At 37.0% G+C, this 288,358-nt stretch overlaps 3 protein-coding genes, 1 long non-coding RNA gene, 1 other non-coding gene and 1 pseudogene across 12 annotated transcripts in view; 1 reads left to right on the forward strand and 5 right to left on the reverse strand.

Moving 5' to 3' along the window:
- Positions 1-10,811: 10,811 nt before the first annotated feature.
- TBR1 (T-box brain transcription factor 1) lies at positions 10,812-22,098 on the reverse strand. The gene is made up of 6 exons (XM_019985145.2): positions 19,833-22,098; positions 19,072-19,226; positions 18,595-18,716; positions 17,859-18,017; positions 16,865-16,926; positions 10,812-13,775 (listed from the first exon to the last, which is right to left on the reverse strand). The coding sequence occupies exons 1-6, from the start codon at positions 20,522-20,524 to the stop codon at positions 12,917-12,919; spliced, it is 2,049 nt and encodes a 682-aa protein (XP_019840704.2). The 5' UTR covers positions 20,525-22,098; the 3' UTR covers positions 10,812-12,916.
- Positions 22,099-25,323: 3,225 nt separating this feature from the next.
- Positions 25,324-132,757, reverse strand: PSMD14 (proteasome 26S subunit, non-ATPase 14). 2 transcript variants are annotated; one of them, XM_070804295.1, is made up of 13 exons: positions 132,582-132,757; positions 124,432-124,568; positions 122,116-122,167; positions 92,025-92,062; positions 68,415-68,486; positions 68,068-68,187; positions 65,999-66,069; positions 64,859-65,009; positions 49,890-49,997; positions 43,509-43,583; positions 38,853-38,978; positions 28,179-28,241; positions 25,324-25,736 (listed from the first exon to the last, which is right to left on the reverse strand). In XM_070804295.1, the coding sequence occupies exons 6-13, from the start codon at positions 68,185-68,187 to the stop codon at positions 25,638-25,640; spliced, it is 813 nt and encodes a 270-aa protein (XP_070660396.1). In that variant the 5' UTR covers positions 68,415-68,486; positions 92,025-92,062; positions 122,116-122,167; positions 124,432-124,568; positions 132,582-132,757; the 3' UTR covers positions 25,324-25,637. The 2 variants fall into 2 exon arrangements, with proteins under 2 accessions (XP_070660396.1, XP_019827426.1); XM_019971867.2 differs by lacking the exon at positions 92,025-92,062.
- An 8,788-nt stretch (positions 132,758-141,545) lies between these two features.
- Positions 141,546-141,618, forward strand: TRNAE-UUC (transfer RNA glutamic acid (anticodon UUC)). The gene has a single exon. It is a non-coding gene; the product is annotated as a tRNA-Glu (tRNA).
- Positions 141,619-146,423: 4,805 nt separating this feature from the next.
- On the reverse strand, positions 146,424-147,474 carry LOC109575272 (large ribosomal subunit protein uL30-like; annotated as a pseudogene).
- Positions 147,475-171,630: 24,156 nt separating this feature from the next.
- On the reverse strand, positions 171,631-184,345 carry LOC139186286 (uncharacterized). Its single transcript, XR_011569884.1, has 3 exons — positions 184,190-184,345; positions 180,359-180,461; positions 171,631-173,369 (listed from the first exon to the last, which is right to left on the reverse strand). It is a non-coding gene; the product is annotated as an uncharacterized lncRNA (long non-coding RNA).
- A 9,103-nt stretch (positions 184,346-193,448) lies between these two features.
- The window catches only part of TANK (TRAF family member associated NFKB activator), a 96,163-nt gene continuing 1,253 nt past the window's right edge, over positions 193,449-288,358 (reverse strand). For 2 of the 7 annotated variants that reach the window (XM_019971878.2, XM_070767497.1), the window contains exons 2-8: positions 246,245-246,392; positions 224,254-224,365; positions 223,037-223,155; positions 204,685-204,761; positions 203,932-204,047; positions 197,748-198,319; positions 193,449-194,313 (exon numbers count right to left, since the gene is read on the reverse strand). In XM_019971878.2, the coding sequence (XP_019827437.2) occupies positions 194,137-194,313; positions 197,748-198,319; positions 203,932-204,047; positions 204,685-204,761; positions 223,037-223,155; positions 224,254-224,365; positions 246,245-246,343 (1,272 nt within the window). In that variant the 5' untranslated portion in view covers positions 246,344-246,392 and the 3' untranslated portion in view covers positions 193,449-194,136. Of the gene's footprint in view, positions 194,314-196,345; positions 196,511-197,747; positions 198,320-203,931; positions 204,048-204,684; positions 204,762-223,036; positions 223,156-224,253; positions 224,366-246,244; positions 246,393-271,016; positions 271,145-288,358 lie in introns of those variants that run through there. The other 5 variants (XM_019971875.2, XM_070804309.1, XM_070804304.1 and 2 more) reach the window with 5 other exon arrangements.

Consider the following 288,358-nt stretch of genomic DNA (forward strand, 5'->3'; position numbering starts at 1 on the left):
AGTGAAAGTGAAGTCGCTCAGTCGTGTCCGACTCTTTGGGACCCCATGGACGGCAGCCTACCAGGCTCCTCCATCCATGGGATTTTCCAGGCAACAGTACTGGAGTGGGGTGCCATCACCTTCTCCTACCTTAACTGAAGAGTCCCCAGTCTTTCTGTGGAGAGGAGCTACTTATCATTTCTCAAAGTTGTGAACACAAAAGAGTGGTAGAAGAGAAAGAAAATTTATCTAAACTATAGTAACTGTATACAGAGACATGGGGGTGTGCCACTGTTCATAACTCATAATGGAAATGAGCGTGTACCATTGTCCATTATAATTCATCTTTCAACTGGCAATCCATAGAGAAAAAAGAGGAGCATTCAGACAACTGGTCTGGAGATCTATCAGAGAGGCTTTTGAAATAATGGTAGAGAAATCCTGAGCTTTGGTTCAGGCATTCATGTTAAAGAGTTCACAACTCTTGAAGTACATATTCACTAGGGTTTTTATGAAATGAACTATTACAATGTTGCTTTCAGTCTGCAATAAAAATAAACTAAAACCTTTAATTGTAGTTTAAGACTGCAAAAAGAGCAAGAATAAATAAAATCCATTAGTCTGAAGATTTCATCTTAGAAATATTTGTATCCTCCTTCTTGCCAAATTGCATCCACTGATAAACAGATTTCATTTTTTACCATAAACTTCCCTTTTTTCTTATCGAGTAAAAATAAGGAGTAAAAGTAATCAAAAGACTGGCAGATGGAAGCAAGTGAGAAGCAATGTACACAGATAATTCAGAAATAGGAAATGTCTGAATTTTAAAAAATTGACTATATATCATTTCTAGAAAGTATGCCAATTAAACAAAAGAAATATATTTATACAAATAAAACCTTCAGATCTCAAAAAATTCTAACACAATTTTACCTCACTCTCTCAAAAAGCTCAATACAGTCTGCTAAGGATAATAAAATCTAGCTTCAAAAAATATATAAAATCCAAAACAAGGAGTAAACTAAAAACTGTGCATTTGTTCTCTATTCCCTTTACCATTTTTCAATCTGGAAACACTTCTAAATTTAGGAGTGAGCTATAATAAGGCATGGTCAGATGACTGCCTAGTTCTTGAACATTAATAAATACTTAATTCTAGCACAGATGAAATATTGCATTTGGAGAGGTGGGTAGTAGGCAGTGTAAAAAAATAAGTAGAATCAATAACTTTAACTTTCCTCATTGCTGTGGTTCTCTTTTATTTTTAAATCCCAGAACCTCAAGACTTCTAAAGACTGAACAAATTGCATTGTTTGTATATAACAAAAACTATAATTTTTCTAATACTTTAAGTTTAGGAAACCCAAAATATATTTAATCAAGCTTTTTCCTTTTAACCTTCTGGGTTTTAACTATTTTTAGTCCTAGAGCTGATGAATTTATATATCCTAAATTACATTTCTCAGCAAATGAACAGATATCATTTCATCTTATCTGCTAGTTATGATATAATGCTCCAATATATAAATATTATGTAAACCCAAACAGGTCAATTCAAACTTACTATTCCTAAAGACAATAACAGAAAATAATAACCTTCCATACTTTCGTGGATTTTGAATCTGAATGAAACAAAAATACAAAATTTAGGTGATATTTCTATTGCAATATACAGAATACAACTTCTCAAATATGTAAATTAACTTATGACTCAGTTTGCTGGGTGATGTTCTCATCATGACTCAAATGGATGCAACCACTTAAAAATGAATGACTTGGGAGGTTGCCATGAACTATGAAGCTATCTGAGTAAGCTGCTGGTATCTGGCCTATATTAAGGGTAAGAAATTTTTCCATCTAGTACATTTTGGAGGTAATCCCTCTATAACTGAATAGAAAAATGATAAATGGCTGGCATGGCTATAGTGAATTCCCCCCCTCGAATCCTGCATTTGTTCCATGGATTAGAACTATTCTAGATACTGTGGCATTTATTCTTTTGAGAATGACATCAGATGTCAAACACGCAGTACTTCCGGACAACCTTCCGATTTCAGTATATCTGGAGAAAAGCTACCTTATGGATGTCTGTAGAGGTTCCAGAGACAGGACTGATCACCACGTTTTAATCAAGATAAGCTGGAGGGGAAGTACAAATGCTTCTTCTACATAGAAATTGAGAAGACCTTATTCTCCAGGTTGCTCTTCTCTTACAGTCAAGGTGAAAAACTGCCTGTTCTAAAACATGACCATACCGTCAGCATTTTATAAAAAAAAAAAAAAAAAAAAAAGAAAGTTATTTGAAAAGTTATTTTTAAATCTTATGAACTTACTTCTATTTTTAGGAAAGTTGCCATCATCAGAGTCCCTAGGTATGAAATTACAATGGACATAGTTTGCCACTGTGGTTAATAGCTGTTAAATTTAAAAAAGAAAAATGTTCTACCTTTTCTTTCATTTTAATAAAAACAGACAAACAAAAAATCCTACAGGAGTGGTTCCAGATTTTGCTGCACGTTGGAATCACCAAGCAATCTTTTAAAAACACTGCTGCCTAGCTCTGACCACCAAACACTCATACTCTGATTTATTTGGGATGTAGTGCAAACCCAGAAAACAGAATTTCTAAAAGTTCCCTTGATGATTCAAATGTGAAAACACTGATGTAAAGGTATGAGATGCTGAGAGCCTCTTCCTCCATCCATGTCAAAAAAGGGCAAGAGATAGTCCCTACAAAGAACCACACCAGCAGATATAGGCCTGTTTATTTCAAAGACTAGAAGTGACTTTGATTTCAATAAATCAATACGCTTACAGTAAGTATGTTTGTGTATTGGCTTGCTTGTGAAGTCGCTCAGGCGTGTCCGACTCTCTGCAACCCCACAGACTATAGATTGCCAGGCTCCTCCATCCATGGGATTTTCCAGGCAAGAATACTGGAGTGGGTTGCCATTTCCTTCTCCATTGTGTATTGAAGAGAGAGAGAATTGTTAAATGCCAAAAATGTTAAAAGTTAAGATTTAAATAAAGTTTAGCAATCTCAAAGAGAAAGAACTTAATTTTTTTAATTGCAGATCATAATGGAAAGAATATTGTAAATGACAAGTCTCTTGATTTTTATATCAAAACATCCTTTATCATATATATTCAAGTAGGTTATTAAACAAAAAGTGATTCTATTTTGCTAATATATATAATCTGCCATTCTAGAAATGAAATATTAAAATAGATAGAAGAGGAAACAGGACATTACATGCTAGTAAAGTTAACACTATCACTAAGGCAATGTTTCTCAAACCTCAAGTCACTGTCAAATTTACTAGGTCATAACCAAAGTTTCTTTTCAACAAAGTTTAACATAAAAGAAAAAATATCAGAGTGTTGAATGTGGTAAAGGAAAAAGTTTTGTGAAACTTGTGTTGAGTATTTATTTCTTACTGTGGTGATGGTTTAGTCACCAAGTCATGTTGACTCTAGCGACTCCAAGGACGATGGCCCTCCAGGCTTCTCTGTCCATGGGATTTTCCAGGCAAGAATATTGGAGTGAGTTGCCATTTCCTACTGCAGGATATGTTCCCAATCCAGGGATGAAACCAGGGTCTCCTGAATTGCAGGCAGATTCTTTACCTACTGAGCCACCAGGGAAGACCCATTTAAACTGTGACTCACAGTTTAAAAACTTTAAAAGCCACTGCTCTAGAGATTGTTCTACTGTAGCTTAGAACATGTGAACTCAAACTGCATGGAAAATCAGAGGTCCACAAAAAAGCTAAATTCTTTATATAACTGGAAGATACAGATTTGCTTATCACTTCATTTTACAAATGAGGATACTGAAAATCATAAAAATAGAAGGTCTTGCGTCCCGTGTTTTCTAATGTACCTTAAAAGTCAGGTTCCTCCGAAACCTGAAACCTATATTTACAAAAAAACAATTTAAGGCAGGTATTTCACATACTAAATTGCCTTGGCAACAGCTACAGATTTTCAGTCATATTATGTGAACATTCCATTGATACGGTGATATTCACGCAAACTTTGTACTCAAACGCAAAGTATACTGTGTGCAAATTAAGTAATAATTTAAAGGCTCTTGTCTCTAGTGCTCAGAGGTATAGAATTATTTTCATAGATAGGAGATTATTAAGTATTCAGGTTCCAATAAGAGATCCTCAAAAAAAGCACACAATTATGACACTATCTAGGACTGCAGGATGAAAGGACTGTCAGAAATTCCCACTCACTATTCTCAATTTTACGTTCTTGTTCTCTAGTTTCATTATGGTGTCATACACAGACACACAGAGACTAACACATTTATATTTTTAAAGATTACTGTAAAGAATCTGTAAAAAGAATTGAAAATGAAATTTAAAATCTGTGTAACTTTAAACTCTGGAGCAAAGAGTTTCCTAAAAAGTGGTTATGCAAGTAGAACTGTTTCTCATGATCTATAAGGCCTGAACCTCTTCGGTTTGGTACTTTATTTCTTGTAACTATGCAGAGAAAGGGCTGATAGTGATGTCATTAATAAGATACAGTACACATAGTTGTATAGTCATTTTTTTTAAAAAGCCTTCCTCCTTAACGGTTCTGGCACATACACTTCACGTTCCCATCTCCTTAATGGGCTATGTTAATATCAACTAAGAAAAATTAAATCTTTTAAATACATTTTAATCTTCATCCAGTTCAACTTAAGGGCAAGAGAACATGAGTCTATATCAGATGGTTCAGGGAAGGACAAATAGAAAGATTTAGAATGTCAATTAAAATGTATCAGGCTACATGAAATAAGAAACCATGAAGTAGGTGCAGGTTTTTAGGCAATGGGTGGAAGGTATATATTAGAAAACTAGTACTAGATCTTTTTCTCACCTCATTCTGCCATAACATGTGTCCAGCAAGTTTCCTTAGAAGAGGTATTTGAGGGCACATTCTGTGAAGAGCAAACCTAGGAACTGCATAAATAAACAAGCAAGCATAGAGACCCATGAAAGAAAAGCTGGAGGAAGGAAGGGCAAGTGAAGGAGTTGCAGAATCTGTGATTCTGAATCACCCAAAGGGCTAATTATGATTTTTAAACAGCTAAGACAATAAAGATTAGTCTGTAACAAGGTCATTACATTTGGTTAAGGGCACACTGGTAAATGTAGTAAGAAAGATTTTAATGTCTGTGCAAATAAGGAAGCTGAATTGAAAAGGATCAAAGAAAGCATTGAAAGATGGGTCCAAAGTACAAAAGAAAGCAGGGGGAATGGAGTGCCTCACATAGCTAAGAATTCAAGATAAAGAACACAGAAATACCAATAAAAGAAAAATATTGTCCTTTCACAAAAAAGCCCAGATAATAAAGTGAATATTGAGAGAAGTGATTATAAATAAACAAAAAAGCACAAAATTAAAAAACAAAAAAACCCAATGGGGGTGAAGTTAAATAAAAAGACAAATTGTATCTGATATTTGTCCTGAAAACTTTACAACTGCTTTTGGGGAAAGGATAAACATTCTGATCTGAAATAAACTCTGCTGAATCAGGCATAGATTTTATCAAGATTCAGGTTTAGGGTGGTAGCATGAGAAGGAAGAGTAAGTTTTTTTAAAAAAAGTTGTTGGCAAGAGAGTCAACAAGGGCAAAATGAGTGTCAGAAAGACAGCAGAGTTGGAGGAGGAAAGAACAAATTTGTTGAGGAGGAAGTCAGTATGTTTCTTTGACTTTCTTCACAGGAACAAAGCAGAATATGAGTATAAATTAAGAGTCAATCCCAAAGGTGAGTGAGCTCTAAAAATTATTTAGAATGCAGTCATTAATGTATATACATATACACATACATATATATTAAACACATATATACATAGCAAATCAAGACAGAGGTAGGAAAAAGTTTCATTTGAACAAAATATATAGCATTCTGTGGCAGGTAAACTGTGAAAGGAAAGGGTGAGTCCTAATTACAGCTTCTATTTTCTCGGGATGGTGCTGAATAGTAAACATTGCTATTATCTGACAAAATTACATACAATATCATAAAATTTTAGGTAAATAAACAAATCAGGCTATAAAAGCACTAACCACCTTTGAAACATTTTTTATTTGAAATAACAGTTTCACCTTTTGTAAATTCCTGAGTGAGCTATTCAAAATAATAGAAATCCATATAATAACTGAGAAGCTCTCATAAAATATCACTGATGATTGCAGATGGCCTAAACTGAATCTATATAACACGGGTTTCATCCACTGAAGTTCAAGGATGTTAAAATATATATGTGATAGCCTAATATTGTAAACAGAAAGATTAAACTATTAAGAAGTTATAATTACCCAGAATAGTCTATAATTTGACTATATTACAAAGTGGGAGAGATGATTTTTCTAATTCGTTTTAGATACACAGAAAAGAGCTCCCAATGCAGAGTGAGAAAAACATCCTGGAGCCTATAAAGAATAACCTTTTGTTGATAGAAGATGGCAAATGTTTGAATGCTCACAAGTGTGCATATCACTATTCAAAAGGATATTTAAAACACACAAACACAGTTCAGACACACATATCTGAAACATCAGTTCCTTCTATCAACTTCTAAAGGCTGCCTTACTTGTACCCACAAATGGCAGCCCAGTAGGCAGTGACATCAGACCTGGAAATGATGCGGCCTGTACAGAATGCAGTGAAGTGCAGTGCTCTACTTGTTTGCAATAGTTTTATTTTTCGACTAGTTTTTATCACACTTGGCATGAACAAGGGAACATGTGCTTTGCTAAATTTGAACTTTTAAGATGAGACTGAATTAACCGAGAACCAAAAAATTGCTTCTGAATTATCCTAAGATTGAAAAATGCCTTCCCCTTCATACTAGGAATGACAAAATAAAAGACAAATACATCTTAAAAGTTGAAATGTGAGCTAGGAAGATCCTTTCAATCAGAAAGTTCCATTAATTTGCCATTTCTTGAAACTCAAGTGTGTATCTGAATACATATATAACACACATATATGACATGTTTTTGTTGTTATTCAGTCACGAAGTCATGTCCAACTCTTTTGCAACCCCATGGACTGTAGCCCACTAAGCTCCTCTGTCCATGAGATTTCCCAGGCAAGACATTCATATACTAAATAAGTATAACTCTTGCCCCAAAACTTAATCTTATATTTTTCCTACTATAGTTGAACAAAATAACCATATTAGCTAAAATAACCAGAGATATAGCCCTAGAGATGCTCTCCCTTCATAAATTTCCTCTTCTTCCTCAAAAGGTTTGCCAAGATATACAAATATAAATGATTTATATATGTAAAGAGTACCTTGTCATATAGGTATTTTCAGAGTTAAAATCCAAAATAACTTTAAAGTTCCAGTTATAAATCACAGCATATGTTTATAAGGAATCTAGTGATAAGTAATACGTCAAACAACCTGAAAGAATCAGCTTGTGGTACAAGCTTCATCGCATTAATAATGTCACAGTTTGTATGTTTATTAAATTAAATATTACCAGCAAGGGTCTTATAAATGCTATGTTCCTAATACTAGATCACATATTTATTTCAGAGTTAGCATAGTAAGAGGGGGAGCTATCACTAGAAGGTCTATTAAGCCATGGTTTGGTTTTTTTTTCATTGCTTTAATGGAACTATTCAAATCAAATTTTTCACGCTATGCCTTGAACACTGCTGCAAACCATACTGTGGGTGTAAAATACATGCAAGGCAGATATAATCATCTCAGATGAGACCAGTGACTTGTACACCATCAAGTTTACTTTATTGTGAAAGCAGTGGGGTTTTCTTTCAAGTGAATATATTTTTAAATATGCTGCAATCTAATTTACAAGCTGAAGACCAGAACCAGGAAGACACAAATCTCAAAGCAACAGAATTAAATCAAGTATAATGCAATGTCTAAAATCCTGCCTACTTTGTTTCTGTCTTCCTTGAGAAACGTATATTGTTCTGGCAAAAGAAAATCTAACTGCCCAAAAGTAAATCTTGCACTCAGATTGTAAATTCAACAAATCATACAAATTCAACTTGCTTAAAAATTCTCAGCCACCTTTTAAAAGATTGATTCTACTGATATTAAGAACACTTTTTAAAATATTAAAATTAACCAAGCAATTGCCCACACACCAGAGTAAATTAAATATCTTAAAAACTGAATTCTTATCATTGGTCTTTAAAGCTGCTGACTTCTTCAAAGTAAGTTTTTTTGTTTTAATTCTATAAATAAAAATAATTGATACTGTTTCCTTTGGGGGACCTAGACTGGTCTGTTTTCACAAAAGATCATAAGCTCTGTGATTTTTCCCATCTCCATGGTTAAAACATACATGATAAAAGAACTCATATACAGACAGAAAAGGGGCTGCACCAGAGGACAAGCAGAGTATTTTATAAAATCACTATGGACACAAGTACCTTGTAAAATATTGCTACAATGCATTTTACATTCTCCAGGAATGTAACGACATCTATTTAACAAGGCTTTTTTTCCAAGCCTGAACCCTAAACAGAAAGTACAACATCCCTGAAGGCTTCAGTACTAAAAGAATAGATACTTAACATCACCAAAAAAAAAAAAAAAAAAAAAGTGGGTCCTAAGTAAACCAGTTTTAACAGCAGGATTTATAAGAAAATGTAAGTTCAGGAGGGAAGGAGGTTCATAAAGTTCTCTGTAGACCCTAAATTACAACATTTTAAGAGCTCGGGAGATGTAAGTCAGTCCTAAAGAGTCAGAAACGACCTGATTTTTTTTAAACAAACCCAGTAAATTTCTCCTAGGCCTAAAAAGGCTTCCATGTCCTAAATCCTAGTAGGTTGCCTGGCTTGGTTCTGGCGGAGCCACATGCTCAGGAGGGCCGCACCCAAGGCTAGAGACGAGGCCGGGAGCCACGCTGGACCAGGCTCTTGAAAGAACAGGAGAACCGCGCTGGGCCCCCTGTCTAGACCCGCGGCCTGGATCCCTGTCTGGACTCGCGGCCTGGAACCCGCGGCTGGAACAGCCAGAAGAGAGCAGTGCGCCCACCCAACGGCGAAGCCAGAGAGCCTGGGCCCAGGCTCAGCGGCGGGACCAGGCCTTCGGAGCCGCCGCAGGCCGGCCGAGCTCGTGCGGTCGTCCGTCCCCGCCGGCCTGGGCTCCCGAATGCCCTCGATCACAGCGCGCTCAGTGCCCGCCAGTCGGCTGCCCTGACCCCGCGGCTTCGGCCCCAAGGTGAGGCACCTAGGGCGCAGCATCTCTGGGCTCCAGCGGCGCCGGCCCGCCGCGCTCGGCCCCAAGCTGCTGGTGGGCAAGGAGTTAAGATGGCGCGCGACGCGAGTGGCGGGAAGGCTTGAGCCAGAATAAAGAGCCGCACGCTCGTCTTTTTTTCTTCCTCTTTTTGAAAAGCCACTTTTGAAAACAGAAAATCTGCAGTTTACGGGGAGGATTCGTCATCCTTCTCCGTCCCTACCCTGACTCCTACCCTCAGGGAGATAAAAAGGCAACTCGAAATCTAACCCGGGACGCGAACTCTGGTTCCCGCAGGCCCTCCCCCAAAACGCTCTGATTTCCTTGAAACAGCAGCAGCTTCTCAGACACACTGACAGTGTCACTTCACTAGACACCCAAGACTCCTTGTAAGCCAGGAGAAACGATCATGCTTGAAAGGGACAGAAAAGCACACTGCCTCCGAGAGGAGCGCGGAGCTGCAAATTTACCTCACGCTGACTCAGTCCACACAGCAGATGGTGCAGAGCTGCAAGGGAAACGACCTCCCCAATTTTTTTAAGTACTTCCTAATAGCAGCTAAGTGCGTCTTTCAGTACAAGGCACTACGTTCCTGTGAAATCTATCCTCGGCTTCTAAGAGCTTCGTTTCCGCACATGACACCGACTCCTTTGCTCGCGGTGACTCTGGCCCCAGGGTGGCGGGCCTGGCCCGGCGCCGTGCCCCGACCTCCAGGCTCACTCCCCGGAACCCTTAGCGGCTTGGCAGCCCCTCGCCCTCGACCTGGGCGCCCCCGGGCCTCCAGACTGCACGTGCGCCTCCTGCTCGCTGGCACCGAGGTCGAAGGAGCGCAGGGCCACAGGATGATTACAAGAATACACCGCTCCACTTAACTCGCCACGCAGACCCCCTGTTCTGTACTTTTAGTCCTCTTGTTTAGTTCTTAGGTGTGATCCGGGAGAAACAAACACAAAGGAAAATCAGTCATCGCTTTTCTATGTGGCAGACAAAACTCGGCGGAACGCCGTCTAGTGGCCAAATTACCCAAGAAAGGCAAATCGGTTTCGCTCCCCACCTCCAATTTTCATTTTAATTGGTACTTTGAAGCCTCTTTTCATCTGTCAAATTGCAAAGGGGATACAGGACCATCTCTGGATGGTGGTAAATTTCGCCCCATAACCTGAGACTGGCCTAGGCCAAACAAGAATGCTGAACCATTTTCCACCTTTCTTGGATCTCCTTCTCTGGAGACAAGAGTAAAAGAGAGCTCTGTGGACCCCTTGACTAAGACGCAACTAGCCCCCTCCCAGCTGGAATATCCACATTTCTGCACTTTTTCTCAAGGGATGGAGACCTGGCTTGGGCTGGATGGGCGCAGGAAGTCCACTGTAGAAGAGATGGAGTGGTGCCCCACAGATAACCTCCTAAAGCAAGTTTTAAGCTCACTGGTTAAATATCGACCTTTCATGAGTTTGTTCTATGAGTACTTTCCCCACTCCAACCCCTCCCTATCCCCCCAAAATAAAACAGTCAAGAAATGTAGGCCATTCTCTGTTTTCATTTACGGATTCACCACACAACTCCAAGGCCTTGTATTTAAAGACCGGAATTTTCAACATCTGACTAAAGCTGCGGTCAACAGCCTACTTTGACAAGCATTTAAATTACACACTTCTCTTGCCGAAAGCCTCCCTCTTGACTTTGTGAAATTTCAATAAATATTTAATTTCTTATTAAAGACCCTCCATTTCCTGCTCATGTTATTTCCTACTTACAGATATAAGAAAGCGTGTACATTTTCCCGAAGGGGGAAAAAAAAAAAAAAACGAGTGTAACAAAGTGAACTCGACTCACAGGGAATTAAGTAGTTGTAAATAAGACAGAAAAAAGTAATTACTGGTAGTGGTATATTAACAAATTTAAGAGGAAAATGGGATATAGTTCCCACTACACAGACTGCCCCATATTGGAGTAGAGACAGGCTATTCTTCCTCAGCCCTTAAAAATAATCACCTCTAATTAAATTTTCAAACTGTAAACTGCTTTCAAACACCATAGAGTTTTACCAGATTTATTTTACTTGTTATACACAGACAATACAAACGAGCAAAAAACAAAACGTTTCTCAATGGAGTGTGTCCTTGTATAAATTATTCAGTTCACAGACAAAACGAAACAAATATAAAAATCACAACATTAGATTTACAGAAGAGCCAAAATATACACACGTTTAGACCCTGAATTCCTATTAGGAAAAAAAATCCCCCCAATGGACTGGAATCTAGATTGAGTATTGTGTATGATGCATATTTCACATTAGTTTTAAAGTACAAAAAAAAAAGTATAGGTTTGCTACACAACATTAGAAATTCTACTAATCTATTTTCAGGGGGATCAGTGCTCCTTATCAAATATAACAAGACTTAGAGGGGGGAATAAACAGTCTTACTTGCATTAATGCTAGTGTTTTCCCAAGGAAGTCAAATTTCAGCTGTTTCTAGGTGGCGGGGAAATCATTTTCAAAACTAAAATGCAGTAAAATATACAACTCACACAATTCATCTTCACTAGACTACACTATAGTTAACCAACAATTCAGTCATCTATATCATTAGTAGAATATTCATTACAAAGATTTACAGCATATAAAGGTGGAGGGGGGAACTGAAAGATATTCAGAAACAGTTTGTCAGCATATTTGGCACCTGCACAGACCAGTAATGGATTTGGCACTTTGGGGAAAAACAAATAAGGCAAAATAATATTGCTGATGTCGAGCTATTCTATTTAGAAGGAAAGGGGAAAAAACATGTAACTCGTTAACTTTGCTTTGCAGGCATCATGCCACTTAATCGACTTGCCTATGAACAGACACCTATCCTTTACAGGTGTTTGATCAGATTCTCCTTAGCTATTGGTGTGCAGTAGGGCACAGGGTAGTTATTTCATGCAGTGGATTGAGGAGAAGTGAGAAACTCTTCATTATCTAGTCTTTCGAGTTTCCAGAGCCTCTTAGAATACTGTTAATAATCTCACAAGAAAACATTTTCAGGGGCGGGGGGAGTTGGAGAAAAAGGAAAAGAAATGAATGAGAAAGTTTAAGCGTGAACTGGTTTTGTGCCTTGACAATGTGAATAAAAACTAGCCATTCGTTACAATAAATTAACACTATATACAGTCATTTCACAGGCTTTGTTCCACTAGAATTATTAACATCCCTACCATCCATCCATCCATCCACTCGGGGATAAGAAAGGACGCGCTGGGTGGGTCCAGGTTCTACAGTCAACATCCTACGGTTAATGGGGAGGCCGAGACTTGGCGGGTCGGAATCGCTGCTGCCTGACAGGACTGCCCAGGTCTCCTAAAGGTGAAGAGTTTCATGAGGAGAAAGACAAGGAGAGGGTGAGAAAAAGACGAGGGAGTTGGGGGGAACTGTTAGGATAACTTCACAGAAGGAGAGTAAGTAGGCAAACCAAAAAGGTTTACAGCCAAGTTGAAGGTCGGTGCGCTAACTGCAGAAACTGCTGTGCAAAAAAAAAAAAAAAAAGTTAAAATCACACTCTGGAGACCTGTACTAATTCGCTGCAGACGGTGTTCGAGGGTCAAATAAACTGAGGGAGTGCGCGAGGTGGGGCGTGAGCAGGAGGCGCAGGGGAAGAGGCGCGAGGAGCCGGCAGGGGCCGGGCCGCGGCGGGGCGCGGGGCCGGGGCGGGCATAGGCCGGCCTAGCTGTGCGAGTAGAAGCCGTAGTAGCCGCCTATGTCCTTGGCGCAGTTCTTCTCGCAGTCCCGCTGAGCCAGCACCTCGCTCTTGAGCGGGGACGAGCTCTCGGACACCGGCGTGTCGGCGGGCGAGATCCGCCTCCGTTTGGCCTGCTCGTAAATCCCCGAGTCGCTCGAGTCGATGGACTTGATAGAGGAGGGCGTCTCGATCCAGCTGGAGTCGGACAGGTCCTTGGGCTTGGCGTCCTCGGCGGCGCCCGGCGGCAACGGCGAGCGCTCGGCGGCCAGGCCCTCGGCCTCCTCGCCCAAGTAGGGGTTGGCGCCGGCCATGCGCGCGGCGGCCGCGGCGCTGTTGGGCCAGCAGGGCAGCACCGAGCCCGACTTGGCGCCGCAGTACTGCGGTGGGCTGCGCGCGCCCCAGCCCGACGGGTCGGCATAGTAGCCGAGCGGGCGGCCAGTGCAGCCAGCCGCCTGCAGCGGCAGCGCCTTCACGCCCGCCGCCGCGTACGAGAGCAGCGTGGCCGCGTTGCCCGCGAAGTCCGTGGCCGTGTCGTAGGCCGAGGCGGCGAAGTCCAGCCGGTTGTTGGCCGGAGTCACAAACCAGCGCTGCGGCGACGGCGCGCCCGGGTCCTCGGCCTGCTGCGGCGACAGCAGCCCGTTGGTGTGCGGCACGCTGCGGTCCGTGCCCGGCCCGGGGCCGGCGCCCGCGCCTGGGTGGAAACGGGCCTTGGCGTAGTTGCTCACGAACTGGTCCTGCAGGAAAGACCCGGCCATGGCGTAGCGGGCCCCGGGCACGATCTGCGAGCGCGGGGAGTCGTTGGGCGAGGGGGTCAGACGGTCCATGTCGCAGCCGGTGTAGATCCTGCGAGGGAGGGAGAGAGAGAGAACCGAAGGGTGGCGCAAGGTCCTTTCGGGGGCGCTAAAGAGAAGACCACCCCTGGTCGCCCACCCCTACACTCTCCACGTGTAACCTGCCGTCCAGGATAAAGACAGACAAAAGGTCACAGACTTGCATCCTCTCCAAAATAAATCGTGAAATTATAAATTAACCGATTGGTCCATTCAGGGACCTAAAGCTGATACAGATGAAGAGGAAGGCTTCGCTCCTCTCTTGCGCTCTCTGACCAAGTGCACCGAGGGCCGAGAGAAGAGCACAGCAGGGGATGCTCACCCACTTCCCCAATATACGTGCTCACATTGAGGCAGATCTGCCCAGGGGGCTCAGGTGGCTTTTGCCCAGTGGGCCTTTCTTCTGCGGTGAGAATTTCTGAGTGAAATTTCTAAACCGGTTACCCATTCCACCCTTTTAAGACCACTTTCTTCCATCTGACACACACGCGGGGACCCCCCTGGTAGTGAGCATCAGACTGGCCTTGGACAGTCTTCTGAGACCCGAGGGTTACTGCTGGAAGCCTCCATGGCACTTACTGTCTATTGTTTTCCCCTGTGTGTTCCTTTAACCACCCCCCCCCCCAAACCATACAAACTAGAATTACTACGAGGAAATAAAGTCATCAATCAATAAAATTATTTTACAGAGGAAAAGTATTCTTTGAGCTTCTCTCCCCAGCTTTTGATTTGTTACTGTTAAAAAAAAAATGTGGGCAAACTCTTAAAAGTACAATTATCAACCTCCGCCAAGAATCTCCCACTGGTAACAGCTCATCCTTATACAACTTGACTATGTTCCAGGCACCCTTGTCTAGGGCTGTACAGATCATTATTTAACCATCACAATTTTCCAAGTTAGGTACCATTATTATCCTACCTTACAGATGAAGAAATTGAGTCAAAGGAAAGTTAAATAACTTGCCCAACCACAGACAGTGATTGTGTTACTGGAAATTACCTTAGATAAGATAATCAAAGGTTCATTCTAGGCCCCACAGGGGCCTATAAGATCCCATTAGAATTGAGAAGGAACCAGAGACTGGATCAAGATTGGTAGACATATTTTCTCATACACATCACACACATGCTCACACATAAATGTTTTAATCTTTAATCAACAGACTGTTTTGAAAGAGAAACTTGTCAGACCTCAATACTTTGGGGTCTTGTCAGACCTCAATACTTTGGGGAGGAGATTCCCTAGTGAGTGGCCAAGCAAACACCCTGGTCCCCCTGAACTCTTTATTGCTCTCCCTGTTTCTCCAAAAGTGAGCCAGGCCCAAATAACCAAGGTAAGGTGGAAAGAGTGTCAAAAACCATTCTATGCTAAGCCATAAATCTCTAAGACAGCTATTCGCATAGCTAAGGAAGCTTTTTATGATAAATATATAGTGACTTAAGAATCAAACAGAAGTGGCTTTTCCAACAGAAGTCAGGCAGAAGAGGGACAAATGAGGGTTATGCCGTGGCTGCTCGGATGCAGTTTCCTGACTGAACAAAATTTCCCTCCTGAAACTTAATTCCAGTCTCAAATAAGAACAAGTAGAGGGAGGCAGGAAGGGAACATAACCAGCAAGGTGTAAATATCTTCTCTGTTTACCACCACATTTAAAAGGAAAAGAAAAAAAAAAACAATCTGCAAAAGATACAGTTTATATGCCCATCCAGGTCCCAAGCCACTTGGGATTACCGAACTGATTTGTGCAAAATAAAATGCTTTGGAACAGATGTTCGCAGCAGAATTAAAAGCTCAAAATCTACAAGACCCCCCTAGTACAGAGACCAGTATCTCTGGTCTCCTGGGCCACACGCTTTCCACTGTGCTGAGCCCACCTTTTTAGACTGTGAGGAAGGACTAGAGTAGCCAAGTTTTTCTTTCTTTTTTTCTTTTTTTCCTGGGGAATCATACTGACGAGGCTTGCTTCCTTTGGATCACTTTTGAAGGATACACTTGACAGAGTGTATAACTGTATAGTTATAGTGTATAACTAACTTAATAGTTACAGTGTATAACTGTTGATGATTCTCTTCAATTTCTTATAAAAATATCAGGAGGGAAGTTTGGTATCTACCTGGAGAGAGCCACTTGTCTCCTCCACAAATTTAATCTATTCCTAATCAAAGATAGCTTCAACTCTGTAGTTCTAGCCCCAGCACTTAATGCAAGCCATGAAATTAAAATTAATGTATCCTTTCCTTCTATAGTCAGACAAAAGTGAAGGGATCCCCACAGTCCAGATTTAGATCTTGCCCTATAACTCTTAGTGAACTCCTCGGCACTGTACCTGGGCTCTGAGCCTCCGAGCGAGAGAACGCCAGAACAAGGGTTCAGTTTACACCTACTGTTGCCCCCAGAGGACAGCATTTTGATAGACAAGAAATGGAGATAGATAAGGGAGGCCTGAAGAAAAGGAAACCAGCACATTTAATTAAAACACACCTAGATACAAATGATAAAAGAGGAAATATTTTTCTTTCAAAGCATAAATAATACACTGCAACAGCACCTGGGTCCTTCCCAAAGCCTGAAATGACTGCACCATCAGCTGTGCTCGTGAACTTGCCTGTAATGGGTGCACATTTTTATTCAGTCCATGGTAAACTTGCACAGGAAAAGCTATTACACAAAACTTGGAAATGGGTAAATAAAAGTCACATATGCCAAGGAGACTGTAACAACTGCCAGAGCCACATGCACTTTCAGGCAGAATCGGGCGGTTTCAGACACAGACAATCTGAGCTGAGCATCTGCAGCACCACACACAACTCCCCATACCGGGAACCAGGGCAGCTTCCCCAGCCAGCCAGCCCCAGGGTCCCCGCCAGCAACTTTGTAATTCATATGAAAGCTAAAAATAGGTGGAGGAAACCTTTGACCCAAACACAGAAGTACCAAGCCAGGTCACCAGAGAGAAGAGGACCATCAAAAAAGAAAGGGAAAACCCAGGAAACAACTTTGTTTTCACACTTTCTAGCTTCCAAAAGCCTTGTACAAAACAATCCACCTTTGACCCAAACCCAATTCCACAGATTTGAGAAGAAAGGTGCAAAACTACTTACGTATCATAATTATCCCGAAATCCTTTAGCAAAGGGGTTGTGATCTATTTTCAGTTGTGTAATCTGGAAAAGAGAAAAAAAAGATTAATATAATTTTACTTCTTATACAAAGCAGGGTGTTTAAGAATATGTCATCTGCCACTTTTTACAGGGGCTAAAGGCCTACAATTTTATTAAATAGCAAGGCTTCCCTAACTGAAATTTTTGAGGGAGTGGGTGGAAAGGTGAAAAAAGTATGATGAAAGTTATGTTTAAATTAATGGTGACTAAAACTAAAGTATAGCTTTCCATTAGCTCTCCCATTTGTCCTGAACTGGTTCAAAATGCTCATTTTAAAAAATGCTTGTTATGTAAACGCACTTACTCAGGCAAAAATTTTTCAGGGGCACTTGAATTCATTCCTAAAAAATGTTGCCTATCTTAAATGCTTCATCATATTTTTAAGTTAGTTGCTTCTAATACACAACTTGAAGAACCCACAAGTTGCATCTTGAAATCAGTTTTGATTGAAAATAAATGCATATCTTTCATTTATGCTATTTTCCTGTTTTAAAAGAAACACTATCACTTCTAGTAGTCAAATCAACAGTAGTAAAATAAGTTTTTGCAAACTTGCAAATGAGTGCTAGGAAGCTCACTCCATAGTCCCCAGTAATTTGATTTATTTTAGTTTTTAAATCATGAATGTGCGTTTCTTTCGATAACCCAGAAACTGATGTTTGAAAACTAAATCAAAATTCCCAAGAGGCTCTAGAAATCCTGGTCACCTTGAAGGTGGCCCGGTGACCCGCGTCGGAGACGAATAGGAAGCGTTTTCCCACCGGTTAGGTATACAAGGAAGGTGCCCAGCAGGCCCCTAGCCCTACTCTTAAAAGGCACAGCAGAGCCAGCTGTGGCGGATGTTGGTGCCCGAGCCGGGGATGGCCCCCCGTACCGCCGCGGGCCGGGGGAAGCCTGCGTCGCCCGCCGCGCGCCCAGCCCCCAGGCCTCCTTACATCGGTGTTCTGGTAGGCAGTGACGGCGATGAATTGAGTTTCGGGAAAAGTGAACGTCTGCACGCGGCCGGGCTGGCTGGTGTCCTCCGTGCCGTCCTCGTTCACTTCCACTACATGCAGGCGGGGCTGGTACTTGTGCAAGGATTGCAAAACCACCATCTGTCCGGCGGAAAGAAAGGGAAGCGCCCGGCGGCACGTTAGTGCGGTCTGCGCGCATGGGGCTGTGAGCCGCGGGCCGTGTGGAGTCTGCGAGAAGCCCGCCGCCCCGGGAAACTGATCGCGGGCCTCGCCCGGCTGGTGACTGGCTGGCGGAAGCAGACCTGTCTCCGTTCCACCGGAGCACGCAACGCCCGAGCACCAGAGGAAAACCGAACCCGACCGCCCAATCCTCAGGGCCCTTCTCCCAATTTTCCTTTAAGGAGCAACACAGATTTTCACAACCTGCAGATCCTGCGCGTTTCCTTCTCAAAATCAACCAAATATTTGTACTTGTGAAGGTTGGGAACTCGGTAATTGGGCGAGGGAGGGGGGAAGGGGGAACAAGAACAACTTTGTAGCTTAATATAATTTGGGAGGACGGAAATCGAATTTTTTAAAAGTATTTTTAATGAAGCAAAGAAACATGTGTCGTTCCTCATGTTAATTTAAAGTGATGAACTGGATCTTAGGCAGGAACGAGTGTGTATAAGTGAGTGTGTGTGAGAGAGAGAGAGAAATGAGCGCTTGAGCCACTGACCTGCCCATTGTTGTTGGACGCTCCTTTGTTGTTTGTAAGTTTTAATTTTCCAAAAGAGATTTCTTGACGCATCCAGTGAGCCCCCGTGTTGGGGGAATCCGGATGCATATAGACCCGATTTCCTAGAGAAAGAGACAAGTTGTTTACATGTGCCCGGGGCACTGCCCAGTCCCAACTCCTCACCACGTTGGACACACACACATACATAGACACACACCCCTTATTCCACAGTAAGGCCCATTAGCTGGGCTTTTATAAGGCCGTGCTTTCTTCCTATTAACTGGGAATGATTAAAATAGCTTTTGCATAATCCTCCCCCTTCTCGTCGCTCAGTCTCTCCCCCTATCCTCCTAGTTTCCTTTTAGAAGTCATTGGCCGATCGTTTTAAAAAGTCGCTCGAGCCAGTCCACAAAGGCTTTAATTAATCATTCTCACCTAAATAAGTGTCAGGAAGACGTGTTAATTGGAAGGACTTGCCTTGCACATTGGTGTCCGCTTTGCCGCAAGGAACCCATTTGCCTCCTTGAAACCTCCAGTGATTGGGATCCGCCAAAATCACATCCACAAAAATATTGTAATGAGCCGTGGGATCGAGACCAGAAATGTTAAAACTTAAAAAAGGAAACATGCGCCTATTTAAATTAGGGAGGGGGGAGACAACAAGGGGGAAAAAAAAAACATAAATGTTAAAGATTAAATGCAAGAATCGCGGCGCCAGATAGCAAAGCAAAACTTATTCTCTCAGCATCGATGAGCGAACGTTTGCTGGATCGGAAATAGGGTGGTGGGGGAGAAAAAGAAGAGGGACTGAAGTCTGGGAGATCTGCGGATGAACTGGAATGGGAAGTCGGCAGGTATCACTGCCCAGGTGGAAAGCGAGGTTGGCGACCCGAATCTCCACCTGTCGGTGTATCCGGCATTGATGCCTCCCTCCCATCTCCCGGCCACAGGCCAGGGCTCTCCCCCTCTCTCTCTTTCCTTTCTCCGGCCACTGACTGGCTCTCCGACCACCTTTCTAGAGCGGGAACCCCCCCGCCCCCCGCCCCGCTCCCCGACATCACCGCGGTGGTTATACCTTCCACTTTCCGTTTTTCCAACACCAGCCAACTCTAGGACGCGCCAGAGCGCCTTCCACTCCGCTCCCGACCCCAAATCCTCGCTGCCGCGGCGGTCACAGCCCGGGTACACATGCCCCCCGGCCGCGCCTGGAGCAGCGGCAGCCAAGAATGTAACATTACCTTCCCTGTTTGGTGATGATCATCTCCGTTTGGTGCCGGTGAAATTTCAGCCAAAGGGGCCTGTTGCACAGGTACACTTGCGCTTTGCCAGGCACCAGCCCGGGCTGTGTGGAGGAGAACTGGTAGAACGGGGCTCCTTGGTAGGAGTGGCCGTACTGCTGTGGGTAGGGGTAGCCGGCGGCGGGGTAGCCCTGCGGTGAGGAGTTGGACAGGAGGCTGTTGTAGGCTCCGTTGGTGATGACCGGGTGGTGGGCCATGTAGCGGCTGGGGCTGCCGATGGAGAAGGCGGGGTGAGCCGGTCCGTGCTGGCCGGGGTACGGGAACATGGCACTGGGAGCAGTGGCCGCAGACTGTGGCTGGCTGGACTGAGAGAGGAGGTAGCGATCTGCAGCAGAGCCATCGAAACTGTGACGAAGCTCAGAGACCCCGTCCAAGACAGGAGAGAGTTTACTTCTCTGGACGTCCCCTGGTGAGTCCTTGGAGTCAGGAAAATTGTCTGTATCTGACTGATTCGTCATCCCCCTGGTAATTTTTTTCAAAGGTGAACTTCTCTCCAGGTTGTCAGTGGTCGAGATAATGGGATGATCGTGCAAGACAAGCTCAGATCCGCCTGAATGTGGGTAGCTGCTGCTCACATTGAGAAATTTCTTGGAGAGCATGATAGAAGGAGAAAGGCAGTGCTCCAGCTGCATAGCTCTAGAACCTGAACACTCGCCCTCCTGTCCCTGGTTTTTAAAGTCCTATTTATCATAAACTAGAAATCCACAGACCCCCTCACTAGACAGAAAGCACTTCAACCAGCAAATGCTTCTCAAAGGTTTGATTTACTTTTTTTTTTCCCTGGGAGAAGAGATTGGCCAATTGACACTATGCAGCAATCAGAAAAGGCTCACTTTTGATCTTGCTGCTTGTGCAGCCGATGAAACGGCTCCTGCCATTGGTTAACTGCTGACAGTAATTTAATTAGATAGACATTAATTAGGATAATCACCTGGCTCCTGGTCGCAGCGATCATGGCAAATTGAAGGGGATGATTTTATTGTTGGTTTAGGGGGGTGGGGAATGTGTGTTGGTTTTACGTGAGCACTGTTGTGTCACCTTTAAGCTTTGTGACCACTGCTTTAGGAAGATTCAAAGATGTGCAATTTACTAAACATTTCCTACCTTCCCCCTCCCCCTCCTTTGGAGCTGAGGGGCGGAGGAGGGAATTCGACGATGCTAGGAGACTTTTCGGATCTGAATGAGCCAAATATTCAGTTGAATGTAACGATTTCAAGTGCAAAGTATACAAAGCGCGAGCCGGTGGCCTCTTCTCGCCCTGTAAAAGTTCCAGAGTCTGTCTTTTCCAGTTAATACAGAAGCACAAGACACCTGAGCCAGTCCTTTGTGATCAGGTCCTGCGTGTCCTCAACGAACACCCCCACCAACACACACCCTTTTAACTCCATACAGAAATAAATAAATCACTGCTACTGAGCGCCACAGCCATGAAAGTGAGCGGGAAGGGGGAGTCGTGGGGGAGAAAAGCAAGCAATTCAGCCACCCCATCCACCCACCTCGGGAAGATTCGGTTTCTTGGTTGAGCACAGAAACAGTGACAATCAATGATCTCCTTTTTAAGTTTTGAAATAATCATAAGCTGTCGGGTTGAAGTGCCTTAATGTATTTGCAGTGATGTTTACGAGGTCTTTCTTAAATATTTAATCAGCGAGCTTGGTCGCAGATTATCTGAAGAGCATCTAACTGGGGGCAGGCGCCATGCATCCCTCACGTCCCACTGCACTTCCTTCTCTCCGAGGTACGGCCTTGGCGACAGGTTCAAAAGCCTCGCCAGGAAAAGAGAGGGCCGAATCCTCGCGCAAATCGGTTCGCTAGAAGCGCTGATCTGGGGAGACAGAGTGGAAGTGGTGTCAACGCAGTGATCTTTATGGAAGACTCGTGTGTGTGTGTGTGTGTGTGTGTGTGTGTGTGTGTGTGTGTGTGTGTGTGTGTAATGTTTATATAATCTGGAGGAGAGAAAAAGAATCCATGCCAATAATTTTAAAATGAGAAAGAATTTAAAGAGGGATAGAGAAAAGAACCAGTTTAAAAGGATGTTGGCACAAATAGATAGCACGAAGCCCAAAGCAACCCCGAGGTGTAAGAAGAGATCTCCTGGTACTGGTTCCACGGAGCAACTCAGTCTCCGCCCGAACCAGAGAGCCAAGAGCAGCAGAGGGTTCACCGCCCAAAGCTGCTTCGCGTGGCGGGCACCCGCCAGCCCGCCCTCCTGTGGCTTTCCCGGGACGGCCGAGCCGCGCGGGAACCAGGAGGAGGAGCGCAGCGCCGGAGCTCGGCTCGACCCCGCGTGCTGGCTGGCGGGCCGGCTCCAGGCGGGGCACCGCGGGGGCCGGCGGCGGGAGAAGCCACCCCCGCGCTCGGCGCTCGGCGCTCGGCCCTAGGCCAGCCGCCTTGCTCCGGCTCCATTGTCTAAGGTCTCTAAGCGGCCCGAGAGTAGGCTCCCTAGCACCCAGGCGATCGCGAGGGGGAGCCGCCCGGATACCCGGGGAGCGCGGAGGCTGGCGCGTACCCCAGGGGGACACACTCTTTCTGTGCCGGAGGCTTGGCCTGGGCGCCTCCGCCCGGTGGAGCTCATGCCTTCTTCTAAGAGTGTATCTGCCTTCCCCTCGCCCCCGCCGCTCCCGGGGGGAAAGGGCGCCCAGGACACTGGGTGTGTCCTGCCTTGATAGCGAGGGGTTTCCAGACTCGACCTGTGCCTACGCGGGAGCATTTGGAGAGCGCCGCCTGGGTGGGCCCAGCGGTCAGCGTCCAGCCCGGACTGCGCCCCGGTGGCGGTTGGGGCGCCTCGGCCGCAGAGGGCATCAGCTGTGGCCTCCACCACGGCGCCGCAAGCAAGGTCCGACGCGGGCGGCCCAGGGCTGGAAGGGTTGATGACCAGATGTCCCAGACTCAAGCCGATATAGTTTTCTGGGAGAAAAATACAGCCAGACCCCATTTTCCTTTAAAAAGCTTCATAAACAAGCAGGGGCTTAATTACTAAGGTGTTGGGAGGTGGGGGAAGGGACCGTGGCTATGACATTATTGATGCTTTTTTTTCCCTTTTGCCCTGTTTGGCCTACTGTTGCTTTCCTTTCATTAACTTCTTTGTCCCTGAATGCCTTTCTTTCCACTGTTTCCAAGGTTGCCCACCTCCCACTCCCTCAGTGGGACAGAGCCTTAAGTGTGTAGCAAAAAAGCAGAGACTCTACCTGGGCTCTTTGTCAGGTTTTTTTTATTCCTAGTACCCTGAGTTGGCTTTTTTTAAAAATGAAGAATGCTAAAATGACATGTTAAAGTTCAGAAGAGGGAGAGTACACCTCGCTCAGTTTTTAAGGCATTGGATTGGAAGATAAACAGGAACACTCACTCAGATAATCAGGATTCATTCAGTGATTCCTCAATACAGGTTTATGCCTTTAATATGCATGCTCAAGAAGGAAAACTAAGGTTTTTCTCAAGATCAGCACATCTGCTCTTGACTCATACTTCTGTAGAGCTGGGCTTCCCAAACTTTAAATATGCATATGACCCACACCAGGATTCTGGATTCTGATTCAGTAGGTCTGTATGTATGATGAACTCCCAGAAGACTCAGGTGCTCCTGGTTCAAGCAGATCACACTGAATAGTGAGGCTGGAGTTTTTCATGCCCCCATACTAGTCTAAGAGGAAGGCAGGACATGTGAGGCAAGTTTTGGTTCTAGTGCAGCAAAATCCATAAATGTGCTCATATAAGCACACATGTACACACACACCTGAAGTGGCTTATAGAGCCTGTGGTTAAATAAGTTGTTTCAATGCCCACCTAGGCTATCAGGCTGCTGCTGCTAGCTAAAATAGCTGTGCACTCCAAGACAAAAGTGTTCACAGAGCCTCTTCTTTGGGCATCCTTTTGATGGACTCCAAACCTATAAAAATTTAGGTTTTTTGCTAGAAGGGATTTTGAAATTGGGAACGTCTCCAACATGAACCAAGTGGGAGAACGTGAGATGTGACTGTGGGAAGTCCAGGAAGATGAGGTGATCAAGCAAGAACAAAAGGCAGGCCTTGTATAAGCCTTCTCAGTCGTTTTATTCACTCAGGAGCTATTTTTCAGGGGACTAAAGTGAAAGACAAAGAAAAAAAAGTTTCAAATGGAATGTTGAGAACAACCCTTCGATTACTCAGACCTTCTTCTGAGCGCATATTGTACCAAAAAAATCTTTACTAGCTCTCATGAACAGTATCTGTGCAAGAAGTCACAGAACCTTATTTATGTATGGGGGAAAATAATGTATGAAAAAAAAACCCAGCTTGCACACAAGTTTAAAACAGGCAAAAGGAAAACTTCTACTAACTTCAACTCTTATATTTTAATTGTAAATGGTTGGCTGTTATAATCCCAACAATTAATACATATTACATATCCTACATAAAATATACCATCACTGTCTTTAAAAGAAGAAACCACAGGACAATCAAGAAATGCTCAAAACACCTCTCATTCCACCAAAAATGAGGCTGTGAAACATATTGGGAGTTTAAGCCACTTCCACTTAAGTTTCTAGCAACTTTTCATTAGGCTACCAAGGAAAGCCTAGGATTATTTAAATAGGACAGTAATTTGGTTCATCATATTATTCATACCACCTCTAGCAGAGGCTAAGTCTCAATTCTAAATCCCCAAGTAAACTCCCCTTTAATGAAGCCTTAGAAACATTTTTACCATATTTTCACAAAGGGAGAGACAGAATTAAATGTTATTTGTCTCCATACTTTTTGCACATTTCTTGGAGGCCCTGGTAGGGTACTGTCCCATGAATGAATACTAATGAGAACAATTACTTATGTACATCAAGTTAGAAACAGGATGAAATATCTCTGAAAACTGCCATTAGTCAAATTTTTGTCTTTATCAGGAAACTGGGTCTTTCTCAGTTAATTTAAGATGAGAGAAAACAATGACAAACTTATTGCTTATGTACTCAAGATATTAATTAACATTATGGCTCCATTTCTCATTTTGCTTGAAGACATTACACACCTTCTACAGCGGTCTCAGCTAAAGTCTAGTGAAGTATGCAGCAAGCAACTAACTCCCAATTTCAACACTGTTGGTGGAATGTACCCTTTAAAAAGAAAATCACAGAAGTCTAAATTTAAATTGCCTCCCTTTTCTTCTTATATTACTTATCTGAAATACTGGAAGTATAATGTGTTAACAAGATATTGAGTATACAATATTAACTTGTGACAAATACTTTTAATATGTCAACATTTTTCTGGGTGACTCACTAATGAGGTAGCCACTCATTAATGGCAGGCATTTTACATTTGTGAAGTTTTGTTATCATACTGATGTTTTGTGTTACCTTAAATTGCAAAGGGAAACATATCGTTGTGTGAGATTTCTAGAGCACTGTCAAATGTTATTCTATCAATTCCACCCAGTGCCAAAAAGACCTCAGGAGACATAGATTGTAAATGTATTTTATTTTGTAAGCAACAATCAAAATATATTTGTGTTACTGATTTCAAATATTAAACGGGATCTTAACAAAATTTGTCCACTTTGATGTATTCTTATACAACTTTGGAATCTGCAAAGACCCTGACTAAAGAAATAGAAGTAATTGCACAATGGAGACTGAAGGTGTTACAGTGCTGCAAATGATGCCAGATGTCTTATTTTTAACCAAATACACCTTCAGAGGTCCCTTGATTTTGAGCATTAGGAACAACAGAGGACTATACACTGAAAGTATCACTAAAAGCTTTTTCCATTACTTTATTTAAATACAACAGTATCCAACATAGCTGCTAAACACTGGACAATATTTGAAGTCATAAGTACATCCACATGTTCCTCCAAATGACGTTTGGGGTCCTAAAAGAAAAAAAGAATACGGAAAGGGAAAAAAAAAAAAACAAGAACCATATTACTGGTAGACGAATTGCTTAGATTTTTTTTTAGTAGCTGATGAAATCGGTAAAGAAAACCAAACTTAAATGTATATATATATATTTTAATATTTTGTTTTCCTAATATACTATTATATTTTCAGGATTACTAAATCTGTTAAAATGTTAAGGAGCTGATAAAATAAATGAAAGGTTGATTTACACAATGTTATGACTGCAGCAGAAATATAAAGAGTCACAAGGAATTCTATACAGTTTGAAATCATCTGATAAAAAAAGTTAAGAGCATTTTATATGTATGTATAAGCCTGATTATAGGTGTATATTTTCTGCCATTCACATATATTCAACGTCTGAGAGAGTACTTTGCTCAAAGCAGACACATACCAATAGGCAAGAGTTCAATGTAAATCTCATCACTTCCTCTATAATTTTAATTTAATATCTATATGATTTTAATATTTCACAAATAGTACTTTAAATCAGAAATACTCTTGGATCAATAGTTACTATTAGTAACTTAAAAATTTAAATACAATTTGGATCAATTCTAAAATGTTAAGAATATTTCATGTAGCTATTTTGAAAAAATGTATCACAGAAAAGAATAGAGGTACAATCCATTAATTTAAACCTGATCAAATCTGTATTTGAAATATGAGTTAAAAATAAGGCTTAAAGTTGCACTGTAATAAAGGAAGTTAAATTAAAATGCTTAATATACATTTATGTTTAAGGCTGAGCTGATTGAAATATTTCAGCTAAAAACTTGAAAGCTTTGATATAAAGGGTATACATTGTACAAAATAAAAAATTCTCAATTAAAGCATTATTTTCTTATATGAATTGCTAAAATACCAAGAATCCTAACTTTAAAAAAATGTTCACCACTGAAACTACTTCTTGGCTGTTGCTTTCTGAACTACAATTTCAATACGTTGATTTCTTTAAAACACCCAGACACACAACACGCTACAGATAATTTCAAATAACCAGACCATAATATTAAATTTTCTTTAGTTAAAAAAAACAAGCCTTAGGGCATTTTAGGTGAATGAGTCTAACACTGGCGAGAGAAAAAGACACTGGTCTGATTCCATTATAGCCAGTTTTGCCTTTGCCACGCAGTAGGCCAAACCAGTGAAGTACGATATTTTAAAAAATGATTCTGATGATTATTAAACTTTGCAATTATATATATTTTCAGTTTCACTTTTAATTTACTCCTTTTATTTGCTGCTAACTGTTAAATTGAATCTATATCAAGAAACTATAGCATCAGAGTTATTTATTCAAGAAATAGTTACTGAATGCTGGGTTCCAAGTTGGTGATCTAATATTACATATTAGAATAAAATATGTAGTGGGAAAAGACAACAAGGGTGACTGTATCATACTGGATGAAAGAATAAGACGAATTATATCTCATTTTGGTTTTGGAGGGTTTCTACTGTTATTTAAACCATAATATTCAGAATGCAGTGGGATTTGACTTCATCAATCATGATATTTAAGTTAGAACCTTTGCCCCTACTGCTCTATTGGAGTAACTGGTTTTGCAGCAAATTGGTAACACACTTCCCGCAGTTATCTACATTACTTCTTGTGGCAGCTGGGTGATTCTTAGAGATTTCCCATCCAAGAATGGTCCTGGCCCAAACCTACATAGCTTGTGAGATGTGATGGGATCAGAGCATATGGTAGGATGGCTGAAAGCAAAGACAGCTTAGTGTCTTGCATCTGAAATATCAAGATTCTGCCAACATCAGCAATATGATAACCATGTTCCATGAAATGAAAAAATGTAATCAACATTCTTTAAAAAACAGTCTAATTAATCTGTAGATTCTTTTAATTGGTTGGTGTGTTCCCCCCCAACCTTCAGAAAAATAGGAACTGAAATATATATTTCATCTTGGTAAAGTGAAAGAGCAAATACTTGAAACCCTTTCTCTTCACTCAGTAAAATTCAACAGGGCTTTAATCTTTCTCAAGAATATTACCTATAAATTGAAGTCTACATATTGACAGATTATATATCATTTTAAAAACTGCTATGTATGAAATAAACCCACCATTCTATTATCTTCAAGGATAATATTATTTCAGATAAAAATAATACTTGGAAAATTAACTCAGGATGCAAGTTTCCTAATTTATTTCTACTATTTTCACTAAAAATAGTATTTCATGGGTATATATTTGTGATTTACTTCTCTATAGCTGGCAAAAAGACTCTGACATCAAATAATTCAGTGACCTTTAAAATTAGCATCACATTTACATGACAGAAGAAAAATGTAGAGTGAACACAGGAAACAAAAAAAATCATACAGGCTCCAAAATAGTTTTAACTCTCAAGAACATGTTACTATGTGACCATATAATCTATTACAGTATACCTCACCTGCTTGCCAACATTCTTTATTGCCAGCTGTTCAGGGGTCATCTTATCTTCTTCTTCTACAGCCTGTGAATGAAACACAAAGGACAGAGTTTCAAATTATAAATGTGCTTTTCCCACTGCAAAATAATCAAAGATAATAATAATCATTAATTTTCATTCATAGAATCTTTTGTTCAAGCAATTTATTGGGCAAAAAAGCAATTCTGCTAATCCTTCAGGGTCATAAAAACTATCACCACCATCATTTTGAAAACAGACTTAAGAAATTTGTCCAAAAAAAACCCCCCAAAACTGAAAATATCAAATTGGATCACCAAATGGAAGTGTCAACCATTTGAAAACTGTTATGGAATTATCTGATGGATGGCTAAACTGGAAGAAGGAAGAACCTAAGGCAGCTGCTTGTGGCACTGGGGTACTAACTAGTTTATTTTGTCTTCTTTTCCTACTTTCTCTATGTTTCTCCCACAGTTCCCTATTATTTTGTCTCCTTTTTCTTGTCAGCCAAACCCATGCACACCCAGTATCTATTAGGAGGCTTCCCAGGTGGCACTAGTGTTTTAAGAACCCATCCACCAACGCAGGAGACATAAGACACACAAGTTCAACCCCTGGTTTGGGAAGATCCCCTGGAGGAGGGCATGGTAACCCACTCCAGTACTCTTGCCTGGAGAATCCCATGGACAGAGGAGCCTGGCAGGCTGCGGTCCATGGGTTCACAAAGAGTCAGGCACGACTGAGGGACTAAGCACAGCACAGCAAAACACTTAGGATCAAAGGACCTGCTGCTGACTTTTGATCCACACCTAACAGATCATATAGTATCTTCCCTTAATACTTTCACATATTTAAATCTCTAAAAGTAAAATATGTATTCAGAAAATTTTCTCATTTCTCCACATGATTTTTCATAATCATGAAGAAATAGAGTAACCTGAGGTTTTCAACACCAAAAAATTACTTGAATTAAATGCCAAATCAAGTAAAAATTAAATCAATCAAACCATATAAACAAATCACTTTCTACTATTTTCAGAGTCAGCTATAAACTTTTATGTGTACGATCATAAATTTTCTAGCAGAATAATTTTGAAATAATTACAGCATTTACATTAGCTACCACTCTTGCCCACTACCCTAATAATGGCACCACCGCATAAACCCTTTATTGAGAATTCTAAGTTTAAGGAACCTCCTTCTGAACAGTTTTGAGTATGCCACTGCGGGGAACTAGGACTCTGCATCAGGTGAACTCCTAGTCTATGATTTATTCCTAGCATTTTAATAAATGGAAAATGAAGAAAATTTAAGTATCATCAATCTTAAGAAATAATACCCCAGGACTTTATATGGTTACAAAGAGTGGGGGGGTGGGCAGTGAGAAGATATGGGTAGAAAGCAGGAAACCAAAATCCCAGTGAGGGTTAGATTTGGATACTCTAAACTTAATAATCTCACAGCTGCCAAATTTCTTCATGTGTGAACAATGAACATGTAGGAAATGCAATCATCAGACATTTCCCATAAACTGGGAAGTTTGGCTGCATTTCACACCTTCTTAATAGTTTTGTAAACAGAGAACTTGAAAATGAGCAAAGATGGCAAGTATCTAATTTTATAAATGGACAAACTATCTGGAGAATATTCCCCAGTAGAACCAGCCTAAAGGGAAGATGGTTAATAAGTATTGTATCTATCTACTGATTATTAAAGGATCCTTATTTACAACACATCATTAGGAAATACATTTATGACTCATAAGACTGAAAGAAGAGAAAATAAGTTAATAACACTCCAAATCCAGAATTCCCTAGACAGAGAATATGTTCATTTTCAGAGTCAGATGTCACTCATTATTCTCAGCTAGTTAAAACAGGGATCTCCAAAATTGTGTCTCCCATTATCTTAGTGTCTTACATACATGCAAACACTGGCAACACATAAAAAGTTTGTCTTTCTAAATTACCTTTACAAATCATGACACTGTATCTTACCAATTTGAAAACATTAGATGAATGGAACAATTCACGTAAGTTTGTACTCTATATCCATTCAGTGTTAGTTGTTCCATGCTCATGCCAGCAATAGTACTTTACAGTATTGGAAGGAGGTAAGGGTTTTGGAATTTGGCTCAAAATACCAATCCATGTACAAAACAATTATTATGCAGTATTCTGGAGTGTTGCAAATATCAAAGATGGCAGACATGCAAAGATGAAAGTAAAAAACCACATAAAGCACTGATCCTATTTGAAAGGTTAAACAGAATATAAAAATAAAAAGAATTTAAAAAGCTCTCACTCAGTTTTTAAAATCTTTTATATCATTTAACCACTTTACCAATTAGTTTTTCCATTTCCAATAATTAAAAGAGAGAGTTCACAAACTCTTTGAGAAGTGCAGATGGTAAAAAGTACTCCCAGCCATAGATGCCATCTGGAAAACGAGGAGCAGCTGTAGATTTAGGCATATACGAAGGTTGCAAACCCCCATGACAAAAGAGTAAGCACATCTCTTACATTCTGAGATAGACTAGATCATCACAACAAACCCCTAAATATTTTCTCCATCTACCTAAGTTACCTTTATCACTTTACCATTCTGGGCAAGACCAGTTTGTCTTCATTCTGGCTAGTCACCAGGAAAAATTAAGAAATGGTACCAGCAGAAACAAATGAAATTCAGGCACAGGCAATGTCCTCACTAGGGGAACTTCTGTGTTTATGGCAACTTCTGTGATTTGGCATCAAATTTTGCTTTTGCATTCGAGCTCTTCGGTTTACTCAACCAACAAAAAAGCACTGAAAATGTTTGTGGCTATTCACACTAGAAACGTTTTTAACAGTTTATCAACAAAGACCCCCAGATGGCTATCCCATCATGCACGGTCTGCACAGTTCTAAGAAATTCCTGGAATTTGGTCTGTTATGTTATCACAATCCCCTTAGATGTACCCCCTATCTTCAAGAGGCTTTTACCAAACCCATTAATCTCACTGTCTTTTTTCTGGTAATGGTCAAATTTCTCAAATGGAAAACCTCTGTTTTAAACTTGACCATTTTATTTTCCCTTTGACAAACATGGATTGGGTCCTTGGCACTTCATTAATATGATTTTAAGGATCTCTCCACCTTGTGAATTCCAATAGATTCCATTTCCCTGGACTTTCTGAAGACCTTTTCTAATACACCCTTTTCTTTTTTAATTCTTTAACCTCTGCTTTTATGACATCATGTCTCTTATTTCACTTTATTGTTGTTCAGTCACTAAGTCGTGTCTGATTCTTTGCAACCCCATGGACTGGAGCATGCCAGGCTTCCCTGCTTTCACTATCTCCCAGAGTTTGCTCAAACGCATGTCCATTAAGTTGATGATACCAACCAATCATTCTACCCAAGCCCATTTCTTGGGCTTCTTTTTTTCCCTTTGACATGTTTGCTGTACTCACTCTATAACATGGCATGCTCCCAATTAAGCACATGCTTTATAAAAATCACGTGTATGGTATATTATTTCATCACTAAACAATCCCTGCATAACTGTCAGTGAATGTAACATAGGCATTTTACTTTATTCTTGATTTTTATAGAGTCAATGAATTGACTAACTGAAAATCACATTATGGGTTATGAGGATTGAGAGTAAGTTTAAAGAAATGGCTTTTATAAAACATACTTGGGAAAGCAAAATTAACAAACATGAAACAATTAGAAAATTCTCTGAGAAAGTATTACAGGTGTGAATATGGAGAACAAAAAAATGGGTTTCCTACAATCACTGGCAATTAAACATTAACATATACATAGAAATATACAGAATCCTTAAAACATTCCACTGAAATAGTTAATCTACATTTTTACATAAAGAAATTAGGCACGATCTTCTTTCTATATGTTAATTACATCAATATTTATACTATAAATTTTCCAACTCTCCTTTTGAAAGTGCTTATAACACTGTAGTACATTTCACGCATATCCTCAAGAGTAGAATTTTCATTATTTTATATATTAGTAAGTAACTATTAAGTACTCACTACAAATAAGACAGTTCTTCAAGAAGGTCACATTTGAGGTTTACTCTACCTGCCTATAAATCACAAATTATAATACAGTATGAAATAAACAAAAAATGAGTATACTCAATGAAATGGGGACACAGCCAATAAGAAGTCACAATAAAATTGTGACTTAAATACAGTCCTATCTATCTCCAAAGACCTCAAAGCAACATTCATGGCAATTTGGGAAATACTTAGTTTTTAATGACACATTCTGAATAAAGCAAACCTGTGATTTATTAAGTGACCCTAAACAGTGTAAATTCTTTCTAAAAATGCTAAAAGGAATCCAACTTTAAAATGTAATTATATAAAACATATAAAATAAAGAGCATATGTGTGTGTCCGTACAAGTGTTGTATGCATAATAGAAACTGTGGTTTAGGTTGTACAAAAAATTTCTGTGGCAGAGTCTACTACTAGTTACATACATACATACTAGTTACATACATACATACACACGAGTTACATACATACATACGAGTTACATACATACATACTAGTTACATACATACATACATACGAGTTACATACCCAACATATGTCTTTTCCTTCTTTTGTAATATAGCCTTGATTTTATTAAACACAGCTATGCTCCCAGATAAAAGACTGTATTATAGAGCCTTTCTCAAAGCAAAGTATGTCCACTTGATTAAGTTCTGCCAATGAGATATAATCAGAAGTGCTGTGTGGGACCTATAGAAAGGACCCTGAAAAGGAACTGATTTATCTGAGAAGTATCCTTTTTTGCCCCTGCATTTCTTTCTGTTGCTTGAAACTCAGATGGGATGGCTAAAGCTTTAGCAGCCACCAGGAATCATGAGGAAATACAAAGGACAAAAGCCAATACAGGGAAAGTGGGGCAAAAGATGGAGATATCTGGGTTTGCAGTAATTTCAAAGTTTCACAAGGCCTTGAACTGCAAGAGATATACACTCCTATTTTGTTTAATCCATTGTTACTTCAAGCTAACACAATCTTAGTTATAACTAAAACATACTTGGTACAAAAACTGAAAAAAATCCAGGATTTACACGAAGTATAAAATTCCCCTACCGTCCACCTTGGAGGTGACACTGTTAACAGCATAATACATTGAGATATATGAGAGATAGAGAGGTTATCACTGGAAAATGGAGGGAAGGTCACATAGCAGGAATTTTTAATATTGCTATACAATTTCATTTTATATACATAAGAGCAAGTTTTAAATATTTCTTTAAGTTAGTACTCATAGAATTTCATTCCTCATAATAAATCCTTAAAAAGAGAACATGTTGGCTTAAAGAGCTAACGTGCACTTAAAAGTGAAAGATAAAATGGGAGATGGCCTTCAAAATGTCATATATCAGTCTTTATTTTCCCACTAGTGGCACATTCTCCCAAACCACTTTTTTCTATTTGAAAAGAAAAAAGAAACTAGTTGTATTATTAACTTTTTCTTTGAATACTTTATAATAAAGTTGAACTTTTTTTCATGTTTATATGCCACTTGTCGTCAGTGAGTTTTCCAGTTTTGTTATCAATTTATTACTGTTTTTTAAAATTATTTTGTAGGAACTATGTGTCTATTATGTACTCTTTGGCTACTAGCCTTTTCTGCGTTATAGGTATAAATATTTTCTGCTGGCCGTACTCCTAACAAGCATTCAATAAATGTCATTTTTATTGCAGACAAACTTTACTGTTAATCAACAATTTAAAAGCTCACTGATATTTTTACTAACACTAACGTAACCTTTGGGAAGCTTGACCACATCTTTACAAATATTGAGCCTTCCCTTACAGAAACAAGAGAATTTATTCACAAATGCTTTTTTTACTGTATTTCAAAGAAGTCATATATATTTATACATTTACATTTTTATGGTAGTTATTCCTAAGTATTTTGTAATTTTGGATGCTACTGTGAATTGATTTGCCTTTTATAACTCATTTCACCATATGTAACTGCATGGTTACTGTAACCTATATAATTCTCAATCATAATAGTTCTAATAGTATTCTAGTTTAGTTTCATATATTTCTATGTTTGATTGCAAACATATCTTATCATACTTAAATAATGATAATCTGGCCTGATTTCCTAATATTTATATATTGTTTTTCTTATCTTATTGCACTAGCGTTAAAACAAGACTTTATTTAATACAGCTACTTTAGTAAACCAAATGTAATCATATAATTATTTATTTTATGTTACATAAAAGTTGCATCCAAACTTTCTTTCAGGTTACTAAGCAGTTAAGTTTTTCTACCCAAAGTGTAAACTATCAAATCTCTGAATTTATAGGGCCACATGTTTGAAAACAAAGTAAATTTTTATGTTTTTATGCTATTCTTAAAAATGTCTTCTACAATTCCTTTTTTCTCTGGCATACTTATTTACAAATATCTAATCAAATATTATCAGTTTTGAAATATTGATGCATCTTGGCATGAATAAACTAGTAGATTTGAAATAAAAGAGTTGTGGGTGTTGAAGTTCAGTAATTATAGAGAAATCAACAATTAACAGTCAAGCAGAATCTCAGCGTGGACTTCAGACTTGAAATCAAAAAGTTGATACAAAAAAATTTAATTATTTTCTAACCTTCTTTCACTTTCAGAGCTATCTGGCACCTAACTATAATTACCTTAGTTTAAAACGCCAACCAATTAAAAAGAATACTATGAGAACTAGTTGTATGGGCCTTTCTTTTTATATTTTAAGTGTTACTAAAAACTCCACCACATTCTCTTTCAATCACAGAGGGAATTACAGCCCCAAATTTGGACTCCTTCATATCACAGCTTACACATTGTTTTCATTTTATAACCAAACCTTACAAGTTTTTGAGTACTACAGAGATTTTTTAAAACTGTAAAATAGGAAAAACTTCTGTGGATGGGCAGCAGTAACCATAAATAGGTTATTTCCTGGCAGTGATACCAATAAGAATTTACTTAAACTTGTAATGTTACAGAGAAATGAAAACCATTCCTACAGTCTGCTGAATAATAACTTAAGTCTTAACTTTTTAATTTATAAAAGGTAACTGTTTTAAATATGATAAACGATTTCTTCTCTTTAATCTCTACAACATATACTAGAAACATTATATATATATTTCCCTATAATCTAGAACCAATGGAGATTTCTAGCTGGAACACTACATATAAATCAGGGCAATGCTCTTCAAAGCCAACCCTAATTCTGCTGGATTTTAGCTTGTATGGGCCCATCAACATTTTTTCCAAAGCTCTCCATTCTCTCAAAAGACTGGTTGTTAACTCTCGGCAAATCTTATACACTATCTCTTGGCTAGTATTTTGTAAGATGTCTTTAAATTAAAAAGAAAAAAATTATTATTATTATTTTTTTTTTTTTGCTGTGACAACTAATATCAATTTTAACTGTCTCCAAAAGCTCTAGCCCTTGCTGTCAATTTTTAGTCCCACTTAGTGAACTGCTTTATTTACATTCTATTTTTCTTTTTTTGCCACACTGTGGCTTGTGGGATCTTAGTTCCCTGACCAAGGATTAAACCTGTACCCTCAGCCATTAAAGTGTGGAATCCTAACTAATGGACTGCCAGGGAATTCCTTACTTGTTTAATCTCTTTATATCCTTTCTCAATCTTTCAGTGCATGCATGTGTGCTAAGTAGCTTCAGCTGTGTCTGACTCTGTGCAACCCTATCGACTTATAGCCCACCAGGCTCCTCTGTCCATGAGATTCTCCAGGCAAGAATACTGGAGTGTTTTGCCATGTTCTCCTCCAGGGGATCCTCCCGACCCAGGGATCAAACCTGCACCTCCTGCACTGCAGGCGGATTCTTTATCAGGAAAGCCGCTCAATCTTTCTACTTCTGCTTAAATTGGAAATGTTAACAGTATTAACATACTTCAAGTTACCTAGGCAGGAGAACTTTAATTCATCTTTGAGTCCTTCTTCTTTCACTTTATCTATCCAACTGGCACATTTTATTTTACTAATCTGTTGATACCTCTGTTCCTACTACCACTACTATAATCCACACAGACACTTACTACCTTTTGTTTGGGTAACAGAAGTTCCTCCTAAGAAGAATCTCCATTTCAAATCTCCTCTTAAAATACTTTCTTCTATACCTTTGTTAAATTATGTTTCTAAAGTCAGGTTCTGGGTATATCATGCCCCTAATCAAAAAATAAACTAGTCAGACTGTTACTTGACTTCAGTAATTTAAAAATCTCTATTCCCCACTATTTACCCTTTTATGTACATGCTTCTTATGTACTCTACCCAAACACAGCTTCCTAAAGATGCCCTTGCCTATTCTGTCTCCAAGTCTTTGCTCATGACATTCAGCTGGCTTGGGGTAACATTTCTTTGTATTTCCAAATCTTACTCATGCTTTAAGGTCTAGTTCAAATGTTATTATTTTCTAAAACAGCATCCTGAGTCTCTCCCAGCTGAAAGGAAAAAGCTTTGAATTACAGGACTTCACCTGGACTTCTCTACGGCAGTGTTCTCTAAGTTCTAACTTGAATGGGTATACAAATTTCTTGGAAATCTTGTTAAAATGTAGATTCTGATTTAGTGGGTCAAAGAACCTGCATTTCTAACAAGATTACAAGTGAAATTGATGCAGCTGGTCTGTGGAAAATTTGCATACTAAGGTGTTATCAAACACACCAGTTATAGTCTAGTACTTTGGTACTAAACTTTTCTTACTGCTCTTATTTTCCTAAAAATGAAGAATCCCTGTTTTCACTGAAAATTGCACAGAAGATATTTGATAAATATTTGTAACCATAACACTGTACATACAATATGTATATGTTTCACAAATCACAGGGTTTTGATCCTTTAATAGATCACAAGCTATATGTCCATATACATAATATGTATATATATAACTGAAACAGAATGAAATCAAGTCAGATGAGAAAGAAAATAGAATATATCATTTGTAAAAGGGTAAATATTGTTTCATAGAACTTCTGTTGTAATCCCTGGAGAAGGGAAAGGCTACCCACTCCAGTATTCTGGCCTGGAGAATTCCATGAACTGTATAGTCCCATGGGCTTGCAAAGAGTCGGACACAGCTGAGTGACTTTCACTTCACTTTACTTCTGTTGTAATATATACATATATACAAATACATTGCATGTATTGGGTCGAAATGTAAAATCTATTCTTTATATGGATTTTTGTCAAAAAAGTAGAAAAACATGAGTTGAACCATGTCCACCCTAAATGGATACACTGAAATCAAAACCTTGGTTATAGCTTAGAATTATGCTGCCACAAGCCAAAGAATACCTGGGGACCAACAGAAGCTGGAAAAGAAAAAGAAGGACCCTCCCCTGCTAGAGGCTACACAGGGAGTAAGGCCCTCCCAATACCTTGATTTTGGACTTCTAGCTTCAAATTGTAAAAGAACAGAAATCTGTGAATAAAATATTATCATGACCACGTATATTTGTGTGTGTGTGTGCATGTGATCAGTCTTTCAGTCACATCCGACTCTTTGCAACCCTATGGACTGTACCCTGCCAGGCTGTTCTGACCATGAGATTTCCCAGGCAAGAATACCAGAGTGGTTTGCCATTTCCTATTCCAGGGAATCTTCCCGAACCAGGAATCGAATCCAAGTCTCCTGTGTCTCCTACATTCGCAGGTGGATTCTTTACCACTGAGCCACCTGGAAAGCCCCACATACACTTTAGCGTACAATAAACATTTTTAGGAGATTCTTAGAATTATAACTTTTCTTACATTCTCATATGAAGTGGTCTCCCCTTGCTCTTTTTCTTTATATCATCCTGTTTACTGTCTGCACAGCACTAATTATAATATATTGTGTTGTGTTTATTTGTTGACTTTTTGTTTCCTCTGCCAGAAAGTAAATTCCACGAGGATAGGTCTTATGTCTTACTATATCCCCAGAGCCTGACATCTAACCAGTTTTCAGTAAATACTTATTTAATGAAAAACAGGAAGTTTCATACGTTACACGTTCAGTTCAGTTCAGTCGCTCAGTCGTGTCCGACTCTTTGCAACCCTATGAATCGCAGCACGCCAGGCCTCCCTGTCCATCACCAATTCCTGGAGTTCACCCAGACTCACGACCATCGAGTTAGTGATGCCATCCAGCCATCTCATCCTGTCGTCCCCTTCTCCTCCTGCCCCCAATCCCAAGTTACATGTTATGAAGTATTAAATGCTATTGTTGTTCACATCTCCTTGTTCTTCCTTCCCTTCCAAGAAAAAGTCCTCTGAACAATGGAAAGATTTCAAATGTAAAAGACCATTTTACGTGGCCTACAACCGGGGCTGGGGCTGGCTAACTACAGGCCATGGGTCAAATCTCGCCGGATGACAATTTTAGTAAATGTTTTACTAAGACACAGCTTCACGCATTCCTTTATGTATTTATTGTCTGTGGCTACTTTTACACTGTAACAGCAGAGTTGAGTAGTTGCAACAGACTGGATGGCCGGGATGGCCTGTAAAGCCTAAAAATATTTACTGTTTGATCTATAGAAATAGGCCACTCTGCTTTTAACTGTTTATATAATGCCTAATAGCTAATCGCACATATTCCAAAGGTTATTAAGAAATAAATGTTGAAAATAAGTTTTTACCTTATTGTAATTTTTTGCTAATTCCAACATCTCTTTTACCACTGATTCATTATGTTTACAGTGCTCACTGTAGTCCTGAAGTGTCAAACCTTCCATCCAACTCTTCTTATGCAAATTTAATAACATCTAAAAAACATAAAGAAAAATTAATTATGCCTCTATACTGAAGAGATTTCCTTTATGTCTTGAAAAACAACTTCACAGACAACTTCTGGAATTAATGAATTTAAATTTAATTTTATTAATTTAAATAAACCCTAAAGAGCATCTTCCTAAATTTATATTAATAAAACTCTAAGGAATACTCCAACCCCATGGCCTTTGCATTTGCTGTCCCTCTGCCTCAAAGGCTATTTTCTTTATCCTTCTATCGCTTACCTTTCTCACTTCCTTAGAGATAGATGCCACTTCTCACCACCTTATAAAAAAGCCACTTCACACTATCCTAAACATCTTTCTTTCCTTAATCTGTTTTATTATTTTTATAACACTATAAACAGCTGAAACTTGTGTTTTCTTGTTTAGTGCATTTCTCTCTCACTAAAGAGAAATCAACAAGGCAAGGACTTTAATTCAAGATCACCAAGGTCTAGATTCTCGAATCTAGATCATAATCTAATCATAGCAAATAATCAATAAGTATATACTGAATGAATGAAACTACTATGCTATGCATAGGATTTCTAACAGTTCATATAGCCCAGCTTTCAAACACCGAGATAAGGAGGTAAATGCTCCCATTTACTGAATGACTTTGTGTCAGTCTTTCTGAGCCTTTGTTTACATTATCTATGAATTGAAGGCTTGTAGATAATCTCCAAGTTTCCTTCAAATTCTAATATTCTGTCTATAACTTTTTAAATTTAAATTTTATATCAGAATGAAAAGTCATAAAACTGGGAAAAAAAATCAGATTCATCCAGTTTGCAATCACATCAGCAAACTAGGATCAGATCCTATTAGTGATCACAGAACTAAACACCTTAGCTCATTATTTCTTAAATTGGACTCCTAGTTCTGAATACATATTCTTGGAAATTCATCAGTTTTCAAGTTCAAATTCCTAAGACAGTTTTTCTTAAAGTCCTATTCTATAAATAATGTCATTTAGTTGAGGACTACCAGTGAATAAGAAGAGTTTTCTAAATGATAAAATTACACAATATCAAAAAAATGGTGGCTACAGAATGATTGATATTTTCTTGCTATGAGAACCAGTATACTCTATTTAACTTTTTATTTTGTACTGAGGTGTACCTATTAGCTTCAGGGGAACAGCAAATGGACTCAGCCATACGTATACATATAACCATTCTCCCCCAAAGTCCCCTCCCATCCAGGCTGTCATATACCGTTAACCAGAGTTCCCTGTGCTATACAGTAGGTCCTAGAAGCAGTATACTTTAAGTGAGATCCACAGGGCACGAGGCTCTAAAGACATAGTCAGAAGTGAGTTTAGTTTAAAAGAACTGTTTGCAGCTAAAATCAGTACAAAGTTTTCCTTATGCTGAAGAATAAGCTAGTCAAGCAAGTCAAAATCACCAATGAGAACTTCCAAGACACAAAAGCTCCAAATTCCCTGATTCCTCCCCTGGGGCTCATGGAGGCAAGAGTAATTTGAAAAAACCTAGAAAACTCCTGCACATGTAGCCCCAATTTCTTTGATTGCTTCCCATCTTCACCATGGATAATGTTTTAGAAATATATCTTTAGGAAATTTTGGTACAGTTGCAACTACCAATGTTATAAGAAAATGAAAGTGTTATTCGTTCAGTTGTGTCCAGCTCTTTGCAACCCCATGGACTGTAGCCCACCAGGTTCCTCTGTCCATGGAATTCTCCAAGCAAGAATAATGGAGTGAGTTGCCATTTCCTTCTCCAGGGGATCTTGCCAACCCAGGGAATGCTATAAAGCTAAAAATGCTATAAAGCTATATATACCAATGTTATAAAGCTACCTATAATTAAGTGCTGAGAACAGGATTTCTGTATGCTTCAAAAGCAAACCAATGAGCAGAATAATAATCCCACCCTGCCTGGACAACGATCGCACTGGGTCCCTCAGGTAAGACTTGGAGTTAAGTATACAAGTTGGTGGGATAAGAATAAAGGCAGGGGTTTTTGACATTAAGAAAGCACCTGAACTGAGCTACGCTAGGAACATAAATATACTATTAATTAATTATTTATATGTGTGCTTTTTTATATCAAGGATGGTAGCTAAAGTATCAAGAATGGATACTATAAAAGAAAGAAGAAAAAAAGTCTGATGTAATTAGATGGATATTTCCAAACAGCTGGGTCTCAGATATAAGACGGACAATATATTTATAATATATTTATGTATCTGAATGAATTTTTCAGTTTGAGTCTGAGTGGTACCCTTTTTACCCATGGCCTGTACCTAGTCTATATAAAATTAAAATAAGTGTTGAAAATGTACTTTCAGTTATCAACTAAATCTACCAAAGCTGGTATGAACTTTTGAACAAAAGCAAACTGATGGAAGAGAGCTTTATAGCTGTGTGTCTCCCCTCAGGTCAAGGAAGAAATGGCACCCTGCAGCACCTCACTCAAAACCATGCTCAAGCACCTAGGACCTTTGAGGGAGTATATTGGTGGCTTAGAAGTTTTAAATCCATAGTTTATCAAACTTCAGAAAATCTTACATGGCACATGCTCCCCACAAAATATAAATGAGCCAGAAAATGGAAGTGATTTGGTTGAAAGAGGAAGTATTATAGGGAGCCCTCTTATTCCACCTCCAACACACCATATGCACTGGAATCCCTTCTAAGGTAACTCTGTGGGGAACACTTACAACTAGTAAGATCTTGTTTACTACTGATTACTTATCATGTTTGAACTTCAGAGTGCATGTAGTATTCAAAGCCTATTGGCTGCCAATAGTACTCATGGTCTTTAAGACTTTTTAAAGTCTTTCTCAGAGAGAAACACAAGAAGCTTATTTGGAGGATGACCAACTGCAGTAATAAAGAAAGAAAAAAGCAAGTCAGATTATAATTTCAAAAAGCAATAGGCAGAATATTTTAACTAGTTGAGAGAAAAACTGTACTCAAGATAACCCTAAATGAGTAGAAGCTAAAGAATATGCAGGTCAGGAAGCAACAGTTAGAACTGGACATGGAACGACAGACTGGTTCCAAATAGGAAAAGGAATACGTCAAGGCTGTATATTGTCACCCTGCTTATTTAACCTACATGCAGAGTACATCATGAGAAATGCTGGGCTGGAAGAAACACAAGCTGGAATCAAGATTGCCGGGAGAAATATCAATTACCTTAGATATGCAGATGACACCACCCTTATGGCAGAAAGTGAAGAGGAACTAAAAAGCCTCTTAATGAGAGTGAAAGAGGAGAGTGAAAACGTTGGCTTAAAGCTCAACATTCAGAAAACAAAGATCATGGCATCTGGTCCCATCACTTCATGGGAAATAGATGGGGAAACAGTGGAAACAGTGTCAGACTTTATTTGGGGGGCTCCAAAATCACTGCAGATGGTGACTGCAGCCGTGAAATTAAAAGACACTTACTCCTTGGTAGGAAAGTTATAACCAACCTAGACAGCATGTTGAAAAGCAGAGACATTACTTTGCCAACAAAGGTCCGTCTAGTCAAGGCTATGGTTTTTCCTGTGGTCATGTATGGATGTGAGAGTTGGACTATAAAGCAAGCTGAGCGTTGAAGAATTGATGCTTTTGAAGAAGCTTTTGGAGATGCTTTTGGAGAAGACTCTTGAGAGTTCCTTGGACTGCAAGGAGATCCAACCAGTCCATCCTAAAGGAGATTAGTTCTGGATGTTCATTGGAAGGACTGATGTTGAAGCTGAGACTCCAATACTTTGGTCACCGGATGCAAAGAGGTGACTCATTGGAAAAGACCCTAATGCTGGGAAAGATTCAGGGCAGGAGAAGGGGACGACAGAGGATGAGATGGTTGGATGGCATCATCGACTCAACAGACATGAGTTTGGGTAAACTCAGGGAGTTAGTGATGGACATGGAGGCCTGGTTTGCTGTGGTTCATGGGGTCGCAAAGAGTCGGACACAACTGAGCAACTGAACTTAACTGAAAAAATGTTAATTCATCAAGATGCTAGGTAATTTTTAAAGTATCACGTTTTACTACTATAAAAAGGTGTACTAATTTAGATCTGAATATCTGAAAATCCTTAAAATGCATTTCCCTTTTGACTCACCTTTAGTTTATCCTAAGTAACCATGGTACTTTTTAAAAAACACGATACAGTTACAATCTAATTTATTCCTTTCAAATTTGGAAAGTTATCTATTTAGCAATTTAGTGACAAAAGGTCATTTTATGGAGAAGATAAATTAATCAGAAAAATAACAGACCTAGAAGAAAGATTTTTATAATTTATCATAAAACCAAGCTGGAATGTTTGTTTCCTACTTCTTCCTCTGCTTTAGCACATACCAAGAAGGTAAAACTGTCTTTCAATTTGTCCAGTAAAATATTCCTTTATTTTATGCTGCAATTCAAGAGGAATGAAAAAACTTTTGGATATAATAAATGAAACAGGTCAACAATTTAAATTCAAATAAACCAGGTAATATTTCAGTTGTTTGAAATAGACGTTTTTCCTCCTCTAAGGTAAAAAATTTAAGCTCACCTTCTGTTCCAATTCATTTTTCCGATAGTTAATAGTAATGGAGTAATAATGTCTGTTTAGTCCATGAATTAATGCCTATATAGATAAATGATTAGAAAAAAGACAAATTAGTATTTTTCATCTAATAAGATAAATACACCTGTTTGAAACTATTGACACATCCAGTAGACAATACCTTTATATCTTCTAAAAATGACTTTTTATCCAAAATAAATATTAAATTATTTTTTTCTCGCTAAAGTTTAGGAGTGAGGTTCTGAGGTATAGGGCACACAATCTTTAAAGCATGATATAGGAGCACAGATTCAACAGTTTTAGTAGCCTTGCTCAGAGTCAGATACAGTTTTACTTCATCATTATCTAACTTAGAAATTAACTATTCATAATTTATAAATACACATAATTTATTAAGTCTAATTTTATGATCATATAGGCAGGGGCTCTTTCTTACTTACAGAAAAGCCTAAAAAGCTGTAATAAAATAATTATTCCTTCATCCACAACATTAACCTGGAGTTTCCCTTTTTAATTCGGTTCTAATATCTGAAAAGTAACTGTCTGCACCTGTCTCTAAATTAATAAAATGGAATCTGTTCTGTACTGGGTCTAGTGACAGGCAATCTCACTAAGCAGTACTTGTAGATATCACTTGGCTTAAATTTATATTTCTTTATTATTGTCCCTGTTAATCTTTCATACCGCTTGTGTCAGTTTTACTACTTTTATCTAAATACCGTAATTGAAAATCAAGTAGGTAGTGCCTTCAAGTTCAAAAGTGGGGATTTCAGAGAAAAGCTGAATCTCTAAAATATGGACCTGCTTCCCCATTTGGCTAAATACTTCTTTCCACTGTACTTGATCACCGAGAAAAACAGGGAGACCATAATAAAAACTTAAGCTAATGGCATGGTTTTATTAAGAAACAATAACCCTGCATGTGCTGGAAATGCTTCACAACTGCTTAAATAACTTAGCAGCAGAGGTTCAAATGAGGTCCAGAACAATTTCTATGGACTCCTTAATCAGCCTTCTAAGACATTAAAGCACAGAAATATACATTGGATACATTTTCAAGTATAAAAACAAAAAGGGCTTTGGGGTTAACTCTCAGAAATCTAAAGATAAACTATAATTAGATTTTTATAGTGTAGTCTTAAGGTGCTGAGGTAAAAAAAGGGGTAGAAAGGAAACATTTGATGAGCACCTGGCATCTGCTTTATAAAATAAGTCTTCTAATCTTCACAACAACCCAGTAAGGTAGCCTGGTTCCATGTGTATTTCTGACAGATGAGGTGATAAGACACTTATCTCAATTCATACTAGTTTCTACCTAATAAAAGGCAAAGCTGGGGTCTGAGCCTAAGACTTTTTGACTCCAAAGCCCATGTTTTTTCTACCATACTATGATGCTACAATATATCTCAGAAATTCTTAAATTCTTTGTACTTTAAGAATGAGAATGAAAACAAAGCATAGTCTTATTATTAAATTTTGCTAGCAAAATCACCCCACCAAATACTAAACCGTTTTAGATTATGTACTGCAAAAATCCATTCTTGTATTTCTAACATCTGCTATAATAAAATAGTTGACATGTGAAATTAAAGTACTAAGAGGATCTATTAAATCCTTATTCATTTCAATAATCAAGAACAGTGAGCTACATTTCAGTGCAGAGATATGTGTACTACTGTGAGGATCAAACAGTGGGGCTAATCAGGGCCTCCTTTAAATGGTACTCACCTTTATGCAAATTAGGAAGTACATCCTCTGGGTGGAAGACTTTAAAAAAAAGGTGCCCAAGTGCTCCAAGCAGACACAGCCGGGCTACAGAGTGAAGCTTAGGCTAGATTTCAGGTGCCAACTGACCTCTCATACAAATGATTTTATGCTGTGCTCCAACTGTATAATTTTACATAGTGGCCATAAAGCTAGTAATGGTATAGCCAAAAGATTCAGAAGTCAGCCAAATGGGCACACAGACAGGTCCACATTTTGGAGATAAACTGTACTGCTGAAAAACACAGTTTAGAACTTGAAGGCACTACCTACTTGATTTTCAATTACATTATTCAGATAAAAGTAGTAAAACTAACACAGGTAGTATGAAAGATTAGCAGGAACAATAATAAACATATAAATTTAATCCAAATGATATCCTCAAACTATCTTCTAATTTCACTTACTCACCTGCTGTGTGCCCCTATTACATTCATCCCAAATCATAAGTAAACTGGCCCCGTGGAGTCCTTCTTCCATATAAACCCAAAAGGCGCAGGCTCTTTTATTTAGCTTAGTGAAAAATGAATTTTCTCAAATTCACCAATCTAGTTGACACTGAATTACAAGTTGTGGCAGCATACACCAAATATAAGAGATTAGCTTTACCAAGGGGGAGACCAGCCTCTTCAAACGGCCAAGTTGAAAATGCCGTAGTATATCAGGCCAACAAAGAAGTTACATAACCAGGAAATTTTGGAACATCAATACCTAATTTTTAAATCTACACTTAACAAAACACATGATGGATTTAGAAAAATTTAGGCAATTCTTCAGTAAAACAGGATTTTGTCCTGAAGCTCATTCATTGATTATTCAAAACCTGCAACAATTTCTCACAGAAGCACTATTAAAAAGCAAGGTTCTGTTCTATACTGTTTATATTGTGGGCTATAAGCTTTCAGTGGCTGACCTGGGAAGCTAAATCACCTTTTAGAGCACTGTTTCTAGGACAATACATTTTAGAATTACTAAAATGGGACTTAGCTTATTTGCTTCGTGGATATGCTGACCCTTGTTTTCTTTGCTCAAAGGCTGTCAAAAACTTTCAAAGAAGGGAGTTCTTCCTAGGTTGATATTCAATATCCATGTAAGATGCTATTTATTTTAGACAGAGTAATCTGGAGAAGTAACTAGACAAAGAGGAGTTTTGAGATCCCACTGATTTGACTTTCAGTTTATTTCTATATTTAAGTTAATCTTTAGAGTAGAGCTTTATAATTTTGTTGGTATAATAGATCTGAAGAAAAGTACACCAATAATCTTTATGGTGAAATCATACTTTCTGGAAATGTCTAGACTACTCAGGAGAAATGAGAAGTTCTAACTTCATTTGCTCACTGTGTGGAAAACAGGCATATTATAAAACACACAGCTTATGAAATGTATAATAACCTATTTATAGGTTCTTGATAGGTTAAAAAAAAAGTTTCATGCTCTTAAGGCATATTTATTTAGATCTAAAGATGAATCTGTTTGCCTTATTTTACATTGATAAACTGAAAGTGTGCTGCTAAATATCATCCATTAAATCATACTTTAAAATGAAGCTTTCTTTATAAAAATAAAATAACTGAAAAGAAACAAAACATGTGCTTTGTTCCCTTTTGGGTGGAGAACTAGGCTGCAAATGGCAAATGCAGAAGGGATAATTTTTGCTAAATACTTTTTCATAAGTTTTGAATTTTGAGCTGTATATGTATATTATCTATGCCAAAATTAATGAATTAATGAATCTTCTAAATACAGTATAAAAGAAGGAGAAGCTCTGCTTATAGTTTCTACAACTCACGAGGTAACCTAGGCAAATCACAAATACGCTGGGCCTCAAGTCTCCTCATCTACAAAATGCCCACATGGTTCTTTCTAGACCAACTGATTTACAACTGCTTAACAACTACTGAAAATACTGTTTTTTGAAGAGTTTAATTCTGTTAGACAATGCAGTTGTACTCAGAGCTACACTTAAGGGGCTCACAAACCTAGTACAATGCCACCTATGCATCAATAGTTAGTAAATTTCCATGCAGCTGACAACGAATCTTCATACAAACTGTGACCTTTAAGGACTTGACATTTTGAACAATTTTTAGTCAAACAGGTTTAATAAAATAAATGTTTGTTAATTCTCAATTCTATACATTTGACAATATTGGTCAAATGTTCCACATACAAAATAGTATTACAGTTACAAACATTAACAGAAAACTCTACAGTATAGGCATTACACTTTTCCCTCTCTATCGGAAATGACTCTATTAGTGACTTCTCTTATTTAAAACATGAAAGTTCATATAAACTTTGTCTATTAGCTTTGTTTTGTTGTAGATACTTCAACATTGCTATTAGTGCTTAAAAGTAACATCTTCTAAAAGCAGTATGTTTCCCCGCAAAAAGTTTAAGAAATACAGAGAAGGAAAAACAAGAAAAAAATCCATAATCCTATTACCCAAAGGCAATCAATACTAACATTGTGGTGTAAATACATAGGCACAGTTTTTAATATATATTTTTTCAAAGAGGAGAACTTGTATATGTGATTTTATAATCTTTACCTTAAGGTATTTTGAACTTTCTTCTATATATTAAATAGTAGTTTACAATATAACCCTAATGTTATAGTAAAAAAATCAGCAAAGCATTAGCAAAAGCATTAGCAAACACCAGCATGAGGGCTGATGGTACCTGTCAGGTTGCTATTCCTACTACTTATAAGTTGGTTTAGGAACAAGATCCCTCTAAACACAAACTAATTTTCCTCCAAAATAAGAGGCATGGCCTTTCTGCAAGGTTTCTGATCCCTGAGGTACAGATTCTGCCAACACATCTTAAAATTCTATTATGAATAACACCATTCACTTCAAGTTCTTCTAGGTTGCTTTCTTTCTACCTTGTCTTAGAAAACTAATAAATTGTATTAAGGTGTGCCCTCGTTCTGTCACTTTTTGGCTTGATCCCATTTGAGTGTTTTAGTACTGGAATTGTCTCAAAACTGCAAAGCACCCAGATAGATATCTTCCTGATGGGTGCTATATAAACTGTGAAATAAATATATTTACAGATTTTAATTGGAAGGCAAAACAAACTAAGAAGAAATGAAAAACAATGATGCTATAGCTGTTATATACACAGGTCCCTTTAACTTCAGTTTGGAAAGCTTCATAAGGTTCACCTTAAATTACAGACTACCAGGTAAAAAATACAAACTGGACTGATGTAAAAAGAACCAGATTTTAATTATTTAACTACACTCAATTTTTAAGGTTAAACAGCAGTATTTAAATTTAAAAGACAGTATCTGCAACAGGTGGCTGTTGACTTGCAATTAGTAGAAACTTCTGGCAGAAACACACCATGCAGTAATCACAATGATCTTAAGACTGTGAGATGCTACTTAACCTTTTGCAAAAAAATAATGAAGCAGTATGATGCTATGGGGGTTTACAAGAAAGGTCATTATCACAGGCTAAACTGGTCCAATAATATATTCTCTTGGAACATGCAAGCATGGGCTTGTCTGTACCCAATCAAAAACACTAGTAGCTTATTTCATACTCATTGTACTTTGTAGTTTTCTCTGATGTCTAAAATAATTTTTTCAAAAGCAACACACCTCAATCCTTTGGGAAAAAATTTTTTTCACTTTGATGAAGGCTTCAGATGAGTGACTGCTGAAAAACTAAGCATCTGAAAGTATAAAGTTATCAAAGTATAGCCAGGCTTAACCATGGCTAACTGTCAAAGCCACAAGTCCCCAAAGACAACCACATGACAGAGCAAGGTTTCAGAAGTGGAGCAGCAATAGCCACTATAATGTCTCTGTCCTGTGTGTTCTGTTTAACCAAACATGGTATTTCTGTCCTTTTAATTAATCTTCAGAGAAGCAATTAACTATACGGACACAGGTTGTGGTACATTTAAAAACATATTAAAATAATTTTTGCAGACAATAAAGATTTGTGTAAAAACAATGAGGTATGTGAACGATACAAAGAAAACACTAATCACTCAGGAGGATACTAAGTGTCTAAATAACTTTAATAATGTGGCTGACATCACTAGAAAGAACAAGATACAAACTAATCGAAAGCAGTATGTAGCTGTGTCTTGTATGAATTGTTTTAAAAGAAGGGATTAAGCAAAAAAAAAAAGAAAAAAAGAAATATTTAAGTACTATTTAGGAACTGCTTCTGGGAACCCCTTAAAGTATACAGCAATGTACCATTAGGTACTAAGAGAAAAGGCTACTAACCAATCAATAATGATACTATGATACCTAATATTCCATTTAAACCCCTATCAGTCCTTTACTACACTGTTAACCAACAAAACTGTAAGGTACTCTCAAGATTAAGGATCTACTATGCCCCCCAAAAGGATGTCCTCAAACTGTTAGCAAAGTTTAAAGACATCACTAAAAGCGCACTCATATACAACAAATCTAACTTTTGCAACACTATTTTCATAAACTCCTTTTAAAGCACAAGAAAAATTAATTGCAAAACAAATTAAAAGACTAAGTATTGGATCCTAAACTGGTCATTTATAACAGGCTTTTAAAATGTAAAACAGTTTTAACACATAATCAAATACAGGCATTACCTGAATAGACGGCTTGTTTAGGTGACCCAGATTTGAGGTTGTTTGTCTTGGTTCATGTCCTAAGACCATCATATTAGCATTGATCAATCTGAAGGCATCAATAACAACCTGTAAAAACAAGGTGTCAGGTCATTTCTTTTTTAAAAAACAAGTGAGGATGCCAAGCAACAGTGGACAAGGCATGATCAACTTGCATCTGTTTCTGGCCTATTTCCAGAAAATCATTTAATTATAATATTAATAAAAAAGAACCCCTGCTGACTGTGCCATCAGCACACCACCCTCTATCTTGTAATGTAAGGTGACACCAATTATTGCAATTTTCATGAAGCAGTAAAGGAAAATATTAACTTTGCATCTTTATTATTGAAACACGTCATTACTAAACTTACACCAAACAGCCTTCATTGGTGTGCATGTCTGTCACCTAAATTTTACCTAATCAAAATGAATGACAAAGAGAAACTAAAACTGAAAGTGAGCACAAGCTAAGGGACCACATTTAAAGCCCAGCCCTGTCACATCAATTATACTACCACAATACTTGAAATGACAACAAAATTACAACCAGCAAGGCAGTTGCTCCACGTATTCTCTTCTAGTCAGATACCTTTTACTTCTTGTGACTATAAAAAACTTTATACCTTGTCTGATGGCCTTAAGTGTCCAAACCACTCTCAAGAATAAGAGGCACAATACAAGAAAACCAAGGTCATCTATGCTTTAAGTTAGGAACATGGTAAAGAATAATATAGTTCTAAGTTCAAAGTAAACAAATAACGATAGGTATTCTCTTTTTGCTGGGTGGATTCAACATTTTTGTAGAGAAAAACTTCAAATCCTTACATGATACAAATCATCAATTAGCTCTTATATAGTAAGAGATTTAACAAGAATCACCTATTATCTGAATGCTTTTCTCTGTTCCTTATCATGGATTTGAAAGAACTTGTTAAAGGTTTTAAATGTTGTTAAGTTTTATACAAAGAACCTGGGATCTCAAGACACATGTCTCTTTAAAGAACGTAAATCAATCACCTAGAGAATAAACTCAATACGTTCTTCATATAAAAATATCTTAAAGCAGGATACAATAGTATTTCTAGGTTTGCCTTTCAAAGTGCTAAACAATTGAGATTTATCAATGTTTCAAAAGCTGTTGTCAACTAGACTGTTTCTCATTTGTATAATTATTGTTTGAGGATACTAAGTTAAAAAAAAAATTCCAAAATAAGCAATTGGAATGTAATAAAGTCTGAAACACCAAGGAAGTATATTACTAAATGCTATATGCCAAGAACAAGACTGAAAGAAAGAGTCACTCTTTCTGAAAAGCTGCACGAAGGTATGAAAGTACACAAACTTAGCTCAAAGCACTATGACAAGGGACGCAGTCTAAGCCCTCTGTCTATTCCAGCAGCCAGATAAATAAATAAGTAAATAATCAACCTTGCCTTTTGCTTTTATTTCTAACAGTCTGAATTTCCCCAAAGATTCTTCTTGCCTTAAAATAAAACCAAGTATCCCCAGAACATGCATGATTTAAAAGTTTGTGAGAACTTTTTTCTTTTTATACAATAACTGTAATTCAGTCTTAATTTTCACATTTATGTATAAATAAATATGGCCTAGGTTTATATCTCTTGCTTACACTTAATTTTTTAAATATTTTTCATAAAGCAATAATAAAAGTAAGTACTACTATCAAGCATGCATTAATCAGATATTATCAGTTGTTTAAAAAACATATCAAAGTAAAATTTTCTAACATTTTCTACTAAAAAGCACATAAAAATAAGATAAAATGTAGGCCAAAGAAGGGAAAAGAGACTATTCTGATAGACAGAAGTACAACTTAAATAAATATAAAATTAAGAATTGATTCCCTAACCAACAGCAGTAAATAATTTAAGAGCAAGGCATCACTTTGGTCCAATTGTTTTTTAAAATAGTTTGATTCCAAATAGATTTCAATACAATTTATAGAAAAAGAAAACTCCTACAAAACTATGAACATTCCATTATATATCACGATGTATTTTTATATAGAATGCCTTCAAACGAAAGCAGCAAACCAGCTATTTTACAGGAAAAAGTCTCTATTATTTCTCTGGAATATTATAAACAGGTATGAAACTTCATAAAAAGGAAATGGAAATACCAGTTAAATAGATATTGTGACCAGTTAAAAACAATCTGAAATTTAAATTTTTTAATTCTTTTTAAAATTAAGAGAAAAATTCAAGAATTTAATATGCTGTTCCAACCTATGTGAAATTAAATGTTTAGACTGACAATTTCTGACTGACAATATGATAGCCAACAAAAAATGAATAACTACACCAAGATCAAAGGAATTTGCTGCCATCACTATAGCAACTGTCTTAAGGAAACTAACATGTTCAACAACCTGCAGACTAAAATTAGATTTAGCATGCAATAAAAAATAAATATGGCGATATAGTCTACATTTTAATTTCTATACAATTTTATAATTGCTTTTTGCACTGTGAGAATAAGTAAGTTTCTCCTTCAGAACAACTATCAAAATAGACTCATTAATGTCCGGTGCGCTAATGAGCAATGGGTGAAGAAGGTGTTAATTATGCCACACTAAGATTCAAGAAAAAGCCCTAGTGAGCACTTGGAGGTGTGTATAAGCTGAAGGCGCTTCTCCATGTTTATGTATTTACAGCATGATGCAACAGAATGACAGCAAAGTGGTCACTCCATGGATGAGGATGGAAATCTTAGATACAATATACTGAACAAAGAACCCCCTAGGATTATTTAAGGTATGGGAGGAGGGAAGGGGCAAAATCCATTTTTTCGAGCTATATGAATTTTCTGAATGGTATTTTTTAATCCCTATATACATTAAACCAGTTCAGCCTATGTCATAAGCTTATAAATCCAAAAAGTAATTTAGCCAAAAAACTTTGCCAAAAAACTCTCTCCTTTATATGTACCAACAAAAACTTCCAACCTAAAGTATGACAAATATTTTCAGGAATATGAGGCTAGACTTTTATAATTCCTTTCTGTGCTACAGTCCTACGCACCACGTTGAATCTCTGTTCACCAGCCTGACCACTTAATTTTTTCTGGTACAAGTGCCTTGAGACTTTTCAGAGGTCACTGCAACAGTAGACAGCTTATAACAAAACCATTAGCAGTTTGGCTAGCTTAGGGAAACCTCTTACTTTCCTTTTTTGTTTATTATCACTGCATGAATCTGCAGCATATGATAGTTTATAATTTCTCAGGCTTGTTAAATTCATGTTAAAGGTCTGTTTTCTTGTTGAATAAATTTTGTTCATATAATGCTGCCTATTTCATACACTCAGTCTTTAATAGCACCTTTGGTCTATGCGCAACTCACAGATCAAAACAGAGGACTAAAATAGGGGTTGATGATGCTATTTACATGTGTGATTCCTGCTGTCTTCTTGTTAGTAGCTTTAATATAATAGAAGACCTTGTCTGTTTTGTAATTAACACATCTTTACTGGAGAGATATTTGGAAGTGATTGCTGTGAATATACTGGTTAGTAAAATAAACACAATCACACACCACTTTCTGTTATCAGACAAATTTGTGAATTGTACACATTATACTCCAGATCAACAAACTGTGATATAACAGCCAAGTAGAAGACACATATTTATATAACCCTTTATTTTTCTGAAAATATGTATTCACTCTGACCTTGCAAATATAATTAGCTTGTGGGATGTGCAGATTTCAGTACCATGGTAGCTTTACTAATTGCAACTCTTGGAAATAGATACTAAATATTTGGAAGCTGCCAATACAAAATAAAAACTGCATCTTTTTTGTACATCTGTCTTAGCTTATAAAAGCAAAATAGTTTTAAAAACAATACTGTGTTCCTTATTTATTCCAAGCACCCCCAAGGGTCAAGGACCTATCATTTCATTTTAAAAATGAATCTGGTTTAGGACACAAAACTATAATTATTTTCAGATTCAGTTTAATCCATAATTTTTTGGCTTCTTTCATGAGTATAGTACAGTTTAGCCAATATGCTATTTATTTTTAAATTCATGTTTTCATATCAACTACTAGGTCACTGAAAGACTAGACTAAATTTCTAAAGCATCAATCTACAGTTTCCCAATTTGTACATTCAAAGGAGGCGATTTTTTAAGTAAAGCTTGTAAAATTAATTTAATACAAAGGTGTCTGAAAGAAAAATGCATAAGTACTTCTGGCAGTAGATACTATAATTCACAATTTCTCTCCTTCTCTCTTTTGTTTTTTCAACAGTAGCTGCATTTGGCATTCCCAACTGCCCTTATTTTGAAGTCAATGACTATGGGAAGTATTTATATATAAAATGAGCCAGGGGAAAAAAAGCTTGAAAAAAACATTTCAGACCTCAAAATCAATGTCAAACATCAAGAAAAGAAAAGAGTTACAATTCAATTATCAGTTAGGTTACATATTTAAACACATATAAACCCACCACCATGTGAAGTAGGTCTCTAAATGACTATAAAAATGCTAGGTGTGGAAAGAAAAGCAACACCCCATATCAAATATCCTTTATCACCTAGAAATGACCTGTTATCAACTGCTTAGGTTGTTTCTAGATTCTTTAAAAATTAAGGGTGCCTGTGACCTGGGAAGTACTGCTGGGGTTTGTGACCATTTCGTTACTTCTGCTGCCATGCACTGCCAGACATCTATAAGAGAAAAACATCTTATGTCTCTTGTAAGCCCACAGCATAAAAAATTCAAAGAAATCTTACTTTTTATGCCATTTCCAATGAAAAGCACTAAGAACTAAAACTGACTCATGCCAAATGCATATCACTGAATTGCTGTGATTTCTTAGTCTCAACTTTGCAACACGGAAATTATTTATAAAACGTCAATTTTAGTCCTGGAAAAGAAATTCCTGTGTGTATGTACATTTTCTTTCTTCATCCTTGGAGAATTGCTTATTGTAGCTAGAGATTTGTAGTACAACTTCCATATATTGGGAGAAAAGGGGGATGGAGTGTAACTAGCATAATGTACTTTTTTTTGACAAGTGAAGACATGCATCAAAATTCAAACAGTAAAGCCACAGTTCTGAATATATATACTTTAATGAAAACAAATCGATCTCTGGAAACTAGTATGGTGAAAGGTAATTAGACATTTTTAGATTCATGAAACTTTCTAAAAAGAATATAGTTAAGTCACGAAATAAAGTTTAGCAGAATTTTATAGTCTATGCCTGTACTCAGTATGGTATAGGTATTTAAATGCTTAAGACACTCTGTGGAGTCAGAATCCTGCCTAAGTTAGAATTCTGGTTCTATCACCTGAGTTAATTGAGCTAAGTTAACTGCTATTTGACTTTTCAATGTCACCATGTGCTCATGAATGATACCATTTGATGATAAATAAAACAATATTTGTGTACCTCTCTGGTGGCTCAGAGGTTAAAGCGTCTGCCTTCAATGCGGGAGACCCGGGTTTGATCCCTGGGTCGGGAAGATCCCCTGGAAAAGGAAAGGGCAACCCACTCCAGTATTCTTGCCTGGAGAATCCCATGGACGGAGGAGCCTGGTAGGCTACAGTTCACAGGGTTGCAAAGAGTCAGACACGACTGAGCGACTTCACTTTCACTTCCACCACTATGGTTCTTGGTGTTATTAACTGTGGCAGTCATGGACTTGCCCAGTTGGATCTCCTTTTAGTAGAACCTACTGCAGACATAGCTGACTCACAAACTTCAGATGCTATACTTTTGGATCCTCTGGGGGTTCCCCAGGACACATCTCCCTAGGGCTATTCCCAGTCAATGACTGGGCACACCCAGGGTATTACAAACACAGCCATTCCTACCAAATAAGGGGTTCTTCTAAAGGACAACAGTCCCAAGGACTCCCCAACAGCCTGGCTGAAACTTTCTTAGGAGTATGCTGCAGTATGAGGCTCTTCCTACTCAATCCTACCTTCCCTTTCTCCTTCTACACAGTCAGATTTGTACTGCTGTCTGAAGAGTCTCCCCTTTATCCATTAAAGGTGTTTCCCCAAATAAATCTCTTGCACAGACCAAATCCCATTTTGGGATTTGATTCTTGGAGCACTCAAACTGACACAGTAAACTAAGCAGAATATTGCTACTGCAGTACAGTGTTAAAGTTTAAGACATATTCCCCTAGGAAAATTTCTAAATAAAATAAAAAATGTAACAGCTATACTGAATATTTTTTTTTTAATGACAATATGCCTAGAATTTTGGTATTCCTCTATGATAGCTATTTCTAGAATCAGAGGTGACTAATAAACAGTGAACTTAAAAACTGAATTCCTCAGGGACTATTAATGAGCTACAAGAGACCAGCATCTCTGGGTCACTGGTTGGGTAACGAACTGAACATTACCAAATCTGTCGGTGGCTACCCTGACAGTCAACACAAAAAGGACAAGTGACTTCAGACTCCTGTTTAGTAGACAAAAGAAAGCAACACAGTTAGTATGTTTATTGACAGTTCCACATAAAGTAAAGAAATAAAAGGCTCCAGAGACTAAAAGCTAGGGCTCACCCACGTTAGAAAGGTAGTAGGGAGGGGATAACGGAAATAAAGGATTTACATACATTTCTTGTGCTTTAACATCACCTTCCAAAAAAAAATACAAATATATCCTTCAAATTGCCATTTCTCAAAAGGCACAGTCATTTTCATAGGAAAAAAAATGTAAAGCTCAATTACTTTGGTATGTATCCATTTTACATATTTTTACTGGGCTTATTAATTAAATATTGCATAAAAATTACACTAATACTCAACAACCAAGAGGTAGGCGCTAATATTCTTAATTTATGGATAAGGAAACTGAGGCTCCAAGGACTTGAATAAATTAAATGAGATGACAACCAGTAAGTGACACCACTATCATCTGTACATACACAGGATGCCAAAGCCAGTAGTTTTCATCACCACGTTATCTGATGGAACAGTTATCCTAACACAAAAGCAAAAAAAAGACCACTCTTAGATTCAGTTACATCCCAGCAAGGTGTGTGTCTTATGTGCCACCAAACATCCATTCCCCAGCAGAGTACTTGGGACCCCTAATACACATACTACAAAAAAGATTCAATAGATTATCTATTGAACTGAAAAGCTCCAAGAAAGCATTTTTGGTTACTAGTTTTTGGTTGTTTTGTTTGTTTGTTTTTGGCCACAATGCATGGCTTGTGGGATCTTAGTTTCCTGACCAGGGATGGAACCTGCACACCCTGCAATGGAAGCATTGAGTTTTAACCCCCAGACCACCAGGAAAGTCCCTTCCCCTTTGATTTGTGTTTAATTAGGAATAAAAACAGCACTGTGATGAACATTGGGGTACATGTGTCTCTTTCAATTCTGGTTTCCTCAGCGTGTATGCCCAGCAGTGGGATTGCTGGGTCATAAGGCAGTTCTACGGAGAAGGCAATGGCACCCTACTCCAGTACTGTTGCCCAGAAAATCCCATGGATGGAGGAGCCTGGTGGGCTGCAGTCCATGGGGTCACTGGGAGTGGACATGACTGAGCGACTTCACTTTCACTTTCCACTTTCATGCATTGGAGAAAGAAATGGCAACCCACTCCAGTGTTCTTGCCTGGTGAATCCCATGGACGGAGAAGCCTGGTGGGCTGTGGTCCATGGGGTCGCACAGAGTCGGACATGACCGAAGCGACTTAGTAGTAGTAGTAGTAGTAGTAGTAGTAGTAGTAGTAGGAATAAAAACTGCATACAGAAAAGTTATTTGGAATATAAGAAGTGGCAGCAGGCATCAACTGAAAAGCTTACTAGTAGTCTAAGAATAACCACTGATTATTATTAGAATAATGATCAACTATGACTTAGAAGAAAATCTACAACCACAGTCAATTCTACCCTCCTGAGGAAATTAGAGAGATAACAACACGCTGAAGCAGACAAAACTAAGTCCTAGGCTCAGAAACATCCTTACAATTAAGAAGGGTTAATGTCAAATCATTTGAGTATGATCTTAAGCAACTAATATATATGGGCTATGATATAAAGTTACAGGTTCCATTTTCCGGTACAACACTGGCATTAAAACAGGGAGCAGTTCTTAGGGCCCTGTGTGTCCACTGCATGCCTGGCACACAGTGTGATCGATAAATGTCTGTTGAATGAATGACCAGGGTTCATTAGATTGAAGATAGAAAAGTACTCAAGAGGCAAAAGAGTCAATAAATAATATTTTTATAGATAATAGGACATTGTTTTAAAGGTTTTCATGCATCTTTACAGAAACAGTTGAATTCAAACTAATTTGAAGCAGATTTCTATCACTCAAATGCATAGAAATTACTAAACAACAATAAATTCGCCCACAAATTGTATTATTAATACAGAAGTTTGAAATTAAAAGAATGACACTTAAGAACTGTTAGTTGTATATCAGATTTATATTTAGAATTTTAAACATAAAATTGCTTTAACATTCTTAGCTGACAATTTCTGATTATATAGATAAATTAGTGTTCTAAACTATTAAGTCTAGCAGGAATAGTATATGCATATTAACACCTAAAATATTTTCTTAGACATCCTCACAGATTATATCTGCATGTTATAAAACTTCAAATTGATACTAAGAGTGAAAAACAGGGCACAAACAAAAGATAATATAGTAACTAAACTTGTTCCAAGAGCTGGATGAGTATGCTCACAAAGCTATATTAGGAATAGAAATAGAATTTTTATGTGTCCTATTTTCTATTTTTCTCTTTCAGCCTGGAAAAGTAGGCAAAGAAAAGGTGTGTGTGTATACAAAATTCGAGATAAGGACTATTCAGCCCTTAAATTAACTTTTATGGGATACTGATGAAAAGAAAATCTTATGAATAATAGCTAAATATATTCTACTAGCTTTAAAAGACAAATGACATGACAAACTTGAACACTAGCTCTGATTACACAAAATTCAGATTTATCAAGGCTAATGTCTATGAAACACTGGCTCACTGACCTTGTCAATCTCATGTTTCACTCATTTAAAATAAGACTCTATCATCACTAACATATACAAATTACTTCCTAAATCTCACAAAATTAGCTGCAGTTTTCTTACATGTTAAGTCAGAATTGGTAATAGCTGACCACTGACACACACATTCCTTGATTTTATTTTATAACCACTTATGAAAAAAACTATTTTTTGCAGACACTGCATGAATTTCAGGACAAGGAAAAATTTCTCCCTTATCTTGTGGGGGACACAACATTTAGACGTGTGTGTGTGTGGGGAGGAGACAACATTTAGACGTGTGTGTGTGTGTGTGTGTGTGTGTGTGTGTGTGAAGTCATTTCAGTCGTGTTTGACTCTTTGCAACTCTACGGACTGCAGCCCACCAGGCTCTGTTGTCTATGGGATTCTCCAGGCAGAATACTGGAGTGGGTTGCCTTGCCCTCCTCCAGGGGATCTTCCCAACTCAGGGATCGAACCCCATCTCCTGCAGCTCCTGCCCTGCAGGCAAATTCTTTACCACTGAGCCACACTGGGGAAGCCCACAGACAGATGAATAAAACACAAAATGATTTTAATCACGTCAATTATCTTAAAGGCCAGAATTTTAACATAATATATTCACATTCTTTTTTCATCAGCATGCCCCAGAGAATATGTTGGAAAAACACTAAGTGTCCAATAAAAAAATCAGCTGAATCAGACGACTATTCCTAAATTAGTCTGAGTGTACAAAATATAAAAAGGGAACTTTTTCATTTCTTTTGTAGCTGTTACCTTCACCTTCCTAAAGTGAGCAAATTAGTAATTAATTTATACACTTATTCTTAAAATTTTCAAAAATATTCAGATTCTATTTTTAAAAATATGCTAGTCATTTTTCCTCTTAAGTATCAATTATTTTAATCTTTAGAATACTGAAGTGACATTTATTGCACATCTTCAACATGCATGTGCACAGAATATATACATCACTTCACAATATTCATAACACTATGAGAGTTACTAAAATCCTTCTTTTACAGATGAGAAAACTGAAGCTCAAGAATATTAGATAACTTACTCAAGGTCATGCTGTAAAAAAGAGTTAAAAACTGGATTCTAATGCAGACTTGACCCCAAAGCCTGCACTCTTTACTTATTCTCAGCCTTTATGAAATATAATTTTTAATAATAAGAAAGTGCTAAAACAAAACTATTATTAAATAGTTTAAAATCTCCACCATCTTAAAACTGTCTAATAGAAAATTTCTTGGATAAGTAAACTATTACCCCCTTTACCTTGAAAAAGACATAACCTTCTAGATATCTGAAAATAAAAAGTAAGCTCTTATTAATTCCCTAATTCTTTCCTCCTTTATTTGTTTCTACTCTCCAAAGCCCTACCTTTTTTGTAAAACACTGATTTAAAAACAACAAAAACTACTCATTTTATATTCTAATATATCTCTGAAAAAAGAATGAACAAAAGAACCACTTTGAATGGTATAATTTCTACATTTTCCTCATAAAGTACAAGCTCCTTTTTTCTAAGTAACGTCCTTAAAATTTGGTTCAAGCTTCACCTACTGTGTGCAGCTTACATTAATTTCTGCCTCCATTTAATTTAATTTGCATTTACTATGTTTGCTACACAAGTACTACTTTATTGCATGTCGACACATAAAAGGTTCTAAATAAGTATTAGTTGAATTATTTGTCACTAGCAACTAATTCAATACTTAGTTACAGAAACAAAGCAGTATAGTATAGTTTGTATTATATCAGTATGCAGTGTAGGATTACCAGCATATATTTGGCAGAATGTTACCTGGCTCACTAGTGACACTAAATATGTATGACTTCTCAAAGAGGCTAAGACCATTTTTTATTTATTTCATACCCCAAAATCATTTAGCAAATAAGCATATCAGGTACACTTAAGAAGTATCTGATGATGAGTTGATCTGAAACCAGATAAACACCACATTTTCAGAAGCCCACTGGATATTTCCAATCAAAATAAACAAAAAATCTTCAGGAAAGTCCAGCCAATGTGAAGATGTATTTGGGATAAAGGGGTTTCAGTGATTTTTTTTATGCTTTCAAAATAGAGAATAGATACAAAGATTGTTTGGAGTCAGCAGGTAACATCTGAACATTTTATTGACAGGAATCCTGTGAAGAAAATTAGTTCTCAAAAAAAGTAGTAATAGTTGTAGTCTAGTTTTGACTTTGCACAAAGTGATTGTTCTTTTTGCCCTAATGAAGAATTACAGTCATATTACAAGCTGAATTTACTTCTAAGTTCATCGCTGGATCGAGTCCAGTTGTAGGCTGAATATACAGGATAACAAAACATTAAGCAAGAGGCTGCCACCATGCCTCTTGAAAACTAAAGTTTAAAACATTTTCATATGTGTTTTCATTATAAGTAAATTAAAAGAGAATCCTAAAAACTATTTCACTGGTAAATTTAGAGAGGAACTCATTGGTAATTTCTATAAGCTTACACCCCATTTAAATTACAAATGTTATTATCATTGATTTTTCACCTGTATCATTTTAAAATACTTACAGGCTTACACAATATACAGAGATATGGATTATTTATCATATAATACATTTTATTGTGTATGCTGGTTAGGGATGTCACAAAAGCTGACAGACATGAGTCTGCCTAAATTGTTTTTAATTAATAGAAAAATACTATATAAGAAAATCAATTAATATATAATACCTACTAAAAATAGCACACAGAACTATTGAGAACTCTGAGAAAATGTACAGTTCCTTCCTCTGACTTATGCTGGAGAGAATGACATCTACCAATGTAAGTTAAGAGAAGGCCCTGCAATGGCTTTGGTACTAATTTTCCATTCCCATGTGATTCTAATTACATTGTTCATATTAGAGTCAGTAAACAGCTTGAGTTCTTTACTTTTATAGACCTAGATTCTTATTCTTGTTCTGCTGCTTATTACATAATAGGATGATTCGGGGCAAAGTGATCTCTCTGACTCTATAAATTTTTTACTCTTTTATTGACAAACAGAATAATAGAGTCTATTTCCAGAATTACCAAAAAGAATAAATAAGTTAAGTTCATACGGTTATTACCACAATACCTGGCACACAGCAAGAAATTCATATACAGTCAAGTCAAGGAAAAAAGTGAAATAATAAAAGGAAATTAAACTTTATGGATTGAGATTACAAAGAAAGAATCCATTTTTACCTAATCACTCAAAATCAGGGGGTTTAATACTAGGACTTACAAAAATTAAAAGATAAAAATATACAGGAAAGAAGTATTAAAAGAACATAGAGTTCTTTTAATACAGTACAGTATAGTATTTCTTAAGTTTAATTCTCTGATAATTAAGATACCTTTTAAAAAAGTAACCCATAAGTAACTCATTTAAGTAATAATTTAGTAAAAAGAACACTTTTAGTAGAACACATTTAGTAAAAAGAAAGTAAATAAATTGAAATACAGGTATATAGCAAACCTCAGAAGTTATCCATTCAGATCTGCCTAGTATCAGTTTCTATTATTATTTTTGTGGCTAGTTTCTGCCTCTGAGAGTTTCTGCCCAACTTAAATCATTTATACATAGACTGTCATTTTTTAACTCTTGATCTAATTATTTTAACAGCTTTGCTAAATCATGTACAGAAATGGGGAAGGGCGAGTCCTATGTTATTATTCTTTTCTTTTTAAAGTTTATACTCTTAAATTTAATGATTAAACTAGAACACTCTGGCCATGGATTTAATAAAACTTAATTTAATTCAAAGTTTTGAGACATTGAGAGAACTATAAATGATAACCAAACTCAGGTACCTTATAAATGAAGTTAAATTATTGACAAAGAACTAGATCCTTATTTGAGGTAATATAATTGCATGAATATATATGTTAGGTACAACAAGTGATATGAATCAATGATAGATGCTTATACTAAATTTTTTCCAAAAATATTTTTTCAAGACGTATAAAACTAGACAGTGATACATGTAATTCCATAGTTTTTGATATATATTTTAAAACACGACATTTTATCACATTACAAATGTCATGTGATACAAGTGTATTTTTTAATGAATGCACTCTTTTAACATGAATTATGCTTAATTAGAAATAAACAATGCAAACTCCACTATTATATAATACCTAAACTAGGTTTGGAAACTAAAACTGCCAGTTAAAATACTATAAACAAAATAACCAAAACACATATTCACTTACTTACATTCTATTTTGAAAATGCTTTCTTTCATTGTATTTAACTTTATATTTTCCTTTACAAACTAGCCACTATCACGAGTTAAGTATCATAAAAAGTCACACTAAAACTACAAAACAGAATTCTAATTATATTTAAATTTAAGTTTCAATTATTATTTGTAAGTGTTGTGGTGGGGGAATTTAATCACATAGTTATATTTCTAAAATAATTATTACTTAAATGAGTTACTTAAGGGTTACTTTTTTAAAAGGTATCTTAATTATCAGAGAATTAAACTTAAATACTATACTGTAGTATAATTCATAAAACTAATAAAATTCAAGGATTTTCAATTCCTTTTATCTGTATCAGTTAAAAAACAACACATTTAGTAAAAAGAAAGTAAATAAATTGAAATATAGGTATACAGCAAGCCTCAGAAGTTGTCCATTCAGATCTGCCTAGTAACAGTTTCTATTATTATTTTTGTGGCTAGTTTCTGCCTCTGAAAAGCTAAATCACATCTAATAGTATCATGATTTAGAGAAGACTTCCAATTTTTATTCATCATAGTAATATAATGTCAAAAAGTGTTCAACTTCAAATTCATGACAGGAAAAACTCCATGTTTTAACAGCCATATTTAGTTTGTTTGAGCTGGTGAGCAGATGTAAATGTAATCTGCATTACTATCAAACTCCAGGTCTGATAGATAGCAAGCTAATATTTATTTTTAAGTGCTCCAAAAATTATTTGTAAAAGCTGCATAAAAAGGATTCCATAAATGTATTGTGATTTTATTTTAACAATTATTCTACACTACAATGGAAGTACATGCTCAAACAAGACACCTCAGCAGTATTTTAAAGCAGTAACCACCTAGCCAATTTCTGTATGTTCTGTAGTTTTTCTAATCCACTCTCCCTGTGGTTGAGCAAAATCGAATTGCCTCTCACATTTGCAGACAGCTCTGTGAAGGTGATAATAGAGCTGCTCCCTGCTGTCATGAGGCAGGAAATAGGAAAATGGCATATGGGGCTAGTAAGAAAGAAAAAGAAGGAAAAAAAAAAGAAAAGAACGAACAAACAAAAAAAAAAGAAGGAAAAAAGAAAATAAAGAAGGAAAAAAGAACTAAACAAGAACAAAAGATTTCAACAAGAACAAATATAACCCAATATGCTTTGCAAGTTAAGCTCTTTTCAGAATCATTTAGCATATCTAATCATTCATCTCTGTCCTCACTCCAAAAATGCAAACGGTTGATACCAAGTGTTTGGGGCAAGTTTTCATTGTCTAAAATATTTGGAACATACAATTCCAGAATATGCCCTGTACAATGTCTGCAAAATGGAGCTATTTAACTAGATTTGTTAAACATTGTGCCAATCCCAAATTTACCATTTTAAAACAAAAGGTAGAGAAATGTTTATGAAAATATTAATAAAATGTGAAAAGCAGGCTTTTAGTATGATTTAACATTTTTAAATCTATGAAATAAAATTATTTAAAGATAAACACATGATTAGACTGATTAAAGGAGAAACAAATCTCTAAACAGTTAAATTGCTAATAATAATACCAAGACACATTTATTGACTTGTAAGTTTTTTGTTTGGTTGTTTTTTTAAGTAGAGAGACCAGGGTTTCAGTGTGTAATTAAGAAAAGCTTTAAACAAAACAGATTTTTATTTAATGTATCTGTAAACAGAATGTGGCAGGAGATGCTAATAAAGACAGAATCCACTCTACCTTTCCTTTTACACTCTGAATGGGATCCACAACCACTGCCACAGCTCTCTCCGACAAGGCTTCAAAGCTCTGCTGAGTGTTGATATCCACACCAGAAAGCCAACAACCAAAGCCAGGGTGACTGTGATACCAACCAACAACCATCTCAGGCCTGAAACAAAGAGGGCATTTAGCCGTTCAGAACAGAAAAAGTATTACATTTATGATATGAAAAGAAACAACACACTAACAGGGTATAAATTAAGAAGAGATGAAAAACACACAGGTGTGAAAAAACACCATTAGAAACACTGAAATCATACACCATATTACCCAGAAAACATGGAAATGAATAAGTGTGACAAAGGAGTGCTATCATTAAGAGATGCACATTAACAGTGGTAGATAAGGCTTTCAGTTTTTCACCTTGTTACCACACTTTCTCAGAGCCAGTTTTTACCCTTTCAGCATTCAAGTAAATATCTACTCTTTAACTCCTTAGCTCTGGGAGTTGAATTTTTCAGGCAGAGTACATTTTTAACAATGGACACCAGGATCCACTGTTGTGAAAGGATTAAATATCAATTAAACCAGCAAGAGAACTAGGAACTCAGTCAAAAACCAATTTGCACTGTTCTGCCCAGCTGCTGAGCCTTTTGCTAACATTAATTCTGAAGTTTTTTCCACAGTACAAGAATTTGAGCAAGAGAATGACAACTATTGAGAGATTTAATCTGGGGTAAAAAACCTGAACAATATTTGAATTCTACTTTCCCTGTATGTAAAACTCGTATGACTACAAATATAATTCAATATTCAGAATTTTATTTAGCTGCAACTCTTGAATTTTGGAACATACAAGCTCTTTCAATTATAAGTGACTAGAGAGTAACTCCATATGCTAAACAGAGGGAAGTTACAGTCCAAGTTTACTATGTAATGGTTGAGAATTTTAACATGAGGCATTTTTCTGACTGGCAAATTTCTTTGATTCTACAGGAAAGAGATACTAGATAGGTAAGCACTAAGAGTAACACTAACACATTAACAACATAGTTTTTTTCTTCCCTAAGAATGATATTCATAAACATCTAAAATTCTGAGACATATTGCTGAAAATATTTCCCATTATTCCATTATATGATCACTTGAAATACTTACCTTCCTGTCTGCTTCAACATATCCAACATTTTAGCTTGGAACACTGGATCAACTGCCTCCACACTGACGCCCTGGTTTAGAAAGAAAAAAAAAAAAATGATTAGCTTCTACAAGAAAGAAAAAAAATTGTATTACAAGATAATGAACAAAAAGCTACTGCCAAGAAACCTATGTACATTATTTGGGGATACCAAAATAATTTAACAGATTTTGATACCCATATTTGATACCCATGTCATTCAATTATAATCCATATATCAATAAAACTTTTTAAATTGCCAAGTACCAAACTGCTGTTAATGAGTTAAGGTAGTTTTTAGGATGCTTTGTAAGAGTTTAGGGTCATGACTAATGTGTACACACACAAATACACACCCACAAAAGAAGTACCATATTAGTGAATCAATAACTTCTTGTTTACATCTGTCTAGGCAAGCATACTTCCTAAAATCATCCTCTAATAACTGATAGGCAGTAAGTCTCTTCCATCCCGTTCAAAGTTCTATGACTATTTGGCTATTGTTACAACCAACAGTCCAAGTCTTTTTCTTTTTTTTTCTTCAGTAATGTAAAGACCCTGGAAGGAAAATAATTTAACAATTTTAAGAGTTTTTTTGCTTGGTTTTTTGGGTGGCTGAGCTAGGAGGGGAGGAAGTTCAGTGCTTTTGTTAGGACTTCTTGGTAGATTAGGCAATTGGAAGGATACACACATTAAATATTACCTCAAATATAAAAGCATTCTCAAAAAACTTCCCACATGAGACAATCTGAAACCAAGTCTTTGAAATGCTCCATTATTTTGTTAGTTCAATCAAAAGAAAATTTTAGGACATATAAGAATTAAAGGCATTCATATCATCTCTCCAGTGATAGATTACTGCCATTACAGCTCCCTCAAGGCTTCCCTCTAACATCAGGAATTTAAGTCTAATCTACTTAAACAAACCAGTTAACATAAGCACTTCTTCCCACCAAAACAAACAGTATTTTGAATTCTAATTGAGAGTGCATCCTCAAGAACAGGGGTATGCAATCTGCTGCCTACAGGCTAAGAATGTTTTTTTACATTTTTAAAGGGTGGTTTAAAAAAAAAACAAGAATATGAGACAGAGACATATGTCTTTACAGAAAAAGTTTGCTAACTCTTGGGCTAGAAGAGAAACTTTCCAATTCTACTACACAGAGTGAACGTAGAGATCAAATATTCTATTTTATATGATCAAACAAACATTTACAAGGAAATAAAGGATATTAAAACTTAAGAACCCTTTACTATAACAGATATCCACATAAGGACATTCATCAGATAAATATACATATTTTCTTAGGCAAATGGATGAGAAGAATATGTGTGTTATTTTTTGGAAGGTCAGTAAATGGTTATTGGTTTTGGCCAGTTTTTAAAAATCTAAATACACACCTATCTACAAGCCCAATGCATTAAACAAAACAGAAAAAAAAAAAAAAAAAACAACCCCACAAAAAACTCCCATGGGTAGATGGGTAGAAGACTTTCACAATCAGTATGTAGTATGCTTAGTCTATGACAAATTACCACACCCAGGCAAAAAGAACTAAAGTCTGTCATGGTTTCTGTTTTTTTTAAACTTAACATTTTGAATAGGAAAAGCTTAAGAGTCATTTATCACCATATATAGAACATTTTTAAATGGGCGCTATTTCAAAACAATAAGAACAAAACATGAGGACTAGACAATGTACATGAAGTAAAACTTTAATTGAGTCTGAAATCTTTGAACCAAGTATTCAAACTAATCAAACTAATATCCTACTATATTAAAATAAGTAACATAAATCCAGTACACTATGCTAGTTAAAGCTGAAACAAGAAGTAAAGGAATTAAATGCTAGCATCACTCAGTCTACAGACCTTTAGGGAATTCATAATTCATCTACAAGATTTAACTCAATACAGTCTAAAAATTATTATTAATCTTTTATAATTAATTTTTCTATCAAGAAAATTATAATACGATAAGAGTTATTTTGCATAGGAAAAGAAAAAAGAAACACATTTACTTGCAGCAGGCAACCATAAAAGTACTCACTGTTCCTGATTGCGGCATAGCAAACACATCAATCACTCTGACAGTGTAATCATCCACAAACTCTCCAAGCATAAGACCCATAACTTCCATTGGAACTCCAGCTCGGCCATGTTTTAACATCTGTAAAGAGGACGATACACAGACACAAAGGCTTTGAGATCTTCGAACACCCCTCCTTCTAATTAATAACCTAATTGTGTTTCACTGAAAATAAAACCACTCTATTTTGTACATGCACCTAAAACAAGTTTATGTATGAGAGGGTTAACATGAAAAATATTTCAATGTAAAAGACACAGAGAAAGCAGCAGAGCTCAGTAAAACCAGAAACTCCATTCAACACTTACTTTTAACAGTGCCAGGGAAGAGATATAGACTTGTTCTGCTGTGTCCACTGCAGGAGCATCTGTAGGTGGCCCCTAGAAACAAGCATAGAAATCATTATAAATACAGAGAAATTATGAGTTCAAAATTAAAGTCCCACATTATTTAAACATGATTATTTTAAAAGAGTTTAGAGAAAACATGTTAAGTATCCTTTTATTCAGCTACAACATAAACAATCAAAACAAGCTTGCAAATATCAAACCTGTAGAAAATATCAAACTTAAGCATTCAGGCAAGTTTCCAATGGATGTAAATGCATGAATCTTTCAGCAATGCTAGCTCACCTCCACTACGAAATAGATACAATGCACCAGTTAGCTATGTTTCTTACCTCTATGTGAATGTAAACTGCTGTTGGACTAGTATGATTAACTGAAGAACCAACACAAACAGTAAATTCTGTGAGCATGATTTTCAGCTAAAGACAGCATGTAGACTGGGGCTTTGGGATCTCTGCCGATACTTCCGTATGGGGATGAAGTAGGGGGGCGGAGAAGACTTCTAATCCCTAGGTGAAAGAGCTGTGAAAACAACATGCTCTGCACATCACCTGAAGTTGTTCCCTTCCCTTACACAACATCAAATTTAACACAACTGGCCCAGATGTGAGCAAACTGGCTGAGACTGGTGTTAGCTAGTCTTTGGAAAAGACTTCCAAATCCTGACAACCACCTTTAAAGAAAACATTACTATTAATCTTACTACAGCCTAAGAAGATATTATGCTTGTCCCTTAAGATTCTGTCTTATTCATCAAAAGCACCAAATCTGTTTTTACTATAACATTCTGCTGGACAAAGTAATTTACATATAGTTCTTACCCTCAATATGACTACAATCTTATAAAATTAATTCTGCCCCAATCAGTGTATATAGAAAGCTTCTTGTTTTTTTTAATACTGAGGATTCTGGGAAAATGACATGACATGTACTTTTAACTGCCAGGTCCTGTTTTGCTTAAAGTCCTCTTTCCTTAACAATAACTGTTACAAATTATATAATGAATATGTTAGTTATCTAAACTGTAAGTCAATGCTCTAACTCGCTTTTATGGACTTGCTTATTACTAAAATTAAACAACTGCTTTACTCATTACATTTCACACTTATAGGTCTCTGTGTACTTAATGCTTCTTCTTGTCTATTTATATGCCAAATTCTGTGATTTTCTGTTTTGTTTTGTTTAAAAGCTCATAATATTTACTGGAAGCACTGAGTATAAAAAGTTCCAGAGTAAGTTTTCTCTAAATAGAAGCAACACATACAAAAATTACCTCTGTTCACTTATATACAAAGTGGTGAGAAAAATAAAATCCTTCAAATATTATGTTTAAAAATAAATACCAGATAATACATTTTTTAAAGTACCAAATTCTTCAATCTATTATCACCTAATGCAGCTTTACTGCTTGCCTTTCAAATAGTTATGAAAACTCTAAGGTAAACTAAAGTGCTATAATGCCAAAACATTTGTTGAGGTCATCATATAAAACATGATAGTTTTGTTGATATGACCATTTTATTCATCTCAGAAAGTTAAGAAAGTTTAAGAAAAAAGAGAAGATAGTAGTAAATTAGTCAACTTCAACAAGAAGTTTTGGGAGAAATAATACTTTAAGGTCAGGATAATGAACATTATATTTATAAATATTTTCTGATTCAGAGCAACTTTAAAAATGCTCACAACAAAAGAATTTAAAACTGGTATTTAGGTTATAGTTATTAATATAGCCTTTCTCAACTTTCCAGAAAATACTTACTAAGAAAAGAAAAAGAACAGGGAAATAAAACTTCACATCATCACCAAATGCACTGCCAACAAAATTCAGAAACTATTTCTCCTGTCAATGAAAGAACACTGTTCTGTTCAACAGTATATAATATCTAGTACCTAGCGAAGTGCCTGGCACATGGAACTCAGTAAGAAATGGTTGGAAAAAAACAAAAGAATGAACAAATTAAGGTAGTGCCAAGTCAAAAGAACAGAAAGGAAGAATATCTACCAGTCACCCTGGGCGTGAGAACAGCCACATGCAAATATATGCAAAGATCCTTAGCCTCTCTCTATGGTCGTCTGATTCCAAAACATACTAACAGAAAGCCACGCAGCCGGTTCCTCTATTGTACAGGTGTTGTGTTTTGAGACTGCAGCCAGTGATATTTTCTATTGCCCCCTCCATTAGTATTCTGTTTTTTGCTCTAGTTAGAATAAATTGCCCCCAAAACAACTTGGCAAGACACTATGTAAAACACTGTCTATGGGATAGATGTGTTAAGGATCTCCAGTAGCAGAGAATATCTGCTATCGTTTTTCTATCATTATGCTCACTTGTTCAGAATAGCACACAACCAGGAAATGAAGGTGAAGAAAACCCCACCAAAGACTCTGGAAATTAAGCTAAGACAATTATGTAAGTGCCAGTACAGCTGTAGGTAAAAAGATGACCTGAGCTGAGAAAAATGTGGACCTATGGACAACTTACCTACATTGCCTTCCGGCAAACACTCATGAGGAATACCATTCAGACAATTCAAGGAGAGGAAAGTCACTTAAAAGTAAGAATCATAAACAAATTTCTAGAAAACTGTTTAGCATCAGTAGATTACAACATGATTTCTTATCTTTGGAATAGAATATTGTAGGACAGACCAAGGTTAAAGCATGAAAAATAATGCAGAATTAAAATTACACTGGAGGAAACAAGGATAAAAATAACACTATCACACATTTAATTCAGTAATGTAGAATATAAACCTTAGAAAATATCTTAGAATGCAGAATAAAAAGTTAGAGATGAAAACTATTAGAAACATAATGATACTTAAAACAGAAAGTAAGGAGATACAAGCTATGAAATACAGTTGATCCTAAGGAGAAAATAAATGGAAAGCATCAATTAAGACAAAGCAAAAGAAAATTTCTTGAATAAAAAAAAAAAAATTAACTTTGTACTACTAAATGTCAATGGCAGTAACCAATGAAGAAAAGTGTTTGTAAAGTTTTAGATAAATCTTAACTGCATAGATAAAGCATAATTTCTAAAACCAAACAAATAGGAAAACTCAATAACCTGAAGAAAAAAATGCAGCTCAGGTTGACTTTGGATTTCTTTGCAACATTAAATGGCACAGTTTCAGATTTTTAAGAGAGAAACCCTGTGAAGTCAAATGCATTATCAGATCAGATCAGTCACTCAGTCGTGTCCGACTCTTTGCGACCCCATGAATCGCAGCACACCAGGCCTCCCTGTCCATCACCAATTCCCAGAATTCACTCAGACTCACGTCCATCGAGTCAGTGATGCCATCCAGCCATCTCATCCTCTGTCATCCCCTTCTCCTCCTGCCCCTAATCCCTCCCAGCATCAGGGTCTTTTCCAATGAGTCAACTCTTCGCATGAGGTGGCCAAAGTACTGGAGTTTCAGCTTTAGCATCATTCCTTCCAAAGAAATCCCAGGGCTGATCTCCTTCAGAATGGACTGGTTGGATCTCCTTGCAGTCCAAGGGACTCTCAAGAGTCTTCTCCAACACCACAGTTCAAAAGCATCAATTCTTCAGCACTCAGCCTTCTTCACAGTCCAACTCTCACATCCATACATGACCACAGGAAAAACCATAGCCTTGACTAGATGAACCTTTGTTGGCAAAGTAATGTCTCTGCTTTTCAATATGCTATCTAGGTTGGTCATAACTTTCCTTCCAAGGAGTAAGCATCTTTTGATTTCATGGCTGCAGTCACCATCTGTAGTGATTTTGGATCCCAGAAAAATAAAGTCTGACACTGTTTCCCCATCTATTTCCCATGAAGTGGTGGGAACGGATGCCACGATCTTCGTTTTCTGAATGTTGAGCTTTAAGCCAACTTTTTCAGTCTCCTCTTTCACTTCCATCAAGAGGCTTTTGAGTTCCTCTTCACTTTCTGCCATAAGGGTGGTGTCATCTGCATATCTGAGGTTATTGATATTTCTCCCGGCAATCTTGATTCTAGCTTGTGTTTCTTCCAGTCCAGCGTTTCTCATGATGTACTCTGCATAGAAGTTAAATAAACAGGGTGACAATATACAGCCTTGATGAACTCCTGTTCCTATTTGGAACCAGTCTGCTGTTCCATGTCCAGTTCTAACTGTTGCTTCCTGACCTGCATACATATTTCTCAAGAGGCAGATCTGGTGGTCTGGTATTCCCATCTCTTGAAGAATTTTCCACATTTTGTTGTGATCCACACAGTCAAAGGCTTTTGGCATAGTCAATAAAGCAGAAATAGACACTTTTCTGGAACTCTCTTGCTTTTTCTATGATCCAGCGGATGTTGGCAATTTGATCTCTGGTTCCTCTGCCTTTTTGAAAACCAGCTTGAACATCAGGAAGTTTACGGTTCACATATTGCTGAAGCCTGGCTTGGAGAATTTTGAGCATTACTTTACTAGCGTGTGAGATGAGTGCAATTGTACGGTAGTTTGAGCATTCTTTGGCATTGCCTTTCTTTGGGATTGGAATGAAAACTGATCTTTTCCAGTGCTGTGGCCACTGCTGAGTTTTCCAAATTTGCTGGCATATTGAGTGCAGCACTTTCACAGCATCGTCTTTCAGGATTTGGAATAGCTCAACTGGAATTCCATCACTTCCACTAGCTTTGTTCGTAGTGATGCTCTCCAAGGCCCACTTGACTTCACATTTCAGACTTTTTTTTTTCGACCAAGTATAATGCATTTGCCTTTTCATACTGTTCATGGCAATGAAACTAAACCATGAACAGTATGAAAAGGCAAATGCATTATACCTGGTCAAAAAAAAAGTCTGAAAGCCTACAAATATATTACTAAATATACAAGGACTCAGAAAATATGATTCCAGTAATCTTCCTTCAAAGAACTTCCTGAAAATGAGCCAGGTGAGACCCCACAAATCAAAATTACAAAGTCAAAAATGGAAACGCCATTATATAAAACAATCTGTTAAGACTACTGAAAGACAGTTAAAAACAGAGACAGATCTAAATAATATAAATAACCAGGGTTCAAAACTACAGATATTACCCAATAACTATACAGAGCAATGGATAGAAATAACAGTATACAAAACTCTATCTGACATATAGAAGGGGAAAAAAGAGATTTAAGTGTTGACTTTGACTAGTATATAAATACGGATTTAAGAATCTTTTGAACAACTTTAAAATAACCATGATAACCATTAAAGTTGATTATAGACCTTACCAAACCACTGGAGAAGAAAAAGCTAAGACAAAACTAACAATAAAAATCAGGGTACCAAGAAGGGAACAAAACAAAAATAGCAAACAACATAAGTTAAGACCAAATATATTGGTAATGAAAAAATATAAACGAAGTAAAAGTCTCTCATATGTGGTTTAAAATGGAAATTCATGTATGTTTCTTTTTATAAAACAAGCCACAATGGCCACCGTGTTTTACTCACCTTGCTTTTCTTCAGGGATGTATTACATCAATAGATTTCCTAGTAGTAAATCACCTTTACATTTCCAGGATAAATTGTTCAAGTTTGACTTATTATTATGTTAACATTAAAAAATATATTTATTTCTATTATTTTATATATTAGTATATTATTTTTACATAAGTGAGACTGAACAGGCATTTTATTTTTTCTGTTAAATTTGTCAGGTTTTGATATCACTACACTCAATTTATTAAATGTTTGGAAAGTTTACAAATTCCCATTTTCTATGTTCTAATAAAATGTACATATACTAAATTATGTATGTCCTAAAATTTAAATTTGGACAAGCTCATTAATAAAATATTTACCTTTGAAGCTGATTTTAGAACTTGGTTTTATGACAGTGGTATTAATAAATTCAGTTTACCTGTCTTGAAACTAGATGGACTATTACATTGTTCCACAAAGTTTCATTTCATTTAGATTCAAAGTTATCCCCACAGAATCAGTCTATTTTATCTCTTTTTTTAAACTGTTCAATATGGATAACATTTCACATTAAATTTCTTTCTCCATATCACATTACTACTACCCAGAGAACTGATTTACATTTAAAAACAAAACAAACCATGATAAAAATATTGGTTAAGGGAACACTTCCTAATTCATTCTGTGAGGTCAACACTACCCGAATACCAAAACCAGACAAAACCACTACAAGAAAACTACAGACAGACCAGCATCTCTTACAAACATCAGTGAAAAAATCCTTAACAAATTACTAAAAGAACACAGGAGCATATTCAAAAGACTATCTATATATACGACTGAGTGGGATTAAAACTTGCAATGCAAGGATGGTTCAACAAACAGAAACTGGCCAATGTAATACACCACATTAAGCAAATGAAGGGTGGGGGGATAAATGATCATTTCTATGCAGAAAAAGCATCTGAAAAAATTCAACACTCTTCATGATAAAAACACTTGACAAACTAGGTACAGAAGAAAACTACCTCAACACAATGAAAGTCATAGATGAAAAATTCACAGTGAACATAATGTCCCATGTTGGTGAAAAATTGAAAACTTTTCCTCTAAGATGAGGAACAAGGCAAAGATGCCTGCTTTTATCACTTGCTTCCATGGTGGCTCCATCAGTGAAGAGCTGGCCTGCAATGAAGGAGACGTGGGTTTGATCCCCGTGTCTGGAAGATCCCCTGGAAAATGGAATGGCAGCCCACTCCAGTATGCTTGCCTGGGAAATCCCATGGACAGAGGAACCTGATGGGCTACATATAGTCCATGGGGTTGTAAGAGTTGGACATGACTTTGCAACTAAACCACCACCACCACTCAACATAGTACTGGAAGTTCTAGTGAGAGCAATTAGGCAAGAAAAAAAAGTAAAAGGCATGCAAACTAGAAAGGAAAAACTACAATTATCTATTTGAGACAATATAATCTTATACATAGAAAATACTAAAAGTATGTTAGTTACTCAGTCATTTCTGACTCTGCCACCTCATGGAGCCAGCAGGCTCCTCTGTCCATGGAATTCTTTAGGCAAGAAAACTTGAGTTGAGTTGCTATTTCCTGAAAACTCCACCAAAAAAACCCTGAAGTCTCCATGAAAAGGGTATTAGATCTAATAGGTAAATTCAGTAAAGTAGCAGGACACAAAGTTAACACTCAAAAACAATGCAATTCATTAACAAATAATGAACAATCTGAAGAAGAAATTACAAAAATAATCTCATTTATAATGTCATTAAAAAAGAATGAGATACTTAGGAATTAAGTTAACCAAGGAAATGAAAGACTTGTACAATGAAAACCACATATACTGCTGCAAGAAATTAGAGAAGATATAAATAAATAGAAATACATCCCATGTTCATGGACTGGAAAATTTAATATTGTTAAAATGTCAAGACTACTCAAAATGATCTACAGATTCAAAGCAATCTCTGTCAAAATTTCAATGAAAACTTTTGCAGAAACAGAATACCTTTTCTAAAATCATATGAAATCTCAAGGGACCCTGAAGAGCCAAACAATCTTCAAAAGAAAACAAAATTAAAAGACTCACACTTCCTCATTTCAAAATTACTACAAAGACAGTAATAAAAAAAAATATGGCACTACACATAGGGACAGACATAAAAACCAGTGGAACTGAACAGAGAGCCAAAAATAAACCCTGGTGTATACAGTCAAATGATTTTTAACAAGAATGCCAAGGATGCCAAAACAATAACTGTAAATTATATATCCAAAATACAAAGAGAACTCCTCAAACAACAAAAAACCTAATTAAAAATGGGCAAAGAACTTGACCAGTACACCAGTGTTCACAGCAATATTATTCACAAGAGCTAAAGAGTGGAAGCAAGCCAAATGTCCACCAAAAAATGAATGGATAAGCAAAATGTGGTATACACACACATGGTGGAATATTACTCAGTCTTTAAAAAGAAATTCTGCAATATGCTACAATATCGGTGAACTATGAAGATGTTATTTTAAGTGAAATAAGCCAATAAAAAATGACAAGGACTATATGATTCCACTTACATGATGAAGTACTTACACAAAGCTGTCAAAAATCATAAAGACAGACAATATAATGATGGCTATTAGGGGCTACAGGAAGAGCAGTATGGAAAATTAATGTTTATTTCATGCAAAGATGAGCTCGATAAAGGACAGAAATGGTATGGACCTAACAGAAGCAGAAGATATTAAGAAGAGATGGCAAGAATACACAGAAGAACTGTACAAAAAAGATCTTCACGACCCAGATGATCACGATGGTGTTATCACTGACCTAGAGCCAGACATACTGGAATGTGAAGTCAAGTCGGCCTTAGAAAGCATCACTATGAACAAAGCTACTGGAGGTGATGGAATTCCAGTTGAGCTGTTCCAAATCCTGAAAGATGATGCTGTGAAAGTGCTGCACTCAATATGTCAGCAAATTTGGAAAACTCAGCAGTGGCCACAGGACTGGAAAAGGTCAGTTTTCATTCCAATCCCAAAGAAAGGCAATGCCAAAGAATGCTCAAACTACCGCACAATTGCACTCATCTCACAAGCTAGTAAAGTGATGCTCAAAATTCTCCAAGCCAGGCTTCAGCAATATGTGAACCGTGATCTTCCTGATGTTCAAGCTGGTTTTCGAAAAGGCAGAGGAACCAGAGATCAAATTGCCAACATCCGCTGGATCATAGAAAAAGCAAGAGAGTTCCAGAAAAACATCTATTTCTGCTCTATTGACTATGCCAAAGCCTTTGACTGTGTGGATCACAACAAAATGTGGAAAATTCTTCAAGAGATGGGAATACCAGACCACCTGATCTGCCTCTTGAGAAATTTGTATGCAGGTCAGGAAGCAACAGTTAGAACTGGACATGGAACAACAGACTGGTTCCAAATAGGAAAAGGAGTACATCAAGGCTATATATTGTCACCCTGTTTATTTAACTTATATGCAGAGTACATCATGAGAAACGCTGGACTGGAAGAAGCCCAAGCTAGAATCAAGATTGCCGGGAGAAATATCAATAACCTCAGATATGCAGATGACACCACCCTTATGGCAGAAAGTGAAGAGGAACTCAAAAGCCTCTTGATGAAAGTGAAAGTGGAGAGTGAAAAAGTTGGCTTAAAGCTCAACATTCAGAAAACGAAGATCATGGCATCCGGTCCCACCACTTCATGGGAAATAGATGGGGAAACAGTGGAAACAGTGTCAGACTTTATTTTTCTGGGATCCAAAATCACTACAGATGGTGACTGCAGCCATGAAATTAAAAGACATTTACTCCTTGGAAGGAAAGTTATGACCAACCTAGATAGCATATTGAAAAGCAAAGACATTATTTTGCCAACAAAGGTTCGTCTAGTCAAGGCTATGGTTTTTCCTGTGGTCATGTATGGATGTGAGAGTTGGACTGTGAAGAAGGCTGAGCGCTGAAGAATTGATGCTTTTCAACTGTGGTGTTGGAGAAGACTCTTGAGAGTCCCTTGGACTGCAAGGAGATCCAACCAGTCCATTCTGAAGAAGATCAGCCCTGGGATTTCTTTGGAAGGATGATGTTAAAGCTGAAACTCCAGTACTTTGGCCACCTCATGCGAAGAGTTGACTCATTGGAAAAGACCCTGATGCTGGTAGGCATTGGGGGCAGGAGGAGAAGGGGACGACAGAGGATGAGATGGCTAGATGGCATCACTGACTCGATGGACATGAGTCTGAGTGAACTCCGGGAGTTGGTGATGGACAGGGAGGCCTGGTGTGCTGCGATTCATGGGGTCGCAAAGAGTCGGACATGACGGAGAGACTGATCTGATCTGATCTGATCTGATTTTAGTTTAAACCAGTTAATTACTTAGAGCTAGGCAAGGAAACACATTCTGGGTACAAACTCAACTGAACAAATAAAACAATATAAAATTGACAATATAACCTAAAATTGCTGAATATAGGCATACATTGGAAGCACTGTGAGTTCAATTCCAGACCACTGCAATAAAGTAAATACTGCAATAACTCAAGCCATATAAATATTTTGGTTTTCAAGTACATATAAAAGTTATGTTTATTCTATACTGTAGTCTAAGTGTGCATAGCACTGTGTTTAAAAAATGTATATACTTTAAAAATACTTTATTGCTAAAAAATGTTAACCATCTTCAGTGAGTCATAATCTTTTTGCTGGTGGAGGGTTTGAAATATTGAGAACTACCAAAACATGACATCGAGACACGAAGTAAATAAATGCTGTTAGAAAAACAGCACAATAGACGTTCTCAATGCAGGGTTACCACAAATGCTCAATTTGTGGGGGGAAAAAAAACACACAAACAATTATCTGCAAAGGACAATAAAGTGAAACTAGGTAAAATGAGGTATGCCTCCACTAAAAAAGAAAAAAACCTTGAAAAAATAGTTGCCCCATTTATAACAAGTCAATACCCAAGTTAACAAAATACTACAATCTTACCAGAAAATTGGGCAAAGAATATAAAGCAACTAATTACATAAGAAATAATGAAATAAATATGAAAAATGTTCAACCTCACTAGTTGACCTCCTTTAATTAAGAAATGCCAATTAACACATTAAGACATTGTTGTTGCTGTTGTTCCTATCAAACAAGCTTTACAATGCCCAATTTTGGAGCGGGTATGATAAAAGACACACACTCAGCACTACTGGTGGGAAAGTGAATTAGTACAATCTATCAGAAAAGCAACTGAGCAATGTACATCAAGAGCCTTACAACTGCACAAACTTTTTAACCTGCTTTTGCACTACTAGAAATTGTTTAAGTAAATAAACAGAGATGTTAGCATGAACCAGAACATTCATGATAAACCTTTTAATAATGCAGATAAACCTGAGAACAAAACAACCAATAATTTAAAAATACTGTTTAAAACTCCTTCTCTGTGATCTCAGATGACTCTAGCCATCTTAATTATCAATATTACCTTAAGTTAAAACTACCCTAGCCTGCTGCTATATTGAATGAATATTTTTAACTTCCAATATTGAAGAAACTGATAAAAAGGAGTATGGCTGTTCAGTACATTCACTGGAGGCAGAGTTCTCTCCCGTCCTGGAGGCTCATGATAACAGAGGGAAATTACGAGCAATCACACAAGCTTCTACGTTTAACAGTGCAAAGTATTTAAGAACACTGAAGGATGAGGTCTTTTTTTGACTGGCTTTTGACTATATGTAAGGGAAATCAGCCCTGGGTGTTCTTTGGAAGGAATGATGCTAAAGCTGAAACTCCAGTACTTCGGCCACCTCATGCGAAGAGTTGACTCATTGGAAAAGACTCTGATGCTGGGAGGGATTGGGGGCAGGAGGAGAAGGGGACGAGAGAGGATGAGATGGCTGGATGGCATCACCGACTCGATGGACGTGAGTTTGAGTGAACTTCGGGAGTTGGTGATGGACAGGGAGGCCTGGCATGCTGCAATTCATGGGGTCGCAAAGAGTCGGACACGACTGAGCGACTGAACTGAACTGAACTGAAAGGATTCCACTTCAGAGTTCTTCACTCTCAGAATCTGAGCGACCAGTGTGGAAAAGTGACTTAATATCATATAGGAAATATCCAAAAGAACTTAATAAAGCTTGGAAAAGAGAAGGTACAAAACAGCCATCTTCAAAGATACGAAGAGTTGTTAGACAAAGTTCAGACTAACAGCTCTTAAAGTGCAGTCCCTAAATCAGATACATCAGCACCACCTAGTAATTTGTTATAAACGTACATTCCTACTGAATCAGAAATTCTGGGAGTAGAGTCCAGAAATCTTGGTATTTAGAAAGCCCTCCAGGTGATTCTGATGCCTGCTAAAACTTGAGAACCCTGACTTAGACCACATAGTTTGTAGAACTACAGGTAAATGGAATAAAGCTTATGGGGAGACTGAATTTGGGCTCCATATAAGAAAAAGCTTCTACTGGTCCAAACTATCTAAAGAGTTGCAGTTAATGAGTTCCCTGTAATTGCAGTTATTCAAACATAATTGGTTCAAGTGGGGAATGTGTTACAGAAGGGTTCAAATATTTGATGACTAATTAAATATTTTGGGGTTTGTTTCTAACTTAGTATACTACCAATTATCATATTGTTTTCCAAGGGAGCCATCTCAAATTCAACATCTTCAAAAATCAAACTTACAATTCTTTCTCTACAAACTAACCTTCCCAACTTATTTGAATCTTAAGTCTCAAACTAGAAACCTAGGCAAAATTTTCAATGACTCTCCTTCGGTCCTTATAGTCAATACATCACCAAGTTTTATCAATTCTTTTGTTATTCTGCAGTATGACAGAGATATATTTTAAAATTCATTTTTGGGAAAAGAGTTTCAAGAAAATACCAGTTCATTTCTAGTTAAGTAAGTCTAGGATATCATGAATATCCACTCTACCCCTCAAATTCATGTCTAAGAAAAATCCTGGAGTGGAAAAAAATCTGTTTATCTTCGTTTAACCTGAATTTTTCCAATTCATTCCATGGTCCACATGGTCCTCTCAGAGAAAATCTGGACTTTCCTTTTCAGGCTGTGAAACAATTTATCATTTTCTCAAATGTGAGGCAGAGATCAAGCTCAGGTTCCAAATAACATTTAAGTATTTACCATGGGTCTAGCACTAAAGCTTCAGGAAGCTTATATTGTAGTTGGAAAGGCAGATTAAACACACATTGGCACAGACTATCAGAAATAAAATACAATTTTTGACTTCTAGCAATGTGCTCTTTCCACTATAGCATACCATCCCATTTTCAGATGGCCAAATCTACTTATTCTGGAGGCTTAGTTCTTTTCCTTTGTTTACAATTTTAGAATCCTCTGCCACCTGGATCCATTTCCTATTAAAGAAAACAGAAATAAGTCTTGAGAATAAATAGATGTTCTTTCCACCTGAAAGTTAGTATGCCCACTGAGAACAGGGAACATCTCTGGGCTTCCCTTTATTTACTGAAATCTAGATAGACACAGGGGGCTTAGCAGAGCAAAAGGCACTACTGAATTTACTTATAACACAGTATGTACACTACCATGAAAACAAAAATATGCCTTTTTATTAAAACATATTGTAAGAAACAAGTCACATATAACATTTAGGGCTGTTTTTTTAATCAAAGCTTCCCTGGTGGCTCAGATGGTAATGAATCTGCCTGCAATGCAAGAGACCCAGGTTCAAGCCCTGGATCAAGAACTCTGTAGAAGGAAATGGCAACCCACTCCTGTATTCCTGCCTGGAAAACTCCATGGGCAGAGGAGCCTGGTGGGCTACAGTCTATTGGGTTGCAAAGAACCAGATGCGAATGAGCAACTAACCCTTACACAAATGGTAGAAAAATAATAAAACAAGCACAGTTCATAAAATATCACCTTATTCAAATGATTAAATCATGGCTGTGTGTGTGTGTGTATGTGTGTGTATATAAGCATACAAAATTACTTGAGTATTACTTTAATATATTTTAAAGAAATAAGTAAATATACTCAATAAAATAGGACTTCAATTTTTTAGTAGAGATATCAAGTAAGTTGTCAAGATACTTGAGGTGCTAGATGGCTACACCCTAAGCAAATAGAGATATCCAGGTATAGCTCTATTTCAAGTGTTAAACAACTGAAGGGAAAAAACCGTGCGAGTCATGGGATTCAAAGAGGAGAAATATACATGAAGTGGTAATGGGCAAAGAGGGACTTTCAGGATTGGGAGGTGCCATCCAGGAAAAGAGACATAGGATGGTTTTCATTCCTCAACCACAGAAAGTTTCCAAGTCCCTTTACCCCTATCCTCCTGTCTCAAATTTACAACCCTATGACTTTAGTCAGAAACAAAAGATTTTACAATTAGAAACTGATACAAACTTTAATGTTAGATTTAAATCACCTGTTAGGCTATGTTTACGTTCAACTAAAATGAACATCATAGTGACTGCATATAATGACAAATTATGTATCTTCCATTCAAAGGATGAAAAATATCTGAATAAATGTACAGAATTTAAATTACTTCAATTATCTTTCACTTTACTGAGAATTTATTATGTTTATAAAGAACTAGGCAAAATGCTAGCTAAAGTAAAAAAAATGTTAAATGATATAAATGATACAATGATATAAATCAAACGAAAATCTTGGCCCCAATATTTTTTGAATTTCAACAATTTGCTTAGGATATTATTATTACAAAAATAAACAATGAAGAAAATGTTTCTTTCTCGTGCTTAATCAACAGCATAGCTCTAAAACTCCCAACTTAGATGGTATGTGAACTATTTAAGTTAACTCTGTTGACCTTATAACAACTCTGCTGCTACTGCTAAGTCACTTCAGTCGTGTCCAACTCTGTGCGACCCCATAGACGGCAACCCATCAGGCTCCCCCATCCCTGGGATTCTCCAGGCAAGAACACTGGAGTGGGTTGCCATTTCCTTCTCCAATGCAAGAAAGTGAAAAGTGAAAGTGAAGTCGCTCAGTCGTGTCTGACTTTTAGCGATCCCATGGACTGCAGCCTACCAGGCTCCTCCTCCATCCATGGGATTTTCCAGGCAAGAGTACTGGAGTGGGGTACAACTCTCTAACCACCATGATAAAGTTCAGAAAGTCTTTATTTTTTAAAGATTGAATATGATATGACAAACTTCAAGGTGCTTTAAAAAACAACTATTAGAATTACTAAAGACATTTTAATAACTAAAGTGGTATTAAGCAAAAGAAAAAAAAAACTAAATTGGTCTGTACTTCACACAATAAATACATACATAACTCACAAAAGATAAGCAAAATAAGAAATATCCGAATATTCTACAACCTTATAGTCTATTGTCAAAACTTAAATGGATGCTAACAATTTGAAAATTGGAAGAAAACTGGAGAATGATTTAGTTACATACTACTATAAAAAGACATGGAACTAAAATGCACATACCCCTCTTACAAACAGGGCTTCCCTTGTGGCTCAGCTGGTTTAAAGAATCGACCTGCAATGCGGAAGACCGAGGTTCAAACCCTGGGATGGGAAGATCCCCTGGAGAAGGAAAAGGCTACGCGTTGCAATATTCTGGCCTGGAGAATTCTATGGACAGTATAGTCCATGGGGTTGCAAAGAGTCAGACATGACTGAGTGACTTTCACTTTCACTCATACAAATAAGAAATTGAAATAATTGCTTTTGCTGTATAAGTCCATAATACTCAAATCCTACAGGCACAAAGTTAAAATCACTTTAAGTAAGCCTGACTCTTTTTTTTGCCACTTCATTTTTTTAATTGAAGGACATTTGCTTTACAGAAGTTTGTGGTTTTCTGTCATACATCAACAAGAATCAGCCATAGGTACACCCATGTCCCCTCCCTCCTGAACCTCTCTCTCATTTTCCTCCTCATCCCACATGACTTTTTAAAGTTAAGTTTGTTTAGAATGAGGTAGGGTAAATTCATACCTTTAAACTTACTAAGAGTATAAGTCAGCTATCTAACAGAATTGCAAGGTAAAACAGGTAAGCCACAGGCACAAGTAGTGTGACTGACCTTTTATACATTCATGAAGATCTACCTGACCAGTGATATAACACCTATCAGGAACTCCACAAGGGCGTCAAACTCTGTACAACTGAGTTTTAATCTGTTACATTTTGATCTGTTTTGATCTGGTACATTTAGTAAAACAAACTGTCATCCAGGTCCACAAATTGTAAATGTGGTTAAATTAAAAGAGATATAAGTTGTTTTTGTGGGACTTAACCACCTGCCCTCATTAGAAGGTTAAAATCTGATCCAGCATAGAAAGCCATGACTTTTACTTGGGCAGCCCTTGTTGACTAAGTGCTTAAAAAAAAAAAAAAAAAAGGCATTTACCATTATAACAGGATAAAAACTAACACCTCAAAGTGTTACCTACTCAGGCCTTTTAACAAATTTGTTAACACTATTAGTTATATTACTCCACCTTTCTCTTAGTGTGAACTGGTATCAATTATTTAGCCAATTCTATAATGTTATTAAAATACCTGCTGATTAAACATGAACCAAAGTGTCACTTAAAAAGAAATGTAAAATAAGTAACATCACTGAATTGCAACAGTCCAAAAAAATCTAAAAATATAAGTTACCTTGGGCAATGACATAAAACATTTCTAGACTTATTTAAAAGTTGTTCTAGGATTAAAATATTACATGGATTTATTTATTTTTATAATGGCTATTTTAAAGAGTATATTTGGTCCTGCATTATAGAATTATCTTTTAGGTCTGCTAAAATGTTTTTCAACACAAAAAAACATTTTATTAACAAATGAAGGTGACTATTCTAAAAAATAAAATAAAACCTAAACATATATTACATAGCTGACAGGAAATAAATCTTAATTTCTGGCATTGCAATACAGCCCTTCACAAATTCCGTCAAAAATTTAAAAATTTGATGAAACCACCATCTTCAGTTTCCTCAGTTAAAAACCCCTAGGCAGGGGGTACCTGAACAGAAAAGAAGAAAATTCAAACATATACAAATAACTACCACTGTACTGTTTATCTCTTACCGAGCAAGGTAAGAAACAACCTTTTAATACTTTAATTTTGTGAGTATTAAACAACTAGTGTGAAAAACAAGCTGCATGTAAACTATTTCTACTGCCTGAGCTTCAATGACTAGCTGAGGCAACCTGTTATAGGAGGTGTTAATTGGCAAGAGGAGTACAAGTCAGAAGCATGTTCCCCATCGTCCTAACCCAGCAAGGCTAGGTCATTAAAGTGGAAATGAATTCTTTCATGTCGACTTAACCCTTTCAATGCATGCTTTCAGCTGTTTTCTCTCAATTAATTTTAAAAACTTGTTACTTTTTAGAATTTAAAAAAAAATGGTCCAAAAAAAGGTCCTTTGGCTGACAGTTCCAATGTCTACATTATTCAGAAGAAAAGAACAGAGCAAGTTAATTGCATTGTAATATTGCAACGCTCCTCTCTGAAAAACATGTAAACTAAACATATTTGCTTATTTTAACACTGAAAAAAGATACAGGATATAGTGTTTAAAATTAGCTCAGAACCATTTAGTCATATAGGGCTCTGATTTACAATTCTGTTTAAGATACATGGGCTAACTCATAATGATAACTTAAGTATCTTAACCTTGGGACACAGTAGTAATAATTTTTTTAATTTCCACAATGTTCATATAAGAATCTCCATTATGAAAATGTTTTGAAACATATATAAGTTAAACACCTTTCTAATTAAGTTTCATTATTCTGATAAGGTGCAGAGTCAAAGCATATCCTGATGACTGGTTGCCAAAAAGCCAAAACTCCTTTTATGGCATGATCTCAGAGGTTTCCAGATGGCACATTAATTCTTAAAAAAAAAAAAAAGACAAAAAGAAGGAAAGAAGAATAAGAATAGGAATTTTAAAACAATGATGCATTGCTTTTGAAATGCCATATGTATAAATACTAATATTCCCATATAATAAGCATTATAGCCATTTAACACTCAATTACATAAATAATATTCTAAATATTATGATTAAAAAATTAACACACATATACTACATTTTTCACCACTGAATAATCTTGGAGGTATTTTCCTTAATAAAAATATTATCAGAGTAAGAACTAAACATTAGTAAATCTATAATGCCTAAAACTATGACTCGTGATAAATCAATAAAAAATTACCAGCATGACAACAGAGACGTAATTTCATCTACTGTTGTACAGTGGAGCTCTCAAGTAACTCTAACCAACAATACACTTAACTAAAAACTTGATCAGCAAGGGTTGAGATAATAGTAGGCAATGTAATGGTTTGAAGATGTCAAAAAATGAGAATTATACACGCTATATTCCTATACCCTAATATTTATTCTTTTCCTCTCTTTTATCATTCATCTTCTTCTTTCAAGTCTTTTCATCATTGACACACTCAGTTCCTGCCTCTCTGGAAACTGACATTTTCCCTTAGGTCTACTGAGCTCATCCAATATAGCAAACCTAAGGAACTATCCTGGAGTCAACATTTTGAGAATACAAAAATTTCAGTGGGGAACAGGCAGTGGGGTGAGGCAAGGTAGCAGTCAGGGAAAAGGGGAGGTAACACCATTACTTGTTTATAAAGACACCTGATAAGTAACACAGGGACTGGTGGCCTAGTGAATAACGCCGAACTGTGACATTTCTTTCTCTTTAAGACCACTCCTGATACTCACTTTGAAACAGTTTTCACCTACTTAAAAACCTGTGTGTGTAAAATATGCCATAAGCACCAACCACTTTAACCATTTATGAAATTCGTCTTATTAGAACAGGGACCAACTGTCTCCCATTCTGGGTGACTTTCACTCTGACCCATAGCAATGAAGAAGGAACAAGTACAATGCTTAACTACCTCTGTTATAAAGAAGCATAATTCATAGAGGACTGCTTAGTTAAGCTTTTAATTTCCACAATATCCATACAAGAATCCTTATTATGAAAATGTTTTGAAACATGTATGAGTTAAACACCTTTGTAATTAAGTTTCATTATTTTGATAGGGTGTGCTGTCAAAGCATATCCTGATGACTGGTTGCCAAAAAGCCAAAATTCCTTTTATGGCATGATCTCAGAAGCTATAACTTCAAATGTTTAGGAGTGGCTAAAACATGCTATCTTTTATAATTGGACATAGGGTCCCAGAATCAAGGAGAATCTCAAAAGTCCTACAACAGAGCATTAAGGTATTAGAACTGTTTCAAAACAGACCCTACAATTGACTTTAAAGCTTTTATAGGCGCTGATGGCCCTTTTTCCTTTTGTACTGTTCAACTATTTATGTATTTAAATTACAAAACATGTAAAATACAGTCAGCCACAAACAAACTGGTTGTTTTGGGAAGCATCCATAATTAAGTAGCTGCTCATCTTCTATAGTATGCAAAGTCATGTATGGAATGTTATACACACATACAAAGAGTGCATGTTTTATTTATTTACTCAACCACCACAGACCTGAGAGCCCAATGCCATGTACTGGTTATACAAAGGTAAACAGGCCCCTGCCCTTAAAAGGTTTACAAACCAGAAGGCAGGCAAGAAAAACTATAAAAGCACCACAAAAGCATATATTGTGGATACAGAAGTCAGAGAACAATGCAAGTTCAATCCCTGGGTCAAGAATATCCCCTGGAGAAGGGCATGGTAACCCATTCCAGTATTCTTGCCTGGAGAATCCCATGGACAGAATAGCTTGGTGGGCTACAGTCCACAGGGTCACAAAGATTGGGACTCAACTGAAGTGACTTAGCACGCACGCACGGATGCCCTGAATATGTTTACAAACCAGAAGGCAAGCAAGAAAAACTATAAAAGCACCACACAAGCATATATAGTGGACACAGAAGTCAGAGTTATGTACTTGATACAATCTTCCCTTATGCTAAGAACTGAAAAATATGTAGAACTTATCCAAGCAAAACAAAAAGGAGAGGAGTGGCAAGGAAAGGCATCCCAAGCAAAGAAAATAACACATTTAAAGGCATAGAGACACAAAAAAAGCCATTATCCTGCACACTACCATTCAAAAAAATTTTTTTAAATAAAATGGGCTGAAGATCAAACCAGTCAATCCTAAAGGAAATCAACCCTGAATATTCATTGAAAAAGACTGATGCCGAAGGTGAAGCTCCAATACTTTGGCTACCCAATATGAAGAGCCAACTCATTGGAAAATACACTGATGCGGGGAAAGATCTGAGGACAAGAGAAGGGCGAGACAGAGGATGAAATGGTTGGATGGTATCAATGACTCAATGGACATGAGTCTGAGAAAACTCCAGGAGATGGTGAAGGACAGGGAACCCTGGCATGCTGCAGTCCACAGTGTCTCAGAGTCAGACACAACTCAGCAACTGAACAACAAATGGATTCTTAAGCAGCCAAACATGAGTTAATACTGCTTCCATTTCAATGAGTATTTTACTGAAGATGTGACTTTTTTCAAAGACCATTTTTAAAAGAAGTGCCTTTTCTTATCCACACTTTAGCCTTTTATGAAAAATGTTCAGCACTTCAGAATACAAATCAGTCTGGAGTTCTCTGACATGCTTAAAAGACACAGTTGTTAAGACAATAGAGAAGATGATGTGCTTTCCATACAAAATGCTGTCATACAGTAAGTAATATGTAGTATCTCTTTGGTTTATGGTATTTGCACAAATATTCTATCTGACTCAATCTTGAGGCCAAGGGCTATTTCTATTTAACATATCAAGTTCTCAAAATATTTTTTTTTTCTGTAAGTATTTATAAAAAGCTGATTGTGTGATATCCAAGCAATGGGTACCCCTGGAAGAGAAGACACAGTTCAAGACTGTGATTAGTTGGATTACTGATCAGAGGAGCTGAGGGTTAAATGGATGCTACTGTGATCAGCTGTTAGAGCCACTAAGCAGTCATAAGAGCCAGGCTCTAGAGGTGTTAACACAGAATACTAATAACCTTGCCTGTTTGGGTATATCCTGCTTTATATTTTTTCAAATATGTTATTTATCTCATCTAATGAAAGAAGAGAAAGACCAAGGAATGATATATAAGAAAAAGCACCATACATACAGAGGAGAGGGATTTCAAAAAACTTGGAGTGAATAGGAGAGGAAAAAAAAAAGGACTTGGGAAAACTGTGTGCTAGGAACTATGACAGGAGCTAGATATATGATGAACCAATTCCATGCTGTGCTAGTCTTTAAAATGGAGGTAGGAGACAGGACAATTATACAAGTAAATAAACCTCAGGCCACATCCCGAATCTCCAGAATCTGAATGCCTCTTACCACCCACATAATAGCACTCTGGTGATAACTATAAACATTACATGAACATAAAATCCATCTATATCTCCCCTTTAACTAATTTTGCTTTTATTCTTATTAGAAATTATCTGAGATCTTCTTTCCTTCCTATTACCTTGTTTAATCAAGACCTGATATTACTATACAAAGTGGAAATTCAAATCAATACAGCTATAGTAACACTATATGTAGCCTATCTACATGGCGGGTTACACCCTGCCCAAAGAGCAACAATATAAGACTACCAAAAGCCATTACAGCAATCAGTTATTCACTGAAAATTAAGCATCCTAACATTTTAGTCTCAGTGGGACTAGTTTTCTTCTGAGTATAGACCACTGAAGTTCATCCTCAAGTAGGGCTGCAAAATAAACTATTAGTTAAGTCTGAATTTAGATAAATGAATACTTTTATGTACATCCCATACAATATTTGGGACATACTTACATTTTTAAAATATTTATTGTTTACCTGAAATTCAAACTTAACTGGGCATCCAGTATTTTTCTTTGTGAACTACGACAACCCTATTCCCAAGTAACAAGTAGTTTCTGTTCTAAGTCCATATTCTAACTCTCTCCCCCATTTCACTTGTTCTGTGTAGCTTAAGCCAGAGGCAACTTTATATTATTACACACACCAACAGCTTTTTCAAAATGAACTGTTACCTCTTTGTCTTCAATTAAGTAATAAAGTGTTCTTGCCAAAAGGTCACTAAGTTTCCTCTTATAGGGAAAAAAAAAAGCACATGAAATTTATATCTTAATGATACACAAATCATATTTTTATTCTTATTGGAAATCAGCATCTACTTTGAAATATCTTCTCTCTCTAAATGTTAAAATAATCATTCATTAAATAACAAATGCGCGTTTTACTTTAGATAAGAAAATACAGTTCTGAGCACATTGTGCACACGACCCTGCTGGTGGGCTCCGCTGCTGACACTGGACTCACCAAGCATACCCAGAGCCACACTCCCTAGTGCCACTAGATTTTCCCTGCGACACACTCTTCTCGTCGTGTTGAGTCCCCATTAAGTAAAACACTGTATAAGGGCTTGGGATTCGCTTGCTCGTAACTTTGTGCAGCACTGGGTCAGTACTCTGCATACTACCATTGCTCGTTGACAGACTACCTAATAGAAAAGGCTACTATCATAACTGAGAGAATTCCACACTAGAGAAACAGGATCCTGCACACACACACAAAGATGCTCAATAAATAACTCCTCAATCTCTTTATAAATAAGTGCAGTTTCGGTTTTTATTTTTTTGATCACTATCTCACCCACAAACATGCCAAGAAAGGCGTTCTGATGCCTCTGTGAGCCAAGCAGACATGAAAATGCCAAAGGCAATCCTATGCTTGTGTGGTCTCCATTAAGAATTGTAGATCCCTTCTCTCGGGAGAAGTATATCCACAAGGCCGAATAAATAAGAGGCTAGAGAAAAGGAAGCTAACAACTCAATGGACATGAATTTGAGCAAACTCCGAGAGATAGTGAAAGACAGGGAAGCCTGGCTTGTTGCAGGTCACGGGGTCGAAAGAGTTGGACATGACCTAGCAACTGAACAACAGAACCTACTTAGAAAGAGACGAAGAAACTGAGATAGGAAACCAATGAGGCAGCAGACTGGACACAAGGCTTATTACTATTTAGGGAATTAAATCCGCCTTAGGCCTAAGAGTAGAAAGTTGCCTCCCTGGCAAGAGAGGCCAGTGAGGCAGTCAGGTGAGCAGCTGAGAGGGAATGAAAGCAAAGTGGCGACTATCCACACAGCAAACAACTAATGCTTTTATCTAACCACTGTTAGTTTCTTTTAAAACTTATTGAGGAGTCACAAAAGACTGTGGTACACTCACTAAACAGCTTATGAAATAAAACATCACTGAAAGTTAGGCTGAAGCTTCTGCATCATCCTCCTGACTGACTGCACCCTCTCCATGACCCCTGTTGTAGCCATTATTCTAATTTTTGGTGATTATCATGCATTTCCTCATACTTTCACTATGTAAGCAGATATAGATAATATATTGTAGTATTTCCATGTTTTAAAATTATATATTAAAACTTAGAACATATTTATTCCTCTACTTGCCTTTTTCCTCTAGTATGTTAATATGGATTAATCATGCAGATATGAGAAGATCACCGACTTTACAAAAGCCCCATTGTTAAGCAAAGTTATATATTTTCCTCCTGATGGACAATTAGGTTGTTTTCAATTTTTTTGATATTATAAACTACATATCAGCAAACTGGGGCCTGTGGGAGAGCCAGCTGACTGTTTTTGAAAATGAAGTTTTGTTGGAATACAGCCAGGCACATTCATTTTGTATTATGTATGGCTGCTTTAACACTACAACGGCAGGATGAAATTGAGTGGTTGCAACAGAAACCATTTGGTCCACAAGTCTTAAAATATTTACGACCCAGACCTTTAAGAAAGGAGTACCAAGGGGTTATAAACAATACTGTTGTGAATGTCCTTGCACCCACATGGGACACCTTCCCTAGGAAATATAATTAGGAAAAGATCTCTCAGAATGCAGGGTTAGCAAATCTTTACCATTACTAGATTTTACCAAAACGCACAAGATGGCTGTACACTACTTCTAGCTTACACAAATGGTTTCCTTCTTCTAATATTCCTATCTTTTGCCCATTTAAAAACATCGCTTTCTTACTGATTTATAGAAACGAAATACATATATTCATGACTAGTGTTTTGTCCATTATATGTTAGATATATATATCTTTCCCAATCTGTGGCTCACCACTTTGCTTTTTACATTTCTTCATGCCTCAGTTTTATCTGAAAAAAAAAAATGAAGATTGTAACAATAATCCAACTTCATATAATCGCTGAAAAGACTGAATGAGTTAATATATTTAAAATATTTAGAACAGTGCCTGGCACATCTAAGTGTTCCACAAATATTAACTACTTAATATTATCTACTTATTTTATCATATCATAAAGGGAAACAAATTTTATGTTTCAATGTAAATTTATCACTGTCCCTTTAGTATTCTTGCTATCATATTTAAGAAATTCTGCCCTACACATTTAATTTTATGTGTTAATAAAGCAATAACCTATCTTGTTTATTTAGTACCTCTGAAAGCTAAAAAAGAACAGCACTTTCTGTTAATTTGATTTCAATTATTATTCACTGTCAGCATATTTTCTTAAAATCTAAGTACAATTCTAATGCTGATCTCTTTAAAGTTCCAATAGAAAGGAGAATCCCCTCCAGAATCTCCAGTCCCACACCATTTTTCTTATTAAAAAGTAAATAAAAGAGGCATCTGTTTACATTCAAGAGAGAGTAATAAAGGACTATATTTACATTCCCAACAGAAACAAAAAATAGACAAAACTATATAAAAGAAAAGCTTGTAAGACATTGTTGATGAGGCAACAAAAGACAGTGACCTCTGAGAACTTGGAAAACAAAGGAGGTAAACCCTGCTACTACCCTAGTTTGTTGCTTTGAGAGTTTCCAAGCTGCAGTGCAGGGGGAAGGAAACCAGGCAGTCTACTGAACTCTCTCAACTGAGATGTTAAGAGCTGAGATTACTGGGAGACCAAAGCAGCAAGAGTCATCGTCAAAGGGTACCAGAGAGAAAATAGCCGCAAAGAGAAAAAAAACCTTGGGATCTTCTGAGGCTCCTCCTTGAATAATCAACTGAGTACTGATCAGTTCAATTGTATGAGGACACTGCATGAGGGCGGGAAAGAGCACCAAAAAGACCAGAGAGAGGAGGACCCACCCCTCACACAGCACTGGTGACAAGGCTTAGTCCCATCGGCCAAACAGAAAAACGTTAGAATGCACAAGGCATTGATTATAGACAGAAAGGCCTTGCCTCAATAGTGGAAAAAAACGAGTCTAAGACTAAGCACTGCTCCAGTCTCACCTAACAAGTTATAAAAGCAAAACTAGAAAGACTCAAACAGGTTCCAAAGAATTTAACTGCATCCCATAACAAATATCAAGAATATTTCATAAGAATAAAAAACAGCCAACATACAAGGCAAAACTCACAACGTCAGGCCCTAGTTAAAAAAATGACCAGGCATGCACAATTAGGAGATAAATCAATTAATTAAAACCAATCTAGAATAAACAAAGATGGTAAAAATTAATAGACAAGGATATTAAAATCTTATTATAACTGTCAAAAAGTAGAGACATGAAAGACATAAAAATGACCCAAATCAAACTTCTTCTAATGAATGCCACAATTCATCAGTGGCAACAGGATAAAGTATGCATGAATCTAGAGACACTCAGGGGAGCTTTATCTTTAGGGTGTCCACAGATGGTCAAAAAGTGAAAAAAAAGCTGTAAGATGAAAAATACATTGGATAGGATTAATGGAAGATCAGACATTGTACAGGGGGAAAAAAATGAGTGAATTTGAAGACACAGCAATAGGAAATGAAACCAAAGAATTGGAAATAAAATTAACATAGCCATCAAAAACAACAGGACTACTACAAAAACAAAAATATACATGTCACTATGATTTTTGAAAGGGTGGAAAAGGTGGTAGAACAGAAAAAATATTTTTTAAAAATTTCAAACTTTGTTGAAACTTGGTGAAAATAATAAACCTACAGATATGGGAAGCTCAGCAAAACATTAAGCACAAGAAATATGAAGAAACCTACATCACTACCCATCATAACTAAAAATAAGCGATAAGAAAAATCTTTAAAGTATTGCAGAATAAGGAGAGATACAAAGACAATGAAACAGATTTGAAAGTTCAGAAATAAATTCTAACATTTATGATTAATAAATCTTTGATAAAGGAGCCAAGACAATTCAACAGGGAAAGTCTTTTCAAAAGATGGTGTTGAGACAACTAGACATCATCCCCACCTCACATCATGCACAAAGTGGATCACAGAACTAAATGTAAGAGTTAAAATCATAAAGCTCTTAGAAGAAAGTAGAGGAGTAAATCTTCATGCTATGCTATGCTATGCAAAGTCACTTTGTCGTGTCCGACTCTGTGTGATCCCAGAGATGGCAGCACACCAGGCTTCCCCGTCCGTGGGATTCTCCAGGCAAGAACACTGGAGTGGGTTGCCATTTCCTTCTCCAATGCATGAAAGTGAAAAGAGAAAGTGAAGTCGCTCAGTCGTGTCAGACTCCTAGCGACCCCATGGACTGCAGCCCACGAGGCTCCTCCATCCATGGGATTTTCCAGGCAAGTATACTGGAGTGGGGTGCCATTGCCTTCTCCGAAATCTTCATGAACTCTGGCTAAACAATGATTTTTCAATACAACATCAAAGCACAAGTCATAGGACTTGCCTGGCTTCCACTGTAAGGGTCACATGTTAGATCCCTGGTCTGAGAACTAAGATCTCGCATGCCACACAGTGCAGCCAAAGGGGGAAAAGCACAGGTCATAAAAGAAGACTGATCATCATTAAGAAAGTGAAAAGACCAGAAACTATAGAACTCTTATAGGAAAACATAGGCAGAACTCTCTCTGACATAAATCACTGCAAGATCCTCTAGGACCCACCTTCCAGAGTAACAGAAATAAAAACAAAAATAAACAAATGGGACCTAATTAGATTTAAAAGCTTTTGCACAAAGAAGGAAACTATAAGTAAGGTGAAAAGCTAGCCATAAGACTGGGAGAAAATAATAGCAAATGAAACAACTGACAAAGAATTAATCTCCAAAATATACAAGCAGCTCATGCAGCTCTCAATACCAGAAAAATAAACGACCCAATCAAAAAGCGGGCCAAAGAACTAAACAGGCATTTCTCCAAGGAAGACATACAGATGGATAACAGACACATGAAAAGATGCTCAGCATCACTCATTATCAGAGAAATGCAAATCAAAACCACAAAGAAGTATCATCTCATGCAGGTCAGAATGGCTGCCATCAAAGTCTACAAACAATAAATGCTGGAGAGGGTGCAGAGAAAAGGGAACCCTCTTACACTGTTGGTGGGAATGCAAACTAGTACAGTCACTATGGAGAAGAGTGTAGAGATTCCTTTAAAAACTGGAAACAGAACTGCCATATGACCCAGCAATCCCACTGCTGGGCATACCACCAAGGAAACCAGAATTGAAAGACACATATGTACCCCAATGTTCATCCCAGCACTGTTTACAATAGCTAGAACATGGAAGCAACCTAGATATCCACCGGCAGATGAATAGGTAAGTAAGTTGTGGTACACACACAATGGAATATTACTCAGGTATAAAAAAGAATGCATTTGAATCAATTCTAATGAGGTGGATGAAACTGGAGCCTATCATACAGAGTAAAGTAAGTCACAAAGAGAAACATCAATACAGTATACTAACACATATATATGGAATTTAGAAAGATGGTAACGACAACCCTATATGCAAGACAGCAAAAGAGACGCAGATGTAAAGAACAGACTTTTGGACTCTGTGGGAGAAGGCAAGGGCAGGATGATTTGCGAGACAAGCACTGAAACATGTATATTCCCATATGTAAAACAGATGACCAGTGCAAGTTTGATGCACGAAGCAGAGCACTGAAAGCCAGTGCTCTGGAACAACCCAGAGGGATGGGGTGCAGAGGAAGGTGGCTTCAGGATTGGGGGACACATGTGCAGCTGTGGCTGATCCATGTCAATGTATGCCAAAAACGACCACCATATTGTAAAGTAATTAGCCCCCAATTAAAATAAAGAAATTAAATTTTAAAAAGTGAAAAGAGAACCTATAGACTGGAAGAAAATATTTGCAAATCATATAAGGAGGCTTCTGTCCACAATATGTAAAGAACTTTAACAGCTCAATATTAAAAGAAAAATAGTCCCTTTTTTTGTTGTTGTTAGTGGGCAGCAGACCTGCATTACAAAACATATGATGTCCTTCAGGCAAACAAAAAATACCAGATAAAATATACATCCACACAAAAGACAGAACACAGAAAACTAAAAGGATATATGTAAACATATGATTCTTTTTCTTATTATTTAAATCTCTTTAAAATACACTGCTGTGAAAAATAGCACAGCAGTTCCTCAAAAACTTAAAAACAGAAATAATTAATTAACTAATCCAGCAATTCCACTTCTGGGTATATACCCAAAAGAATTAAACTCATTGATTAGAACAGGTATTTGTACACCAATGTCCACAGCAGCATTATTCACAATAGTCAAAAGGTTGAAACAACCCAAACATCCAACATCAGATAAATAAACAAAACGTGGTATATTGTACACGGAATATTATTCAGCCTAAAAAGGAAGGAAATTCTGACACACGGTACAACATGAATGAACCCTGAAGATATTAGGCTAAACAAAACAAGCCAGTCACAAAAGGGCAAATACTGTATCAATTCAGTTCAGTTCAGTCGCTCAGTCATGTCCGACTCTTTGCGACCCCATGAACCACAGCACGCCAGGCCTCCCTGTCCATCACCAACTCCCAGAGCCCACCCAAACTCATGTCCATTGAGTCGGTGATGCAATCCAACCATCTCATCCTCTGTGTCCCCATGTCCTCCTGCCCCCAATCTTTCCCAGCATCAGGGTCTTTTCCAATGAGTCAGCTCTTAGCGTGAGGTGGCCAAAGCATTGGAGTTTCAGCTTCAACATAAGACCTTCCAATGAACATCCAGGACTGATTTCCTTTAGGATGAACTGGTTGGATCTCCTTGCAGTCCAAGGGACTCTCAAGAGTCTTCCCCAACACCACAGTTTACAAGCACCAATTCTTTGGCGCTCAGCTTTCTTTATGGTCCAACTCTCACATCCATAACATGAACACTGGAAAAACCATAGCCTCGACTAGACAGACCTTTGTCTGATTCCACTTACACGAGGCACCGAGAGTAGAAACAGAAAGTAAAATGGTGGTTGTCAGGGGTTGGAAGAGAAGGGAACGATGAATTATCGCTTAGTAAGAGGTACAGAGTTTCTGTATGTATGTGTATGTGTCAGTTGCTCAGTCGTGTCCAACTCTTTGCAACCCCATGGACTGTACTGTCTGCCCATGGAATTCTCCAAGCAAAAATACTGGAGTGGGTTGCCATTTCCTGCTCCAGGGGATCCCACATTGCAGGCAGATTCTTTACTGTCTGAGTCACCAGGGAAGCCCTCTTTTTCTGTATGTTTCTGCATGGGAAGATGAAAAAGTTTTGGAATAGAATGGTGGTGTTAAGTGCACAACAGTGTGAATGTACCTAATATCTGAAATGCACACTGAAGAATTGTTAAATGGGCAAATTTTGTTAACAAATATTTTAGTACAGTAAAAGACTACTCAATCAAAAATAGTAAAAATAAACTACAGACTTTATAACAAGTAAGACTAAAAATTATAACAGCAATATACCAGTGCATGCTCAGTCACTAAGTCACATCCAACTCTTTGCCACCCCATGGACTGAAGCCCACCAACCTCCTCTGTCCATGGAATTTCCTAGGCAGGAACAGTAGAGTGGGTTGCCATTTCCTACACCAGGGGATGTCCCCAATCCAAGGATCAAACCTGAGTCTCCTGAACTGGCATGCAGATTCTTTACCACTGAGCCACCTGGGAAGCCCAACATGCCACCATAAGATACAAAATATATTATTTTAACATTCATTTGTTATAAGTGAGGTAATATAATATGACTTGAAGGAGGCAGAAAAAGGAAAAAACAACAAAAGAACAAATGAGAAAAATACTATGAAATAGTAATATAATAGACTGAAACTTTATTTTCTTGGGCTCCAAAATCACTGTGGACAGATACTGCAGCCATGAATTAAAAGACACTTGCTCCTTGGAAAAAAAGCTATGACAAAACTAGAAAACATATCAAAAAGCAGACACATCACTGTGCTGACAAAGTCTGTACAGTCAAATTTATGGATTCTGCAGTGGTCATTGTACAGATGTGAGAGTTGGATCATAAGGAAGGCTGAGTACCAAAGAATTGATGCTTTTGAACTGTGGTGTTGGATAGACTCTTGAGAGTCCCTTGGACTGCAATCGATCAAACCAGTCAATCCTAAAGGAAATCAACTCTGAATATTCATTGGAAGGACTGATGCTGAAGCTGAGGCTCCAATACTTTGGCCACCTGATACAAAGAGCTGACTCGCTGGAAAAGATCCTAATGCTAGGAAAGACTGAAGGCAGGAGGAAAAGGGGGCAACACAGGATGAGATTGTTGGAGCGCATCACTGACTCAATGGAACTCTAGGAAGAAGTGAAGGACAGGGAAGCCTGGCGTGCTGCAGTCCATGGGGTTGCAAAGAGTCAGACACAACTGGGTGAACAACAACAGACTGAAACTTAATTATATAAATAATTGCATTAAATGCAAATAATCTTAAAACCTCAGTTTAAAAAGCCAAGATTATCAGAGTGGATTAAAAACAAACAAGACCTACCTATATACTGCTTACAAGAAAGGTACTTCAAGTAGGTTGAATGAGACCCGAATATATTAACAGGAAAAAGACAGGAAAAGATATACCACATTAATAGCAATCAAAAGAAAGCTGGGATGCTATCAAACAATTTCAGATTACAGAACATTGCAAGAGCTAAAAGAAAACATTATATATCAATAATGAGTCAATATGATCATCTCAAAAGATGCAGAATATGAATTTTAAAAATATCCAACATCCATTTCTGATGAAAACTCGGTAGAAAGTAAAAATAGTAAGTAGAAAACTTCTGTAATCTGATAAAGAACATCTATTTAAAACATACAGCTAATACCACACTTGATGGTGAAATAATAAATGTTTTCCCCCTAAGATCAGGAACAAGACAGGAATGTCTACTTTTACCACTTCTATTCAACATTTTACTGACATTTACAGTCAGTCCAATAAGGAAAGAAATAAAAGGCATCCAGATTGGAAAGGAAAAAGTAAAACTGCCTTTTTTATAGACAAGAAAATCAATGAAATAAAAATACTGCTTATAATAGTATCAAAGATATGAAATACTTGGACATAAACATGACAGGATATAAAAATTCTGCACACTGAAAACTACAAAAAATTACTGAGAAAAATTAAAAAGATCTAAAAAAATAGAGAGATAACCTGTGTTCATGGTTGGAGGACTCAATATGGTTAAGATGTCAATACTCCCCAAATTGATGTATAGATCTGATACACCATCAGTCAAAACCCCAGCAGATTTTTATTTATTGAAATTGACATACTTAATTTTTAAGCATATGTGAAGATATAAAAGGCCCTAGTATGGCCAATAACAACATTTAACAATGGCTGTTTAAAAAAAAATCTGGAGGACTAATACAACCTGATTTCAACATGTGTTACAGAGTTCCAGTATTCAAGACTGTGCAATACTGGCTTAAAAAATTAAATATAATGGAATAGAATGGAGATTCCAGATATAGGACCACACATATAGGGAGAACTGATTTCCAATAACAGTACAATGCAAAGGTAGAGAAAAAATAATCAACAATTGATGCTACAAACAATTGGATATTCACACGCAAAGTTGTTTTAAAAACTGAACATGATCCATATTTTGCATCATATACAAAAATTAATTCAAAATGGATCACAGAACTAAATGTAAAATGTTAAACTATAAAACTTCTTGAAGAAAAGATAAGAGGATATCTTTGTGACCTTAAACTGGCATAAATGTCTTAGATATCACACCAAAGTACGATTTATAACAGAAAAATTTTATAGACTCCAAAGTTAAGAACTCTGCTCTTTGAAAAACACTAACAGAGTAAAAAAATAAGCCAAAGATTGGGAGAAAATATCTGCAAATCACACATTTTATAAAGGACTTATAAAGGAATATATAAAGAACTCACAAAATTCATTAATAGCCCAGTAAAAACTGAGTAGCAAACCTGAATAAAGACCTCACTAAAAAAGATATATAAATGGCAAATTAGCACATGAAAAAATGTTCAATATCATTAATCATTAAGAAAACACAAACTAAAAGTATAACCGGATACTACCACCTTTTGGAATGGTTAAAATGAAAAAGACACATACCAAATGTTTGCAAGGATGTGAAGTGACTGGAATTCTCACACTTTAATGGGAATGGAAAACAGTAAATCATTTTTGAAAAGTGTGGCAGTTTTCAGTAAGTTAAACACACACTTACCATATAATCTGGCCATTCCACATCTAGGTATTTATCCAAGAGAAATGAAAGATGTACACTGTGGAAAATTCTTCAAGAGATGGGAATACCAGACCACCTGACCTGCCTCTTGAGAAACCTATATGCAGGTCAGGAAGCAACAGTTAGAACTGGACATGGAACAACTGATTGGTTCCAAATAGGGAAAGTGGTACGTCAAGGCTGTATATTGTCACCCTGCTTATTTAACTTCTCTGCAGAGTACATCATGAGAAACACTGGGCTGGAAGAAACACAAGCTGGAATCAAGACTGCCGGGAGAAATATCAATAACCTTAGATATGCAGATGACACCACCCTTATGGCAGAAAGTGAAGAGGAACTACAAAGCCTCTTGATGAAAGTGAAAGTGGAGAGTGAAAAAGTTGGCTTAAAGCTCAACATTCAGAAAACGAAGATCATGGCATCCGGTTCCATCACTTCATGGGAAACAGATGGGAAAATAGTGGAAACAGTGTCAGACTTTATTTTTGGGGGCTCCAAAATCACTGCAGATGGTGACTGCAGCCATGAAATTAAAAGACGTTTACTCCTTGGAAGGAAAGTTATGACCAACCTAGATAGCATATTCAAAAGCAGAGACATTACTTTGCCAACAAAGGTCCGTCTAGTCAAGGCTACGGAGAAGGCAATGGCACCCCACTCCAGTACTCTTGCCTGGAAAATCCCATGGACGGAGGAAACTGGTAGGCTGCAGTCCATGGGGTCACTAAGAGTCAGACACGACTGAGCGACTTCACTTTCACTTTTCACTTTCATGCATTGGAGAAGGAAATGGCAACCCACTCCAGTGTTCTTGCCTGGAGAATCCCAGGGATGGGGAAGCCTGGTGGGCTGCCGTCTATGGGGTCGCACAGAGTCGGACACGACTGAAGTGACTTAGCAGCAGCAGCAGTCAAGGCTATGGTTTTTCCTGTGGTCATGTATGGATGTGAGAGTTGGACTGAGAAGAAGGCTGAGCGCCGAAGAATTGATGCTTTTGAACTGTGGTGTGGGAGAAGACTCTTGAGAGTCCCTTGGACTGCAAGGAGATCCAACCAGTCCATTCTGAAGGAGATCAGCCCTGGGATTTCTTTGGAAGGAATGATGCTAAAGCTGAAAGTCCAGTACTTTGGCCACCTCATGTGAAGAGTTGACTCACTGGAAAAGACTCTGATGCTGAGAGGGATTGGGGGCAGGAGGAGAAGGGGACGACAGAGGATGAGATGGCTGGATGGCATCACTGACTCGATGGACGTGAGTCTGAGTGAATTCTGGGAGTTGGTGATGGACAGGGAGGCCTGGTGTGCTGCAATTCATGGGGTCGAAAAGAGTTGGACACGACTGAGTGACTGAACTGAACTGAAAATCACTGCAGATGGTGACTGCAGCCATGAAATTTCACCTACTCCCTGGAAGGAAAGTTATGACCAACCTAGATAGCATATTCAAAAACAGAGACATTACTTTGCCAACAAAGGTCCGTCTAGTCAAGGCTATGGTTTTTCCTGTGGTCATGTGTGGATGTGAGAGTTGGACTGTGAAGAAAGCTGAGCATCAAAGAATTGATGCTTTTGAACTGTGGTGCTGGAGAAGACTCTTGAGAGCCCCTTGGACTGCCAGGAGATCCAACCAGTCCATCCTAAAGGAGGTAAGTCCTGGGTGTTCACTGGAAAGACTGATGCTAAAGGTGGAACTCCAATACTTTGGCCACCTCATGTGAAGAGTTGACTCATTGGAAAAGACTCTGATGCTGGGAGAGATTGAGGGCAGGAGGAGAAGGGGACAACAGAGGATGAGATGGCTGGATGGCATCACCGACTCGACAGACATGAGTCTGAGTGAACTCCGGAGTTGGTGATGGACAGGGAGGCCTGGTGTGCTGCAATTCATGGGGTCGAAAAGAGTTGGACACGACTGAGCGACTGAACTGAACTGACTGACTGACAGAATGTTCGTAGCAGTTTTATTTGTAACAGCCCCAATTCAGAAAACACGAAAATACTTATGAATAGGTGAATAGATAAAGTGTGGTATGTCTAGCCAACGAAATACTACTACTTAGTAATAAAGGAGAACAAGCTACTGATAACCACTCAGAGAAGAATCTCAGAATACTTATGGTAATGAAAACCAGATCAAAAAGAGTATCTACTCTATAATTCCACTTGTTTAACAGTCTAGAAAATTAAATCTAATGTATAAAAGCAGATCAATGGTGTTCTGAGGAAGAGTAAAAGGAGAGGGATTACAAAATGTTTAAATAAATTTGGGGGGGGGGGGTGGTTGGTGGATGTTCACCATCATTGTAATGATGGTTTCATAAGTGTCTGCATACATCTCAAAACGTACCAAATTACATATTTTAAGTATGTACTGTTTAGTGTATGCTAATTATCTTAGTAAATAAAACAAAAATAAAAGGCTTATAAATACTTCTAACTTTTTATAACTCAAAGATAAAGTTATTTAATGCCCTTCTTAGTATAGTACCTTCTCTTACAATCATTCTTAAATACAGTGGCTACAAAATAAAACTCTTTTGTAAGCATAAAACTGAAAAAAGACCTACAAACGGGGTAGATAATATGATGTCACAGCTATTCAGCAAATTCAGGTATCATGTCAAAAAACAGAATTCATTAAGAGATGCCAATTACAACTTTTTAAGAGGAGCTTTTCTTTCAGAAAAACATATCAGTTTCTGCTTATATCTACATTCTAACTGAATTATAGCACCTGTGTTTACATACACACACACGCACACACACACACACATCCCTTCCCCCACTTTCTCTCTGCAGTTTCGGATCTCCTATCTCATAATTTGGAGTTCCAAAGGCAGCTCCAAAAGTTAAGAGAATTTATGGTGTAAGGAGACAAATCTAGTTTAGGGATGCTTCATCAAGGCTTGACAACTCACCACAATGTTATGTGCTTGGAGATAGCCAATATTTTAAAGTATTTGCTGAGTGCTGTATGACTTTACAAAACATTTTAAAATCCTCTCCTTGTTTTATTTTTAATTGATCCTTAAAACAATGAAGCAGTCAAAGAGATATAATCACACTTCTATAGAACTTACAGATAGGAACAGATACACATAGGAAAATAAACATAGGTAATTTAAATAACTGTGCAATCTACGTGTCAGGTATATTCAGAACCAAATCTCTTGGCCCAGAGTTCAATCCCTTTGATTCAGTGTATCATTTCAATGATTACAAATACTAAAAATATTATTACTTGCTGCTCAAAATCATATGCAGAGGCAGTCCTGAGACCTTCACCATGAACAAAAAATAACCATTTGCACCGGGTAATTCCTATAAAGTCAGTAAATAAGGAAGATGATAATGCTTATGAATAATCTGATAAACTCCCTCCCAAACTATTTTGGAATTAGAAAACTAAATATGAGGTTTATGCCTCACTGCACAGTTTAAAACTCAGGCTCACTTTCCCTTGTGAGATGGGGCAAATGATACCCACAGTCCTGGTTACTATGAGGATTAAATGGCATAAACATGTACTGCATATATGCAGTTCCTGGCACACAGCTGCTACCATTCCACCTACTAGTTTTAATGATAAATTTATAATATTTAAATTACCAGTGTCTATCAAAAAATAGCAATTCTAATTTAAATACTATATGTATATATGCTTTAGAAATAAATGTTAATACTAAAGCTAACTAAATTTAGATATAACAAGGCTAATACTTTGTTTTTCCTTTAACTGAGTTTCACTCACACACGTGCCATTTAGGTACTCAGATTAAACACAGTAACAAAAAACCCCCAGGACATATCCTTCATAGTATACAGACAAAGAACATGCCTGAAATTGGTTCTTATCTGTATACTTGTATACCTGTTAACATTTTGATTATTAACTTTAAAAAATTAATCTAACTTTTCTGTAAAGAACTTTGAATAAGAAAACAATTCTTATGACAGTGCAAAGTGTTACCAACAGATTTTAAATTTTATGAAAAGTGAAGTCAAGAAAAACTTAAAATACACTTATTAATAGCTGCCAGTGTACTAAGAACGTAAAAATCATCTGTGATCAAGAACTCATACTGCAAAAAAGTTTACTTTTTCAATATACTTCAAAAGATCTTATTTATAAGCAATATCACTGAAAATACTAAAGAAAAAAATTATATCTAAACTCATAATTATGCTTCCTAATCCATGTAATTTTATGGCTGCTTCTAAATAGTATCAGCATTTTTATTTTCCTGTTTTCCACCAATATTCAAATATATTATAAAATATTCAAGCACAGGCAATGTTGTATTAAGACTGTGATCTTGCTTAAATTTAACCATTGGCTGACAGGCAAGGCACCACGTTAAGAGCTTGAAATGTACAATTCTGCCAGCTGATATACAAAAGTTCTAAATTAGCATATGAAAAGTAATCCACAGATGGCTATGTACAATTCACAGAAGGGAATAAAAGGTAGAGATTGTCTGTACTTACAAACCTGAAATGAGCTAAGCAAAGCCTTCTGAATGTTCTGCCACAATTTAACATTAAACATCAGCCTCTGGAGTTGTTATGGTCTCATTATTAAAACAGTAAGTAACAGTAAGGCTATTATCTACTACACCTAATTTGAGCTCCTAATACCATTCTTGAATCTTTTATATAAATTACTTCTAATAATCACATAATCCTACAAAGTGGATACAACTGTGCCTGCCATGTAAAAATGAGGAAGCCAAGGCTCAAAGTCAATCAATGTGTCCAAGGTGATCAAGGTAAGTGGCGAAGCCTAAATTCAAAGCTGCCAATGATGTTGTAAATATCCTTGTGAAAACATTAAGACAGAAAACAAATTAAGAAAGTATTGACAGAGGACTGGTTAAATATATCATGGTTCATACATAAAATAGAATAGCAAACAACCATTTAAAGAAAAGGAGGCACCTATATATACACGTATCAATATACACAAGGCGCCAATCTCCAGAATGTACTATTAAGTACTAGGTAGGCCAAAAATCTCCTTCAGTTTTTAAGTAAAAGACAAATTTTCATTTCATCATGCTGAACAAGGTATTCACCGCTTTGTTCCACTACCTTTTGCCATTTTTCAGACAACTTCATAATTCTATCTTCCCAAGACTTTTTATCTTTTTAAGCAAAGAACTGTTCCAGGTGCCTTTTACAGTCTTCCAAGGAACTGAAGTTTTTCCATTAAGAGAATTTTGTAAAGACTAAAACAAATGGAAATCTGAAGGTACAATGTCTGGTGAATACAGTGGGTCAATCAGAACTCCCCAGCAGTTTATGCCTGCTGCTAAGTCGCTTCAGTCGTGTCTGACTCTGTGCCACCCCATAGACGGCAGCCCACCAGGCTCCACCATGCCTGGGATTCTCCAGGCAAGAACACTGGAGTGGGTAGTTTATGCCTAGTCATCAAAGAAATAAGAGGTCTTGTGTTATCCTAATGGAAGAATGTGTTTTTCTGACTAATTTCAAACGCTTTTTGTTGAGTGCTGCTTTCATTTGGCCTAATTGGTAGCAGTACTTGTTGGAATTGATCATTTGGTTTTCCAAAAGGAGTTCCTAATAGAGGACTCCCTTACAATCCTACCATATACACAACATCACGTTCTTGGATGAAGACTGGCCTTTGGTGTGGTTGGTAGTAGTTCATCTAGCTTGCTCTACTATCTCTTCTGCTTCACATTACCGTACAGCAGCCACTTTTCATCATCCATCATAATTTGTTTTAAAAACGAACATTTTCTTTACATTTAAGTGGAGAATCACATGTGGAAATACAGTCAAGAAGGTTTTTTTCACTTAAATTACGTGGAACCCAAACATCAAAGCGATTAACATAACCAAGCTAGTATAAATGATTTTCGACACTTGATCTCCAGCTCGAAACTTCACAAACAATTTCTGACACCTTCAATCAGTCACAGCACCTTCTCCATATACTGCACAAATCTTTGTTTTTTTTGCATTTCAGTTACATTTTTAACCTTTCTTGAAATAATAAGACATAAGATGCCTAAAATGTTGCTTTTTCTTCAATCTTCAATATTAAAATGGCTACATAAAAATTCACCTATTTTGATAAGCTTTTTTTTTAACGCAGGCTGATACAACAGCTGTCACAATACAATCTAACAAAATTGTTTCAAATGAAGTTGAGGACAACTAAGCTCTACTAGAGCCATCTTATGGAAAACAAAAATGAAGTTTTTGGCCAACCCAAATATATATACAACACTGTTTAATACAGTAGCCATTGGCCATATGCAGGTACTTAAACTTTAAACTATTTAAAATCAAATTTAAAATTTACTTCTTCAGTAATACCACTCACACTTAAAGGGCTTAATAGCCACATGGCTCATGGCTACCATACTAGGCAGCTAGATATAACACATTTCTGTGCTCAAGGAATGTTCTATTGGACAGCACTGATATAGAATATTTTTGGAAGAACAGAAAGAAATTAGTAACAGTTCCTAGGGAAGGGGACAGAAAAGGCATGGACACATTTCACATATGCACAGTTAACTTCTTAACTCTGTAACATGTCAAATATCACCTATTTTAAAATAATGATTTACCTTTTCTAAAAAGGCTCAGAGGTTCTAAGGTGTAACAGTTGGAGCATAAGGGAAAGAAATCCTCTCTCCAAGACTGCCTAGAAATGCTCCTGCTCACTACCTAACTGTTCAAACTGTTCTTCTGGTCACAATACTATTTGAGACACCATGCAAAAAATTAGAGCTGCTATTTCTGAGGAATTAAGGAACAGGGACAGAAAAAAAACATCAGGGAAAAAATGCTTACAAGGTATGAAAGAGTAACTATGGTCAAAAGGCACAGGAGAAAGTTCTATTCTTTGGGGAAGAAAGGCACAGGTAATACTGTCATATCTCTTCTCTTCTTACACTTCTGTTTAAAGCTCTACAGAAGAGCACTTAACAGCGACAGTCTCGGTTCTGCTTTGAAGTCACTTTTCCCCCCAAATGCCGTATTTCTTCAAATGACACAGCACACTGAACAACTGAATTGTTACATGCCTCAATTTCCTGACCTGTTGCCTAATCAATGTCATTCACTTACTACTGGACATTTTTGCCTAGGAGAGGGAGTGGTCAAACCTTTGAGAACAAAAAGGCACAGTGGTGAGATAATCCCAAGTAACAACCAACCAAACATTAGAATTGATACTTTTCTCTCATTAGGAGACAGAGGATCAACTCAGGGAAGCTGAAGGACCTGGGGATGATTCAAATACATAAAAATCTACCCTGGAAGAAAAATAAATAGGAACAAGATCCCAAACCATCCACTTTCCTGCACACTGACACAGCATTCTTTTTTTTTTCAAAGCAGCAAAGAGTTTTTGTTTTGTTTTTTTTTAACTTGGAAATTATTTATTTTTAATATAAATTTATTTTAATTGAAGGCTAATCACTTTACAATATTGTATTGGTTTTGCCATACATCGAATCTGCCATGGGCGTACTTACTCTCTTCCTCTTCCATAGAGCTCAGCCATTGTTGGATCTAGCCTCGTTCCAGAGCATGCCTTTCATCATTGCCCACAACATACTGCCTTTCACAATGAGTTTAGGCAGGTCAGAGATCTGTGCCAGGGTAAACAGAAGGGCAAGCTGGTGTCCACAAAGGGAAAAGGGCATAAATTTGTCCTCACACAGACTGGTGACCAGGAAGTCTGCCCAAATTTCAGCAATCTGGGTTTATAGGGAAAGAAAAGCAAGACACAGTCCTACGAGACAGGAAAATCATTTAGGGACTCCAACAGCTAATCATATCCACAAGCATTCAAGGAGGTCAACTTACTAATGAAAACATCCTATAAAATATAAGACCAAGCAAGGAAGACACAGCATTGTAAAGAAGGATACATGACAATTATTTCCAGAAATTTATATTTCCAAGTTATTATTAAATTTTTAAATATAATAATTATCAATATGTAAGTTAAATCCTTTAAAAATATATAGGACAGATGTTAAATTCACTTCATATGATTACTACATAGAAACACTTAATGTGGCCTTAGACTACTATACATTTACTTAGGGGAGTAAACATCTGGAAATGAGTTTATATTAATGGAAAAGTGCAAAGAAACTTGTCAACATGTGCCAGTTCCATGGCCCACAGGCAATAAGCACCGCCTGCCTGTGCCAGTCAGATCACCAACCAACATTACTGTGAAGGCCATGAAAGAAGCTGTTAATACTCGGGTTTAATCTCAGCACAGGCCAGAGCAGCAGATTAAGCAGAACTTTACATCAGTGGCAGGTCTCCCAAGTTCTCTTGATGCCACAGAATTCATAAGTGGGATCAGTATGTTCTAAAAAAACATGGTACTGCAAAGGGAAAAAAAGGTTCCACAGCATCAAGCAGTGTAATACTTGAAACCTCATCATCAAAGTGACAGTTTTCAAGTGCCATTTATGATGCCCTAGTCTGGAAACATCCCAGCTAACCCATCTGATCAACAATTTCACAGATGGAAGCACTTGATGGCTAATTGGCAAGTCTATTATTCAAATAAAACAGCTCTCTGTACCTCTTCTTTCATTATTACAAGTCAAGGTACAACAAGATTAGTCATTCAAATTAGCTTAATAGAAACCTCTTTCCCAAAATAAAATTTTTAATGAAACCACACACTTTGACCACTAGCTTAGAGTACTAATCAGTTTCTGAACAGTAAGGAAAATGTTTTATAAACTAAAAGGAGTAGGAAACGTAAATCTTCTTTAAAAAGTTGTACTGTTTGCTTCCTCGGTCTTTTATCAGTGTCAAGATACACAGTCGTAAGGATTAAAATGAATAAAATGGTTACTCATTCCTTAAATATTTTAAAAACATAGGCCATGTAACAAACGTCATCATAAAGAGAAATCCTCTCAAATATTTTAGGTTTCCTAAAAAAATTGTAAAGCAGGCATCTTCTCTTCACCTACATTTTGCCCAATAAAAATTCCAGACTGTTAAGGCTTTCTAATTTATGAAGCAAGTAGCCTAATGTTATATGAAGCAAGTATCTAACATCATAGATATTATCTACCTAATGTCACGGTGTTGATGCAGAATAGACTTTGGCCTCAGAAAGATGTGTGTTCCAACTCTAGCTCCACTTCCTGTTAGTTCCATGACTTGGCCCAATAATATGGAAATAATTATCCCTATCCATAGAGGACTGCTGTTGAGGATTAAATGAGGAGATTATACACACACAACACTCACATTAAATCATGCAAGCCCTCAGCATTTGTCCATTTAGCTCTCATCCCTTTCTCCATCCTACTTCTATAAATTCCAGAGAAGAATCCTGACACAACTGTCAAATTTGCTCCAAATCCCACTGAAACATACATTCCCTATTCAGATAATTTGGCTATCCCACTGAATCATACATTCCCTATTCAGATAATTTGGCTATCTCCCTGTATTCCTACAATTTTCAGACCCCAAGGAAAGCCCCAAGGAAGAATCTTGTAGAAAGACTGAGCTATAAAATATTTGAAGACCTCAGTTTCTATCTATAAAGCAGAAACTAGGAAACGCATATAAGTAATCAGAACCTGCAAGGGGGAAGGCAATCGTGAGCAGAAACTCTGGAATGAGTTACAAACTGAAGTAAAATCACAATTATCTCCTTATAGAGATAGAGCAATATAATAGTAACAAAAAAGTATTTTTCTAGGTAATAAAACAATAATTTCCCATGAAGTAAAAGAACATCTTTACTATAAAACAGAAAGGGGTGTTTTTCCAAAATTATATGTTACTGTGTTGTCTACTTTTGATAAGCATTTTGCTTCTAATTACTCAGGTTCTGGTATTTAGAACACTACAAAGAACAGAGAGATACCACAGGCAGGTAAGAATGTAATCAAGTAAAAAGATAGGAAATGTATATACAATGAAACAGAGAAAAGTACAATTATCCCTATCACTTAACTTTTTATTGTCCCTAAGCCTTCCCATTGTGCCCAACACAGGCATTCATTCAGTCTCCTCGAGGGAAGGGCCTGTGAAATCACTGACAACAGTTTGAAAAGCAGCACTGGGAGGCTGCCCAGTAGAGACCATCGCCCTGCTCTTGGGGGCATACTTCCAGGATGCTCAACCCAGATAATAACTCATGAAGAACCACCTTGAACTTATGTTGTGGGATAGAACACTGGCCATGACTGTCCAGATTTTAAGTTAGCATGATACCTAAAGAACTGTCCAAATGATAATATGAACTAAAAAATTAGAAATCATGTTAGGCAGGTTTAAGATTGGAAGCCCGAAGATGAGTGTACCAAATGAGCAAAGTGACCAGTAAACCAAACATGTAAAATGATGTTGAGGGTAAGGAAGGAAAAGATATAAATTGAATTTTTATGATCATAACATCCCACACATTTGGAACATTAAGGTATTATTATAATATCTTAGTTTCCTATACTAGACAAAAGTATCTTATTTCTCCCTCCATATACCCTTTCTACCAAAAGCAGAATCATTTGTCATGGATCCATCATATCCTTGACTTTAAAAATCTTAACATTTTGTTTTTCCTCAGAATTTTGACTTTTTATTTCATCAGAATGTGATCAATTCTGGAAGACAATTTCACTGTAATTGAAAAACACATCACTGCTCTCCTTATGTTCTAAAGAATTCAAGCAAAGTCATTTATGGTAATTTCATGTTAAAATAGAAATTTAACATTCACAAATGTCAAAGACCTTTCCCCTTCAAAGACCAGTCACAACTAGGAAGTTCAAACAAAACAACACAGATTAACCACAGTGCCACTACCTGAAATTTGCTTCCCTTTTACTTGAGAACACCCAAGAACCGATTTGAGACTTCTCAGGAGCATCACATTTTTCATAGGGTTTAATACCTATGCAGAAGAATTGCATTACAATGACACCTAAAAAAAGTATGTTCTAATTAGCTTACTTTTGACCTGACCTCTTTCTTAATTTTCTACAGTAGAAACATCAGCTCAAGTACATGAATAAAATAATTAGGAGCTATACTTTTTAAATAATAAAACTATTACATCAAGAGCAGCAAATGAAAAGAATTACATGCATTTTGTATTTTTACTTTGTTTCTAAAGCAAAATCACTATTTATTTGTAGTTAAGCAAAGAAATAAGACAATTCAAATTTCTTGACCCTTTAGCTCAAACGGTAAAGAATCTGTCTGCAATGAGAAAGACCTAGGTTCAATCCCTGGGTCAGGAAACTCCGCTGAAGAAGGACATGGCAACCCATTCCAGTATTCTTGCCTGGAGAATTCCATGGACAGAGGAGCCTGGTGGGCTACAGTCCATCGGGTCACAAAGAGTCAGATATGATGAGTGACTAACACTTTCACACTTTGCTGCTGCTGCTGCTAAGTCGCTTCTTACCTACTTCTTAATAGGAAGAAAAATGACCAAATTATCTATCGATGTTTAGAAAGGCTCTTTGTAAATGTTCAGAGGATCACATCAGGAAAGATACTCAAAGAATCAAATGGGGAAAAAAACGTAACCAGAAACATCCATCGGTATATAAAAACTGTCAATACAGACAGGTTAAAGAGCTCAGGAACATAAAGAACTCATAAAAAGCCTTTTGTAAACACCTGCTCATTTTCAAGCTACTGCACCAGCAATAAACAAAAGTTTTGTTTCAAATGTGAAAACAGGTGTAAACATCAACTGTACACATTAATCTACGCTGGCTGAAGCCACACCAGAATCTCTCTAGTAAATACACAATAAAAATAAAACATCATAATCTGTAATTTATTTCAAAACAGTATAGTAGCTTCTTGTCTCTGCTTTCATTCCTGCCTTAAGTCTCATCTCCAAGAGTATCCCGGTTCTTTAAAAATGGAAGTATGATGAGCAAAACTCCTGTGCTTAGACACCTCTAACAACTTCCCAAGTCACTTGGAAGAGAATTTCCTACAAGGCCCTACATGATCTTGTCTCTGGCAACCTCTAAAGTGTTACCCTCTTCAATTCCAAGATTAAGAGAGAATATGGAACATCTAAGTAAGGCATGAAAATAAAATTAAAATTCTGATTTTGTTTTACTTGGCAGCTTTTAAAAGAAGTTTAACTAAAGGAAAATCTTATTTAATGTTATTCACTGAGCTGTTCTTTTTCTTTATTGTTGTTCTTATTAAAAAGAGAGAACACTATTTATGAAGTGGAAATTCCTTTTGTCTCCCTCCCTTCTCATGAACTTAATGTGGGTTATTCAGACCTGTGGTATACAACATGGTAGCCACTAGCTACATGTGATTACTCAAATTCAGGTAGAATTAAAAATTCAGTTCTTCAAGTCATACTGGTACATATCATGGACTCAACATGAAGCTGTGGAATTTAAGTGAATTAAAATTCAGTAAAATTAAAAATTCAGTTGTTGCAGTCACATTTCAAAGGCTTAATAATAGCCGTGTGTGCATGCTAAGTCACTTCAGTCATGTCTGCTCTTTGCAACCCTGGGGACCACAGCCTTCCAGGCTCCTCTATCCATGGAATTCTCTAAGTAAGAATACTGGAGTGGGTTGCCGTGCCCTCCTCCAGGGGATCTTCCCAACTCAGGGATCGAACCTGCAACTCTTACATCTCCTGCATTGCCAGGTGGTTCTTTACCACTAGCGCCACCTGTGAAGTCCTTAATAATAGCTATTGTATTAGCACATACAGAACATTTCCTTCACAGCATAAAGTTCTATTGAACAGAGATGCTTTAGAACTTGTAATACTTTTACCTTTAAAAAAAGTTATCCTGTTTTAAGAATTAGCATTAATGCTTTCATAGTGTATGTATATACCTACAACCTGAAATTTTCTCTTAATATGTTTGTATTATGCATACTGAGATATAGAACCTAGTTCACTTTAACTGCTATATAATGTTCCATCATAATGCATTTTGACACTTAAGTGCTTTGCAATTTTTCGATAATCCAAACTGTCACACCCAGACCAACCCTAAGGAAAAAGGCTTCCATGAGAATTGTTGCTTCCTAAGTCTTCATTAACACTTCACAACAAGTGTTTGTTTTAAAAAAATTAATCCAACACTTTTTTACTTTCATAACATAAAATTTACCATTTTAACCATTGTTAAGTGAACAATTTCATGGCATTAAGTACATTCACACTGTTGTACAATCATCGGAGAAAGCAATGGCAACCCACTCCAGTACTCTTGCCTAGAAAATCCCATGGACAGAGGAGCCTGGTAGGCTGCAGTCCATGGGGTCACTAAGAGTCAGACATGACTGAGCGTCTTCACTTTCACTTTTCACTTTCATGCATTGGAGAAGGAAATGGCACCGCACTCCAGTATTCTTGCCTGGAGAATCCGAGGGACGGGGGAGTCTCGTGGGCTGCCGTCTATGAGATCACACAGAATCGGACACGACTGAAGCGACTTAGCAGCAGCAGCAGCAGTACAATCATCACCACCGTCTACAGAACTTTCGTCTTCCCAACCTGAAACTCTGTACCACTAAACACCAACTCTTCATTCCACTACAACCCCCAACTCCTGGCAACTACCATCCTACTTTTTGTCTCTATGAATCAGACTAGTAATTCATTTAAGCGAAATCATAAAATATTCGTCCTTTTGTGACTGGTTAATTTCATTCAGAATAATGTCTTCAAGGTTCACCCATGTTGAGGCATGTGTCAGCACTTTTTAGGTTGAATAATAATCCACAGTATTAATATACCACATTTTGTTTATCCACTAAGCCATCAATAAATACAAGCTGCTTCTACCTTTTGGCTATTACAAATGCTGCTGTTATAAAGTGGCTGTACAAATATCTATTTGAGCCCCTAATTTCAATTATTTGGGTTATATACCCAGATACGGAATTGCTGGATCATATAATTCTATTTAATTTTTTGAGGAACCACCATATCATTTTCCACAGAGGTCACACAATTTTATATTCCTACCAGCAATGCACAAGGGTTTCTCTATACTCTCACCAACAGTTGCTTATTTGCTACATTTTCTGGATAACTATCTTAATAGGTGTGTCTTCCAAAATTATAACTTTAATTTTCATAGGCAGATCTTTAATACATTTGCTATAGATTTTTGTGTACAGAATTAGGTAGGTATTTAGTATTAGTTTTCCTTCCCATAAAGAAAGCCACCTGCTTCAGCATCATTTAATGATTAGGCCTCTCTTTCCCCACTAATTTTTAATACCATCTCTACTATAAATCAAGTTTCCATATATACATGAGTCTATTTCTGAACTTTCTATTTGATTATACCAATCTACCTATCTCTATCTTGGGCAAACTCCAGGAGATGGTGAGGGACAGGGAAGACCGGCGTGCTACAGTCCATGGAGTTACAAAGAATCAGACATAACTTGGTGACTGAACAACCACCACCACCTATCTCTATTCCAATAAAACACTACTTGGGTCACACAGTATTAAAATATATTTTGATATTTGGTGAAACAAAATTTCTTTTTCCTTTCTAAGAATCTCTTTGCTATTCTTGGGGTTTTTTTTTTTTTTTTCCTCCTATATAAATTTTATAATCAGTTTTCTAATTCCATGAAAATTCTGGTTAGTATTTTTATTGGAACTGCACTGAATTTATGATTAACTGGAGAGAACTGGCATATGATACTGAAACTCATCATTCATGAAAATGGTGTTACTTCTGCATTTATTCCAGTCATTTCCCCCATTATTATATTAAATTAATCCCTTCTATAAAGTGTTACATTAAAACCTGTAAGATAAATAATTGAAAAAACATTTCTACTCCAAGACTCATAACAGAAAACAAAAAATAGTTATTGGTTTTAAATACAAAATCCATACACTGTGGATTTGGGAGTTATAACAAATAAAACAGATGATATTTTTTTTTTAAGTCTAGTCACCTGGAATAATCCTTCAAAATGTACCTTACATCTCACCACTATCAGAAAGCTTTTTCTGACCACCCCCCTATAGAACTTTCCCTTATTTTTGCATCAGAAGTTACTGAAGTCAGTGTTAGAGAGATACAATCTGGTAACTTACAGGTAAAACATATGTTTTTAGTTTGTGTTTAGTTTGGCCTATATCATGCTTCTTAAAAACTAGAGACTAAAAAATTCAGGAATATCACACAAAAATCATAGGATTTCTGACTTATAGAGTGTTATGTCTCTCTCTCTCTCAGAGAGATTCCATTCAGAGAGTTTCCATTTCCATACTTCCTGGGTTACCAGGGCAGGCAAATCACACACTGATTCTTAAAGTTTCTGTCTAAAAGTGACCTGTCAATTTCCAAGTCAAACTCCACCAGCCAAAGCAAAATCACAAGCAGGCTAAGTTCAAAAATGATGGAAAGGCATAATCCTACTAGTGTTCCTAGAAGGTTAAAAGTCAAAAATATTTCATATAATTGATGACTTTACCTTTAAACTCTTTCCTTCAAACTACCACTAGAATTACTTTTCAAAAACACAGGTGTAATTAATCTCACAACTCTGATAAAAAAATAAAAAGTCTTCATCAAAGTACAATTGGAGAAAAAGTAAAAATCACTAAGAATGGCATTCAATACCTGTTGAATGCCTATATCTAATCTACTCCAAACTCCCTTACCAGCTTCCTTTTCCATTATTTCCCCTCATATCACCTATTCTCCTGGCTTTTCTCATTATGTCTTGGATATAATCCAAAATTTAGTTCAAGCATCATTTCCTCAATTCAGTCTCACTTTCCCTTTTTGTGTAAAAAATTAAATACCATATCCTATAAAAATCACATTATTTATAAAAAGCACTAACATTTGCTAATTAGAAGTAGTTAATATGTGCCAGGCCCTTAAAACATAACTGCTGTATGTCTACCAGATTGTTAGGTCCCTAGACTAAATAATGATATTCTTGTTTACTTTGGTATTCCCTAGAGCAAAACAACCAACATAATAAAAAATTCAAAACATTGGTCTAAAGAATTCAAATACAAGATAATGCCACTGACATTTTACTCCAGTTTCATTCACTTTTAAGCTTATCTCAACTCTTTCTAAAGTTAAAATTGACCAAGAGATTTAAACTAAAACTTCTATTTAAATTTGTTTTAATATGTATTTATTGGGCTGTACCAGGTCTCAGCTGTGGCATGTAGAATCTTTCAGTTGTGGGATGAACACTTAGCTGAGGCATGTGGGATCTAGTTTCCTGATTGAACCCAGGCCCCCTTGCATTGGGAGTGCAGTCTTAACCACTAGATCAGAAGGGAAGTCCCTAAACTTGTGGATAGAATTCCCTGGTGATCCAGCGGTTAGGACTCAGCTTCCACTTCAGGAAACACGAGTTCGATCCCCCATCAGAGAACTAAAATCTGTAAGCCACGTGGCAAGGCCAAAATATAAATAAATAAAATAAAGTAACTATAATTAAATTATTTTAAAAGAAACTTTTAGAGACTGCAACTATGCTTTGGCTATGCCCATCTCTTGGGTTTAGTCTTGACTGCTTTTGGAAATAGCTTAGTTGCCAAGACCTAGGCTGGGATAGTTATAAAGACAATCAAGCCGTCTAATGAGAGCAATAAATGCTTTTAATACAATCATCTCACATCTTTCAGTAATTTCAAGTTCATAAGCACTGTAGCAAAGTAAATAAAAACATATTTGAAACAAAAAGCTATTCATTTATAAATTGTAATAGTTCTAATAAAACATCTGTTTTTGCTTCACTACTGATAAGTTATACTGAAGTAGGGTATTATGGACAGATTTAATGATTTTAGGCTGCTGCTATTCAAATAATTTCCACAGTTTATTGCGATCCACACAGTCAAAGGCTTTGGCATAGTCAATAAAGCAGAAATAGATGTTTTTCTGGAACTCTCTTGCTTTTTCTATGATCCAGCGGATGTTGGCAATTTGATCTCTGGTTCCTCTGCCTTTTCGAAAACCAGCTTGAACATCAGGAAGTTCACGGTTCACATTTTGCTGAAGCCTGGCTTGGAGAATTTTAAGCATTACCTTACTAGCGTGTGAGATGAGTGCCAACTGTGCGGTAGTCTGAGCATTCTTTGGCATTGCCTTTCTTTGGGATAGGAATGAAAACTGACCTTTTCCAGTCCTGTGGCCACTGCTGAGTTTTCCAAATTTGCTGGCATATTGAGTGCAGCACTTTCACAGCATCATCCTTCAGGACCTGGAACAGCTCAACTGGAATTCCATCACCTCCACTAGCTTTGTTCGTAGTGATGCTTTCTAAGGCCCACTTGACTTCACATTCCAGGATGTCTGGCTCTAGGTCAGTGATCACACCATCATGATTATCTGGGTCGTGAAGATCTTTTTTGTACAGTTCTTCTGTGTATTCTTGCCATTTCTTCTTAATATCTTCTGCTCCATGCCATTTCTGTCCTTTATCGAGCCCATCTTTGCATGAAATGTTCCCTTGGTAGCTCTAATTTTCTTGAAGAGATTTCCAGTTTTTCCCATTCTGTTGTTTTCCTCTATTTCTTTGTATTAATCGCTGAAGAAGGCTTTCTTATCTCTTCTTGCTATTCTTTGGAACTCTGCATTCAGATGTTTATATCTTTCCTTTTCTCCTTTGCTTTTCACTTCTCTTCTTTTCACAGCTATTTGTAAGGCCTCCCCAGACAGCCATTTTGCTTTTTTGCATTTCTTTTCCATGGGAATGGTCTTGATCCCTGTCTCCTGTACAATGTCACGAACCTCATTCCATAGCTCATCAGGCACTCTATCTATCAGATCTAGGCCCTTAAATCTATTTCTCACTTCCACTGTATAATCATAAGGGATTTGATTTAGGTCATACCTTAATGGTCTAGTGGTTTTCCCTACTTTCTTCAATTTAACTCTGAATTTGGCAGGTCAGGAAGCAACAGTTAGAACTGGACATGGAACAACAGACTGGTTCCAAATAGGAAAGGGAGTACGTCAAGGCTGTATATTGTCACAGGGTGACAGGGTGACAATATAACTTATATGCAGAGTACATCATGAGAAACGCTGGACTGGAAGAAACTCAAGCTGGAATCAAGATTGCTGGGAGAAATATCAATAACCTCAGATATGCAGATGACACCACCCTTATGGCAGAAAGTGAAGAGGAACTAAAAAGCCTCTTGATGAAGGTGAAAGTGGAGAGTGAAAAAGTTGGCTTAAAGCTCAACATTCAGAAAACGAAGATCATGGCATCTGGTCCCATCACTTCATGGGAAATAGATGGGGAAACAGTGGAAACAGTGTCAGACTTTATTTTTTTGGGGCTCCAAAATCACTGCAGATGGTGACTGCAGCCATGAAATCAAAAGACGCTTACTCCTTGGAAGGAAAGTCATGACCAACCTAGATAGCATATTGAAAAGCAGAGACATTACTTTGCCAACAAAGGTCCGTCTAGTCTAGGCTATGGTTTTTCCTGTGGTCCTGTATGGATGTGAGAGTTGGACTGTGAAGAAGGCTGAGTGCCGAAGAATTGATGCTTTTGAACTGTGGTGTTGGAGAAGACTCTTGAGAGTCCCTTGGACTGCAAGGAGATCCAACCAGTCCATTCTGAAGGAGATCAGCCCTGGGATTTCTTTGGAAGGAATGATGCTAAAGCTGAAACTCCAGTACTTGGGCCACCTCATGCGAAGAGTTGACTCACTGGAAAAGACTCTGATGCTGGGATGGATTGGGGGCAGGAGGAGAAGGGGATGACAGGATGAGATGGCTGGATGGCATCACTGACTCGATGGACGTGAGTCTGAGTGAACTCTGGGAGTTAGTGATGGACAGGGAGGCCTGGCGTGCTGCGATTCATGGGGTTGCAAAGAGTCGGACACGACTGAGCGACTGATCTGATCTGATCTGATTCAAATAATAACATTTAAAAATGTAATATTAAAAAAAAACTTTTAAGTTGTCTTATAGGGTACGCAGATCATAATAAAGAGCTAGGAAAAAGTAACAGGATAAAGCTAATGGAAGAAAGATTCAAGAAAGACACTGTGAACAATGTGATATATTAAAACACTGAAAAGAGAACTAAAAGTGAGCCAATAGACTTGACAATTTGAACAATTCTAGTACAGTAATGGAGGAGGCCAGAATATAATCTCATCAGTCAATGGAAGTAAGGAGGTAGAATATGTGAGTCTCAGCTATTATTACAGGAATTCTGGAAATGAAACATTTAATGGCAGGATGCAGTGAAGTTTTGGGGGGATATAGGACATTCAAATATCTGTAACAGAGAAAAAGATCAGTGGAGATGATTAAGGTTTCAAGACAGGATGGGATCAGAGAATAAGTGAAAGGATTAGCCATGGAAAAGAGAAATGTCTTTTCTAGTCAAAGAAAGCTGAGTCAATAGGATGGATGGAAAACTTTATTCTGCTACAATTTCAGTGTTTTAAAAGGGCCATTGAAAAGTTAACAGCAAGTAATCTGCCCCTATTTATGAAGAAATCCTGCCTTTTCCATTATATGGTAAGATAGTAACATTTCCCACTATTTTTGGAGGGATAAAACAAATTATATCTCCTTTTCCACTTTTATTGGCTGCTACGCGTTATCAAATGGAAATAGCTATTATCAATCCAAAGATCTTTGACTTTTTAATTAAAACTAAATAATACACTTGGGACTTCCCTGGCACTCCAGTGGTTAAGACTCCCTGCTTCCACTGCAGAGGCATGGGCTTGATCCCTGGTCAAAGAACTAAGATCCTGTATGCCATGGATGCACAGCCAAAAAAAAAATTTTTTAATAAACAATACACTTAACTTTTTTACTCCTTATTACAAAATAATACACATTTCATTTTATAGAAGTAACATCATATCTGTTTGTCAATTTAGTCTAGAACAAGAGCATAATACAATTTTAAGAAAAAATATAATTATTGAACACCTAGTATTTGGTAAACAAGGTTATCACAGAAATAAGAACCCCATATATCATTCTTTTGAAAGTCTGTCATCTAATCAGAAAAATGAAACACATGAAGTAACAGATTCTCAGACAACATATTTTCAAGTTCAAATAAGAATACAGTTGAGGAGGAACACGTGCCGATGAAATTATCCAAAACCAAGGCCAAGTTACTGAACCAACACTTAGTTTTCCACTCAATGCAAAGGTTTGCAGTGGTCACTGAGGTATGATGTAAATCAATCTGTGGTCAGTCAAACCATCATTTCATGTCCAGTAATTCCCAGGCATGGATTTCTGGCATGGATATATAATTTACTGTATCTACTACTTAAGGGAAAAGTTATTTTGGTATTTAAATTTGAAGCAACTTCTCTTAAGAATTCCAGTAAAGTAATATCTTTACCTGTAATTTGCAGGTAAATGTGAAGTATCTATACACCACCTCAGTTCACTTTTGACACTTTTATATACCTAAACAATATTATTGCTGATTTAGAATGAAGCAGAAAATTCTAGAAGCTACCTATAATGTTTGCAAAAGTATGAAAGCAGCTTTAGGGGCCAAGTTCAGAGAAACTTAGACCTCTCAAGCAAACGTATTACAAAGATGTTAGAAAAATGAAGAATCATAAAGAAACATGCTTATAAAAAAGGAACATGAGAAATAGTCAAAACTAACAAATGGTCTATGCAAGGATGTGATACAGAACCATAAAATGATTTCAACATCCTAAAAGGAAAAAGTTTATTAGTCATCAAGCACAACGGGCCTAACACAGAATTCTTGTACAAGTGCCTAAGAAACATTGAAAATTTCATGAAATCTCAAACACAACTATTTCCCACACAAAATATTAGACTACTATGAATCAAGGAAGACAAAATCATTGATAGTGATATGGAAATACGGGAAAGCTGATCACTAAAAGGGTTCTTCTAAAGGTGGGTTAGAAAAATACTCCCAAAATGTCGACATAAAATAATATATTACATGAAAGTCTCACATAGTCATCTTTTTTGTGACTGGAAGATTGGAAAGACAATCACTGTAGAATTCAAAAAAGGCAGAAATTTCTTCTTCAGCTGAAAGCAGACAGAATATCCTAAGATAGAAATCTATCTGGAGGCCATTTGCCTCAACTGTACAGAACAAAATAAATGATAATATTAAAAATAACTGAAAATTAATGTACTTTTAATAAGCATGTGAAAGAAACTGTATACATCAAATTTAAAGGAAAAAGAGGTACTACTTATTCATCCATGTAATATAATTACTAGAAGGAATTTACCAATGTTAAGATTGTCCACACAGACGTTCTATGGGTTTTCTGGATCTTGCCAGTAGTATGCAATGTTTACTTTTTCATGCGTTACTTTTAAAGTCTACAATGTAAACCCAGAAATACCATATTATGAGTCTCTCTTTTTTTAACCAAAAGGCAACTTTGATTATCTTGCATATCTCAAAAGTTTAAATCAAAGCAGAGAAAATTCTTATTCCTAGGAGAAAATTAAATTAAGATAATAGAACATATTCTCACAAGTTCTTTAGTGTTGGTATACAACAACCAGCAGTAAGGGAAGCTTCTTATCATAAGGTCATCTATGAGGAGAATTTCTTGGGAGTGATTTCTTTCTGTTTGGATAACTAGTCAAAGGTTTGTAATTAACACACAAAGAAATACTTAGTCGATATACTAACCTGGCCCAGTCCAGGCATACCTCCTCCAAGTCTAAGAAGTCTGTCCATATTTCTAGAAAACAGAAACAAAGAAAAACGATCCTAAGCACAAAAGTGTTTACTCAATTGCTATCTATGTAATTCACCTTCAGTCACTCAGTATGTCAAAAATATTGGTGGTAATTACAACACAACATCAGACTTCCTGTTAATTAACACCACATATTAATTCAAGAAGCTGTCTTCCATGCTAATTAACAGACCTTATTTTACTGCTTTGGTTTTGGGTTATCCCCAGTTTTAAAGACAAGCAATCTTAGCATACTTTCAAAACTTTGCTATCATTAAGTTAATTATATTTTCTTATTGTTATCTAATAAAGTACCTGAATGAAGAAAAAGTGCCTGAAATGCTTATCATATGTATGATTGAATTTCCTTCAATTTGTCCAGAGTGTACAAATAAAAATCCTCACTTTTAAATTAAATTTTAACATCCTCATTAGTAAGTTCTGTGCTAATTAACTTACAGCTTGTCAGTTATCATCAAAACTACATGTGAAAGACATTGTGAGCAGATTATGGATCTCTGAATTAGCATCAAAGGCTTTAAAACGTACTCATTATACTAAACAAAATATTATAAAGTAAACATTAGGTGCATTAGGATAGTGTTCTAGAATCCACACAGATAGTTTGCATTATTTCAGATACTGTGAAGATATACACCATTTTCACTAAGGAAATTCGGCTGCTGGTCTCAATTTTAGAGTAAATCAATACAAAGAAGATTAACTTCGAGTGTCGATCTGATTTTTTTCATCTCTGGAGTAACTACAGAAGATACTCTTATAAGCTCAAAAATTTCACAGAAGAAATCAAAGGAAAAAATAGCAAGGGTACTAATATGGCCACAAATACACAAAAAGGAGTAATCAAATTATAAACATTAATGTTAGTACAACTAAATACACATAATAATGAAGCAATGTTTTCTACCTGGAAACTGCTACTATGCCTTAAAATTCCTCTTCTTCCTACATGTGTGCTTTAGAAAATGGCATTACTACAAATTATATTTGACACTAAATAAACACTAACAGATTAATTTTGTCACTTGTCCAAGTTGTTTTACTAGTTAGAACAGCTTTACTAACTCTACTAACTTATAATCATTACACTGTTGCCTAATCATGTTTGTTGAATATTGCTAACAATTTAATCCTGTGAATATTTAACATTGTTAATACTGCAAACTTCATTCAAATCCTAATTTAGAAAACTGCCCAAATGATACAACCATGGAATCTGTACAAAGTGAACATACCACCATAACCACCACCTAGATGAAGAAAGAGAACCTTACCAGCACTTAAGAATCTTTTATGCTCCCTTCCTAGTCTCCAACACCCTACAAAGGTAGAATTCCAAGGTCTAACAGCATAGCTTCTCAGGGTTTTTGAATTTTATATAAACAAAATAATATGTTTTGGGTCTGGCATCCTTCACGCCACAAGTTTGAGAGACTGATAATAGATAAACTCTCTTTAAAAAACGAAAAGACACATAAGAAAACTTGATAGTCTACACAAAATTTCCACTTCACAATATTAATTAACCCTCCTAACAGCAACATTTACAAATAAATTCTCCATTAAATTCTCATTAAAATTCCATAACTCAAATATGGCATTCAATACACAGTACTTTTTAAAGGCTGTTGACTGAAAACAAAACAAAATAAAGTCCTGTGTATTTAAAATATAAAAGACATTTATTCCTCTACAAGATATTATTCCAAGAAAAAAAAATTCTTTTGGATCAGTGCAAGCTTACTAACATAAAGAACAAATGGGGGAAAAAATTTTAGACATTTTATATATTCCAAGCCAAAGTAAATTCCCAGCTGTGTTCAGTTTATCTATTCCCCCTGTGTTGTTTCTGATGACTTTACACAGACTCCAGATGCTGTGAATATACATGAGCTATGTGGGGAGCAGAGGGAAAGAAAATCTGGCAGGTCAAACTTGTGTTTTTAGCAAAATGAGATGTCTCAGCAAACAGAAAAAAATATTTAGCAAACTAAAACATTTAAGATAAGATAATAAGGTTCAATAAAAAACCAACATTTGGAAATGAAATATATTGATGTGTTCTAAATTACACTACTTTTAATAAGTTTATAGAAAGCAGAGAAGAACAAAAGTGCAACTTGTGACTTTCAAGAACTCTTAAATCTGAGCTTTTGATCTGTGTTAAAAGTAACACATTTTCATAATATTGTTATAACAATATCCTGAAAGAATAAATAAAAGTAAAATACATTCTTAATTCTTACCTGGTCAGTAGCTACAGCTCTTGTGGTGTTAAGCTTCAATTTGCTGAGTTTGAAAAATTTCTTAATTCAAGAATTCTCTTGTTAATACTGGCAGGTATAATTTTTCCCAAGGCTTTGTTTTTCCCCCTCTCTCTCTCCTAAAAAAAAAAAATTAATTAAATAAGATACAATTATTTTGAGAACTAAGGAGGGAAATATATCAAGCAAAATTTCTAAAAACAAAATAGAAATCAAAATTGATTTTTTAAATTATCATTTCCTGAGAGTACAGAATGAAATACCACCCAAGGGAGTTATAGAGCATAGTGATTACCCCTGTATCCAAATTTTGTTCCTAAAGTTTTTTTTGAGCTGTTCTAATTATATGTAAAGATTGCTATCTCATGACTTTCAGTCTTTCTAGAGGAGTTTTAAAGAACAAAGAAGATTTATTCATTTTTAAATAGAACAAAATTACGATAGAGGTTCATTGCACATTATTAGAAATCTGTAATATATTATGGAATCTTAGTGGTTGATTTCCCTATATCTTTAAAGTTTGTTATTTCATTATCCTAGGAATTACTCTGATATGTCCTAATCAATTATTCTCAACTAGGCCAAAGAAGACTAAACTAAAGAGAAAATGCAAGATTACCCCAAATAATGCAATAGTGAAGTAATCACCCTAAATAATGCAACAGGGAAATACATTATAGCCACTGCATCATCTTTCAGTTTTTATGGTGCTGCCCAAAGCCCTGCTTCATCTTTTAAAAAGATACAAAACACTAGGGATACCATCTTTGTAGTCTTTTTTGTTAGCTTTCATTGAACAAGTATTTCAGAATCCCTCATATTCCTCCCCTAATAGCAAAGAGAGAACTGACAGAGAAAAAGTTTCACAATTATTAGAGAATCAGGAAGTGAACATTTAAAAACAAAAAGTAACAGCACTCTAATGATGACAATAAAGTTGACATAAGCCAAGGTTTCTCTGGCACTACTGACATTCAGAACCAAGTAATTTTTCTGTTGGAGAGGGCTGTCGTGTGCATTAGAGGACGTTTAGCAGCATCCCTGGCCTCTACCCACTAGATCCTATAGCAAGTACAGCTGGGAAAATCACCACCGTCTCCAAAAAAGGGAACCTTCCCACCCTGTTGGTGAGGATGTAAACCGGTGCAGCTATTACGAAAAACAACATGGAGGTTTCTTTAATAACTAAAAACAGAACTACCATATGATCCAGCAATCCCACTCCTGGGCATATATCTGGAAAAGATGACAATTAGAAAAGATACATGTATCCCAATGTTTATAGCTGCACTATTTACAAAAGTCAAGATGTGGTGGCAAACCAAGTGCCCATCAACAGATGACTGGTTCAAGAATATTTCACACACACACACACACACACACTCAGGAATATTACTCAGCCATAAAAATAGAGGAGAAGGCAATGGCACCCCACTCCAGTACTCTTGCCTGGAAAATCCCATGAACGGAGGAGCCTGGTGGGCTGCAGTCCATGGGGTCACTAAGAGTTGGACATGACTGAGCAACTTCACTTTGACTTTTCACTTTCATGCATTGGAGAAGGAAATGGCACCCACTCCAGTGTTCTTGCCTGGAGAATCCCAGGGATGGGGGGGCCCAGTGGGCTGCCGTCTATGGGGTTGCACAGGGTCGGACATGACTGAAGCGACTTAGCATAGCATACATATATAACTTTGAATCACTTTGCTATACACCTGAAACTAACACAATACTGCAAATCAACTATACTTAAAAAAAAAAAATGTCCCCAGACATTGCCAAATGTCCCCTGGAAGAGTAAAATCATTCAGGTAAAATCACCCTGATACAAACAACATCTCAAACCACTGACGATATCCTATATAATTTTCTAAAACTTAAAATCCAATGAGTGTTGGAAACACTTGGAGTTCTTCAAAAAGTTCAACACAGAATTACCACAGGACCCAGAAATTCTACTCCCAGGTACACATCCAAAAGAACTGAAAACAGGTATTCAAAACAAGTACATGTACATGCATGTTTATACCATCACTATTCACAACAGCCAAAAGGTGGAAACAGCCCAAATGTTCATAAAAGGAGGAAAAGATAAACAAATTCTAAATATACATACAGAGGAACATATGGAATATTATTCAACTATAAAAAGGTATTAGATATTGATAAATGTTACGGAGTGGATGAATCTCAAAACATGCTCTTTGAAAGAAGTCATGTGCAAAAGGTCATATATTGAATGATTCCATTTATATGAAATATCCAAAATATATAAATCCATAGAGACAAAATGAAGACTGGTATTGCCAGGGGCTAGGGAAAGGAATAAAATGGAGAAACTAGTGGATAGGGGATTTTACTTCAGAAGAATGGAAATGTTTCAGAACTATTAATATATAGAGAGAGTAGTTGTACAATATTATGAATCTACTAAATGATTGGAAAAGGTCAGTTTTCATTCCAATCCCAAAGAAAGGCAATGCCAAAGAATGCTCAAACTACTGCACAATTGCACTCATCTCACATGCTAGTAAAGTAATGCTCATAATTCTCCAAGCCAGGCTTCAGCAATATGTGAACTGTGAACTTCCAGATGTTCAAACTACTTTTAGAAAAGGCAGAGGAACCAGAGACCAAATTGCCAACATCCGCTGGATCATAGAAAAAGCAAGAGAGTTCCAGAAAAACATCTATATCTGCTTTATTGACTATGCCAAAGCCTTTGACTGTGTGGATCACAACAAAATGTGGAAAATTCTGAAAGACATGGGAATACCAGACCACCTGACCTGCCTCTTGAAAAATTTATATGCAGGTCAGGAAGCAACAGTTAGAATTGGACATGGAACAACAGACTGGTTCCAAATCAGTAAAGGCATACATCAAAGCTGTATACTGTCACTCTGCTTATTTAACTTATATGCAGAGTACATCATGCGAAATGCTGGGCTGGAAGAAGCACAAGCTGGAATCAAGATTGCTGGGAGAAATATCAATAACCTCAGATACACAGATGACACCACCCTTATGGCAGAAAGCGAAGAAGAACTAAAGAGCCTCTTGATGAAAGCGAAAGAAGAGAGTGAAAAAGTTGGCTTAAAGCTCAACATTCAGAAAACTAAGATCATGGCATCTGGTCCCAACACTTCAGGGCAAACAGATGAGGAAACAGTGGAAACAGTGGCTGACTTTATTTTGGGGGGCTCCAAAATCACTGCAGGTGGTGACTGCAGCCATGAAATTAAAAGACGCTTACTCCTTGGAAGGAAAGTTATGACAAACCTAGACAGCACATTAAAAAGCAGAGACATTACTTTGTCAATAAAGGTCCATCTAGTCAAGGCTATGGTTTTTCCAGTAGTCATGTATGGATGTGAGAGTTGGACTAAAAAGAAAGCTGAGCGCAGAATTGATGCTTTTGACCTGTGGTGTTGGAGAAGACTCTTGAGAGTCCCTTGGACTGCAAGGAGATCCAACCAGTCCATCCTAAAGGAGATCAGTCCTGGGTGTTCATTGGAAGGACTGATGTTGAAGCTAAAAACTCTAATACTCTGGCCACCTGATGCGAAGAGCTGACTCATTTGAAAAGACCCTGATGCTGGGAAAGATTGAGGGCAGGAGGAGAAAGGGATGACAGGGATGAGATGGTTGGACGATATCACCAACTCAACGGACATGAGTTTGGGAGAACTCTGGGAGTTGGTAATAGACAGGGAGGCCTCACGTGCTGCGGTTCATGGGATTGCAAAAAGTCGGACACGACTGAGCGACTGAACTGAACTGAAATGATATTAAACTGTTCACTTTAAAATGGCTAATTTTGAAAAGAATATAAGAATGCATATATGTGATTAACTGAGTCACTTTGCTATTTAGCCGATTGGTACAAATCAACTATATGTGAATTAAAAAAAAGAAATAACTAAAAAAATTTTAAGTTAATTTTGTGCTATGTGAATTTTACCTAAAAAATTATTTTTTAAAGGATCAATGAGTTGGAAAATGAATTTCTAAGATCAAAAAGGAAATATGAAATATCCAGTTAGTATTCAACAAGAAGGACTCTTTACACACTTTGACAACAAGAACCTGTTTTGCGAAAGAGGTGACATATTGTGTTATCATTTATGATGCTGATATAGTTCAAATGTGGACATTGCTGAAGTGTACACCAAGGTGAGTAAAAGCAAAGAACACAAGTTAAAAAAAAAAAAAAATCACTGGACTAACCAGTGTTCATAAATCTAAAAGAAAGAATGTTTTATGAGCAAAGATGATGGCTATCCCTGCTTCAACAAAACTACAAGCTTACTTTAAAAACTATCTCATACAATTAAAAATTATTGCATCAGGGAAGATGAAAGAGTTCTAGGGATGGATGGTAGTGATGATCGCACAATGTGAATGTACTTAAATGCCACTGAACTGTAGGCCTAACAAAGGTTAAAACGGTAAATTTTATTAAATGCATATTTTAACACACACACACACACACACACACACAAAGTATTGCAAATACAAGTAGAACCAGAAGATAAGCTAGGGCCTCTTCAGAGACGTTATTAAAAACATGTAGGTTCGTGTATGATGGATGATGAACAGCTAACTACATTTAAATGATGTTATCCATTTCAGGTACATATACCTTCAAAACCAGGAAAATACAGAACAAAAATTTGCATGCACTATGTTTAAATTTCATTAACATTTCTAAATATACTTTTTTTTTTTTTTTTACTATTCCTTTATTTTTACTTCTATAAATTATTCAAAAACTGACTTAAAGGTGTAAGAAATTTTAAAAGATCTACTGGACCCAGGTGGTAAACAGTGATGACTGTTTTTCTTGGTATATTAAGGTTAAGAGTTTAAGAGTCTACAGTCTCAGTGCCAGGATTCAAATTCTGGTTACAAAACATCTTAGCTCTGTGTCCTTGGGCCAGTTACCTCTCTCAGGCTCAGTTTTCTCATCTGTAAAATGGGGATAATGATAATATCTATCTCACAGAATTGTTTAGAATACTAAAGAAGACAATGAACAAAAATAACATTTAATAATGCTTGGCATATGGGAAGTAAACAGTGAATGCTAGCTGCCGTCATCAGCTGCTCATCCTACGAGCGCAGCTAGTGCTCACTCAACACAGGTTCTTCTTCCCAAAGAGTTCGACATTTAGTGAATTTCAAAACACTGGGCACATTTCACAGTAAAAAATGAATCAATCACACCGAAGAGGAGGGACTTGTTTTTTGCAGAACTTAGCAAAGGGGTTCATAAAATCTAAGTTGTTACACTAGAACATAAAAGAATACTTACAAAAAAAGAATATTTTAAATACTCAGAAATAAAGCAATGCAAAATGTCTATGGATCAAAACTAAGTTTTTACATCTATCAAAAAGAAAAGGACTCAAGAGCTCGTTCATGATATTATTAGCTAAAAAATTATCAGATAATATGAATAAAGTGTTTATGCCTAACGTGTCATATATAATGTCTAGAACTCTGGTAAAAAAACAACAGTACAAAATAAGTATCAGTACTTTCAAAATCCTCATGATTTTCCACTTTTTCATCTCCCAAACTGAGCTAACAAAATCATGAAGCTCTTATCTGTTCGAGTTTTTCTTCTGTTTTCCAGTTCATTTTTTCATTTTTACTTCTCAACCCACGCTGCATTTATATACTATTCTCAGACTGATGATAAATCCTTTACTCTGTATTTGTGATCTCACTGTATTTCTAATTCCTCTACTCTCTGATTTGTGGAAAGTAATTAGGAATTTCTTTCTCTCACTTTCTTCAGTGAAAGAAATAGAAACAGTCAACATTAAATTTAATTACATAAATAAGATTTGGAAAGCAAGATTCCCACCCCCCCCCCCATTTAGAACAGTAAGGACAGAATTATTGAAAATCCCTTGTGCTATCTCCTAATTACAGCACTAAAACAAAGCACTTATTAAATAGTTCCTAGTATACAGGGCTTCCCTGGTGACTCAGAGATAAAGAATTTGTCTGCCAATGCACAAGACCCGAGGTTCAGTCCCTGGGTCGGGAAGATCCCCCCGAGAAGGAAATGGCAACCCACTCCAGGGAAATCCCACAGACAGAGGAGCCTGGCAGGCTACAAAAAGTGGGACACAACTTACTAACAAATATGGGCTTCATGATTGTTGTATATAAGATGATACAGAAATAGAGTCACTAAGGAATTTAGTGACTTTCACCAAAAGAATTTACCATCTACCCTGAGAGGAATTATACAAACCCAAGAAAAAAGCATAAAGTGAAAAGATTCAGCTGGAAAGGCTCTGGAGGAAATCAGACCTAGATTTGAATCCTGGCGTCTTTACCTACCCTCTCTCTATATGATGTGAACAAGTTCCCTTCTTCTAGGCTCTAGATCTAGAGTCTAGACCTCATCTTAAAATGAGAGTGGTATCTTTCTTGTAAGTCTGCTGTAAGAAAAAAAAATACAAGCACCTAACACAGTGCCTGAGACATTCACAGATACCCAGTAACTGTTATTAGTATTCTCTTAGAGCCAGAAGAGATTATTTAACCCAATTCTCACTTTACAGATGGGGACACCAAAATATCATAAAACATAATGAGTGTCAAATGAGTGCAACAAACTGGTTGTAAGACAAGTTCACGAGTTATAATCACAAGTGTTTAGGTAAGGCTTTCACAGGTGGACAACAACTAAGGAAACAAACACTGCTATAAAACTGAAAACAAATTTTAAGCACAATCGCTTTGTGTTACTGATTTTCAAACAAGGATTCTGAAACTAGATATTAAACACAAGGTTTACAGACAGGTATAAAAGTAAGTCGGGCAGGTTAAAAATTCAGCTTTTCAATTAGAACAACAATATAATATTTATCAAGCATCCTAGGGGGGAAAAAATCTCCCAAACTCAACAGGTGGGGCTACATTGAAAGATCATGACTTCAGAACTTTCTCCTGTTGGCCACATGTAACTTTGTTCTAAAACAAAATCAAGACAGTATTCAGGTTTTTCACGAAATAGCACTTCATTAAATGTATCCTGTAGTTAATTCTCAGCCACCACATATCTTAATCTCTTCAAATGCACAATAGCCCACTTAAGTTTCTATGTTTAAAACATACCCAATTTAAACTTTAAATGAACCAGTTGGTAGTTTTATAGGACAACACTAGAAGGCTACTATTATATTAATCATCTGCACTAGAACTGTATTTAGTTCTTTTTCTGTTATTTCACCATTATCACTGGCTGTCTTCTTGCTTACTCACAAACATCAAGTCAGCAGCACTAAGTAATTTTATGGGCAGTGGAAAAAAATAATCTTCACCCTAGAAGTACATTTCTTGCTCACTTTTAAAACCTCTTCCTTGCCTTTCCCATTAAATCTTTTACCAATCTTTCACCAACCATTTTAATTTCAAGAATTTTTCCTTCGATCACTGGATTTGTTTTCAAACTTTTTCAAGAAGTTTACATTTTTCTTCCTTGACTGATACAATGTGTTGTTCCCAGGAAAATTGAGTTTCACCGAAAACAAGAAATGCAATCAACTCACCAACAACTACTCAATTAGGACAAATTGAAAGTAAGTTCAAAGACAGAGCAGAAATAATCGCACTTTGTTTTTAAAACCGGTGCACCTCTGGGTTTTTTTTTTTTTTTGAAGGGAGATAAAAACCTAAAACTAAAAGAAAATGGGTCAAGGCCTATCCTTAGGAGAAGTGATAAGGCAAACATGCACTCAACGGTAAAGTTCATTTTATTCTATCGCCCTTGTTTCCTGTCTGGTGGGAAGTTTTTTAACACAGGGGTAACTTTGAACAGAACACGAACAGTGGCCAAAACCAAGGATTCTCTCTGTATAGGGAGGAGAGGTTCCCAAAGTGTGGTGAATTCAGCGGAGCAGAAACGCCCGGAAGGAAACTACATCCAGACCTAACTTAATCAGAGACCCAGGAAGCCAGAGAGGAGGACGAAGGAACCTGGACTCCACCCTCACCTCCCGGGGCCGTGGCAACTCGGCTGGGCAACGTGACTCAGGAAAGCACGGGGCTAGCAGAGGCCTAGCGCGGCTGCCTCCACGGACGTCCAAGGCCTGCCTTCACAGGCTTACCTGAAGGCGGGCGGAGCGGGAGGTCGCGGTCTGGACCCTAGTCTTCCAGGAGCGATGACGCGGCGGCAGCGACAGCGACAGCAGCAGCTCGGACTGGGCCCGGCTCTGGCTCGGCGAACCGGCGATGAATCAGCCCGATTCCATTCAAAAGAGTTGCCCGGGCCTCCGCTGCGAAGCACTTCCGGGTTCACTGCTCCTCTTCGGCTTCCGTTCCTCCGACGGCCAATTGGAGACGACTCGGGAGTCGGGCAGGCGTCCCAGGAGTAGCGCCCGCGACAGACGGAGCGGGCCAGCTTCTTGACTCCAGGCTTGGACCGCGAGGCGGAAGTTAGCGTCGGACATCCTCGCTGCTCCGCCTTCACGTCTGCCTTCCGCGCTTCTCCGCGCTCGGCCAGCGCCGAGATCCGAGCCGCTGGCTTACGCACCCTGGGAGGTGACTCAATAGGAAATGGAAGTGTAGGAATGCGAAGTCCAGAACTCCCTTCGTTTTGGTGTTCATCGCTGCCCTACTTCAAAACGAAAAGGTTCAGTTGAACTAAACTTAACGTGGTTATCTGAGAAGCAAGAGAGAAAAGGGAGACGTGTGAAAATAGTGGAAATCGGTCGGTCTGATGCTCTTTTCCATAGTGCAGTCTACTCACCTTGTCTTTACCAATTTGCGAAGATTGAATTTCAAGGAAAACAAACATTTCCCTAATAGCGAAACCATCTATTTTAAGCCCAATTTAATTTACAAAATTTAAGAAATCATGTACTGACATTTCTCCAAGCAATTATCAACAGTAACGTTTTACCTAGCTCCCCTGCTAGGTGTTAAGAGAGCAAAACTGCCCAAGAAATGACTATTGACAAGTTTATATCACAATTCAGTACAGGCTCTGTTTAGGGCAGGACGTTTACCAAGCCCCTCTCACTTTGTCAGATATGTTCTAAATAACTAGCATCTTTAAAGCATTCCCAAATCAAGAAAGGTGATCAATCTACTGGATAGAGGGAAAGGAAGGATTGCGACATCTGAATCCAAAGCTGTTTGAGTGGCACAGTTATACAGAATTTCCCACTCAAAAAGCGCTATCTAAAAAATCGGTATAGACCATCTTATTTACAAAGCAGAAATAGAAGCACAGACGTAGAGAACAAAAGGATGGATACTAAGGGGGAAAGGGGAGAACAGAAAGGATTGAGAGATTGGGTTTGACATGAATACATTATTGAAACTATGTGATGACACTTAATGGTCACAAACTTTCCAAATTGATTTAAAAACATTAATCCACATATCCATGAAGTTTAATAAAGTCTAAGTGGGATAAATTCAAAGAAATACACACCTGGACACATTATAATTAACCTGTTGAAAACCAAAGTCAAGGAGTGAATCTTAAAAGTGTCAAGAGAGAAGCCACTCGTCACATAATCCTAAATAAGATTTACAACCAAAACTACTGAAGCAGAAAGCAGTGGGATGACATGTTCAAAATGCTGAAAGACTGTCAGCTAAGACTTCTGTATCCAGGAAAACTATCCTTCAAAAATGAAAGAGAAATTAGTACATTCCCCAAATGCATGTATAAACAAAAATAACAAGAATTTGTCATTAGGAAACTTGCCATACAAGAAATTCTAAAGGGAGTCTTTCAGGTTAAAATGAAAAACTAGACAATAACTCAAACCCATATAAAGGAAACTTGTAAATACATAAATAATTATAAAAAGTATAAATGTATTTTTTGTTTATAATTCTTTTTTCTCCCATTTAAAATACAGCTGCATAGTAATTATAAAGCTTTGTTGATAGGCATATTATGTATAAGGATCTAATTTGTATCATAATTATAATACAAAGGAAGCAAGAGGAAATGAAGCTATATAGTAGCTAAGTTTTTGTATACTATTGAAATTAAACTGGTATTAATCCAAGCTGTATTGTTCTAAATTGGTAATTGTAATCCCCAGTTCAGTTGCTCAGTCGGGTCTGACTCTTTGGGACCCTATGGACTGCAGCACACCAGGCTTCCCTGTCAATCATCAACTCCTGAAGCCTGCTCAAACCCAAGTCCATTGAATCGGTGATGCCATCCAACTGTCTCATCCTCTGTTGTCCCCTTCTCCTTCCACCCTAGAAGCAACCACTAAGACAACAACGTTTTACCCATCAGCTGCCCAGCAAGGTGTTCAGAGAACAAAACTGAGTAATCCCTAGAACAACCACTAAGAAGATACTCAAAAAATATATCATAAAAGAAATGACAGGGTAATTCAGTTCAGTTCAGTCACTCAGTCGTGTCCGACTCTTTGTGACCCCATGAGCTGCAGTACGCCAGGCCTCCCTGTCCATCACCAACTCCTGGAGTTTACCCAAAGTCATGTCCATTGAGTTGGTGATGCCATCTAACCATCTCATCCTCTGTTGTCCCCTTCTCCTCCTGCCTTCAATCTTTCCCAACATCAGGATCTTTTCAAATGAGTCAGCTCTTCGTATCAGGTGGCCAAAATATTGGAGTTTCAGCTTCAACATCAGTCCTTCCGATAAACACCCAGGACTGATTTCCTTTAGGATGGACTGGTAATTAAAGGTACAAATAAGTATTTAACATAAAAGGCGGGAGTAACAGGGAATAGAACAGAAAAATACATGACATTAAGAAAACAGTAAAATGGCAGGTATAAATACTATCTTATCAGTAATTACATTAAATGTAACTAAATGTATCACAAATGGATTAAATATTCTAATTAAAAGATATTTGTAAGATGGGTTAAAAAAAATGATATGCAAGCCACAAGAGACACATTTTAGATTTAAAGACAAAACATTTTAAAACTAAGAGGATGAAAAGTATACCATGCAAACAGTAACTTAAATGGTTTGACCACTTTGAAAATTGTTCTGGCATTGTTGGATTTTGGGGGGCGGGAGGAGTGGCAGCAGGCTACACGGAGACCTAGGCAGTGAAAGAACAGAATCCTAACAACTCTACCTCTAGGGAATTCCCATTCTGGCTTTTTTTTTTAAATGAAGTTAAAAAATACAATTACCAGAGAATTCCTGGTTAGCACTCAGTCCTTTCACTTATGTGGCCCAGGTTCAATCCCTGTTCAGGGAACTAAGATCCTGCAAGGTTAAAAAAAAAAAATACAGTTACCATTTGACCCAGCAACTCCACTTTATATATTTACCAAAAGTAAATAAAAACATTTGTCCACACCAAGACTTAAACATAATAGTTCATAGCAGTTTTATTCATAATAGCCCCAAACTGGAAATAATCCAGATGTTTCCCAACTGGTAAGTGGATAAAGTGTGGTATGTCCTTATAACACAGTAATGTTCAGCAGTAAAGAGGAAACCACTTATATATGCGACAACATGGATGACTTTTAACACATCATACTGATGAAAAAGAGACACAAAAGAGTACATATTGTAAAATACAATTTTAATGAACTCTAAACAAATAGAATCAAATACGTAGTGACAGCAGATCAGTGCTTCCCTTGGGGTTCAATGTGGAGTTAGGTGGGAAGATTGACTGCATGGGGTGTGAAAGAGCTTTCTAGGTTGTCAGAAATATTCTGTCTCTTTATTGTGGTGGTTTATCAGAACTCATCAAACTGTACACTTAAGTACATTTTATTATATATAGTTTATACTATAATATAGTTGACATAAAAGAGAAGAAAATCCTCAAATTTGTTACTTAGTCCTTTCCTTAGTCATACCAAAGTATGACTTCTGTCTAAAATGTCCTTTCTTCCACCTCCCATCCCCATACTTTACCCCAGTGGTTGAAGTATGGTCAGTAAATAACAGTCACATTGCCTACCCTACAGTCCTACTCTATCATCCTTGTTTTACTTGTCTGCCTTGGCATCTAAATTTTAAGCTTCTTGAGAGCAGTGGGTAGGGCCTAGACATCATAGATACTTAAATATTAGAATGATATTTATTCAAGTAATTTGCTTGCTAAGAAAACTCAAAAGGATCAGAAATATCTAAAATCTAATAGCCCCTCTTGAAATTATCAATTCTTTAAAGTTAAATAAACAACAAAATTTATAGAATTCAGGCCACATAGCTGATGCAAATATTTCATCTCATGCTTAAAGCATTCATTGTTTGGGTTAGTCCCAGTGTGGCTTTGGAGAACACTATATGCACAAAATTATGAATTGTTTGATTTGTTTCCTAAAATCATATATTGTAGAAGTATACCTTATTAGATATATAATATACCTGTGTCAGAGAGAAACTTTTCCTGCTCACTTGGTATCTTCTGAACCTGACAGGTTTGTCAAATGATGAATAACTCTGGCTATTAGCATTACTACATACACTCAAAATGCGTGAACCTTATTATAAAAATCCCTTCCTTTTTGTAAAGAGCACTACATGCATATACATATAACTCCTTTCATATACAAAGTCTAACTATGTGTCTAACAAGAAGTTGTAACAGTAGGTTTTCAGATAGCCTAAATTTACAATCATGAATATTAGAAAAGAGCTACTGCAAAGTGAATTTTTAAGAAATGTTTGGAAAAATTTAAGAAACATTGTTTTTTGTTCAAAATTCAAAATCAGTTTTAATTGTTATACCTAATTATAGTGTTTGAATTATACAGTTTTGAATATTACAAATAGGTCTAGCACAAGAAAAAGGAAAAATAGGAAAATATTTACTTTTTGAAGTACAGTGATTTAATGTATAAAGCCAATAGAATAATTGTTACTTCTGCCAGATGGTATTTTACATTTTGATAAAAAGATATATTCTTAATCATATATGTCAAGAAAAAGGGACCATATGTTGTTAAACACTTCCAATTTGTCATTTAATTTAAAAGGCACTACTGATATTGCCATACTTTTTTTTTTGGTGATGTGGCCTAAGTATCCTTGGTGTCAATAAAATTTAATTTTCTCAAGTAATTTCCTTATTGTTCTTTGTTTGAGCAAATAACAAAGATTTTTTTTTTAGCACCTACAAAGAAAAGATGCCATAAAAAGGATAAATCAGAATTCAGAGTATGTATTCAAGTTACTACTGGGTAAAAAAGCATAACCTCTGTTTCCAAGAAGCCTCTAAAATTTAACTTACTACATTCTAGCAAAGTAAGTAAAATACACAGGGTAACTCAAATGATTCCAAATTGACATCCCTTAAGTTAAGAAACCCAAAATATTGTGAAGAATTTAAAAAAGCGGGGAGGAATTCCTTCAGGGTTCAGTAGTTCGGACGTCACCCTTCTGCTGCTGGGGGCACAGGTGTGATTCCTTGGTTAAGAAACTGAGATCCAGCCAGCCCTGCACATTGTTGCTGCACGTGTTAGTCGCCAAGTGGTGTCTAATTCTTTGTGACCCTATGGACTGTAGCCTGCCAGGCGCCTCTGTCCATGGGATACTCTGGGCAAGAATACTGGAGTGGGTAGCCATTTCCTTCTCCAGGGGATCTTCCCAACCCGGAAGTAAACCCAAGTATCCTGCATTGCAAGCAGATTCTTTACCACATGAGTCACTAGGGAAGCCAGTGTAGCCAAAAAAAAAAGTAATAATTTGTATTACAAAGTAATTTTGATCAATAAAAAAGGGTTTCTGATGAAAGAAACTGTATGGAAGACACAGAAAATAACATTTGATCTATAATGGGTGAAGGAAATTGATACTAGATGAGTATTAAACTAAAGGTTTTGTATAGATTTTTTTGCTCTGCCTTTTGAAAAGGAGATTTGTCGGTCCTTTTTCCTCTGCCATTTTCCATCCAATTCTCCTTTCATTCTATAGTGCTTTACGTACTAATTTATTCTGGCTGAAAGTTTTAATTACCATGTCCATTCTGAAGACTTGCAAATTTCTATTGTCTGTCTTTTCCAGGTTTTTCTTTGTTGTATTACGGGGACAACAGAGGATGAGATAGTTGGATGGCATCACCGACATGATGGACATGACTTTGAGTAGGCTCCAGGAGTTGGTGATGGACAGGGAAGCCTGGCATGCTGCCACGGGGTCCATGGGGTCGCAAAGAGCTGGACACGACTGAGCGACTGAAATGAACTGAACTGATTATATACCATTTATCATTCTCCAGTTGATGGGCATTTGGATTGTTTCTAGTTTTTTTTTTTTTTTGCTATTATGAATGCTATAAACATTCTCTATATTCCCTGGTCTATCTAACCAAGAGATTTTCAAGACTATACCTACAAGTAAAATTGCTGGGTTCAAAGGCATGTGTGTTGTCAATTTTAACTTGATAATGTCAAATTGTAATTCCATTTAATGTTCAAACTTTTCTTGTTACTCTGCATCATCACTAGCACTTAATTTTGTTGGACTTCTTAATTTTTGCCAAGCTAATGAAAGTACAATGATGTATCATTTTGCTTTAATTTACATATTCCTGATTACTAATAAAGTTGAATATCTTTCAAGTGTTTGTTAACCATTTATATTTACTCTTTTCTGAAATGCCAAGTCATGACTCTGCAACATTCTCTACTATGGAGTTATTATTATTATTATTTTGTATACTTTCAAACTCTTCATTTTTCACTTCAGTAAAATGAAACCAGAAGAGGATACCTTGCATAAGAAAGGTCCTGTTGCTAGTTAGTAGCAGAATTAAAATTCATAGTAACCAGTGATTTTTTTTTTAATTTGGTGGAAAAGCAACTGATATGCAATTAATGTCACTTCCTTCTATATTTTCATTTTATTTTTCCTAAGTGTTAACAGGTATAATTTTAGATGTCTGTGACACTTTAGAATGTATGTGACTACCTTTTTTCTAAAACAGGCAGATGCATGGGTTTAGCAGTCCACTGAGATTGGAATGCTGCTCCAAGGAGACGACACTCAACAGGGAAATTTGAAAACTCATAGATCTTTTCATAATATTGGCAAATAGAGGAAATTGATGAACAACTATCTTGGAAATCTTGGGGATAGAGTGAGGAAGTGTGCAGTTCAGTTCAGTTCAGTTCAGTTGCTCAGTCGTGTCTAACTCTTTGCGACCCCATGAATTGCAGCCTGCCAGGCATCCCTGTCCATCACTAACTCCCAGAGTTCACCCAAACCCATGTCCATCAAGTCGGTGATGCCATCCAGCCATCTCATCCTCTGTCATCCCCTTCTCCTCCTGCCCCCAATCCATCCCAGCATCAGAGTCTTTTCCAATGAGTCAACTCTTCACATGAGGTGGCCAAAGTACTGGAGTTTTAGCTTTAGCATCAGTCCTTCCAATGAACACCCAGGACTGATCTCCTTTAGGATGGACTGGTTGGATCTCCTTGCAGTCCAAGGGACTCTCAAGAGTCTTCTCCAACACCACAGTTCAAAAGCATCAATTCTTTGATGCTCAGCCTTCTTCACAGTCCAACTCTCACATCCATACATGACCACTGGAAAAACCATAGCCTTGATTAGACGGACCTTTGTCGGCAAAGTAATGTCTTTGCTTTTCAATATGCTATCTAGGTTGGTCATAACTTTCCTTCCAAAGAGTAAGCGTCTTTTAATTTCATGGCTGTAATTATCGTGTAATTAATTCTTCCAGATGAGTCTGGTCTTTTTTCTCACTGCGATCTCTACTCATTGTGATTAATTGATTAAGAGGCAAAATCAAAATACCGTGTATTTCTCAGTGTTTTTCATGAATACCACAGGTGGTACACAAGATGATTTTAGACATCTGTGGACATCTTTTATATTAATGGATATATACTTATTTTGATGTATACTAAAAATATATATATATAAAGCATATAAGACCTTCAATTTAATGACTATTATTGCTTAAGATAACAATTTCTTCTAAAATCATCTATTTAAGGAAAAGTATTAAGTAAACAATAAGTGGATATGGGAAAAATTGTGAAAATGGCACAAATATAACCAAAATTTGGGAAACCCGGAACAATGATTATGATCATAGATAAATCTGGGTTGATAAATTAACTCCATTACTTCCTGTGTGTATGAATCTGGGAAGTTATTTACTTTCCTTGGCTGTACTGATTAGTATATGAGTTGCTTTAGCAAAGACCAAAATAGTAGTGGCTTAAACAGTTATCCAAAATCGCTGCAGATGGTGACTGCAGCCATGAAATTAAAAGACGCTTGCTCCTTGGAAGAAAATCTATGACCAATCTAGACAGCATATTAAAAAGCAGAGACATTACTTTGCCTACAAAGTTCCGTATAGTCAAAGCTATGGTTTCTCCAGTAATCATGTATGGACGTGAGAGTTGGATCGTAAAGAATGCTGAGTGTCGAAGAATTGATGCTTTTGAACTGCGGTGCTGGAGATGACTCATGAGGGTCCCCTGGACAGCAAGGAGATCAAACAGTATCCTAAAGGAAATCAATCCTGAATATTCATTGCAAGAACTGATGCTGAAGCTGAAGCTCCAAAACTTTGGCCACCTGATGTGAAAAACCAGCTCATTGGAAAAGACCCTGATGCTGGGAAGCATTGAAGGCAGGAAGAGAAGGGGATGACAGAGGATGAGACGGTTGGATGGCATCACTGATTCAATGGACATAAGTTTGAGCAAGCTCTGGGAGATAGTGAAAGACAGGGAAGCCCGGCATGGTGCAGTCCATGGTGCCCCAAAGAGTCGAACACGACTGAGCAACTGAACAACAACAAAACAAGTTATCACATTTGTTTCTATCTCACCTGAAGATCACAGTAGTGAGGGGGTCAGAGTGGCAGTGCTCCATGAGGTTCTCAGAAGCCTGGGGTCTGTCTGCCAGGTGTGCCATCATCCTCTCATATTATGGCATGTGGGAAAAGGAAAGAGGAATCAGGGGCAAGCAGCTTTTAGTTAAGAGCTTGAACTAGAACTTACACATAATCACTTCTGTTTACACTCTAATGGCTAACTGCTAGAGAGACTGTCATCTCTAGTAGGAAGGAAGAAGACAATGGACATCAAGCATAAAATGACAATGAGGGGAAGTCCCCAATGGTCCAGTGGTTAAGACTCTGTGCTTTCATTGCTGAGGGCCTGGGTTCAATCCCTGGTTGGGGAACTAAGATTCCATAAGCACATGGTGCAGCCAGAAAAAAAAAAGACAATGAACCCTGAGAGATGGAAAACAAGTGAACAGAGTGCTCTGGTTCTTCCAGTTGTCCCAGTTCACTGCCTGGAGAAAATGTCCAAGCCTCAACACAGGAAGAAAAGAACTCAGGTGAACCCAGAGGCCTACCAGAATTGAAGAGACAGAGGTGGGAGTCTGGGGAAGCCAGGCTGCTAGAGTTCATCAGGCAGAGAACTAGAGAGGAGGGAGATACACAGGGAGAATGCCAGAGATCTACAGAATGACCACCTTGAATATTCAGTTGATTGGTAATCAGTGCATGCATGTGGCTGGGGAAAGAACCATTGAAAGAATTAGACGGTAGAGTGGTTCATAAGGGCCGGGAATAATAAAAATAATAATAAAAACTAGCCTTAGGAAAAAACCTCATAATTAAAACAGCATCAGTAAGAGCACCAAGAATGGTATGTTTCAGTAACGGGGGATAACTAGCCATACGTGAAAAGCAGGTTCGGTCCTACTTAAAAAGCTTAAAAGCAGGACCCCAAAGGATCAAAATATTTCTAAGTAACGGAATCAGATTTAATGCTGGGTTATCAATTCTCCCCAAGCTGATTCTTAAATTCATATGGAAATGTAAAGGACTTAAAAACCAAAACAATGGTGAGAAAAAGAGAAAATAAAGGTAAATTATTTATACTACTTGACTCCAAGACTTATTACATAGCTACAATAATCCAGACTGTGGTATCTGACAGTTCTAGAATCAAATCTTGGTTCCATCTTTTGCTTACCTTGGGCAAGTCACCTAATCTCTATAAGCTTGAGTCTTCTTCTCTATAAAATCAAAATAATATTAACAACCTGGTAGGATTATGTGACTAAATGAAATAGTGCATATGATGCACTTAGCATAGTACTGGGCCTATAAAAATAATGTCAGCTTTTACTATCACTCAACCTCAAGCTTTATAAGACAGGGACTGTATCTTGTCTTGATTATCACTGTATCCTTTTGGCCTTAGAAGGAAATCGAGGTTCAACTATCTCAGGCAAAGAGTTAACAAGTAAATAGTTGACCATGTACTTAAAAGTCCAACACCATCACTTTTCAAATGATGAGCATGAAATTGAGAAAATCCAAGTTTCAAGCCCAGGGGCTTCCCAGGTGGCACCGGTGGTAAAGAACTCACCGGCCAATGCAGGAGACGTAAGAGACAGGGGTTTGATCCCTGGGTTGGAAGATCCCCTGGAGAAGAGATGGTAACCCATTCCAGTCTTCTTTCCCGGAGAAACCCATGTACAGAGGAGGCTGATGGACTACAGTCCATAGGGTTGCAAAGAGTTGGACATGACTACAGCGACTTAGCATATGGCACACAAATTTCAAGCCCAGGTCAATCTTTTCTAATGATGCACACCTTCTCTTTCTCAAATACTTTGGCTTTAGAATACCTTAATATTTATTTATATATTTACATAGGACTTTAAAAGCAGCTTTGTAACATTTTGTCTAGGATAGTACTTAGAATGAAGCATATTCAGCTTGAAAAATATGGATAACCAAAGAGTATGGTATGATAGGTAGAATTATCCAATAGTTTAAACTTCATTTCTAATAATCCCAAATTCAAGGAATAGATAGTATTAATTATAAGAAAAAGCTCTGGTTTCAGAATAGTATATTTAGAATAGCCATGGTGGCCTATAAGCTGAATATACAAATGTAAGCAAATGATATATGATATTGAGTCATTTTGCACAGAATTTTGTCTATAAGAATTTCAAATTTAAATATCTAGTGACCACTATTTCACATCTCCAGAGTCTACCCATTTCACTTTGTAGCAAAAAAAACAAACAAAAAATATCAAATCCTGCTTATTATACTTTAAATCCCAACACAAATGCCCTCACGCAAATCCTTAAAATCGCTACCCAATCCATCTGACCCCTTTCTAATGGTTTTACATATTCCTGAGTCTATTTTTAAGATCTCTTCATTGTTTTTTGCATCAAAATATGCATGTTTTGTTATTAACCTTGCATAAATATTCCCAAATTTTGACTTTCTTCAGTGAGTTGAAACTGCCATGTAATGTAATTCTGCTAGCATACACAGGAAAAATGACTGTGGTAATCCACAGTTAAAAACTGACTTCATCACGCATGATGGCTGATAAAGAAGACATTTAATTTTAATCTTAAAAAATTATTTTCCATTTTGGTGGCTGGCTAATCTTCATCATATTTTCTCTCCTCACCCCCACAAAGCTGCCTGCCCCTTTCATACAGGGTTATGCTTCTGGCCATTTTCATAGGCACACTCAGGGCTTTTAGGATACGCCTCTCTCTGCTTACCACTACCTACGGTTACAAAGTTTACCAAAATCTCCATCTTTCTCATTTGTATACTTCTTAACCTCCCCCTCTCCATTCCTGTTCAAGAAAGCATATGCAAGGATGTAATTTCTTCCTATTTTTGCCATTGACTAGGCCCCTTTTAGAATCCTATATCTAGCTTTTATCACATTTTAAGAAAAAGAACAAACAACAATAGTAATTGTTTTAATAATAGAAAGCATGAATAAAGATGAAAGTAATTTGGGGGTTTTAACGTAGAAAATAAAACTAACAGGTGAATTCAATTGAATGTTATTTTGAGAAAAATACCGAATATTCTATATTCCACATAAGATACAGCATGACAGTTTTGAAGAGCTTCATTAGCTATGATCAAAGAGGCAAGGACAGCATCAAATATATCAGTTCTTGAGAGCTTTAAAATAAGAGGCACAGGGAGATACCCAATTTTTTGACTGATAATCTCCTATCTCCCATTTACTACCTGGGGAGTTTACAACTGAACAAAACTAAAGTATCTCTCCTAAAATTGTTAGGATAGAGAGTGCCCAAAAGAAAGTAGCAGAGTAAAGACCTAATAGCTCAGTGTCTCTAGATTATGGCTTCTTTTTATTTTTTAATTTTAAGTGATCACTTGGAGACGCTATTTATGTGTATTCTCACTTAAGGCAATTGGCTGTATCAGATCACCACTAAAAACCCAACTGCTTTTCTACCGCAGGATTCAGAGAAATAAAATACTGTAATTTATTATTTGTTTCAATATGCACAATATTGTTTACATAAAGCCAGTCTCTTCTTAAGAATTAGAAAAAAAAATTTTTTTCTTAATTTTATAAAATCCAGAAACTTACACTTGGTTCCTGTTTTAACAGAAAAATATTAGTGAACCATTGGTTAGGACTTACATAAAATTCTGAACCTTTTATAAAATAAATTTGATCCACTTAGAAACAGGAAAATTAAATTAAAAATGTGTTAAATATCAGAAAATACTGCTCCATTTAAACTTCAAAAGCTTTCTTAGCCTCTAATGAGGTAGCTTAAACAAGATTATCTTTGTTGGATAATATTAATTGGATCTATAAAGAGTCCTATTATTAGGTAAAACTATTTTTGTAATGAACTTATTTGATTTGCAGATTAGTTCACTATGCTGCTACTGCTGCTAAGTCGCTTCAGTCATGTCCAACTCTGTGGGACCCCACAGACGGCAGCCCACCAGGCTCCCCTGTCCCTGGGATTCTCCAGGCAAGAACACTGGAGTGGGTTGCCATTTCCTTCTCCAATGCATGAAAGTGAAAAGTGAAAGTGAAGTTGCTCAGTCGTGTGCGACCCTTGGTGACCCCATAGACTGCAGCCTACCAGGCTCCTGTGTCCATCGGATTCTATAAACCCTGTTAATCTTTTTTTCTTAGCATTTTGTGATAACTTTGTATAATTATTGTATATTTAATAAATTAATCAATAACCTTAATGCTTTAAAATGTTAGTATTCAGTTCAGTCGCTCAGTCATGTCCAACTCTTTTTGACCCCATGAATTGCAGCATGCCAGGCCTCCCTATCCATCACCAACTCCCGGAGTTTACTCAAACTGACATCCATCATGTTAGTGTAAATACATGAATTCCAAACAATTTGGGGGAAAATAAACTAATTCATGAAGAGGATTTGATGTTCATGAATGACGAGTTCTCTGTAGGTAGATGGTAACATTTGCAATAAATCTCAGCCATTGAGTACAATGTTCAAAGTACAAATAATTTGATTAAGAATTAAATAAACACAGATTACTTTTCCCTACTGAGAAAGAATTTTTTATTTCATGTTTCAAAACATGATTGGACCATCAATACTTACAAGAGCAACTGAACTATTAATCATTCTGATAAAAAAATTAATATTCACATGCAATGCAACATCAAAGCATGTATGTACACATATGTATAAATGCTGATTTATGTATATTTATAAGAAGTAACTTTATGAGACTAGCATGTTAAAAAGGCTTGCTAGAAAGATCCCATGGACGGAGCAGCCTGGTAGGCTGCAGTCCATGGGGTTGCTAAGAGTCAGACACAACTGAGCGACTTCACTTTCACTTTTCACTTTCATGCATTGGAGGAGGAAATGGCAACCCAATCCAGTGTTCTTGCCTGGAGAATCCCAGGGACTGCGGGGCCTGGTGGGCTGCCGTCTATGGGGTCGCACAGAGTCGGACACGATTGAAGCGACTTAGCAGCAGCAGCAGCAGAGTTGTGATACCAACCAAGGTACCTGTGCTATGTAATTGCCTTGAAGATGACATCTTCTTTATAATAAAATACTTTGGACATTTGGCATTATGCCAAATTTCATTAGGCTGTGTGTTGCTAATGACTTTTTAATTTAATTTATTTTTTGTTTCAATTGTTTATTACTGACCAGATTACAAAAATAATCCTGGTAGATACCTTAATTCATCCTTCTAATAAGCCTGTTGATCTGGTCTTTCCTGTTGCCAGCATGTCCACCTTCTACAAAATAGGTAGTCTTTTTCTTCATTCCACCTCGTGGAGAAGACAATTTAAAGGGCCACAGGAAGTCGTTTGCTTCTTTGAAACGTTTTCCAAAGGTATAGATCTCATGAATCAGATAGATCCTCCATGCAGATGATTCCGTATTTCCCAAGAGATCGAGCAATCAATGCGTTGTCTGTCAGGGCAATTCACTTTTTGTTGATTTTGCCATAACCACGCTTGTAGATCAATTCATTTACAGACTTCAATTTGGGTACCCCCATGCAATGTATGGAGAAGGCAATGGCACCCTGTTCCAGTGCTCTTGCCTGGAAAATCCCATGGATGGAGGAGCCTGGTGGGCTGCAGTCCATGGGGTCGCTGGGAGTCAGACACGACTGAGCTATTTCACTTTCACTTTTCGCTTTCATGCATTGGAGAAGGAAATGGCAACCCACTCCAGTGTTCTTGCCTGGAGAGTCCCAGGGACGGGGGAGCCTGGTGGGCTGCCGTCTATGGGGTCGCACAGAGTCCGACGCGACTGAAGCGATTTAGCAGTATGCAACGTATGGCTCCACAATTCTCAGCATGTTAATTGATGCCCTGTTGAGCTTCACAAAGGTGCAATTGAAGATCTGCCGGAGGCGAAGGAGCTGCAGCACCTTTCGAACCTTTGGGCTCACACCATTGATACCTCTGATCCTGATGACAAACGCCAATTTGGGTTCCGCGGGTTCATAGACGTTGCCGGCTTTTCGTGCCATCCTAGCCATTCGAATTTCAGTTCTGTACATCTGCCTGTATTCCTTGTGGTAATGCTTAGCTTTTTCATAGATAAGCTTCCTCTTGGCCTTTCGAAGCATCTTTTGGGCAAACTTCTTTCTCAGTCGCTTGATCTTAAGCTCTGTGAAATTCTTTCGCTTTTTCTTAAGGGTTTCTGGCAGAGCAGGAACCTTCTTTTTCTTCTCTTCTGCACCCACCATGGTTCCAGGCGGGAAAGAGCGCTAATGAATTTTTTTTAAGATTTATTTATTTATTTTCATTGTTTACTTTCTGAGTCTAGCAGTTCTTCGTTGCTGAGTGCTGGCTTTCGCTAGTTACAGCAAGTGTGGGCTGCTCTCAACTTGTGGTTCGCGGGCTTCTCATCTCAGTGTCTTTTCTTGTTGCGGAGCACAAGCTTCTTCCCTGATGAGAAAGAAGCACAGGCTTTAGCATGCAGGCTTGGCTCAGTGAAGTGTCTGGCTACAATGAGGGAAACCTGGGTTCGATCCCCGGGGCGGGAAGATCCCCTGGCGAAGGAAATGGCAACCCACTCCAGTACTCTAGCCTAGAAAATCCCATGGACCGAGGAGCTTGGTGCAGGCTACTACTGTCCATGGGGTTGCAGAGGGTCGGTCACAACTGAGCGACTTCATTTTCTTTCTTTAAACAGTTGCAGCGTGTGGGCTCAGTAGTTGTGGTACACAGACTTAGTTGCTCCAGGGCATGTGGAATCCTCCCAGACCAAGGATCAAACGTGTATCCCCTGCATTGCAAGGAGGATTCTTAACCACTGGACCATCAAGTAAGGTCTCTAATGAATTTTTTTTTTAATGAAATGCGTTTATTAGGAGGATAAACTCCAAATAAACACAAGTAATTTTCTTGCACACTTGACAACTGCATAAGAAAAAGATACCTTAACAGAGTCCACAGGATTTTGCTTACACTATAAAAGGAGTTTTAAGGCAGTTCTAATGAATTTTTGTTTGGAAGAATTTTTAAATACCTCTAAAAGAAACACACCCATTATACGTTTCTTTGCAAAGTCTATTCCATTTTTCCTAACCTACATATTTTCAGACAGTGCTAATAAGTAATTAAATAATCAATAATGGGACACATGAAAAAGATTCAAAACTACTAAGGACTAAGCAAACTGAAAAAATCAGTAGGCTCTTTTATTACTGAAAAAGAGGATTTATTTTAATGGCAATATAGTGTTTTTTAATCTTAACAAAGGGATAATAAAAAGAAACCAAACAACAAAACAGCACAAGTCTAGAGCAGATTGTGACTCTGTGACCTTAACTGCTCTGGGCCTTAGTGTGCACAACTAGAGAGTGTTTTTCAACTTCTTCCTCCTCTTTATCTTATTCTAGTACAAGAACATTTTGTTAGATAGAACCTTACATGGAGCATCACTACATAAAACAATAATGCCGAACTGCTTTGTTGATGTGGTGGGTGAGAAAACCTGGCTCCCTCTGTAAATTTGTTTATGTTATTTTTTACTGCATAAAACTTTCAAAGAAAGCTTGCTGATTTTGCTTTTGCTTCTGGGTTGGATATACTCAACCCAGAAAGAAAAGGATTTCACAGCATAAAAAAAATTTAAACAATCATTCTTCCTTCTTCAAACACTTTTACATATAAATTGTTGATCAATCTCGATTTCATTTTTGTGTAAGGAGTAAAGTAGGTCTCTAAATTCTCATTTCTTTCAAGATGACTACCTGTTCTTCACTTTATTAAGTAATTTGTCTATCTTACTGATTTGAAATGTGACACTTCTGCAATAAGTTCTCACGTATCATCAAATCCATTGGCTTCCCTGGTGGCTCAGTCAGTAAAGAATCCACTTGTAACGCAGGAGACATGGGTTTGATCCCTTTGTGGGGAAGATCAGGGAAACACCCTAGAGAAGTAAATGACAACCCACTCTAGTATTCTTGCCTGGAAAATCATGGACAGAGGAGCCTGGCAGGCTACAGTTCATGGGGTCACAAAGAGTCTGACACAACTTAGAGACTAAACTACCACCATTTCTATTTTCTAGTACTTTAGTTTAAGGGATGATTCTATCTTCACTGACTGCCAAGAGCAAACGCTTTTTTTTTCCCTAAACTATGAAGATTTTCAGTTTCATATACTAATTGTTAACATTTTGTATATCTTTTCATGCCACATTTACTATTGTTTATTGCTACCTGTATAAAACATGCTGATATCTATTGCAATGGTAATCAAATAAAGACATATATAAAATGTTAGCATTAGGGGTTAATAGCATGAATTCTAGAGCCAGAATGTGGACAATTATGCTACTTGTTAAATAGGGTTGTTATGAAGATTAAATGGCTTAATATTTGTAAAGCATTTAGTAAACATTATGTCTTATTATTATAGTTACTGCATATGACCTATAAATCAATTGACTTTGTATGTGATATCTGATCTTTTTCATTTGCTACTCTTAAATTTTAACATGACAATTTAACTTATCAATATCTACATTTAATCTTTTCCAACACTACATCTCTAACTCTTTGATTCTCTGACACCATCTGAGTGTCCTACAATTCAATACTATTCTGATACTAACCACCCTAACTACCCAGAGTTAGTGTTGGACTTCACAAGTTTAAGGATTCAATCTCATAATACTGCTCTCTCTCAAACATCAGGCCTAAGTACCAAGTCCCTGGTACCAGACAGTCCACATCTGTCTAACTTGGCTACAAATTCCAGAGTTCCTATTACCTCTTCTCCCTCCAAGGTTTGATAATTTGTTAGAATGACTCATAGAACTCAAGAAAATGCTATGCCTATAACTCCAGTTTATTATGAAAGATACAAAGGAATAGCAGATGGAAAAGGACACAGGGTGGGGAGGGCACAGGGCTTCCTTGTCCTCTCCAGGTATGCCACCCTCCCACCAACCTGACCTGTTCATCACTCTGGAAGCTCTCTAAGTTTCAATGAGTTCAGTATCCAGCCCCTCTCCTCTCCCTGGAAGTCAGTGGGTGGGGGTGCAAGTTCCTACCCTCTAATCACTTGGTCTTTCTGGTGACCAGTCCCATCCTGAGGCTATCTAGGGACCTTATTCTAAGTTATCTCATTAGCATAAACTTAAGTGTGATATAAAGGGGCTTATTATGAATGACAAAGGTCACTCCTACCACTCAGAAAGTTACAATGGAACCCTGTGCTGGGAACCACGGACAAAAGCCAAAGATGTTGCTTATTACGGGGCTTCCCAGGTGGCTTAGTGATAAAGAATCTGCCGCCAGTGCAGGAGACACAGGAAATGTGGGTTTGATCCCTGGGTCGGGAAGATCCCCTGGAGGAGGAAATGGCAACCCACTCCAGTATTCTTGCCTGGGAAATCCCATGGAGAGAGGAGCCTGGAGGGCTACAGTTCATGGGGTTGCAAAAAGTCAAACAGGACTTAGTGACTGCGCATGCACATATTGCTTATTATACCACAATAGTAGGTATTCCATGTCCTTTTTCCTTCCTGAGCTCACACAGGACTAAAGTTCCCAGCCCCTTAGGAGTTGGTCGGGGAGGTCTGATACTTCAAGTCAATCAACTATAAGAAGTGATGTGTTGTGCTTCTCAGCTGAGGCAGTAAAAAGCCACTGTGCAATTTTCCAGTTCCCTTTCCGCCTGCAGCAGCAAACGTGGATGTCTTGTGGTAAGAAACTGGAGCCAGAAAAATCAAAGACCATGAGATTGCTAAGTGACACATGAATGATAGCTGCCTTGAAGAATCACATCAATGATAGTGACCTTTGAGTGACAGAGAAATAATCATCTATGTGTTAAACCACTAAGATTTTAGTTCTTGTTTGTTACCACAACATAAACACAGTCTCTTCTGCCGAGTCCCTCTTTTTTTAGTGTATATTCCTTTTCTATAATCTTCTTCCTGGGACTGTGACTGGAAGCCTTATATCAGAATTTCAGCAAGAAACAGAAACCCATTCAAAAGATAGTTTAATCAAAGATCTGGGCAAGTTTAACGGAATTCAACTGAAGTACCGGCCAACATGAAGGTATTACTCTCCCTAGACTTGAGGGGCAAAGGGAAGTAGTAGCAACCAAAGGTGAAATGAGATTGTTGCTATGGGGGATGGGCCACCTGACCAGAGCTCTGGCCTCAGAATTCAGTCTCAAGCTAAGACCAGCTTCCAGATGATTCGGTCTTTAGGAACCAGTCTCCTAGGGCAGAGAGCAGGGTGAAGAGGATGAACAGCAGAAAATATTCAGCACACCTCATCAAGTCATTCCAAATCTTGCTGTAGACTACTGAATTAACAAATGATATCTAAGGAGGACTTTCACGGCCAAACTACATCTTGACAATCACCCTGAAAATCATAAGGATTGAGAAAAATGCACTGATGTTAGGGACCATCCGGGGATATGGTTCTTTTGTTCTTCAACCAGAAGAACTATGGATACTTTCCCTCTGATTAGTGCATGAGAATCTGAAAATTAACACTTTAGAAATAAAAACATCGAACGGATATATTTATCAATAAACTGAATAAAATTCAAAATAATTTTGGATACCCAGCAAATGTTCTACCCTCGTTTATTATGTGTTCTTTCAGTTCAGGAACCTAATCTTATCAGTCTTTTTAACCCTAACATTGAGTACAGTTTTCCCTATTGCCTATCATATTGATATAAAGTAAATCTTTAAGAGAATTCCTTGCCTGATTCTAATCACATTCTTATGTTATTTCTTTTTACTTTCCACATTGACCTCTACATTTACATGGATCTCTACATCATTAATACAACATATTAACTCTCAATTTTATGCTCCTATTTTATATGCCTTTTTACTACTTTGTCATTTTATACCTATGACTCTGTTCCAGATCTTACTCAAAACATCTTATATCTCCCCTTATCCAATCATACCCCATCTAAAACATTCCCCTTCAGTACTTGTTCAGTTTTCACAATAACTATTCTTGATCATCTGTATTAAGTATTAAAAGAATTAAAGGAACTAAATATCTACCATGGCCCGGCAATGTTACATATGGTTTCATACACTTGACGTTATTAATTCTTTGTATAAGAAAACATCATATTTATGTTTGAACATGCCAGTGGAAGAAGTTATAGAGATATATGTCAGACCAAGTAATGAGTACACATAATAAACTTTTAATACAGATGATTTCTCTTGAGCTGGTACAAAGCACCAGAATAAGCAAGTATGCTCTTTCTTGAGCTTTGTTTATACAGTGGTTATATATTTTGAAAGCCATTTAAATTAATTTTCCTACTAAATATTTTTTTTGTAATTAATCTCTAGTCATGTCAGCTATAGTTTGTTAGATTATAAATAGAGACTATATATTTTTTCAATCACATTCATTCCCCAGAACCTAGTTATGTAGAATACCTACTTAATAAACATTTACTGGTTAATTATAAATAATCAGAAAGTCCAATTTTCCTCATTTTTTGAATATATAGTGATATAACCACTTTCATCAGAGAAAAGAGAATTCCAGTACATATTAATTTTTAAAATGAGCTCTGAACATAAGAAGACCATTCTTCATAAAATGTGTGTATACAGTAAATATCTATAACAATATTCAATAAAGTTTTTTCTTAAATTCTATTTGTACTGATTTTCCATTTTATATCACCCATATCTTTACAATATATGTTGATATTACCTTCATCATTTTCAACCTCTTCCTCGCTCTGTGATGTTCATTAATATAAATTATTTTGAAATTCAGTAAATAATTTTCAATTTAATCTTTACAGTTTAAAATGACGTTTTTTTTAAGCCTTTAACAAAACCTGTAAACGTAGCCAGTTTCATATTGTTCTTATCCAATGAGAAAACAATTACCCCAAAACTACCGCCCTTTGCCACTAGATGGCGCCTGTGTCTAAGTAACAATCTCTATTCTTTAAGTTAAACTATTTGGAAAAAACCCTGTCTTCCTTTGAGGTAAATCCCATAAGTGAATTTTCAGGTTTGGTGAAATTTATCTCCTTAAGATTTAAAGAAAAGTTCATTTTAAACAATACAGATTAAGATCTTTCTAAAATGGGCTTTCAATCACGTCCATTGAGTTGGTGATGCCATCCAGTCATCTCATCCTCTGTTGTCCCCTTCTCTTCCTTTGGTCTTTCCCAGCATCAGGGTCTTTTCCAATGAGTCAGCTCGTTGCACCAGGTGGCCAAAGTATTGGAGCTTCAGCTTCAGCATCAGCGCTTCCAACGAATATTCAGGGTTGATTTCCTTTAGAATTGACTGGTTTGATCTCCGTGCCGTCCAAGGAACTCTCAAGAGTCTTCTCCAACACCACAGTTCAAAGGCATCAGTTTTTTAGTGCCCAGGCTTTTTAATTGTCCAGATCTCACATTCATACATGACTACTGGAGAAACCATAGCTTTGACCATACGGACATTTGTAGGCAAAGTAATGTCTCTGCTTTTTAATACACTGTCTAGGTTTGTCATGGTTTTTCTTCCAAGGAGCCAACATCTTTTAATTTCACTGAGAAATGCTGTGAGCAGGATTCTAACCTGAGCAGGCAGACCGCATTGGATTTTGAATCCAATGCCTTGACCACCCAGCCATCACAGCTCTATTTCCAGATACCACTTCTTAAAAGCAACTGCTAGCAGCAAATATTTCCTTTCCCCCAACTTTGTTTTAAAATGCAGCTACTTCTAATGTTAAATAATCAAATAAAGCAAGCAGATAGAATTATTGGAATTGGGTCAAATCCTATTGATGAATTGCATAGACCTTCACATGTTTTATAGCATTTATTTTGAATACTTTATGACATTTGTTTTGAGTACTAAATTTTAATAATTGACATAGTTTCAATTCAGTTAAGCTCAGTTGCTCAGTCATGTCTGACTCTTTGCTACCCCATGGACTGCAGCCAGGCCTCCCTGTCCATTGCCAACTCCGAGAGTTTACTCAAACTCATGTCCATTGAGTCAGTGATGCCATCCAGCCATCTCATCCTCTGTCGACCCCTTTTCCTTCTGCCCTCAATCTTTCCCAGCATCAGGGTTTTTTCCAAGGAGTCAGTTCTTCACATCAGGTGGACAAAGTATTGGAGTTTCAGCTTTGAAACAGCTTAATAAGTGATATATTTTAATATATATACTATATTTATAATTAACAGTTAAGTTCTAGAGCATTCAAAAATTTGTATACTATTTACTATATTAAGACTTCCCTTGAGTTCTTTCTCCTTTTAATTTTAGCACTAATAATATTATTGATCCCATTAAGGTGATTTCAGGCCCAAGAACTTATTTCATAAAAGTAATTTCAGGTCTAATTTTTACACTTTGGAAAAGTATTTTCCTGTGTCTATTAAAAAACAAATTTTTTTTATGAAAAGGAAATATTTGATGAAAATAATCAGTTCAGTTCAGTTCAGTTGCTCAGTCGTATCCAATTCTTTACAACCCCACAGCCTTCCTGTCTATCACCAACTCCCGGAGTTTACCTAGACTCATGCCCATTGAGTCGGTGATGCCATCCAACCATCTCACCCTCTGTCAAACTCTTCTCATTCCTTCAATCTTTGCCAGCATCAGGGTCTTTTCCAAGGAGTCAGTTCTTCACATCAGGTGGGCAAAGTATTGGAGTTTCAGCTTCAACATCAGTCCTTCCAATGAACACTTAGGACTGATCTTTAGGATGGACTGGTTGGATCTCCTTGCAGTCCAAGGGACTCTCAAGAGTCTTCTCCAACACCACAATTCAAAAGCATCAATTCTTCGGCTCTCAGCTTTCTTTATAGTCCAACTAATAAATATTTACTAACAATAAAGTCATTCTTAAACTTTAGTATGGTTCAAAGTCAACTAGAAGTTTTGCTACAATTGTATACAGATGCCAAGATTTCACGTGCAGAGATTGTATTTCACTTAGTATGAGGTAGAGACCAGGACACTGTATTTTAAATAAACATCCAAACTGATTCTTTTATCTCCCTGTGTTTCTCAAAATTCTCAGTTGGCACTAAAAAATAAATTCTCATCTGAATGGAGTTTCATTTGAGTGTTCAACATAAAGTTGAGTGTTTCATTTATGGTTCAAAATTAAGGCATGTTATACAACTGTAACTTATAGGAAGGAAAATAGTTTTCACATCAAATCCTCTTCCCAAAGTGCAGAAATACTGGAAACTCCATTTAATACTTATTTTCTCAATAAATAATGTTTGAAGGCATCTCTTCATAGTCTAAGTCACATATAAAGATCTAAACTAAATCTAAACTAAAATCACTTCAGTTTATTATTAGTAAGATTTTCTAATATGCAGTTATGAAAAATCAATTAAAATTAAGAGATTAATCTGTTTTTTTTTTTAAAACACTGATCTTTACTTTTTTTAAAAAACGCTCTTTCTAAAAATCAACTTCTGCCTTTCTTACCTCGTAGTAACACTTTTCCATGTCTTTCAAGTGACCCTGTTTTGAGCAGTGTTAACACTTCAGGAAAATCTCCAGATATGTGTCATGTATCTTTTGGTCTACTTTAATAACAAAACAGAGTCTCCTTGCTATCCGCATTTGTTCAACCAATGCACATCCTTGCCCCTGTGTTTATACAGTACGTTCATTAGTGGTTTTTACTTGTCTAGTCTTTTGGGCCATAAAACTAGAGTTTATTATCCTCCAGGTGATGAATCTTCTTATTTACAAATTAATTGCAGATCATGTGTGGGCAGCATGATTGCTGATCCTGCCTAACGAATACATTTAGTGCTTAATTTTTTTTTTCTGTTGCTATTTTCTCATTTGAAGTGGGTAGACCAAAACCAATTAATTCTATTCCAGTTTTTCAGTACTTTGTTGCATGCTTCTTCTGTCACTACAGATGCTTATGATTCTTAATGTATGGCTTTAAATAACATCGATATTAGAGATGTGCTAATATTAAACTACATGCTCCTGATAACTGCATCTTTCAGGTAAACCAGAGCTGCTAATTACTCTAAGAAATTTTAGGTTACATATTCATAATTTACTTTATATTCAACAAAACTGCTTATATTTAGATTGCTTTAATAATAATCATAATCACAGAACTAGAAATTTTTTAGGAATATTTAAAAACAGCTCAGAGTCTATAATTGTTAGTTTAATGCAATTTTATCAGAGCACAGTTTTGTGGGTTTTTTAAATATCTGAATATGAAATTGAGAAATAGAAATATTCTAGATGTAGAATTTAGTAGGTTTTTGTATTCAAAATCTAATTAATCAAAATATGTAAATGAAAGAAAGAAAAAAAGCAACCATGTATTTTTGAAGACAAGCATAATTGAGGTATTACAAAATTTCTGGTGATTTTAAAATTTGTGATGAGATTTTAGAACAAGTGGAATGAGTAGGAAGGTAAAATAAAATTTGAACAGGTAAATATTTATGTAAATATATCATGACATGAGGATGAAATGGTTGGATGGCATCACTGATTCAATGGACGTGAACTTGGGCAAACTCCGGGAGGTGGTGAGGGACAGGGAAGTTTGGCATGCTGCAGTTCAAGGGAGATCTCGAAAAATCGGACACGACTTGGTAACTGAACCACAACACGACACAGCTATTATTCTAACACCACAAGAATCTAATTATAAGTATCTTCATTGTTTTATGTTAAAAATATTGTGACCCAGTTCTATATCATGTTAGTCTAATCATACTTCAGTGACCCTAGCCTTAATGTAGTAACAGACAACCAGCTAGCGTGTGTGTTACTTGCTCAGTCATGTCTAACTCTTTGCAACCCCATGGACTGTAGCTTACCAAGCTCCTCTGTCCATATGCTTTTCCAGGCAAGAATACTGGAGTGGGTTGCCATTTCCTACTCCAGGGTCTCCCGAATTGCAGGTAGATTCTTTACTGTCTGAGCCACCAGGGAAGCCCAACATAATAACAGACGACCAAGTAACTCCCCTCAAATTATGTGACATTAATAAGCACTAGATATTTGAAACATAAAGAGTAGTAAGTGTGATATACATTTTTAGTAATGGCACCCCACTCCAGTACTTTTGCCTGGAAAATCCCATGGATGGAGGAGCCTGGTAGGCTGCAGTCCATGGGGTCGCTAAGAGTCGGACACGAATGAGCGACTTCGCTTTCACTTTTCACTTTCATGCATTGGAGAAGGAAATGGCAACCCACTCCAGTGTTCTTGCCTGGAGAATCCCAGGGACGGCGGAGCCTCATGGCTGCCGTCTATGGGGTCACAAAGAGTCGAACACGACTGAAGTGACTTAGCATAGCATAGCATATATTTCTAGTACTGTGCTAGGCCTGATTGTATAGCTTGTTTCATTTAATCCTCAACTGTATACATCTTTTACAGATGAAGAAATTGTAATTTAATCCTGACTTCTTAGCTTTCCTGTTCTCAATTATGTATGCTCCAGCAGAAGTAAGCATTACCATCACTAGAAATATTAATACTAAGGCTATGTAAATACTTAAAAGAGATTCAGGCATCAAAGGAGTGGTTGAAACTGGATGAATTCAAAATTCACCCAGTTCTATGATTCTATAAACTTAAGTAACATTTCTCTGTTTTAGCCTTACAAACTATATAGCAGGGAAAAAAACCCACCAGGATAGTACAAATATGAGGCATAAACCGCGTACTGATGCCCATAGAGAGGCCACATTCATGACAATCTGTCGTAGTGAGTTTGGAACTGATTACTTACACAAAATTAATTATTTGTCCTTAAACAATTGTCTACTTCATAGTAAAGTAATCACCTAATACATAAAACATGAGAAAGAATTGGCTTGAAAGAACTCCCCCTACAGCAATTTTTTAAGCAGTCAACTTTATACTTTCACCTACAGAATGAGCAGAGGTTAGAACATTCTAATTCTATTTCTCTGTAGGACACCAAAAATAGAAGCAGTTTGCGTTGAAATAGTACTGTGACTAAGCCTAGCCTCACTGTTGCATGTTTCTAATTGCATGCACTTCAAGGTTTGAGTTTTTTTAGAAAGCTATTAAAAGTTAGGAAAGTAGGCCCTAGAGTATGACTTGGAGTTTACTTTTAAAAAATTCAACTACTTAAAATTCATTAGTATTTAAGGCAGTGTTATTTTTCACTACTTTTAACTTCATTCCTTTTCATTTTTATAAATAGTCATACAAATAAGTTATATGCTCATGTGCATTGACTTAAAAAAATAACCTAGAAAAAAAGATGGCCAATTGCAAAAAAATATAGAGAGGAACTAAAGAATATTTGATAAACTTTGTCTTACTTTACTATTATCACTTGATGATTTTACACGATAATCTGTGTTTGAATCAACTCCAAAGGCAAAGAATTCTTGTGTTTGCTTCAATGAATTGAAAAGAAAGTTTGGTGTTCCTGTTTTCACATACATTTATATCTTTTCTGCAGTGAAATCACTTTTTTTGTTGGGCATGTAGGTTCTTAGAGTCAGTCTCTAATTTCTCATCAGAGACAATTTTAACCTCTATTTTTTTATTGTGGTAAAATACACAAAACATAAACTTCACCATTTTAGTCATTTTAAGTGCATGGTTCACTAGCATTAAGTAAATTCACACTGTTGAACAATCATCACCATCAACCATTTCTACCACCCATTCTTTTCTTTTTAACCCTTATTCCTACAGATGCAGAATTAGACCATTGCTACAGCTTTTCTGACCCCCATTTTACCTTTCTTAGCAGGTTTCCACAAGACAAATTTGCCAAAGTTCTAACCTAAATGCTGTTTGTCTGTATTTGCTATCAACAGATACTAATGGCATGAGGTAGCTAAAGAAAATAATGGCGTTAGCAAGTATGGGCCAACACAAATTTCGAGCAGTCATAAGAATGTTTATAGGCCCAAGGATGTTCTGAATTTTCTGCAAAATTACAATCATATTTGAAATAAATACTTTTTAAAAGAATCTCTAAAAGCTAAACTTTAAATCTATGAAACCCTGTAGCACAAACTTTTTCTGCTAGAATATGAAATATAGCACGAAGATATGAACTTATATGATATTGCAGATAAAATCTATGAAAATATCAATTCTTTGTACATTATTTGTGTATTTGAACATATTACCATAGATATTGAGTTTCCAAAATAGCTCCATACAGCTGTTTTAAAACATGTGTGTCAGAGAAGGTGATGGCACCCCACTCCAGTACTCTTGCCTGGAAAATCCCATGGATGGAGGAGCCTGGTGGGCTGCAGTCCATGGGGTCGCTGAGAGTCGGACACGACTGAGCGACTTCACTTTCACTTTTCACTTTCATGCATTGGAGAAGGAAATGGCAACCCACTCCAGTGTTCTTGCCTGGAGAATCCCAGGGACGGGGGAGCCTGGTGGCTGCCGTCTATGACATTGCACAGAATCGGACACAACTGAAGTGACTTAGCAGCAAGATAAGATCAAACTCACTTTTCCATTATATCTATTAATTCCATAATTTAGTCATCAATTGAGCCTGAACATATATCACGTGAAAATAAGATGATTGAGATCTGTCAGGATTGATGTACATGTAGGTGGTTCCTTTATTATAATTTGTGAAATGCTTGCTAGCTCTACTCGTAAGGGATTTCACAAGGAGAGAGATAAGAAAGATGCAAGATGGCAAAGATCAGTCAAGTTGTGCAGTCTCGTGAAGGGATCATGTATAATAGGTTTTAAACAAACAAGGCAAATTGTTGGCCTATTCAAAGACGAGGTGCTATAGTATAGCATTTGAGTGCAAATTATTTGATATCTTAAAAGCTATTTCTTGTTATTTCTTTTCAGTCTAAAGTGACTGACAACACTTCTGAAATCACTTGCTTCCATTTGAGTGGCATTTCATTAAAAATCCCAAGCTAGGATCCCTCTTATTCCTTTATTAAGTACTGCAGTCTACATCAAAACTGTCTACAACCATGAGTTGTTTGTGTATATGTCTTTACATTAACTGCCTTTCGATTATATTGAGAAAATCACTTTTGTTTTTCAATTACTTATTAGATTCTAAAAGAAACAGTTGTCAGAAATAAGTTTACAGTAGTGAATGGCTGCCTCAATAGGTGTAAAATCAATTTTGCAATTTTTATTTAAGAAAGGGACCTGCCATACTACCCACTGTTCCTTTGCTTATCGATTTTTGGTAGTGATGGTATACCTAATTCCAAAGGGAAAATTTTGTTTTTTAAAAAACAAGATAATGGACTTTACTACGAAGTCAAGCATAGCGTGAGATACATTGACATTTTTCAGGAAATGAGTTTCTTTCAGCCTTCTTTCTTTATATGTCTTAATTTTCCCCCTGAAATGATATGCTCATCTCTTCATCCTACAAGTAAATCTATTTCAGAATCAAACTTCACAGTGGGAAAACAATGATTGAACATATTTAGTGTGAAGATGGAGAAATGACAAAGGCTCGAGGGAAAACGAAAGGTCCACCGATGCAAGTAGATGTTATGCTAAAATGAAGTTTATAATTTCAAGTGTTTATACCCTTTACATCTCTCTTAAGGTCAACTTCTGCACTTCAAAATTAACGACTGAAATAGCATGAGCAAGAACACTAGGTAGATACCCTTGTCTGATAGGGTTATACTGATGCCAATCCTCATTTGAAGTAAAAGAACCATTTTTGATTTGCAAATATTAAAGCAAGGCCACAGAAGGCACTTAGGTTCTTGCTTAAACTCATCAGGCATTGCAATGAATTTGCCACTTGGAAGATTTTGATGTAAATAATGACTGGAGAAATATAGTGCTAGCAAATACTCAGAAAATAATTTACAATTACGAAAGGCAAAGAATGAACGGCCTGCCTTTGAAAAACAAAACTGTTGCATTGAAGTGTAGCCAACTAGGCAAAAACAAACGGTTGCGGGGAACCCCATCAAGTGGGTAAGTTATTTTGGGTCTACCTGAGGCGGGACAAAGATGAGAGAAGCCATTTCAGAGCAGTTCTGTGTCTGCCTCTTTTGTTCTTGCCAGGGTGCCCATTTTTAAAGTATTCAAACAAAGAACCACAAACCGCCAGTCACACCATAATACCAGCTTGTGTTTACATTTTCAGCTCTCCGGATCGTGATCCTATTCAGTGCACACAGAGCGAGTGCTCGTGTACACGCGCCCGTCCGCCATCAGGAGGACTGAAAGTGTAAACACAAGCTGGTATTTTGGTGTGATCACGCTAATATGGCGGCTTGTGAGGTCAAGGGGTGGAAGGTGAATTATGGATCCAGAATTGCTTTTGTCAGTTTAAGTCAGGCTGCTTACGCAGTAGCTGCTTTTCCAATTTGAATAATTCAGCTCTTTTAAAGAAATGAAGACCTACCTTAAATAATTAGAGGGACTACACTGGAGAACTGTCTTCCCAGGGAAGTAATGGAAGCTCCATTCCCCAGAAGCTATAAAATTAGACTATGAAAGGCATGTAACAGTCTGGTTCAGAACATAACCATCTGTTGGTCATGGCAAGAAGTGTTGGGTAAAGTAATCCAGTGTCTCTATAGAACTTCCTATCTCAAAAGAAAACCATTTAGGTAGCTTGTTCTACTATGAAAAGTTCATTTAACCAAGAAAACTAGGGGGAGAAAGTTGTTTAATTGTTCAGTGTACTCTATAGAAAAATGATCCAAGTTTAGATGTAACTCTTTTCCCATCTTGCTGTTAAACATAAATTAATTTTTGCAGTCTAGTTACAGTTAGACAATATATCCTTAGCCAAAGTAATGCTAGATGGGATCTTCAAGATTATTTGGATTTTGAAGTATGACAGAAATATCCTCAGTACAAAAAATATCAGGAGGATATCCCAACTCAACCCAACAAGGACAAGAAAAAGATCAGTTAAGAGCCGATTTGTTGGGAGTTCAATTCCTATAGAAACATAGGCTAGCTAACAAATAGATAAAATTATTTTTATAGTTTCATTAATTTCCTCAAACTGCTACAAGGAAACAATCCTTTCAGTCTAAGCTTTTTTAAAATATAAATTTCCTAAAATCATCAATGTTAGAAAGATAAATGGTGGTTTCAGTAAATGGGATGCATTTTTCTTGCTCTTGGCTCTTTTGAGTGAAAGTTACATGAGGACTGGTTGTATTTCTAGTAAATACAAACCAGTGATTTCTAGTGAAAACTCCATTCCTGGGGACTTCCCGAGTGGTCCAGTGGTTAGGAAATCACCTGCCAATGCAGGGGACATGGATTTGATCCCTGGTCCAAGAACTGAGATTCCACATGCCTCAGGGCACCTAAGCCCAACAAGAAGTACCGAAGCCCACAAGCCTAGAGCTGGCGCTCTGCAAGAGAAGCCACCACAAACAAGAAGCCTGCGCACCGCAACTGAAGAGTAGCCTCCACTCACTGCAGCTAGACAAAGTCCACTCACAGCAATGATGACCCAGTGCCGCCAAAAACAAGTAAGTAAATAGATAAAAATATATTAAACAATTTCCCTTCCTGCTGGCAATAGACATTGGTTTCAATGTCTAATCCTTAGATTTATGTGAAAAATAGTCCTAAAGTAGAATTCGGTTATCAAACTATGCTTATTGTGCATATTTGTTGTTCTGAAATGGAAACAAAAATGGAAAACAGAAAGAAAATTTTCCTCTTTATATGTGAAGTTATTTCTAGTTCATTAGAAACAAAGCTTAAAGAAGGGAAGTTTCTCATCTTAAGGTGAACAGGCCAATAACAATAATTGTATATAATCATTTTTATATATGTTTTTCAATTGTTCCATAGAGAACAATCATTCCTGTGACAACATTGAAATTTCTAGAATTAAAAATTTCAAGATGGGACTTCTTCGGCAGTCCAGTGGTTAAGACCCTGTGCTGCCCCTGGAGGGGGCACAGGTTCAGTCCCTGGTCAAAGATCCTGAACTTTTTCAGGTAATCCCTTACTCCATTATAATCTTCAAGTTTTCTATAAGCATGAAATTATCAGTCAACCATATGTTGAGATATGTGAAATTCCCTTCTCTTAAAAGCCATATCTGACTAATACAGAACAATTGACTATTTCCTCTCTTTCATGTACATGAGTTCATATGTAATAATATATATAATGGATGTATATAAATATCTATATAATAAGAAAACATAAAAATAACTAGAAAAACTGAACAATCCATGTTAGCTTATTTTAGGTGAATTCATTTTGAATTTATCCTGTCTATCCTATTACACCATCAACTGTTTTAAAATCTGAGCTACATTTAAATGAAAGTTATAGTTCCCACAGCATCATTTATTCTGCTGGCCTCAGTCAGTAATGACAACAGTGCTGATGAAAAATGGGTTGGAGGGAGGTATGATCATAGAATGTAAGGAGAGGCCAATGTCCTGAAGAACTATAAAGACCTCAGTAGGAATTTCCTTATTTTTATACTTCATTAGCATATCTCTTATTACTTGGTCTACAAAAATATCTTCATTTTCCATTGATTTTATAAATACAGCTCTTTTCGAAGGAAAGAGCAGTAGATTTAAAGAATAAAGGAAATAATGAGTGAGGAGAAACAAACAAGAAGCCACACTATTTCTTGCTGTATTTTTCTGCTTTAAGTGTTTTACTTGCCTCTTTCTTCCTGGGAATGTTTCAGTAGAAAAATGAAGGTAACTTTATTTTCTACTTATTTGGTTAAAATGTTTCTCCTCTTGGAAAAATGCTTGGCTGTTTCTGCATGTGAATAGGTAGAGCAGAAGAGGGTAGCTATCATTAGATTTTCTATCATCTTATTAGCTTAATGCCTTTTAATTTAAAATACAGTGATAAGTTGTATGAAATGATTATTTGGTTAGTAGTTTTTCTACTGACTAGGTCAGATTCTGTAGAAGCTAATGGTATAGGTGATGCTTTAATTTTCTTCTTAATAATCTTATGTTAGAAGTCAGCTCAAAATGTCACTGAATGAGACAATATCGGGCCTTAATCATAAAAAATTTCCTCTTTTCAAGAAAAACACCTGTTCAGATTGTTAGACTTCAGAGAAAATAATGAGAGCTTTGGTTTAGACATTAGAAGCTTTGAAAAGTGGAGACCAAAACCTGTAGCAGAAATCTAAGTGAGAGTTTACATTCAGCAAGCATAAGTTTAAGCACTTACAACATTTAAAAATGTAACTTCAGGCTTCCCTGGTTGTCCAGTGTTTAAGAATCCATGTTGCAATGCAAATGACACTGGTTCGATCCCTGGTCCAGGAAGATTCCACATGCCAAGGAGCAGCTAAGCCTGTGCACCATTACTATTGAGCCTGTTCTCTAGAGTCTGGGAACCACAACTGCTGAGCCCATGTGCTTAGAGCCCATGCTCCGCAGCAAAAGAAGCCACTGCAATGAGAAGCCTGAGCAGTGCAACCAGAGAGTAGCCCCCACTCTCTGCAACTAGAGAAAGCTGATGTGCAGCAACAAAGACCCACCACAGTCAAAAAATAAACAGTATAAAAATAAAATGCACCTTTTTTTGGAAGGCAACTTCTCATTATATGTCAGAATGTCTCTTTCCTATTCATTATTTAAAATCTTTCTCATAATATAGAAACAAGAAAATAATTTTATAAGAAAACATTAGATTTTATACAAGTATATGTAAAAGTAGAGATTAAGAAAGTGATGAGTAATGTTTTGTATTTGTATTTGAATTACAAAGGCATGGATAAGACTTAGTTCCAACAATAAATAATGTCATGTGTGAGGCAGGCAAATATACAGGAAATACTATATCACAATGGAATATGAATTAACAAATTTTATACCTACTGGGATAAAAGCAATGTAAGATGGACTTAAAGAAAAATATAATACTGTGAGAAATTAATCAATATAAGACAATCAGATAAAATCCTAACATGATAAATATCTACTCATTCAAAGAAATATTTAAGAACTATTCTATCTTTAAACCTTCGTAGGAATGATCAGCTGCATTTCCCTCAAGTTTATCAGGAGAGACCAACACTCCAGATTCTCTGGTAGTTTCAATATTTCATGATGGATTAAGTAGAAATTTGTTATTTTGCCTCTAAACAAAGAGAGGGACATAATCTGTGCAAAGCTTTTTCTAGGCATATCTTTATTTTTTTGTTTTTTTATTTTTAAGAGATTTTTGTTTACTTTTTGTAGCCTTGTAATGGGTAGGATGTGTGAAGAGAGGAATGTCAGAAAAGAAAGAGATGTAGAGAATAGCTGTAAATATTTTAAATTATACTTTAACCATTGCTTACCAAGGAGAAGTTTCTCGGTATGAAAAAGTATTATTAAAAAAAAATCTACAGGTTTTTTATTTAATTATTGAATACATAAATGTATGCTCATTGTTAAAAATAAAACAATACACCAATAAAGTAAAAAATGAAAGCACTTCTCAGCATCTTTAAAATGTATCATTTATTATCACTATACCTCCCTATCCTAGAGGTAATAAGATTTAAAGTGTGGTGCCTCTCAATTCAGAACATATTCTTATGCATTTACATCACATAAATTGTTTGGAGTTTTGTTTGGTTGGTTTTTTAACTCTCAACGATATATCTTGTATATTTTTCTCTATACTTCTATATAGCTATACCTCTTTCTTCTATTATTTATTTATTTTTGGCCATGCTACGTGGCTTGTGGGACCTTGGTTTGCTGAACATGGGCCGTTGGCCAAATCCTAACCACTGGACCACCAGGGAATCCCCCACATCCTTCTTCTAAAACTGCTGCCTAATGTTCCAAAGCACAGATGTACCCCACTTTATTTAACTGTGCCACTGCTTATGGCAGGTTATTTCAGTTCTTTCAAGTATTGTCTGCTGAAAACAATGATGCAATGAGTAGTCTCTTTTACCTATCTTTGAGGGTATGTTTGAGTATTTTATAGAATAGGTGCAAAGAACTGGAAATGCTAGATCAAATGCATGTGTATTAAATTTTATAAACACTGCCAAATTGTTGATCATAATGAATGAAAATGCCAGCTAAACACTTTAAACTGTAGCTTTAGGAACAACAGCTATATAGAGATTCAAAGAATCAAAGGGCCCATTTTGACCATTAGATTACATGGTTAATTCAACCGAGCAACAAATATGTATTGAGTGCTGCCTCACCTCAAGTGCAGGTTAGTGGTGGGACAGGAAGTTTCAAGGTAGAATAAACATTGTCTTCACCCTTAAGAACATAGTTCTGACAGCGGGGTCCTATGATATAATTTTCTCTTTGTCTTAAAAACAGGAAAGAATGTTTGAATAAAATAGAAAATAATACAAAACTAAATTGATTTTTCAAATTGAAGTAGGCATCTTACATTATTTCCAGCTTATGCTTATATGTGCGTGTGTGCTAAGTTCCATCAGTTGTGGCTGACTCTTTGTGGCCCTATGGACCATAGCCTGCCAGGCTCCTCTGTCCATGGGATTCTCCAGGTAAGAAAACAGAGTGGGTTGCCCTGCCCTCCTCCAGGGGATCTTCCCCACCCAGGGATCAAACCCGTGTTTCTTAGTGTCTTGCATTGGCAGGTGGGCTCTTTACCACCAGCACCACCCGGGAAGTCCCACTTATATGTGCTGCTGCTGCTGCTGCTAAGTCGCTTCAGTCATCCGACTCTGTGCAACCCCATAGACAGCAGCCCACCAGGCTCCCCCGTCTCTGGGATTCTCCAGGCAAGAACACTGGAGTGGGTTGCCATTTCCTTCTCCAGTGCATGAAAGTGAAAAGTGAAAGTGAAGTCGCTCAGTCGTGCCCGACCCTCAGAGACCCTATGGACTGCAGCCTTCCAGGCTCCTCCGTCCATGGGATTTTCCAGGCAAGAGTACTGGAATGGGGTGCCATTGCCTTCTCCGACTTATATGTGCATGTATTGGCAATTCTACGCCCAAGAGAGCATGGAGGCCACTTTTGAACATAAAGTGAAAGTGAAAATGAAGTCGCTCACTCATGTCTGACTCTTTGCAACCCCATGGGCTGTAGCCTACCAGGCTCCTCCGTCCATGGAATTTTCCAGGCAAGAATACTGGAGTTGGTTGCCATTTCCTTCTCCAGAGGATCTTCCCGACCCAGGGATTGAACCCAGATCTCCTGCATTACAGGCAGACGCTTTACCATCTGAGCTACTTTTGAACATACTATCCTCTAAATGGGTTAATCTCTCTAGATCCAATGCAAAGAAAGTTTAAGGCATATTCAAAACAAACAGACATCAACACACTTTGATAGCCTATTAGTTATGCACATTCAAAGTTATCAGTAGGTGGAAAAATGCAGTGAAAACAAAACATGGAGCCCATTGGAAGGCTTTAAAGGAGTGAAGGTTGTTTAATCAGATAGAGATAAGTAAAGCAGTGAAATCTGAGAACAGGCCTTCACTTGCACCAAAATAAATCATGGCAAATAATATTAGCAGTTTGGAAAGAATATTTTTAAAAAATTGAGCAAGATTAATTTACCCATTTATAATATGCAAATGCACTGCTTTCTTACATAAAGGTTACACCACTGAGCTAAGACTGGGGAATAAACTAATGTGGCTTTCCACATATGTGTATACACATTTATCAGGATCATTCACAGATGAGTAAACAAAACAAAACCACTTTACTTCATTCTTGCTTTCTACCAAAACACATTTCTTAGGACTGGATCTAAATTAATTGACAGATTTGTGTTATATTTTTGAAAAGTGACATTTATTCTTTCTCAAAAATTCTCAGGGCTTCCCTAGTGGTTTGGTGGTTAAGAATCTCCCTTGCAATGCAGGGGACAGGGCTTCAGTCCCTGGTCTGGGAGGATCCTGCATGCTGCAGAGCAACTAAGCCCATGGACCACAACTGCTGAGCTTGTGACCTCGAGCCCAAGAGCCCCAGCTACTGTGCCCATGCACTGCAACTGCTGAAGCCTGTGGGCCTAGAACCTGTGCTCCGCAACAGGAGAAGCCACTGCCATGAGAAGCGTGTGCACTGCAGATAGAAGTGCACTCTCTGCAACTAGAGGAAAACCCTTGTGCACCAACAAAGGTCCAGCACAACCAAAACTAAATAAATCTTCAAAAAATTCTCATTTTATATGTACATATGAGATGTGCACACACACACACACACTCACACTCACACTCACCAGTCAGTGCCTCATAATACTAAAAGCGAAGTTTTTAGTCTCAGCTCTTCCCAATTGCCCTTTTACTAAAAACTTATGTTTTTATATTACAGACTCTTTTTTAAAAGCTTTGAAGATGCCCCCCTTCAAAATTCAGTTTTTCAGAACTAGCAAATAACACTGAAGACGACATTTTATTTTCAAAACTTGAGTCTTTGGAGGACAACTTTGAATATATGGCTCTAAAATTAATCCTCAAAGTGATTCTTAAAAGTATATTTAAAACTCTGAATTTCTATGTTGTAATAAAAAATGAACAAGTATAGTTTTAGTGATATTTTATTGTATGCTTGTAATAGCCCAAAATGGTGCACACAGCATAACTGATGTATTTCTAATATGTTAATTGCTATTTATTAAGAGGAAATAAGAGTAAATTACACAACTGTGCTATTTGGTTTTATGTTCAAATGTACATAAATGTGTCAGTACCATATAATAAATATTTGCATTAACTCATTAATGAATAATACAGATTAAAGTGTTAGGCAACTTATCCTGAGATAAATTCATAGGCTCACAGTGTTGGAAGCACTCATCAGGTCTGTCGCTGATATTCAAATGACAGTTTTAACCAGACTCATGATTACCTACTCTCTTACTTATAAAGTAGAATGTTTGCATTTCCAGAAATAGAAATTTTTAAATCTTTCTTGGTATTCATCTGTATTGTTTCCTTGACCTAACAAAAACTACTTCCTCAAAAAGTCACATAAAATTTTCTATTTTAATAAACATCATTTTATTATTTAGACATGAAGAACCTCTGGTCAGCATCTTTTCTCTGAATATAATACAATTGAATATCAATCAAGTCACACCTTAGCCTTTTAAGACCGGTTAATGGCAATTCCTTAGCTTTTCTCAAGGATTTGAAATACATCTTTAGCTTTATTTTTCTACTTTCAACTCTCATAAATATCTCCACATCCTATGAAAATGTGATCCAAAACAGGAAGTCATTTTCAAACAAAAGTAAAATTAATATTTGACAAGAGGAGACACTGTCCTTTGCTGATCTCAGGTTATTCAGGAAATCATAAAAAATGTTTGTTTTCTCCTACATCGTTGACCATTTGGACTTTGTCAACAAACCTTAAAGATTTTTTTCTGTCTTTTTTGCCTAGACACTCTTGTCTAAACCTATATGGCACTGAACAGTTATGAGCATTTGCTTCTTCTAAGCAACATTTTTTATATGATCATTATCCTAAATTGAATTTTATTTTTGGGGGACTCTAGTCGGACAGGACTGAAGTAACTTAGCAGCAGCAGCAGTCACTGTAACTACTTTAATATCATTTGAAAAGTTGTACAGTATAGTTTTGACTCTTTAGAATAAACAGAAAATATGTTGACTGTTATAGGGCCCAAAAATAATCCCTCAGCCCTCTCTTGGTAAGGCCTTGAAACAATGTGCTCATCATTCTAAAAGTAGTATGATTGAGAATATATTTTCCTCAGTTATTAATGAGAAGATATATGTGATGGGATCAAATGTCTTTGTATTTATTTGGGAAAAAATGGTAGAAAATATAAAAATCCTGCAATACTTTTTCACATATTAAAGTATTATATCCTGCAAAGCTACAGTAACTATACTGTGGAGAAGCAAATATACATTTTTTTAAATTATCAGATGCCAGGTTCAATGTGCTTGGCATTTATCATCTATATCATTGAATCTTTACAGTAATCACATTTTAATAGTGAGGAACCAGAGACTTAAAAAATATAACTAGCCAATGTGGTAGACAGTATCATTTATTTACAAGTCTTCATTTTCCCAAGTTCTTGACCCATGAAGGCAATATACTTTCTTTTTTAAATTTTTTTAAAATTTATATTTATTTATTTGACTGCATCATATATTAGTTGTGGCATGCAGGATCTTTAGTTGAAGTATATGCACTCTTAGTTGCACCATTCGGGATCTAGTTCCCTCACCAGGGATAAAACCTACACCAGGGCCCCCTACATTAGGAGCGTGCAGTCTTAGCCACTGAACCACCGGGAAAATCCCAATATATTTTCCTTTTCTATTCACTTAGGGCTTGGCCAGGTGATTTTTCTCAGACCAGTTCCATTGGATGAGATTTAAGAAGTGTGACTAAGTTTTCACCAGCCATCTTGAACTCCTGCCATTTATCATGAGAAGAATATGTTCTAGGGAGCTGTTACTACTTCAGCTTGAAAAGAGAGGCAAGTGAAACAGTCATAAACTTGACCTGGAGCCCAGAGCAAAGTCCATTTATGTTCAGCAGAAGACTGCAGTGTTACAGTTGACCCAGATACCTATGCTGCTGCTGCTGCTGCTAAGTCACTTCAGTCGTGTCCGACTCTGTGTGACCCCACAGACATCAGCCCACCAGACTCTCCTGGGATTCTCCAGGCAAGAACACTGGAGTGGGTTGCCATTTCCTTCTCCAATGCATGAAAGTGAAAAAGTGAAAGTGAAGTTGCTCAGTCATGTCTGACTCTTAGCAACCCCATGGACTGCAGCCTACTAGGCTCCTCCATCCATGGGATTTTCCAGGCAAGAGTGCTGGAGTAGGGTGCCATTGTCTTCTCCAAGATACCTATGAGGGGGGAATAAATGTTTGTTGTAAGTCACAGAGATTTGGGGGGAGTTTTGTTACACATCACTATTGCAGCCTAGCCTGAGCAATATTCTCAGAATCTCACTAATAAGGATCATGATAATACAGATGAATGAAATAGAAGATAAAGTCTGGACCTAGATTCCGTAGGTTGCTCAAAAGTGGCGTAGAGACATTAACAAATGATTTGAGGAAAGATATGGCTAGATCTCTACTTATATCTTAAAAAGAAAGTTTAAATAGGTTAAAGATTTAAAGGCAAAATATGAAAACATGACTCTAGTTAGAGTAAAACAGCAGAATTTTTATTACCAATATCACAGAAAATGTCTTTCTAATAACGATACCAAAGACTTTGAATTCAGTGATATCTTAAATTTGATTGCATACAAAACTGTATAACAACCAGCTGAGCCACCAGGGAAGCCAAAAAAATGACACAAAAAAGGTAAAAAGACTAAAGACATACTGAAAGACATACATATCACAAACAAAATAATCATATTTTCAATCTTTAAAGAACCATTTATAAGTCAAAAACAATAAGATATATACTCCAAAAAGAGGAAGAATCAGAATAGGTAATTCACAAACACAGAAATAACAAAAGAGCATAACACGTGAGAACCTGATAAAAATAAATCATAAACATATGAGAACATGAAAAACTTCAGTTCAGTACAGTCACTCAGCCGTGCCCAACTCTTTGCGACCCCATGGACTATAGCACGCTAGGCCTCCCTGTCCATCACCAACTCTGGAGTTTACCCAAACTCATGTCCATTGAGTCGGTGATGCCATCCAGCCATCTCATCCTCTGTCGTTCCCTTCTCCTCCTGCCCTCAATCTTTCCCAGCATCAGGGTCTTTTCAAATGAGTCAGCTCTTCCCACCAGGTAGCCAAAGTATTGGAGTTTCAGCTTCAACATCAGTCTTTCTAGTGAACACTCAGGACTGATCTCCTTTAGGATGGATTGGTTGGATCTCCTTGCAGTCCAAGGGACTCTCAAAAGTCTTCTCCAACACCATAGTTCAAAAGCATCAATTCTTCAGCCCTCAGCTTTCTTTATAGTCCAACTCTCACATCTATACATGACTACTGGAAAAACCATATCCTTGATTAGATGAACTTTTGTTGGCAAAATAAGGTCTGTGCTTTTTAATATGCTGTCTAGGTTGGTCATAACTTTCCTTCCAAGGAGTATCTTTTAATTCCGAGTATCTTTTAATTCCAACATCTTTTAATTTCATGGCTGCAGTCACCATCTGCAGTGATTTTGGAGCCCCAAAAAGTAAAGTCTGACACTGTTTCCCCATCTATTTACCATGAAGTGATGGGGATGCCATGATCTTAGTTTTATGAATGCTGAGCTTTAAGCCAGCTTTTTCACTCTCCTCTTTCACTTTCATCAAGAGGCTCTTTAGTTCTTCCTCACTTTCTGCCATAAGGGTGGTGTCATCAGAATATCTGAGGTTATTGATACTTCTCCTGGCAATCTTGATTCCAGCTTGTGCTTCACCCAGCCCAGCGTTTCTCATGATGTACTCTGCATATAAGTTAAATAAGCAGGGTGACAATATACAGCCTTGATGTATGCCTTTATTGATTTGGAACCAGTCTCTTGTTCCATGTCCAGTTCTAACTGTTGCTTCCTGACCTGCATATAGGTTTCTCAAGAGGCAGGTCAGGTGGTCTGGTATTCCCATGTCTTTCAGAATTTTCCACATTTTGTTGTGATCCACACAGTCAAAGGCTTTGGCATAGTCAATAAAGCAGATATAGATGTTTTTCTGGAACTCTCTTGCTTTTTTCATGATTCAGTGAATGTTGACAATTTGATCTCTGGTTCCTCTGCCTTTTCTAAAACCAGCTTAAACATCTGGAAGTTCTCTGTTCACATACTATTGAAGCCTCAGTTGGATATTTTGAGCAGTACTCTACTAGCGTGTGAAATGAGTATAATTGTGTGGTAGTTGAACATTCTTTGGCATTGCGTTCTTTGGGATTGGAATGAAAACTGACCTTTTCCAGTCCTGTGGCCACTGCTGAGTTTTCCAAATTTGCTGCCATATTGAATGAAGCACTTTCACAGCATCATCTTTTAGGATTTGAAATAGCTCAACTAGAATTCCATCTCCTCCACTAGCTTTGTTTGTAGTGATGCTTCCTAAGACCCACTTGACTTCACATTCCAGGATGTCTGGCTCTAGGTGAGTGATCACACCATCATGATTATCTGGGTCATGAAGATCTTTTTTGGTACAGTTTTCTGTGTATTCTTGCCACCTCTTCTTAATATCTTCTGCTTCTGCTAATCAAATTCTGGAAATTAAAAGAACAATAAAATACCATTTCCTACCTATCAGATTATAAAAGATTTTTAAAATAATATTAACACATAGTATTGGGAAGGCTTGAGAATAAAATCACTATGACTTTCTGGAAGACAGAGAGGCAGTACGTACCAAAATCTTAAAATTATGCAGACTCATTGATCCACCATTTCTATTTCTTAAGAAAATAATGTCTCAAATGTAAAAAGATGTTTTAGAATATTCATTGTAAAATACTGAAAACTAAATATTGATCAAGGAATTTCCATGGAGGCCCAATGGCTGAGACTGCATACTCTCAATGCGGGGGACCTGGGTTTGATCCTTGGTCAGGGTACTAGATCCCACATGTTGCAACTAAGAGTTTGTGGGTTGCAACTAAAAGATCCTGCATGCTGCAATGAAGATCAAAGATCCTGCATGCTGCAACTAAGCCCTGGTGCAGCCAAATAAATAAGTAAAATAAAAATAAATATTAAAAAATGTTGATGAATGGAGGACTGATCACATAAATTATGGAACATTGTGAAATAAAATGTACATTTAAATGGCAAGTACTTAAAAAACTAAAAAATTAAAAAAAAATAAATGGCAAGTACTAGGAATTATGAAGATCTGCATTTATGGACATAAAAATACAGCAGTGATTATAGATTAAAAGAAAAAAGCAGGCTATAAAACAGTAAGTATAGTGTGATCTCATTTATAAATATATGAAATACATATGAGTAGAATTAATTATTGAAGAATAGTCAAAATGTGAATAGTTTTTTTTTTTTTCTGGATGATAGGGTTATGGCTGATCTTCAAAAAAGAAAGTAGTTTTTTCTATAATATTTGAATGCTTTTTACAGTGAGAATATTATAGTCAGGAATAAAATACTTTCCTTTTGAAAAGAAAAAATATAAAAAAATAGGAGTATCTTCTACTACGAATGTGGCAAAAAGTGTACAGAACTCCAAATAGGTCATACCTATTGTTTCTTCCTTGTCTGCTGCTGCTAAGTCGCTTCAGTCGTGCCCGACTCTGTGCAACCCCATAGATGGCAGCCCATCAGGCTTCCCCGTCCCTGGGATTCTCCAGGCAAGAACACTTGTCTAGGTCCTCATAAATTATTTATAGAAATTCTATCTATACTAACAATTATTTTTTCATTACTCCTTTAAATTTCTTTTCAGAAGTGATAGGTATTATATTTCTATTCTGTAGTCATTTTATTTTAGAGGATCTTCACAATTTCTATTTTCTTAAACCATGTTTATATGACTAAAAAAAGTCATACAAATTAAAAACTATATTAAGTAAAATTAGAATATTTCTACCTAAATCGATAATTTTAGCTGAACTTGAACTGACCAGTTACTTTAGGATTATCTTTAAAGTCAAGAAAACTAAAAACCAGCCATTTCTTCCAGTTATTTAAAGAAAAAACAATTAGGAAATAGTCAATTAGACAAATTAACTTTACAAACAACAGCAATTATGCAATAAATCCATTTATGAAATATAACTTTACATGCTTGTATATCAGTCTATAGTTATAGCTATATAATTAACATATAACTATAAATATATAAAATCAAGGGGTAAGCTCATAAATTACAGGGCTTGTGTAGTACCCGTATCTGAAGAAAATTACAATACTCTACTGAGGAACACACAATTTTTTGAGAAGTGTTCCTGTATGGGAAAATGGCAATATTAGAAGGGTGTCCCACTTCATTTATAAATTTAATGTCTTTCTGTTTAGAATTTCAGGAATATTTTAAAATCCAAACTGTTAAAGAAGACTATGTTTTAGTAAAACAGAAAAAAGTTCTCTTTCCCACAGTGTCCATTCCTATTTCCCAAAGACAATCATTGTTAATACTTTTTTTTGTCTATTCTTCCAGAAATTTTGTCTGTATATATAAGGTATGTGAGCTTCCCCAGTGGCTCAGCGATAAAGAATCTGCCTGAAATGCAGGAGATATGGGTTCTGTCCCTGGGTCAGGAAGACCCCCTGGAGGAGGAAATGGCAACCCACTCCAGTATTCTTGCCTGAGAAATTCCACGGGCAGAGGAGCTGGGCGGACCACAGTTCATGGGGTCACAACGACCAAAACCACAATATGGCACGTAGTCACACACACGTGGGCAAGCACACACACTTACATGCTCTGACTTTTTTTTTCCCTAGGAGTGATAATATTATACACACTGTTCTACAACTTGCTTTTTTCACTTAATATATCCTGGGCATTTTTCCATAGTAAAACATATGTTCTCAAGTGAATTTTTTAACTTAAGTAATTCTGAAGAAGATAATAAATTAGTAAGAATAACAAAGAAAACTTTCAGAAAAAAACTATTTTAGAGGGACCTGCAACACCAAATGTAAAAATGTATAATCAAAATACTGTGGGAATTCCCTGGTGGTCCAGCGGTTAAGGCTCCTCACTTTCATTGCCGAGGATGTGGATTCAATCCCTGGTTAGAGAATTAGATCCTACAAACTGCAGTCATGACCCAAAAAATATATAAAGAAATAATATAAAGAAACATACTATTAAATATATCCATAGATCAATGTGGATCCTCAAATAAAACAATCAAACAACACACACACACACAAAAGGATAAATAAAAAAATTTTTTAATAAATATTGTGCTAGAAGTGAAAGAGGTATCAGTGGAGCAGAAATTAGTCTAAGGACTGGACCCTGGAACATAAAAGCTATCAACTTGATTCAAAAAATCTTTGTAAATCAGTCAATAGGGAAGAAGTATATTATTCAATAAATATTCAGAGACAATTGCTTAACAACTGGAAAAAATGATCAAATCCTCACTTCACATGATACACTAAATTACAAATTGATTAAAGCACTAAATGCATGAAATGAAAACAGAAAACAAAACAGAAATAAAACAAAGTCCTCAAATGTATAGAAGAAAAATATAAGTGAATAATCTTGGTGGGGAATATTTTTTAAACGTGATAAGCAAGGATAGAAATTTTAATAACATTCAAGTAATTAATAATTTTAAAATGAAGTCAACAATAAAATATGATATTAGATTGGAAAAATACTTGTGAAATGTATAGCACAGAATCAGTATTCTTATTATTAACATATGAAGAACTATCATAAATTAACTTAAAAATAGAAACATCCTGAGAGAAAAAGGGTGAGGCATAGGAAAAAGCAAGCCATAATGAAACAATATAAATAGCAAATGAATGCATGAAATATATTAAATTTTTCAAATAACCAAAGTAACAAAAAGAACAAAAATCTTTTTCATACATCGAATTGTGTGTGCTTAGTTGCTCAGTCATGTCCAACTTTTTGTGACCCCACGGGCTGTAGCCCACCAGGCTCCTCTGTCCATGGGGATTCTCCAGGCAAGAATACTGGAGTGGGTTGCTGTGCCCTCCTCCAGGGGATCTTCCCAACCCAGGGATCAAACCCAGCTCTCCTGCACTGCAGGCGGATTCTTTACAGACTTAGCCACCAGGGAAGCCCATACATTGAATTGTGTGTACATGCTAAATCACTTCAGTTGTGTCTAACTCTTTGTGATGCTGGACTGTAGCCTGCCAGGATCCTCTGTCCATGGGATTCTCCAGGCAAGAATACTGGAGTGAGTTAAAAAAAAAAAAAAAAGAATACTGGAATGGGTTCCCACGCCCTCCTTCACGGGATCTTCCTGACCCAGGGATCCAACCCATGTCTCTTATGTCTCCTGCATTGGCAGGCAGGTTCTTTACCACTAGCCCACCTGAGAAGCCCACACTGAATTAAATAAGATTAAAAACCTAATAATATTTGAGGTTGGTGAAGATATGGTAAGTGGACACTCTCATACATTTCCATTTTGGAAGACACTTTGACCTTAAGTATCAAAAATTGCATAAAACCCCTAAAACTAACAACTTTTGACCTTGAAATTCTCCTTTTGGAAATTCATCTGGAGGAAACATAGATGTATACAATTATTGTCTATAGAGATGTTCATCATAGCATTGTTTATAATGCAGAAAAATTAGAAACCATCAAATAGTCTTTGAGAACTTGTTAGGCAAATTATGGTATACTATATAGGCATTCAAAATAACTGTTAACAAATATTTAATGATATGGGAAATATTTGTGATATATTTTAAGTGAAAAGTATAGTTCGTGTATTAGAGTTATTTTTAATTTATATTAATGGGAAAATGTGCTATAAGTATATACTCTAAAAAGTTAACTGGTTCTCTCTCTAACTGAATAGGTTATGTGTGATTTTATTTCATTATATTATTTTCATAACTGCCAAAATAAACACGTATTAGTTTTATAACCAAAAATAATGTTATAAAAATAAAATACATTAAACAATTATTTGAGATGTAGATATTAAAATGTATGTTTTTTCTCAAGGGACTGGTAGCTTTGCATTGCTTAATGTTCTTTAGGCATGATTTGAGGCCACTTTCTAGGCATTTCATTGTAGAAAATAAATCAGTATAGTAAAATTGTATGTTTTTTTTTTTCAAAAAGTAGCAATCTTTTTTCCACAGAGCTGGAATATATTTTCAATTTTTAAAATGAAACAAATTAATATAATTAAAGCCTTCAATTAGCATTACATGTCTTTAAATAAAGATTAAATAGCTCTTCATCAAAATATATTATGTAATTCAGTTTCATTTTTTTAACGTGGGACACAAATACGTATAATTTTATAACTTGACGCTCAGCAACAGATCATTTTTTAAATAAAAAATTTCTAAATATTTTCTCATATACTGTGCCTAGAGACTAAGTCATACCATAAAATATGGCATATAACTTCCAGGAAAAGTCTTCATTTGTTCTTTCTAGAAGATACTGACACTGATTTTGTGACAAGCATATGTACATATATTATACTGAAAATAAAATTAACGTAAACTTAACAAAATATTGAAATTATGACGTGCAAAGCAGCTAGTTAAAAGGACTCATTCTTGCTCATATGCCCATCGTTTTCCATTTATATTAATAAAACAATTTTGCACAGTCCTCAAAGGGCAAAATAATATAAAATATTAAATGACTCCCAAGTAGCAAATACTGTATATGATCTTCTAGGATCTGATTTTTAGGTATGACTAATTAGTCTGGTAGTATGATAAGCAACAACCTGTATAACAGGTTAACAGGAGGGGGTAAATTTCAAGCATTGTCTGAATAAGAAGTGCAACTCATTTTCCTTAACCCAGACTTTTTTTTACACATCAACACACTCTCCATCTGAAACTTGGTGATGGTCCCAAAGGAGAAAACACTGCCCTCCAGTGGTCTTCACTGGAGAAATGGAAATAGTTTCAGGTACCATGACTGCAGCATTTATGTAAAACATTGTGAGTATTTACCTCGTCTTATTTCTGGCTATGTTTCTTAAGCTGAAACCTATATCTACAACTGAGTAACTGAGCATAAGGATAGAACCTCCAGAGCAAATTCTAATATATAGGTAGTTACTCTAGTTAAATAGAAATATTAACTAGGAGGAATGATTATGGCATCTGACCGCCTAAGCTGACCATCTATTAGACTATGACAATTGGATTATGTTAGCCACCTATAGCTTCTTACTTCCCAGAGAAGGGAGAAGAAATTTCATCTCTATGTTTCCCTTGTTGGCCAATTTTTTAGCTAAAAGACATTTAAAATTGTACAGCAGGCAGAACCCCAGGGGACTGAACAGTATTCCAACATCCTTAAAGCCTTCCCATCACTTGAAAAACCAAATTCTCCCTCCTGCTTCTTAAACTAACCAAAGTAGGCAAAAGCAATTTTAAAAAGTCTTTGTGTCTAGCATTGGAACTTTCTCATATTTCACACCATTATATAAATGTCACTCTAACCTATATGTATCACAAATGCTACGCTAAATTAGGGCCAAATTTGCAACCTAGTTTAACTGGGTTTCCTCTTTTTGCAAATGCAGTTTTTGTGTCTGCATTTAGCAATGCATACAAAACTGTCCGTGTAGCTAACTGCTTCGAATTGCTAAATTTGAGGATGGGTGTGTAGATCGCCTGAGTCTTCTTCATGCATGTGCCAAAGCAGTGCCGTTCCTAGTCATATGAAGTCTTCCCAATCAAAGGAACCTGGACTACACTGCGAAATTCTGGAACTGTTTCATTGACTCTCTTTGATTTTGTAAAGGAAAAATGGAATGTTAAGAGGGTAGAAATGGTTTTCCAACCTCCAGGCCTCTGTCCTGTAGATATCAGACTGGAAATGCCTTATATGATAAGAGTGCAGTCTTCAGGGTTCCACAGCCACAGGGGCAAGTCCACTACTAGCTATTAGACTTATCCTCGTTTTCTTCATCAGTAAAATAATGATGCTGGTCTCACAAGGATATTATTATGACTGAATGAGGGAATGTTTGTAAAGTGCCTGGCCAGAACCAAGAATTATTATTACTCTATCACCATCATTTTCTAGACTAGTAATCCAACGGCCAAGTAGATTTCCTAGAAACATGATTTTCTAAAAATACTATTCTTTTATCACATTAAGTAAAGGCTCTTCATTCAGCTTACTACATAGAGTCCTCCAGATAAATTCTTCAAAATGAATACCTTGTGCTAAGACAAAACATTTTAACATCATATTGCTTAAAGACAGCACCTTTAAAGACAAATCAAGGGTTTCTTCTTTTCACTCCCGCAGAAGGTGCTGTCTATTATATATTCACCTGGATTCACAAAGCACTTTAGAGTTTAAAAAAAGTCAGAGATAAAAATTATAATTATTATGGACGTGGTAGAGGGATGAGACATATTTGGGTGTATTGCAGTGAATTATAAAGTTTCTGGGTTTGAGAATAAAGAGTTCCACAACCACACCCATTCTGGTTTTAATTCAACTTAGAAAATGTACACTTCAGGGAGAAATATTGCTTTCTTTCGGAGATAAATGCACTTTTCTTTAAGATGAAGAAAAACTTACAGACACATTCTAATGAGACGTGATTTCCCCTTCTCATGATTGTTGTGAAGAGTTTTTACTGAGCCATGAGTCCCACATCTTCATCTGCTCCCACTGTGCACACCTGCAGCGTTAGAAAGCAGAGTTTCTATCTGCAGAAGTTAACTGTTGGCCTCACTGTCTGTGACATCTCACCAAGCATCTCATGATGCTCTCTGTCATACAGCATAGAATTTTCATTACTCAAAATAGCTTTTATAATGCAAAATTGTTTATGATTTAAAATAGTAGGATATATTGAACTGAGAAATGATGATTTGATAAATATATTTATCAAACTGAGAAATTTTTGAGATGAAGTTTCATTTAAAGATGGTGCAAAGTAAGTACAGCTAGATGTGTAATGTGTACAGCTATATAGTGTATATGTGTAAAATTGAAGCCCATTTATAAGCATGATCTATGTATCAATAAATGCAAAGAAAATAAACTTGGATTAGAACATTTATAGCTAATCTAAATTAACTCAAACTTTGACAATGAAACAAATGAATTTGTGACAAACATTCTGAAATTTTAAAAATGCATCATATTTGTAACAGTACCAAAATAATCTAAAGTCAGAACACTTTCTTCTGGGTATAATTATATTATTATAATTCTCTACCTTAACAGATGACAATTTTAGAAAACTCTAAGTACAATTTCTAGTATATGTACTAAAATAAAATGTAACAGATAGACAACTCATCATAGTATAAGTAACACATTCAAATTTAGTAATTTATTTTCCAGGTGGAAACCAGGCTTCTTGGAAGACTTCAAACTATGCCAAATGGTCTGATTTTACCATAGAGGTAGGCACTAAAGGACTAAATTTACTTCTGTGTAATTTTTGTCAACTACATTTTGCATGCAAATGTCTATACAACCATGTTAATGAAGTTATAGAGAAGGAAAGTTGGCATTCCCATTGTTCTGTTTTATTGAAAAGCAACTTTTCAATTAACTTGCTATATAGCATTTTAAATCAGTTTTCATTAGTCATAAGAAAAGTCTAACTGCATTCTAATTGGATCACAAATCAAGAAAAATAATACTTATGAATAAAATATAGGCTTGATAATTTTTTTCTATACTTTATAATCTTCAGAACATAGGCTACTTTTATTGGAATCAGACCAAAAGAGTTCTGTTAATCATAAATATTTAGAAAAGTGTAATCTACTGACCCAGAGGATAGGATTTTTGTGCTTTTTATTAAAGGCTGACATCTTTCTGTACCCCAAATGGGACTGGTTGTTTAATTGACAGTTATCAAATTTTTTTCCAAATAATATACACAAACATTTAAATCTACATGAATGAAGTTCTTATTAAAAATTTAATATTCAAAATTCAAAGCCAATATTAGTAATGAAAATGTACAGTATGCTTTCAACTGGAATGTTAATAATCCAAAACTTGTCTCAGATTATAAAAGAAGTGTTCCTAGGGTGTAAGAATAAGAATATTTTTAAGCTAAATGCCCACTTGATTTGCAATAAAACTGAAAGTACTAATGCCAGACGTGTAGGTGATCAAAGGAGAAAAAGACAGAAATAATGGTCGAAATTCTGCAATTATGATATATGGTACAGTCAGGAGTGACCCAATCTCACCGTGAAACATCCAGAAAATAAAGCAAAATAAAACCTGCTTCATCCTTACACACTGAAGGGAATCAGGATACTGACCCAAATTTCAAACTCCCAGAACTTGGAAATGTCTGTAAAACCTTCAACACCAACACTTCTGAAACCTGCTACATACCAGAAACAGGCAGATCTTCAACCATGGAAATATGACTATTAAGAATTCACAGATTATCTGAAACATTTGCTAATCACTCCATCCCCATGCTAGAGAGAGAGAGAGAGAGAAAGAAGGGAGAGAGAGAGGAAGACTCAGAGCATTGGGAAAAGGCTGCTGTGAAAATGCCAGGCCCTTCTTGGGGTTTAGGTTGTCAACCTAATCCCAGCCACAACCATCGTATGACTGTATCAGGGGAAACAGTGTACTCGTGTGTGAGAATTGGGGTGAGGTGGGGGGCCAGGATGTTAAGAAATTTAACAAATTCATATGATTTTTTTCCCCTTAAACATTTGAGAGTGTTGTGTTTATTCATGCTGGGCAACATAAACCATAAATCTTGCTGGATTTCTGCAAACTGCTGCGTGAAGCCTACAAACTGCATTTCTGTCAACGGGAGGAAGAGACAGACAGAAATCAAGACACAGACAGGCAGCACCCCCAGGACGTGAAGCTTGCTCCTACTGCAAGCTGTGGTGGAAAGAGATGATGACATCCAGAACAAAATGTCTTTTTCACGAGGATGCGAAAGCTCTTGCTTTGTGTTCTCTGTGCAGAGAAAGAATGATCAGTGGAAAGGGCTTTATTTCCATCTTTCTGGAATCAAAATATACGGAATTTTAGTTATTTTTAAACTTCTTCCTTTGAGTCCATTATTGTGTGCCATAAAACAGACAAAACTCAGCAAGACAACAAAGACTTGATCTGTAGGAGAGAAGGTAATAAAGAGCAAGTCCTCTCCAGAGGGTAATTAATCATTAGTCACTCATCCTAGAAGTCCCAGTTACACTTAAGGTTAATGTTCAGGTAGCTTCTTTCTATTTGCTTAAAAAATTTTTTTAAACATTTTTTTTTTGCAGAATGTTATACTATTAATTGCCAATTTGCATATGTGTGCAGCTGCTGTTTTGGCTCTGAACTCAATCCGATAAGCTTGCTGGAGGTATCGCAGAGCACTTGGCAGCTTTCCTATTTGAAAAGAAAGCCTCTCCCCACTACAGAACAGCTGATCGTCTATCAGCGATAGACCCTGATGGCGTGAATTACAATTACACTACTTTTCACACTAAATCTGGGTGATAGCTACTTGGAAAGAAGTTTCATCATTTTTTACCACAAACTGGAAAAAGAATTACATGGTCATGCTGTGCTTTTAAAGGCAGTTTGGTTCACTTTTGTCTATTTAACACCTAATTCCAAGAAGTCCATAGGCATCCAGAGATCTGAATGGCGCGTAATGAATTCACTGTTTAGATTGAAGATTTAAAAAATCTACCTCAAATTACATTTATTAACAAGGCGACCAGGAAGTGTTAAAGTTGTTAGACGCTTCATTTATTAAATAATTTGTGGGTATTTTCAGTTGTCATATCTAGAGTCATGGGGTTTGCTTATTTTTTTTAATTAGCAATCCAAAACAATGCTACTGCAATTTAACAATTCATCACATAATCTTGGGCTCTTTAGTTCAGCTGTTAATGTTAGATAATTCAGATTGTTATTTTGATCTGTTTATAAATGATTTAGGTTGCATTGTGCTATGAGGAGGCTGCTGCAGCCAGGCCAATCTTTCACATCCTCCCTGCATTGCTCAGGGTAGCTGAGGGGCCTTCCCAAAATGTGTTTGAGGGGTTTAGTGTCTAGCAGGAGGAAACTGGGGATGGGGGCAGGGGACACGAAAATAACCGGGTTTATTATCCTTACTTAGTTAACTTCTTTATTTATTTACATTCCCTGTGTGCTTGGAGAACTAAGGAAAGTCCTCTTTGCCAAAGTACCTCTTATTAGATGCAAAGTGCATCTCTCTGGTTCCCTGGGATGTTAGCAAGTACTTTCTTTTCTCTTCTTGCAAAAACCGCCCAATCATCAGAAAAATGTAAGAAGCCCCCCAACAAACCTCTTCTTCTCACTCTTCCCTCAAACCCCTTCCCCTCCCATCTTGACATTTAATTCTATTTGTTTAAAGCAAACAAAACAAACAAACAAAAAAATTAAACCCACCTCAAGCAGCAGAAGTGGAACACACTCATCCTGACGTAGTGAACCTAAGAGAAAAATAGACTTTGTTTTCCTTTTTTAGTCGCTAGTTTTATTAGATTTCTCACTCTCACAGATTATCCGAAGACTACCCCATTGATTGATCGCCCGTAGAGCTGCATTTGGTGTAAAGAAAAAACTCACAGCTTTATTGGCTCCCAGGAGACAAAACAAACAGAACAAGATATTCATATTAATGCAAACAATGCAACAAATGAGGGGAAGAATCGCCCGGCTGTAGCGAGGCGCCGAGCGGCCGGCCGGGCGGAGAAGGGCCCGGGGCGGAGGGTTCCGGCCTCCCCGACCCCCGGGCGCTCCGAGCCGGCGGTACCCGCGCCGCCCGCCACTCACAGGGGCCCCGGGCCCAGGCGGCCCAGCTCTCGACCTCGCGGGGCCGGGCCGGGCGGCCGGCAGGCAGGCAGGCCCGGGCGGCGGGAGAAGGCCTCCAGGCCGGGCCTCAGGAAGGGCCTGCTCGGGCCCCACCGCATCTCAGAGAGGGGCTGGAAGGACCTAGCGCTCCTGCGTCCTCTCCCTTTCCTTGCCCATGCTTCCAGGGGCCCAACTGCCCAGTCTCAGCTTCCCTTGGCACCTGGGTCCCAGGTGGGAGTGGAGAATTCCCGCTGCGTCTCCTCGTCCACCTGGGCAGCCTGGAAGCAGAGTCTAGCCAGGCGCCAGGGAGGCCTGTGGAAGGGTGGAAGCCAGGTGATAAGGTCTTTCTCCCTTTGAAAAAGCTCACATTATCCTAGAGGAGACTAGATATACACACACACACACTTCAATACAACGCAAAACCTTATATAATCAAAAGCAAGGAGAGTAGCGTGTAGAGCAGAGGCTGAGAGATGCTTAAGAGGCACTGAGACTTTCCCTGCGGAATGAGAAAGGAAGAAAGGAAATTCCAGGCACAAAAGGCGTATCTGATCTGCACCTGATCCCCACCCCCACCCCCACCCCCAAATCCACAAAAAGTGAAAAACTAGAGAAATATCTGTTAAGACTTGATTTCACATCTTTTTAGTCAACAAGATATTAAAAATAGGAGTGCCAACATTGCACAGGGCATTCTTACAGCAAAAAAAATTATTAGTTATCTGAAACAGAGATTTAACTGCGCATCCTGTACTTGTATTTGCTAAACCAGGCAATCCTAACTAAAAAATACTAGATTGAGGAAGCAAGGGTCATTCTCTGATGTATACTAATTGGGATATTTGAGACATTTTTAGTGGGGCTTTGCCTTGGAAAGGAAATGTTACCCCCACAGCATATGAGTTACTCCCAAGCATATTGTAGGGTGAACCAGGAAGAAATAACTGCAATGTTTGGAAATGTCCTTATGTTTTGGCAGAAGCGGCAGAGTTTTTTGACTCTTGTTGACTCTTGACTAGACAATGGCCCAGTGCTCCCTCTCTGTGGCCAGTTTCCTTGCAAGCCAGTCCAGGGTACTATAGCACCCTCTGAAAGTGGAGTGTCACTTACAGTGGTACTTCCAAATTGGGATTATGTGTTTTTTTCTAACTCTTGCTATAGAGCCACAACTACTCCTTGGTATTAATTGTATTTCAAAATAAACTAAGTTGGGACTTGATAACTTTAAAGATGGAAAGGTGGAGCAAAATCTGCTTTAAAATTCACCAAGTGCCCTAACCTACAAATAGATCTCATCCTGGTCTTCCCTTATAGATGCTGAAGGAAGAGACTTTCAAAATGCCAGTAATAAAACCTCAGGATATTGGAGTGAGCGAGTGAGTGTGTGTGTGTGTGTGTGTGTGTGTGTGTGTGAGAGAGAGAGAGAGAGAGAGAGAGTGTGTGTGTGTGTATGTGTGAGTGTGTCACAAAGCTGCTTTAGCAGAGGAAGCCTGCTGCTTGCATTTCTTCCTCAGTCCTGGTTAGAGAGAGCTTTTTCCAGCAAGCTTTATCACCCTTACTGATACCTCAGATTCCCAGTGAGCTTGCCTTCCTTTTAAACCAATTGCTTGAAGTTGTATGAATACACTCACACAGGATGCCCCTTTCTTACTGGCGATTAGTGCCATTTAACAACTGCAAATGGAGAAACTATTTGTCTAATGAGAGCTGTTTTCAGAGTTGATTCACCAACACTCTAGGGAAGAGAATATAAAGCTGAGACCTCCTCCTGAGTCTCAAGTCCAGGGAGGCAAGCAAAGGCCGGTTTTTGAAGCAAATGAAGTGTTTGTTTGGTTTAGAATATGTTTTAGTTCCAGATTAATAGTTTTAGAAAATACATAGGCTCACTTCCAGTTCATACTGGTTGACTTTTTTCTTTTAATTTCCTATACAAACTATAACCTTTGATTTAGAATTTGGACTATTAAACAATTAGCATTGTGGTTTGGGTGTCATGGTGAGGTTTAACTCCATGTTTTAGAGGTACAAATCCTTTTTACCTTTTCTCCTACCTCAGATTGTGTCTCACACTACAAAATACACTCCAACACTTGTTGTTTCCTCATCGGAGGAGGTATGGGGAATCTCACACTCAGTGTGCTATAAGATGCTTCTCCCAACAGACAAGTTCTGGGGCCCTGTGTTAGGGTGGTGATAAATTGATAATCACCCCAATAACCACCCCATCTCATGGTCAGGGAATGCCAGGCTCTCTAACGTCTCTGTGGTTTAGCATATTAGTTTCTTTGGGTACAAAAGATTCCAGATATAAAGTGATTTAAGCTTCCTGTGAAGGCAAGTACAAAGACAGTGAAAAGTTATTTCTATCTTGAGGTGAAGGATTATTATGGAAAAAATAGTGGATTGAAAGGCAGGAGAGCTTGAGATGGGTTTCTTGAGTAGGTTTGAAGGACTCATTCATTCTCTTTAGACACAGTCTTTTTGTTTTTTTGAGTTTTTTAATGTTTTTGGTCCACACAAAAAGAAGGCAGTCTTTAAGATCTGGTTATTTCTAAAACAATCATTCCTTGAATTAATAAGTGATAACTCATCTTTTGTACAGTGCTTCCAAAGGGTACAAGCAGGATATTTTAAAAATGTAATCATGATATAGACCTAAACAGCAAAGGAGGCATGGGCATACTCCAGGTTATCAGGCATTTCAGATCCCAAGGAGATATTCAAAGGAGAGAGACCAGTTAGGCATCAAGAGCTTCCATAATCAGGTGCAAATACTCTGGAAAAGTGTGACTGACTTAAAGACAAATGACCTTGTACAGGTAAGACAAGGGGATGACATGTTTGAGAACTTATATTTCAGTCCTGTTTGGGAATCTCAATCTCAGAAAAAAGAGAACTGCAATAAAGCAAAAATTAAAGTTACTTAGTAAATATTTGCAGCACTATCATCCTGAATATTCTGGTGTTTGCTGCACTTTATTCGCTCGGAGGCTGGAGGAATTTAGCAATCTAACTGTAACTGGTTCTGGAAACAACCTGAGACACTTTTCTCCCTTATATATTATCAGTGTCATAATGTGATATGTCTTTTAATTTGAGGCCCTCCTTGAACTGAAAGCTCCAAACAAGCTTTCGCTAACCAGACTTCATTCACATTCTGAATCTGGTTTTTGTCTCACACATATTAAATTTTACAAAACAGAAAGAAACAATAGAGCTTATTAGGAAAAACTTGTTTTGAATAGTAAATTAAGCATAATGGAAATAGGCACATGTTTTAGCACGGTTTTCCCCCCTTTTTTACCAATTGAACATTTACATCTTTTTCAAAGTGCTGTGATTTTCCCCTTAAGCTGGCACCACACACTTTCAATAAATGAGACTTATATCACTTGTATTTACTGAGAGAAATCATTGTAATACTGTAGGTTCCAAATGCACAGCTTTCTGTAAAAAAGTAGTTTTAAGTAGTCACCCCTAATTGTATTAATCAAGTCATTGTGGCATTCTAAGAATCCAAAGAACTACCTAATTTCAAAGACAGTGTAAAATCAACTGTCAGTTCTGACTAATTTCAAATGATGCCCTGTTCTTGAGACTGGACACCTGTACATTTAAAGGTGCACCTGACTGCATGGTTTGTTTTTGAGAGATGTTCCCCAGGTGGAGGCATCTACAAAGTCAATATATTTTCTTTATAACTGGTGTCAAGTTGATGTATATATTAAAAAATCTTGGAAAATGATCTCAAAAAGGAAGTAACAGCCCAATGAGCCATATGTTCAGGGAACCTAACAGGTTTCCATTGGGACCAAATTTCACTTCACCTTTTTGTCCTTATGTGCAAATAAAAACTTATCTGCAAATACACCATTAAAACAATCATGCAAATTTCCAAAGTCCATAGACTGAGAAGAAATTACAGTAAATCCATAATAACCAAGTTGTTAGACAGTAAAGAATTTGATTACGTATTAGAAATACATAACACAACATAGAATTGAACTAAATTTATTTGAACTCTAAAGGTTTACTGCATCAGAGAGAGACACTTGGCTTACATAGAGCTGGTTAATGAAGAAAAGGCTGATGAATAGCTAATAAAATGCTTAATTTTGATACTGATGGAGCATCTGAATTTTGAAGTTTATATTAAGAAATGTAAAGTTATTTTTTTTTTTTTTCTGTTAGATAGGTTGCTATTTTAACAGATTCAGATGCCAGGGAATTTTCTAAATGCCAGATAATACTGTAGCACTAAAAAGTCTGTGATGTACTAAGGGCAGAAAGGCCTGCTTAATGGTTTTCCAGAGTGTAAACAAAAAAGCATTAACATTTATCTACACACAATTCTTTATATGAGTCTTTTAAGAAATCTCAATTTTAAAACTTTTAAACATTCTGTATAATTTCAATTATACAGTTATAACAGTTCTGCTTTCAGCTATTGTATTGGTATGCCTGGGCACATTCTAAAAGGAAAAATTATTCATTCTGTGTCTTCCTGTAGTTTTTCATAGGACTAGATCAGGGATGAAGATCAAAAATAACAAAATTTACTCAGGTCATTTTACTTTTTGTGTTGCACTTTTTAAATGAAATATTACAAATAGAGAAGGGTAGAGAGAATACTATAAACCCTCGTAAATATATATGACAATTTTTTCAAACTTTCACATTTTATGTTGATTTTTTAAACAAACAATTGTGTATGTAAAGTTATGCAGTGGTAAAGTTCAGCAGAACAAAAATTATACTGTATGGATTATCTTTTAACTGCTTTCCTTTTCCATTTATGACTGGGGGAAGAAAGTATTTTATGTTAATTTAGACACCTGGCTCGGAGAAGGCAATGGCACCCCACTCCAGTACTCTTGCCTGGAAAATCCCATGGGCGGAGGAGCCTGGTAGTCTGCAGTCCATGGGGTCGCTAAGAGTCGGATACGACTGAGCGACTTCACTTTCACTTTTCACTTTCATGCATTGGAGAAGGAAATGGCAACCCACTCCACTGTTCTTGCCTGGAGAATCCCAGGGACGGGGGAGCCTGGTGGGCTGCCATCTATGGGGTCGCACAGAGTCGGACACGACTGAAGTGACTTAGCAGCAGCAGCAGACACCTGGTTAGCTAAGTAGTACAGAACTCGTTGGAAAGGAATTGCATTCTCCTTCAAGTCTAAATACCTACCAGTTCTCCGTAGCTGTGTTTCGCTTAACCTGCTGAAGAACGTCAGTGTTTCAATGTGTTTGAATCTCTAAGGGTAGTTTATGTAAATCTGTAATAGTAAAAACATACGAACAAAAGTGTATTTTGGGCAAAAGCTTAAAGCTCAACAATGGGCTTTTAAATTCAAAATGTAGGAAGAAACTCAGGTCCCAGGCCTGCCTCAACAGGTCTAAGGCGACCTTTACCAGCAGAAAGGTTCCGGTGGTCTCCGTCCAGGGGCAGGCAGGCACGGCCCTGCGGTTTCGACCAGCTTCCCCGAGGCCGGAGCGCCGGCCGGGAGCTGTGCTGAGAGATGGCCCGGACCCCTCCGGCCTCTGGTCACTGCGGCGGAGGGCGGAGGGCCTGGGACCGTTTCTTAAAGGCGTTCTTTCCCCGGCGACAATGGAATGGTGTATCTCTAGGGGTCCGGGGGCCCCTAAGCCTGGTCTTGGGGTCAGGAGGTCAAGCCTTAAGCAGCACAACCAACGCTCAGGCCCTTTATTTGCCTTCCTCGCAGAGGTACATATTAAACCATGTCCGTTTAGTTCTGGCCGGGCTGGCGAGGGGAGGTCAACCGCGGGGGAGACTGCCCGGGGGAGACTCTACTCGGGGGTTGGGGGCGGCTCCAGGGCCGAGTCGAGGGGCCTGCCCTCGGTCCGGGGAAACTTTTCCGCCTTCCTGGCCCCGACTGTTTTCCCAGCCCAAGCTGCCCCTCGCCCTACTTGACTTCGCTTGTCTTTCCCACTCGCTGTCCACCGCGAGAAGGCAGGTTCCCCGGCCTCTCCTCCGAGACCCATTCCCCAGAAGTGGCGCGCGGGGAGCGGGCCGGCCCTCGGAGCACCGCGCAGGGCAGCGCTCGCCCATGGCTCGCGTGCGGCCCGGGCCGGGGAGGGCGCCCGCGGGGAACAGCGTGGAGGCTCCTGGGCCGCGTGGGGCACGGCGGCCCGGCGCGGGCTCCACTCGCCAGCGGCGGGAAGGACGCGCGGGAAAGCGAGGAGCAGGAAGCGGGTGGCGGCGGCGGCGGCGGCGGCGGGCCCGCTGGAAAGGAGGGAGCGCCGCAGGCGGGAGGGGGAGCGCGGAGGAGGGAGGCCGGGAGGAAGGAGGGAGCGCGGCAGGCAGGCGGAGGGAGGGCTGATTAGCATGCAGCAGCGCTCGCGCGCCCGGCTCCATTGTTTTAACACCTCCCCTCTCCTCCGCGCCAATCTGTCACCGTTCAGCAGGCGAACGCTGCTGCCTCAAATGCTGCTCTTCTCAAATGAGACGGATAATTAGTTGCCCCGCACGAATGCCGCACTCTTCTCACCCCTGATTGCTATCACCTTCTTGCTCCTGGCAGTTTTGACACCTCGTAATCAGCCTGCTGCTTTTCTCTTTTCTTCCCGACTTCTGCTTCCCTTCCCCCCCCTTTCCTTCCTAGTTTATTTATTTACTTATTTATTATTATTTTAAATGCAATCCTGGTTCCTATTTGGACGAGGCCTGTGCCGAGTTAACCTTCTGCGTATACATGTGTGCATATAGATGTATATGTAAAATAGTGTGCGTGTGCGTGAGTCGGGGGCGGGCTGGCAGTTTTGCGGAAAACACTGCTTCCACGCGGAGAGAATTCTCTTCCCCTAAAGATATTTTTGGGAAGGGAGGAGTTGGGGAGAGGGACGGGAGGGGAGAGTTGGGGAGACCTCAATTAATGCTTTAAAGATCTCTTAGAAATTAACAAACTGGGGAGTCTCGGAATCTGCTGTCAGAAGCGTGTTTCCCCCTCTCTCCTCTAACAAGCACTGACAGTCTAATTACTGTAGCTACAAGCAGCTGTCGAGGCAGCAGCCCGGGAGAAAAGTCGCCACAGGCTGAGCGCACCCGGCCGGCCCCTGCGCGCGGCAGAGCCGCCGAAACCCGGGCCACCTCCGGGGAGGCTGGAGAGGGCAAGGCCCCGCACCCGAGAGCCCCGCGAGCAGAAGGCGGGCCTGGGAGCCAGGACACGCTGATCGTTTCATATTTATAAAGTCTTTACCTTGAAGGTTAAAAGATGTGAAGAAAAAAGGAGGGGGCATGGGGGAGTGGGAAGAACATCTCCCGAGCTTCGATCCACCCTTTTCTACCTCCTCGAGCTCTCCCTCCCCCGGTGTTGGTAAAATAACCACGCAACCCGGGGCTGAGGGGGCGGGGTGAGCCAGGCTGGAGTGTAAGAAAGCAGATGTCCCCGCTGGCAGCAGCCTCAGCCTCCAGGGAAAGCTGCACGGGGTTGGGGGGGAGGGTGAGGGGGGGGGACGGGGGGCCCTCCCGAGGACATTCACCTCCCACTTCTCAGGCATCCTGCTCACAACTGCCTCGCCTCGGCGGGGGTGGTTTTTTCAGACTCAGCGTTTCGCGTGTGAAGCTTTTTTACCTGGGAGCTGTTCTTACCCGGCCACGCGTAGCAGATGCCAAGATGCAGCCCCTACACGACTCAGGATTAAGAGAGGAGACCCGGCGGGTGCCCGTTCCACTTATCAGGCTGCAGACAGCGCCACCTCTGCAGCGCCGGCTTGGAGCCTGGCTTTCCAGGCGGCCTGTCCCTTGGCCCGAGAAGGCCTCTGAACCTTACAAGTTGGAGCTTGGGGTAGCACTGGAACCTAGCAAAAAACAAGAGTTCCCCGCCTACTATAAGTGGTGGAGGTGGGAAAAGGGTGGACTGGAGGAGTCAGTGATACACTCTGAGTCCCTTTCTGGGCCATAATCTCCTTCCCTTGTCAGTAGGCTAGTAGATGTCAACTGTGAGAGAGGAACTCCTCCTCACCTAGGAAAAGAGAAGGGAAAAGAATCCCCTTTCACCAGATAGATGCAGTGGTATATTCTGGCTGGAACACGTTGGGGAGTTTTTTTTAATTTTGCGTGTGTGTGGGAGGAGTGAGTGAGAGGGGAGTTGGGTGGGCGGGAGGTAGGGGGAAGGGAAGAGACTTGGATAATTGTCTAGGCATTTCCATTCAGCTCCAGTGGCAATGAAAGAAAGATGGACATGGCTCAGAACCCTTCACAGTGAATGCCTAATAATCACTGTCACCTTGGTGAGGAAGATGTCAGTGTGATGTGCTTCGCACCCTGAGAAGTCGAGGCACCACTCTCATTCTTCCACAAGCTAAGGCCCTTCACTGAGGCACAGGTGAAATAGGAACAAACTGCTCCAAGCCCTTATCAGAAACCCTCCCTCCAGCTTTCTAAAACACTTGCTCCCAAGAAGGCTTAAATTTCTGTTTTGAGAGTTGCAAATCAGTGTTTACTTCATAAAAGAGAAGCCATGCCTCAAACATTTAAAAAAATTGAGAGTGGGGTGGGGGAGGGAAGAGAAACCTAAATGACAAGAATCATAGGGAAGTCTCATTTTAAACAAAATTCTGCAGTCTTCTGAATTTGGTATCCTCTCTCTTAAATATTCTCCACTGGTCATCAATCAGGCTGCTAACAATGAATTAACAATTTCTCAACAAGAATGTGAACATTTCTAATATAAATTAATAAATATGAATAATCCTTACAAGGTTTTATATTTGCTCCCATTAAAGACAAATGTGTTCCTTTAGAAAGTTTATCCTGAAAAATAATTTTAAATTTCAGTGTGATCTATTAGTTGTAATAAAATGTCACCAGATCTGGTATCACCCTTCTCTCAGATTACTGGAAAGAAACATGAATTTTATGAATTTTCCCCAAATGTGATTTATTTTTTATTCAGGAACAAAGAACACATTAACTATCACAACATAAGTAACTCTTAATATTTAACTAACTTCATCATGTAGCTATACATACAGAAAAAATTAAACCTATGTCTATTATTAAAGAAAAAGAACACTAAAGTCTTTAAATAATCCCACCAGTGATTTTTATCACTGAGCAACTAATGTTTTAAGTTTGGTATTTACTCAGATATTTATCTTGTCTGCTATTCTCTATTATAGGTTTATTCAAAAAGAACACCCAATGCATAAATAATCTAAATTTTAAAATGAAAACAAATTTAAAAAACCCTATAAACATTTGACATCACCACATTCAATAGTTCTAACTAGAAACCCAAGCAATAAGCTTAGACATTTGAAAAAACATAAATTATTGTTACACAATTGCATAATCCCATAATAAACACTGTAAACATGAATACAATGAATTACAGCTTTGTACAAAACAATCTTTTAAAAGGCAATAAAAGACAGTTACAATATTGTTTAGAAATTCAAATAGCAGTGACTGGATTTTTCAGTAAATGATCTTGAGCTAAGTTTGCAATCAAGTATTAATATATAATATTACAAACCCAAAATCATCACGTAGAACTTGACATGTCTGTTTTCAATGCATCTTAAGTCTCCCCATTAAAGTGTGAATTAAGATGCCGGAGGAAATCCCCCCTGGATGTAATGGATGGTGGGAAAACTGCTTGACAGAATTCACATACGCGAGGTATATGCAGTTCGGAGCCTGTGCCACTTAGTACCGATAAGTCACTGTCTTGATTAGGAAAGGGCTTCCAAATGGGCTGCAGGAAACAAATAAAAACATCTTCTGTTATTTGTATTTAAAATCAACTTGCACTGAATTTCAAATTCAAATTTTTTGAATGGGATATATAATATATATGAAATTCCCTAATATGAAAGCAAATTACCTTTCCATAGAATTAGCATGAGGACATGACTCAATTCTCTTTTTCATAAAGGGTATAGCTTAACTTAAAGAATCACTTAAAATACACATTCACACACTTTATCTTCACAAACTAAAAAACTTTCAGTTTTAACACCAGCATGTTTTTAATACCCATTATCACAGTGATAATAGTTTTGGAGCAACAGTCAATACTGAGACTTTAAAAAAATTAAAATTCTATCTTTTTTAATTGGAAACTTTCAGTTATAGGACCTTTATTAGTACACAGCACACTAGACCTGATGTGTGTGAACATGCATTTTGATCAAGAGTAATTTAAATTTTACTACTATTTACCAGCAAATCCACAATGAATAAATCATAGAAATAAGTACTTTAATTTTTGAAAATAATTTTTTTAAGTATGAAATGAATTTTATTGATCAGTTCTTTTTTGAAACCTCAAATATTTAATCATTCAACAAAACCCAACACTGGATGCATTTTTTTGACTTCTTATTTTGCCTCCATTATACAGTGCATACTTTGGCCTTCTTACCCTTTCTTGTGGCTCAATAAAGTGAAGCCTGTCAACAGTTGCCCAATTGAAGAATTATGGAAAAGCATAATTCAACAGAACTACCTCCAGTATAATAAGCAGCATATACATACTCTTAACTGTATTTACTATTAAAAAAATATTTAGAAGGGCAAGAGAAGGCATTTAGTTCAGAGTAGGTGCTCTGTTAATGTTTGTTGACTAGAATATCTTATTTTCCTGAAATGCTATAAGCCTAATTATTTCTAAAATTTGCTTTCTTATCTTAAAATATCTAAACTCTGGCACTTTGAGGAAAATCACCTCAAAAAGCCAACTTAAAGAGATCCCTTTGTGCTCCTATTACTAATTTGCTCTTAAAATAACAACCTGATCCAACTCTTGACACAGTGTTAGTTTTCATTCCTTTAACCAATCTCTTTCATCCTGGTTAGCCAATCATTATGTAAACAGTATATTACTAATTGAAGCATTTGGGGTTCACATCATCACTGTCTTCTTATAAACATTTTACTGGACAGCTGTGTACAGTTGGTGTAAATATACAAAGTCTGTCTAAGCATCCAGATACATTCAAGTATCAGTACAGAGGGCTTATAACATTGACTCAAATCCTTTTGTGAGAAGTGGCAATTTTATAACAAAAAACAGTAATATTTAAAATACATATTTGAAATTTGGAGTGAAATCATTTCCTTTCTCCCATGATAAAAGAAAAGCAGTACTAACTGTGAGTACGTAAGAGTTAACTAGACTTAAATTTTAGTGTTGGCAGTTTAAACAAAAAGTACAACTAAAATAGGTACCATTCTAATGGGAAATTGATATGGGTACAAATAAAAGATTATTAAGTTAAAGATACTTTTAATTAAAATATGTAAAATAGTAACAGGCTCAGGAGCAAACAGTTGATAAGCCAATCTTCTACTGCCAGTTTATTTTCAAAGTCCATACTTATCCTTCTCTGTTAGGAGCTATTAGTTCAGATTTGATCTTTTCACAGAATTTGGTTGGGACCCCAATGACTGACTCAGCAAAAGTAGGAAGAAAAGAAAATCACATAGAGCAAAATAAATAGCTATACTTTAGACTTTATTATGATAGCTGAATATATAAAAAAGTAACTGTTAAGTAGTAATGATATAAAAGTAAAAATCTGAATTATGAAACCAAAATTTCACTTCCTTTTGTTATCAACAACTCAAGAATTCTGTATTCCTCATAGTAGCTTTACTAAAGTAAATAAAACAAAATGTTTTAAAAAACCCATTTTAAGAAATATCCTTTGAATCCTAAACTGTAACACAGCATTCAAAACAGACGAATTTCTCTGCCTTTTCTGCCAAAATATCAATTATCTAACCTTATGCCCCATGTCTTGTGACAGCTCAACACCAATTCTCCTGCATTTTTTAAGCTGAATACTTTTCCATCAAGTTGTAATCACATACCAGCTGTTTCCCTTGCTGCAGCATAGAAAGCAAATGCACAATGCAGGGTGCCATCTACTGAAACATGACTGTACAGACTAGTAAAAGAACAAGCAGGAGATATAATGGAGAAAAAGTAACAAGCATTAGAACTGATGCACTTCACAGCTCCACAGGAATTCTACTTGCAATAAACGAAATTGTGTAATTTGTTTCATTAAGTAGTAACTATAACTGTGACTATGATGTAAAATAAGGTACAATGTAGAACATAAGTGAGTCAATAATTAAAGCTTATTGTCAGAGCTGCCTCCTTTTCTCCACTGCTAAACTATACCACAGCTTGACTATTGCCTTCTTTGTATGTGGATTTAAAAGTCTATAACCTATAAAAATACTGACAAAGCCAAAGAGTATTAATCAAGTTGTTGGTGTGTTTTGGTTTTCAGTACAATATCTCAAAGCAAAGGGAAATCAAACAAATGTCCTCAATTTGTTTTAGACACTTGTAGCAATCTGGATTTTTAAAAACAAGCTTCTGTTTATTTTAACAACTGTATATTTTTCAGTTGTCTTCAGGCATTAAACACCGCCCCCCCCATTTTTTTTAAACTTAAAGAATCATTTTGTAATAGCACCTGAATAAAAGGGAGGGTAGGAGGGGACTGGGGTGGCATTAAGGATGGGCTGTAAGTAGTCTGCAAGCTTTAGAAACATTAAAGAATTTGATAAAATTTATATATATGTAGAGACTATTTAAAAAATATATTAGGCTGCATGTTCAGGGCCAGATTAGAAACCAAAACCAAACCCTCCAGATCCTAAGTACTGTATAAATGAGACTGCACAAAAGTATTATTTGAAAGACATTTCACTTATTTTCAGAAATAGAAACATACAATGTGATTATTTACTTATTAAAAAATGATGCATTCTTATAAAGGTAAGTATAACATATACAAGTTTTTGATAAAAAATGACATCTGCTTCACAGAATGAAATTTAATAAAGAATCTTATTATAACAATGGTACTGAGTAAACATCTGAGTAAGGGACTATGTAAGATAATGACACACACTAGATATAGATAAGGTTACATGTATTTTAAAATGTGCCATAAATTTTAAGGTATTTTATAACAGACCTTTGCCATAATCATCTTTTAAATTTCATGTCATTTATTACAAGACCTGGATTTTGTTAGTTGAAAGCTTAACTTTGGCTAGTCAGTAGTTTAAAAAAGATGTCTGATAACCTGAAAGAGATGCGTATCTGTGCATGCATGGCAAAATGTGTGTTCACACATAATATATTTGTTAATGCAAAACAGTTACCTGCTGTGGTCCTCGGATAGCTTTTCCTGGGGAATCGAGTGAAGGAAAAGGTGCATCAGATGGGTCCTGAAGTGGGAATGTATTTACAAATAATGCATTATGGTCTCCAGGTGGCAAACACGGAGCTCTATCCAGAGATGTCCTAATACAAGTATTTGAGGGTTTTGTTTTGTCAGTTGTTTTAAGGTTTTGTATAGCTGAAGCTATGGGGTCAATTCCCTGAATTTCAAATAAAGTTTCTTCTGTTTTGACAAAGTTTCCTGGATTGTCTCTGGGCTCCATATTAAATTGATCCTGGCACACAGTCTCAGATGTGACAGAACCAAGGACATCGGGTCTTTCTGGAGTGCTATGTAAGAAAGTAGAGTCATTGTCTGTAGGTGGAAACTTGACATTGAGTTTAGAAAGTGATTCAAAAGATGTGTCTTCCTCATCTTGGCCCAGTCCTCTTGGTGTGACAGATGTGATGCACGGTGCACCTCTATTTATATCATCTTTTGCCTGAGGCTTAAACAGCACTTCTTGTTTATCTGTTTTATCCGTACACTGTATAGGCATAGAGCACTGTGTCTCTGCAGGGAAAAAAACACAGAAGGAAAACAGTCGCATTTCAATCATTCTTACAAATCTGAATGTTCAATTAGCTCTGGATAGATGAGTATTACTTTTTCTATTGGTTTTTATAGTAAGTGAAGACAACTGGCATTTTTTTTACATTTGCGACCATCTTACACAGAAATATTAGCAGTCTCCAGTGTGTGAACTGGAATATAACGTACTAATCACAGTTTAACCACTTTGTCTTTTCCTAGGTCTTGTGCTGTAAGCCTTGAGTCTTGTTCACAGTTATTCTGCTCTACACTTAAAAACATTTGCTTATAGTATATACATTTCAACATTTTGTCAGTAATGGAAGCTGCAACTGTTAGCTTGCTTAGACAAGTAAGTTATTAAAAGGGAAACTCCTTACCAGTCATATATATATTAATATACTGTCCAGGTTAAGAATCTATATGAATTAGGTCATTTACTCCCCTATAACATGTCTGTGTGACAAATATCAATATATCACCAATCAGCTTAGTCACTGTCTACTCTATGTGAGGGAGTAGTGGTGGTGGTGGGTGTTAGGGAGAGAAAAGATTGGAAGCAACCAAGAAGGATGAAATTTTAGGATGCATGTTCAGAAAACTCTACGTGAAGATAGGATTTTCTCATTTAGAAAAGGCCTCTCTAGATAACAGGTAGTTATCAGGTATATATTAGAAACTCCGAAGCTCATTTATCTAGAAGATACTTTTCCAACAAATTCAGCTCTCAAGGACACAGGCAAAAGCTAGAAAATAAGAAAATAGTGCTTTTGAGGAGTCAGGTTTAGAGCCACAAGGCCCACAGATGAATTTTGCTCTTATTCTTATTTTAGATTCATTCTAACAAGCTTGATGATGTCTGCCTGGTTCATAGCTGGTTAGAAGCAGCAAACTACAAGGTATGGACCTGAGTTGTTAAAAGCAGATGCAGTTATCAGTAAGAGCTGAAAGCATGAGACAAGAAAAACAAAAAAGCAGAACTCAGAAAATACTACAGTTCAGCATAGGGCCAACAAGGGCTACGTTTTTCAATGCAAAAAAATAATGATCAAAGCACTCTCCATTGTTGATGATATTGAGAGATTAGAAAAAGCTAAATTATGCCCCACAATGTTATTTCTAGAAGACAGTGAAATTGGAGGCTGGTAATATGTGTATTTTCATTAAATGGACAAATGGTAAAAAAAAAATTTTTTTTTTTTTTTAAGTGAAAGTGAAGTCGCTCAGTTGTGTCCAACTCTTTGTAACCCCATGGACTGTATGTAGCCCACCAGGCTCCTCCATCCATGGAATTTTCCAGGCAAGAGTACTAGAGTGGGTTGCCATTTCCTTCACCACTGGATCTTCCTGACCCAGGGACTGGACTCAGGTCTCCTGCATTGCAGACAGACGCTTTATCGTCTGAGCCACCAGGGAAGCTTGGTGATTTTTTTTTAAATCAGCATGCTAAAAAGGTAGTCATCAGTGAAGCTGTACATTAACCAATGATGCCAATTTAAGCAGACAGGGTATAGAGAGCACTGTGCAATACAGCGTTTGCCCAGATCAGTAAGCACTTAACAAATGTCATTCTTTTCCTTTCCTTTTGGTGTTTACAGTCTCATAACACCTTTCTCTTCTTTGCCAAGCTACACTCCAACACAAGATGTTTACTGTTTGGACATGATTGTAGAATGATGCCAACAGCTTCTTTAGTTCATCCTGTTGCATACCTCTGCCTCTCTTTAGTATGTGCCATCTTCTCTTACTGGATTAACTACTACAGCAGCCTTTGAACTGCTTCCTTGCATCTAAATTTTTCTCATATCCACTCCACTATCTACACTGCTTTCCTCTACCCTGCCTTAGTTTTCCTAAAATATGTATTTGGTCAGGTTATTTTCTTAATAAAACCTTTTCATGGCTCTCCAAGACCTTCAGCCCTAAAATTCGTATAAAACTGTGCATGACTGATCCTTGATCGCCTCTCCCTGCTGTCATCTCTCACCACACCTGCTCCACTCCTTACTCCAGCCTGAATGAACTTTGGTACAGTTGTCCAAAAGGCCATACTCTCTTGTCTTTGGGCCTTTGCACATGCTGTGCAGACTATTTGAACTGCCCCCTTCTGGTATTCTTTGCCTCACTCTTATATGCTCTTCATTTCTTGGCTTAGACATTCACTTCTCTGGATGGCTGGCTGTGGCTTCCCAAGACTGGTTTGGTAATGACTCGTGGGTGCCCTGAGGACTAAACACTCTGCATTTTATTTGCAAATTACCTCTTTCTCCCATTACGGTAGATTTCTTGAGTTCCTGAACTGTTTTGTTTCCCACTTTCTCCAGAACCCTGCTCAGAACTTGCACACAGTATGCCTTCAATAAATGCATTCTGAATGAATCTGAATCTCTTTTCCATGGAGCTTAGTATAATAATCTACATTTGCTAGATAATCTGTCTATAACTAGGAGTGAAAGTGAAAGTACAAGTCTCTCAGTGGTGTCCCACTCTTTGCAACCCCATGGACTATACCAGGCCAGAATACTGGAGTGGGTAGCCTTTCCCTTCTCCAGGGGATCTTCCCAACTCAGGGATCGAACCCAGGTCTCCTGCATTGCAGGCAGATTCTTTACCAGCTGAGCCACAAGGGAAGTGGTACAGTAATTAAGATAAAGCACAACTGGTTGGCAGGATTTCTTTGTCCTCTGAGGTTCTTAAAGTCCATTAACTCTCAAGTAGTCATTTTTCCTGGTAGTAGACTTTAAAAATGGTAGGAAATTCTAGGAAATAGTACTTTCTTTGTAGATTACACTTACTAATTGCAAATAATAAATCAGGAAAACCACCTCTTGAAGTAACTAAATTTTGTTAACACCTGAGGAGGAGGAAACACTTATCTAAATGTTCTTCAACAGGAGAAAAGATGAATGCAGAAGAATCTGCTGCTGCTGCTAATGACAACTATTAACATTAACAGAACTTCTATGTGCCTCACACTTATAACCATTGTATATGTGTTAATTCAGGGGTTAATTCCAGGGCTACACAGCTAATGAATGAATGGCAGATCTGGAACTGGAACTCAGGCAGCCTAACTCTAGAGCCTGTGTTCTGAATCATTATGACACACTGAACGTGCTGCTTTCTACATTATAGAAAAGAATCTCCAAAATGATAGAAATGTGCTTTAAATTTCTTTTCCAGAAGTAGGTCTATCCCCTTTGTGAACAAAACATAGAAAACCCAAACAAGTGTAAAAAAGCATATATTTTCTTTCAGTATAGCTAGTTGGCATACCTCTCAGCACATTAATCTTGTGAATTAATCTGTTCAAGCAATGAGAGTTACTATTTACAAAAAATTTTTTTTTGTTTAAATCTAAGATTTCTAAGGCTACTAGAAATCTAAGCTTAGAAAATTTAAAACTCAAGCTGCATGAAAGTGCTTGTCATTCTGACACTATACTAAGAAACATGATTAGGTGAGCTAAGTGTCTTTCTACTTTGTTTACTTCAAGGACACTTATCTCTAAATTTTAGATTTCTAAATTTTAAGAACAGGCTGTCCATTTGGACTACTTCTCAGTTTAATTATCTGGTATATGACAAAAGAAAAAGATCTGATGGTTGTTTTAACTTATAATCCTATATCCTCATCTCCTGATCCCCACTGAAATATGACCCTGCTTCATGGACCAAATAAGTACTTCTTCCTGAAGCCATAATTGTTTAAGCATACATTTCATCTTTATCCTTTCTCAAGGTTATTGTCATATGTGGATGAGAAGAAAAAATTAAAATTTATAATTCTACTAACTCAGCAATTTATGAATTATATCTGTTTCTTAAAAGTAAAAATCAAATTTTAACAAAAAATAACACAGGGGACAATCATGTTAAATATACTCTTTCCAGCTATATTATGCAAATCACAGTAAAACAGTTACTTTATATTTGTATTCAACGTAGTGTTCACCCTTAAAATAAACCTGAACAGGCAGGCGTCTTCCCCAACCCATCTCCAAACATTTCTTTTTCTTTTTTCCCCCTTTGATCTACTCCTTTCAGAAGCATAATATTTGATACTGTGGTTTATTTGGAGTCAGAAAACTTCACTGGAGTCTGTAGCACAAAAGACCTAAAATATTTCAAGAATAATGCTGTATTTATTATTTGTGACATAGTTAATATAAAACGTTAAGAATATTGTTATGAAACAGTTTTAGTGGGAAAGAAATTGAAGTTAAACACTCCAGTTGTTAAGTATTCCAGTTGACAGATACATACTCAGATTTAGACCTGTGTAACTTAAAAATGGTCAAAGTGTTATGCCACTGATAATGGGTAGGTTCTCTGTTTAACAATGAATATGTCACCATTACAATGTTTTGATAAGACGCTGATGTTAAAAGAGGCATGTTTATGAATTCTTAGGTACTACATCTCTATAGCTAGTAGATTTTAAATAAAGATAATTCTTTTACTTCAGAAGTACCTAGTGTTTTCAGTCTGTAGAAAAGATCAATTTCTCATGAAAATGACAGAAATTAAAGTGTAAAAAATCAGAGCTCTTTCTGGGGAAGTACAGCAAAGAGAGGAGAAGTAAACTGTGTCTGTCTACGAAGATTGTTTTGCTTTTCCAACAGAACACTGTGTACCTTTTCTGAAAACAAAATGGTAGCAGTAAGCAAAAAGTAAATTTTCACAATAAAATGATTTCTTAAATAGCCTAACTATGAGTTTTAAGAAACAGGAAGTGATCTTTAATTAAAGGGGTGTTAGCACTGCTGCAACAGCTTTCAGATTGAAAACTGTAAATCAATCATATCTCTTCGGAACTGTATGCTGAATATCTCAAATCACAAGGGCAAAGGAGAATTTATCATTATAAATGATCAGTTTACCTTCCTTTTGTTTACAGAGGTGCTTGGTAGCCAAATTCAATCCTTGGTATTTTGCTATTCATATTTAACTACTGAAGCAAATACCAGGAAACCTGTCTGGGGTTTTAGGGAAGGGTAGGGCTTTTAAAAACCACACCAAACTATATCTGTAAAACAGATATTCCTTTTGAGTTGTATTTTATACTCAATTTGCACTTTGTGCCTTCAACAGAACTGGACTCATGAAATGTGAAATGTTCATTTCTTCAATCAAATTAGAAGAATGTATCTATGGTGTCCAATTAACTTTCAGGCAGAAGTTAAAAAGCAAATCTAATGTTATAATTTTATTTAGCTCATATATGATAGTGTAGCTTCTAGGTTGTTTACTAATATATCAATTAATTTTAATAAGACACCCAATAGCAATTGAAGATTTTGAGAGATATAGCCTATATGTATTTTTCCAAGGTAGGACTTCTTATTAAGAGGATTAGTAATTACGTCAATCAATTCAATCTGAATAGCGCTACACAAAATAGACAGGGAAGAGGCCAATAATTATATAATGTAATAATTACAGAATTAAACAGCACTTACCCACTATAAGTGGTGAAAGGCACAAGTCACAATCCTCAGCACTTAATAAGCATTTAGAAATATTTTCACAATCAAAAAGAAATCAATTTCAACCAATAAAATTAACATTACTGTATATTAAATCAAACCTTACCAGGTGCAGCGGATGGTACATTAAGTTTGCTTAAGTGGTCTTTTTGTGCTTTAGCTAGCAAGCATATTCTATGAAATTCTTCTTTCAGATCCCGGAAAGTCTTCTCTATATAGCTTCTAAAAATAAATTAACATTTTAAAATGTAAAGACTATATCTTCAAATTTAAAAAATCATGATTGAATTTACAAGCACCTTTGACTCTACCACAAAATAATTACTGAAAGGTTCAAATTTAAAAATATCATTTTAAATTCCTAGACAATATTTCCTAAAACAACTTTAATACTTGGCAAGCCAGGCACAAAGTGAGTGATAAAGTTCTAATACATACATATTGCACAAACTAGCACGTCTCCTGATTCCTATATTTCACTTATGCTGGCTGTCTCATTCTTACATTAGAAGCTGCAGTGTATTGCCTTTTTGTCCTCTGTAGATATTTGAAACAGAAAAAACTTAATTTTTTATTTTTTACATTGAAAAGATTAAAGATCTATCCATATAGAATGATGTGGCCATAATACTTATTCTACTGAAATAGGAGAACTTCAGAGAGTTCAGCTTTTAGAGCATCTGTGATATTAACTATATGACTTATTTAGGTCATTTTAACATGGAGAAGCCTTGAGTACATCTCTTCTGGTTTTAAAAGGCTGCTGTTTCTTACAATTGCTAAAAACTTAAGTATGTAAATAAACTTGTATTTCAATATTTATAATTTGTAGAGTGGGCAAAGAAGGATACAGAACTACCTTTCATGGAATAAAGGAGTGCCAAGATTCCTTGGTGAAGTTTCTTTCCTTGGAGAGGAAACCTCTTGTCTTCTTACCTTAAAGATATAAAATGATTACCACTTTAAATTGCTTCCAAACTCAAATGAGAATGGATTAACAGAAAACAATGGAAAATTTACCTTCCTCACTGAAAGGTAAGTTTAGTTTTACATATATATATTTGTATTAAAGTCAAAGTGTTAGTCCCTCGGTCGTGTCCAACTCTTTGTGACCCCATGGATTGTGGCCCTCCAGGCTCCTCTGTCCATGGGATTCTCCAGTCAAGAATACTGGAGTGAGCAGTCATTCCCTTCTCCAGGGGATCTTCCTGACCCAGTGATTGAACCCTGGTCTCTTGCATTGCTGGCAGATTCTTTGTTTACTTCAAAGGTAAGGCACCAGGCAGGGAAGCCCCATATATATGTATATATTACAACAGATTTTTAAAAAATGAGAACATTCAGTAGAAAAAGGAAAATGAAAGTAGAAAAATAAGATGAAGTCATGAAGTATTTCTGGTAACTTCAATACTATTTCCAGTACTGCTAATATCTTGATGAAATTGCTACTCTGATCACCAAGCATCTGACATGACTAGAAACTTCAGGAAAAAAAATCCATGTGAGTTTACTTCTTTTCCATTATTGGCCTATACATCTAAATCAATGTCTTTGTATTTTGCTATAGATTCTTTGATGAGAAATGCAGCTGTATAAGAGGAATAAAGAAAACCAAGTTACAGTTCTTTAGCATTTAACAAGCATTTTTAAAGACTGTGCAATTATGAATTTAAGCTCCTTTAACACAAGTTCTTGCCACCACCCTGTGGTTTCCACTGGTATTACACTTATCATGACACACAAGTCAACATTAAAGAACATGTATCCATGGCATAGTTTAGATTTTTTTAAAATCTTCAATCACACCTAGAGAACTTTGTGTACCTTTTAAAACTACAAATTGATAAATTCAAATATTTGAAAAAATCTTAATATTATTCAATTATTTATAATTTGGCCAAACTGCATGGGATCTTATTTAAGTTCAAATTCAAACGAGTATTTTGTATTAAGTGACTTTTCAGATTTTATTCAATTAAGGGCATTGTAGCTATTACTAACATGGATAATTTTACTTCATTGCTTACCACCTGAGTACATCTCCCTTATAACCTTACTTTCCAATAGGTTCTTTCAGTTTCTTAAGAGTATTTGTTTGTTCTTTAGGGAAAAATCTGATTCTAGTTTGTTTTTCTTAAAATTCGTATCTTCTCCAATTTCTTCAGTTTATCGTTCTACTTTTCCAGCTTTTTCTAAATACTAGTGTTTGCTTAACATTTCTAAAATAGTGTTATTAGTAAGTAGTAAAATATAATCTTGGCAACACAAACATTTGCGATTTTATGTATTATGTTTTCATACTGAGGTAAAACAAAGATCATTTGTTGATGCACACTTTTTGTCTGCAATATTTAGGCCATTTCTTCTTCTGGATTAAAACTGCTTTGTTGAGCTTTATGGCTTCCCAGGTGGCTCAGTGGGTAAAGAAGCCACCTGCAAAGCTAAAGATGCAGGAGAATGGATTTGATCCCTGGGTCAGGAAATCCCCTGAAGAAGGGCACTGCAACCCCTCCAGTATTCTTGCCTGGAGAATCCCTCGGACGAAGGAGCCTAGTGGGATACTGTCCAGAGTTGGACATAACTGAAGTGACTAAGCATGCACGCATGCACACACTGAGCTTTACAAAGCAGTCATATAAAAGACATTTTCACATTCACAGTTTGTTTTTAAAAGTGGTAGACAATGTTTTCCTTTAGTGTTATGTGCAATTAGAACACCAGTAGATTTTAGTGTAGATGAGGCAAAAAGGCAACATTTTAAAGCTAACCAATCATGTCAGGACACTGCAAGAATAAAAACCTCTGAAAAGGTTATATTAAATCTATAGCAACAAAATAGAGAAGAGGTAATATTAAGAGAACAGAAATATCTGACAATTTAAATAATAAAAAAAGATGATTAAACTAATAATCTCCTTTTAAAATTTAGTATCTGAGATTCTCAACATGTAAAAAAAAAACCAACTCTCTTAGGAGCTAGAAATAACCAGAGAAGTAACTCCTATAATTTTTGTCTGAAAATGAAGATAGTTAAAAGAAAACAGTGATGAAGACTATTCCAGTTTTCAAAGTATACTGATTCACACATAAAGTAGGAATGATTGCTTCTGAAACTAAAGCCTAAAGACTAATGGGGCGGGGGGGAGAAAGAGGTGAAGAAAAGGTAGAAAAAGAACGATGAATTTTTGTTTTGCTTGCCAAATAACTCGTGTCGACTTACTTCTGAATTTATCTGGAAAAGATTCCTGGATTGTACTGGCAGGGGGTAAAGGAAGACAGACTTACTGAAGAATCTCTGAAGCATCTAAATTAAGGACTTCAAGTTTTCTTTGGAGTTAGGGACAGCTCTACTTACTATTATTTCTGTTACTATTGATATATTTCAAATGAAATTTTTATGTCCCACATCCCAAGAGAAAATTCAAGAGATCTTAACATGCTAGTTAAAAAAAATAAAGGAAAGTAATTCTCTGACATTTTGAAGCAGGGTTTATCTAGAATGGGTAGAGAAAGTTAATGTTATTTTCCATTGTAGCTATCAAATGCAATTTTCTGAAAAAGATCATCTATTTTCTCATAGGATTTAAGATTAGTATAGTTAATAGCAACTCAGAAGCTCAGAATTTCTTTTAAATGGTAAAATTATCTTACCTAATGAAGACTACTCAGTTTTGTGAGCATATCAGAGAGTAAGTGAACATTAGAAGAGATAACTAATATTTTGCTATTTTCAAATATTTTCCAGGTGGGTCCTGCACTGCAGGAAGTTGAAGTTACTACAACTTCAGATAAGGAAGCAAGAAAACTCTGAACGTTATATTTTAGGAGATTTTAACATGAAATCATTCAACAAATGAATTTATTTCGAGGTACTAAAACTTAAAATACTTAACATTATAAACTGTTCCAAGTACTAGTTTGGAAATGGCGAACTTGTGGAATGAATACTGAAATAAGAGTTTTACACGTCGTACTTTCATTTACACTTCCAGTATGGCACTGGATAAGTCATTCAACTAAATCATTAAGATAAACCCATTTGAAACAGTTGGAAGACGTTGTGAAATGATTCCTTAAATTTCCTCTTATGTAAATTGGGAGAATTTGTTTTAGTGTAAATCAATTTAGGTTTCTCATAGATGAGTAGTATATATAAAAAAATGTTCTGTTCAAGACCTAGTTAAATATGCAAAGATATTTAAGAAGGAGAAAAATGAAAAAGTGCTAATATTTCATTAGTCCAAAACCTTCTTATTCTTAATGCATATGATAATGGCAAATATTTTTGTGTTGGAATCCAAGACTTGTCACACATCAACATTTCAAAGAAAGAAATGTATATTTCCCCTAATGCCTGCCTTTTTAATATTTGGCACTAAAAGTATTTTGTTCTTTTTATAAATCGATGTAAAAAATACAGAAATGATTCACAATAGCAAACATATGAATTCAATCTATGTGTCAATTGATGATGGATGCGTAGTGAAAGAAAATGTGGTATATATGCAATAGAATATTGTGTGTACACACACACACACATATTTTAAGGCTGAAGACATCAGCTTTAAAAAAGAAGAAAATTCTGTCATTTGAGACAATATGGATAAATCTAGAGGACATTATGTTATGTGGAATAAGATAAGACAGGCACAGAAAAACAAATATAGCACAATCTCACTTATATGTGAAATCTAAAAAAGTCAAACTCATAGAAGCAGTGTAGAATGGTGGCTGCCAGGGTTTGGGGGAAGGTAGTGGGGGGAGATTTGAGTACAAAGTTTAAGTCATGCAAGATCGATCAATTCTGGAGATCTAAAGCAGAGTATGACAACTACAGTTAATACTACTATACTGCACACTTGAAATCTGCTAAGAGTATAAATCTTAAATGTTTTCACCACAATAAAATAGAAAAATACTTATATGAAGTGATAGATATGTTAATTAGCTTGACTGTGGTGATCATCTCATAATGTATACATATATCAAAACATGTTATACATTGTAAATATACGTAATTTTTATTTGTCAATTTATACCTCCAAAAAGCTAAGGGAGAAGAAGAAATGCAAAAAACAATTTTAATCAGAATCATTAGTTGACTCATTAGTTTTTCTTAAAAATCATTAGTTTTTAAAAATTTTGAAGAACTAAAGTCAGCAAAACTAAACTGAGTTATTTCAAACTCTTCAATACTTTTAGGGTATATTCTCTCATATGGAGGGAATCTTACCTTTACAAGGCTAATACTGAATAAAGGTGGTAAGTCTTCAATGATACGTATTTGAACTATAGCAATGACTATCACTTTATTCTAGGATTCATATCAAAGATTCTCTCTAAATTTAGCTGAGATCCTTTCATGCAAAAGGAATATTTATTTTCCAATATCTCAGGCCACTGAGTGTAGGGTATATTTGATTTTACTTCTGAGATTATGTTTTTAAAACAGAAAAGAGAGCTATGTTTTTACTTGGAATCAATATCAACCAAGAAGTCAAGGTGAGATGGGATGGATCAGTAAAGGGAATATAGACTGTGGAATAGTTATAAGCACTAGCTTAATAAAATTTACTACAGAAAAAGAAAAACGAGCAATGGAAAAAGAAACTGAAAATAAGGATTCAGTTATCACTTAGATTTCTGAAACTAAGAATGAAATGTTAAAGGAGAAACTGAGGTTGCGTTTATTAGTGTAGATATACTGAGACAAAAATGGACTGAGAAAGGGAAGAGCTTCAAGTAGAAACAGGAACAAAAAAGTTACAAGAGATTGGATAAGAATATAAAAGCATATTAAAAGTTTAAAGACAAAATATAATTTTAAAAAATACATATAAATTGTGTTTATAAGAACTTATGGCCATGTGAAATCTATGGTCCTCTCACTCTCAGTAGTATTACTGAAAATCTAGAAAAGCAAAAGGAGCACAAATTCTAGGAGCCTTATTGGTTCTGCATGATGCAGTATGCTAGGCAGATCCACTGCTGGTGCAGGAACAATTCCAGGGCAAGATGGGATCCATCCCAGAGTTCTGAAGGAAGTGACAAGAAAATAAACAATATAAAAATAATATTAAATATCCCAATTATTTCCAAGTGCTTCATAGGGTTTTGGTTTAATGTTAATACCCTCAAACTACTATCAACTCAATGTTACAATAAAACATTAAAAAAAGTTGTCTTGCTGAATTTTCTTAACAAATAAATATATCTAATTGTGGGAATGCCTTTTTATATGGAACAGAAAATAAATGATTAATTTTAAAAAGTAAGATTTCCCATACTTCCCTCACCCCTTTGCTGAACACTACATTTAAAACAAAATAACCTGGGAAAATTCTTTTCATTAACTACTCATTTTATGTTTTGTTATTACCATGGTGAACAGAGAATATCTTCATGAAAATAGCTGTTATTTAAGCAACTTGCATATATTAACTTAATCCACATAATCTTGTGAATTGTTGTTATTTAGTCGCTAAGTCGTGTCTGACTTTGCAACCCAATGGACTGTGGTCCACCAGTTTCCTCTGTCCATGGGCTTTTCCAGGCAAGAATACTGGAGTAGGTTGGCCACTTCCTTCCGCAAGGGATCTTCCCAGGAATTGAATTTGCATCTCTTGTATTGGCAGATGGATTCTTTACCACTGAGCCACCAAGGAAGCTCAATCTTGTGAATTAAGTATTAATACTTGAATTTGATTTTAACACTTGCTAGAGGCTTTGCTAGAGGCCTCCCTTGTGGCAGAAGACGCAGGTTCGATCCCTGTGTCCAGAACATCCCCTAGAGAAAGAAACGGCAACCCCCTCTAGTAATCTTGCCTGGGAAATCCCATGGACAGAGGAGCCTGGGGGGCTACAGTCTATGGAGTTGCAAAGAGTCGTACATGACTTAGTGACTACAACAACAGTTACTAAGGCTTTGGAAAGGTCAAATAATTTGCCTACCGTCTAGCAGAAAGAGAAGCTACAATTGGAACCCAAATCTTAGTGCCCCAGGCTCCCAACTTCTTGGTTTATAGGTCCTAATTGCTAGAGAAGTAAAATAGTAAGGTTATCTAACCTGGAGAAGGGAAAGGCTACCCATTCCAGTATTCTGGCCTGGAGAATTCCATGGACTATATATATAGTCCATGGGGTCACAACGAGTTGAACATTACTGAGCGAACATTACTGAGTGACTTTCACTTCACTTCATTTCACTTCATCTAGCATGATGAGGAAGATGGATAACACTTACACATTGCACCAATGGAAACTAATTTTAAGATTCTAAAACTTGTCTGTCATATAACAAATATAGTTCTCAGTGAGGCATAGTTATAAGCCAAGTTTTGATGTTTAAATATTACCTGGGGGAAGAAACTTTTGGTATAGCCTTTTTTTGTGCTCAAGAATATCAAGAAATTTAAACCCCAAAATTACCTGGATAGATTTACTGAAGCTTTACAAACCAGTTCATGTATTCTCAGAGGCAATTTGCCAACAGTTTCTTAACCAAAATTTCAGTTTAAGTGTTTCTCAACCTTGTCATTAAAAGCTAACCATCTGACAACGCATGACAACTGGAGTACCTTACTGTTAATTCTATCCTTTCAAAACCTTACTTCTCTACCTGCCTTCCTAAATACCTCCTAATAGACAACTGGACATAGTTATAGTAGCTGACTGAAAATCCTTGTCTGATAATCTCAGTTGGTACATTATTTCATGATTGATATCTGTTCCCTTGAAACTGGGTGATATTTTCTTGACTCACCATACGTTGAATAATTTTGGACTATACCCCAAACACTGTGAATATTACATTGGGGAGACATTATTTTATGGTGCCAAAGGGTGTTGATGTTTTTTGTTTTCGCCAGGTAATTAGATTGTTTAGACACAGACTCCACACTGTCACTCCTCTGAAGAGCAGCAGCTCAGTTCTCAGCTCATTCCTTTATGCTTTAGCTGCAAACTGCTTTCAGTGTGCCCACACATCCTTGGTTTTGGGGAGATCCAGAGACTTAGGCTTAAACACAGAACTTTGAGTTCATTTTTTCTGGCTCTCTCCTCTATGGGGCTCCTTCCCTCTCTGGTGACAGTTGTTATTCTGGGCTCATTTTCCTTTCTGGTTCTTGCAGCCAGGATGGTGGTAGGCTTTCGATTGGAATTTCAGCCACTAGAACTGTGGCCACCCTCAAGACAAAACCACAAAAAACTTGTAAATTTACTCTGAGCCAATTATATGCTCCACATTTTGACTCCTCTCCAAAATATGCAAAGTTTATACCTAAAGTCCTCAGATAATTGTTTTGTTTGTATGTTGCACAGTTATACTGTTATTTGTAGAGGACTGGTTTGCTCAGTACTCATTCCTCATTGTAACATAAGCTGAACTTCAAAACTCAATTTTCTTTTGTTAACCCCTCCATTCTTTTGAGGATTTCACCATGGTTTTCTAGAGATGTCTTCATCACCAATCCAATGACCTTTCCTAAAGTTCACCTTCTGCTTAATGCTCATTTGACAGTTTTCCACCCTAGTGAGCAGCTTTTCTTTCTTGATAATCTTTTGGCTACCAGTATAATATTTAGGTTTTCTTAAGTTCTGGTGTTTTCACTGGTCCTTATTCTTCCAAGACTAAAAATGAGGGTATTCTCCAAGATTAAGACATGAGGGTACACTGTTCTTCCCTCATTATACACCTTTCTTATTATTCATTCTCATGTTATGTCTATCGAGTATTCATTTCTTAAAGTCTATCTTCAGGCTCACCCTATCTCTTGATAGCCACTCTCAATCTTCTTTGAATCCAATATATTTTTACATATTCTGTTCCCTATTGTAGAGCACCACATTTTAATATATAATGTAATGACCATTTCCTTAAATCTGATTAACACTGCTAATCTTTATCTTCCTTTATTAATATAAGGCCATTCTCCTTAGCATCAAAAAACCTTAGAGAAAGATAAAACCTTAAGGAAACTGAGATTAGGCTTTCCTGGAATAGTAAAATTCAAAACAAAGCTAGAAGTCTGATAAAATGCTACCAACTTTTTATTTTGCCAAGAAAAAGCTTAGTAAAAACAACTAACTATAAAGATTTCTTATCTTTTTCATATAAATGAGAAATTGAGAGACTTCCTTGGTGGTCCAGTGTCTAAGACTCTGCACTCCCTAAGGAGGAGGCCTGGGTTTGATCCCTGGTCAGGGAACTAGATTCCATATGTTGCAAATAAGAGTCCACATGCCACAACTAAAGATCCCACATGCTGTAAATGAAGACCAAAGATCCTGAGTGCCACAACCAAGAGCTGGTGTAACCAAATAAATGTTAAAAAAGAGAGAAAAAAAAAAGGACATTTATCAAAAAAGTAGAAGGGAGAGTTTTAGATTTAGCTTTACCAGAAAGTTTTCACTCTGTCCTCAGGACAAGGTAAGAAACAAGAGCTGGGACAAGAACAGGGATTCTGTGACTGCAACATGGGAAAAGAGGAGGAGGAGAGAAGGTTCAATGAGCAGCATCAAGAAGGAAAGCAGGGTCTACTGTGGCAACTGACCACCCAGCAGGGATATATCCTAAATTACACTTTCAGGGAATCTGGACAAGTCAGTGAGCCCTTGCAGCATTATTTGGATGAAATGTAGAAGGAAACATAATACTGAAGAGCAATTAGAGGTAGAAACAGCAGTGGGTAAACCCATCCAATATGGAATACAGAAATCACTACTGATAAACAAAAGAGGAGAGAGAAAACAAAAGATAGCCACCTCAGAATTATTTGGTTTTCCAAAAGGAACTTAACAGAGAAGGAGAAAAACAAATCACATTTAATAATGGCTTAGAGAAAGCCCAGGAACTAATTTACAATAGTTTTATTAGGATTCTAGGATCTTTCTATTTTAGAGCAAAGTATCAAGTGTATGGAAAGATGTTTAATTGACAAAGAAAAAAAAATCTTTCAGGGAAAAAGTCAGCTTTCATAACAGGGCAGGAGTGCCTTAAGCAAGCAACAAAGACACTGAAAGAGCATAACATATTGGCTACAAATGATAAATTAGGTGTGCCATCCCCATCTCTTCCCATCAAATTCTAGCAATAGCTTAAAGAAGACTACAAATTCAATAAGAGTTGTTAAAGTAGCAACTTTCCCGGTGGTCCAGTGGTTAAGACGCCATGCTTCCACTGCAGGCCACAGAGGTTCGATCCCTGCCTTGGTCAAGATAAATTAAGGATGAATAGAATACAGTAACTCTGTGTTGTGGACTCTGGAGAAGAGTAGAAAAAAGAAAACAGGGAAATGTAAGAAAGCGTACAAAAGTGGGAAATAAGGGGAGAAAAGCCACATTTGAGATATTTAAATTTGCTTAGAAGTCAGAGAAAAAGATTTAAAAAATAATATGCCACGTCTCATTATCTTCTCCCCTCAAAATTTATTTCCAGTATAATAATAAAGCAAAACCTAAAATTACATATTAAATTAAAAACCAGAGGCTCACCAAGATTAATATAGAGAAATCTGTTGTGTTTCTTTACATTAACAATAAAGTATCAGAACTGGAAAGTATCAATAAAAGAATAATCCCTTTTAAAATCACATCACAAAATAAATAAAACACTTAGAAATAAACCTGATCAAGGAGGTGAAAGACTTACATGCTGAGAACTAAAAAACATTAATAAAGGAAACAGCAGATGATTCAAGGAAATGGAAAGACATTCCATGCTTTTAGATTGGAAGAATTAATATTGTTAAAATGGCTGTACTACTCAAAGTAATCTACAAATTTAATGTGATCCTTATCAAATTACCCATGACATTTTTCACAGAACTAGAACAAATAAGCCTAAAATTTATATAGAACCCTAAAAAACCCAGAATTGCCAAAGGAATCCTAAGGAAAAAGAACAAAGCTGGAGGTATAACGCTCCCAGATTTCAGACAATACCACAAAGCTGTAGTAATTAAAACAGCACTATTCTGGCACAAACAGATGGATCAACAGAACAGAGCAGAGAGCCCAGAAATAAACTCACACACCTACAGTCAATTCATCTTTGAGAAAGGAGGCAAGAATATACAATGGAGAAAAGAGTTTGTTTAGCAAGTAGTTATCGGGAAAGACAGAAATCTATTAAGTTAGAACACACCCTCACACCATACACAAAAATAAAATGGCTTAAAGACTTAAATATAAGACATGACCCCATAAAGGTCCTAGAAGAGAACATCGGTAAAACATTTTTTGACACAAATCGTACCAATGTTTTCTTTGGTCAGTCTCCCAACAGAAATAAGACCAAAAACAAACAAATGGGGTCTAATCAAACTTATAAGATTTTGCATAGCAAAAGAAAGTATAAACAAAAGGAAAAGATAACCTATAGAATGGGAGAAAATATTTGCAAATGATGTGACTGACAAGAGCTTAATTTCCAAAATATACAACCAGCTGACACAACTCATTAACAGGAAAAAAAAAAAAAAAACCCCAATCAAAATATGGGCAGAAATATATATGGAATTTAGAAAGATGGTAACAATGACCCTATATATGAGACAGCAAAAGAGACACAGATGTAAAGAAGAGACTTTTGGACTCTGTGGGAGAAGGCGAGGGTGGGATGATTTGAGAGAACAGCACTGAAACATGTGTATTACCATATGTGAAACAGATCGCCAGTCCAGGTTCGATGCATGTAGACAGGGTGCTCAGGGCTGGTGCACTGGGATGACCCTGAGGGATGGGAAGGGGAGGGAGGTGGGAGGGGAGGTAGGATGGGAAACACATGTACACTCATGGCTGATTCATGTCAATGTATGGCAAAAACCACCACAATATTATCAAGTAATTAGCCTCCAATTAAAATAAATTAAAAAAAATATATGGGCAGAAAACCTAAATAGACATTTCTCTAAAGAAGATGTAAGATTGCCAATAGGCACATGAAAAGATGCTCAACATTATTAATCATTAGATAAATGCAAATCAAAACTACAGTGAGGTACCACCTCATACTGGTTAGAATCAGTTCAGTTTAGTCACTCAGTTATGTCCAACTCTCTGCGACCCCATGGACTGCAGCACGCCAGGCTTTCCTGTTCACCAACTCTCGGAGTTTACTCAAACTCATGTCCATCAAGTCAGTGATGCCATCCAACCATCTCATCCTTTGTTGTCCCCTTCTCCTCTTGCCTTCAATCTTTCCCAGCATCAGGGTCTTTTCTAATGAGTCAGTTCTTCAATTTTTACAACAGAAATTTCAATGTAAATATTAAAATGATTTGGATATCAATTTTTGTCTTAGAGTTTGTGATATATTTATTACGACACTTTGGGAAAACTTTAAAGAATAAACTTGTTGAAAGCAACCTTCTAATTATTATTCTATCAGAAAGTTTATAAACAAAGACTAATCATCAAAGAAAGTAATATAGAAGTGTTACGTATAAAAAGAAGGCATATTCCAATCTCTAAAAATAAAACCAGGGGGAATGGAACATTTGCTCTGAGAAGGCAAGTTACTATACACAAACACATCTTCTCCAACTCTTTGTAATCCCTAGGCTAGGCTGTGATGTGCCATTGTATAGTGAACATTTCTATCTAATAAAAGATGAATCAAGCCTTAATGGAATAAGGGATATATATATATATATATATATATACACACACACATATATATACATACATACATATATATATATATTTTTTCTTTTTACAAAAGTAAGAATGTAAGAAGTCATATTTTTTTTAAAGTTCCTCTCTCAGGAAAGGTATGGTATGTTTGGTGATGTAAATCTTATTTTATTTTGTCATGGAAATCACTTGATAGTTACCTATCTTGACTAATGGTCTAATTTCTGTTCAAATTATAAAACAATATTTATCATATACCTGTATATGATAACTTTTATTTTAAAGCATTAACTATGCATGTAAAACCAGGTACCTGATAATATATAGCAACCTAGCCCACAAATAAATCTAGTTTAAGAGACTTACAACAGAGAAAGTATCTACAGTGGTGAGAGAAGATATGAGGGCTTGAAACTCAGACGGAGATCTCGAAGTGAGAAGTGCACTTGAAGTCCAGAGTATATGAGATATGAACAATTTAAGGATGGAAACCTCCCAAGGCCATCCAAGACCTAGACTTGTGAGGCAAAGATTTTATAAGCTACAGTGCCTGCCAAAATTGTCACACAATAAATGGAGGAACACACCATGGGTAAATGTCTCTCACTGAAGGTCTACAGAATAAAGAAACAAAAAGAAGCACTATCCTCTGAAGTCATGATTATGTCATTTAAAAAAGTTTATAGTAAATGAAATTGGTTTTTCAAAACCCTCAGTTTTAGCTGTCCGTTTATTTTATGTTGTCCATAGTAGCCTGGAATAATATTAGTCCTTGCCTAGAAATTATTATTTTTCAATTAAAATACTGTACAAAACTTAAGTTTACATGTCTACGTATATACTATAAAGATATAAGCAAGTTAAGAATTTATTTTTTTCCCCCCTACTTAAACTAAATGTTGAGTGCCTGATCAAGTGTACCTTTAGCTCACTGGGAATATTTATTTCTAAATTAAGGTTCTATATATTTATCTGTGGGCTTCCCTTGTGGCTCAGCTGGTAAAGAATCTGCCTGCAATGCAGGAGACCTGGGCTCAATATCTGGGTTGGGAAGATCCCCTGGAAAAGGGAAAGGCTACCCACTCCAGTATTCTGGCCGGGAGAATTCCATGGACTGTGTATAGCCCATGGGGTCGCAAAGAGTCAGACACCACTGAACGACCTTCACACATATTTATCTGTACCATAAAATGATAATTAGAATTTCATTTTGTCATGTAATAAGGGTTTCATATTGTCTTATAATTTGCTTGCTATTACTATGGATCTGCAAATCTTTGTTTCCCCAACTAGGCTGCAGCTCCTTAAAAAAGGCAAATTTTACCTCTTTTTTTTTTGGTATTCCTATCAAAGACTAGCAAAACTGGGAAAATAGAAGGGAGTTCAATAAATACTTCTTGTCTAAGTGATTGACAAGTGAATTTTTAGACATGAGTTTTCTTCAAACATGTCATAGCTTCTATATACACTTGCAATTGCTAGGTACAGCATATCTTATTTCCTTAATGTTAGCTCTGATGGCAGCTCCAAGCTCCATCACTGTTTTACTATTCTGAACCTACAAAATTTTTCCTGCTCATCAAAACTACCATATATTTGTAGCTGGTATATCATTGTATCACAATGATAGCTACATTAGAAATTTGCCAAGTGTCTAACTAGCATCTTTCAGCAACAACTGTCTTCTTTGTATTTTTAAACTTTTGTTTAAAGTAAATACCTCAGATGAAAAAAAAGATGCATAAAGAATAAATTATATAAAATCAGAAACAAAGCATAAAAACAGCTGTTTCTACACATGAATACATGGTCTCTAATTAGTTAAAAGTTCAAATAAACTCATACAATATCTACTTTGTATCCTGGATCCTAGACCATTCAATAATGTCTATTTGGTTATTAAATCAGGACTTTAAGTCAGAGGGCAGTTTAGAGGTATTGAATGAATGAGAGAAAAAATTTACTAATATTGCTAAATTCTTTTATGTATTTTACATTATTGCTCCCTATATATTGTGTCAAAACACTCTAGACTTCTGTATAACTTACACACACACACACACAAATGGAAAAGAAAGATGACAAAATTTTGACACACCCTATACACCTAGGATAACATTCACTTTGACAACTGAAGTGGTTCCTAAAGCACTATTACAGAAAATTTTGTTTTCAAGATCATAAAAATGACCTAGAGGATTTTTCTGGCAGTCCAGTGATTAGGACTCTGTGTTTTTACTGCACTTGGCCGGGGTTCAAGTCCTGGTCAGGGAACTAAGATCCCACAAGTCATGTGGTGCAGCCAAAGAAAACCCCAGTATATTACAATCCTAGCTTTTTTACAAAAGTAAATTAAACAATGCCAATTTGTATTTACATTAAAATACAAAATTTGCTAAGTAATAACTGCCATCATGACATATGTTACTATGTCTGACAATGGTGTCCTGCAAACAAGATTGTAGTCTTTGCCAAGAATAAGTATATGTATTTTTGAGTGATTTGATTCTTTACAATTTTTAATTTTCACAGTAATAAAATGCAAGTTTCTTGGTTCTCTAAAGCACTGCTCAGCTAATCTCCCCTGAAAGTCTATATCCATATTAGAATTTTTGAAACTACTCTCAAGATAAATAAACTATGATATTTCTTTCCTCTGAGATGAATAATAATAGAATTCAGGAAGTCAAATTCATTATTACATTCTGCCAGATTCCTTTACCTTTCATTCATATTTATCACGTGGTGAATGAAGCACTGTGCTGTCCCCCCCACACACTTGATCTTTTTGGTACCCTCTTCTGTACACCACAATCTACAATCCCTGTGATACTTTTAAATACAGTAGGTCTACAAAAACTTCGATAATATTTTTTTTTTCGAGAGGAAGAACTTATTTTCCTATCTCTGGAGCACTTAGTGATTCACTCCTAGTAAGCAGAATAAAGCAGAGGCAAAGGTGTGATTTTAGAGACTAGATTTTAGAAAGCACTATGGCCTCCTCCTTGCTATCTTATATCTCCTTCTTTCTTAGTCTGAGTAAGATACCTGTCAGTGTGATGAGAGGCCTGTGTGGCCAGGCCTCTTGTCAACAGCAATCCTGAAAGTGGATCCTCCAACCACAGTAAAGCCTTCAGATGACTGGAAGGCCTTGGCAACATCTTGACTTCAACAACATGGGATCCTGAACCAGTACCACCCAGCTAAATCACTCCTGAATTTCACAGGAAGTGAAATTCACAGGAAGTGACAGTTGTTGCTAAGTACTAGGGTAAATCTGAGGTGGTTTGTTATTATGATAGATAATATAATGAATTCTATCTCATCAAGAAACACTGTACAAACTACTGTGGTGAACAAGAAGTGAAACTCAGGTTTTCTTTTAAACTGAGGACTTCTCCCCTAATGTCTCTACACTGTAAACAGAATACTAAGGGTCATTCAATGATACACTCTGCTATCTTGACTCTTCATATCCTTTTAGAAATCAAAGGATTCTTGCATATTCTTTGTGTAAAAAAAGTGAAAGTGTTAGTCCCTCAGTCATGTCTGATTTTTTGTGACCCCATGGACTTGTGGCTGTCAGGCTCCTTGTGTAGGATTACCATAAACAGAGACTGAACTATAAATTTCATATTTCTCAAATACAATTTTCTAAAAGGGCCTCTTTTCCCTTCACTCTGTGTCTCATTTTCCAAGGCAGCCATAGTTGACATTTACTGTAATGTCCAGAGATCTTTCCCTTTTCAAATATGGTAATCAAATCCTAAACAAGATAAATATTCCTCAAAACTACCCACCAAAACAGAGGAGGAAAGGGCTGTGAGTGGTTAGTAGCAGCTTCCTTCTGTTACTGGTTCAAAACATTTCTGTTAAGTCACTAATTCATTAGAGACTTGGCCAACTGATCAGGAATGAAATCAATTAAGAGTTTTTTATAACACAGAGGACTATATTCAGTATGATAAATCATAATGGAAAAGAATATACAGAAAAGAATGTTTATAGTATATGTATAACTTTGCTGTACAGTAGAAATTAAAAAACAACGAAATTAATTAGTTTTTGAGAAGGGTAATAAACATAAAGTCACACTGAAAACAGGAAAAAAATTGTACCACTATCTTAGCCATTTCTGAATACTACCTGCTAGGTTTTATCTTGTGTATACATGCATACTTTTATAAAACTGCAAACAATATGGAATTTTTTCATTTTGGAAAAATCTTAAATGTATCCATACAATTTAAAGTTTTTAGGAAAGAATTTCATTTGTATTAGCCAAAAGTGTATTTAATTATAACTTAATAAGCATAGGCCAACATATATGCCACTGGAAAAGATTTTAATTTCAACTGGCCAGTATTTTTCTAAATTAGGTCTAAAGTTTCACAATGAATATATATCTAGCTCTTAAATACTCATAAATCCAATTTATTCATTCCTTTAGAATATATGTGTTCTCTTTAATCCTTTATATGTTTAGTGCTTATTAGCACTTTGGCTCTAGATATATAAAAGGAGATGAAAAAACTGAAATGGAAAATCATTAATTTTTATTATAGTACAAAAAGACTGAATTGAAGAGCTATTCAAAGTATTAAATACATGTGTGTGCTCAGTCACTCAGTAGTGTCCGACTCTTTGCAACCCCATGGACTGTAACCTGCCAGGCTCTGTCCATGCAATTCTCCAAGCAAAAATACTGGAGTGGGTTGCCATTTCCTACTCCAGGGGATCTTCCCGACACAGGGATCGAATCTGCATTGCTTGCACCTCTTGCATTGGTAGATGGATTCTTTACCACTGTGCCACCTGGGAAGCCCATTTTTAATGTATGTGTGTGCTCAACTGTGCACATTAAATATACAGTTGTCAAATATAGTAAGGAGAATTAAGAGAACTCAATGAATTTTAGATTTATTTCTTATTTGAAGCTTTCTATATTTTCCTCTTATCATCTGTCCACAAATATAATCAATGCAACATTATTAATTTTTTGATAATAAGCTACCTTTGACATGATTCCTGTTACACTTAATTTCAGCTCAAGTGTTCATAACTGACAGATGCTAAAACTTTCAAATAATGACAAATTATCCAAATTCAAAATAAACTAAATTAGTAACACATCTTAAGAGTTTTTCACATTACCCCTTTTGTTCTAATCAAGATTGCTATTTTCAAAAATACCTTCTATGTATTTTGAACTGGAGATATTTTATTATCTTCAAAGATATTATAATTAGAATAAACATAAGAATTGTGACTAAAAATTAATAGTAAATCATGACATTTAGAAGTCCTTGCAATAAGAAAATGGTCTGCAAATATTACTTACTTAAGCACTACCTTTATAAGTCAGCATTTTATAGTAGTTTAATGATTTTAAAATGTACTTACTAGGCTCTATCATAAAACTGTATTCTAAAAGTCAGAATCACTGTTTCTGAATTTTATGTTTGGCAAAATAAATCTAAACATATTCCAGTGGCATGGTTTCTTGTGTTTACTAGCAGTTTTAGATAAATGGAAATTGGCGTGAGGGTGAAGAGAGCTCAATGATTCAAATAAAAAACTAATACTGATTCTTAATAAAGAACTATGAACTGAGAAATACTGTAGGAAATTTTTCATTCTAAAATTTTTATTTATAGGGTATCAAACAGGATTTCTCAATTTGATGTTAAATAAAAACAAGATAGTCTTAGTTCTCCCCATCTTTATTTTTCTTAAAAATGTACCCTTCCTGCATTGTATTTTTCTACTTTTATTATGCATTTATGTTTCTATAAATGATGTCATGCATTACATTTTTTAAAAATCTAAATAAATTATTCCTACTTTATCATTTTGTAATCTCCATTATTTATTCAACACTCTTTTGAAATCCAGGTATAGTAATATGTAAATATTTAGTTTAATTTTTCTAAAATGTTTAACTGTAATGATGTACCACTGTGCTACTGATGGATGTTTAGGTTATTTCTAACCAAAGTACCATGAACATCCTTGTGCATGTCTCCTCTGCAGATATGCAATATTCATTTTTACACTGCTTCAGTGAAGACTTTTGCTTAAGCTAGTCAGGTGGATTTTGTTTTTTAATTAAGCAAAGGCAGATGAAAAAACAAAAATGCTATTTTCTTGCCCAGAATCATCTGTGTATTACTATATTATTTTTATCTTTCTTTGTTAAATCTTTTATCTCTTTGGTAAACACCTGTGACATAGACAAGTAAATACTAGAAAATAAGAAATTTAAGCCTTTATTTTACTTGGAAATAGTGCTTCAAATATATTTAGGAACATGTAAGTTACTTGCTTGTATATAAAGAACTTCTATTTAGAATTCCAGAGGTGGATTCACTTCAAGAAAACAAAATGAGGAAGATGTGTTATATACTAGCATTTAAATTCTACTTCTTGTAATAACAGTGTCAGGGTTGAAAAGAATCTTGTCTGCTTTCTCCAACTTTCCTGCCCACCCCAAATGTAACAGAATATTGACTAAATAATTCAGAAAGTCTGATTTCTCATTTATTTTCTTTAGGGAATAAAATTGCAGCACAGTCTACCTTTGATTCTTTTTCTCTCGGTATTCCTGATTTTGCTTTATCATGAGGCTGATCAAGAGTCAAATTATTCTTCCTTGCTTCACTGTCTTCAAGCAGGGGAACATAGCCACAACTGTTATCTGTAAGACAAAAACCTCTTGGACCTAAGTAGGAAATCCTTGTTTTGGGTACCACTTAGAAAAGTAAAAAGAATATACACCCAAACCCCTAATTTTAAAGAGCAGAGATTTTGAACTATGGGTTTTAAAAATTCTTTAGATAATAGTTACTGTAACAATTTAGTTTTGCCCACTTAGATTTTGGCATATTTGATTCATATTTTTAAATTTTCATTTCTAATAAACACACAAAATTCCTACACTTCCAGTATCAGCAGTATACAGAATCTGTAGAATTTAAAAACTAGAAGTATGCCGTTTGTATCTTATCATCAGCAACCACAATTAAGTTTTTATTTAAGAAATATATTCAGGTATGCATTTGTTGTTTATTTATTTGAATAATGACTCTATGCTTATTATTAAAAAATCAGAAAATGCAGACCTGCTGAAAAGAATAAATAAAAAGCTACTCACAGTTTTTATCATCTGTGAATGATTCCTATTAACATTTTGGTTTATATTTTACCAGAATTTTTCTTTTTCAATACATATAAATTCACAAGAAACAATTTTTTTGCATAGATAAAATTACATGTTTTTTATCTTGCTTTTCTCATTTTGCTATATATCATGAATATATCTCATGTTTTTAAGTGAACACCTATTATCATCACTTTACTTGGCTACACAGCTGTTTACTACATGAATGACTGTAATTTAATGGTTGAACATCCCATTATTAGAAATTATTACTGTGATGAGCATCCTTGTAATATATACCTTGAGTACCTGAAGAAATATTTTTTATGATACACTCTTAGGACTCAAATTTTTGGTTTAAAAGGCACACACATTTCAAAAGCTTTTGCTATTTACTAAAAAATTGTCTTCTAGGTATCAACTTAAGAGTGCCACCATATGGTACATGTGGCTGTCCACTTTCCCATTTCCTGCATGTGTTCATTTCTTAAATAAACATAAACCTTAACTGCACCACAGTTATTAAGATACCAGAAATACTGAGAAACACAGGAAAAATAAAACAGAAAAACTTAACTTCCGTCTTTCTTTTCCACACAGGTTTAAGAAATACTTAAAAATTTAACATGAATATACCTCGACTGGAATTCACAAGAAGTAACTGTGATGTTAGCTTGTCAATAATAGTTTGTTGAAGTGACAGCTGTTCCTGTTGCTCACGTATTCTCTGCTCATAGTTTTCAGTCTGCTGACATAAAAACCAGTTAGCCTGATATTTACTGATAGACATGTACATACATTTAATGTCCATTAGTGATTACATATAGATATGAGTTACCCACATTGCCATTTCCCAGGTACAGGGGCATTTATTTACGAGCTAAAAACAGGATTCAATCATGTACTTATAATCATTACAAACAAAAGTGATTTAAAACACTTTAAGCACTGTAAAATTTTAAAAATCACCTTAAAGAAATTTCAGTTAAGAGCTCAATGTACAGTTCTTGGATAAAAATTGTAATTTAGAATTTAATCTGTAATGATAACAAAAAAGCATGAATGGTAAAATGGATGCTAAAGTTATTCTATAAAAATACTAACTTTAAAAAATTAAGATTTCATGTTCTTAAAATAAATGCACTTTTGAGTTTATTTTTAGAGTATAAAAACACAAAGGAAGTAGTTATAGCTAAAACACTGTGAAATTCAAAGGTACAAGCACAAATTATAAAATTACACTGATCAGAAACTTCTAAGATTAAGATTTAAGAAGTCAAGAAACCACATGGTTAATTTCTAATGGACATCTTAAATACCACAATTTCCCTTATATTTTTTAATCCAGTCACCTTACTACTATTACAGTGGCTGTGAGAATTAAGCAATGAAAGAGTTTATGGCCATATCACCCTGAATGCGCCCGATCTTGTCTGATCTTGGATGCTAAGCAGGGTCACGCCTAGTTAGTACTTGGATGGGAGCAGTGAAAGAAGACACAAGTTCACATTTTGCAGCACACAAATGTTGCAAACCTGATATATGAAAACACTTCATTACAATGATCAAATTAGCACAAAGTCTGAAAAATATATAACCAAAAAATAATAGAGAATTCTTTACCAATTTCTATCACTAGAACATATAAATGACTAAATTGTAAATTCTTTGAAATATGAAATGGGGTTCTAATAATCTTGGAATGTCCTTCAATAGATACTAAATATTTGATTTTGAATTGATTCTTAATGATCAAAATTAGTGAAGCTCTAGTATTTTCAGAGATCTATAAACATTAAGTGCTTTATATATGACACAGCTGTTTCTAGAGTCCCAAAAGAAATTAGCTTAAGAAATGAAAGCAAAATAGCACATTTTCCCAGATAAAAGGTGAAATTTTGTATTACATTTTAAACATGAGTAACTGACAAAGCTGGTAAGTAATCCAAGTGGTGTTTTGTCTTACATGTTTCCTGAGGGTAGTCTCATGTAACTTGATATTCCTATGCAAAGTAACTTATACACAGGACATATTCAGTACAAGCTTATTGAAAAAAAAAAGAATCCAATTAAAATAAAATTCAAGTAAATTTTATTATTATAAGAATGAATCTTTTGAATCTGTCTGAACCACACATCCTATGACTAGGAGTGTGATAACAGAACCTTGGATACCAAATTCCAGCCTAGGGCCAGGCTTCCTAGAACAAGACTTATTCCTACATAAATTTGCATCCAAGCCCCTAGAAAGAGTGGGTGGGTTGACTATAAGAAGGGTTTAAACCTCTAATGCTAATTCTGTAATACTTTAAATTTGCCTGTCTACACAGAGCTACCAGGACTGAGGAATCAGCAAACATGCCTGATATTATGGTTTGTTCTATCTACTTTTGTGTATTTAGAACATCCTCTAAAGAACTCCAAGCTTTTCATAAACATTAACCAAAAATTATCCATTCTTTCACTATTTTTTGATAGGTATATATATTTTACTATCCAGCATTAAATGACCAGTACAAAAAGCTTATTAAGGTAGAAACACACTCAGAATAAATGTATACGTTATTCAAACCTCAGCCCATTCTCTATCTATTACATATTTGTTCCCAACCTTAATGAAAAAACAAATGACCTGTATTTTCTTTTGGAACCAACTCAGAAAGCCTCTGCCAGGTAATTTTCATCTTCTAGTCTCTGGCTTAAAAACATATTTTAGCACATCTCCATATAACATATTATAATAAATGAATAATGCTGAAAATGTTTTCATTAGCAGGGAAAAAAAAATCAAGAGATCAACAATTTCAAGTTGAAGTTTTCCACTATTTAGTAAACCACTTAACAAAGTAGTTTATAAACTTAAGCAAATTCTGTAATAATTTAAAAAACTGATACTCTGGAAGTATAGCAGGGGAAATAGAATAGCAATAACCCATGTTCTCTTAAGTTCTTTCCACACACTTTCATTATATCAATTATTATTCTAGCCTAATTGTTTATATGTATGATTTCTCTTTAGACTATGACCTCCTTAAGGACAGAGACTATTTTCTTCTGTTATCTCCAGAGTACCTGGCACATACTGAAATGCTCAATAAATATTAGTCAAATAAATAATCTAATTAAGTTAAGAAAATATAAGAGAAATAGATATGTCTTCAGAAGTTAACCTGAAGGAATGGAAATAAGGTTTTGCTTACATTTCTGAAGAAAAATAGGAAAAATAGAGATAGTAAGTAAATAAGACCAAAGAAAATTAAGTCTCAGAAGATAGATGCAAAAAAACTGTCTATGTCTGAAGATTTTTTTCATTTTCCCTTTTTTTGGAAAAAAAGGGAAGCTTATACTGTCAGAAAAAAAATTACTAATTTGAGAAGAGAAAATATTTAGAAACAGTATAAAGACTTTGACCACAAAGCCATGAGAGGGAAAGTCCAGAGGAGGATATTGTATCAAATTGGGAAATAACCAGCAGAACTGAGTTTACTTGCTATGTTTGGAAACTAACAGAAAGAAGAGGCTTTTCTTTTTAAATGCTTCTTGTTCACTGAATAGATGTACATAAACTTATTATCTGAAAACTCCTTTTAAAAGGTCAGATAATTGTTGCACTGTCATAGTATTCACACACACAAAAATCAGTACAATTACAAAGCAAGTACATTCTAGCACTACCAAAGACCCTACAAAACAGAAAAATTACTAACAACCACATTGAAAATGTACAACAGCAATGTCTTGTCAACACTTCTGTACAGAGCACAGACATGACAGCTAAAACAGACAGAAGAGAAGATGCTTTTGACAGCCAGTGTGTGTGAATGATTCTTTGAGTCAGATGGCAGCAACAAGTTACCAACTAGGAGATCTGCATGACAACTAACCATCCATCTGTATCAAACACCATCTGGCCAAGATGACTCTGGCTTCTGTGTATCTGACACTCCTTCCAATTCCAAAGACTAGCAAAACAAGTGGTCTACCAGCATCTAAAGAGGTAAACAGGTACTGAGGTACTTGTGCCAGAATATACTTTATATCCTTTCTCAGTGTTGAAAAGCAAAACTTATAACAATGGTGATCAAATACAGCACAGACCTTGAATTTACTAAAAATGGTTGTCTATACGCTCTCTTGACTATCATAAATAAAGCAAAAAGCTTAAGAAAAGTCCCTTTATCCTGGCAAAATTTCAATCCATATTTAAAATTAAGGCAGCATATTTTCTATAATTTCAGACATACAGCTACTCAAGTTTTCATGGGTTTCATAAATATTAAAAGAGTTCTATAAACTGAATTTTTTTCTATTGCTGACATTGAAAATTCTCATTTTTCATATTTTCCAAAGCACTTATTTCCTAAATGGGAAAAAAAGGTCAAGTGTCCTCAGTCATCCATAATACTCTAAATACGTCAAACATAATCTCTCTCATCCTCAAGAAACTAATCCCAATATTCTGAGAAATACCATTTTTTTTCTTCCAAGTATAAAAAAGAATAGAAATTTAGTAAATATTGAATGGATTCAAAGAAAATGTTTAAAAACCTTCCAAATTATTGCAAGATTAACAAATAGAACAAAAGCTTTATTGAAGGGTTTCCTTCGTTACCACAAAAACTCTCAATAGGGAACTCCATAGTTCATGAAGGAAGATAATTAAATATTAATTATTCCAATACATAACATTTTAGACAAAAACTATCCTGAAACTGGTAAACTAAAAACATCAACTTAAATTTTAGGTTAAGAAAAAGAGAGACTGCACAGGATTATCAACTGGAGATCTGGTTTCTACAGCTCATTTCTAAACCAAACTCTGTTATATCCTCCTATAACTAGGGAGTTATAAATCCTGCCCTCTCCCACCCTCCTGATACCAAGACTTATCCAGGAGATCTGCAATCTGACAGTAGATTATCAATCTGATTATCTACTATTAAGTGATGGTGCTGTCACCAATTTCTCTGTATGCCAAATGGTAAACTATTTTTACTTCACAATATTGTGTTTTGGTACTAATTAATTTACTTAGGTTCTTTGAGCCTTGGTTTCTTTCACTTTGAAATAAAAATAATATTTACTTGAAGTATTGAAGTAGATGGCATGTATAAAATGTATGGTATGTAGTAAGCTCTTTGCAAATGTTAGTTCCTTTCCTGTAATAATGAACGAGGTTTCTACATACCATTATAACATGTGTGCATATGTCCATTAACTAAAGCTCTGATTATCACTGATTATCACTACATATACAATTTGTCACCAGACTTACCACACAACCATCCCATGCTTTATGCCAGTTTTTTCAATTCTTCTTGTAGTTCACTGTAATTTAAGACTCAGAAGCTTTTTCTCTGAAAAACCAGTGTGGTATCTTCATTGAATCAAAAACATTCTATGAAGCAATAAACAAATAAATTAATTAATAAACAAACTCTGGTTGTTCAAAGTTTACAAAGAGACAAAATAGGCTCAAAATGATTAAGAAACAAAATGGTTGTTAAAAATTACAAAAGTAGCACATTTGTGAAAAGAATGCAAAAAACAACAAAATGTCCACCATCACAACCATATCAAAACCTGAGATGTGTACAAAGTAAAAAAATCACAGTCTCTTCCTTTACTTTGCCCTTCATTCCTTAGAGGTAATTCCTATTGACATTTTGGTATGTGTTCTTTTAAAACTTCAGCGTACATGTGTATGTATCTTTTTAAAAAATGTGAATTGTTCTGCAACCAAATTTTTCATCAACACATTATTATATGATCATTTCACTGACTACTATGCACCAGAATCAGAGAGCTTTATTTTCCCTATTTGACTTAAAAGCATTAAATTAACCTCCTGAGATTATTTCCCACATTTTATAGATGAGAATACTGAGGCAAAGAGCTAGAAAATAATCTGCTCAAAGTTTCTCAGTAGGAAGTAGAGCTGGGATTTGAATCCAGGTTAGCCTGACTGCAATGCCCAAGCCCTTTGAATAATCACCATGACTAGATTCAATGGCACCCCACTCCAATACTCTTGCCTGGAAAATCCCATGGACGGAGGAGCCTGGTAGGCTGCAGACTATGGGATCGCAAAGAGTCGGACACGACTGAGCAACTTCACTTTCACTTTTCTCTTTCATGCACTGGAGAAGGACATGGCAACCCACTCCAGTGTTCTTGCCTGGAGAATCCCAGGGACGGGGGAGCCTGGTGGGCCGCCGTCTATGGGGTTACACAGAGTCGGACAGGACTGAGGCAATTTAGCAGCAGCAGACTCACATGAGTTTATCTAGCTCTGCCAAGATCCTCTTTTTGCTATTTACTCTCCCCTTGGATATGTAGATGACACCACCCTTAGGGCAGAAAGCCAAGAGGAACTAAAGAGCCTCTTGATGAAGGTGAAACAGGAGCGTGAAAAAGCTGGTTTAAAACTCAACATTCAAAAAACAAAGATCATGGCATCTGATCCCATCACTTCATGGCAAACAGAAGGGGAAAAAACAGAAACAGTGGCAGATTTTATTTTCTTGGGCTCCAAAATCACTGTGGACTGCAAGGAGATCAAACCAGTCAATCCTCAAGGAAATCAACCCTGACTATTCATTGAAGACTAATGCTGAAGCTGAAGCTCCACTACTTTGGCCACCTGATATGACGAGCTGACTCACTGGAAAAGACCCTGATGCTGGGAATGACTGAGAGCAGGAAAAGGGGGCGAGAGAGAATGAAATGGTTGGATGGTATCACTCAATCAACGGACATAAGTTTGAGCAAATTCTAGGAGACAGTGCGGTCCATGGGGTCCCAAAGAGTTAGACAGACTTCCAAATTGTCCTTCCAGCAGAACTCTCCTTTGAACTCTCTATTTATGTGGCCAAGAGCTACTGAAAAAGCATTTGTTATTTGTAGCAATGGGGAGAAAACAGATGGAATACCTGGAAAGGGCTGTGATTTAACTAGGTTAGTATAATGATTACGAACTTAGAGGAGTCAGATAAGCTCAGTTTTTAACTAGGTTAGTATAATGATTGTGAACTTAGAGGAGTCAGATAACCTCAGTTTCAGTATCGATTCTGCCACTTATGTTGCAATATTGATTTATTTCTGAGTCTCAGGTTCTTCATTTGAGAATGGGGCTAATAATGCCAACTTTGTAGGGCTGGGCATATTTACATGTAAAGGATGTGACATTTGTAAAATATACTTATTCATAAACAGTTAATTCTCCTTTCTGCTTTATGAAGTAATATGAATTTAAGGATTGAAGGAGCAAAAAGAATACAGTTGGTTCAGTATTATCTGGGATTACCTGGCATTTTAGTATGGTCATTGCAGATGACAGCATCCTTATGGCAGAAAGTGAAGAGGAACTAAAAAGCCTCTTGATGAAAGTGAAAGAGGAGAGTGAACAAGTTGGCTTACAGCTCAACATTCAGAAAACTAAGATCATGGCATCTGGTCCCATCACTTCATGGAAATAGATGGGGAAACAGTGGAAACAATGGCTGACTTTATTTTTGGGGGCTCCAAAATCACTGCAGATGGTGACTGCAGCCATGAAATTAAAAGACGCTTACTCCTTGGAAGAAAAGTTACGACCAACCTAGATAGCATATTCAAAAGCAGAGACATTACTTTGCTAACAAAAGTCCATCTAGTCAAGGCTATGGTTTTTCCAGCGGTCATGTATAGATGTGAGAGTTGGACTGTGAAGAAAGCTGAGTGCTGAAGAATTGATGCTTTTGAACTGTGGTGTTGGAGAAGACTCTTGAGAGTCCCTTGGACTGCAAGGAGATCCAACCAGTCCATCCTAATGGAGATCAGTCCTGGATGTTCATTGGAAGGACTGATACTGAAGCTGAAACTCCAATACTTTGGCCACCTCATGTGAAGAGTTGACGCATTGGAAAAGACCCTGATGCTGGGAGGGATTGGGGGCAGGAGGAAAAGGGGACGACAGAGGATGAGATGGCTGGATAGCATCACCGACTCGATGGACATGAGTTTGGGTAAACTCCGGGAGTTGGTGATGGAAAGGGAGGCCTGGCGTGCTGCGATTCATGGGGTTGCAGAGTTAGACATGACTGAGTAACTGAACTGACTGAGGATAAAGGCTATCCTGTGAAGAAAAGCTAAAAACAGTCAAGTTTTCATAAAGACTACAGGTCCTTAGACAAACAATTTAATGTCATGGTGGCAGCAGTGTCTAGGTATAACAATGGAAAATTTGGTATCGAGAAGAACACCTCTCAGGTCTCAGGGAAAGTGAATATACTTGATGACCAACAGGACATTAGTAGCAGTGTCAGCAATCATCCTTGGAAATTTAAGTGAGATAATTTAGGATAAATAAAAGACACTATTATTCCACACAGCAGCTTATAAGACTCATTACTCTTTTAATATGGTATAGGTGGGAAAAAATAAGAGGATGTATAAGCTCAGGTCTGACATTCAGTAAAATATGGCTTTTAAGTGACAATGACACATATGGATCTAGAGCTCAGAGGGTAAATCTGGAGTACGGAGATAAATTTAGGAGTTATTGTCTTAAGTATCTGAAGCCACAGAAGATGAAATAGCTTATACAAGAATATAAAGTAAGATACAAGGAAGGGCTTGAATAAGTCTAATATTTAGTGGCCTGGTGGTACAGAATAAACCTACAGAGAAAAATGAGGAATTGCAACCCAAAAAGGAATGAGAAGAATCAAATATGGTGTCTGAAACATTAAGGAAAAATAGTACTTTAAGGAAGAGGTAGCACAAGAGATATAATCAGTTATTAAATGGAATAAGGTAGTTTTATATGTGTGAACTTGAAAGACTATCAATGATTTTAGGCAAAGGAGTTATAGATATGAAATCCGTGGTCAAGCAATTTTTTTGAAATCATAGTTCTACTACTTATTAGTGGAGTGCTTGTTATTTCACCTTTTTGCACTTCAGTTTCATTTGAAAAACTTAAATAACAACTTACTCATAAGAGCCATATAATAATTAAATGAGATGACTGTAACACTTTGCCAAACGTAAGCCTCAATAAATCTTAGTGATGATGATGGTGAAGATAAACATAGTTTTAAAATTTTAAAACCTTTTTCAAATTAGCACAACTCCATTTTTGAAAAGATATGATTCACATATTCTGAAAGGATAAAGGTATGTTATTATCAGTGGTTACCTCTGGGAAAGAGGGAGAGGACTATCACTTTATACTCTGTATATCTTAGATTATCTGCATTTTTTTCAATAAGCATGTGCTGCTTTTGTAATTTTAGCTAGTAATATTTTTAAAAAATCACTTACCTGTCTTATTTGTCTTTGTCTCCTTTATTGATTTGGAATACTCGGATGTCTCTGCTTGACAGAATGTTCTAAAATGGATGTAGCACACTGACTTTTCACAGAGGAGCTTCTGAATCTTAAACTGAAGTGAACTAGAAGAAACACTGTGAGAAGAACTGGCCTGGAGTGCGGACAGCTGAGTGGTAAAGGGTGGGCAAGTATAAACTAATGAATGACAGGTGAATAGCAGTAAAACATAGAGAACCTATGCTAAATTTTTAGTAATAGATTTTTTTTTAAGTTTGGTAAAATAAATATAGCATATAAAATTTGCCATTTTAATCATTTTTAAGTGTATAGTTCTGTGGCATTAAGTACAGTCACACTGTTGTACAAGCATCACTACCATCCATTTCCAGGGCTTTTTCATTTTCCCCAACTGAAATGCTGTCCTTTTCAACATGAATTCCCTACTCCCTTCCCTCAGCCTCTAGGAACCACTCTACTACTTGATGTCTCTTTGAAGCCAACTACTCTATCCATTCTCTCTCTCTCTCTCTCTCTCTCTATATATATAGTCTTTTTGCATATTGTATATACATATACAAAAGGTAGGAGAAGGCAATGGCACCCCACTCCAGTACTTTTGCCTGGAAAATCCCATGGACGGAGGAGCCTGATGGGCTACAGTCCATGGGGTCGCGAAGAGTTGGACATGACTGAGCGACTTCACTTTCACTTTTCACTTTCATGCATTGGAGAAGGAAATGGCAACCCACTCCAGTGTTCTTGCCTGGAGAATCCCAGGGACAGCAGAGCCTGGTGGGCTGCCGTCTATGGGGTTGCACAGAGTTGGACACGACTGATGCGACTTAGCAGCAGCAGCAGGACCATACACAATGTATGTATATTTTGTTTATCTATTTATCCACTGAGGGGCACTTGAGTTCCTTCTACCTTTTGACCACTGTAAATAAGGCTGCTACAAACATAGGCATACAAATATCTCTTTGAATCCTTGCTTTCAGTTCATTTGGGTATCTATCCAGAAGTGGAATTGCTGGACTATATGGTAATAATCCTATGTTTTGTTTTGAAGAAACATCATTTATCTTTCACAGTTGATACACCATTTTACATTCCCATCAGCAATGTACAAGAGTTCTAATTTCCCTACATCCTCACCAATACTTTTTTTTTTTTATTTCTTATAATAGCCATCCCAATGGGAATGGGATTAGTGTGGTTTCAGGGCTTTCCTGGTAGCTCAGTTGGTAAAGAATCTGCCTGTAATGCAGGAGACCTTGATTCAGTTCCTGGGTTGGGAAGATCCCCTGCAGAGGGTTAGGCTACCCACTCCAGTATTCTTGGGCTTCCCTGGTGGCTCATATGGTAAAGAATCCGCCTGCAATGGGGAGACCTGAGTTCGATCCCTGGGTTGGGAAGATCCCCTGGAGGACGGCATGGCAACCAACTCCAGTTTTCTTGCCTGGAGAATCCCAGGGACAGAGGAGCCTGGTGGGCTACAGTTCATGGGGTCACAAGGAGTCAGAACATGACTGAGCAACTAAGCACAGTGATCTCAACTTGCATTTCCCTAATGATGTCGAATTAATGATGGCTTCCCAGGTAGGCTACCCACTCCAGTATTCTTGGGCTTCCCTTGTGGTTCAGCTGGTAAAGAATCCGCATGCAATGTGGGAGACCTGGGTTCAATCCCTGGCTTGGAAAGATCCCCTGGAGAAGGAAAAGGCTACCTACTCCAGTTTTCTGGCTTGGAGAATTCCATGGATTGGACCATGGAATTGGATTGTGTTCATGGGTTGGACCCTTACCTTTCACCATATACAATTCCATGGATTGGACCAATTCTCCTGGAGAATTCCATTGGATTGCATAGTCCATGGGGTCGCAAAGAGTCGGACACGACCAAGCAACTTTCACTTTCACTTTCCAGGGTGACTCAGTGGTATAAAGAATCTGCCTGCCAATGCAGGAGACACAGGTTCAATCCCTGGGTTGGGAAGAGCCCCTGGAGGAAGAAATGGCAACCTACTCTAGTATTCATGCCTGGAAAGTCTCACGGACAGAGCAGCCTGGCGGACCACAGTCATTAGCATCGTAAAGAGCTGGACTCGATGGCTGAGTGATTGAAAAATGATGTTGAGCATCTTTTCATGTGCTTATTGGTCATTTGTATAACTTCTTTGGAGAATGTCTATTCATGTCCTTGGTTGATTTTTTAATTAGGTTGTTTTTTGTTGTTTTTGAGCATAGTTCTTTATACACTCTAAGTATCAACCCTTCATCAGATACATTTTTGCAATTATCTCCCCACATTCCTTGGGTTGCCTTTCACTCTATTGATAATGTCTTTTGATGCACAAAGGCTTTAATTTTGATGAAGTCCAACTTAATAATTTTCCTCTTGCTGTCTGTGCTTCCGGTGTCATAGCTAAGAAAGTGAAAGTGAAGGTCACTCACTAGTGTCCGACTCTTTGCGACCCCATGGACTATACAGTCCATGGAATTCTCCAGGCCAGAAAACTGGAGTGGGTAGCCTTTTCCTTCTCCAGGGGATCTTCCCAACCCAGGGATCGAACCCAGGTCTCCTGCATTGCAGGCGGATTCTTTACCAGCTGAGCCACAAGGGAAGCCCAAGAATACTGGAGTGGGTAGCCTATCCCTTTTCCAGCAGATCTTCTTGACCCAGGAATCAAACTGGGGTCTCCTGCATTGCAGGCGGATTCTTTAACAACTGAGCTATGAGGGAAGCCCATAGCTAAGAACCCTCTCCCAAATCCAATGTCATGAAGCCTTTCCCCTATGATTTCTTCTAAGAGCTTTACAGTACTGGCTCTTGCATGTAGGTCTTTGAGCAGGTTTAGGTTGATTTGTATATGGTGAAAGGTAAGGGTCCAACCCATGAACACAGACTTTCCCCCAAATGTTCTTTTCTTTTTTTGAGTACACCATGTAGCTCATGAAATCTCAGTTCCCTGAGCTGGGACTGGACCTGGGCCATGGCAGTGAAAGCTTGGAATTCTACCCATTAGGGAACTCCCTCTTTTTAAAATTTCTTTCAGCAACATTTTGTAGTTTTCAGTGTATAAGTCTGTCGCCTACCTGGTTAAGTCGATTCCTAAGTATATTATTGATTTTGATACTATTGTAAATGGAATTTTCTTAATTTCCTTTTCAGGAAATTTGTTTAATGTTAATGTATAGCAGTGCAGTTGATTTTTGTGTGTTTATTTTATATCTTATAACTTTGCTGAATTTATTACTTTTAACAGTTTGATGGAATCTTTAGGGTTTTCTATACATAGGATCCAGAAATCGGCAAACAGAGAGAGATAATTTTTCTTCTCCCTTTCCAATTTAGATATTTTTCTTGCCTGACTGCTTTAGATAGGGCTTACAGTGCTATGTTGAATAAAAGTAGTGGACGTGTACATCTTTGTCTTGTTCCTTACCTCAGAAAAATAAAGTTTTCAGTCTTTCACCATGGAGTATTATGTTAGGTGCGGTTTTCTCACACATAGCCTTTATTTATTTCTTTTTAAACTGGTTATTTATAGCCTGAAGCAAGTGGCTGGCTGTTCACTAGAAGCCAAGATTTTTTTCTTTTTTTAAAAATTTATTTATTTTAGTTGGAGGCTAATTACTTTACCATATTGTAGTAGTTTTTGCCATACATTGACATGAATCAACCATGGGTGTACACGTGTTCCCCATCCTGAACCCCCCCTCCCACCTCCCTCTCCATCCCATCCCTCTGGGTCATCCCAGTGGACCAGCCCTGAGCACCCTGTCTCATACATTAAACTTGGACTGGCGATCTGTTTCATATATATGTAATATACATGTTTCAATGCTATTCTCTCAGATCATCCCACCCTCGTCTTCTCCCACAGAGCCCAAAATACTGTTCTATACCTCTGTGTCTCTTTTGCTGTCTTGCATATAGGGTTATTGCTACCATCTTTCTAAATTTCATATATATGTGTTCAGTTCAGTTCAGTTGCTCAGCTCTGTCCGACTCTTTATGACCCCATGAACTGCAGCACGCCAGGCCTTCCTGTCCATCACCATCTCCCGGAGTTCACTCACACTCACGTCCATCGAGTCAGTGATGCCATTCAGCCATCTCATCCTGTCGTCCCCTTTTCCTCCTGCCCCCGATCCCTCCCAGCATCAGAGTCTTTTCCAATGAGTCAACTCTTCGCATGAGGTGGCCAAAGTACTGGAGTTTCAGCTTTAGCATCACTCCTTCCAAAGAAATCCCAGGGCTGATCTTCAGAATGGACTGGTTGGATCTCCTTGCAGTCCAAGGGATTCTCAAGAGTCTTCTCCAACACCACAGTTCAAAAGCATCAATTCTTCGGCGCTCAGCTTTCTTCATAGTCCAACTCTTGCATCCATACATGACCACTGGAAAAACCATAGCCTTGACTAGACGGACCTTTGTTGGCAAAGTAATGTCTCTGCTTTTAAATATATATGTTAGTATACTGTATTGGTGTTTTTCTTTCTGGCTTACTTCACTCTGTATAATTGGCTCCAGTTTCATCCACCTCATCAGAACTGATTCAAATGTATTCTTTTTAATGGCTGAATACATATTGTGTATATGTACCACAGCTTTCTTATCCATTCGTCTGCTGATTGACATCTAGGTTGCTTCCATGTCCTGGCTATTATAAACAGTCACATATAGCCTTTAATATATTGTAATAGTTACATAATGTCTGTTTGTTGAGTGTTTTTACATTAAAAAAAAAGGTGTTGAATTCTGTAAATCCTTCTGCATCAACTGAGATGGTCCTGTGCTTCTGTCCCCTCTTCACTCTGTTAGAGTGGTGTATTACGTTCACTGATTTGACCATTCTTGCAATGTAGGAATAAGGTGTATAACTGGTTTAGGTGTATAATCCTTTTAACACACTGTTGAATTTGGTTTGCTAGTATTTTGTTGAGGATTTCTGCATCACTGTTGATAAGGGATATCAGCCTGTAGTTTTCTTGTAGTGCCTTTGTCTGGCTTTGAAATTAGAGTAATGCTGGCCTCATAGAATTGAGTTAGGAAATACTCTACTTTGATCAAATTTTTGAAAGAGTGTGAGAAGGACTGGTGTTAATTCTTTGAATGTTTGGTAGAAAGCACCAGTGAAGCCATTAAGTCCTGGGCTTTCTTTTTGTAAACTTTTTGGTAACTGCTTCAATTTCTTTACTAGGTATTGGCCTATTCAGATTTTCTAGCTCTGCACACCACTTTGTTACTGATGTCACAAATTACATCTTTATATATTGTAAACCCATTAATATAGACTTAAAATTATCTTTATATCTTGTTCTAAATCTGGCCGTAGAAAATAAAAAGCAGAGCTACAAACCAAAATTACAATAATACTGATATTTATATTTGTCTATTATTTACCTTTCCCAAAGGGTTCTGTATTTTCACCTGGCTTCAAGTTACTCTCTAGTACCTTTCCACTCCAACTTGGGCATTCCTTAGAACTTCTTATAGGTCAGGTCTAGGGGTAATGAACTCCTTCTACTTCTGTTTGTCTAGGAATATTTTAATGTCTCCCTCAGTTCTGAAGGACAGTCTTGCCAGATATAAAATCCTTGGTTAATAGTTGTTCCCCCCCCTTTAATACTTAAATACAACATAGCATTGCCCTCTGGTCTGCAAGCTTTTTGTTGACAAATCCACTGACAGCCTTAGTGGTGCTTCCTTGTACACGAGTCCCTTTCCTCCTGAGGCTTTCCAGATTCTATATCTGTCTTTCAACAGTTTGATTACAATTTGTCTTGATGTAGGGCTCTTTAGATTTACCCTACATGAAGTCTGTTGAGCTTCTTGGATTTATATATATATATATATGCATATATATATATATAGTTCCTCAAATTTGAGAAGCTTTATTTAATAATCTACTTCTTCAAAAGAATCTCTCTTCTCCCATAGTGCATATTGCTGTACTTGATAGTGTCCTGTAATTCCCTTAGGCTTTGCTAACTTTTTGTTATTCTTTTTTTCTTTTTGTTCCTTGGATTCCAATCTTTCAAATTACCTTTCAGCTCACTGATTCTTTCTCTGCTTGTTCAAGTATATTCTTGAACCTCTAGGGTAAAATTTTTATTTTCTCATTTTGTTCATATTATTGCTTTCCTGATTTACTTAAGCTCTTTGATTCTGCCTTACATTAGCTCTTTGAGCATGTTAACAACAATTCTTTGAAAGTCTTTGTCTAGTAAATCTGATGCATGTATTTCTTCAGGGGCTGTTTCTGGGAATTTATTTTTCTCCTTTGAAAGGGCCACATTCTCATTTTTTTTAATGCTTTGCTATGGTTGAAAACTGGGTGTTTGACCTGCAACCTCGTGTGGATGACTTCACTAATTAGCAGGTCCTTTAACCTTGACATTAGTCCAGGGTAAAGGTTTAAGGTTTTCTCAAGTATCTTCTGGGTATGTATCCTGTTTGGTTCTCTGTGATTTTTTCCCTCTTGATTTTTCCTGGCTGTTTGGAAGTGTCTGCTCGGGCCCTCAGATGTTCCATTATATTCCTTTTCCCACATCTCTTGCACCACATGTTCACTGCAATCCCCTCCCTGCAGTTTCCATATGTTATGATGCCCACCACTGCTTTCCACAGTTGCCAGTCTGAGACCTAAACTATGCAGTCATTCCCAACTCCAAGCTTCAATTCAGATTAAGACAGAAAACAGTCCCTTGGGTAGTCCACAGACTGGCCAGGATGTTTCAAAAATGTTCCACTTTGCTTCTTCCTTTCTTCCCTCCTGAGGGAATCAGGAATTAGGCTGCTTCCTTCCAAATGAACAATGCCATACTGGGGATGAGGTGGGTCAAGGGTGAGTAAAATGCTGTTAAATTTTCTCTATTTTCAAGGTAGGTTTTTTTTGACTAAGTGTTTGCTTTGTTGCCATACATCACAGACTGATTTCCAAAATTCCTAGAAAATTTTTTTCAGTCTGTTTATTTGATGTTTTTGTGGAGAATCAGGGGATTGGAACTTCCTACTTTGTCACCTTGCTGATGTCACTCAACAGACCAATTATTTTAAGCTTAACGTTCGGAAGCACAGCCAAGGTCACTCAGAGTACAGCTCCTGGGGCCTTTTCAGAAGGCCAGGCGACTTCTCCAAGGTTATTTTCTTGCTTCCCTTCTTCCTTTGCTCCTCTTTCTTAGTACGTCCTTCTCCTATCACTCCAAGTATCATCTCTACAAAGATGATTCCTAAATTTGTACTTTCAATTGGTACTTTACTTCAAAGACCCATAACTCAATAGTCTGCTGATAATTTTCCCCAATGATCTTCTAATTCTTGAACTCAAAATATCAGATAAAACCAAGTAACTTCCTTTATCAAAATCAGCACTCTCTTTTTCTGTGCCTGTATCATCAATCTTCCATTTATCCAGGCTAAAAATCTTGGAAGTGATATTTGTTCTTATCTTCTCATACTACAAGTTTGAGAATGTGTATATATCTTATTACTAAAGATTATGAAAGGAGAATACCTAACTTGCTTGAACTTTTCAAAGTTCAATCTCACTTCTGAGAGTAGACAGATAAGGAGAAATTAGTGATTTACACTTGGTACATTTGAGTCTATAATTAAAAAAAATAAATGCTCCATAAAATAAAATCCAAAAAATGTCAAAAGGACGTATAAATGTTTTCTCACAAAAATGTTTTGGAAAAATGTTCATTTTTTAAAAAGTAATGAATGTGATCAAATTTCTAAACTCTTATTTCATTGTACTTATTTCAATGTAATGGCCAATAAAGTTGAATTTTAGCAAGTCTAGCATCTCACGTTAAAATGGGAATAATTATGTTGTCTCCTAATAATTATAGATGCCTCTGTAACCCCCTCATATAAAGCTGTCTAGTGTTATGTCAAACAGGGATTGGGCAATGGAGTTAGATGCAGGAGAACAAAAAGGTAAGTCATTTGCTTCATTATTGCCACTTCTGGGCCATTATTCCTTTAAACTTAAGCAAAAAGCTATTCACAAGGTATTTTAATTATACCAGTCTCTCCTCAAAACAGTTATCTTCCAAGACACTAGTCACTTCCTTACATTCAGGAATTTTTGCTCTTTCCTTCACAATATCACTCTAAATGTTCTTAAATCTACTACCATTCTAGGAGAAGTGCTCTAGTCTTCATTTAAGAGTTTCCTGAATTCCTCAATCTCATTCCAGCTATCCACTTTCATGGCTCATTATGAAAACAGATGATACTAAACATCAATCTTTGCTCAACGACAATAATCCATCCTTTGAACTCACATTCTTCTACTCCCTCTGTATCTGTCCTCTCGCTTCATGAACAATTCATCCATAAACCCTCTTTTTGTTCTTAGTCTTAGACTCCTCCTGGATTAGCTTCTTTCTGATTTTAGCTTATATCTCAAAGCACATAACTTCAATTGCTTTTGTATGTACTTTCTGGTCACCTAACCAAAATTCTTTCACTTTAACTCTACAATCTCTTAATCTTGGATCTGGCCATCCAATTACTTCTACATCAAGAAAGCTGCTGAAAGAATAACCAGCAAACATTGATTGACATCACCAAAACTTCATGATAAAGGCTGGATGCCACATTTTTCTTCTCTCACTTAACTGAAGCTTTCAAGTCTTTATTATCACTTTCAGACTATCCTAAAATCCTAAAATCATTTCACTCAGTAGATGATCTTATCTTGTATTTCACAGGAAAAAAACGGACTCTCATAAGAAAATCCACTCTTTTTTTGTTTGATTTTTTAAATTGAATAAATTTGACATATAATATTATGTAAGTTTAAGGTGCATAGTGAGTTACTTTGATACATTTATTTTGTAATACTATTGTTGTAGTCATACTTAACACATTAAATAATTATACAATATTACTGTTTATATCATTATAACATGCATTAGATATCCATGGCTCATTTACTACTTGTTATAAATTTAAACAACATCAATCTTCTCTGCCTCTCTCTGTCTCCCAAGTAACCACCATTTTACTGTTTGTTTTTTTTTTTTACAGGTTTGACTTTTTTTGGATTCCAGATATAAGTAATACATGATAATTCCTTTAAACTTCCTGCCATCTCCACTTCTTCCATACAAACTTATTTTCCTTTGAAGCTATTTTTCTCTCTTGTACCCTCCAATTCTCAGAGGAATGTGTGTTTCTTCATGTTCAGAGTAAACTCCTTAACCTATTTCTGAATCTCTAGCAACCAACTAGTTGGCCATATTTTCTTCCTCTTCCTTTTCTGTTCTTCAAATATCCCTTCACCCTACACATTATAATTCAGAAATGTACACACTCGGGACTATAATGAAATTGTTGTTCTATAATCTGTATCTATAATCTCCAATTCAGGACATTTTCACCTGTATGTCCCGAGGTAACCAAATGATTGCCATTCATTTTTCTTTAGTAAACTGAAATGTAATATTCAGTTCAGTTCAGTCACTCAGTTGTGTCTGACTCTTTGTGACCCCATGGACTGTAGCATGCCAGGCTTCCTTGTCTATCAGCACCTCCAGGAGCTTACTCAAACTCACATCCATTAAGTCAGTGATGCCATCCAACCATCTCATCCTCTGCCATCCCCTTCTCCTCCCGCTTTCAATCTTTCCCAGCATCAGGCTCTTTTCCAATGAGTCAGTTCTTCGCATCAGGTGGCCAAAGTATTGGAGTTTCAGCTTCAGCATCAGTCCTTCCAATGAATATTCAGGACTGATTTCCTTTAGGATGGACTGGTTGGATCTCCCTGCAGTCCAAGGAACTCTCAAGAGTCTTCTCCAACACCACAGTTCTAAAGCATCAATTCTTTGGCGCTCAGCATTCTTTATAGTCCAAATCTCACATCCATACATGACTACTGGAAAAACTGTAGCTTTGACTAGATAGACCTTTGTTGGCAAAGTAATGTCTCTGCTTTTTAATATGCTGTCTAGGTTGGTCATAACTTTTCTTCCAAGGAACAAGCGTCTTTTAATTTCATGGCTGCAGTCACCATCTGCAGTGATTTTGGAGCCCCCCCAAATAAAGTCTGTCACTGTTTCCATTGTTTCCCCATCTATTTGCCATGAACTGATGGGACCAGATGCCATGATCTTAAGTTTTCTGAATTTTAAGAAATGCAGGGTTTTAAGCCAACTTTTTCACTCTCCTCTTTAACTTTCATCAAGAGGTTCTTTAGTTCTTTTTGCTTACTGCCATAAGGGTGGTGTCATCTGCATATCTGAGGTTACTGATATTTCTCCCACCAATCTTGATTCCAGCTAGTGCTTCACCCAGTGCAGCATTTCTCATGATGTATGTAATGTATGTATATTAACAGGTGGGCTTCCCCGATGGCTCAGGGGTAAAGAATCTGCCTGCAATGCAGGAGACACAGGAGATGAAGGTTTGATCCCTGGGTTAGGAAAATCCCCTGGAGAAGGAAATGGCAACCTGCTCCAGTATTCTTGCCTGGAAAACTCCATGGACAGAAGACCCTGGCAGGCTACAGTTCGAAGGGTCACCGGACATGACTAAGCACAGGTATATAATTATATACTTATATATAATAAAGTGCAAATTGATGGTTGCCACTTATTTTTATACTCCTGATCTTACACCACTGCTTAGCACCAGTATGTTTGTTGAGCCAATTCCACACTACTCTCTATCCTATCTATCCTCTATCCCACTGTCAGGAAGACTTTTCTAAAGCACATATCAAGTCCTTCAATATATTTTGAATGAATAAGAATATAGTACAAAACTACTTAGTTATAACCATCATGATAAGGCCCTAATCTATCTTCACAGATGCTTTTCCTGTACTGCCCTCACTTCTGAGTTTTTACTATATATATTTCTCCCCTGCTTTCAGGATCCATCTTCCCTAATTTGCCCAGCTCCTCCTAATCTTGACTCAAGGGGTGGGCTTAGTGGTAGGCTTATGACCTGATCCTCCCAGAGTGAGTTAAGTGCCTCTTCACTGTGCTCACATGTTATCCTGTACAGATCTCTACTACAGCACTTAGCATGCTACAGTAATAACTACTGATCTTTTTTACTTATTGAAAGTCCTTAAGGACATAAACCATATTTTATTTTAGTATTCTCAGAACCTTATTAAGAGCTCAGTACATAGCAGACACTCAATAATGTCTCTTAAATAAATTCAATGTCTAGAGTTTAACATTTTTTCTTCTATTTTTGAGAAACATAAAAAATATTTTCCTTTCCCCTCTTTAGGATAAGTGCCATAGTGAATAAAGGTTTCTTCCATGGCAGAGATTGAATTATACGAGTTTTCAGTTGCTTATTACTGGCCAGGGCAGAAAGATCAGGAGACAGAGAAATACCTGTCTCTGTCTTATCCCAAGAATATCTCAATATTCCTATTCCCTTATTCTATATTTCCCAATGTTCCTAGAATAGGCACAGCATTGTTGAAGTTTCTTAATGAACCTAATGAGAAAATAAGAATAAAAGGTGGGAATTCTTGATACTCTTTTTAAAAAGTGATTATGCCTTATACATGAATTGGAAAGGAAAACAAATCCAAATTTTAAACTTCACTTCAATAATTGAGAAAGTGTCTGTCATTATCCTATCTCTGTTTCTCTTATGCACCCCTACTGAAGATCTCTAGACCATTAAATTTACCTACATAACTGGGAGTATTCTTTTGTAAATCAACATGAGAATCACAAAAAAAATGATAATTTTTGAGAAATGGAGTGCAGTAGGTATAACACTAGTTTTACAGTAGCTGTATCAAATAGAAAGGAGAAAGGGAATTGTGTATTTCTATACTTATGGAGGAAACTAAGAACTCCATGGCTACCATATTTCTTAAGACTTCAGAATACCAGACGAGTAAAAAAAAATTTTTAATTGAGAGAACCAACATAAGATCCTCTACTTTCAACAGCCTTACAGGAATAATTTAACATAGCAGGCCTTAAGTTATTTATCTTCAGAGAGACCTATTTGCAAGGCTGGCCTCTTGACTGGCATCTGGGAATGTAATCTTTGAAAACATTTCTTAAGTGATAAGATTCTAAGTGCTGTGCCAACCTACTTAGACTACCATGAGATTTATGGTGAATAACTACTTTCCTTCTGACACAGGGTGCCTATGTAACCAAGCCTTAAAAATATCCCAAGCTCTTGAGTCACAAATGGAGTTCCCTGTGCCAAAGCACTGCATATATGCTGGGTGAACTTCTGGAAGCTGGAGAGAGGGTGCACTCTGTATGACTCCTCACAGAAGGGAAAGAGTATAGGAAACCTGCACATGGATTCCTCTAGACTCCACCAGGTGTCTTTTTCCATTAATGATCTGGCTGTGTTTTTTTACTAGTCTCTGTAATAAACCTTAGCTCTGAATATGACAGTTGTACTAAGTCCTGTAAATCCTTTTAGAGAACTGCAGAATCTCTGGGTGTACTGGGGACTCCCAAAACACTAAGTAATGATACTAACTAAGCAGAAACAAAAACAAAAACAAAAACTCTATGATCATCATTTGACAAATGGATATGTTGACAAAATTTTGCTCTTTATTCTGATAGTACAGAAACATAGAAACAGTATCAGAATAAAGGACAGAATTTTAAATGGAATAAATTTAGCATTATAGGAAGTTCATTACCTTATTCTTATTTTTCTCATTTTACTGTAGGTTGGTGAAAACCTTATCAAGGACCATTAACAGACATGCCTAGGAACTACTTAACCAGGTAATTTTTGCCTGGATATACTTTTCTTCCAATTTACTTTCTTTAGAAACTGAAAACACTAAGCAGAAATTTTATGTGAACAGGAGTATTTTAAAAAGCTGAAACTTCTGGTAAGACATTAAAGATTTCACTGAAATAATAGTTTATTTTTAACTTATAGTTAAAGAATAAATTAATAACAAATTTAGTTCCAGGACATTTTAAAATCTGTATAGTCTTCCAGTCAGCCAAGTAACAATATGAAAAAAATGAACAAAAAAACTAGATGAGATAGTGATACTCTGACTTTTAGTTTGTCATTTTACTTAAAAATTATTTATGGAAGATAACATACTTATCTTTCCTCAATACAATTATCTTGAATTCTTTCCATAGGTCACACAATATTCTTTAAAAAGTTAGCAAATAAAAACTTCAAATTTTATCTGTTAATATATCCCTGCGTTTTAGTTCTTCAAGAAGTTCTTTCTTTAGTTCTAAAAATATTTTTTCCATTGCAAAAGATTCAAATTCCATTCACCAGGATAAATAACAACTTTCAACTAAAACCACATACCTTCTGCTGTAGTTCCTTTACTGCAGAATCTCTATCCATGCATGCCTGTCGAAAGGCTTCATAAGCTTTATTGAGTTGCTCGCCAATGTTTTTATCCATTCCTCTATGTCCTGTTGCATCACTATAAATGATGAAGTAAATGACAGATCTGGAAAATAATCAAACAATTTAGATAGCTATCAAGTAGTATAAATCATTTTTAAAATGTGCCTCAAAGACAGTTCTGTATTGTTTATCATGAACATTACAGAATCAAGTACTATAGTTTTTACAAGTATATTTATTTATTTCTTTGGCCATGTCAGGTCTTGGTCTCAGCACACAGGATCTTTCACTGCAGCACACAGACTCTCTAGTTGCAGCGTCTGCGTTCCCGAGCCACAGGCTTCAGTCATTGCGGTGTGTGGGCTTAGCTGCTCTGTGGCATGTGGGATCTCAGCTCCCCAACCAGGGATTGAACCCATGAACCCTTTATTGCAAGGAGGATTCTTAACCACTGCATCATCAAGAAAGTCCCCGTATAAAACAGCTTTATAAAAGCAAAAAAGTCTCATATAAAATCCTGATATTTTAATCCTGGAATATTGTAAAACCTTAACTTCTACAATTTTGAAATATTCTTTATGAATGTTTAAGGAGCAATTAGGGTTCCAGTTCATAAAGATGCTACTTTGCAAATGGTATTCTATAAATTCAAGTTAAAAATGGAAAAATATAAAAGGCCATTTGTTATTAATCTTTTATTATAGAAATGTACAACAGGCTTAGCAATGTGAGAAGGGATTTCTTTTTACTAAATGGACAGTTACCTCCACTTATAAGGTGAATGCTTGCTATACTGAAATTAGAGCAAAATTAAGTAGATAATAAATGTTTGTGGATGGAGTTCACACTGTTGTTATCACACAGCAATTAAAATGTGTGAAAATGCTCTTATTTTAGCACAAAATCTAGGGAAAACTGCCACTGAACTGTACATTAAAAAAGGAAAATCACACCCCGTCAGTCTTACCCCTACTCTATATTAGTTTTCTGACTTCTCTGCTATTTCTGAACTACAGGTAATTTCCTCAGTGGAGGTAATATAGTTTTATCATCTCAATTTGCATTATATCTCTAAAGACATTCCCTGACTCTGAGCAGAGGATCATCTACCTAATGACTGATTTTTCTTGTTAAGTTGTAAAAAACCACACCACGGAGCCTTTTCCTTAATTCTCTGAAAGCCACAGAATAGACAAAATTGTCTATCAGTCACAGGGGGTTTTGGGGATACCAAATTATTTCACACCCTTTATGACTGGAAATCCTTCATAATATCAGTCTCTTTCATAACATCTTTGAGTATACCTGCTTTCCATATTTTACATTAAGATATAATTCATATAAAATAAATTCACCATTTTAAAGTATACACTTCTGTGGTTTTCTGTATTCACAATGTTGTGCAACTATCACCAAAATCTAATCCTAGAATATTTTTATCATCACAGGAAGAAACTCTGTACCTACGAGCAGTTAGTCCCAATTCCTATCTCCTTTGTAACCCCTGACAATCACTAATCTGCTTTCTGACCCTAGGGATATGCTTATTCTGAATGTTTAGAATCATAAAGTATATGCCAGTGTGTCTGGCTTTTTTCATGAAGCATAAAATCTCCAATCTTTAAACATGTTGTAGCATGTAATAGTATTTCATTGCTTTTTATGTCTGAATAATATTCCATTTTATGGATGTACTACATTTATCCATTCCTCAATTAATGGATATTTGGGTTGTTTATACTTTTTGGTTATTTTGAATAAAGTTAGAATTTGTTCACACATATCTGTGTGAACACATGTTGTCAGTTCTCTTAAATATATACCTAGGAGCAGAACTGCTGAGTCAGATGACAGTTATGTTTAACTTTTTGAGGAACTACCATTACAGCCATTTCCACAGAAGCTTTATCATTTTATATTTTCACTAGCAATGCCCAAGAGTTCAATTTCTCCACATTTTCACCAATAAGTATTGTCCATTTAAAAATATGTTAGGATCCTATGGGATGTGAAGTGGTAGCTCATCACAGTTTTGATGTTGAGCATCTTTATAGTGCTTATTGGGCATTTGAATATCTTCTTTGGAGAAATGTCTAATCAAATTCTTTGCCTACTTTTCATATATATGTGCATACACACACATATGTACACATATATATGTGTGTATGTGTGTATATGTACATCAAATGTCTAGTCAAATCCTTTGTCCACTTTATATGTGCATGTGTATATATATATAATATATATGCATATATGTGCCTATTATGTGCCTGTATGTGCATGCTAAGTCATTTCATTCATGTCCAACTCTTTGCAACCCCATGGACTGTAGCCTGCCAAGCTCCTATATCCATGGAGTTCTCCAGGCAAGAATACTGGAGTGGGTTGCCATGCCCTCCCTTCTCCAGGGGATCATCCCAACCCAGAGATCGAACCTGCATCTCTACGTCTCCTGCACTGGAAGCAGGGTTCCTTACCATTAGTGCCACCTGGGAAGGCATATACACACACATACATACGTGTGTGTGTATATATACATGTGCATGCATGCTCAGTTGTGTCTGACTCTTTGTGACCCCTATGAACTGTAGCCTGCTAGGCTCCAGAGTCATGGAATTTACCAGACAAGAACACAGGAATGGGTTGCTATTGCCTTCTTTCATATATATATATATATATATATATGTGCATGCATATATATAATTTCCAATATTTTCTTCCATTCTGTAGATTATCTTTTTGTTTGATAGTGTCTTTTGACAAAGTTTTAATTTTGATGAAGTCCAATTTATCTTTTTCTTTTGTTCTTGTGATTTTCATATCTAAGAAACCCCTGCCTAATCCAACCAAGATCACACAGATTTTCACCTATATTTTCTTTTAGAAATTTTATAATTTTAGCTTTTACATTTAGACCTTTGATTTGTATTGAGTTAATCTGTGTAAGACAGTATGAGGTACGGCTCCAGATTCATTTCTGTTTATGTGGCTGGTGAGTTGTCCTGGCATCATTTGTTCAAAAGGCTATTCTCTTCCCACTGAATGCCCTTGGCATCCTTGTTGAAAACCAGCTACCCATACATCACAATGCCCTTAAGTACCCAGGTAATATTTTAATCCTATCAGCCAGTCTTTAGTAAGATACTAAGCACACTCCTACATCATTTTCTAGACTTGTTAAAGAAGAATTTTCAAGGATTTTTTTATGGGGATCAAACTATGGAAACTCTTCAAGAGATGGGAATACCAGACCATCTTGAGAAACCTGTATGCTGGTCAGGAAGCAATAGTTAGAACCTCGTATGGAACAACTGACTGGTTCAGGATTGAGAAAGGAATACGACAAGGCTGTTTATTGTTACCTTGTTTATTTAACTTACACATAGAGCACATCATGAGAAATGCCAGGCTAGATGAGTTACAAGCTGGAATCAAGATTGCTGGGAGAAATATCAACAACCTCAGATATGCAGATGATACCACTTTAATGGCAGAAAGCGAAGAGGAAATAAAGAACCTCTTAAGGGTGAAGGAGGAGAGTGAAAAAGCTGGCTTAAGACTCAATATTAAAAAAACTAAGATCGCGGAATCCAGCCCCATCACTTCATGGCAAGTAGAAGGCGAAAGGTGAAAGCAGTGCCAGATTTCACCTCCTTGGGCTCTAATCACTGTGGCCGGTGACTGTGGCATGAAATTAGAAGACAACTGCTTCTTGGCAGGAAAGCTATGACAAAGCTAGGCAGTGTGTTAAAAAGCAAAGACATCACTTTGCTGACAAAGGTCTGGATAGTCAAGGCTATGGTCTCTCCAGTAGTCATGTATGGTTGTGAGCGCTGGACAATAAAGAAGGCCGAGTGCCAAAGAATTGATGCTTTCGAATCGATGCTGGAGAAGACTCCTCAGAGTCCCTTGGATAGCAAGGAGATCAAACCAGTCAATTTTAAAGGAAATCAACCCTGAATATTCATTGGAAGGACTGATGCTGAAGCTGAAGCTGCAATACTTTGGCCACCTGATGTGAAGAACTGACTCATTTGAAAAGACCCTGATGCTGGGAAAGATTGGAGGCAGAAGGAGAAGACGACAGAGGATGAGATGTCTGGAAGTCATCACTGACTCAATGGACACGAACTTTGGCAAATTCCAGGAGATGGTGATGGAAAGGGAAGCCTGGAGTGCTGCAGTCCATGGGGTCATGAAGAGTTGCGGACATGACTTGGCGACTGAACAACAACATTATGGGGATCACAGTGTTTTTACCTTGTGAAAGAATGAAGTGACTGAAGTAAGTGAAGTCGCTCAGTTGTGTCCGACTCTTCGCGAACCCATGGACTGCAGCCTACCAGGCTCCTCAGTCCATGGAATTTTCCAGGCAAGAGTACTGGAGTGGGTTGCCATTTCCTTCTCCAGGGGATCTTCCTGACCCAGGGATCAAACCCAGGTCTCTCGCATTGCAAGCAGACACTTTACCATCTGAGCCACTAGGGAAGCCCTGAAGCAATGAAAGTGATACTTTTTTAGGCATTCCAGTTAGAAGTCTGTTTTTACTGCTACCTCTGATAGATGGAAAAGATGAAATACTGTTAAGATAATTAATTAACATTGCCAGGATCTCTTAACATACCACAGACACTATGGAAACAGAGTAATAAGCATTAGCACAAAGCTTCATTTTGAGTATTTATTTAGATACTATTATCATTCAAAAAAGGATTTAGGGTGGTTTTAAAAAGCACATGAGATTAAAAGTAAGTATATGAGCAGGAAAAGAAAAATAAGGGTAGGGAGCTATAGGGAGTATAGTATACTATAATACACTCATACAGAAATCAGACAATTTAAGTAGTTATGTGGCTTGATTGCCTAAAACTGTCTTAACAAACTGCAGATGTCATAATAAACTGTCAATGTAAACCACACTTATATTTTAAAATCTGGGACAAACAAGAATCTTGAACTGGGAACTCATCTAGTTTCTTGTTTTATTCCGTCACTGACTGACCGTGGGACCTTAGTTCAGGGCTACTAAATCTTTTTGGACTCAAGTTTCTCTCCCTTCAAACAAAAAAGATGTTTGGATTTGATTTCTAAGAAACTTCTTTGTTACACACCTCTTGCATCTGTGAATCGAAAAATGCATGTCTGTTCCATCAAGAAGGTGCATTCTTGTTTTTAAAAATGTAAATACAGTACTAAAAATAGCTGCATCATATGCAAGTAAATCATGTGGAGTCTTCATTTAAGGTCCTTGAATTAGATCACACAAACGTCACGACGAAGAGTTACTGAGTAAATTCCACATTCTATTTCCTGAAGTAAGAATGTATGCTGGGGAGATATGATTCAGGTCAATACAACTAAATAAATGATACATTTAATTCCTATCTCACAGCCAAGAAGAAAATTGGGTGTCAGATCAGTGACACTGACTAGAGAAAAAGGAAACAGTCTCTGGAACCCAGCTAGTTAAACTGGACAGATTTCAAATATTAACACCCTGAACTTTAAAGCCACTTGTTCCTCTATTTTTTTAAGCATTTGTTAAGTATAAAATTAATTTCACAATTCAAGAGATAGTCACATTTCAATTACATTTGGGTATCCCTTAAAGTTGCTGGACTCCAAGGAAATGGTTTTATTTATAATAAACATGTCCAAACTCAAATCTAATGGCCACTGTGCTGTGCTTAGTCGCTTAGTCATGTCCAATTCTTGGTGACCCCATGGACTGTAGCCCCCCAAGTTCCTCTGTCTGTGGGGATTCTCTAGATTAGAATACTGGAGTAGGCTGCCATGCCCTCCTTCAGGGGATCTTCCCAACCCAAGGACTGAACCCAGGTCTCCCACACTGCAGGCGGATTCTTTACTGTCTGAACTACCAGGGAAGCCCCTAATAGCCACTACCACCCCCCAAATCCAGAAGGTCCAAGCTAGAGCTGCCGTGGAAACACTCTTTTTAGTTATGGCTTCACTCTTTTAAATGTATTTTCAGGAAAGCCTTCTGTGTTAATTTATTTCTGGGTATGGTTTGCTGGTTTCCTTATACTTACACCTGGAAGAGATTAACTCACTGATGCCCAACACTATAGCTGGGTGGGCAAAACACAAAGCATAGGGCAATCCTCTTGAAGCCAAGGTAGTCTTGTCATATCCACCTCTATTACTCTGACAGTATTTCCTTTTTTCCTTTGGGTACTTCCTGTAAGATGGAAATGGAGAGGGCAGCAAGTTCCTGTTCTACCTTCCAGGTCCAGCAGGTGCTCGCCCAGGAGGAAGCACTAAGAAAACTCATGGGCATCAGGCTGCTTTCTCTTTTCATTGATCCTTGGTGCATAATGAAAGTGTCCTGGAGTAGGAAAGTCAGCGTGCACAAGGGTGATAATTTTATTTTCCCTTGGTAAAATTTCCCAGCTCCAACAAAGATGTATCGACTACAAGGGCCAAATTTTAATTTTATAAAATATATACCATTACTATCCAATTAAATGAGAAAAAGTAAAGCACGTGTTTGCTGAATGCACGTAAGGCACTGTGCGGGATGCAGCAAGGAGCTTTAGGGATAGTGCCACCTTAGTTTTACGTGCCTTTTACGAAGTTTTTTCCCACCAGTTCTTCATTTCTTATTACTCATATTTCAATTTGACTGACAAGGCTCAGAGGAGTTAAATGACCCACGTATAGCTACAAAGCTATAACTGAGGTGACTAGGACTAAGTTTCTGAAAATCTTAGTTCAAGGATTGCTTACTACAGCTGCAAAATATTCTCCCAGGATGCCATGATGGATATTTCATTCAATAAAACAAAAAACAAAGCCTGGGCTTGGCACCACTGATGTTCTCACCACTGTGATAACAAAACAGACACGAAACCCACCCCCATGAAGACACCACTAGCTGTAATTTAAAGAATATATATGAGTACCTGAATATATCTAAAGGCTAGAGTTCGGAAAGCAGAATGCTCACATCTAATATTTATGAGGTTTAGGAAAGGCTTTGAGAGGTAGATGTCATCTGATTTGGGTTCTGAATTATAAGTAGGAATGATTTCACCCATTCCTTTTAATGACTATCAAATAGCAGTCATCCTTTCTAAAACAGGTTCCTGGTAGCTATAAAGACGTTTTTAGTGCTATATAACACTCATTTGTCACTAAAACAGGCCAGGATTATATGTATTTCTTGTGCATTGTCTAGCCTGAACTTCCAGATCAGAACAACTCTGCAAACCTGAGACAACTGTTAAGTATACCACTGACAGTTACTTAGAGAAATGATGACCTAGGCTAGTGTTTGTCCTACGAAACTTGAGATGAAGCAATGGTGGTGTTGACATCAAGGGCAAGTCCTGCCTCCTCTGGACCTCGATTTTCCTTGCTTTTAAAATGAAGGGGTTAAAGATATCAATACAAGATGGTCAATACCAAAATCAGATTGATTCTATTCCTTGCAGCCAAAGATGGAGAAGCTCTATACAGTCAGAAAAAACACCACCAGGAGCTGAGTGTGGCTCAGATCATGAACTCCTCATTACAAAATTCAGACTTAAGTTGAAGAAAGTAGGGAAAACCACTAGACAATTCAGGTATGACCTAAAACCAAATCCCTTACGATTACACAGTGGAACTGACAAATAGACTCAGGGGATTAGATCTGATAGACACAGGGCCTGAAGAACTGTGGATGGAGGTTCATGACATTGTACAGGAGGCGGTGATCAAAACCATCCCCAAGATAAAGAAATGCAAAAAAAAATGGTTGTCTGAGGAGGCCTTACAAATATCTGAGAATAGAAGCAAAAGGCAAAGGAGAAAAGGAGAAACATATCCATTTGATGCAGAGTTCCAAATAATAGCAATGACAGATAAGAAAGCCTTCCTAAGTGATCAACGCAAAGAAATAGAGGAAAACAATAGAATGGGAAAGGCTAGTGATCTCTTCAAGAAAATTAGAGACATCAAGGGAATATTTCGTACAAAGATGGACACAATAAAAGACAGAAATGTTATGGACCTAACAGAAGCAGAAGATATTAAGAAGAGGTGCCAAGAATGCACAGAAGAGCCATACAAAAGAGATCTTAATGACTCAGATAATCACGATGGTGTGCTCACTCACCTAGAGCCAGACATCCTGGAATGGGAAGTCAAGTGGGCCTTAGGAAGCATCACTACAAACAAAGCTAGTGGAGGTGACAGAATTCCAGCTGAGCTACTTCAAATCCTAAAAGATGATGCTGTTAAAGTGCTGCACTCAATATGCCAGCAAATTTGGAAATCTCAGCAGTGTCCACAAGACTGGAAAAGGTCAGCTTTCATTCCAATCCCAAAGAAAGGCAATGCCAAAGAATGTTCAACTACCACACAATTGTACTCAATTCACACGCTAGCAGAGTAATGCTCAAAATTATCCAACCGAGGCTTCAATAGTATATGAATGGAGAACTTCCAGATGTTCAAGCTGGATTTAGAAAAGACAGAGGAACCCAGATCAAACTGCCAACATCTACTGGATCTTAGAAAAAGCAAGAGAATTCCAGAGAAAATATCTACTTCTGCTTCAATGAGTGCACTAAAGCCTTTGACTGTGTGGATCACAACAAACTGTGGAAAATTCTTAAAGAGATAGGAATACCAGACTACTTTACCTGCTTCCTGAGAAACCTGTATGCAGGTCAAGAAGCAACAGTTAGAACTGGACATGAAACAATGGACTGGCTCCAAATTGGGAAAGGAGTACATCAAGGCTGTATACTGTCACCCTGTTTATTTAACTTATATGCAGAGCACATTATGCAAAATGCCAGGTTTGATGAAGCACAAGCTGCAATCAACAGTGCCAGGAGAAATATCAATAACCTCAGATATGCAGATGACACCACACTTATGGCAGAAAGCGAAGATGAACTAAAGAGCCTCTTGATGAAAGTGAAAGAGGAGAGTGAAAAAGTTGGCTTAAAACTCAACATTCAGAAAACTAAGATTATAGCATCCAGTCCCATCACTTCATGGCAAATAGATGGGGAAACAATGGAAACAATGACAGACTTTATTTTCTTGGACTCCAAAATCACTGCAGATGGTGACTGCAGCCATGAAATACACTTTACTAGGTAGAATGGAAAAGAAAGTACAGGCTTTGAATTCAGATCTCAGACCTGCAATTTTTCTGGCTATTTACTTAGTTTCTCTGAGTATTAGTTTTTTATATATAGTTTGTAGGTTTATTGTGAAGACTGAGATCATATGTGAAACATATCTGTTAACTGTTTCTCAATATCCATTCTCTGCTCTTCTAGTATTCCTGAATTTTAGCTGATGTGGTCATGTGACTATGTTCTGGTCATAGGCCAGTGAGTGTAACTTCCAAGACAAGCTCTCTTTTTTCCCCCCTTTCCTTTTCCTTTATTGTGTGAGTCACCCGAAACATTGTGGTGAGGGCAATACTTCCGGATGGTGGAACAACAACGGGATGTGGAACGACAGGAATAAAGACGCCTAGGTCCTTGACCCTGTGGAGCTGCTGTATTGACTCTGGACATCTTATACTTTGAACTGTCATACACAAGAGAAATAAAATATCCGTCTTATTGGTTTAAGCCACTGCCATTGGGGAGTTCTTAAAAGAGAAGCTGAGCTGTATCCCAACTGGAATCACATTCAAGACTGACCCAGCACTGAAGACACAGTAGGTTCCCTTTTTTTTCCATGGGAAAGAGACAAACTTATATAGTCTTTGCCTTTTTCTCTAATTAGAGCTTATAATTTAGTAAGGTAAAAATACATGAGCTCACCCAAAGGTCCACTCCAGATTTGTGCATTTCACTGTACCTAGGTTTTATCTCAAAGGAAGAAGAAAAGAACTGTTAAGTAAAAGTGTAAGCAGTAAAAAGGTATAATAGAAGGAACAATTAAAAGGAGAGAATTGTGGAAGGCTTCACAGAGGATCTGACACTTATACTGGGCCCTGAAATACGAGAATGATTTCAACAAGTAGAATGAAAGGAGAACGAACATTCACTCTGAAAAAGTAGACGCTCTGAGAAATCACTTCTGCTGCTGCTGCTAAGTCGCTTCAGTCGTGTCCGACTCTGTGCGACCCCACAGACGGCAGCCCACCAGGCTCCCCCATCCCTGGGATTCTCCAGGCAAGAACACTGGAGTGGCTTGCCATTTCCTTCTCCAATGCATGAGAGTGAAAAGTGAAAGTGTAGTCGCTCAGTCGTGTCCGACTCTTTGTGACCCCATGGACTGCAGCCCACCAGGATCCTCCTTCCATGGGATTCCCCAGGCAAGAGTACTGGAGTGGGGTGCCATCACTAGTATAGTGCATTTAGGGACTGGTGGTGAGTACAATATTTACGCAAGTGAGGTATGTATACAGGAAGGATGGAGAGGTCAGGGTGCTGAGACAGGATAGTTGGGGCCACCACATATGACTGTCCTGCACTGAAAAAACCCTATGGGTCCCAATCATGTAGACCATAACTGGAATGAAGCACCCGGCAGTTGCAGAGTGTACTAACTACATGAACTGTACACAGCAGACTTAGATATGGCCAGACTGCAAGAGACCTTGAATGTCACTCTAATTTTAACCTGCTGACATTAAGGAATTTTCAAGCAAGAGATGAATATGTTTTAGAAAGATAAACCGGATACCAGCAGAATACAAACTAATGAGGGAGACAAAGTGAGTATATCCATAGCAAACCATTGTTGTATTCTGGTAAAAGCTAAGGGCTTGAACTAGAGTAAGGGAAATGAAAGATAAATGGATTCAAGAGACATTTAAAAGGCAAATTTAACAGGATTCACTGGCCAACTGGATGTGTACAACAGACAAGAAGGAAGCATTCAGCAACTCTGAGAGAGTTGGCCTGGGAAGGAGTCCTAGCATCTGTATTTTAATAAGCAAAGTAACCGGTTTATTTTGTCAAAGGTGTCTGGCCAGCCATATTTTTCAAAATATAGGGCAAACAGCAATGCCAGTCAGCCACAGAGAAATAGGAAGAAAAACTGAGAGACAGGAGAGGATACTGAATTTAATTTTGGACAAAAGTGCGAACAGAGACATAATTAACAATAAGGCAGGAAAAAATGTACCAACTGAGTGCTAACGAAATCTAAAGGAAGAAATGATGGCTAAGTAAGCCTTCCATCCAGCTACTATTCTTAAAGTCCTGTTTTTAATGTCCTCTGACACTGGCTGACAGTCAACCAGGCCAAAATCTTTCTACCAAAAAATAAACAAAACCTCTACATTGTTTTAAAAGAAAACAGTGGAGAGAGAAAGAAGCAAAACTCACTACTGTACCACTTTGTGTCACAAGATATACACCTTTCTTTCTCCCAAATACAAACCAAAATATAGGCGGGAATATTGTCTAGTGCTCTGCTGTGTTAACCCTTATATACTGTTAAATAACGAGAAAAATAGCTTTCTGGTAGAGCGTTTGAATGTGTGATTTTTCTTAAGTCTTTCTAGTCTACTCTACCAAACTTATGATAATGAAATAGTATTAGTAATCATCTTTCACAGGAATAGAACAGTTTCTACCTATTTTCTGGTTTTAACTTATAAAGTTTGAAAAAAAGTCCCTCCATCCCGAAGACAACAGTGTAAGAGATGTCACAGGCCGTACCAGATTCACAAAAGGCAAAGTTTTTCTTGAAAAAGTAGTTAAAATTTCATGAGTTAACAGATTAGGGGCCCCTCCAACAACTCTGAGTCATTTACTAAATCACAATCACTATGAAAGGACAGAGCTCGTCTATGAAAAGAGAATGAAACTTCAGGAGACAGAGGACCTTTTTCACAAAAAGGCCTATTTCCTCCTCTTAAACTGCAGTTTAAATTGCTGGGCAGTCATATTTAGCCTTGAGAATATTACCAGTGATAAATGGGAACAGGCAAAAGTCTACATAATAATAAGCTATATTCTGTGCTCTTGATCACTGGCACAGAACTCTTCAAACCCCGGCTTTTAATTTCCCTAAGGACAGCTAGAGGCTGTTGGGCCAATGCTTGCCAAGTCACAACTTGTTTTATTAGAAGTAATTGAGAGAACTCCAGTGAGAAAATAAATAAGGTTTCAGAGATTTCCAGATCTCCATTTCTAGGCATTCCCAAGAAGTTTAGGATGTGACTGTAAATGTATAATATGATAAAAGTTTAAAACCAGATACAATATTTTTATACCATGCAACACACTTTCTTATTCCTAATGTCAAATACTCCTGAATACAGGACCCCAAATCTCTGAGGAACCCTACAAACCAACTTCTCAAACCTGTCTCTGTGCCAAAATTACCCACATTTCCACTCTTTTCAGGGCCACCCGTTTTTCTCACATGTGAATACTCAGATCTACTAAGTCCTAGCATTTACTATGCTATCCTATTGTGGAGAGGCAAGAGTTTATTAAAAATTTTGATTTGACGTTTCATTTCCTTTTGCATTTGGAAAAAATAAAAAGATGCTATAAAATAAAAATTCCAAATCTTATTTTTAACTGAGGCCACATCTTGTGTAAAATATAGTAGCTTCTCTTAATACAAATCAGAGAATCAAAATTAAAAGCCTAGTCAACCAAAGATAAAATCAGAGCTGGAGTGCAGAATCCCTGTCCAAACTAGACATGCTTGTTGATGGGTGAGAGTGAATAAGCTATAGCCTTTCTGTGAGCCTCAGTTCCCTCATCTGCCCCAGTTTAGAATGTCTGGGGCACAGCATGCTGTAGGACAATGGTTCCCAACCTGTCAGTACATCAGAATAATCCAGGGCAGTTAAAACAAACAGACAGACAGACAGACAAAAAAAACACATCAGCAAACCCTGTCCAAGACTTCCAGGACCATAATTTTTTTGGGGCATGGGGTGGAGTACGGGGGAGGTAGGCGAGGGTAGAAAAAGAGAGAAACAAGTGTGAGAGATTTCGAATCACTGCCGCAGAGGGCCAAGTCATAATGGGAAAGCACTGAACTCTGAAAAATACTACACAAATATGTACTAAGGCAGGGAAATGGGCTTCCATAAAGTGTCCTTTTGTTCCATGGTGATATGCTTTTTTAATTGTTCTGGAAGTGCAGAGAATTCAGAATCAAAAATAGCAGTTGCTAAGGTAGATGTTCTTTAAAAAAAAAAAGGTATTTTGATACTTTGGCAGATGGTTCAGAGCAATAGCACTCTTGCTGATCTTGGTTCATGAAATCTCCACAATTCACCAGTCTATGTGACAAGTGTTTTCTCTATTAATGGAAGAGACACCATTAATGGCATTTGCATTGATGTTAGTGTTGAAAGACAAATCTGAGACCACAGCTTTTCTCCCACCAAGCAGTCCTTATAACTTGATTCTCCCTGCTACCAACATTCCAAATCATCTTAATTCTTTTTAAATTCTCTATCTACAGATAGTTGATAAAGAACAGAGATCCCAGTGACAGGCCTTCAATCTGAACAGGCACATACACAGCCATGAACCAGAAGATTCTGAACACTAAGAACCTTATATCTGAAAGGTAAGCATCCCAACAATGGTGGTCGTTCCCTATTTCCTCCTGGGAAACATTAGGGACAGGGGTAGAGTCTTACACCTACTGAGATAAAAATTACTTGCCAGCTACTTTACATAAACTACCTTATTTTAATCTTCCCTCTCCAGATAAGGAAACTGGGATTCAAAAGGTTAAATAAGTTGCCTAATGTCAACAAATTAGAAAAATGGAAGACCCAGATAAATCCAGGTCTCTTTGATGTGAAAGACCAATATCTTAGTTCTTTTCACTGTAATTAATTTCTATTTATTTTTAATCAAAGCATAATGCATCTATATTTTAATGAGACAAATAACTTTATAAGGTTTAAGAAAAACAGAAGTCCCTTACTCTCCTCTTCTCCCTCCCCACTTCCTTCTTCACCCTGGCAACAATTTTCAGCTCTTTTGATTCTTTTTGGTATTTATCTTTGTATTTCTAAATAATTTGCTAATATTGTCACTACTGATTTCTATTTTACTTGTCTTCCCATTATGCAAGACAAGGATTCAGCTCTCTTTTAAAGTCTCCCCTCCCTTTATGCCTCCTCATCCTTCTAATATTTATGTACTATTTATTAGATTTACATTGCACTTTTACTTTCTTATGACTGTGTAATGTTATTCACTGCTGAGCCATATAATATACTATGGCTTCTTTTCCTTTCCTTAAAAATATTGTCATTACTCTATCAATTTCATGTTCTTACAAGTTTCTCTCCTTGAGCGTTCTGACTTGCTCAAGTTTAGACTTGTTCATCTCTGTGCAGAGAGGAAAGCCTTCACCTTGAGACCTTCTTTCAACCTGAATTTGATGATTCCCTTTATTCATCTCTCTCTCTAGCTGAATCTCTCATTCTCAGTATCCCAAATCTTCATCCTCCCTGTTTTACTCCTCAATTTGGTGGGGTAAACCCTCCAGTAGCTTTCTGATGAAGTGCTTACAAAGTAAATTTTTTGAGACCTTGCTGAAAGTATATTTTCAGACTTTGCTGAAATTATATTTCAGATAACTGAAAATATCCTTACCCTGAGGTTTAACTGACAGTTCGCCAGGTTGAGTCCCAGGTTGGAAGTAATTTTTCCTCAGAATTTTGTTGCTACACTCCCTTTTGTTTTTGTTGAAGTTCAGGGCCATTTTGATTCCTGCTCCTGTACTTAACCCATCTGGAAGTTCATCCGTCATTGTTGCAAATTTTCTTGAATTACTTTTTGGGCCATTTCATTCCTTCTCTGTGCCTGTTTGGGACTCCCACTATCGGGATGTTAAATTTTCTGAAGTGGTACTCTAACTCCTCCTACCTCCTTCTTTTTAAACAAACATTTACCCCCTTACTTTATAGATACATATATCTTAAATTTGTTGTCCTTGACAACAAGCACTGTGATGACAAATGGTGTCTAACCAATCCTCAATAAAAAGTAATAATCAAGGAAAATAGTGTGCTTCTGGAACTCCACTGAGGCTGTGGGTGTGTAGCCGAACAATGCTCTACTACCAATTACTACCAATTGCCCAGCTCAACCACAGCAGCTCAACTTTGATTAGTTATACACATTTGGATTTCAAGTTTGAAAAGAATCACGTGCTTAAAGGTAGATTTCCTCCACCCCTTTTGCTTTTCAGTCGCCAAGTCACGTCTGATTCTTTGGACCCCATGGACTGCAGGATGCCAGGCCTCCTTGTCCCTCACCATCTCCCTGAGTTCCCCCAAGTTCATGTCCACTGAATCGATGATGTCATCCAGCCATCTCATTCTCTGTCACCCTCTTCTCCTTCTGCCTTCGATCTTTCCTAGCATTAGGGTTTTTTCCAATGAGTCGGCTGTTTACATCAGGTGACCAAAGTATCAGAGTTTCAGATTTATTATTATTTTTTTTTAGAGTTTCAGCTTTAGCATCAGTCCTTCCAATGAGTATTCAGGGTTGATTTTCTTTAGGATTGATTGGTTTGATCTCCATGCTGTCCTAGGTACTCTCAAGAGTCTTCTCCAGCACCACAGTTCAAAAGCATCTTTAACAAGGTCTCCTTTTTGTGGACAAGTAGAGACAAGTGTGGGTGATTTAGTAAGTAGAACAAGGGTCCTCTCCTGGGTTTTCCCCACTGCTGAGATTATTATGCTTCTGGATAAGTGTTCTACCAGGGTTGACACTTGTGGTAAGAGGCCAGTTTAAATCTAAAGCAGTTTCAGGATGGGGTGATTCTAGAGTAACTGTTTACCTCTTCTACTCTGCCCTAGAAAAGAAAGTCACCTGCTTTTCCCAACCCCTTGGGGTATGAATAATAACAGTTCACATTCTACTTCAGAAAAGTTGCCATTTTAGCAAAGGAAGAGGTGAGCAAGTGAATGAGAGATACATCCTGTCTTTTCTATTTAGCTCTATGTTTGACTCCTCAGCCACAAAAAGCAACAAAAGCAAAAAGCAGAAAAAAAGTCAATAATGTAGTATATACACATAAATAAAAGGACATCTTCTGTCTTAGATGGTTAAGGTAAACCTTTGACCACACTGAAAAGTATGTGTGTTTCCTTACTTGAAGAAAGGAAATGGAAGAGAACTGTCACTCCTGACATTTACTTCCAATCATTTCCCACTTTTAAGAGACTTCCATTAGTACAGCAGCCAGTTCCCCAAAATGACAGCTTCCATTTCTATTCTCACTCTCCAGGTTGTAAACTTCGGTTATGGATATACCCATAGCACACTGCACTATGCTGTCACTGTGTACCACTGTTCCAAGTTTCAGGCAGCTGAAATCACAGAAACTTAAATATCACAGATCCAGCAGAGTCAGAATTTGCATTTTGCATTTTTTTTAAAAAATAAGCTGGTTAGCTAAATGCATCAGGATAGATAAGGTAAGACAATCCCACAGATCAAACCCAAAACTCACCAAACTAGGTTCTCTATTTTTCTGGATGTCAGAACTTGGTGAAACTTTTTTTATCTTCTAAGAGTTAAAAGGAGACTTCATAGCCAAAGACCACACCCATGAGTCTCAGCTTTGCCTCACTTCCTTTTTTATCTCCAGCAGCACTTCTTTCCCTCAAGTTGTATAAAATTCTATGGGTTGAAGTGCAAAATGAAATAGTGTAACACCAAAAGGGAAACTGGACATGAGATGTTCTACCCATCTGAGGTATTGCTCAGTTAGCTTGCTTAGCCATGTTAAGGGGTATCCTTTCCTCTGAGTAGGGGCCATGTTAGAATCTGGAGATGTGGGAGAAGAATTACCAGTTTAAAATGGTTACCTAATATTTAAAAAATCTGTCTTTCATAAATCATATAAAGTAGGGCTCTACAGAATATTCTTGGATGGGGAAAACTTCAAGAGGAAGTTTACATTGAGTATGAGGAGGTGTAAGACCTTTGTGGGAAGAAAGGTCACATATTTTTATCTCCTAGGATTTGTGGTATTTTAATGTTTATAAAAAAGGAAATATGGATTTAAAAAGGCTGAAAAACATCAATATGAAGGGAAAGGCATTTTAGTTTAGGGATAGCAAATATATAAAGTCATGAAATTAATCATGGTAAAAGCCATATATTTACTGGCTAGAAATAGTAAAACCACTTACATATCCCACAAGAATAGTTGATTTTTTTTCGAGTAATTTAAAATTGTTATCTTGAAGGGACTTGAATCCCTGATTTCTGTCCTTAGAGCAAATCATTCTTCACAGCAAAATCACCTGATTGAGTTTGTTCTGCTGCTAAAGAGAACAATTCTCCATACCTAATTCTACTGCAAATATCTCAAGGATTCCTATAACTTCAGGTAAGTAACCCTCAAACTAGAACTCATTATTTTTCTTAGTCCACTCAATTTCCAATAATTCATAACTACAATGACTTGTAGACAGACTGTTTTCACTGTTAACAACATGTTTTCAACAGACCCTTCTTTTTTTGCCAAGAAAAAAGCACGGTGGTAAGTGAAAGCTACTACAGATCATTGCTCAAAATGTTTACCCTCATAATTTAGTAATGATAATTACCATTAAAGAAAGTATATCTCTGAAGTTAAAAAGGAAGAAAACAAGGTTACTGTTCAGGACACTTCTCCCATGAGACAAACAATTAACATTATTATTTACTTCCCAAACTTTTTTCTTAAAATAATTTAAAAAGTCTCTTAAGAAATGCTTTTCTTGCTTGAACAACAATGTGAATACATTCAACACTACTGAATTGTACACTTAAATATGGCTAAGGTGGTAAACTTCACATTATGTGTAATTTTACCACGATTTTAAAAAATGTTTTTATAGATTAGGAATTGAAAACTGTAACATATACAATTACATAGGTCCCAAAGGCTTGTTTTCAGTTGCCAAGGCTCTGGTACCACTGCCTGTTTCAATCGTCCTCAACTTTTTTGAACAGTTTTCAAACAATGCACACAGTTCAAAAGATTGCGTACGCTAATTTGCCACCCACCCACAAGGGAGTTGAATCCATATTCTGTTATCCTTTTCTGAAAATGATTCAGAATCTTGGTTTTGGACTACAGAGAAATTTTGTTACCAATTTTGTTAGCTATTCTTGCTAATAGCCTCCTCTTTTCCTCTACCCATGATTGAAAACCATAGCAGTAACCGTAAGAGACAACATGGGATGAATGGTAGCCACAATGTAAATCCTACAGAAAATAGAAACTAAAACTTGGTTTGACATCATTACACACAATCAAGTTGAAACTGAATAGTAATATTCATGCTTAGAAAGCTGTTAGAAAACAAAAGGATATTGAGTAGCAATAGCTAATCAGCTAAAGCATGAGTATATGGCTGGCTCTTGAACAACACCAGTTTGAAGTGCACAAGTCCACTTATCCATGGATATTTTCATGAGTAAATACTGCAGTACTATATGATCTGTCATTGGTTGAATCCCTGGATGTGCAATTGCCGATATGGTGGAACCACAGATACACAGGAACCTTGGATACAGAGGGTTAACTTTACATGCAGATTTTCAATTGAGCAGAGGGTTGCCATGCCTAACCTCCGTGTTGTTCAAGGACCAACTGTTGTTAGAATAGTGTTTTACATCAAGAGGCTATGTATTCTTTTTTTTTTTAATCATTTTCTGACAGATAACTGGTATGCTTTTTAAAAATATGCAGTCTTTGTCTGTTATAGGTTGTTGTTTAGTCACTAAGTTGTGTTTGACTGTTTGTGACCCCATGGACTGTAGCCCACCAGGATCCTTTATCCATGGGATTTCCTAGGCAAGAATACTGGAGTGAGTTACCATTTCCTACTCCAAGGAATTTTCCCAACCCAACTCCTGCATTGGCAGAAGATTCTTTACCAGTGAGCTACCAGGGAAGGGCATGCCCCCAAATTATGCCAATAATCACGTGTTCTAGATTAACAGATGTTTAAGATACTCAAATATCCACTGACAGAATACCTGCATTCCTCTGTAAATAACATTTATGAGCGTCTTGAAGTTTCCTCCAGTTCACAGATGTATACTGCTAAACTGCATTATCTAAAGTAATAGTCTTACTTGAAAGCAATCAAAAAGTATTTAAAATAATCATTTATAAAAGTGAATAGCTCTCCCAGAGATTACATAATACACTACTATCCACATATTAACAGTAAGCCATTCGTTAGCTGAGCCAAACAGAGGGCTGTGCTTATATGGCTTCTATGCCTCAGAAGCCAGCCCTGTTCTTAAGTGTGTCCACAGGCTATGTACATACCTAGACTGTTGCTGATTTTCACTTCATATTCAGTAAGTCAAAGCATGCTGAGCTTGTATATTTTCTCAGCCACTCATTTTGAAACTCCCCTATAGGATTTGGCTAGAGTAGAATGTCAGCTTGGTTACTACCTCTAAAGCAAGAAATTTCCTGGGAAAATTGGGAAGCTGATGACAACAAAGTGAAACTGTTCTTTCAGGGCATAAAAGCTTGCCCATGTAGAAGCAACACCCTTTCCTTTATAAATTGGAGGAGAGAAAAAACCGTAAAGCACTTTATTAGACCCTCAGTGTACCTACAGCATTTTCCCTGAAAAATAAAAAAAGGTGGAGGATAAAATGACCAGGATCAGTACAGCAGTTCTTCATTCTCTACATTATTGGTGCTTCACACCCCTTCAATTATAAGGATTTACTCTAAGGAGCTTTTGTTTGCCTTTTAAAGTTCTGGATCTTTCTGCTGAATATTACTGTTGCCTTAAGAACAATGTACAGTTGACCTTGAACAACATGGGTTTTAACTACATGGATATACTTACGGGCGAATTTTTTTCCCCACTAAATACATACTACAGTACTACACTATCTGCAGTTGATTGTATCTGAAGATGCAGAACCTCGGAAAGAGAGGGCTGACTATAAACTGCTTGCAGATTTTCAACTACTGGGAGCTGTGGCACCCCTAACCTCCAGGTATTATTTAAGGGTCCACTGTACTTTCAGATGGTTTCATGAATTAATTCTTTCAGACTTTCAAACAGAGAGCTCTTAAACTATTTTAGGTTTCACTGGTGGCTCAGCAAGTTGAGCTAAGTCTGGCAATGCAGGAGATGCTGAGTTCAATCCCTGAGTTAGGAAGATCCCCTGGAGAAGGAAATGGCAACCCACTCCAGTATTCTTGCCTGGGAAATCCCATGGACAGAGGAGCCTGGTGGGCTACAATCCATGGGGTTGCAAAGAGTCAGATACAACTTAGCAACTAAACAAGCTATTTAAACTACCTCAAATCATAGAAAGAAAAAACTATTCTAAATTCTTTTTAGAAAATCAGCATAGCCTTGATATTAAACTCTGGCAAAGATAATAGGAACAAAGATGACTACAGATGTAACTCAATCACTGATTTTAAATAAAATTGTTACCAAAAAGAAACCTATGTGCTTAAATTCAACACAATGATGAAGTGTAAGGTTGGTTCAAAAACTAGAAATCAAAGATACAAATGAACTTATTTACAAAACAGAAGTAGAGCACAGATGTAGAAAACAAACTTACAGTTAACATGAGTTAAAGGGGAGGGATAAATTGGAAGACTGGGACTGATCTATACACACTATATAAAATAACTAATGAACCTACTGTATAGCCCAGAGAAATCTATTAAATACTCCATAATCAATATTCAGGTCAAGAAGCAACAGTTAGAACTGGACATGAAACAACAGATTGGTTCTGAATCAGGAAAGGAGTATATCAAGGCCATATACTGTCACCCTGCTTATTTAACTTATTTGCAGAGAACATCATGTGAAATGCCGGGCTGGATGAAGCACAAGCTGGAATCAACAGTGCCAGGAGAAATATCAATAACCTTGATATTTGGTGGTGGTGGCAGATGACATCACTCTTATGGCAGAAAACGAAGAAGAACTAAAGATCTTCTTGATGAAAGTGAAAGAGGAGGGTGAAAAAGTTGGCTTAAAACTCAACATTCGGGAAACTAAGATCATGGCATCCAGTCCCATCACTTCATGGCAAATAGATGGGGAAACAATTGAAACTGCAGGTGGTGACTGCAGCCATGAAATTAAAAGATGCTTGCTCCTTGGAAGAAAACCTATGGCCAACCTAGAGAGCATATTAAAAAGCAGAGATATAACTTTGGCAACAAAGGTCCATCTAGTCAAAGCTACGGTTTTTCCAGTAGTCATGTATGGATGTGAGAGTTGGACTGTAAAGAAAGCTGAGCACCGAAGAATTGGTGTTTTTGAACTGTGGTGTTGGAGGACTCTTGACAGTCCCTTGGACTGCAAGGAGATCCAATCAGTCCATCCTAAAGGAGATCAGTCCTGAATATTCATTGGAAGGTCTGATGCTGAAGCTGAAATGCCAATACTTTGGCCACCTGATGGAAAGAACTGACTCAATGGGAAAGACCCTGATGCTGGGAAAGACTGAAGGCAGGAGGAGAAGGGGACGACAGAGGATGAGATGGTTGGATGACATTACCGACTCATTGGATATGAGTTTGAGCAAGCCCTGGGAGTTGGTGATGGACAGGGAAGCCTGGAGTGCTGCAGTCCATGGGGTCACAAAGAGTCAGACACGACTGAGCAACCGAACTGACTAATGGCCTATATGGGAAAACAAACAAACAAAAAAAGTGGATATATGTACATATACTTTGCTGTACACCTGAAATTAACACATTATAAGTCAACTATACTCCAATAAAAATTAAAAACAACAACAACAACAAAAGTAGAAATCTACTAAAACAATTTGCCACTCTAAAAGGTCAAGGAAGAAAACCACATGATTGGCCACATTAGATGCCAAAATGTCATATACGACAAAACTCAACTTCCACTCCTGATAAAAATGTTTAGTACTAAAGTAGCAATGAAAATACATCAAGACAACAAGAAATATATACACCAAATGAAAACTCAACATCTACTGTTCAAAACTGCTCTCAAAGTGCTAGCCAATGCAAAAGAAAAAACAAAATAAAAAAACCCCAACTTTAGACACAATCCAAAATCTATTCCCTGTAAAAATCCCCAAAGCTAGAAATATTAAAGACACTTCTTCGATAAATTAAATTATTTGAAATTTATTATAAAATTCATACTCAATGATGACACAATAAAAATAACTGCAAATGAATAAATATGATAAGGATGGCCAGAATCACTGTTATTATATATCACTGTTTTGGAGAAGGTAGAAATTTATAAAAAAAAGAAAGAAGTAAGTATAAAGAAGGAGGTAAGATTATATTCAGAAGACTATTTTCCTAGAAAATTCAAGAGACAATTTATTAAAACCAGTAATTTTAGAAAGTTGGCCAGATATATAAATCATCTACATGTCAGTCACAAAATATTAGTGGGTAGTTAAAACCCCCCAAGGGCTTCCCTGGTGACTCAGTGGTAAAGAATCTGCCTTCAACGCACGAGAATCTCTCCCCTAGAGAAGGAAATGGCAACCCATATCAGCTTTCTTGCCTGGGAAATCCCATGGACAGAGGAGCCTGGTGGGTTACAGTCCATGGGGTCACAAACAGTCGGACATGACTGAGCAACTATACAACAACAACAACAAAACCCCCCAAAGAAACCTGTTTTAATGAAATATAAATAGTTTACTTTAAATTTTACCTGAGAGAGAACACAATCACCAAGGATATTTAAAGAGGGACTTGCTTTATGAATGACTGCTACTGCTACTGCTAAGTCACTTCATTCGTGTCCGACTCTGTGAGACCCATAGATGGCAGCCCACCAGGCTCCCCCGTCCCTGGGATTCTCCAGGCAAGAACACTGGAGTGGGTTGCCATTTCCTTCTCCAATGCATGAAAGTGAAGTCGCTCAGTCGTGTCGGACTCTTAGCGACCCCATGGACTGTAGCCTACCAGGCTCCTCCATCCATGGGATTTTCCAGGCAAGAGTACTGGAATGGGGTGCCATTGCCTTCTCCGTATGAATGACTACAAAATGCCTAAACAAAGAGAGATTGGTAATTGTATAGGAAGAAGCAAACAGAACAAAGGGACATAAGAATCCAAAAAAGACTCATGTATGCCTGGAAATTTACTATATTAAGGTAGTATTTCTAGCCCATTGGGAATTAATTGATTTCAGCAAATGATTTCAGCAAAAATGGCTAAATCCCTATCTTATAAAATGTTAAAAAATAATTTTCATATGTTTTAATGAGTAAAGCATAACAACCGTAAGAATATTTAATGAATATAGGAAAATATTTTAATAATTTTTGAGTGAGGACCATCTTCTTAAGAGAAAACCTGGGCATTTTAACCCAAAGACTAATAGTTCTTGAAAATATTCGCCATATAATTCACAAAGGGTTAATAATTTGTATCCTAATGAAATATAGATTAAATAATCGTGAAGAACAAGGGCAAAATATATAGACAGGCCATATTAAGAGATGTTTAACTACATTTGGAACATCCAGGCAAAGAAATCCCATGATGACATTAAGGTAAAGCAGAGCTATATATGGTTAAGATTTCCATATATATTCTATCTGAAAAACGAAATCATAGGACTGTATGCACATACAATCTGATTTTCATAAGAAAGCGAAATAACACGTTTATGTACAACTAAGAGAGATGTGCAAGGCGTTGGAGTACCTGTGGCTGGGGAAAGGGCCGTGAAGGAGTTTCATTTTCTGCTTAAAACATGACTGTTAGCACTTTAGGGTTCTCTTCTCCTCCCCAATGAGAGGGACAAAACATTTTTTTCAGCAGACTACAGAGCTCGCTTCTCTGTTCCCCCTCTTTGAAGTGTGTATTCCCGTCGTGGTAGGGAAACAGATCACGCTATTTCCCTTCACTTTCGTGTCACTTCACTTCCTTTACTACCGTTTCTCTCTTAAGATACAACTTGTCAAAAGAATCTGTGAGACACATGACACTTTATATAGCAAAGGCTGCTCTACTTCTTGTTACAGCATAGTAAGAGACACAGAGTCTCTTTGGTTTGAGTATCTTCCCCCTCCTTGTTTCACTTCGTGACGAGCACAGCCTGTTACACGTGTAACTCATCACTAGTCAGTTTACACCGCACAAGGGATTCCGCCTAACGCCCGGTTCCCACTGGGGGCAGGGTTTGCTTCTGCTCTTTCCGCCTCAGCCATCCAGTTTCTCCTTGACCCTCGGGGAGGTTACCCAACTTCTCAGTGACAAGGCTATGATGACACCCCACAGGAAAGCTGAGACAGAAACTGTGCAATAACCTTGGGGAAAAAAAAAAAACAACAGAAAGAACCTAGGAAGTTTTTGAAAGAGTAACAAAGATAGTATTAACTTCTGGAAGGCAGCCTTCGGTCCTCAAGGGGGCTGGGACCTCCAGGTGGGGTCTACCGCTCACTCTGACATCACAGGCCTGCCTCCCCGGTTGGCAGGCCAAGAAATCAAGTCACAGAGAGCGGCCGACGCGGAATCGGGCAGGATCCGTCCCCGGCAGCCGTCGTTGCTGCGCAGACGCCGTGGGCCCGGAAAGCCCCTCCCGGTCCGCTCCGGGACAGGGACCCAGGTGATTTCTTTCGCACAAAGTCCCTCCCCACCATGAGAACTGGTTGTCTCCGCAGCTCCGCGGCTTCTCTCCCTGTGGCGCCCATACGGCCAGCGCATCCCTCTCGCTCACACACACAAATTCTCCGTCGCCGTGCCCGACGCATTCGGACACTGCAACTCGCTAGCGAAGTTTCTTACTCACAGCTCAGGGTTTCCGCACCGGTCTCTCCAGTCTCTAAGTCGCCGGCGCCCGGCCGAGTGACTCCAACCGGAAGTTGTTTTCCGTTCCAGTTCAGAGGGCAGCGCCTGCGCGTGGATCCCTTAACCCTTCACCCTCCACCCCTCCAAGCCAGACCGTGCCCCTCCCGCCACTTCCCCCAACCTCACCCAAGCCCCGCCCAGCCCTGCCCCGCCCAGCGCAGCCCGGCCCGAAACTACCGACCCGGAAAGGCACGAGAAGTCAAGTTTAAAGGTCAGCGGAGGGTCTCTTGTTAAAGATATAGATTCACCCTTAGAGATTCCCAGAGTTAAGAGCTCAGCTAAGTAACTTCAGTCTTGTCCAACTCTTTGAGACTTAGTGGATGGTAGCCCATCAGGCTTCTCAGTCCATGGGATTCTCCAGGCAAGAATACTGGAGTGGGTTGCCATGCCCTTCTCCAAGAGTTAAGAGCAACTGGGGTGAATTCCAAGAATCGTCATTTTCAGAAGATATTCATGTGAACGTGATTAGGGTTATTAAGCTCCACATGCTGAGAAAAACCACACACACACACACACACACACACACATACACACACACACACACCCATTTGGGTTTTCCCCAACTAGCAACACCTATCATTAAAAGTACTTGCTAAAGCTGAATGATTGCTACATGCAAGTAGATCTCTATTTAAAAAATTTCCCCTAACTTAGGATTCTCCGTTATTCCATTTCCTACCCATGCTTGAATATTTTCCAAGATGAAAATTTTAGACCGATAGCTCAAGAAAAGTTTTAGCTCGGATATCTACTATCTCAGGCAAGTTGCTTAATCTAATGAATCTTGATTTTCTAAAATCTGACAGCAGAGGACAAGGATAACCTACTTCACTGGATGGATGGTTGCAGGATCAACTGATAATGTAAGCCAAAAAAAAAAAAAAATGGTAAAATTCAAAATGCTCTGCAAATGAAAGGGGCTGTCTGGAGTCAGTCATGTCATCCTGGCTCCTTCCCACCATCAAGCACATTCCTAGTATTCCTTTTAGGAAAAGAGTAGTCAAATCCACAGCATATAAGTATATGGACTCTCCCTGAGAACACTGAAGGTTGGGACTCTCCACATTGACTGAGGTATAACTGTATTTGGCTGAATGCATGTAACACTTCCAGAAGCCTACTATTTATTTAATTAAAACAATATTTTTAAAAACTATCACTATTTTTGCATGTATCTGACAAGAGTTGGTGGTGTTTGAAAAAGACTTCATCACCAAGCACAAGCATATTAAGGGTGTTGAAAATAGCAATTTCAAAACCAAGATTAAAATGACCATGAATACTATATATGGTTGTCAGGTAGAACCCACTCTAGAACATAGCTTTATATCCACAGACTTGATGAAATTTCCAAATTTGAGAACATGCCTGTCCTAGTGATCTTGGACAAGCCATGCTTAGACAGGTCTTCAGTCTATCCAAGATTCTTTCTTCATCCTGAACGTTTCAAACCTAGCTCTGCAGTCTTGAGCTCCTTTTTTTCTAGTTGTACTGCTGCATATTACTTAGAAGCTGCTATCCCTCCAGGGGAGTCCAGTATCTTGCTCCTCCTAGGATAGTAACTTTTCTCTGTTAGAGCATAACAATCAAGTTCTGATTGCCTCAATTTCTCCCTACACTTCTGAATCGTGGACGTTTACACTTCTTTCTTTAGGCCCAGTACATCTAAGGATTTAAAGACTTGCCAAATTACAGTGTATTTTACTGGATTATCTTGAATATTTGGCTTATTTTTTAAGTCAAAGCCAAAACATAATTTTAAAAACATTGTCTTTTTAAAAAACAGAAACTTTTTGGTAGAGCATTGTGACCAGTTGAACAGTTTTCTTGTAATAAGTAATTGAGTTAATCATGATAGTACAGTACTTTTTAAAAAAAAATTTGTGAGTGATTTTAAGTTCACAGCAAATTTGCAAGGAACATATAGAGATTTACCATACACTCCCTACTCTGAAACATGCATAAGACTCTTCATCATCAACATTTCCCACCAGAGTGATACATTTGTCACAACTGATGAAACTACATTGACATATTATCATCCAAAGTCCATAGTTTACATTAGGGTTCACTCTTGGTATTATACATTCCATGAGTGTGGACAGAAGCATAAATGACATATATCTATCATTATAGTATTATACTATACTGGAGGATACCAGTATACTCTATATACTCTGACGTGTATCCATAATTGTAGTACCATAAACACCAATACTTTGGCCACCTGATGCAAAGAGCTGACTCATTGGAAAAGACCCTGATGCTGGGAAAGATTGAGGGCAGGAGGAGAAGGGGACGACAGAGGATGAGATGGTTGGATGGCATCATCGACTTGATAGACATGGGTTTAGGTGGACTCTGGGAGTTGGTGATAGACAGGGAGGCCTGGCGTGCTGTTGTTCATGGGGTTGCAAAGAGTCGGATACGACTGAGCGACTGAACTGAACTGAACTATAATAGAATAATTTCATTATCCTAAAAATCCTCTATTCTCCACTTGTTCATCTCTTCCTCTCCCTAATCTCTGACAACCACTGATCTTTTTACTGTCTTCATAGTTGTGCCTTTTCCAGAATGTCATATGTTGGAACCACACTTTATGTAGCCTTTTCAGATTGGCTTCTTTCACTTAGTAATATGCATTTGAATTTCCTCCATGTCTTTTTATGGCTTGAAAAATCATTTTTTTTTTTTAATGCTGAATAATACTCCATTGTCTGGATGTACCACAGTTTATCCATTCCTACTGGAAGACATCTTGGTTGCTTCCAACTTTTGGCAATTATGAATAAAGCTACTATAAACATTAGTATGCAGGGTTTTGCATGTGTTTTCAGCTACTTTCACACTCCTAAATATAAAGCAGTGTGATTGTTGGGTTGTAGAGCAAAAGCCGGAGAAGGCAATGGTAACCCACTTCTGTACTCTTGCCTTGAAAATCACATGGATGGAGGATCCTAGTGGGCTGCCGTCGATGGGGTTGCACAGAGTCGGAAACGACTGAAGTGACTTAGCAGCAGCAGCAGCAACAATGTCAGAGAATTATTTTTGCTTCATATCCTCATCAGCATTTGGTGTTGTCAGTGTTCTGGATTTTGGCCATTTTAAAAGGATTGTAGTGGTATCTCATTGTGTTTTAATTTTCATTTCCCTGATGATATATAATGTGGAGCATCTTTTCACATGGTGATTTTAGTCTGTATATCTTTTTTGTAAACTATCTGTTAAAGTTCTTGATCCATTTTAAAACTGGATTATTTGTTCTCTTATTGTTGAATATTAAGAATACTCTGTATATTTTGTATAACAGTCCTTTATCAGATGTATCTTTTGAAAATATTTCTACCAGTCTGTGGCTTGTCTTTTAATTCTCTTTACAGTGTCTTTTGCAGAGCAAAAAAATTTAATTTTAATGAAGTCTAACTTATCCAGCACTGCTTCTGAGCAAATTGAAGGAGCTACTTTGACTATTTCTAATTTAAATAGTAGAATTTAATAATATACTCAGAATCTAAAACTGAATTCATGAGCATTTTGAAATACGAAAGTGCTAAACATTTTAAATAAAGAAAGAAAAAAATTAAACATATCCATTTCTTAACTATATATTTTTATCTTTCCACTCCCATAATGTTGTAGTCATGAAGAGAAGTGGCTGCATACTTCTCCAATGGCTGAAATATGCATAAATGCTGGGCTAAATGGATGAGTTTTGTGCTAAAATGGTGTCAAACATTTTCCTTTTTTATAATGATTTTTTAAAAATTTATTTTTGGCTACGCTGGGCCTTCACTGCTGCGTGGGCTTTTCTCTAGTTGTGGAGAGTGGGGGCTGCTCTCTAGTGGTGGTGCGTGGCTTTTCATCATGGTGGCCTCTCTTGTTTCAGAGCCCAGGCTCTAGGGCACATGGTCTTCAGTAGCTGTAGCTCCTGGGCTCCAGGGCACAGCCTCAATAGTTGTGGCACATAGGCTTAGTTACTCTGCAGCATGTGGGGTCTTCCCGGACCAGGGATGGAATCCGTGTCCCCTGCATTGGCAGGTGGATTCTTTACCACTGAGCCACCAGGGAAGCCCCATGATAAACTCGTTAAATACAATATGTTTTATTAAGGTTAGGAATTTGAGGAATAACCCTTTAAAAATGATGTAATTTCACTCTAATTTTCCTTATATTATTATGTACCTAAGGTTAGCAAGCAAGTATTGGAGGGTAGGATGAAATGAAAATGAGAACTGCAGGCTTATTAAAACCATTTCAGAACCTATTTTCAAAACTGCTAAATATTTTATTGAGAGTTCTGAATATAAATCCAGAAACAAGGAAAGCTGCCAGTATAAATACTACTACAACTTGGAATGTCAGGTATGCATCAATGAGCTCAGTCAAATCTTTGATGTGAAATATCACTATTAATAGAATCTGGTTGACTTCTGATTTAGGATGACATCTGGACTAGCTGTGTTTGTCTCAGACTCTCTGAATTAAATGCCTTATGAAAAATCAGAAAAATATGAGAACTCATAATAGCATCAAAAGGCAGGATTGATGACCAGACCCACTGCACATGGCTGAGAAGCTATACCCTGTACAGGACCCTCAATTGAAATAGGCATTCACTTGCCAAGCTTTGCTACCTTGGGACTTAACTCTTCAAGAGTAGATGTAACCCTGTTGACAGGCATCCTACTGACAGAATTTGACAAGATTTTTAGCCATTTTCAAGAACCATAGGGCTGAAATGGACATCAAGCTTTGTAGTTTGAAGGTGAGCACACTTGTGACTTTAAGGATAGTAAGCAAGCTATCTGCCCTATGGCACCTACTAGTGAAATGGACAGTAGTAACTCCACTAGTACGTATTACCTCCAAATGCTATTTTTTTTTTTTTTTACACATCTTGTTGCCCCATCATTCCCCCATTAGTACTTCTTTTTATTATCTATTGATAGTTTGGACCTCTGGTTTGGAGAATACCAACATGATTCCAATAGGTGTAGACACACGTGATATTCTGTATCTAAGGATATGTGAAGCAAATAACGGAAGGGCCTGGGCAGACAGACTGGTGTGTTTGACCCTCTGGGAGTTTAATTTTCATACATGGTGCCGGTCAAGGAAAAGATGAATGATTTTTTTTTTCTAATTAACCAGGAATTCTCTCTTCATATTACAATAACTCGACAATAAGGGTGAGGGATCTCGCCTTAGGCCAGTACTCATAGTGAGAACATTGATAAATGTTAGCTTTAGATTCAAAAGTTAGATATGAGCTATGCATGTCTTTATGTCTCCCAGCTCAAGACCTATGCTGAGGAGCTAGTAGAAATCAGGCAGATAATGAGAAGAACCAAATAAAATCCACACATCTAGTTATAAGGGCTACAAAAAACTTGCCATGAGTTTAATACAAGATAAACTTGTATTAATAAGTGTAATACAAGATAAAGCATCCTTTTGAAAAGATTGTGCTGCATAAAGGAAGAAGAACAAAGTCCCCCAAAATTTGGGGAAAGTGAACACTTTAGAAAATGGTTTGCCATAACCATAAGTAAACGGAAAGAATTGGATTTGTATTCTCTGTGATACAAAACTTGAAATCTAAGATATCATATTAGACTAAGATAAGGAGGGAGAAATAACAAAGATGGGTAAGTTAAGGCTGTAAGGATGTAGAACATGCAATGTCAAAATCTGAATATTTATTTGAACATAAGAAAGGGAATCCATACTACAGAATATTATTAGAGGAAAGATAATGAAGTGAAACAGAGAGGGCAATGGCAACCCACTCCAGTACTCTTGCCTGGAAAATCCCATGGACGGAGGAGCCTGATAGGCTGCAGTCCAAGGGGTCATGAAGAGTCAGACACGACTGATCGACTTCACTTTCACTTTTCACTTTCCTGCATTGGAGAAGGAAATGGCAACCCACTCCAGTGTTCTTGCCTGGAGAATCCCAGGAACAGCAGAGCCTGGTGGGCTGCCATCTATGGGGTCGCACAGAGTCGGACACGACTTAAGTGACTTAGCAGCAGCAGCAGCAATGAAGTGAAAAAGAGAAAATGTCAGTTGCTCAGTCATGTCCGACTCTTTCTGATCCCATGGACGGAAGCCAGTTTTCTCTGTCCCTGGAATTCTCCAGGCAAGAATGCTGGAGTGCGTAACCATTCCTTTTTCCAGGGCATCTTCCCAACCCAGGGATCGAACCTAGGTCTACCCACATCGCAGGAAGATTCTTTACCATCTGAGCTACAAGGGAAAGGATAAATGGATGGAAACAATTAAATGGAAATAATAATAATGGAGAGAGAGTGCTCCATCTTCTGAAAAAGAAATCTGAGGAAATGGAACAGAAATAGCAGCTAAAGATATATCAGAATATATCTGAAGTAATACTTTGATATGAGGCAATCAGAGATGAAAAAAACCTCAATGAGTTTTGAAACATACCAATAAAAAGAGATCAAACATTTTGATCTATCCAGAGAAAAATTTTACTATTCAATGATGTATCAATTCATTCATTAATTCTGGAACTATTTTGTGAGTGGTTGCTGTATGCTAAAAGTTAGAGTCACAAAGACTACCAAGACACAGTTTTACCTAAAAAAGAATTTAGCGTCTATTGTGGAGGATATGCATATAAGAAACAGGCAATTGCTACACAATGTGGTATTATAACATTACAATGGGGTAAGAATAGGGTGCTCAAAAAACATTGGAGAGAGGAGGTGAGGGAAAGCTTTCTTGGTCTCAAGTATGGAAACAATTCAATAAAAATCCAGAGAAGAGACTTCTCTGGTGGTCCAGTGGCTAAGATTCCCCACTTCCAATGAAAGAGGGCCAGGTTCAATTCTTGGTCAGAGAACTAGATCCCACAACCACAACTAAGATCCCACATGCTGAAGCTAAGACAATGCAGCTAAAAGAAAAACAGAATTCAGAAAAAATAAACTACTTTCAAAGGAAGAAAGGAAAAATAGACTTATCTTGAACATTAAACTTCAGAAGCTGAATAGAATAACATATACATAGCCTGAAATAGATTTGACTTACAAAGTTTATACCCACACAAATTATCATTTGCATAGGAAAGGAAACCTAAGGCATTCTTAGATACCTCATAGTTCAGAAATATATCACCTCTGTACCGAAATAATTGAACATACACTTTAGTAAGTCAGGAAGGAAATCAAAGTACAAAAACTAAGATGAAATTCTGTTATAAAAGAAATACCTATAAATATTTGAAATAATTTAAATATTGGATGAGACAAAAACTTGTCACAAATATAATGAGAATATTAAAAGTGATCTTTAACATACAGTCCAAGTATAAATAAATAATTTAGTAATAATGTGTTCTAAACTTCCTGATTATAGCAACAAGATCTCAAGTGGTTGGAAAAGAGGTGGCAGGAAGGAGAAAGTTCTAATTTCCTCATTTTCTTATTTTCTATTTGTGAAAACAAGGAAATGATAGGTTCTCATTCTAGCAATGACATTGTAATTGAACATATACTATTTTATGTTTTTTTAAACATAAAGGTAAATAATTACAAATAGAATTGAAAATTATATGTTTATTTTTTCATGTTTGTTTATTTATTTTTTTTGCCACATCTCATGGCTCATGGGTTCTTAGTTCCTTACCAGGAATTGAACCCAGACCCTCGGCAGTGAAAGCACAGAATCCTAACCACTGGCCCCTCAGGTAATTTCTTATTTTTTCATGTTCCTCAATAGAGGAACAAAGAAAGGAAAACATTGCTCAGATAACAAAGATGTAAAACTCTCATCCCAGTGGTTTATCAATCATCTAATAAGCAACTCTTGTGAGCATTCCTCTACAACATTAAAAAAGATTTTTTTTGGCTGCACCACATGGCATTTGGGATCTTAGTTCCCCAACCAGGGATCAGACCCATGCCCCCTGCAGTCAAAGCTCAGAGTCTTAACCATTGGACTGGCAGGAAAGTCTGAGTTTGTTTTTGTTTTTTTTTGCAAGCATATACTCTGCCCTTGGGCTGCCCTTGTGGCCCAGCTGGTAAAGAATCCGCCTGCAATGCGGGAGGCCTGGGTTCGATCCCTGGGTTGGGAAGTTCCCCTGGAGAAGGGAGCGCTGCCCACTCCAGTACTCTGGCCTGGAAAATTCCATGGACTGTGTAGTTCCTGGGGTCACAAAGAGTTGGACACGACTGAGCGACTTTCACCTCACTCTGCCCTCATTGTCACTTTCTGTCCTCACCACCACACTGTTTCTATTGACACTCTTTGTTCAGACCATCTTCAAATTCACATTTACCATGTTTGTCTTCTAATGTTTCCCCTAACTTTCTCTCGGCAAATTCCAATTTTTTTCTTTTTTAAAAAAATTCTTTTTAAAAATTTTAATTGGAGGATAATTGCTTTGCAGTACTGTGTTGAAAGAAAGAAAGTGAAGTCGCTCAGTCGTGTCTGACTCTTAGCGACCCCATGGACTGCAGCCCACCAGGCTCCTTCGTCCGTGGTATTTTCCAGGCAAGAGTACTGGAGTGGGGTGCCATTCCCTTCTCCAGGAGATCTTCCCGACCCAGGGATTGAACCTGGGTCTCCTGCATTGTAGGCAGACACTTCACCGACGAGCCATGTTTCTGCCATATATCAACATGAATCAGCCATCGGTATAACATACATTCCTCCCTCTTGAACCTCCCTCGCACCTCCCACCCCATCCTACCCCTCTAGGTTGTCACAGAGCACTCAGTTTGAGTTCCCTGAGTCTGACAACAAATCCTCACTGCTGTCTATTTCACATATGGTGATGGATATGTTTCAATGTGACTCTTTGAATTCGTCCCTCTCTCCCCTTCCCCAAGTCTGTCCTCTACGTCTGTGTCACCATTGCTGCTCTGCAAATAGGCAAATCAGTGTCATCTTTCTAGACTTCACATGTATGTGTTAATATATTTGTTTTTCTCTTTCTTTAGTCTGTGAAGTAAGATACAGACTTACTTCGCTCTGTATAATAGGCTCTAGATTCATCCACCTCTTTAGAACAGACTCAAATGCATTCCTTTTTATGGCTGAGTAATATTCCACTACGTATATGCAATGGAATATTATTTATGTATCTTCTTTATCCATTCATCTTTTGATGGACATTTAGGTGGTTTCCATGTCCTAGCTATTGTAAAAAAAAACAGTGCTGCAATGAACATTGGATTATGTGTATTCTTTTTCAATTATGGTTTCTTCAGGGTATATGCCCAGTAATGGTATTGTGGGGTCATATGGTAGTTTATTCCTAGTTTTTAAAGAATTCTTCATACTGTCTAAATTTGATTATGTTCCTTTAGCACCCAAGGTTACTTCCCATTAACCTTAGGACAAAATCCAAACTCTAAACAAAGAGTCGGACACGACTGAGCGACTGGACTGAACTGAACTGAAACATAGTATAAGGTTTCTTCTTACTTCTCTATAGACTCATATCCTGCCTCCTCTTCTGGCTTTTTTCAATACCTCCAATGCTCCCTGTTTTGTTCTTTTCAGACAGAATAGTTCTGTCCTGTTTGCTAGTGTGTTTTCTCAATCGCAGAACGTTGTTTCCTTCACATTTTGCTTGGTCTGTTAAGGCCTCAGCTGAATGGGCTGAGTCAAAGCAAGGGCCTCACTTCACTTCTCTTCCAGGTTAGAACTACGGGCTCATATTTCACCCTATCCGTTTCCCTTTATGATATGCACCACACTTTAAATTCTAAAACACTTATTTAGATGTTTTTGAAGTTAGAATGGCTATTAAAACTGATATTAAAGAAACTTGCAATACCAGTCTGAGGCCTAGATGGCCATTGCCCTCACAAAGGCAAACTCAAGTTGATACAGCCTAATGCAAACAGACTATAAATGAGAGCTCTCATTAAAACTGCCTCATTCGTATGTTGGTATTGCCATTCACTAACCACATGACTTTACCAACTCTGAGCTTCAGTTTCTTCTCCTGTCAAGTATAAATTATAATATTACTGGCCTCAAATGTTGTGTCTATATGTGTGTGTGTACAGTGGGATAATATATTAACAGGACCTAAATTATAGGAGGAACTCAGTAAACATTAGCTGATTCAGTTGATAGTTGAACAACCAGAAGATTGGGACACCAACCCCGCTAAGGAGTTGAAAATACACATATAACTTTACAGTCAGCCCTCCATATCCATGGTTCTGTAGCTGCAGATTCAACCAACTACAAATCATGTAGGACTGTAGTGGTGGTAGTTGGTGGTTTAGTCACTAAGTTGTGTCTGACTCTTGTGACCCCATGGACTATAGTCTGCCAAGCTCCTCTGTCCATGGGATTTCCCAGATGAGAATACTGGAGTGGGTTGCCATTTCCATCTCCTGGGGATGTTCCTGACCCAGGGACTGAACCCAGATCTCCTGCATAGCAGGCAGTCTCCTGTTTTGCAGGTGGATTTTTTACCCACTGAGCCACCAGAGAAGCAGTACTGTAGTACATGTTTGTAAAAAAATCCAGGTATTAGTGGCCCCACCAGTTCAAACCCATGTTGTACAGGTAATATCTGTAACTTAAGTAGCTGGTTGTACATGCAGTTGATTTTTAATTTTACTAAGTAAGTAGTCAGAATTATCATTTAAAAAGTCTTTAAAAGTTTACCTTAAGGAAATGTAGAGATTGTACTTAGTAGAAAAATATCTTACTTTAAATTAATTGTCTTACATATGCCCAAAGAGCTAAAGGAAACCATGGACAAGCAACCAAAGGAAGTCAGAACATGGTATATGAACAAAATGAAATTATCAGTAAAGGGATAAAAAAAATTGTAAAAAGAAACCAAATAGAAATTTTGGAGACAAACAATACAATAAGTGAAATGGAAAATTCATTAGAGGAGTTTGACAACAGATTTGAGCAGGCAAAATGAGTTAGTAAATGTGATGATAAGATAATTGAAACTATCCAGATAGAGGGACAGAAAAAAAAAGAAAGAATAAAGAAAAGTTCATAGAGTCTAAGAGACCTATAAAACATCATCTTGCAAACCAAAATATACATTATGGAAGTTCTGAAGGAGAGGTGAGAGTAAAGGAGCAGAAAATAAATTTAAAGAAATAATGGCTGAAAACTTCCTGATATGTTGAAAGACTGAAGCTGCACATTCAAGCAGTTCAATGAACTCAAGTAGGCTAAACTCATAGATTCACTCTGAGATACATTATAATCAAAGTGTTAAATGCCAAAGACAATAATAAGAGAATCTTGAAAGCAGCAAGAGAGAAGCAACTCTTTATATACAAGGGATCCTCTGTAAGATTAACAGCCAATTTCACTTTGGAATCATGGAGGCCAGAGGCAGTGGGATGACATACTTAAAATGCTGGGGAAAAAAAATAGGTGTCAATGAAAAATTCTGTATCTGGCAAAACCATTTTTCAAAAATGAAAGAGAAATTATGACATTCTGAGATACAAAAAAAAAAAAAAAAGCTGAGAAAGTTTGTTGCTGATAGATTTACCCTTAAAGGAATTATAGAGGGTCCTTCAGATAAAATGGAGAAGGAAATGGCAACCACTCCAGTAATCTTGCCTGGAGAATTCCATGGACAGAGGAGCCTGAAAGGCTCCAGTCCATGGGGTTGCAAAGAGTCAGGCATGACTGAGCAGCTATCACTCAGATAGAAGGGTTGTTAGACAATAATTCAGAGCAACACAAAGAAATACACTTTGGTTGAGGTAACTATCTGCTGCTGCTGCTAAGTCATTTAAGTCGTGTCCGACTCTGTGTGACCCCATAGACTATCTAGGTAGCTATAAAGACTGTCATGATTTTGTTTTTGGTTTGTAACTTTTTATTTCCTACATATTTAAAAGAAAATGCTTAAAAATAATTTATCAATCTATGTTAACAGGCACACAATGTATAAAGATGAAATTTGTGATTACAAGGATGTAGAAGAGGGAAATAAACTGTATAGAAGTAGAGCTTTCTGTATTATTAAGGCTAAGCTGGTATTAACTCAAATTAGATTGTTATAAATGTTTCAAATTATAATCCCCATGATAACCACTATGACAATATCTGAAAAAATACATAAAAGAAAATGAGAAGGGAATAATATGGTACACAGAAAAGAATCAAACACAAAAGAAGGCAGTAGTGGAGGAAGTGAAGACCAGAAAAATGGTATAATATATATAGAAGTCAAATAATAAAAATGCAGAAGTAAACACTTACTTATCAGTAATTCCTTAACTGTTAATAGATTAACCTCTTAATCAAAAGGCAGAGTTTTGTGGAGTGGATAATATAACAAGATCAAGCAATATACTGTCTATAATAGACTTGCTTTAGATCCATAGACACAAGTATGTTGAAGATAAAATAACAGAAATAAATTTTTCATGCAAATAGTGGAAGAGAGATGGGGTGATTAAATTCATATCAAACAAAATAGATTAAGTTAAAAACTGTTACTAGAGACAAAAAAGAGACCTTATGTATGACAAAAGTGTCATTTATCAAGAAGACATAACAATTACACACATATACACATCAAACAGTAGAGCCCCCCGCAAGTATATAACACAAAAAATGATAGAACTGAAGGGAGAAATAGAGAGTACTACACTAGCAGTTGGAGACTTCACTACATCACTTTTAGTAACGGATAGAAAAGCAGAAGACCAAAAAGGATGTAGTAGACTTGAATAATAACATAAATAATAGATCTAACAGATATATATATATAGAATATTCCACCCAACAGCAACAAAATACACATTCTTCTGAAGTGGATATAGAACATTCTCCCGTCTTAGACAGATCAAATGTTAGGCCACAAAAAGTCTCAATATATTTAAAAAGATTGAAATCATGCAAAGTATATTCTCCAACCAGATGAAATGAAGCTGGAAATCAATAACAGAATGAAAAATGAAAAATCCACAAATAGGAAGTCAACCAACACATTTTTAAATAACCAATGAGTTAAAAAAGGAAATCATATTAAAATCATGAGTTAAAAAAGGAAATTAGACTTAGAGATGGGTGAAAAAAATTCAATCATACCAAAATTTATAGGATGCAGTGAAAGCAGTGCTCAGAGGGAAATTAATAGAAGTAAATGTCTACATTAAAAAAGAAGAAAGATCTTAAATCAGTAACCTAACTTTACAGCTCAAGGAAGTAGAGAAAAAGAGCAAACTAAATCCAAAGACAGAAGAAGGAAAGAAATAATAAAGATTGGAGCAGAGATGAATAAAATAAAGAATAGCAAAATAATAATATCAATGAAGTCAAAGTCAGTTCTTTGAAAAGATCAAAAAAATAGAAACTTTAGCTAGACTTAAGAAAAGGGCAAAGAATAACAAGTAACTAAAATCAGAAATGAAAATGGGGACATTACCACACCAAACAGAAAAAAAAAAAAGAATTATTTATAAAAGAATAGTGTGAATAACCACACACCAAGATATTAGATAATCTAGATGAAATATATAAAGTCCTATAAATACAAAATACCAAAACTGAATCTAGAAAAAAGAAAAAAACTGAATAGATTTGTATCAAATAAAGACATTGACTCAGTACCAAAAACCTCCCAACAAAGCAGTTCAGGACCACATGGCTTCACCAGTGAATTCTACTGAACACTTAGAGAAGAATGATTCCCTTGTAGCTCAGCTGGTAAAAAATCTACCCCCAATGCCAGAGACCTGGGTTTGATCCCTGGGTTGGGAAACTCCCCTGGAGAAGGGAAAGGCTACCAACTCCAGTATTCTGGCCTGGAGAATTCCATGGACTGTATCCATGGTGTCACTAAGAGTTGGACACGACTAAGTGACTTTCACTTCACTTCACTTGTCAAACTCTTAAAAAAATAGAGGAGGAGGGAACACTTCCCAACTCATTGTATGAGGCCAGCATTACTCAGATACCAAAGCCAGACAAAGATACTACAAGAAAACTAAAAACCACGTTCTTTATGGATGCTGCTGCTGCTGCTGCTGCTGCTAAGTCGCTTCAGTCATGTCCGACTCTGTGCGACCGCATAGACGGCAGCCCACCAGGCTCCCCCTTCCCCAGGATTCTCCAGGCAAGAAAACTGGAGTTGGTTCTTTATGGATGAAGATGCAACAATTCTCCACAAAATACTTGCAAACTGAATTTAGTAGCATATTAAGTGGATTATACATCATGATCAAGTGTGGTTTATCCCTGGAATGAAAGGGAGGTTAAACATAAGAAAATCATTCAAATGCACAATTACACTGTGAGGCAAATACTTAAAAGAATTGAAATTAGGTACTCAAACAATGCAAATGCACAGTCATAGCAGCATTGTTTACAACAGCCAAAAAGGGAAAACAGCTCAGCTACCCTGTCCATCAATAGATGAATGGATTAATAAATTGCATATACACACTACATAGATGTATCTTGAAAACTTTATGCTGGGTGAAAAAAGTCAGACAGAAAAAGTCACATATATGATTTCACTTACATGAAATATGCAGAATAGCTATATTCGTATAGACAGAACACAGACTGGTTGTCCCCAGGGATTGAAGAGAACAAGAAAGCAGAGCAACTGCTTAATGGTACAGGGTTTCCTTTTGGGGTAATAAAAATGCTTTGAAACTAGATAGATGTGGTGGTTGCCCAAGATTGTGAGTGGACTGAATACCACTGAATTGTTCACTTTACAATGTTTAATTTTGCTCTGAATTTTACCTCAATTTTTTAAAAGGAAAAAATAAGGAAATTTAAATAAACTATAAACTGAGTTAATAAGAATGTACCAATATTGTTCCTCAATTGTCACAAGTGTACCATACATTAATATGTTAATAATAGGGGAAACTATTTGTCTTGGGGAGCAGGGGGAAGGATGGGGAAGAGGCAGGGTTGTACATGGAACTCTCTGTAGGGTTTGTTCACTTTTACTCTAATATATTAGCTAAAGAAAAAACCCTTTGTTTTCCTAAATAACTCTGGGATAAGAGAGGAAATAAAATGGCAACTAAAAAACAAAATAATAATGTGAAATTGACATAGCAAAAGTGTTTAAGAGTTGTTAAAATAGTATTCAGAAAATTCCTAGAATTAAATACTTTGATTCCCAAATAGGAAATAATACAAATAAATGAACTAAACATCCGACTCTAAAACTAAGGAAAGGAAAAGTAAAATAGTTTAAAAAAAAGAGGGAAGGGCAGTAGGAAAATAGAATAAAGATAAAGGCAATAATTAATTATTTAAAAAAGAGCTAACCATAAAAGTGATACATCCAAGAGATTCATACTTTGACATGTCATATCAGGGAAAAAAGAGAAAACATAAATGGACAAAGTTAATAATGAAAATGGTTATCCATATGGTTATGAAGATGATCAGAAATACAATACTTTGCATAATAATACATTTGAAAACTTTCATAAAACTTTACTTATAAAATACATAAAAAACCTAAACTGTGTGAAAAATAAGCGTAAAACTTGAATAGATCAATAACAACAGAAAACATTGAAAAGTTTTTAAAGAATTACTTCCAAAAATGTGTGCCAAGGACAAACGTGCTAAGATTTTCTCTTTAAACATCTCAAGGAGCCACTAAGTCCCATGAAACTTTTTTAGAACATGGAAATGTTTGGTAGTTTTATCAGAAAATAAAAATGAAGATTAATTTCACTTATAAATAGGAATGCAAAAACTCTCAATAAACTATAGGCATTTCTTTTTCAGTATGTGTTTTGTTAATATAAACTGGTATAAGGTGAATCAATTTGGACACACATTTTGCACACCACTTTTGGCTGAACTGTGGCCTGCAGATAGCACTGCTAAAATAGGAAGAAAGCTTTTTGCACAATGTGTAGGAGCAGCTGCTTTGTTTGAGTAATGGTTGCTCTGCCTTGATAGGGTTCCTTGGCTATGCCACATTGTTTTCATTCTTTTCTGTTAATTTGAGTTGTGAACTGAATTGTGAAGCCAAAATAATAGAGGAGAGGCGTAAAGCATGTGGACTGAAGAGAAAAGGAGGAAATGTGTAGGTTTGGTTTGTTTTGTTTTGATCAGCCAATTTATTATCTAGAGCGATAACAAAATACACTTTATAGTTATGAACCTACTTTTATTACTGTGGGATGATTTCTATAACATGTACTTTAAAAAATGCAATTACTGTATCATGTAACTACAGGACCCATATAGTTTAAAAGTAGAAACACTTGTACGGTTGTCTCTAATGATATAAAAAAGACAATGAATATAGTTTAACATGAAGTCTTGATTCACTTTTAGCAAATTAGGGTTAGGAGTATATTTGGTAGTTATTTGGTTTTTATGATTAAGGTGTTTATCTCAAACCAATAGCCAACGTCATTCTTAATGTTAACCACTAGGGAAATTCCCACTGAGATCAGAACATGATGAGGTTGGCTGCTATCTCCTGTTATTAAACACTGTTCTAGAAGTTCTTGCCAATGTTACCATCAGAAGAAAAAAAGAAGACAAAGTTATGTTTTTCCTTTCTGGGCATTGCATGTGAATTACCCAAAATAATTTAGAATAAGTAAAATATCAATGCAATGACTGGATGCAAGATAAAATTATTACATCAAGAACTTTCCTAAATGTCAGCAGTATTTAGTTAGAAAATACAATGGAAAGAATGTCCTTATCAAGATTGCATCCCTATTAACCTCATGAAGAAGACAAAATGCATTGGAATACATTTTATAATAAACAACCTGTTTCCTGAGGCCTTAGCACATGGAAAGAAAAAATGTTTGCAGACAGGAAGTTTCTTTCCTGTAAAGAATGATTGTTTTCTTCAAATTAGTGCGTAAGTTTCATGAAATTCCAACCAACACTTTTGGGGAGGAATTTTAGAGATTTCTTTGAATCTTCCAGTTGGCCATGTCTTTCACTGTCACAAGTGTTTAAGAGAAATAATTGGACGTTGCTTTAGTTGACTGCTAGCAGGAACTTCAGTCAGGTTAGACCTGGAATACATTCCCAGGTCCTTGTCCTGCATGGGGGCAGATAAATGTGACAACCTGTGCCCAGGTAGAAGAGAGCCCTGGAGGGAGTGAGGAGATGGGGTGGGCAAGTAAGGACAAGGAAGACCTAGGAATGAATTATCTGTTTCTGTAAATGACTTGGCTCTCCTGTGACCTTGGCCCAGTATTACCCTTCCCCCAAAACCCCATCCTTTTTGCAGTTTGGATAAGATATCCTAAAATATCTTTCAATGTTGTAAGAAGGTAAGGCAGT

The sequence above is a fragment of the Bos indicus genome, chromosome 2 (genome assembly GCF_029378745.1).
Source record: "Bos indicus isolate NIAB-ARS_2022 breed Sahiwal x Tharparkar chromosome 2, NIAB-ARS_B.indTharparkar_mat_pri_1.0, whole genome shotgun sequence".
Lineage (NCBI taxonomy): Eukaryota > Metazoa > Chordata > Mammalia > Artiodactyla > Bovidae > Bos > Bos indicus.

Excerpts from the sequence above, each read along its gene's own strand:
- TBR1 (XM_019985145.2), bottom strand. The coding sequence starts at position 20,524 with ATGCAGCTGGAGCACTGCCTTTCTCCTTCTATCATGCTCTCCAAGAAA. Across the intron at positions 19,227-19,832 it reads ATCATCACCAAACAGGGAAG|GCGCATGTTTCCTTTTTTAA; the intron begins GTAATGTTACAT and ends TAATTTAAATAG. Across the intron at positions 16,927-17,858 it reads CTGCCTACCAGAACACCGAT|ATTACACAACTGAAAATAGA; the intron begins GTAAGGAGGCCT and ends TCTCTTTTCCAG.
- PSMD14 (XM_019971867.2), bottom strand. The coding sequence starts at position 122,163 with ATGGACAGACTTCTTAGACTTGGAGGAGGTATGCCTGGACTGGGCCAG. Across the intron at positions 68,487-122,115 it reads GTATGCCTGGACTGGGCCAG|GGGCCACCTACAGATGCTCC; the intron begins GTTAGTATATCG and ends GCTTGTTTCTAG. Across the intron at positions 43,584-49,889 it reads TAAACAAGCCGTCTATTCAG|GCATTAATTCATGGACTAAA; the intron begins GTAATGCCTGTA and ends TTATCTATATAG.